At 41.2% G+C, this 286,361-nt stretch overlaps 1 protein-coding gene and 1 long non-coding RNA gene across 26 annotated transcripts; one reads left to right on the forward strand and one right to left on the reverse strand.

The window, feature by feature from the left end:
* Nucleotides 1-84,696: 84,696 nt before the first annotated feature.
* ENAH (ENAH actin regulator) lies at nt 84,697-242,417 on the forward strand. Of its 25 annotated transcripts, XM_086345120.1 has the most exons (17): nt 129,777-129,834; nt 130,468-130,533; nt 165,458-165,623; nt 174,734-174,911; nt 195,737-195,793; nt 200,632-200,716; nt 217,989-218,293; nt 219,468-220,268; nt 222,216-222,520; nt 223,508-223,653; nt 223,811-223,868; nt 224,655-224,703; nt 227,230-227,296; nt 229,865-229,927; nt 233,027-233,105; nt 238,803-238,860; nt 239,416-242,417. In XM_086345120.1, exons 3-17 carry the CDS (start codon nt 165,492-165,494, stop codon nt 239,451-239,453), a joined length of 2,421 nt encoding a protein of 806 aa, XP_086201246.1. In that variant the 5' UTR covers nt 129,777-129,834; nt 130,468-130,533; nt 165,458-165,491; the 3' UTR covers nt 239,454-242,417. The 25 variants fall into 25 exon arrangements, with proteins under 25 accessions (XP_086201243.1, XP_086201255.1, XP_086201259.1 ...); XM_086345117.1 differs by lacking the exons at nt 129,777-129,834; nt 130,468-130,533 and adding an exon at nt 84,697-85,134; XM_086345129.1 differs by lacking the exons at nt 129,777-129,834; nt 130,468-130,533 and adding an exon at nt 84,697-85,134 and having other exon boundaries at nt 220,158-220,268.
* A 24,604-nt stretch (nt 242,418-267,021) lies between these two features.
* Nucleotides 267,022-268,077, reverse strand: LOC147356837 (uncharacterized). Its single transcript, XR_015143553.1, has 2 exons — nt 267,763-268,077; nt 267,022-267,151 (listed from the first exon to the last, which is right to left on the reverse strand). It is a non-coding gene; the product is annotated as an uncharacterized LOC147356837 (long non-coding RNA).
* Nucleotides 268,078-286,361: the final 18,284 nt, after the last annotated feature.

Here is a 286,361-nt window from a genome sequence, read left to right on the forward strand (position 1 = left end):
AAATGAAGAAGGAAAAAAATGCACACTTGAAATGATAGCATTTATTGGCAATTTACAACTGATTACTGAGTTGTTAATTGCTGCTCATCAATCAGTACTCTTTGAAAGACTAGTAAATTGTTTAAAATGCAAAATAATATCAATTTTTATCTCAGCCTTGGTCAGAGCTGGATCTGCAGTTGAATGGAGCCAACTCTGGGGCATGACCTCTAAAATACATCTTCCTTTATTAGCTTCGGCTGCTTTCTGCTGAACTGAGTGTGCCTAGGGTGGGGCTCCAGCCCTAAGGGCTTTGATACCTGGTCTGAGAACCTCATAAAGCCTGAGTACCCCCAGGTCAGCATGACTACAGATACCAACTGAAAGACTGCTGGTAATACCACTGCTTGAGGAACGACTAACCCGTGGAGGGTCATGGGGGTGGTACTGCAATGAAAAGTGCAAGGGACACTTTGATCTCAGGCATGGTCCCAGCCTGAACATGCCTTGATGCTCCCCCTACCCTCACACCCAGTGCCCAGGGTTAAAGAGGGCACTATTTGTGAGGTTTGTGACTTTTAATCTCTAAAGGCCCATGTCTTTTTTTTTTACAAGAAATTTTTTATTATTGATTTATAACCAACCCACAATGTTATATCAGTTTCAGGCATACAACAGAGTGATGCAATATTTTTATACATTATGAAATGATCACCAAGTCTAGTTATTACAATCTTATTGAATACACATTTCTCATCCTAACTCCAGTTTTTCCTTATTTGCTGAATGACTTTCCATCTATTTATTTTATTTTGAAGTATAATTGATTTATAATGGTGTATTAGTTTCAGGTGTACAGCAAAGTGATTGTTTTTTATACATAATATAAATATATATAATATTCTTTTTCAGATGCTTTTCCATTATAGGCTACTACAAGATATTGAATATAGTTCCCTGTACTTTACAGTAGTTCCTTGTTGTTATCCTAACAGGAGTTTTGAAACTAGCTCACAATGGGAGAAGTAATTCATAAGCCATTTATTGCTGATACCTGTGGCTCAGCTGATAAAGAATCCACCTGCAATGCAGCAGACCTGGGTTGGATCCCTGGGTTGGGAAGATCCCCTGGAGAAGGGAAAGGCTCCCCACTCTAGTATTCTGGCCTGGAGAATTCCACGGACGGTATAGTCCATGGGGTCGCAAAGAGTCAGACTCGACTTTCAATTCAAATTCAATTCAGGAGGGTTTCAGCGTGAACGGGGAGGGACTTAATCTTATCTCCTTTTTTTTTTTCCCCAGGAGCAAGGGGAATGAACACATAAACTTTGGCTTATGAATATTCTGTCTTCTGGAGGAGTGAAGGGAATTGATTTTGTTTGCTCTTTTTGTTCTTCTTGGTTGAGTTCCTGGTGTGGATTTTGGAGGTGCTTTGTCCTTGGAGTCAGAACCATCCAGGTTTGCTCCTCAGAACGCCTGGAGGTTCCTACAGACTCCTCTGTCTCCCCGACTGAGGAAAGTCAGGGCTGCTCCCAGGCCCCGGCAGCAACAGGAGCTGGGTGGGGCCCAGAGAGGTTCCTGCCCTTTGTGCTGAGGGCCTGTGGCCATCTCCCCTCTGGGGTTCCTGTTCCTGCAGCTATTGAGAAAACACTGGAAGTAGGAGGTGGAAACCCAAAGCCTTGAAATCTGAGCTGTGGTTGTTTTTCTGCTAACAACAAAGGATCCCCACCCACCACCTGGCTGCTGGTGCTCTTTAAGGCAGGGCCGCAGTGACCCCTGAGGAGAGGCTACTGATGGTTGGGCAGGGTGAGCCTGTGGATCAGTGTGAACCCTCTACAGCCAGGGCCCAGCCCTGACTTGGTTTCCCATTTAACCTCCCGCTGGTTCCCCAGGGTCCACACAATGGGCCTCTATTGAAGGCTGCTGATGGGGCGGGGGATGCTGTTTTGAGGGGTGTGTCAGAATTCTCAACCCTGTCCTTAATTTCTCTGATGCCTGCTAAGAAGCCAGGGTGTGCACAGATCATCTCTGTTCCTAGCCCCCTGGCCAACTGTCACACCCACTGGAACAAAGAAAAGCAGCCGTCGGGGTTGTGTGTGGAGGGCTTGGCCTCTGAGGTTATGGCCTCACCTATGGAGCCCCAAGCTCTCTTTCTTGTGACTTCCCTCATCACTGGTTCTATCTGGTTGCCTCCACTTCTCCTGCCTGGAAGGGAAATGCTCTCTGGTAGGGGCAGTCTCTCCCTGGCTTTAAAGTTTGAGGCCAAGGGGCTGGGGAAGCAGGGGCCCAAATGGTCAGGGTTCAAACAGCACCATCGGTGAACTCAAGGGGGCCTGGCTTCCCGCCCAAGGGCCCCAGGGTGATGGGACCAGGCAGACAGGCTGGGACCTGAGACCTGGGACCCTTTTCTGCTATGCTTGTACCTGGACACATGTCTCCTTGAGCAACAAAATACAAAGAAATTATGAGGAACTAAAAATAACTGTGTGCATGAGCAGTGAGGGCAAATCTATCTTGGACCACAAGATATAAAAAGACCAAAAACCCAACTGCCATTTCTGAAGAGCTGGGAACAAAAAAGCAGAATGTTGGGAGTGAAGAAAGAGTACTGCACATGTCCCCTGCACTCATCACCACCGAAGGAGTGAGCAAACCACCTAAGCCACCCCTCTGGACTGACCCCTGGACACACCTCATACAAGGAACCAGCATGCCCCCGCTCAGGGAGCAAGCAAAAGAAACTGTTACTGTTTTTTGCTCCCTGCTGCTGCAACAGGGACCCCAGTAAAGCGTTTCCTGAATTTCTTGTCTGGCTTCTTATCAATTTCTGTGGATTAAGGAGGCAAGAAGCCCTGCTGCTAAGTCACTTCAGTCATGTCCAACTCTGTGCGACCCCATAGACGACAGCCCTCCAGGCTCCCCCGTCCCTGGGATTCTCCAGGCAAGATTACTGGAGTGGGTTGCCATTTTCTTCTCCAATGCAGAAAAGTGAAAAGTGAAAGTGAAGTCGCTCAGTCGTGTCCGACTCTTTGCGACCCCATGGACTGCAGCCCACGAGGCTCCTCCGTCCATGGGATTTTCCAGGCAAGAGTACTGGAATGGGTTGCCTTCTCCTGCCAGAAGCCGTGGTCAGTAACAATACGAACTGCAGTCAGTTTTTGTAGCTCACATGCATCCAGAGACTTCCCAGATTGAGCAAAAGTATTTGACCCCTGCCTCATCTTGGAATTAAAATGGTTTCAATCTTGATAGTGTGATAAACCAGATGTCTTTCTCACAATTCCTTTACTTAAAATATGTATAGAGGCCCAAGTTTACCATGATCTTCCTGTGTGGCCAGCACTACGCCAAGTGCTTACAATGTGTTATCTCATTTAGTCCTCACAACAACTCTACAAGGAAGGTTCAGTTATCACCCCAATTTACTGATGAGCTAACTGGGGATAGGGAGGCTAAGTAACTTGTTTAAGGTTATATACCCAGTGAAAGTCGCTCAGTTGTGTCTGACTCTCTGCGACCCCATGGACTGTAGCCCACCAGGCTCTTCTGTCCACGGAATTTCCCAGGCAAAAATACTGGAGTGGGCTGCCATTTCCTTCTCTAGGGGATCTTCCTGACCCAGGGATCGAACCCTGGTCTCCTGCCTCCGAGGCAGATTCTTTACCATCTGACCCACATTATACACCCAGGATGTGCCTATAAGTCTGACTAAGGCACCAATCTTAACAACCACACTTTAGTCTCATGTATATGTTGATTTTCCTTTGTCCTGCTTTAAAGCCTTTATATTTTACCAAATCTGGGTCTTAAGTGTATTGATTCTGCATGGAGGGTCAGCAAACTATGTCCTATGGGTCAAATTTAGTTACAGCCTGTTTTATACATAAAGCTTGCACACTGGGGACGGCTTTTTACATTCTTAAAGGGTTGTTACACATGTGCACATGCACACTAAATTGTACACTTAAATGTGTCCAACTAGTTAAAAAATTTTTTCTGGCAGGTCCTTTAAATTATTATTTTTTAATTGTGGTAAAAAGACATAACATACAATTTATTATCTTAACCATTTTAAGCTTCCATCTCTTGGCTATTGTGAATAGCGCTGCTATCAACATGGGTATGCAAATATCCCTTTGAGATCCTCCTTCAATTTTTTTGGACAAAGGAGCCTGGTGGGCTATAGTCCATGGGGTTGCAAAGAGTCGGACACAGCTGAGCGATTAACACTTTCATATCAAAAAATGAGATTTCTGGGTCTATTTTAAACTTTTTAAAAAACAGCAATAGGACAAATCAGCCTTATTAGCATCTGTTTACTCTTGCGCTTGACTCCGAAGAAGCATTGGGTGGTATGTTTCTGGACCAGAAGAACCTAGAAGCTGCCTCCTATGTTTGAAGGCAGTTCATGACTTAATTTCACACAGGCTCAATAGTTGTAGCGAATGGGCTTAGCGGCTTTGTGGCATGTGGGATCTTCCCAGATCGGGGATCCGACCCATATCTTCTCCTGCAGGTGGATTCTTTACCACTGACCCACCAGGGAAGCCCCTGCAGGGTTTTTTTGAATAGTAATTATTCTAATGAGTGGCTTCCCCGGTGGCTCAGCGGCAAAGAATCCACCTGCAGTGCAGGAGATGTGGGTTTGATCCCTGGGTCAGGAAAATCCCCTGAGGAAGGAAATGGCAGCCTATTCCAGTATTCTTGCCTGGGAAACCCCATGGACAGAAGAACCTGGCAGGCTACAGTCCCTGAGGTTGCAAAAGAATTGGACATGACTTAGCTACTAAACAGCAACAATATTCTAATGAGTGAGGTGGTATCTCATTGTGGTTTTTATTTCCATTTCTTTGATAATTGGGGAAGTCGAGTATTTTTTTCATATGTTTGTTGACCACTTATATGTCATCTTTGGAGAAATGTCTATTCAAGTCCTTTGCCTATTTTTAACTGGGTTATTTGATTTTTCGTTGTTGAATTCTAGCAGTTCTTTATATATCCTGGATACTAACTCTTTATCAGGAATGTGACTTGCAAATATTTTCTTCCACTTCGTAGGTTGCCTTTTTAATCTGTTGATGTGTCCTTTGATGTATAAAAGTTTTTAGGTTTGATGTCATCCCATTTGTGTACCGTTGCTTCTATTGCCTCTACTTTTGGTATTATAACCAAGAAATCATTGCAAGTCCAATGTCAAGAAGCCTTCCCTTATGTTTTTTCTAAGGATTTTATAGTTTTGGGTCTTATGTTTAGGTTTTTAATCCATTTTGAGTTCATTTTTGTATATGTGTATACAAGTTGTGTGGATACAAGTTGTAAGGATACAACTTCATTCTTTTGCATACTGCTAAGTCACTTCAGTTGTGTCCAACTCTGTGTGACCCCACAGACAGCAGCCCACCAGGCTCCCCCGTCCCTGGGATTCTCCAGGCAAGAACACTGGAGTGGGTTGCCATTTCCTTCTCCAATGCATGAAAGTGAAAAGTGAAAGTGAAGTCACTCAGTTGGGTCCAACCCTCAGTGACCCCATGGACTGCAGCCTACCTGGTTCCTCCGTCCATGGGGTTTTCCAGGCAAGTGTACTGGAGTAGGGTGCCATTGCCTTGGGATATCCAATTTTCCCAACATTATTTTTTGAAGAGAGTATCTTTTCCCCTTGGGAAAGACGGTGAATTTTATGTTATGTGTATTTTTTAACACATTTTTAGTGTATTGAAAAAGGAATATGCAATAGAGTTAGTATTTGGCCAACAAAGCCTAAAATATTTACTATTTGCTATTTGACTTTTTATAAAAATGTTAGTTGACACCAGAGCTATCTCCCATGGCATCATAATACAGTACACCAGTGTTATCCGTGTTGATGGTAAGCCCCAGTGTGACGTCTGTTGTTCTCTAATTCTCTGATTCTCCTTGGATTATGCCTCTTCTCAAAGTGCATTTAACAATTGAAAACTTAATGAATTTATTGTGTGCGTGATGATGGAGGTGCCAGTGTCTGCACCTTTGAGTCTGTGTGGACCTGGGGCTGGTTGCAAGCCAGGCCAACCAGTGGCCTGTGTCTTAACTTTCCTGGTTGTTAAATGAGGATGAGAAATTTTGCCCTTGTTAAGGAGGGAAATGAAAGAGGAAAATCTGACCAAGTCTCACTGAGACATTGGCAGGGAGCTCTGAAGTCTTCTTAGAAGGAAGAACCAATATAAATCATGGGCAACATTATTATCTTAGCAAGTCTTTGGGCTCCTGGTCTACATGTGTAAAGTAATCTGCTTAGGCTCAAGAAAATGCCTTTTCTCCTTTTACACTGATCTCTACCCAGGTGGTGAATTCCCCAAGGCTTGGTCAAGATACAGATTTCACTTGTATCTTCTCTGAGCACTTGGTACCATACTTAGCAACAAAGAGCAGCTCTTATTTGTTTACTGCCTGACTCACATGTTATGAAAAGCCCCTAAATGGAAACAGGCGTCCAGGAAGAGTCTCTTAAGGAAAGAAGGGCCTTCTGCCTGCCTCAGAGCAGTATTGAGGCCCTGAGAGCAGGTTCTAGCTAACTGGGAGGGCTCTGACTACCCAAGCATTCCCTCCCTCACCTTCAGAAGACAAATGCTTCATCACTGCCTGCATCTTCAACATTCAACCCACTTCGGTGCTCCAGGAAACATCCCGAGGGTTAATTATTTCTGAGGGCTGACTCAGACAGCATTTTTCTGCCAAAGGATTCTGTCAGCCAAGTGCGGTCCTGCTGTTACCCCTGGTGAGGGAGCCTTTGTGAGTCCTGTCAGGGAGGAAGCTCCACTGGCAGGGAGGCCCCAGACCTTGTGGAGTCCCGGCCGATCATCGCCCAGGGCGGGGCGGGGCTGGTTGCCGGGGAGGGGGCTGTCACTGGGGGGAGTGAGGGAGGCCCCGTGTGAGAAGCTGAATCCAGAACACTCTCACCAACTGGCTGCCTTTCAGTCGGTCCCCGTGGGGCCACCGCTTGCCTTTCATTTTGTTGATTGGAGATTGTGTCCCTGAATAGAGCTTAATGTCCTTTTGAAATTATCTGTTCTTTTTTTTTTTTCTCTGTTAAAAATTTCTGTGGTATTCTCCATTGGGTTCAGACTGTCACTGTGTCCCTAACGGCTGGAGGTGGATAATGAACATCCGGAGGAGAGGGACAATTCTCGAACACAAACTGGCTGCCCTGTGAGGCCAAACTGAGGGACGGAGGGAGGCAGGGTCGCGGGGAGTCTCTAGGGGAGCAGGGCCTGGGACACATGTCTCTCAGGTCAGTGTAGGATGAGGGGGTGGGGTGGGGGTGGTGAGCCCTGGGAGAGTTGGGAGCAGGGCATCAAAACCAAAGCAGAAGAGGCAGCAAGGCTGTGGAAGGAGGGGAGGCGGGAAGGCAGGTCTGAAGGGAACCTGAGGGGTGGAGGTGGCTGGATCGGGGTCGCAGAGGGAGATTCAGAGAGGCTGAACTATGTTTGAGAAGCCTGGGACCAGAAGCCAGGTGGGGAGAAGACAGAGTGAATGAGGCCAGGAACTTGCTCCATAGGAGCCATTAGCTCCTATCTGCCCTCTGCCCACATTGTGGGTAGGAAGGAATCTGCGGGGCAAGACAAATGCCATCATCCCCCTCAAATGGCCCATGCTGCGTTTAGGGCTCCTGCTGATGGACCAAAGCTTTGCCTTCATTCAGAAAGAACAGCATTCCCACAAAAGGAATCAGGTGAAGGCAGGGCTATTTTTGTGTGAGAAATGCTAATTATACCAGTCAATTCCATCTCCTCTAAGAACCCAAGACCTATAGTAAATTACATAGCTACAGTTCTACCCTATTCCCAATTTACCCACCATGAAACAACACAAAACCCAACACCATGTTTTGCAAGAGTCAATAAGTATTTATAGAACTGCTTGCCTGTAGTACACACAAGGCAGTATTTAATATGTTAAATAGTTTGATCTCAATAACCTGGTGGTCTGTTTACTAATAAACTATTTATTTTAAGCCTCAGAGAAGCTTAAAGGTAGCCAGGAATCACAGGACCAAAGAAATAGTAAACCTAGGCCTGTCAATGCTGAGAACACAGGTTTGGTGTCTAGCAAATGATGTTTACCTTCTCAGAGATCAGGACTTGTGTGCTGCTTCATAACCACATCCAGAGCCCAGAAACTGGGTAGGTCAGTGCCTCCAAATATGCATCAGGGCCACTTTCAGAGATTCTATTCTGATCCTCTCTGCTGTGCATGCCACTCTTTGGCTGTCATCCTGTCCCCCTTCCCCTTCCAGGAATGGAGATGTTAATTTCATTATTTGATGTCCCATGTGCTTGAGTGCCTCCCAAGGTGCCAAGCATTATTCTAATTTCTGGGATTAAGTGAACAGGACAGATTAAAACCTCTGTCCTTATAGAGCTTATATTCTAACCAGGGTACAGACATTTGTCTGAGAGATCAGGTCCTGACTGCATGGATCAGAGAGGACTTAGAGAAGAAAAGTAGGTTCTGGGACCCCTAGGCTGCCCTGCAGAGACTAGAGTTGATATCTGCTGGGCTGTGTGCTGACCTTCCTCACCAACACTGCCTGTGCTGCAGACAGGGGCTCTGCAGCTCTGTCTGTGGCCCCCTTCCCTGGTTCTCATCCTAGGATGGGCTTCTAAGCCATGCTGGGCTAATTAGTGTCGCTGCCACAGGGTTTAGAATTGAGACTACAAGAGTCAATCTAGGCTGATCTCTTGAACCTGTGAAATACCAGGAGCTAAGGCAAGGCCTTTTGGATATTTCTTATTACTTTAATTTTTTTTTTCTTTTCTTTAAACAATGTTCATTTCTTACAATTCTGGATGCTGAAAAGTCCAAGATCAGGTCTTCAGCAGATCCAGTGTGTGGTGAGGGCTGTCTTCCTGGTTTGTGAATGGCTGTCTTCTTATATCTTCACATGGCAGAGAGCAGAGAGAGATCCACTTGCCATCTCCTCTGTTGGCTTCTTGTTTGTAGGGAAAAAAAAAATGTAGTCTCCTAGGCCTTCCTCAAGTCCCAAAGAATATATTTAATCAGAGAAGTGAGAAAAAGCAGAACCAAAGAAAAAGTCAAGCAAGACAAATAAGTGTGTGTGTGTGTGTGTGTGTGTGTGTGTGTGTGTGTGTGTGTGCAGTCAGTTGCTGAGTCGTGTCCGACTCTTTGCGACCCCAGGCTCCTCTGTCCATGGAATTTTCCAGGCAAGAATACTGGAGTGTACTTTTTTTTTTTTTTTTTTACCATATGAACTGGAGAGCATAAAAAGTCTATTATAGAGTAAGAAGACAGAAATGGACATAGTCATAGAGAGGTGGGTGGCTCAGATGGTAAAGATTCTGCCTGCAATGCAGGAGACCTGGGTTCAATCCCTGGGTAGGGAAGATCCCCTGGAGAAGGGAATGGCAACCCACTCCAGTATTCTTGCCTGGGAAATCCCATAGACAGAGGAGCCAGGCGGGCTATCATCCATGGGGTCGCAAAGAGTAGGACACAACTGATCGACTAACACTTCCACTTCTTCCATAGAGATGTCCAACTCCTGAGACATGGACAGATAGATATCCCAATACCTTCTAGGCCCCAGTGTTAGGGGTTTTCCTAAGACCCAGCTGATCTGCACAGGCTGTAAAAAGAAAACCTCACTCATTCAATGACTTACCCTTCTGTACTTAAGCTGCCTTGAGTTATTTCTCCTGCTTAAGATCAATTCAGTCTCACCTTCACTATAAACAAAAACTTCGAACTTCTGTTAAAGGCAGAAGCAGCAGACTTAGAACTGGCCTGAGAAGACCAGGTCTGGGAGTGATGATCAAACTGATCCCTGGAGACCGGGATCACTCAGGAAGCTTTCCTGCCTGGCACCACCACTCTTCTAAGGTCAAGGGCTAAGAGCTCAGAGTGAAAGTGCAAGTTGATCTGGATACAACTGGAATCCAACCTTCACACAAATCTACTCTCAGTAAAGGATCAGATTTCTGATCCACATGCATTTTTCCCCCTAGGCCCTAGAAGGGAGAAAAGACTGTGGTTAAAGAAAAAGAAGGAAAATGATAAACTACCTTTTAAACTGTCGGTCCAGTAATGGAGTGCTGTCACTATTGATCATCGCAAGATCGTTGCAAGCTTAGCAAGAATCTGCTGCTGGGTCATGGCCTGTTTGGAAAGACAAATGTAGTCCATTAAAAGGGATTGCATATCCGCTACAGAAAGCTTCTTATTTGACTATCTTTACTCCTAACTGGTTTCCACTAGCCCTACAAGGCCCCAGTTCTCCCTGGGAAGCCTTCCCCAAGGTTAGATGAGGGATCTCCTCTCTGTTATAGGGCTCCCTCAAAGTACATTATTTAAATTGAAATTCCTGAGAGTAGAGGTTTCGCTGGTGGCTCAGCAGTAAAGAATCTGCCTCAATGCTGGCTATGTGGATTTGATCCCTGGCTCAGTAAGATCCCTGAAGTGGGTAAATGACAACCCACTCCAGTATTCTTGGCTGGAAAATTCCACGGACAGAGGAGCCTGGAGGGCTATAGTCCATGGAGTTGCAAAGAGTTGGACACAACTTAGTGACTAAACAACAGAGACCGTGTATTTTAGCTCAGTACCTGGTGCATGGTAGATATTTAATACAAATTTATACAGTAATGGATTGAATTCAAGCCCCAAAGTCCCCTTACCTAAGCTTTTATAGATAGCCACATAGTCTGTGATTTATCAGGCTTCTCAGGTGACTCAGTGGTAAAGAATCTGCCTGCGATGCAGGCCATATAGGTTCGATTCCTGAGTTGGGAAGATCCCCTGGAGAAGGAAGTGGCCACCTACTCCAGTATTCTTGCCTGAATAATCTCATGGACAGAGGAGCCTGGTGGACTACTTCCCTTCGGGTCGCAGAGTCAGCACGACTAAAGCTAAGCGACTGAAGCACACTAAGCCACTGTGATTCATCATGGTATGAGGTAGACTTAAGTATGTGTGTTTAGGAGGTAGATAGAGCAGACGGGGCTCAGGACCCTTAACTAGCTAGCAATTCTATTAAATAAGATCCATCAGTTAGAATTAAGTTAGACTTTATGCAACAGAAAACTAGTGTTCATTTTTTTCTGGGAAAGAAGTCCAGAGGAATTCAGTCCTGGGCAATTGCCAGTCCCGACGTTACCAAGAACCCCAAGATACTCTGACTTTTTCCAGCACCATCCTTAGCACTTTCCAAGGTCACTTCATGGTCCAAGGTCTACTCGTGGTCCGAGAGAACTGTGGCATGTCAGCCATCACATCTACATCCCGGCAGCAGAACAGAAGGAGAAAGCCAATGGGCAACAAAAGGACTTCTGGCCCATCTGAGTCTAGGCAGGCTTTCTGGAAATTGTACATATAACATCCTCTTTTATCTAATTGGTCAGGAAAGTTTGGAAATGTGGACTGTAGCTGGGCACATTGCTGCCACAAATAAGCTTGGAGTTTTATAATTAAGGGGGAAGAGGAGAACAGATAGTATGCAGGAACCTGAAGCCTCTGCCCCAGTCTCCAAGCAACACCCCCTCTCCACCTTTAATATAAGTTAAAATATCAATAGATCTATAGGCAGCTCCACTTTGCTCTATATTTCAGTTCCCTTTGTTAGAGAGGCTAGTAATCAACCTTTTCATCTCTTTGTAGAGAACTAAGAGAAGCATGGAAAGGGTCATCTCCTGTGCTCTAGTTTTCGTTAGCACCCATCGCTTGCCTTTGCTATGAGATGGGACTCCATGAAGGGGTCATCATAAACAAGCTGCAGAAAGGCTCTCTAGCAAGTGGGCAGATCTCACAAGCCTGGATGACTCAGCTGAAATGGGGATTGCCAAGAACATTGAAACACAGGCCACTGGGGGCCCTGCTATGGGGTTGACAGCCTGGATGCTTTGTATTTCAGATCTGAAGCTTGTAGAAAGTGCTCTGACTGCCTGCAGGCTATGCACTGGCCTCCAGGACAAGAAGGAGGAGGGAAAATTTCCCTCCACCCTCATCCCCCAAGGCAGATGGTTCCCAGAGCCCACACTTAGCATACCCTCACCAGGACCTGGGCAGAAGGCCCCCGCTACCTTGCGCTCTCTAATTAGCATGCTCTCCAACTACAGCTTGATTTTCTCTTACATTGGAACCAGCAGGACAACTGATAAAGGAAACATGGGGAGTTATAACGTGCGCTGGGGCGGAGGCCTGGCCCTACCCCTTGCTTTCTGTGCTACTTTGCTGACTTGTGTAACTACCCCCAACATGTCTACTTCCTTAGGTGAAATAGGAGTGGTAACACCACACCTACCTCACCAAGGGGCTCTGAGGAGTAAGCAAGATAATGTTGGTGAGTGCATTTAGAATAGTGCCTGAGTGCAATATGTTCTCAACAGAAGATAGTTAAGTTTACATCTGAGGATGCAGAATGGAAATAGATGACCAAAGCCATTGTAGAGACTCAACCCCTGAAGAAAGCTTCCTCTGAAGCTAGAGAAATATGCAATCCTGGTATCTGGGCTGGAATCCCAGGAAGGGAGGGGCAGTTAACCTTGGAAAGCCAGCCCCAGCCCCAGACACCAGGCTCCAAAGGGCAGGGGCCCCTCCCCAGCGCCCAGAGAATGGATTCACATCTTGTCCTGGCGACACTGCACTTGGAAAAACATGATTGATTCTGTGGTTCAGGTTGAAAAAGGAGGAGAAAAAGACTGAATGCCCTTGCATAAAGCATATATGCTCCCTATATTTTCTGGTTAGAGAGGCACTTGGTAATCATTTTCATTCAGTTCAGTTCAGTTCAGTCGCTCAGTCGTGTCTGACTCTTTGCGACCCCGTGAATCGCAGCACGCCAGGCCTCCCTGTCCATCACCAACTCCCAGAGTTCACTCAGACTCACATCCATCGAGTCAGTGATGCCATCCAGCCATCTCATCCTCTGTTGTCCCCTTCTCCTCCTGCCCCCAATCCCTCCCAGCATCAGAGTCTTTTCCAATGAGTCATTTTCATTAGTGTCTCTTAAAACAATCTCAGAGATAGCTTATCCCTATTGATGAAGGCAGAATATAGAAGTAACAAGCTGAAGAGCGTGAGATGGAGCAGCAAAAGTTGAGTTGATGACTCCCAGATTTCCAGCATGTTGCTTACTTTACTCAGCAAGCTCCAGCCATCCACTGGGTGAGTGCCTGGCGGGGCCTCTGCGGTCCGTGCACTCACTGCTCACAATGGCCACTCATAATCCTAGGAAAAGTGCACACGTGGAATTCTAGGATATGGGGCTGTTTCCACTCACAGCTCAGGACAAGAGGTGAAAAATGACTCATCCAACCAGATCACAAGTGGATCTGACTGCCAGCAAGTCCTGGAGCAGGGAGGTGGGATCTCTTCCAGGACAAATGTCACACTATAGAGCCCTGGAGATGCGATGGGGCTGGGATAGGGTTAAGAGAGCCAGATGCAGCCCCATGTTTTCAGCACCTGCAAGAAATCATGGATGGAGTGTGGCCCCAGTGGGCCGAGGAGGAGATTGAGGCAAATCTGGGTGTCGAGATAAAGGCAGTTCGCGCTTACGCTGCACCTACTGTGAGCTGAGCCCTGTCTCATTACATATATTAGCTCACTCTTGGCTATGATTCTAGAAGCAGGTATGATCATTATCGTCTTTACAGAGGCTGGGCCTTGAGCTCAGACAATCCGGCTCCTGATTCTGGAATCTCCACTGTTCTTCCTTAAGCTGCCTCTCAGGACAGAATTAGTGTGAGCTGAGTGTTGGGCTCTGGCTCAGGGAATGTGTACCTCTCAGGGACGAGGCCTAGCCTGCTCCCAGCGGGGGCCAGTCTGCCCCCCTCACCGAAGAGTCTCAGGTCTTCAATCAAGGCAGGCAGTGTCGCGATCTGTCGCTGGCACCACAAGCAGAATCACTCCTGGCACACGTCCTCCTGGTCTGGCCGGTTTTCAAGGGACAGGAGGCTTCGTGAGCTTGTCTGAAACTGTGTCGAGAACGTGGTGAACCCACTCGGCCTGATGGGTGAGGGAATCAGGAGCAGGGGGCCAGTGGCTTTTCCTTCTTTGCCGAAGCCTGTGGGCACTTGAAACCAGCCCCAAAGCTCAGGCCTGACTTCATGCCTTCCTGGTCCTGGGGAACAGAGCTTACGGATTCCGGAGAGCACATCTCATTTCGTTTGGATTCCAACACTGAAGTAGCTCCCTCTGCCCATTGAGACAAAGCCCCTTCCTTTTGCTTCTCCAGAAAACCCCGGAGTAACAGCTGTTGTAGATTACTAAGCTGAATCAGCCTGGAAGCTGCTGGTGTGGCCCCACTCACTAGGGGTGTTCAGACAAGGAGACTGCCTGAGCTGGAGCTTCTGGGAGGACTCTGAGCGGTGGCAGGTCTACCTCTGCTTCGTGTTCACTGACTCCTGGGGGAAAACTGACTAGTCACAACCATCCCATGCCAGTTGTCAAGACAGGCCTCAGCAAGCAGGCAGCATGGTGGGAGGCGTCCTGAGTCAGCTGGGAGGGGAAAGCTACCTGAGGGCTGACCTAAGTCAGCGTGTGTCATGCCCTTTCTGGCCTCTGGCATCCTCTGCTTCTTCCTAACGCCTTTTCTCCACCAGGTGCCCTGCGTGGTGTGGACAGCAAGCAGGACGGGAGGACGAGAGCCCCCGCAGAGCGGGCAGCGGTCCCTTCCTCCCACCACACCCACTGGCTTACATGTCCAGACGCAGGTGACTGCCCCTCCCGGGGGGACGCCACCAGCTCTTTTGTAACGTTTTAAAGCAGCCGTGGAAGTGCCAGATGACAACATTTCCCTTGGAGATTGAGAAATTGTGATTTGGGTGATGGCAGGATTCTGAGACTTGGGACAGGTTGGCTTCCCAGGGGCAGAGAGGGTGAGGTCAACCAGGCCCGCTTCCCAGGTTAGCCAGAGGACCTCGACCCTCTTGTTTTCTATACTGGGGTTGGGTAAAGATTTCATCTGAAAGAGTTCCTTTTCTTCAAAAATGTTGACAGCAGGGGACTTCCTGGGTTGGTCCAGTGGCTAGGACTCTGCACTCCCAATGGAGAGGGCCCAGGTTCGATCCCTGGTCAGGGACCTAGAGTCACACATGCCACAGCTAAGAGTTCACACGTTGCAACTAAAGTTCCTGTGTGCCACAGCGAAGATCGAAGATTTCAAGCATTGCAATTAAGACCAAGCACAGCCAAATAAATCAGTATTTTTAAATGTTGATAGTGGGACTTCTCTGGTGGTCCAGTGGCTAAGACTCTGGGCTTCCACTGTAGGAGACACAGGTTCAATCCGTGGTCAGGGAACTAAGATGCTGCACGCCATGCACGCCATGAGATATGGCCAAAGCAGAAAATAAATAAATAAGACTTTATGAATGTTGGCAGAGCCCTGATGTACATTATCCTCACCCTATTCCTTAGTAGCTGTGAAGAGTTTTGAAAAAGGAAAAAGCAAAGAGGGAGAGATACTCAGTCCCTGGGTGTGAGGAAAGTTGACAAAATCATCTGGGCCACAGCAGGGCACCTGTGAAGGAGTCTCTACACCTCCCTCTAAAAGACACGGATCCTGGCCTAACAGGCTCCTCAAACTCTCTTTTTTGAGGCATATTTATTATTTTAGTTGCTCTTTGTGACCCCATGGACTGTAGCCTCCGTCCATGGAATTCTCTAGACAAGAATATTGGAGTGGGTTGCCATTCCCTCCTCCAGGGGATCTTCCCAACCCAGGGATGAAGCCCAGGTCTCCAGCATTGTGGGCAGATTTTTAGCATCTGAGCCATCTCCAAGGCATAGTAAGATCACAATTTGAAATATTAATCCGAGGTAACAATCACATAGAGGAGTCCTACATAATCCAGAGCTTAGAGAAAAATGTGAAATTAAGTCATGAATGCCTTCCAACATAGGAAGCAGCTTCTAGACTCCTCCGGTCCTGACATACCCCAGTGCTGCTTCAGAGTGAAGCCCAAGAGTAAACAGATGCTAATTCGGCTGATTTGTCCTTTTCTCTCTTTTCCTGGGTATTTGAACCTCTGAATACGGAGAAGCAGAAAGGAGCATCTCAACCCATTTAGGTGATGGCCTCCTTTGGAGTGAAATGTGAGGCCAGGGCTCCAGCCTGCTGCAGTCCTGAGAATTCCCAGGAAGGCTTTGTGCTCTGACCTGGATGCCTGTCCAGAGCGCCTTGGCTGGGCTTCCCCTCCCTCGGGGTCATGCAGCTATCAATTCACTGGTAATGTTTCCTTTCACGGCCTTTTTCAAAGTGCCAGGTGAATGCCAAGCGCTAACTTTGCAAGGTTCATTCACCCCCGGGCTGAAGCTTTTCAAGCAGTGTAGGAAGGTTATGTGTTTGCAAACCAGCATAGTAGGGCAGAGTGATTTGGAAGCCATTTCATTTTTGCAGTTCATCAAACTCCTACTCACTGGGAAACTAAAGCAGCGACACGAAACCTCTCTGGAGTTGTGACACCCTACTGTCACTCATTTCATCTCGTCAAACACCCACCCCTCTTAAAAATGCCACGAGGCACGTATTTATTTTTAAGATGAAGGTGAATTAAAATTGGGAAATTACCCAAGAATTTTCTGGCACTCTAGCAAAAAAAAGGTTTACCAGAGATGTTTGGATATCAGAACTAGGGATCAGTACTATATACAGGGAAGCCCTTTGACCAAACTGAGAAGTTGGAGGAATTTTCCTTTGCCGCCTTCCCCCTCCTGCCACACAATTCCTTTCCCCTGTGGACATCTCCTCCACAACATGCATGTTCTCTTACCGCCCTGTGCCGCCCTTCAGAGTCCCTCACGCAGGACTGGCCTTTACCAACCCCTTCACCCCCTGCTTTCAATATGTCTTCTACTGTTTCTGTCAGCACTTATCTGGTGCCAAAACCTGCAGGTTTCTCTTGTAGGCTAGTTGTTGGGAAAGAAGAACTAATAACTTCTAAGTTCTCTTCCAGCGTGAAAATTTTAGTAGAGTTAATTTTGGTAAAAATGCATCTCTCTCGGGGATAATTGTAATTTAACTAGAGCTAGTATTATACACAAAAGAATTCATTTCCAGTGGAATTTTAACAGGTAATATTGATAGAAATGGCTGCTGGAGAGTTGAGAGATTAGCCCATTCTAGTCATGCAGACCTTTGCTTTGAAATAGTATAAAAGGCCCTGGATAAGAGTCAGGTGACCCGAGTCTATTTCTGACTGCATCCAACTCAACCAATATTTACTAAGCACCTATGATATTCCTGGCATTAGGCTAGGTCCTAGGAATCCAAAGATGAATGAGACATACTCCGTGTCCTCAGTGAACTTCTAGTCCATTAAGAGGCAGCTAATATCGTGATGAATGTTTCCCCAGCGGTACAGACAAAACACTACGGGAACACCAAGAGAGGATAATTAATTCTGCCTGGAGAAAGCTACAGAGAATTAATGTTTGCATCGGATCTTTAAGGATGAGAAGGACTTCAGCAGACTGAGCAAGAGAGTGAGGACAGTGAGGGAAAAACACTGAAACAAAAGCACGAGGAGGAGGCTACTGGGGTGGGGGTGGGGGTCCAGACATGTGTGACTCAGGAAGGGAAGGGGCGGGGCGACGTGAAAAGCAAGGAATGGGTCAGATTTTGGAAGGGCCGTCAGGAGTGGGAATGTTACTCTGCAGCCTGTGTGGAGCCATGACAAGCTTTTTGAACTTTCCTGGAGAGACCATTCAGGACACTGCCACCTTCTCATAGGCAAGAGGCATGGCAGTTTTACCCAGGGCTATGAGGATGGAGAGGAGGGAAAGAGATGCTCTGAGGATGGAATGACTGCAAACAATTGGCAGCTTAGATGCTTGAGGTCAAGGTGAGGGAGCAGTCATGAGTGACAGATGAGGCTTCCTGCACAGGCTTCTACGTGGTGGCAATGCTAGTAGGTGAAGACAAATGTGGGAAATAATAATGAGCTTGGTTTGGTGCCTGTTGGGTTAACCGACCAGGGTGTGGAGCGAGGGTGGTGACTGGTATTCTTGCAGAGGATTCTTCTGTTGCTCATGATTCAAGTCTTCCTAAGAGGACACCAAGTTCTCTTGGTGTCTGTGCCAGCCACATGTCCACACACATCCATCTTTGATGTGTGATATGTGGCATCTTCTTCCGATGTCATCACGTCTTCTGTCAGTCAGCAGGAATTTTGTGTGCTGGAAGGGAACTTAGAAGGTATTATCTCCTTCGCAAAGCAACAAGCCAATGAGAACCACCTGCACAAGGAGTTGGCATTGGATAAGTGTTAACAAGAGTGTTGGAAGGAGACAGGCGCAAATGTAGACAGGTGCAAACAAGAGCCCTGGGACTGCTGCTACTATTAACCAGAGTCAGGCCAGATGGAAGCTTCTGGAAGCTCAGTTCCCCCTTGAGGACAGACCTGCTTAGCCACTTTCTAGATGTTAATATATGCCCTCTTCCTTTATCTCTTGTTTTCACTTCATCTTTCTTAAGTAATATCCTTGCCTGGGGAACTATCTTTCCAAAGAAAACTTGTGACTTCCTTCTGATTATTTCAGCAGGAACATTGTATAGTGAAAACCAATGTTTATTTATGAGCTAGAACTCTTTTGTGAAGATAAAGTGGTTTGGGAAATGTTTGGACAATTAGAAATACATCTTGAAAATCCTAAAAATGTACATGCTCTTTGACCTGGTAACCGTTCTTTGACTTTACACTAAAGTAATAGTGGATGAGTGTACAAATATGTATGTGTAAAATTATGGATCTTGCTTGTTATAATATTAAAAAAACACTAAGAAATAACCTAAAAGCCCCAAAATAAGAGATTAAGTAAATTGATCACAATTATCCACATTACAGGATTTTATAACAATTAACTCATTAAAAATGGGAATATATCAAGATTTATTGACAACTAGAAAGCTAGAAAGATGTTCAAGTTTCATTCATTGAAAATAACAGCTTACACAAATATATTATGTAAAATTTTAGTAAAACTATATGGAAACAAAAATCAGGAAAATGTAAATAATAATTATCTGAGAGAATGGTGGGAGGAATTTCTATTGGTTTAATTATTTTTCTTTCTGTTTGTCTTTATTTCCTGATCTTTCTACAACTAGTATTGCTGGTGTGACTATCTGTACTTCTCTCAAACGTGCAACAGCCAGTTTATCAGCTGTCTTTCCAGATTGAAGAGCAAAGGAAGAACAGAAAAGCTTTTGGAAAAAAACTCTATTGAAAAAAAAAGTGGCTGACTTGGAAATTATGGGCTACAAAGTATATTTTACAAGGGGATCTCCATTCTTCTGCCCATGTACCCTCTGGGGGCTTCTTTGGCACCCACTGGGAGATTCTTTGGCACTGGCTACTCTCATGTAATAGTCACATATGACATAAAGGGTCATCTGTAGGGTCCTGTTAGGAGAAGGAAATGGTAACCCACTCCAGTGTTCTTGCCTAGAGAATCCTGTGGACAGTGGAGCCTGGTGGGCTGCCGTCTGTTGGGTTGCACAGTTGGACACGACTGAAGCGACTTAGCATGCACGCATTGGAGAAGGAAATGGCAACCCACTCTAGTATTCTTGCCTGCAGAATCCCAGGGACAGAGGAGCCTGGTAGGCTGCTGTCTATGGGGTCACATAGTCAGACACAACTGAAGTGACTTAGCAGCATAGTATCCTGTTAGCACAGTCCCACCTTGCCCTCCAACTTTTCCTAATATATTAGCTCTTCCAGAGTCTCTCAGATAAAAAAACAAAAAGAAAACCACCCAAGAGTTAATTTCTAAGCTATTATTAACTTTAGGTCTATTTTCTCTGTGCAGTTTACATTCTAAACTGGACATGTTGCCACAAAGGATGAGTATTCATGATGAGAGTGGTCAGATGAGGGTGACCATTTCTGAGAATAATAAACCTCAGCAGAAGCCAAGGAGATGCTGGGAAACAGACTTGTAGAACATGGTCAATTCTAACTGGCAATCATACATATGCAAAATAAGATATTATTATTCTTACCTCTACTACTGAGGGAGAGAGAAAAGATAGGATCCAGTGTTGGCAGTAATACAGGGAAACAGACTTCATAGGCTGCTGATGAAAATGTAACCATCCATAACATTTTTTTTCAGGGCTTTGTCAATGCAGATTCACAGCTATGCACAGGTACCTACCTTTTGACCCAAGATTTCTACCCCTAGAAATTTATTTAAAGGAAATAATCAGAGCTGTGATTATATGCTTATCTATAAGAATATTGATTAGCTCTATTAAGAATAAGTAAACTTCTATCACACAGGTCTGTGCTCAAATCACAACTTACTAGCTGAATGAATCTAAGTAATTTCCTCAACTTCTTTAAACCTCAGTTTCGTCATCTGTAAAATGGGCACAATAATAATAGTACCTTCTCCTAACTATTTCCTGTGCCACTCCTCACCATTTTTTTTACTTTTCTTGGTAACAAAACTCCTTAAAGGAGTAGTATATCTGCACTGTCTTTGAAATTCACTCCCACTCATTTCTTGCCCCTGCCACTTCAGTGAAACTGATGTTGTCAAAGTTACCAACATTGACTAAATTCAAAGAATAATTCATAGCTGTCATTATATTTACCCTTTGGGCATAATTTGACACAGTTGGCCCCTCCTTCTTGGACATACATTTTTCTCTTAGCTTCCAGGACCCTGTACGCTCTTGATTTTCCTACTGCTTCACATTGGTCACTCCTCCATCTCCTTGGCTGGATATTCCCTTTTCTCTGCCCTGTTAAGGATGGAGCACTTGCGACTCACTCCCCTTCACCTCGCCTGATGGTCTCATCCAATTTCAGTAATATCTGTATGCTGATGATTCTAAAGTAGTTCTCCCTTCCTGATCTCTCCCTTGACATACCGGCTGATTTTTCCATCTGATGACACAACATCTTTGGGTGTCTAATAGTCATCTCAAAATGAATATATAAAACAAAATTAACATCTTTATTTTCACTCCACAGTTTGTTCCTCTCCCTGGCATTCCTACCTCCATTCTGCTCTTCAGGTTGTTCAGAACAAAAACTTTAGAGTCATTCTTAACTTTTTTTTTCTTTCCTTGTCCCCTCCTACATCCTATCTTAGAAAATCTGTTGACTGTACCTACAGAACATACCTGAAACCAGATCAATTTTACCACTGTCTCTGCTACTAGCCTGGTCTGAGTTATTGAAGTAGACTCCTAACTAGTTGCCATGTGACCATCCTTACTCTCCACCACTTTTTAAAAATTTTTGTTATTTATTTATTTATTCATATGGCTGCACCGGATCTTCATTGTTGCTTGCAGGATCTTTCATCTTCATTTCGGCATGTGGGATCTTTAGTTGGCATGTGGGATCTGTTCCTTGACTGAGGATAGAACTGGGGACTCCTGCATTGGGAGCACGGAGTCCCAGCCACTGGACCACCAGTGAAGTCCCCCCACCACTCTTTTCTCAAGACAGCAGCTTGAATGATCCTTTCACGTTTTAAGTTAGAGTATGGCACTTTTCTTATCAAGTCCTTGCAGTGGTGCCCACTTGGAGTAAAAAGTCAAATCCCACTGAAGGCTCTCAAGGTCCTCCATGATCTGGTTTCTTATGATCACTCTGATCTCATCTTTCACTACCCTCCCATTCACGCCCTCCACCACAGCCACTTTGGTCTTTTTGTGTTTCATTACCACAGATAGTCCTGTCTTTGGGGCTTTTGAACTAGTCACACTATTGCCTGGAATGATCTTCATTTTTCTTCTTTTTAAGTCTGCTCAGATATCAGTGTCACAGGTTGGGTTCCCTGGAGGCAGCCTTGGAACTGGAGATTGGTCTTATTGTTGTTCAACTGCTAAGTCCTGTCCGACTCTTTGTGACCCTATGGGCTGCAGCACTCCAGGCTACCCTGTCCTTCACTGTCTCCTGGAGCTTGTTCAAATTCACGTCTATTGAGTCAGTGATCATCAAACCATCTCATTCTGTCATCTCCTTCTCCTCCTGCCTTCAATCTTTCCCAACATCAGGGTCTTATCCAATGAATCAGCTCTTTGCATCAGGTGGCCAAAGTATTGGAGCTTCAGCATCAGTCCTTCCAATGAATATTCAGGATGGATTTCCTTTAGGATTGGCTAATTTGGTCTCCTTGCAGTCCAAGGGACTCTAAAGAGTCTTTTCCAACACCACAGTTCAAAAGCATCAGTTCTTCAGTGCTCAGCCTTCTTTATCGTTCAATTCTCACATCCATACATGACTACTGGAAAAATCATAGCATTGACTAGATAGACCTTTGTTGGCAAAGTAATGTCTCTGCTTTTGGAATATGCTGTCAAAGTTTGTCATAGCTTTTCTTCCAAGGAGCAAACGTCCTTTAACTGCATGACTGCAATCACCATCTGCAGTGATTTTGGAGCTCAAGAAAATAAAATCTGTCACTGTTTCCCCATCTATTTGCCATGAAGTGAATGGGACCGGATGCCATGATCTTCCTTTATTGAATGTTGAGTTTTAAGCCAGCTTTTTCACTCTCCTCTTTCACTTTCATCAAGAGGTTCTTTAGTTCCTCTTTGCTTTCTGCCATAAGGGTGGTGTTATCTGTATATCTGATATTTCTCCTGGCAATCTTGATTCCAGCTTGTGATTTACCCAGCTCAGTATTTCGCATAATGTACTCTGCATACAAGTTAAGTAAGCAGGGTGACAATATACAGCCTTCATGCACGCCTTTCCCAATTTTGAACCAGTCTGCTGTTCTATGTGTGGTTCTAACTGTTGCTTCTTGACAAACTGGTCTGCAGCAGGTTTATTAAGGAGTGCCCTTTGGGTTAACTCCCACATCAGGGAGAGGAAGAAGCAGGGTTTATGTGTTTCAACAATGCTGTCAGCCAACCCCATGCGGAGTTCTGAAGCCCGCAGGCCTTTCAGAGCTGGGTTGGGTTAGGATAAGGGGCTAGGATAGTCTTTCCCTGATTCAACTAGTTGTTGGATTGAACTGCCCTTTGGTGGGCAGCTGTAGGGAAGGGACCATGTCTCTGTCCTCAGCAGAGGCAGTTCCAGGGCATAGCTAACAGCTGAGGCCTGTCTGCTGGCCGCACTCCCAATAGGGTGAATAAGGTCGTCAGCTCTGATGGGGATCATGGGCAGTGCATTATAGCATCCATTATAATAGATCTACTGCTTTGTAGAAGTTTGGGGAGCAGCTCCTCCAGAATTCCAGGGGGCTTCTTTCCGAGAGGAAACTTACAATAGGAAGGTGAAGGGGATAAACTATAGCCCCTGACATGGCAGACCGCCTTGGGGCAACAGTTGAAATGTATTTTCTCTCCTTCCCCCTGTTATCCATTCTAGACTCAAGTCATGCACAAATAGCACTTCTGCTGGTTTAGGTGGTTGACCTGGTGGGTGACTCAGACCCTCGTCTCTGAGGGATATGTTCCCTGTAACCATGCCCTTCTTGTGCAGAACTTCTGGATTTGTCCATATCAAAATTGGGTGGGGGAGTACCAAGGGTCACCCAGATGGATCTCCTGCATGCCACATATGTTCTTTCTTTTTTGCCCCAAATGTGTAATAGCCATCAAGCCTTCTCCACTGATCAGTGTCTGTCACCCCTGCCAAGACAGTGACTCCTCTTCTTGCATGCTTGTCATTTGGCACCAAAAAACCAAACTCCCTGAGTGGCGGCCATAGCTTATAGTTCAGGGAGAATTTTTTATGTCCCCTAGTAGAAGCATTTCTTCTTTTATACTCAAGATCTCTAACCCTGAAGAATCCAGCATTGCAGAGACAGGAAGCATAAATTCTCTTTGTGCTTCAAATTCTCTTGTGCTTTGTGGATCATTGAGGGTGATGGTAAAGGGAGTCATTCTTGCTTCTACCTTTTGGTTCGTAGACTAAGAAAGTTTGTTGCCATCCTCACCATGCCTCCAAGTTGATGCCCCAACAGCCTATTCCTTCCCTGTCTCTGATTAGATAGTATGATATATGTACATGGTCATGGGTCTACACTTGTATCTCTTTTGCTATAAAGTGAGCCCCTTGGTCTAATACAATGTTATGTGGGATCTGTTGCTGGTGGATCAGAATACTCTAGAAGACTTGGGTAGAGTACTGGCTCTGCATGGGGAAAAGGTAAAGATATTCCATCACTGGAATATCTAATTCTTGCAAAATTAATTGAAAAAAAAGAAGAAGAAAGAAAGAAAACTTTCAGTAAAATTAGAGTGTATTTCCTCACCAATGAAATACTTTGCAACTACTGAAAACTATGTTCTAGAGACTGGTTAGTAGCATAGTCTGTGCTGTCATGTGAAAAAAAGCTGTTTACAAAACATTTTATACACAAAACAGCCCGTACCATCTTATTTTATAAATCTATGTGAGCATAGAAAAAATTCAATAAATGGTAGTTATCATATTCTACATTTATCTATTAGAGTCCCAGTACTTTTCTTATATAATGAGTAAGTTATATATTAAAGTCATATTAATCATTTTTGTGTCATAATTTAATGCAAATTTTCCCAGTCTGTTGTCTCCTCATTTGCATAGAAGTTTTAAATTTTAAAAATTCAAATCTGTTCATCTTTTCTTCACTGATAACTTCTCTTGCTTTAAAGCCATGAGAATTGTCAATCCTGCCCAGACTTAATAAATATCATATTTTCTCCTAGTTTTTCTACTTAAAAAATTTAATTGCTACTTCTCACAAAGTAGCTAGTTGGTTTCCTCAAGGGATGAGAGGAGAAAAAAAAGACTCGAGTTGATCTCTGTGGCTGGCTCTGTTGTTGGACATGCAGCTCAGTAGCTAGATCAGCTTTGGTGAGGGGGAGCCCAAGCTTCTGGGCTCAGTAATAGCCTCTATCCCTCCATATGTTTCCTCTACTCATGCAGCCAGTGTCCCAGTACATATGACAGATGTGGGTTGACTCAGCTAGCTGAGTCATTTGCTTACCTGGTTGTTTAGTACTTCTTTGAAGAAGAAGGTATTATTGTGTTAGCCAATCCTTGAGTAGAAACGGCAACCCACTCCGGTATTCTTGCCTGGAAAATTCCATGGACAGAGGAGCCTGGTGGGCTACAGTTCATGGGGCCACATAGAGTTGGACATGACTGAGCGACTGAGCACACACACACAACGACGTTTACACTGCAAGCCAGCTCCCAAATGTTCATCCAAGCATCTCTACCACAGACTTCCTTGTCCTAATCTTCAACTCTTTCTCTTTCAAGGCCAGTGACCAAGCCATTCACCACAGCCCATGAGTTTTTATTTATTCCAAAACCCAAAGCTGCATTTCTTTTCCCACACAAATTGGATGACAGATTCAGTGTCTGAAGGTCTGGCCATGAAGAGGATTTTTGCTTCCATTGCCTTTGGAGATCACCCTGAATGATACTGTGGTACAGCTACCGTCCATTTTCAGCTTGTACCCACATATCAAGACGACCCATCCACGAACCTCACTAGGGATTTTCACTCTTTTGTTAGCCAGTCATCACTAGCTCTCCAGAGATCTGCATGGAGCCGTGGGAAGGAGCTGAGAGAGAGGGGCCGATGTAGCAGGGATGGGCAGCCTGCGTGTGTGTGTGTCACCAACTTGAGTAGATCACTGATACCCATCAATCCTGCCCATGGCTGATCCTGCATGGAGCATTTCTGTCTTATAATGAACTACTTCTGGGACTCCCTGACCCTATGATTCTAATGGCTCTGGCAAAACCCAGCTCATTCTGAGCAGTTCTGGCTGCCTGGCCACTTGTTGTCCCATGGTCAGGTGTTCTGTCTCTATTAGGGCCTAGTAGCCTGCCAGAAGCTTAGAAAGGTATTTCATTCTCTACTGCAGATGGCATGGCCTTGCTCCAGAACCCTGTGGACTGGCTTTGTGATTCTCCCATTGGGACTTGTCATGAATTCCACATGACATCTTTTTCTAGCACTGATGCTGCTAGGAACCCAGGGTCTACCAAATCATATGGCCCAAGCAGCAGGACTGCCTCCACGGTAGCCTTTACACTCTCTGCAGAGCCCTTTCCTGCCCTTGGCTGCACTTAAAGTTGACAGGCTTTTGTGTCGCTCAGTATATGGGGTTGAAGTGACATTTCCAGGTTTGGAACATGCTGCCTGTAAAACTCAAAGAGGCTTACCAGGTATTGGATTTCCTTCTTTGTGGTGGGAAATGCAAGAGCCAAAATTATGTCTTTTACTTTGGGGGAAAGGGAATGTTTCAGCATGCCCCAGGCCACTGGACCCCAAAAAAGATTCACACTTCTGAATCTTCACAAGGTTTTTCTCCCACTGTCTGGAATACATGTGTTACAGAGGTCTCTAAATTACTAGTCACTTCTGGCTCAGCGGCTCCAATTAGCATGTTGTCATCAACATCCAGCCAGTCCAGGTCCTTTGGGACCACATTATACCGAGAGTGGGAGCATTAACATAGCCCTGAAGCAAGATTGTAAATGTGTATATTGTCTGTTCCAAGTGAATCAACTGCTCTGATCCTCTTTCCAGTAGGGGTAGAAATGAGTGTGCTCATTGGTTCACTGGCCACAGATTATGGACCCGAGGATAAGACAGTTTGCTCCAGCAAAGATAGCACACCTGGCCCGGCAGCTGCAGACGGATCTACTCTACCACAGTAATCTCTTGTGATCCTCCAGAATCTGTCTGACTTTTTGCAGGGTGTAGACTAATGATTAAATGGAGACGTGATGGGGACCGCCAGCCATATAGCCTTTAAGATTCTGAATTATTGTACTTTCGTAACTACTTTGTATGAATTGCTCTCATCCTCCCTGGGATGTGCTGTTGCTTTTGATTTACTATGTTGGCTCCTAGGGGCAGGAGTGATGCAAGAAAGGGAGTTTCAAAGACTTTTTCACTAAATAACTTTTATTCCATAGGCCAAGAAACCAAGATATGAGCATCCTAATTCAGGGACTAGGGAAATGAACACCTGGTGGGCCCACACGCCCAGTGGGCACACCGAGTGCCAGACCTGGCCCAGTCTCCACTTACTAACTGGTGCCTGTATGTACCCACTGTAACAGGAGTCTCATGATGATACTTCAGGATCTCAACTCGGACCCCATATGCAACTGTCCTTGAAAGAGTATTCACTTTTCTCAGTATCTGATGACCCAAATAAGCAGCCACAGTTCCTGTTAGGGAAAGACTTGGGAAATGCCTACCATGTACATCATCATGGCATTACAGGGTACTTCCTACTGGGGACCTGACCTTTCTTTCAACCTCTGAGTTCTAGGTCTAAAAACTAGTTCCTTTCTGGAAACTGAGCAAAGGATGATGGCTTTTTACTGGGACTCTGTCCTTGGATTACTGATCATCAGAACAAGCAGAACGCTTGTGCCCAATCACTGTTGCTGTGTCCTATCAACCAGCTCCACAACTCTCTGAGGGCCAGGGTCCCCTGGCTGCGACTCCAGCCTTGCTGCTCATCACGATAATCGCATCCACCTGGTCACTGAGGGCGACATACCATCTCTGGCCCCTGCTGTTTCAGGGCTATCATCCCCGTTACCAAGAGTAAGCCTGGTTCTGTAATGGCATCTCCTACCGTTAGCCCTGGCCTGTAGACTCAGTGACACTGGTGCCCTCCTTTCACTCGCCATGCACTTCTTACTCTTTGAGGTGTGCCCTAGGCCTTCCGGAGAAGGCAATGGCACCCCACTCCAGTACTCTTGCCTGGAAAATCCCATGGACGGAGGAGCCTGGTAGGCTGCAGTCCATGGGGTCGCTAAGAGTCGGACACGACTGAGTGACTTCACTTTCACTTTTCACTTTCATGCATTGGAGAAGGAAATGGCAACCCACTTCAGTGTTCTTGCCTGGAGAATCCCAGGGACAGGGGAGCCTGGTGGGCTGCCGTCTATGGGGTCGCACAGAGTTGGACATGACTGAAGCGACTTAGCAGCAGCAGCAGCAGCAGCAGCAGCAGCAGCAGCCAGGCCTTCCGGTGGGACATAGCTACCTGGTAAGCTTTTCTGTTGCACATAGCATAGCAATTCTAGCATGCCACCTTCTCCAAGCCTTTTTATTTCCTGCTTCCATCATCTGCCATGGCCATCCTGGCATTTCTACCTCACTTAGTGTGGGCCATCATGCTTCTAAGAACTATCCCAGGGACATCCCTGGTGGTCCAGCAGTTAAGACTCTGCTTCCACTGCAAGGGGCACAGATTTGATCCCCGCTTGGGGAACTAAGATTCCCCCATGCCATGTGGCCAAAAAGAAAAAGAAAAAAAAAAAAAAAAAGAACCATCCTAGCTAATCAACAAGGACCTACTGTATAGCACAGGGAAATCAGCACGATAGTATGTGACAGCCGGGATGGGAGGAAAGTTTAGGGGAGAATGGTGAAACTATCACAACATTGTTAATCAGCTGCACTAGAATATAAAATAAAAAGTTAAAAGAAAAAAATGTTCTTTGTGTTTTTAGCAGTGTGTTCACACTGTCACTCTGGAATCTTGCCAGGGTATTAAATCCTATGTCCTGAAAGTCTGCTCCCAAATTAAAAATCAGTCTCTTTTGCAACTTCCTGTACTGTCCCTCTTGATCCCATGCCTTCAGGATACAGTTAGTCTCCTGTGTCCTCTCACAGCAGCTCCTGCTATGTGTTGGGAGCTTTGGCTGCTTCTCTGGAGTAGGAGCCCTTTCCTTCCTCATCAGGCCCAGCTTGTCTCTGTTCATGTTACACTGTGACCGCACCTTGGGTATTGGCTTAGTGATCAGGAGGGCAGGTAGTGGCAGATTCTACAGCAGGTTTGTGTCCTGCGGGGGAGAGTCCCCTGCATCTTCTGTAAGCAAGGGGGCAGGGCCAGCCCTTCACTGGGGAGGCAGGCCATTTCTGCAAGCTCAGAGGGTTCAGATAACCTGAAAATTTAAATTTATGGGGATATATCAACTCAGATACTCACATTACATGTATAGAGTTTCCATTCTTTCCCAGTCGGGGCTCTGTCCTACCGACGCTGGGAACTTGACCATCTTTAGTGCTCTGCCTCTCTTGTGATTAAGTCTTGGACCCGATCCTCTGCTTTCCCCATCCTCCAGGCAGAGGGGAGCGTCTCCTCATATGCTCCCAAGGAGGCCCTCTGGCCTTTGCACTAGGTTTTAAATTGCTGATTATTGCTGTTCAGTTGCTAAGTTGTGTCCGACTTTTTGTGATCCCATGGACTGCAGCACGCCAGGCTTCCCTATCCTTCACTGTTTCCGAGTTTGTGCAAACCCATGTTCATTGAGTTAGTGATGCCATTCAGCCATCTTATCCCCTGTAGTCCCCTTCTTCTCCTGCCCTCAGTCTTTCCCAGTATCAGGGTCTTTTTCCAATGAGTAGGCTCTTTGCATCAGGTCGTCAAAGTACTGGAGCTTCAGCTTCACATCAGTCTTTCCAATGAATATTCGGAGTTGATTTCCTTTAGGATTGACTGGTTTGATCTCCTTGCTCTCCAAGGGACTCTCAAGAGTCTTTGTAAGCACGATAATTCAAAAGCATCACCAAAGAAATTGCTGATTACTCCTCAAAACTGTGAAGTGTTAACTATTCTAATTCCACTGTCCTTGTGATTATTATGTCTCCCATATTTCTCAAATGCCTGATTTATCACACCCACTAGTGCATTCCCTTCCACCAGAATACTATCCCAGTTTAACAACAGTGAAGATTTTAAAAAGGTCACTGTCACCTCATACCAGGGCCTACCTGTGTTCTACCTACTGACATCAATAGGGTCCTTACTGTCAGCTGGATGATGGGTGATCAAATTCCAAAATCACATCTTAGCACCTTCTTTCTTCAACCACTGCTGGTACCAATAGTCCCAGGGAAGCAGATTCTGAGGCAAGCATCCGCAGAGAAGAAAAGACGTGCTCTTGATATCAACACCCGTGGATGGGAAGGGACGAGGCAGGACTGTGTACAGGGAGAAGTTGTTTGGAGTACAGTGCAGCCTGAATGAGGCCTCAGCCAGGCCCACGTGGAGAGTGAAAGCTGGGGTGACCCTTTGCAGTAGTGTCAAGCAGGGGCAAGGAGGCAGGTCTTTGAACACCCGCATTAACCAGCCATTGGATATGGGCTGCCCCAGAAGCCTTGGGTGAGATGATTTTCTTCACCCAAGGCAATTTCCAAAAAAGACTGACAGCTGAAGGCTGTCAACACTCCGAGCAGTTGGAGGAAAATCTTCAGTCCTGAAGGGATATCTGGACAGCAGCAGAACATCAGCTATAATCACAACAAATAGATAAATAGACCTGATTATCCTATTTACTTACTCAGTGAGGCAACCCATGCCACTTCTCCATAGGCTGTGCCTGCATCCCAAGCACCTAGAGTAGGACCAAAGACCACCTAATAGGGGCTGAAAAAATATTTATTGGACAAATGAACAATTAATACCTAACTCATTGGGTTATTGTGAGGATTAAATTGAGATGATAAATGTGAAATATTTAAACAGGTCAGACATGCAATAATCACTATGTTACCTCCTATTATACAGTTTATAATAGTAAACTTTCCCTTCTCCAGGGGATCTTCCCAACCCAGAGATCGAACCCACATTGCAGGCAGATTCTTTACCAGCTTAGCCACCAGCAAAACCCAAGAATACTGGAGTGGGTAGCCTATCCCTTCTCCAGCAGATCTTCTCTACCCAAGAATTGAACCAGGATCTCCTGGATTGCAGGCAGATTCTTTACCAACTGAGCTATTAGGGAAGCCCTACTATTATAGAGCTAAGGGTCTTAGACAAGCCTGGTAATCATGATTGTCTCTTACTAGCAGGATTATGGGTAATTTTTATTTGTTCTTGAGAATTTCTGAATTTCCCATATTTTTGTGATGAGCACATTTAATTTTTTTTAACAATTTCAGTTTTTAATACAAGATTATTTAACTTAATTTCAATATAGAGTCATTCAGTTCAGTCACTCAGTCGTGTCTGACTCTTTGCAACCCCATGGACTGCAGCACGCCAGGCCTCCCTGTCCATTACCAATTCCTGGAGCTTACTCAAACTTATGTTCATTGAGTCAGTGATGCCATCAAACCATCTCATCCTCTATCATCCCCTTCTCCTCCTGCCTTCAATCTTTCCCAGCATCAGGGTCTTTTTAAATGAGTCAGTTCTTCACATCAGGTGGCCAAAGTATTGGAGTTTCAGCTTCAACATCAGTCCTTCCAATGAACATTCAGGACTGATTTCTTTTAGGATGGACTGGTTGGATCTCCTTGCTATCCAAGGGACTCTCAAGTGTCTTCTCCAACACCACAGTTCATAAGCATCAATTCTTCGGTGCTCAGCTTTCTTTATAGTCCAACTCTCACATCCATACATGACTGCTGGAAAAACCATAGCTTTGACTAGACAGACCTTTGTTGGCAAAGTAACGTCTTTGCTTTTTAATATGATGTCTAGGTTGGTCATAACTTTTCTTCCAAGGAGCAAGCGTCTTTTAATTTCATGGTTGCAGTCACCATCTGCAGTCATTTTGGAGCCCCCCAAAACAGTCTATGACTGTTTCCGCTGTTTCCCCATCTATTTCCCATGAAGTGATGGGACCAGATGCCAAGATCATAGTTTTCTGAATGTTGTGCTTTAAGCCAACTTTTTCATGCTCCTCTTTCACTTTCAAGAGGCTCTTTAATTCTTCACTTTCTGCCATAAGGGTGGTGTCATCTGCATATCTGAGGTTATTGATATGTCTCCTGGCAATCTTGATTCCAGCTTGTGCTTCATCCAGCCCAGCATTTCTCATGATGTACTCTACATAGAAGTTAAATAAACAGGGTGACAATATACAGCCTTGACGAACTCCTTTTCCTATTTGGAACCCGTCTGTTGTTCCATGTCCAGTTCTAACTGTTGCTTCCTGACCTGCATACAGATTTCTCAAGAGGCAGGTCAGGTGGTCTGGTATTCCCATCTCTTGAAGAATTTTCCACAGTTTATTGTGATCCACACAGTCAAAGGCTTTGGCATAGTCAATAAAGCAGAAATAGATATTTTTCTCAAATTCTCTTGCTTTTTCAATGATCCAACGTATGTCAACAATTTGATCTCTGGTTCCTCTGCCTTTTCTAAATCCAGCTTGAACATCTGGAAGTTCCTGGTTCACATACTGTTGAAGCCTGGGTTTGGAGAATTTTGAGCATTACTTTACTGGTGTGTGAGATGAGTGAAATTGTGTGTTAGTGTGAGCATTCTTTAGCATTGCCTTTCTTTGGGATTGAAATGAAAACTGACCTTTTTCAGTCCTGTGGCCACTGCTGAGTTTTCCAAATTTGCTGACATATTGAGTGCAGCACTTTCATAACATCATCTTTTAGGATTTAAAATAGCTCAACTGGATTTCCATCACCTCCACTAGCTTTGTTTGTAGTGATGCTTCCCAAGGCCCACTTGACTTCGTATTCCAGGATATCTGGCTCTAGGTGAATGATCACACCATCGTGATTATCTGGGTCATGAAGATCTTTTTTGTATAGTTCTTTTGTGTATTCTTGCCACCTCTCCTTAATATCTTGTGCTTCTGTTAGGTCCATACTATTTCTGTCTTTTATTGTGCCCATCTGTGCATGAAATGTTCCCTTAGTATCTCTTTCTTGAAGAGATCTCTAGTCTTTGCCATCCTATTGTTTTCTTCTATTTCTTTACATTAGAAGCACCAAAAGAAATAGAAACAATAGAGACAAGTAATAGTATGCTGCTAAGTCGCTTCAGTCGTGTCCGACTCTGTGAGACCCCGTAGACGGCAGCCCACCAGGCTCCCCCGTCCCTGGGATTCTCCAGGCAAGAACACTGGAGTGGGGTGCTATTGCCTTCTCCAAGTAATAGTATATACATCACCAAATTGGGTCAACACTTACATCCAGACTTGAACAGCACTGGAAAGTCCCAAATAACAGCAACCTGGAGTTCCAACTGGGAAAGGGTCCCAGGCAACGAGTCTACTCCATGAGTAAGACTTTAAATTGTAATTCTGGGGGCTCCCACATATAATCCCAGGCCACAAACTGATATCATCATCGATTTGCTTGCAAAAAGCAGCTGGTTTTTCTTTAACTTTTACAAAATTTCACCTTGTGAATCATAAGATTACTTAGACCCCAGGGAACTAGCAAGGTCCCCAGGAGCTTAAGAAATTTCAAGACCGCTCCCTTTCTTATCCGAAGTGAGCACATTTAATTATGCAATCACGAAAACAATGGTAAATTTTTAGATTAAAAGAAAATTTAGTTGGGATTTTCTGTATGGTACAGAGCATAAAAATGGCTTGGACATCACGTCTCTGTATCAAAAATAACAATTGGTTTGACTGTGAACTTTAAATGGTTCTCTCTTAAGCTTGACTTCTAAATTTTTGAGTACCTAGAACTGTGCCTGGCACAGAGCAAGTGCTAAGTAAATATTTGAAGATTGACAGAGAACAACAGAGAAGGAGATAGGCATCATGGGAGTTAGGAGGTATCCATTCTAGTATTGAAAGTAGCATTGGCAGAGTGAGGAGTTTCTTAAATGCACTGTTTTGGTTCCAATTTTTCTATCTGTCAAGTAGATAATAAATACCCGTGCTCCTCCCTGACCTGTTAGTGATCTCATGAAACTACTTCAAGGATCAATGATTGCTGTGACATCCGTATTAAAATTACAACTGCCTTTTTTTTATAGAAATTAACAAGCTGGTCCTAAAGTTCATATGGAAATCCAAGGGACCCAGAATAGCCAAAACCATCTTGAAAAAGAACAAAGTTGGAGGACTCCTACTTCCTGATTTTCAAAGTTTACTACAAAGGTCAAGAAAATGGAGTGCTGGCATAAGAATAGAGATATAGACCAATGGAATAGAACTGAGGGTCCAGAAAAACACCTTCGCGTATGGTTAATTGATTTTCAAAATGGATGCCAAAAATTCAAGGGGGGAATAAATAATATTTCGAACAAATGGTATAGGACAACTGGATATCCTCATGAAAAGAATGAAGTTGACCCCCTATATCACACCATATAAAAATTAATCCAAAGTGGATCATAATCTAAATGGAAGAGCTAAACTATAAAACTCTTAGAAGATATAGAAATAAGTTTTCATTTCCTTGGATTAGGCAATGATTTCTTAAATACGCACAAGCACAAGTAACAAAAGAAAAAAAATAGATAAATTCATCAAAAGTAAAAACTTTTGTGTTTCAAAAGGATGCCATCAATAAAGTGAAAAGACAGCTGCAGAATGGGCCATATATCTGATAAGGGATTTATATCTAGAATATATAAGAAAGTCTTACAACTTGACAATAGAAGACAACTGAAAAATGGGCACAGGATTTGAATAGACATTTCTCCAAAGAAAATATACATATGGCTGGTAAGCACATGAAAAGATGCTCAGTATCATTAGTCATAATGGAGATGCAAATCAACACAGTGAGGTACCATTCCACCTTTGGATGAAGCTATAATGAAAACAAGGTAAAAAGCAAGTGTTGGGGAGGATGTGACGAAATCAGAACTGCTACACTGCTGATGGGAATATAAAATGGGGCAATTGCTTTGGAAAACAGTGTGGCAGTTCCTCAAAAAGTTAAACATATAGTTACCATACGACCCATAAATTCTACTCCGACATATATACCCAAGAGAATTAAAACCCGTGTTTACACAAACACTGATACACAATGTTCATGGCTGCATTATTCCTAACATTCAAAAGATAGAAACAACCCAAATGTCCGTCAACTGACTAACTGATAAACAAAACCTATCCAATGGAATATTCTTGAGCCATCAAAAGAAATGAAGTACCAATACATTCTTCAACATGGATGAACCTTGAAAACATGCTATGAAAAGGCCACATATAGTATGACTACACTTATATGAAACATACAGACACATTTATTGAGAGAAACCAGACTGGTGATGACTAGGGGATGGGGAGAGAGGCAAGAGTAGGGGGAAGCGGGGATGAGAAGTGACTTCTAATGGGTTCAAGTTTCTTTCAGGAGTGATGAAAATGTTCTAAAATTAGATAACGGTGATGGTTGCACAGCTCTGTGAATATGCTAAAAACTACTGAATTATATATTAAAAGAATGAATTTTATGGTACTGGATTGGCCAAAATGTTTGTTCATTTTTTTCTGTAAGAGGTTCTAGTAGCGCTTACTTGGTGGTGCTTAGTTGTGTCCGGCTCTTTGTAGCCCCATGGACTGTAGCCTGCCAGGCTCTTCTGCCCATGGAATTTTCCAGATAAGAATACTGGAGCAGGGTGCTATTTCCTACTCCAGGGGATCTTCCCAACCCAAGGATCGAACCCATGCTCTTGGGTCTCCTGCACTGGCAGGAAGATTCTTTACCACTCGTGCCACCTGGGCAGCCTCCTAGTAGCGCTTAGTAGTCTTTAACTTCATTAGAAACAATTTTGTTAGAATGTATTGTGACAGCTCTCATATCAGCCTGCATTAAAAAAAAAAAAAACATCAGAATTGGTGAATTTTTGTGTAGCTGTTTTAATATAGAAGATGGAAGAAAGAAAGCAACATTTTTGGCATATTATGCTTTATTATTTGAAGAAAGGTAAAAATGCAACTGAAATGCAAAAAAAGATTTGTGCAGTGTATGGAGAAGGTGCTGTGATTGATTGAACGTGTCAAAAGTGGTTTACATAGATTCATATGGAGATTACAAACTTATATATGGAGATTTTTCTCTGGATGATGCTCCATAGTCAGGTACAGCAATTGAAGTTGATGGAGATCAAATCAAGATATTAATTGAAAACAGTCAACTTTATACCACGTGAGAGAGAGCCAATGTATTAAAAATATTCCAATCAAGCTCTGAAAATCATTTGCACCATCTTGGTTATGTTAGTTGCTTCAATGTTTGGGTTCCACATTAAGCTAAACACAAAAAACCTTGACCCTTTTCCCACATGCAATTCTCTACTGAAATGAAATGACAATGTTCTGTTTTTAAAGCAAATTGTGATGGGCAGTGAAAAGTGGATACTGCACAACAATGTGGGATGGAAGAGATTGGGGGCAAGTGAAAGGAACCACTGCTGCTTTTGCTTTTCACACTGCTCCCCAATGAGACCAATTGAAAGCAGCACCCGACAAAAAGCATCTGTAATTTGTCAACAGAAAACACATAACTTTCCATCAGGATAACGCAAGATCACACGTTTCTTTGATGACCAGGCAAAATTGTTACATCTTGGCAGGGAAGTTCTGATTCATCCACCATGTTCACCAGACATTGCACCCTTGGATTTCCATTTACTTCGGTCTTTACAAAATTCTTTTAATAGAAAAAATTTCAATTCCCTGGAAGACTGTAAAAGGCAGCTGGAACAATTTTTTGCTCAAAGAGATAAAAAGTTTTGGGAAGACGAAATTATGAAGTTGCCTGAAAAATGGCAGAGAGTAGTGGAACAAAATGGTGAACAGGTTGTTCATAAAGGTTCTTGGTGAAAATGAAAAATGTGTCTTTTATTTTAACTTTAAAACCAAAGGAAATTTTTGGCCAAGCCAAAATATCAATTAAATCTAAGTAATGCTTTTGTTTTGTCTTAAGGGAAGTGACACAAGGAACTATCTCTTAAACTAGAAGAAATGGAGGCGAGACTAGGGCCAAACTTTGGGGGATGGCATGTCCCTGTGCGGTCAGCCTGAGCCTTCTCCTTCGTGCTCATACACAGGTACTCACACACCTGTTCCCTGCAAAACACACCTGGCTCTGTGCCCTCTGTTAGGTTGTTAAACGGCTTTCAGAGTCTGAGTTAGCTGGCAGCCTTACGAACTGCCAGTTACGCTGAGTGACTTCTAAAAGGGCCTGTGATCTGTTCAAGCAGTCCATCTAGGAGGCTTTTGTTTCCTTGCTTGGAACATCCCCTCTGCCTGCCTCCATCCTCAGCTCCTCCGTCTCCTGCAGTCTCCACCATAGGACTTACCTGTCCCTACAGGCCTCTTTATGCCTCCCTACCATCACAAAGGTCATTCACTTCACCAGATCCGGCTGATCAAAAACACGGCCAGGTTGTGGGTGTTGTTAAAAAGACAGATTCCTGAGGTTTACCCCACTGAAATTCTGAGTCACTAGGTCTGGGGTAGGCCTGGATGTCTCAAAGCTGCCCCAGGTGATGTGATGATAAGCCTGACTTGGGAACTTTTGATCCAGTTCACCCTCCCCCAACCCCCACCCAGAGAGCTTCCACATCCCTGCCAGGCGGTTGACTCAGCTTTTCCAAGGAGCTTTCCCTGATTCGCCTCCAGAGTTAGGTGCTCCACCCGAGTGCTTCGAAAATGCTGTGCTCATCACCGCCCCCATCTTAGTACGAATCTTGGATTGTCATTGCCTATTTAAATATCTCACTTCCCCATGAGCCTAAAAGCTCTTTGAAGAAGGGGACTGTGTCTTATTTAATGTTTTACCCCCCAATGCCTGACTCATAGTAAAGATTCAATACATTTATTGAATGAATGAATGAACAAACGAATGAATGACCACCACCAGAAAAATAATAATAAAACCATTAGCTAAGCTGTAATGATTCTGTTTGTAAAGCAACTAGTAAAGATCTTGGCGGTGACAATATTTATTTGGCTGTTATGTATAGGAAATTAGAACTTGATGGCTATATCAGCTCTAAAGATGTGATTGGAAGCTTGCTGCCCTTTGGTGAAAAGTCTCACAAGAGCATCATTTAGGAAGACGAGCCATTTACTAGCAGGGTTTGATGTCTTCCCTGGGACCAAAAATAAGGTATGAACTTAACTCTATTGTCCATAAGAACTAAAGACAAGTAAAGTAGGAGCTGATTATTTCTTAACCCAAGAGAACTTAGATTCACCCTTTCATCTAGTCAAGGGCAGATCCACATTTTGAGGGGCCTGAAACAATTTTAGAGGCCCTCTTTAAGGAAGACCTTCTTTCTCTACCACATACAACTTCCAGTGCCAGGAGCCTAGGGCATGGTCATTTTTGTGATACCACATCAGACTCTGCTCCTTTGTGACACGCTGGGCAAGTCTTCAAAGTGGTTGGTGGGAGTGTTCCTCGAAGCTGTTCCTATACTAGGACAGCTAGCAATAACTCCACACACCATATAAATGTGTCCCCCACACCCCATACTAAATGTATTCCCAGCACAGCTTCTTCTTAGCCCAGTCCCCAAATGCCTGTGGCTACTCCAATATCCCTTGACAGTAGGGAAAGGTGATGGAAAGCAAGTTGGAGTAGAAATAGGCCTTAAGTAGTTAAAATATCTTTCTTTGGTAACTTTAATAAAAACATATAACCACAAAAGCACATAGTAGGGTCCCTCCCAGAGCCTTGGAAGGGACCAGTGAAGGAAGGGGCTTAAGCTTCAACTTCTTTTACTTCACAGTTAAAAGTGCTTCTGAATCCAACACCTGTTTGTTGATTATCTATTGCATGCCAGGCGCTGTTGCCAACACTAGGAATACAGCGGTGAGTAAAATAATCAATCCCTGACCTTGTGGCACTTACATTCTACTTAAAATAGATTTGTTTCCCTGGCTTTGGAGGACAGGGGAAATGGATGTGTTGGCCACTACTGCTTCCCTGGTTGCTCAACTGGTAAAGAATCTGTCTGCAGTGCAGTAGACCCCATTTGATTCCTGGGTCAGGAAGATCCCCTGGAGAAGGGATAGGCTACCCACCCCAGTATTCTTGCCTGGAGAATCCCCATGGACAGAGGTGCCCGGCGGGCTACAGTCCATGGGATGGCAAAGAGCTGGACACGACTGAGCAACTAAGCACAGCCTGACTTTCAGTCAATATTTGTGGAATGAATAAATGAATGATGAAATGAATAAAACATCTGAGAACTAAGAACTCTTATGCCACTGAGACTTAGGACCTCAAAAATGAAGTTGAAATGAAAGTTGCTCCAAATTAAAGTTGGAGCAAGAAAATGAAAGTTGCTCCAAAAGCCAATGAAAAATTATAGGGATGGTAATGACATGGGCGTTGCACCACGATTTTCCAGGACCTGGCAGGACTATTGTTCTGACATGCCTTGGCAGGTAACCAGAGATTCCTGCTTTCTCTCTACATTGGCAGCCTGGCTAGTACACCTCCAAGGCAGGTCCTCCCTCGGGTCTGAAAGGTGAAAACAGGGAGAGACAAACGAGAACCACTCCTGTGTGGCCGCCGCCTCTGCTTCTGCTCCCTGGCTTCCAGGAGCTGCTGAAGACATGGCCCTGTCACAGCTGCTTATTTCACAGAGCTCACAGAGGCGGGCAACCTCTCCCTCCCCTCTGCCCTCCCACGGCCCTTCCCCCGTCTCCAGTTCATAAAGACAGAAGACAATGCACACGGATTCCTGTCACCAAATCTGCCTGCATCTGAGTCCATCTTCTCCTCTTCCGCTCCTGTTGAGACTGAAGTCCCAGCTCCATCGCTAACTAGCTCTGATGCAAATTGTGTGGGCTTCAGTGAAACACTGGTCTCCACTTTAAAAATCGGGATAATGATAGTACCTATTTTACTGGATGATTATGGGCATTAAATAAGATAACGGACATAAAAGGCTCGGCAGAGGGCCTGACACTGTGAGCATCAGTCCAGGGCCCTCCTCGTTGTTCTGAGTTCTATCCCATCCTGCCTCCTCAGGAACTGCTTTTCTATCAGTTCTTCACTCTCTACTTCTTCAGCGTTTCTTGTACAGGCTCCTATCCATCAGCATTTTTTAAAACTCAATTTATCCCAATTTTTTAAAATGACAATGAAATTAAAAATTTTCCTTGACCCCACATGCCCCTCCATCTGTCATTCTCTTTTCTCCTCCACTTAACCGTCTTTAAACAGTGGTCCCCTCTCACTGTCTTTCCTTCCTCCTCTTTTTTTCTGAATCCACCCATCACTCCTCCAAGCCAGTCTTACCAAGATCACTAAAATCTTCCTGTGGCTGTAAGACCCAACAGACAATCTTGAGTCTTTTCTTCCTTGACTTCTCCTCAGCTTCTAACACTGTTGATTGTCCCTTCATTGAAATGCCTTTTCTTCCCTTGAATTCCGTAATTTCACACTCTTTCAACTTTGCCTCCTACTTTTCCTCCAATTTTCCCTCGTCGGTCTCCTGTGTGAGTTCCTCTTCTGTGGGTCCTTCAGCCTCTGCCCTCCCCTAAGTGGTTAGATTCTCTCCTAGTCTAGTCTCAGTCTGCTTCTCTTCTTATTCTCCTCTCTCCCTTGGTTCAGCCCAGTGACTCTGTGACTTTCTTTATTATCCAGTGCTGAGGACCAATAATTTAGTGTCTCTAGCCCAGACCTCCAGATGCATATACTATGCATTGCCTTCTCCACTTGCATTTCCCACAGGCCTCTCAAAGTCCATATGTTCAAAAACAAGCTTATCATCATTCCCCATAAACTAGCTTTGCCTACGGTTTCCTCTTTGAGTGAGTGACATCACTCTACCCAATTGTCCAAGCTAGAAACTTGAGAATCTTTCTTCATTTCTCCCTTATCCAATCAATCAACAAGCCTTGTCAATTAGTCCTCCTATAAATCCCTCAAAGCTATTCATTTTTTTCATTTCCACCATCACTACTTTCTTAACTGGCCTCTGTTTCCAAACTCCCTCCCTCCTTGCAGGATAAAACCAGACTCTGGAGCGTGTTGGGTGGACCCTGGTGGGATAGTTTGGGCTCCTTGTGATCTGGTTCCTCCCACTTTCCTGACTTTTCCACTCTGTTCATCTTCTCTTCCCTCCAGGTACACTCGGTTCCACTTTCAGTTTCCAAAAATGTGGGGCTCTTTCTTGCGTTTGGGTCTTTGATCCTGCCACTCACCATGGCTGGAAAAATCTTTACAGCCTTTGCACATGTGGGCTTAGTCGTGTCCGACTCTTTGCAACCCCTTGGACTATAGCCCGCCAGGCTCTTCTGTCCATGGGATTTTCCTGGCAAGAATGCTGGAATGGGTTGCCATTTTCTTCTCCAGGGGATCTTCCCGACACAGGGATCAAATTTCTTGCATCTCCTGCATTTGCTGGTGGATTCTTTACCACTAGTGCCAGTTCTCTATTAAGACCTAAGTTATCTCCACACAGTCTCCATATTGACCCCCATTGTAACACTCCCCACGTTGTATCCACAAACTACCTATTTGCTTGTCTGTCTCCCCTCCAGTCTACAAACTCCTTAAGAAGAGAGTGGAATCTGCTTGCTCACAGCTGTATCCCTAAAGATTTAAGTAAGGCCAGCAGAAGATAGATACCAGACACATAACTGCCGGATGGATTAGGGACCCGCTGGGTCTGCCACACACCTCTGGCAGCCAGTTAAAGCAAGGTCCTCAGAGTCGCTGAGTAAACGTTTAAAACACCTCTTTGCTGACATTTCAGCACCAGCTCCAACATTCTTTCTACTATTATAAAGCCCCAAACTGTAGGATAGAGGTGAGAAGAGGTGAGATGCTCTCCCTTGAAGGGAACCTAGATCCTCAATTTTTTTCTAAATTTACTTATTTTAATTGGAGGATAATTACAATATTGTGGTGGATTTTACATTATGAAGAAACCATCAGTATCAGCATGAATTGGCCATAGGTATACATGTGTCCCCTCCATCCTGACCCCCCACCTCCCTCCCCACCCCTTCCCGCCCGGTTGTCACCGAGCACCAGTTTTGGGCGCCCTGAGTCATACTTCAAACTGGCACTAGTCATCTATTTTACACGTGGTAATATATATGTTTCAATGCTATTCTCTCAAATCGTCTCCCCCTCTCCTCCCACTGAGCCCCAAAGTCTGTTCTTTACGTCTGTGTCTCCTTTGCTGCCCTGCACGTAAAATCATCGGGACCATCTGTCTAGATTGCATATATATGCGTTCATATATGGTATTTTTGTTTCTCTTTCTGACTTACTTCACTCTGTATAATAGTCTCTAGGTTCATCCACCTCATTAGAACTGACTCAAATGCATTCCTTTTTACAGCTGAGTAATATTCCATCATGTATATATACTGCAACTTCCTTATCCATTCATCTGCTAATGGACATCTAGGTTGCTTCCATGTCCTAGCTATTGATCCTCTATAAGTCTGCCAGCTCCTTCCCTCATCCATTTGCTTTTCCACCTCTTGGTGTTTCTATGTCCTCACTTACCCACTTTTCCTTCCCTTCTGTCTCAGAAGAACAGGGATTGCTCCTTTTAATTAAAATGAACCCCTCTATTGAGACCCTTGATCCCGTATCTTTGGGGGACTGTAATTCGCCAACTCTCCCTTTCTCTTCACCTACAAATGCTCCTCCTCTGTAGTCTTGTTCCTTCCTGCTGTCTTTTCTCTTGAAAACATCCCTGTTTTTGGTCTCCTCCAATCACCTTTACTGATGAACTCTTTTTAAAAGGGGCTTTCTATTATCAAAAAGAAACAACAGGTGTTGGTGAGGAGAAACAGGAACACTTGTGCATGTCTATGGGAATGTCAATCGGGGCAGTCGCCGTGTAAAACATACGGAGCGCCGGTTTTGGGCGCCCTGCGTCACACTTCAAACTGGCTCTAGTTGGAAGTGCCAGTATGGAACTTGTATGGAAGTTTCTCAAAAAACTAAAAATTTTTATTTTTAACTGAAAATCAAATTTTGATCATATATTCCAGCAATTCCACTTCTGGGCATTTATCTGAAGAAAATGAAAACACAATTTGAAAAAATAGTGGCACCCTCATGTCCACTGTAGCATTATTTACAACAGCCAGGATATGGAAACAACTAAAGTGTCCATCAGAGGACTAATGGATAAAGAAGCAGTCGTGTGTATGTACAATGGAATATTATTCAGTCATAAAACAGAATGAAAACTTGACATTAGGTACAACCTGAATAGACCCCAAAGGCACTGTGCTAGGTGAAGTAAGCCAGAGAAAGACAAACAGTGTGTGCTGTCTCTTATATATGGAATTTCAAAAGACCCAAGCTCATAAAAGAGATCACATTGTGGTTACCAGAAGCAGGAGGTGAGGGAATTGGAAGAAGGTGATCAAAAGGGAACTTCCAGTTATAAGTACTATGTAATGTACAATATGATGACTATAGTTAACACTGCCATGTGGTATATTTGAAAGTTACTAAGAGAGTAAATCCCAGAAGTTCTAATTACCAGGGGAAATTTGTATCTATATGAGATGACAGATAACTGTGGCGATCATTTCACAATATTATAATTCAAGTCATTATACTGTATATATTAAACTTGTATAGTGCTATATGTCAATTGTATCACAATAAAACTGAAAGGAAAAAAATAGAGAGAAAGGAGGCAGCAAAAACGACACAGAAAAAAAATGACTTTGTGTTACACATCTTGCCTCCATTGTATTCACCATCCTTGTGCTCCTTTCTCCTGGCCCCAACTTCAGCTCCCACTGACAATGCTCTTTAAGGTCACAACTACCTCGTGCAGCTCCAGATCCAAGGCTTACCCTACACTGTCCTGACACAGACGTCCCGGGTTTCCTACCTCACCTTCCTTGTGATCCAACAAGAGTTTATGGAGGACCATCCAGGTGACGCTAGTGGAAAAGAATCTGCCTGCCAGTGCAGGAGATGTAAGAGACACAAATTCGATCCCTGGGTTAAGAAGATCTCCTGGAGGAGGAAATGACAATGCACTCCAGTATTTTTGCCTGGAGAATTCCATGTACAGAGGAGCCCGGTGGGCTACAGTCCATGGGGTAGCAAGGAGTGGGACATGACCAAAGTGACTTAGCAAGCACACATTCTGTGTGCAGGCCTGTTCGGAGGGAGGAGGGGCAACCCAAAGTGTAAGATGTGGTGCCTAAACTTGGAGATTCGATTAAGATAAATGCCTTAAAACAGCATGGAACAGTGCACGGCAGAATATAAACAAACAAGTGCTCCATTTTGTGGCACAGCCTGTATGTCCTATCAGGAAAGTGGGAGAAGAGCAAGGCTGGACAGCCAAGAAAGTGTTCAAATTTAAGCATTGAGCAAGGCTACACGGTGCATAATGGGCAGGATTTGCTGATGGGAGCAAGGGCCAGATTAGGGTAAGACATGAGCAAAGGGCTCCCATCCAAGCTCCACTCGATTTTTATTTCATACTAAAGTGTAAATGACTGATGAGAGCTTAAAAAGTAACCTATCAACTGTACTTGCATTTTACTCGAAAGCCTTCAACGAAGAGGCTGCAGCCTCATGATACGATTCATCCACCCTGAGTTGGAACAGAATATTAGAGTAAAAAACATAAACTCATCCCTCCTCCCTGACTGTTCCATTTGCACGTTTTCCTATATAGAACCACGCATGAATATGCCAGCTCCGCTGTGCAAATATTTTCCTTGATCCGAGGTCAGAGCCCGGTCTCAGCCTGCCTCAGGCACACACAGCCTCACATCCTCCCAGCGGGCTGTTTGTTCTCAGTGTTTGATATCAATCTCTGTTCAGTGTGCTTTTATATCCCAAGTGTTATTTTAATACAAACTGGGTTTTATTTTTTAAGAAATCGCCTCTTTTATTTTGTTTTTTTGCAAAATGGCTTTCTCATGTATTGCAAGTAATAATATCAGATACTCATGAAAGTGACTCCAAATTCTTGGCATATAATTGCACAGCTTAGTCTTTCACAGCAACCCCGTGAAGTAGATTTTGTCATTATCCCCATTTCCACATGAGGAAACTGAGGCACAAATGATGAAAGACTGTGTTCAAATTAAATAACTTGCTGTGATGTTAGGGAGACAGGGTTTCTCTTAGGAGGTGGAGGTGGGGCTGTATGGCCTTCCTCTTGCTGGCAATTCAGGCTGATCTGCCTGCTTGATGGCCGCTGGCATAGGCTGTGGAGCTCCTATGCCTTCATCTTATCTTATATATTTTTTTTTTAAGGTGAAGTATGGTTGATTTACAACGTTGTGTTAGTTTCAGGTATACTGCTGCTGGTGCTAAGTCGCTTCAGTTGTGTCCGACTCTGTGTGACCCCATAGACGGCAGCCCACTAGGCTCCGCCATTCCTGGGATTCTCCAGGCAAGAACACTGGAATGGGTTGCCATTTCCTTCTCCAAGGCATGAAAGTGAAAAGTGAAAGTGAAGTCGCTCAGCGTGTCCGACTCTTCTCGACCCCATGGACTGCAGCCCACCAGGCTCCTCCACCCATGGGATTTTCCAGGCAAGAGTACTGAAGTGGGTCGCCAGTGCCTTCTCCGAAAGTTTCAGGTATATGGCAAAGCAATTCAAGTCTGTATATATACCTTTTTATTTCAGATTCTTTTCCCTTATAGGTTATAACAAGGCATTGAATATAGTTTCCTGTGCTAGACAGTAGGTCCTTGCTGGTTATCTATTTTATGCAGTCTGCCTCCAGCTTTAGAAATGCTTGCCTTTTTACTAGTGTAATGACAGTTTGTAGTATAACCTATAACAGAGCTTCTCAAACCATCTGTGTTGAAGGACAAGCTTTATTTTTTTAAAATTTTCAAACCATTGAGTGACAACATTTTTTAAATTGCTATAAAAGTTTCTAAACACTGACTTTCAATTTCTATAGTTGTGGTAGATTAACAGGGAACAACTTGCAGATTAGCACCAGTATGAGGACTATATTTTGGGTAGCACAAGTACATATTATCAGCAAATTCAGTTTCATGCTTTTAGAATTTCATCTCATTCATTCAGTTATATTTGTTAAATGCTTACTACACAGCAGGCAATAAACCAAGTGAAGTAAATAAGAACATTAGGGCCTTCTCAAAGCTAACATTCTAGCAGGGGAAGCAAATTTGGAACAACTCACTCCAAATCAATTAGTTTTTAATTTTTATGTATTTATTTTTGGCGGCACTGGGTCTTCATCGCTGCGTGCAAGGTTTGTCTAGTTGCTGTGAGCCGGGGCTTCTCTCTAGTTGCGGTGTGGGGGCTTCTCATTGCAGTGGTTTTTCTTGTTGCGGGTTCTAGGGCATGTGGACTGCAATTGTTGTGGCTCATGGACTTAATTGCCCTGAAGCATGCAGGATCTCCATGGACCAGGGACCGAACCGGTGTCCGCTAGCATTAGCATGCAGATTCTTAGCCACTGGACAACCAGGAAAGTCCCAATTCATTGTTTTTTTTAGATAAATGCCAAGAAGAAAATTAAAATGCTTGGAGTTCATATCAGAGTGTCCCAAGCTAGCCTGACAGGTTAGGGAATGTTTCTCCAGAGACTCTTCAATCTTAGAGCAGAGCAATGAGCAGAGGGTGCTAAGCTCATAGTGGGGAAAAACGGCTTCTGGGCAGAAGAAAGGGCATGCAAGGGTCCTGAGGCAGAGAGACATAGGAGGCTGCAGAAATAGAGAGACTGTGTCCTGTAGGTTTCTAAAGGTCAAGCCATGGGTTTTACATTTTATCTTACGAGCTCTAAGAAGAAAGTTCTAGAAGACTTTTAAGCAGGGTGGTAAAATGGTCAGATTAACCTTTCAAAAAGAATAGTTTTCTTTCTTTTTTCTATTTATGGCTGTGCCATTTGGGATCTTAGTTCCCCGCCCAGGGATCAAACCCATGCCCCCCTGCATTGGGAGCATGCAGTCTCTACCACTGAACCACCAGGGAAGTCCCTAAAAAGAACACTCTTACTTTTCCATTAATTTAAATACAGTGAGTTTTCATAAGAATTGCAATGGGGAATTACCATTGAATTTGGTAATTGAAATTACCAAATTTCACATATGAACAAAAAGTTTGGGGCTGTTCTCATATAGCAAGTATTGTTGTGATGCCTTTGCCTAGAAGAACACGACACGGGGACAGTCACATCTCCAAAGAGGCCGGTATGTTCTATCTCTGGGCCCTTCCTTCAGCCATGCCACCCTCTAAGGAAGGTCTTAAGGAAAGCAGCTGTGTGAGGTATGTGACTAAACTGCAGCCATTCCTCCCTCTTCTGCACTAATACAATCACTGCTGCTGCTGCTGCTAAGTCGCTTCAGTCGTGTCCGACTCTGTGTGACCCCATAGACCGAAGCCCACCAGGCTCCCCTGTCCCTGGGATTCTCCAGGCAAGAACACTGGAGTGGGTTGCCATTTCCCTGTAGGTCAAATCAGCCATGCTCTCAGCTAAAACTCATTTTTCAAGCCTACTGAGATTGACCATGTGACTCTGTTCTGGCCAAGGAGAAGACAGCAGAGATCTGCTGATTTTCCAGGTAGAAGGAGACCATCCGGCTAGTATGGCCCTGTTCACTTCATCCTACATTAAAAATGAGTCCCAGAGGTCCTGCAGCTACTTTGCCACCACGAGGCAACAAGTACATGGAAGAAATCCAACATTTGGTAAGTTTGGTGGAGCAGAAATGAAAATCTGAGTCTGGGATGACTTGGCCTGCACAGCCCACTTTCGGTCACCTGGTTCTGTGAGAAAAATAAAGCTCTATATGTTGAAGCCGCTAGGAGTCTGGTTTTTTGATTCTTGCAATTGAAAATAATTGAGCTTTCCAATTGGACACGGATGGTCCACAGAATCAGATCAAACAGCATAGCACAGTATTCTCCCCGCTGTGGCTGTTCCCGTCTTTGGACATTTAGATATTTCAAACGAAAAAGGCTTTTCTTTTTCTTTCTGACATCTCATCACCCTTCTCACCGGGAGCTGTAACACGATAAGTCGCTCTGCTTTGGATCCTTTGTTTCTTAAAAGGGGAAGGGCAGGCAGCAAGGCTTTGGTGGAAAATGCTGATATACTACACCACATCAGAATGTGCTGTTCTCATTTATTTTTTAATACAAACCCGTCTTTGCATGTGGGCACTGGCAAAGAGTTGATGGTTACGAAATATTGGGCGACAGTGGTAATATAGGAGGTAAGTGACACACAGCAAAAGAATCTTGTCTTCAAATTACACAGAACGCAAACCCATTGTGGTTCATGACATAGTTCCCACATTTTTTCCATATTTATCCAACAAGGCCCCAGTCAAATAGATCGTGTGTTCCGTTTGTTAAGTGAATATGTAAAAATACTGGACGAGTTTTGTAAAGCAGTATGTAAAAGTCATGGGAAGGCACAGCTGCTACTGCTGTCTGCTGATCGCTTCCTGTGGCACCATCGAGCTCTGGTGAGAACCAATAAAAATGGTGTGTGCAGCACTCAGGGATGAAGTTCAGGAAGTAGTGGTCACAAATGATGGATGTGACAGTTACTGTATTTAGCACCAAAGCAATTCATTTATCTTTACAGACATACGGGAGCAGAAAGGGTGAATTCAAAGCTCGTCTTCTGGGCAGCGAGGATGTTGCCACTCTAGACACACACTGTCAAGAAACCCATATGCCTACAGTGTAAAGAGCTTTTTTAAGACTATAAGCTGTCTTCCAAGCAAAGCAGCCTCTACTAAAAATAGCTCTATTTGATCAGACAGCGTAGGAAGAGTGCTACTGGTTGGTCTCTTGGGGGCAAAGATAGAATTAAAACGCAGTATAACCTCTCACAGCCACAAAAGGACCCCCCAGGATGGGCTGTCTGGCAAAGGAGAGATGTTTTAAAGGAACACATACACTACTGGGCAGCCAACTGAAAATACAAAATACTCAAATATATCTAAAAGGAAGTCTCCTTGGCTTATAATGAGGGTGAAATCCCCCTGAAGGGGTCTGGCTGAAACTCCAAATTAAGAGACTGAAGCTGAAATCCCGATGACCTTGAAGAAGCAGCTGAAGACTTAAATGCATGTTCATTCTCAGTCACTAAATTTCTGTAACATCTGGAGCATGATTAAGGCCTAAAAAGGTTGAAGAACTTCTAATAACACTAGTAGCCATTGGTTACAGTGAAGAATGGTCCTGCTGCCAGAAAAACAAATGGCCAGGCACTTAAAGCCTCTATCAGGGTGGAAAAAGGCATTCTGCCAACTTTAGTCACCTCTCGGAAACTGTGTGGTCAGTTTTCTGAACTGCATTTGAACTTCTGAAGTCCACAGTTGCTTCCCTGGGTGCAACAGGCTTCCTGGTATTTCAAGGAAACTTAAAAATCTTTGGAAAGTCTAAAAAGTTTGAAGATCCCAGTTTTGAAAAGGGGAAATACTGTAAGTATATATACAGAAAAACATATTAGAAAAAAATTTTAAGTTAACAGTAGTTATATGGGGTAGTAGAATTATTGCTTTTTAATGCATCTCATGTTTTCTGAATTTCCTAATATAAACATATATTATTATATAACCAGAGAAGTTTATAAACCATTAAAGGAGAAAAAAGACTCCTTGTCAAACCTTTTACAGAGGTGAAAGATGAGTTTGTTCTACCGTAGCCACTAATTAGCTATGTTACCTTGATATTGGAGGTAAAACTTGTAAGATTGAGATATATATGCAGAACTACAGTACTTAGAGGCATATAGTAGATCCTTTATAAGCAGCAGTTTGCATCATTTTTCCTGCTCAAACCATATTCAGTGTTCAAAACCATATTCAGATAGCACCGGGTATAAAATTCTACTTTGATGAGAAATTTAGCTGAATTTTACAGTGAAATAAAACTGTCCTGAAAACAGGGTGAAAGGATACAGTATTCCTCATGTAGCTCCAAAGCCTGGAATTCCATGGCAAGGAGAGAGATCACTGGAGGCAGATGTGACTGGAGGGTGCCAGTTTTGGGGACCAGAATCTGGCTCCCTTTCACCTCTCACTGGCTTCCAGACAGATGAGAACTGCGAGGCTCTCGTGACCATTTGTCAGGGATCCCCGTGCCTGGGATCAGGTGCAGTGACTTGGGACACAGCAACTGCCATGGCTGCAGCTGTTGGCCATCAGCCCTGGCAGGGCTATTTCAGGTTTCGACAAGCGTTCCTTGCCCCACTAGCATAGCTTCCAGAAATGCTTTGAACTATTCAAGGACCAAAAGGCCATGACGGACTCCATTCCTAGGAGGCCAGCCTTCTGCTAACCTAGCCACAGTGAGGTAGGGTTTCTCTCCCGGGTGGGGAGAGGCTGTCTATGCCCCTTGGTCAGAGCTTTCAGGGAAGAGAAACTTAAAACATCCCCTCCTCCAACTCTAAGCCTTCAGTGAAGATTTTCTGCTGAATTTTTCCCATCGTTTCAGCTAAGTATGTCTAGTATGTACTCTTTCCTTGCAGTGCAGGTAATGAGACAATGTCTCCAAAGCTAAGTAATAGTAATACTGATGGATTGCCCCTTGTGTTATGCTAAGCAGCTTCCATATCACTGCATTTATTTCTCATGACAAACTTGTGAGGTCAGTACAGTTACTGTTACTCTGATCACTGGACCCAAATTACTGTCAGCCCACAGTCACCTTGTAATGCATATATGCCTGGAAGCATCCTCACTTTACTTTCTCTTCTAAAATTTCTCAAATGATTACCAGTTTAAAATGTGCACAGTGGGGACTTCCCCGGTGGTCCAGTGGTTAAGGATCCACCTTGCAATGCAGGGGACGCAGGTTTGATCCCTGGCTGGGAAACTAAGAACCCACATACTGGAGAGCAGCTGTGCCCATGCCGCAACCAGAGAGTCCGTGTGCCGCACTAGAGAGCCCACAGGATGCAACAAAGACTTAACACAGTCAAATAAATAAATATTTTCTAAAATAAAATGTGCACAAATGGGTCTTTATGGATTCGAAAGAGCAATCTTTGTTAGCTTCTTTTTCTCAACAACACTGCCCCACTGAGCCCGAGTACTTTTCTCAATGACCCTGCATCCAGGGTTCAGATATGAGTTCTTTATATCATGTCCCTCAAGACTGAATCTCTAAGTTGTTGGCCTCAATTCTCTTCTAAAAGCTGTAATACTCTTTTTTTTTTTTTTTTTTATGGCCCAGGGAACAAATGTACTTCCATAATGACCAAAAGATAGGATGGGGGAGAGAACCAGCCAGAACCATATGCACTGAATTTTTTAGTGTAAGAAGAAGCCCGTGGCGCCATTATTCATTTATCATGCAGGCGTCCACCGGGCAACAGCTGACAAGTGCAAAACGATGCTCTGCCTGTTCCCAGACTGTCAGGACACTCAATGCAGACTGTCCACGGCGGCCCTTCCTCTGTTCTTCCTTCTACCCCCACCCCCAAAGGCTGCTCTACGCAAACATATGGGAGCCACTGGGGCTTACTCCTTCCCTTCCGATGTCCAAGTCACGTTGACAACCAGGGATTTACAACTGCCCCAAATGGAGTGCTTTGCTTTCTTTTGGGTTATTCCAAGCTTGGGGCCTGTTAAAAGTTTTGTAACTACATAAATATTTATCCATAGATTTTGGTTACTATATAAACATAACAAACACGACACTGGACCCAAACGCTGTAAGTCACACCAAAGTCTTCCAATTAAGAAACGGGGGAATGAATAAAGGACTTCGGAACTGATTATTTTTATCATGAAATATTCTTACTGCTATTTTTACGCCGGGCTTTTAAGGTACCAAAACGTATTCATCTTCGACTCTATAAATGTTCAGACCTCACTTATTGTCCGTCAGCCAGCTTGCTGAAACATGCCCCTGGATCACAGAGACCTGTGGGAGAGAGCGCATGGTGCAATACAAGGTTTCACCTTTATTTTATTGTATTGTATTATCCAAAAGTTTCTAACAAACCTAACAAGAAAGTTTTGTTAGAAACTTTTGGCCGACCCAATATTTTATTTTGTGCTGTGAGGCTTGTGGGATGTTAGTTCGCTGACCAGAGATTGAACCCATGCCCTCAGCAGTGAAAACTCAGAATCCTAACCACTGGATCACCGGGGGATTCCCAGGCCCTCACCAATTTTTAAACAAACTTGCTAACGATAGAAAGCTGAGGGTGAAAAATGCTACTCTGAGCTTTGTCACCTGTGAAGGCAAGAGGCATGACTTGGTGTTCAAGTGTCATCGGTTTACATTTGTTAGTGGGTTCTGGCTGACACAACAGATACCAGGTAGAAAGAGCTGAAACGTTTAATTTCCCAGACAGTAATTATTCAGGGAAGGCACTAAAGCACTCAGACCTAGGAAGGGACACTGTTGCTCATGAAAAATGAGTGTGTGGGGGAGGATATTATTGTGAATTCTTTCCTTAACCCTTTGTTTGCCATGAAGTTAACCCTCTACATCCAAGGAGTGAAGCTTGTACTTTATGCTCTTCAGAGTTGTGGTCTTGGGAGGGGGTCTTTGGCAGGGCTCCCAACTCTTCTGTGGGAAGCAGTTGGTCTCTGGAGAGGGTAATCTGCAGGTTACAGCCTGCTTCCTTCATCCTGGCTTGAATCCATCTCCTCCATCTTTCTTGGGCTCCTTGTCACCACATCCTGTGGACAGAGCAAGGCAGGAAGCTTTTTACTGCTTTGCAGATGATCAGACTGGAACCAGTTTTTCTGTATTTCATGGTGCATTATCAAAGGGAGCAAACTCTGCAGCTTTAGCTCAAGGTGAAATGGAGCAGGTTTGCTGGCTTCATAAATTCTGGCACAATTTTATGTATTGTCCCAAGAAGGAGATAACAGAGCAAGCCCTGGAAATTTTGTAGAACACTGCTCTGGTAAAGCTTATAATGGCTCTGCTGGGTCTTCATTTCTTTAAGGGACTGAGCCAGTGGGCAATCGGTGTTCTTGGAATGTGATTATCCCCATTCTGTACATAAGTAAATGTTGACAGCAAATGGTTTAACGACTTGCTCCGAATTTCATAGCATGCCAAGAATATAGTTAGAGAAAAAAATAGTTGGAATTTCTGATTTTCAAACCCTTGCTTTAGCCAGGAGACTCAGCTCTAAATAGACATACTTTAAATGCACACTAGCAAAATCTGAGAGAAATAATGTTGCAGAATCTAGTATCCTTTAGAACCTTTGGCTGGAAGTTATCAAAGCTCACTAACATTCTAAGTCCCTTCCCTCTGCATGGACCTCCTAGGAGGTGATGAATCACCTTTTCCCATCTGTGGACCTGCCAGGAAGAGAGGTTAAGCAACCTAGCTAAGGACAGATATTTAGAGGTAGAACCATCCCAGGCTCATCTCTTGACTCTAGATTAGAACTTTCCCAGTGATGCCAGAAACCGACCAGATGAGTTCAAAGAGACTATTGCACATCTGTGATAACTGTGTACTGTGTTGTGTAACTTGGTTCAGAATCCCCTTCTCTGTATGATTCTGGGTTAGAGTTGACCCAAAGAGGAACGGGGGAAAGATTTGGAAGGTGAAAGTAGAGCGATAGCCGCTACTTTGTGAAGGTCATTGTGGTTTCATGTGGCAACAGATGCAAAAGTGCTGTTGAGTTCCAGTTTGCCTTTGGTCTTTTCCATTCCACATCCAGCAAATCTCTCTTTCTTCCTTCCTTTCTTTCCTTCTTTCTTTCACCATTTTATTGAGGTATGATTAACATACAAAAATCTGTACATATTTAATGTATACAACTTGATGACTGTAGGAGTAAGTATATAACTGTGAAACCATCCCAATAAGTGATGTCATAAACACATCCATCCCCTCCAAAAGTTTCCTCCCACCCTCTTTATTAGTAGTAGTAGCAGTGTTGTTGTTTTGTGTGATATTTGTACCTTTCGATTAATGTCTGCCACCAGCCCCTGGCAATCACCATTGGACTCGCTCTAGTAATTCTTCTGACGGTTGGTCCAGTGGTCCCAGGCCCACCACCAGATTCAAAGGCAATAGTTTTCCATGGACTTCTCTACCAACTTTGCTTTCACAGTCCCACTCCAGCAACTGGATGTGCCTGGCTATTCTTGGCAGACTTTGACTGTCCCATTCACACCAGGGCTTCAAGAGAACTGGTTAGTCACCAGTCCTTCAGCTCCCAGTTGGGCATCTCTACTTGACCATCTTCTCCCACAATTGCCTAATACATCCTGTGATATTCATAGTGGTTCTGCTCTCTTCAGTGAACTCTGGCTGATGGAAAGTCAACATGGAGCAACACAGGAGCTGCAGAGGAATATGAGGAAGTCCCTGACTTCAAGGGACTTCCAGCTCAATGGGAGGGTAGGACATTTTCACATAGCCAGCTAGCTGGGGACTCGTGGCAGCTCACGAATTAAGTGACAAGTTCATGATGTCGCTTGAAGTCCTTGCAGCCAGAGGTGTCCAGTGTCTTTTAGCACTAGGCTCGAGGAGCTGACTGGGAATGGGCACAGTCAGCATTCTTAATGACCGGTGGCCACATTTAGTCCAAGTGAATACAGACCTTTTTCTCTGTTCCATTCAGGCTCTAGGCTTCTGATCACCATAAGAATGGAAAGAAAGTTACTTACACACTGGGTTAAAGTGTTGAGTACAGTTGAACATGAATGCTGACATTGAAGATTTCCCATCCAACCAACAGAAATTCCCCTGGCCTGCCACAGTTGGGTAACTTGAGTTCTGGAATTCCAGCCTTGGTTAACCCCAATCCACAAATTTGCTGGAGTTATGAAACTTAGTGAGAGTACTGTTTTTCTATTATTCATTCCCAATACGTTCTGTCCTGAACCAACACCACTAAATTTATTTCCCCCACATGTTTAACCCTCTGCATGTTGATCCTCTTTTGGTATCAACCAAAAGCATGTGTTCCTGGTTTTTACACAAAATGAATTTTATTTCTAACTTGGCTGGAAACTTCCCCATCCACTCAGTCTATTGTCTTTGCTGTTGTTTTGGACCTCAGTTTCCTTCTGTTAAAAGCAGTTACTGGTGGCTCCATGGGGAGGTATGAGCATCAGTGCTGGGCTAGAAACCCCGGTAAGATCCCTGGATGAAAGGTGATAGGAAACACAGGAGCAATGTGGATGCACAACCCCTGGAAAAGTCCAGTCCTCAGCCCAAAGCAATACCACAAGCTTCCAGAAACTGCTTGTGAGCTGAGGTTTCGTTTTGCAAATGTGTATCTACATGCCCGTGTGTCAGCAGTGTCGACTCCAGAGACCTAGGAATACAGTAAATGACATTGTAGGTAGCTCTGGAAAATGAGGATTTATTTTTAGTTCTGACCCTTGTCTGTTAAATGATCTGATATAAAAACGAGGAGGAAAAAGAGAGAAGAGACTGAAATCTAGGAGGCAACGAAAGGATGTGGAATTTCTGCTGGATCTTAAAAAGTATCAATGTGAAACTCAAGTACAGTTTTCCCATTTCTTTTTAATCAGAAAGGTGTTGACAGGAAAGATGGATGAAGAGTGGAGGATGTGACTTCTTAGGAGTCTTCTGTCCTGTTTGTCTTGATGTTTTACAGGCTGTTGTCCAAAGGGTTCCTGCCTAGTTTCTGTTTCTATGCTCTGCTGAAATGGAGCAAAAAGAGAAAAGAGGCCAAAGAGTAGGATCAGACGGAAAGCTGAGTCTGCTCAGTAAAGAGAGGGAAATCGTAGAGATGCAGAAGGATGGATAAGGTGGACTGTTAGATAAGGACAGGGCTCGAGCTAAGAGACTTGAGAAGGAAAGCAGGAATATCTGATCAGCAACACAAGAACAGACAAGAAGCCAAGATCAAGAGACATAACTCTTCATTTCTATTGCAAAATGTGGTCAAACATTTTGTCATGGTACATGGACAGTCTTATACTTTAGGGATATCTGGATTTTAGTCCCAGCTTCGCCACTAAATCACTGTGTGACCTCGAAGAAGACACTTGAGCTCAGTTTTCTTCTCTATAAGCCATGGAGGTTGAATTAGAATGGGGTCTCCGGGGAATTCTCTGGCAGTCCAGTGTTTAGGACTCAGCGCTTCCACTGCCAGGGGCACGAGTTCTATCTCTGGTTGAGGAACTAAGATCCTGCATGCTGCAAGGTGCAGCGAAAGAAAAAGATGGGGTCCCCAAAGTAGAGACCTCCAAAAGAGTCAAGACAGAGCTAAGACTTGTGTGAGGACCTAAGATGGTTGCTTCCAGCAAGCCAAGCCCTCCCTCTGTCCTTCCAACACCCAGAGCTGTCGGCTGCAGATCCTGGAGGGGAGGGGTGCTCTCTCCGAGGCAGTCTGCCTTCTTAGTCTCTATGTAAAACGTGTTCCCACCCCACACCCCAACTCCCTGTGATCTCAGGACCTCAGAAATCCAAAAGTAACTTCTCTCTCTGAAGGGATGCAAATCCTAGAACTGGTTTCAATGATTCTTACTCTTCTGTCAAGTCCGAAGCTCTTAGATTTGGAGACTATTACAGAATAAGGTTGCAGACCACTTACACAGCAGTTAACTACAGACCCTTATCACAGTCTGGAGGCAAGCTGTCCCACCTGTTGGGACACTGAGCTTCACCCAGGCCTAGGTCCTGGGTCCTTTCTATCTGCTGGTCTATCTTCCCCCAGAGTTGTCCTTGTCTGCACGTGGGATTCAGGGTCACCATCACATTTGTGCTCAGCTGGTGGGAGAGGGGAAGAGTGAAAGAAAACTCCTGGATAAGCAGTTTCCTTTTAAACAAGTGATGGGGGAATTACACACATCACTGGTGCTCACAGTCCACTGTGAGAGCACGGCCACGGAGCCATATTGCACCATGGGGAGCTGGGAAATGAAACTCTTGGCTGGGTGGGGGTGTGTGGATTGAAATTCCATTACCAGAGGAGAAGAGAAGCATAGATTTGGGAAGACAAGGTCAGTCTGATGCAATAAGGAACCAGAAGACCACACTAGCCGGTGAGGGGGGTAGTTACGGATGCTTGACCAGCCATCAGAAATGTCATGGGAAGGGAAAAGAAAAAAAGATGTTATCCTTAGGAACTGTGTGTCCATTTTAAGGAAAAGACACTGTCAGCAAATACTAGCCTGCTCTTCCTCTTTGGCTACAACCCACTATTTAAGCTTTGCTTCAACATTAACTGCTACAGTGGTTTCCAAACTTCTAGAAAAGAAGTTGCATTTATAAATGCATTCTTATATGGGATTCTAATTATAAATAAGAAAACAAAAAGACTGCTCTGGCTGAAACAGAGGAGAGGGCCCAGAATTCTGGCCACCTGCTCTGGCTGTCTTCGCACATTAGAGGCCGACACCCACGGTGTTTGATGTCCACTTGAAGGTTTTCCCCTAGAACAGTGAGGCTCCAAGAAACCTAATCTGAGGATCCCTGATCTGTGAGAAGCAGGTCAAAGCTACTATCAAGGATAATGTCATCAAAGCCAAACCAGGACCACTCTGAACCTTGTAACAATGAAGTCATGCTCCAGATCCTAAAAGTGAGAAAACTGAACTTCACTCATTCCCTAAGTAAGGTCATTCCATAAACCCTATTCTGTGATAAAATGACTCCTTTTATTTATTATTACACAGCGTTGTGCATTTTAAAATTTTTATAATATTCAGATGGCTATATTCATGATTGATTTAGTCAACGACACAAACCCCAACTATAACCTGGTTACTGTGGGGAAATTTCACCCGCTAGATGAAGTGGCTTCATGGACTACACTGCTACAAAAACCCTCACAGGACAAGGTCCACCCTGACTGGGAGGCAGGAGCAGATTCAGGCAAAGGACATGAGCTCCCTGGTCAGAACATCATAATTACCAGTACCAGTGGCCAGCGATTCTCTTACCTCTTGTGATGAATATCAAGGAAGAGAGGGATGTGTGAAAGAGAAGATCCAGAATTTCAACTCAGGATTACATTATCAAAGTGTAAAAGTGTTAGTTGCTCAGTCATGTCTGACTCTTTGTGACCCCATGGACTGTAGCCCACCAGGCTCCTCTGTCCATGGAATTCTCCAGGCAATACTGGAGAGGGTTGCCATTTCCTTCTTCAGGGGATCTTCCCAACCCAGGGAACGAACCCTGGGTCTCCTGCATTGCCAGCAGATTCTTTACCATCTGAGCCACCAGGACTACATTTGTGGATGACCTCAAAAGAAGCTTCCAGAGTGTGCAGGAGCCCCGGATCCCAATGCCAGATCGGCAGAAATGCAAGCCATCCAGTTGGGGTAGAAGAGAAACACAGCAGGGAAGGGGGAGATGGACTGGCATCCCTCCAGCAGTGTCAGTGAGGAACGACACCCGCATCCCGAATGTCTGCAAGGCTATTACACATTGAAGACATCAGGGAAGAAGTCCTGAACCTAGCTAAGAGAGCAGAGTATTCCTTATGCAAGTTTACTCCTGACAAGGGTAAACAGGAGGTCTCAATAGTAAACCAAAAAGAAGGTACCAGTTTTCCTCTTACACCTCCTTCATACCAGACAAAGTTTCTTGAATCTCAATCCATTCTTAAAGAAATAATCTTCCCATTTAAGTCCTGCATGAAATGAACAAAACATCATAGAGTGTGTTGCAAATTGTTCAATAAGCGCCTTGTAAAAAACCCAACGGAAACATGGGCAAAAGACATGAACAGGCAGTTCACTGAGACTGTGAAGATGTAATCAAAAAGGAGTCCAAGCTAATTATTCCTCAGGGAATTGCAAGTGCAAACCACACTGAGATACCTTTTTATACACACCAGATTAGCAAGAATGAAGAATTGTAACAACACCCAGCGTGGGAGAGAAGAGGTAAGGCTACAGGAATTCTTTCACATTCCTAGTGGGAGTGTAAACTGCTATAATCACTTTGGAAAATCATTTGGCATTTCCTTGTAAAGTTAAACATTCATATAACTAGGACTTAGTAGTTTCACTCCTGAGTACGTATTCTAGATCAGGTTTTTTCCAAAGTTGCACCTTTCCTGGGTCGTGAACCTATTTAGTGGCATACAACTGACATTTTTAATAAACAAAATAGAATACAGCGACTTCCCTGGTGGTCCAGTGGCTAAGACTCTGCACTCCCAATGCAGGGGACCTGGGTTCGTCCCCTGGTCGGGGAACTAGATCCCATATGCTGCAACTAAGAGTTCACATGCTGCAACAAAAATCAAAGATCCCAAAAACAGCAGCTGAGACCCAGCACAGCCAAATAAATAAATATTTTTTAAAGAATACAATCGAGTAGAAAAACTTAGAGGACATTGTAGTAAGAAGTTTTGTTTCATAAATTGTTTCATGTGTATGCCCACGTGTGTGCGAGTTGTGGTATAATTTTCACGGTTGCTAAATGAGTCCCCCGTGGAGGAGCAGAATGTTTATTCCTGGGATCAGCCTTTGAATGTTATAGCAGAAAAGGTTTCCAGAATAAATTCACCCAAGTTAGTACCAGGCCACGTTCCTTGATTTTCTTGACTAAAATAAATTATTTTCTTCAAACTGTATTTTTGCACAAACCCCTTTTTACCAGAGGACAGCCTGTGCCATCTGGACCAGGCTCTTCAGTGGACACAATTCATTAGCTGCCCTCACTCTCAAAATGCAATTGAAATGGATGCATCCTTTAAACTGAATACAAACAATGGCTTCTCCACACTCATTTGACTCAATAATTCATGAAGTACTCATGATTACTTACTGAGAATAAAGTAAAATTAGCCTCATAGCAGCCCAGGAAATGTATCTGCCCTAAGGTATTAAGTGTCTCTGTGTGCGTACTCAGTTGTGGCCAACTCTCTGCAACCCAGTGGACAGTAGCCCCCCAGGCTCCTCCATCCATGGGATTCTCCAGGCAAGAATACTGGCGTGGGTTGCCATTTCCTCCTCCAGGGGATCTTCCCAACCCAGGGACTGAGCCTATGTCTCTTGCATCTCCTGCTTTGGCAGGTGGATTCTTTACCACTAGTGCCACCTAGAAAGCCCATTAAGTGTCTCTATACAATGGCAACTTTTACAGTCTTAAAACCATTCTTAGTCCCAAGGACTACTGGAACAAAAGCATCAATTATGAACTGTTGGGCTTGCAAAGGTGGAACAAATTTTCATATCTTTGTGCTATAGGTTGAATTGTTTCCCCTCAGAATGTATGTGCTAAGCCCTACTGCCTCACAAATGTGGCCTTATTTGGCAACAGAGTCACCGTAGACATAATTTGTTAAGACAAAGTCATACTGGAATTGGTAGGACCTTTGTTCAATATAAAGTTTCCTTTTATAAAGGGAAATTTTGGACACAGGCATGTACACAGGCAGAATACCATGTGAACATGAAGGCATGAATCAGAGTGATACAGAAATACTAAAAATTCCAGAAAACCACCAGAAGCTAAGCAAGAGTCATGGAATGGATCCCCTCTTACAGACCTCAAAAGGACTCAACCCTGCTGACATCTTGATTTTGGGATTTCAAGTCTCCAGAACGACAATGATTTCTGTCATTCTAAACCACCAAGTAGTGGTACTGTTACAGTAGTCCTAGCAAACTAATACACGTTAGATCACTAAGATTTAGGCAAATGCTTTATATCCTATTTAAATACTTAATATTATAATTATGATTCTAAGTTTACACTTCCTTGGTGGCTCAGTTGGTAAAGAGACTGCCTGCAATGCAGGAGACCCAGTTTGGATCCATGGGTTGGGAAGATCCCCTGGAGGAGGAAATGGCAACCTACTCCAGTATTCTTGCCTGAGAAATCCCATGGAAGAAGAACCTGGTGGGCTGTAGCCCACGAGATCACAAGTGGGACATGACTGAATGACTAAACACTGAGGGTTTATAGTCAACATGTGATATCAGGAAACTTGGAATTAAGACTCCAGTTTGCATAGTTTCCAGCCCAACCTGTTGATAAGACAAAGTTGAGCTGATTACTCACTGTTGAAAGTGAGGACACCACTGCACAGAGTTTCAGTAGGGATTAGAGGGGAAAAGGCAAGGTTGAAATTTATTAAGAACTTGAAATTTGGTCTAAGACCAGTCTTTCAGTATAGAGGCTTGAGGATGATTAGCAAAGACTGGCATATAATGATGGACACAGCAAAGCAAGGATTTTGACACTGGATGTCAAAGAGTCTTTGAGCCTGAACAGTTGATGCTTTCTACTGAAAGAGCTGGAAGTTCCTCTATTGAACAATAAGGCTATTTGCCTGTGAAAGTGTCTCCTGGAATAGTAAATTATGTAAATAGTAAATTATTCAATTATGATAAACACAATTGAATAACAAAGTCATACTAAGGCAGACGGGTAGGTGGTGTTGGTTCTTATGTCCAGAGTGGATGGGAATGGGGAGAGATGGTCTCAGTTCTCAAGCATAAAATGTGAGTCAAGTGCTGGACTTCGTGGCTGGTGTCCTCTCATTACCTCTCTTTCGGGCGGGCTCATGCTGCTCTTCTCCATCTGTGTTCTTTCTCCCAAAGTCAGTTCCTCATTCAAACTGGCTCTCTGCCAGCACTGTCCCTCACTGTCATCCAAAAACGAATTTCTTCCTACCCTAAAACTCATTGCTAATTTTCATTTTGGTTAATCTGTGTAATATTACGGATTTCTCATTGCTCTAAGTCCCTCTGCACAGAATTGCCTAATTTTAAGGAGAATTCAACCCACAGGAAAAAGGCAGTGGAGACAATTCCAGAGGAAAAATTGTCTTCTGAAGAGGTGATTAGATACTCTCCTTCCACCACCTCCATGCCTATTTCCACCATGGTCTCAAATAGAGGGCAGATGGTCACTTGGCCCACTAGCTTTTGCTGTTTCTGCTGAGATAATCAGATAAAGTCTCTATCAGCATCAGCTGCTTTCAGGGTGCTGGAAATTTCTTTGCATTCAAAATAGGCATAGAGCCAGCAGTTTAGAACTCAGATTGTTGTTGTTGCTGTTGTTATTTGGTCGCTAAGAGGTGTCCGACCCTTTTGTGGCCCTGTGGACTGAAGACCGCCAGGTTCCTCTGTCCATGGCATTCTCCAGGCAAGAATACTGGAGTGAAAAAAAAGAGAATACTGGAGTGGGTTGCCATTTCCTTCTCCAGGGCATCTTCCCGACCCAGGGATCAAACCCGCATCTCCTGCATGACCAGGCGGATTCTTTATTGCTGAGCCACAATTTGGAACTGGCTTCCTGGTCCTGGGTGGCCCAGGTTGAATTAATCTAGATCCATTTTCCTACCCCCTGCCTGTTCCCAGCCTTCCTCACCCCCAAAAGGCTAATTTCTTGCTTTCAAAAGCTACTTGGAAGAATTGGTAATTCTCTTCTGGTGCAATCACAGGGGAATGAATGGTTCATTGTTAAATAAGTCATTCCCCTGAATAAGGAGATCTTTCCTTCAAACAAGGTTAGGGGTGTTGGACCAAATGTTATAATTAAACCAAGTATTTATCTGCACTTCTTGTTATGCAGCCCAATGTATATAGACGTTTCAAATAACTGAATTTGGGGTTCCATCATGTTATTTGCTATTAAGACAAATCAGTTTGGAGACAGGCATGTAGTAAAGCACAATAGCTATCTTATTTTTAAAAGGTTCAAAGATATCTGAGATTTTTGAAAATGTAGACATTTTACAGGGCGTAGGAAAAGCAACTAGCAATTTCCTGAATTGCAAAGAGTATTTTATAGAGTTAAGTTATAAGACAATTATACTTTCACTAGATGCCCAAATTCTACTTATCCGCTTAGAATTTCTGTTGATTTGTGAGTGAGAAATAAAGATATAATTTACTGGCTAAGCCAGTCCTATAATGAATGGAACAAAACAGGATACGCTTGAGAAGTAATAAGCACTGTCTTTGATTTCTAACACTCAGGAAATCTGAACTGTTTGTGTGAGTTAGGTCTTTTGGGAAAAAAAAAAGTCACTAGGGTTTCCTAAACTTTCTAAAGAGAGATGTTGGTTGGTTGGTTTGTTTGTGGTAAAATATACATAAAATTTACCATTGAAATCATTTTAAGTGATAGTTCACTGGCATTAAATAGTGCATTCAATCACATTGTTGTACAACTATCACCCCCAGCCATCTACTGAACTTTTTTATCTTGCAAAATTGAAATTCCCTGCGCATTAACAATAACCCCTCATTCCCTCCTTCCTCTAGCTCCAATAATCTCTACTCTACTTTCTATGCCTGTGAATTTGACTATTCTAGATACCTCTTATAAGTGGAATCGTACAATATTTGTCCTTCTGTGATTAGCTTATTTTACTTGGCACAATGCTTTCCAGTTTCACTCATGTTATATGTGTCCGAATATATATGCATGTGTTAGAATTTCCTTCCTTTTAAAGGCTGAATAATATTCACTGCATCTAGATGCTGTATTTTGCTTATCCATCTATCTGTCAATAGACACTTGGGTTGCTTCCACCTGAGTTGTTATTTTTCATATCTTGTCATTTTCTGACAACTCCCATCTTTGGAGCACTGGAGAAAGTCAGACACAGTTGGAGAGGGGGCAGGTGATGGGCTTACCTGCCTCCTGAGAAACCTGTATGCAGTTAGAACTGAACACGGAATAACAGATTGGAGGTGAGGCAGGTGAGGGGAAAGATGAGGCAGAGTGGGCAGCCAAGGGCCTGTGCAGAGGGAGGCAGAGGGCCAGGTGGCTTCCCCAGAGGCCAGGCAGCCAGCAGCATCATCTGCCAGAAAAGTTCTACCAGCAGTGGTTCTTCTTGGTTTCAGGTGTCCTTTGACCACTGTATTTAGAACCCCTGGTCAGGTACAGCCTCTGGTGTAATCAGGTAGGTGATTCTAGAATGACACTAACATTTCTAAATCAACATTCACTAAGGCCTAACAAGAAGACCCGTACCAGAACTAAGCAAGCCAGGAAGATCATTTTTGATCAGATGAGCAGTTAGGAAGTCTTCGCGTGTGCTCGCACGCGCTCAGTTATGTCGAACTCTTTGTAACCCCATGGACTGTAGCCTGCCAGGCTACTTTGTCCATGGGATTTTCCAGGCAAGAATATTGGAGTGGTATGCCATTTCCTACTTCAGGGGATCTTCCTGACCCAGGGATCCAACCTACGTCTCCTGCATTGGCTGCTGCTGCTAAGTCGCATCAGTCACGTCCGACTCTGTGTGACCCCATAGACTGCAGCCCACCAGGCTCCCCCATCCATGGGATTCTCCAGCCAAGAGTATTGGAGTGGGTTGCCATTGCCTTCTCCCCTGCATTGGCAGGCGGATTCTTTACTGCTAGCACCACCTCACAGGAAAAGGGAGCTCCAAATTCCCTACTAACTCCAAACAGCACTGTTTTAAACCCGGGTTTTACAAACTTATGGTTGCCCAGGGGCGAGGGGGGGTAGGGATAGTTAGGAAGTTTGGAAAGGTCATGTATACACTGCTATATTCAAAATGGATAACCAACAAAGACCTACTTTATAGCACATGGAACTCTGCTCAATGTTATGTGCCAGCCTGGATGGGAGGGGGTGTTGGGGGGAGAACAGATACATGTATGTATGTCTGGCTGAGTCCCTTCACTGTTCACCTGAAACTATCACAACATTGTTATACCACAATACAAAATAAAAAGTTTAAAGTTAAAGAAAAAATAACCCGAGTTTTAAGTTTGATTGAAATGGGATCACATGACAAGTTCTTCCTGAATCAAAAATAAAAGGGAGTATCCGGTCTGGGGCAAATTAGGCTGTAAGACTAAGTAGAAATATTGATAATTTCAGTACTTTGACACATTCAACATTAATATTTAAAAATTTAAACACAAAAACTGAGTCATCATTTGGTTTTTCATACTAAAGCTGAAGAGAGGCTAAGGTATATATTAACAATTGTACATGTGAATAAACAAAGTTTCAGGAAAGCTACGTGACATAACTAACAAGTAGTGGCATTGGAACTGGAAACCAGGTTTTCTGAACTTAAAATTTAAGTTGTTTCTTTAAGTCAGAGGTGTTTAATCTCTGGAAACGAGATAGAGGTAGACCGAGTGGCACTGGGGACTGGATAAAATTTTAATAACTTACAGCATGCCAGTTCCGACTTTGCTACTAACAAGTCATCTCATGTGAGAGAAATAACCTTATCACAATTTCTCCTTCTAAGAAACTAGGATTCAAGTAGGTGACTTGTCCAGGGACTCATGAGTGTAGGATTTGATCCCAGTGATCTCATTTGATATGGTTTTTCCAGTAGTCACAATATGGATGTGACAGTTGGACCATAAAGAAAGATGAGCACTGAAGAATTGATACTTTTGAACTGTGGTGTTGGAGAAGACTCTTGAGAGTCCCTTGGACTGCAAGGAGATCCAACCAGTCAATCCTAAAGGAAATCAGTCCTGAATATTCATTGAAAGGACTGATGCTGAAGCTGAAGCTCCAATACTTTGACCACCTGATGCAAAGAACTGATTCATTGGAAAAGACCCTGATGCTGGGAAAGATTGAAGGCAGAAGGAGGAGGAGACGACAGAGGATGAGATGGTTGGATGGCATCACCAACTCAGTGGACATAAGTTTGAGCAAGCTCTGGGAGCTGGTGACGGACAGGGAAGCCTGGCGTGCTGCAGTCCATGGGGTCGCAAAGAGTCAGATACAACTGAGTGACTGAAGTGCTCTCGATTGAAGAGTCCTCAATCTTCACCTCTATTCTAGAAGCAGAAGCACATTTTTGTTTTTGTTTATGGATTTCTAAAGAAAAGTGTACTCAGAATTTAAAACTAATGAAGGCAAATCTGCTCTGACTGAAGTAGGTGAGGAGTCCAGAAGCTCCCCCAGAGGGTGCTGTCCACAGGGTGACCTGAGGAATCCAGAAACTGCCCATCATATTGGTCAGAACTTTCTAAATCTTTACAAGTCTTACTGAGCCAAACCTGGACCTTCTCCCTCCCTCATTCCTTCACCCCACTCCCCACTCCCCCCCTCACCGCCCCCGCCCCACGAAACTGTACTACTTACATTTTGAGAGGTAAAACCTGGTAATTTCTCCAATATTTCAAAACTGATTTCTCTCACAAAGTCACCCAACCTTAAATGGGGTTCTAGCTCTCTGTCTCTATTGACCAATTGCTGTGTTTGGACACAGCAAAAGTTATCTTTGGACAGTATTTAAAATACTATGTACTAAACATGGCTTCCCTGTAGCTCAGATGGTAAAGAATCTGCCCGCAATGCGGGAGACCTGGGTTCGATCCCTGTGTTGGGAAGATCCCCTGCAGAAGGGAATGGCAACCCACTCCAATATTCTTGCCTGGAAAATTCCCGGGACAGAGGAGCCTGGTGGGCTACAGTCCATGGGGTCACAAGGGGTCACAAAGAGTCGGACACGATTGAGTGACTATTACTACACTACACTAAACGTGGTTAATGATCCTTGGCCTAAATGGAGAGAAAGCAGGAAGGGCAGGATTCCCTTTCACTGAAAGGACTAAGTGATAGTAGCGTGTGCAGTCCGTGATCTCAACAGATCCGTGAACATCCCTGCCTGACCTGCGATGCTGGAGAGAAGCCCCATTCAGTCTGGCTCACTCCGCACCTTCCGATCCCCTGAGAGGGCTGGCTGCCGCGGGCGGAGTCTGAGTGCAACAATTCCGAGATCCGAGTGCAGAGGCACGTGCCCGGAGAGCAGGCCCTGAGAGCGAGCAGTAATGAATGAAGCTTTGCTCCAGAGACTGTAACCAAGGCGATCGTAAGGCTGGCCTGGGTGTGGGGTGAATCATTTGAATCACGATGGCAAACGATGGCAAGCAAATAAACACGTAACACCTCTTTGTCTAGCGCAGGGGAGGCCAGAATGGTGAATTTTCCAGGTAACCGGAACTTATTCCTTTAAGAACCCCAACTGCAAATCTGAAAACATTTGGTGGTGTTTTTGAAACTTTTTAGATGTATTCCCTTTGATGTACCGGGATATAGCTCTGGGTCTTCATTCGTGAGACTCCGTTAATGTTCCACGTTTAGGACCTTTAAGGTCCGTGGGGCTCCTCTTCTGTCCCCACAAGCATTTGTCCCCCACCCCATACAGGTGCTGGCTTGCCGTGCTGCCACACCCGCAGCTGCCTCTTGAGGCCCCTTTCTTTAATTTGTATGGGGCCAGGGAGCCAGAAGCTGGAACTTCTCAGAACAGGTTAATAAATCAGGCTGAAAACAGTTTTGATGGTAGCCTGAACCCTACAAATTAAGTACCTGTCTGAGCTTTGGTACATTGATTTTTAAATCAACGTAAGTGTTTTTCTTTTTTAAAATTTAGTTTTGAATATTTGTTTATTTATTTGGCTGTGTGGGGTCTTAGTTGTGACACTGGGCATCTTCAGTGCATGGCATGGATTCTAGTTTTGGCAGGCTTAGTTGTCCCCAAGGCATGCGGGATCTTAGTTCTCCAACCAGGAATCAATTGGCGTCCCTTGCATTGCAAGGTGGATTCTTAACCACTGGACCACCAGGGAAGTGGCTCATAGCTATTCTTCTCAGTTGTAGTAAAATGCACATAACATGAAATTTAGTATCTTAATCATTTAGTGGCATTAAGTACATTCACATTGTTGTGCAGCCATCACCACTATCCGTCTCCAGAGCTCTTTCATCTTGCAAAATTGAGACTCTACACCCATTAAACAATAACTACCCTATTCCCTCTCCTCTCCAGGCCCTGGAAACCCCTATTCTATTTTCTGTCTCTATGAATTTGACTGCTCTCAATACTTCATGTAAGTGGAATTATAGAGTGTGTGGTTTTTTGTGACTGGCTTATTTTACCTACCATAAAATCCTCAAGGTTTGTGTACAATGAAGCACGAGTCAGAATTCCCTTCCTTTTTAAGGCTGAATAATGTTCCATTGTGTATGTGATGGAGAAGGCAATGGCACCCCACTCCAGTACTCTTGCTTGGAAAATCCCATGGACGGAGGAGCCTGGAAGGCTGCAGTCCATGGGGTAGCTGAGGGTCAGACACGACTGAGCGACTTCACTTTCACTTTTCACTTTCATGCATTGGAGAAGGAAATGGCAATCCACCCCAGTGTTCTTGCCTGGAGAATCCCCGGGACGGGGGAGCCTGGTGGGCTGCCGTCTATGGGGTCGCACAGAGTCAGATGCGACTGAAGCGACTTAGCAGCAGCAGCAGTGTATGTGTACTATATTTTGTTCATCCACTCATCTGTTGATAGGTACTTGGATTGCTTCCTCATTTTGGCTATTGTGAATAATGTGTTGCTATGAGCATGAGTGTACAAATATCTCTTTGACTTCTTGCTTTCAGTTCTTTGGGGTATATTCCGAGAAGTGGAATTGCTGGATCATGTAGGAATTCTATTCTTAATTTTTGGAGAAACTGCCATACTGTTTTCCATAATAGCTGCACCGATTTATATTCTCACCAACAGTGCACAAAAGTTCCAACTTCTCCACATCCTTGCCAACACTTGTTATCTTCTGTCAAATTCCTTTTTTTGCTTACTTACTGGTTCTTAGTTGTCCTTATGTAGTGAAAAACTACCAGCTTTCAAGACCTCTGGATCAGTGGGGTGTCTACCGTGTGAAGCAATAACAAGTTAGGCAGGTATGTCTCACAGCAGTTGTGATCATAAAAATCATACTTTAAATGTAGTATAGAGGAGCTAGCTATTTAAAAAAAGCTTACAATCAATTATTTTAAAATATTTTTTTACAAAATAACTTTTTATTATATTATATTCATTGTAGAAATTATAGAAAAGGGAATAAAAGAAAATAATGCCACTGTGTAGAGATGACTTCTGTTAATATTTGTGTTCATATTCCCTTCTCTATACACTTGCCCTCTACACATATATGTGTGTGTGTCTATATGTATACATTATGTATATGTATTTTGTATATATAAATATTTTATATATATTCCCTGTCATTTTTCTTCACTATCTTTTCTGCCCTGGCCCCCAAAACACTCATATACTTGCACCTTAGACTGTTGATTATTCTCTAATCCTCCCATACATGCTCGTGGATTTGTAGCTTATCCACTCTTATTCTTTTAAACTGGCCTTATTCTATTCTTGCAGTTTGGTAGTCTGTAGCATTTTTCCATATCATCATATTTTTAAATCAGCTTCAGATACATGCTTTTTAATAGCTGTATAGTAAGAATCCTTAAAAAATAATCACCTCTTATTATCTTTTGGGGAATATTCATGTTCTGGACTTTCTCAGGTATACTTTAGGGTTTTAAAAAAAATAATCAAACCTGTTTTTACAGGAGCCCCACTGGGTAGACTCTTTCCTAAGACTGTTACTCCCATTTTATAGATGGTGAAAGATAGACACCCAGAGAGGTATTTCTGGTCTGGTATTTTTTTCAAATGGTAAGAATATTGATCTGTTACATATGGGAAAGAGACTTGCAGAATGGGCCAATTGAGTGTGGCACTCAAAGATTCCTAAAAAATATGAAGGCGCCCTGAAGATCACTGTGTAATTTCATGAGCAGCTTCTCCTTCAGAGTTAATTGACAGTTAACAATAATTCTAATGATGCTTTGGTGTTGTCAGACCTTCGGGGTTCATGCTTTCATGAGTGTGTGCCTTTTTAGAGAGCAATTAATAAGTGTTGGCAGTGTGCTTGTTATCCTCCTGAAATGCTTGGGAAGGATATTGTCGTTGCTGTAGCTTTGTGTATTTTGGGTCCTACAAGTGATTTACCACTTACTAAATTCGAAATCCAAATTGTAGATTTGGCTCTGGCTGCTGCCAGCTAACAAATGCTATAATACTGGGAAAAAGTTAAGAAGCTATCAGACTGCTTAAATTTCTAACTTTTTCCAGGATGATCATGTGGAAGAGAAATGTCTAGATTCATAGGTCAAACAATGATAATCTGTATCATTTAAAACAGTAATTGTCATATTCCCATATGGAAAAAAATTCTTCATCATGTATTTTTAACTTGAAACACTTCAGTAAACAACTTTTAAAAAATATTATCAATCTATAAGTTATAATTTAAGTAATAATTACTAGATTGCTTTAATTGTGATTATAGAGCTAAATAGTAGACTATATTTTTGTAAGTATTATTATTCCTTTTTCTATTCTGTCCCTTGAGCTGTAAAGAAAGAAAAAAATACAGCATACAGAAACATCAGTTCAGTTCAGTTCAGTCGCTCAGTTGTATCCAACTCTTTGTGACCCCATGAACTGCAGCATGCCAGGCCTCCCTGTCCATTACCAACTGCTTGAGTCTACCCAAACTCATGTCCATTGAGTTGGTGATGCCATCCAACCATCTCATCCTCTGTTGTCCCCTTCTCCTCCTGCCTTCAATCTTTCCCAGCATCAGGGTCTTTTCAAATAAGTCAGCCCCTCGAGTCAGGTGGCCAAAGTATTGGGAGTTTCAGCTTCAACATCAGTCCTTCCAATGAACACCCAGGACTGATCTCCTTTAGGATGGACTGGTTGGATCTTCTTGCAGTCCAAGGGACTCTCAAGAGTCTTCTCCAACACCACAGTTCAAAAGCATCAATTCTTCAGCACTCAGCTTTCTTTATAGTCCAACTCTCACATCCATACATGACTACTGGAAAAACCATAGCCTTGACTGGATGGACCTTTGTTGACAAAATAATGTCTCTGCTTTTTAATATGATGTCCAGGTTGGTCATAACTTTTCTTCCAAGGAGTAAGCATCTTTTAATTTCATGGATGCAGTCACCATCTGCAGTGATTTTTGAGCCCTCAAAATAAAGTCAGCCACTGTTTCCCCATCTATTTCCCATGAAGTGATGGGACCAGATGCCATGATCTTAGTTTTCTGAATGTTGAGCGTTAAGCCAACTTTTTCACTCTCCTTTTTCACTTTCATCAAGAGGCTTTTTAGGTCTTCACTTTATGCCATAAGGGTGGTATCATCTGCATGTCTTAGGTTATTGATATTTCTCCTGGGTATCTGGATTCCAGCTTGTGCTTCTTCCAGCCCAGCGTTTCTGCATATAAGTTAAATAAGCAGGGTGACAATATACAGCCTTGACATACTCCTTTTCCTATTTGGAACCCGTCTGTTGTTCTATGTCCAGTTCTAACTGTTGCTTCGTGACCTGCATACAGGTTTCTCAAGAGGCAGGTCAGGTGATCTGGTATTCCCACCTCTTTCAGAATTTTCCACAGTTGATTGTAATCCACACAGTCAAAGGCTTTGGCATAGTCAAAAAAGCAGAAATAGATGTTTTCCTGGAACTCTCTTGCTTTTTCCATGATCCAGAGGATGTTGGCAATTTGATCTCTGGTTCCTCTGCCTTTTCTAAAACCAGCGTGAACATCTGGAAGTTCACGGTTCACGTATTGCTGAAGCCTGGCTTGGAGAATTTTGAGCATTACTTTGCTAGCGTGTGAAATGAATGCAATTGTGTGGTAGTTTGAGCATTCTTTGGCATTGTCTTTCTTTGGGACTGAAATGAAAACTGACCTTTTCCAGTCCTGTGGCCACTGCTGAGTTTTCCAAATTTGCTGACATATTGAGTGCAGCACTTTCATAGCATTATTTTCTAGGATTTGAAATAGCTCAACTGGAATTCCATCACCTCCACTAGCTTTGTTTGTAGTGATGCTTCCTAAGGCCCACTTGACTTCGTATTACAGGATGTCTGGCTCTAGGTGATTGTCACCATCACGATAACACCATCGTGATTATCTGGGTCATGAAGTTCTTTTTTGTACAGTTCTTCTGTGTATTCTTGCCACCTCTTAATATCTTTTGCTTCTGTTAGGTCCTTACCAGTTCTGTCCTTTATCGAGCCCATCTTTGCATGAAATTTTCCATTGGTATCTCTAATTTTCTTGAAGAGATCTCTAGTCTTTCCCATTCTGTTGTTTTCCTCTATTTCTTTGCATTGATTGCTGAGGAAAGCTTTCTTATCTCTCCTTGCTATTCTTTGGAACAGAAAAATCAAGGCACACATTTATGAGAAAATGTGAGAATGTACTGTTGCTGCTGCATTGTAGATTTAGACTAAAATGGTGCAATTTTTCATGATCACATCTGCTGCTGCTAAGTCACTTCAGTCGTGTCCGACTCTGTGTGACCCCAGAGATGGCAGCCTACCAGGCTCCTCTGTTCCTGGGATTTTCCAGGCAAGAGTAATGGAGTGGGTTGCCATTTCCTTCTCCATCACATCTGCTAGCAAAGTTAATTGTGAAGAATCTCACTGTTTTCCTCCTATCACTTTATAGTGAATAAATTCTGCTCCTCAAGCATCAAAGTCAATGATAATCCACTCTTCTGTAATTAGCACCACTTCATCCATCATGCAGTTTGAAATATGTTGAAATACAATGTTTTGCTGGATTTCAAATAATAAATATAGAATTTTAAAAACATTAGAACTAGAAAGATATTATTCTTTCTCAATTTAAAGAGAAAGAAACAAAGAAGATAAACAAATTGCCTAAAGGCAGATTTTTTTTTTTTCATTTATTCACCCAGTCCTTCATCCACATATTCAAGCAACCACGGTTAACAGGCAGGAGTCAATGTGAGGCCCTCCGAATGCAAAAAGAGTGTAATAAGATACCAAGACTGTTTTTAAGGATTTAAACTCCAGCAAGAAGAGGCAGGCAACCCCACAATTAATCACTACAGTGGACTGTGCTCAGGACCTTGTTGGCAGCATGGGCTAAGTGCTACCAAAGCACAAAGATAAAGGTTAATTTTACCTGAGACAGTCAGGAAGGTTTCCCAGAAGAGGAGACTTTTGAACTGGGCCTTAAGGAATGAAGATTTCTTGTGTTCATGTAGAGAAGAGCAAAAGGCAACCCAAGCAGAATATACAACATGAGCAAAGCGTCAAATTCATGAGCATCTGTGGCAGGACTAGGGAATGGCCATCAGCCTAAGGTGCAAGGGTGTGGGGAGAAAAGGCAGGGGGAAAAATGGCAGAAAATTGATCTTAAAGAATCTCATGTGGTTAAATTGGTAAAAACTTTGAATGTCCTGCTGAGTGTGAATTTTATTCCAAGAAAATATGGGTTCGTGAAAGGCTTATAAGTAGGGTTGGGATATGATCAGAACTTGGTTTGCACCGGGGATGAGTTAGAAATTTACATCCTAGACAGGAGATGATGAGAGCCTAAATGTGGAAGAGTGGCAGTGGTGGAACAAAGAAGATATATGAATATCCAGTAAGCAAATAAAAAACACTCAACTCACTAGTCATTAGGGAAATAGGAGTTAGAACCACAATGAGATGACACTACATATACTAGAATGGTTTAACTTAAAAAGGCAGACCGTACTAAGTGTTGGCAAGGATTCTCATATATGGAATTCTCATATACTGCTGGTAGGAATGTAAAATGGTACAATTTTGGAAAACAGCTTGGCAGATTTCTATAAGGTTAAATATACACTAATTACATGATCCAGCCCTTCCAAATCTAATTCTTTACCAAAGAAAAATAAAAACATATTCATTTCAGTATTCAAAATCCACAGAGTCCACAGAGACTTGTAGATGAATGATCACATCAGCTGTAAATGTATATCAGCACAATAACCTAAACACTGGAAACCCTAATGTGTATCAGTGAATAAACAGCATAAAATGAATACTGAGAAATAAAAAGTAATGATCTATTAATACCTGTAACAGCATGGAGGAATCACAAATGCATTACATTAGGTAAAAGAAGTCAGCACAAGAATACATACTGCATAATTACATTTATGAAAAACTCCAGAAGAGACAAATCTAATCTACAATAATACAAAGCAGACCAATGGTTGCCTGGGGCAGAGGGAAGGATTGACTAGAAAGAGTCACAGGGGAATATTTTTGGAGTGATGGAGTTGTCCTATACCTTAATTGTGATGGTGGTCATAGGGTATATAAATTTGACAAAACTCAAGTAAATGTGGATGCATTTTATTATATATAAATTATGTTACAATAAATTTCATTTAAAAATAGTAAATTGAACTTGGTGAATAAAATTAACTAAAAACATGGCAGTTGATCTGATTTTACAAATTTTTCCATTGTGTATATGCATGTGGTCAATCATGTCCTACTCCTTGCAACCCCATGGACTATAGACCGCCAGGCTACTCTGTCCATAGAATTTTCCAGGCAAGAATACTGGAGTGGATTGCCATTTCCTACTCCAGGGGATCTTCCTGATCCAGGGGTTCAACCTGTGTCTCTTGTGTTTCCTGAATTGGCAGGTGGATTCTTTACCACCAGCACCACCTAGGTTTTTCCATTGGTTCTATTTAATTATAAATTGATGTCTTAAAATAATCAAAAAGACGCAGACAGAAACAAATACAAAAAGGATCTCCCATTCCATTTCATTCCGTCAATCAGAAGGAGAGAGTTATATGGTAAAATTCAGCAGCCAATACAGAGTCCCAGTTCCATGTATTAGCAAAAAGCAACTTAAGTAGATGTTAATGTGGTATTAGTAAACTCCACTAGATTGGAAATAATTTATTTTATGGATTCATGAATCACCTTTCACCCATTTGAAAAGTCATTTTTATATTTTTCTATATTTTGAATGTATCTCTTCTGTATGCACTTAAACTCCATAAAATAGTTGAGCTATCTTTAATAGTGCTGATCCTAGACATTTCTTTATTCCTTCGTATTTTCATTTTTATTCTTATTTTCACAATTTTTATTATACATCCAGGGGAAAAGAAATTGTGGAAAAGTAAAATATGAAGGAAGATAAAGTAAAGGAGAGAGACATTGCACAGAACTTGTTCCATAACAACTCTGCCATCATTCAGACTTTTCTCTATTGTTTTCCATGTTACTCCTTAAAGGAATGATTGCCTGGGAAGGAGAAGAACTTGGAAAGGAAGCCAGAAGGATTAAGGCCTGCTTTATCTCGATCTTCAGGGGAAATTCCCTCCCTTCTTTTCAGGAATCTCTCTTTTCCTCCCTCCAGAGGTGTGATTCTACAAGGGTTCTCAAGCGAGGGAGGCATGGACCTAAGCTGGACCAATCAAAGTCCTTCATCCCTGGCCAGTGTTTCGGTCAGGTATGCGCACATGACCCAAGCAAGTCAATCAGAGCTTATCTCTGTTCCTCCCACGTACAATTTGTTGAGGTAGAACATGTCCCTCCTTGATAGCCAAGTAAGAGGTGAGCCAGAAGCTCTGGCAGCTGTATTACAGCTTTGTGAAGAAGCCAGTCTGAGAGGAAGAAGCGATTACTCAGAATTAGACAGAAGGCAGAGAAAGAGTCTTGCCTGTTTGGCACATTGGTCATCCCTGCCTTTCCTGAGATTTTATGACATGAGAAATAATTCCCTCAGTTCAAGTTGGTTTTTGTCTATTATAATCTTTTAAAAGGAGTGATTAATGTAGGAAAGTAGGAACTCTTGTCCTCCGACTTGGACTACAATGCAATCAGTCTTTCTAGGGCAGCAGAGAGCGGCTGGGGGCTCTAATGAAAGAAATATTCAGGGGTCCTCCAACAAGGGCATGTGTGTATTGATATATTCAGGACTGCTTCCAGAACTCTGCACTCCACATATTTCTAAAGGGCCTCCCCTCTCTCTGACTCCCTTCCTGACCCAGATTAACACTTCTAATCAGACCTAAGCGTCTTGAGCTCTAAGTTCCCTTCTTAAAGCCTTCTCAGATCTCTTACGTACTCTAGCTTCACTAAAGTCATTTAACTGGACTGCTGCCTAGTAAGTCTGGAGGCCAAGATCCAAAATATTGCTATGAGACCTCCAGGAATCTCTGCTTCATTCCTTCTTTCCTCTTTGGAGAGAAATGGACTTCTTAAACTCTTCTGAAGAATGACTTCAGTGTGTTTTTCAAGTTGGAGAGAAACATGGGTTTCATCCCAACTTCTGCCTGGCTCCTTAGTCATGATATACCGACAATGGTCCCTCACTGAGAACTCTGCCAAGGGTAACTGAGCAGGAGCTGATTCCTCAGAGTTTGGTGGATGAGGGGTGGAGCTTCTTCCTCATACTTAGCTTTGCCACCAACCTGATGGCCTGAGAGGGGTGCTTTCCCCCATAGAAACTTGAACTTGAACATGGACAGATACTTTTCTTTTAAGACCTTGTGGACCCACTGAAAGCAATTTGGAGCATTCAAATAAGATTTTGCTAAAGATCTGTGGATAACAAAAGAAAAACAAGCAGAGGGAAACAAGAATCTAGATTACCTGGTTTGTAAGTTACGGTTCTTGCTCATGAACTCAAGTGCTCCTGTCTTATCTGCTTGTAATTTTGTATCCTGCCTTTTTATTATCCTGTGCATTCTTTCCCATTTTGCAGGTTCTGTCTTATTTTGGAGGAAGAACTTCCAAGTATCAATATAATAATCAAACAACTAGTGAGGACTTTTGATGCCTAAAGGTGCATAGACTCTGAGACGTCTTCAGAGCATCTCTTGACAAGACAACCTGGGCAAAAGTGAACATCCTTCAACTAGAGCAACCATTTCCCTCACAGTGCAGCAGCCACCACTCTCCTCAAAGAATGTGGGAACTTCTTGAAGAAGAGAATTGATGTATCAGCTAACTTTGTTGTATAACAAACTATCACTTAATGTTGCTGCTGCTGCTAAGTCACTTCAGTCGTGTCCGACTCTGTGCGACACCATAGACGGCAGCGCACCAGGCTCCCCTGTCCCTGGGATTCTCCAGGCAAGAATACTGGAGTGGGTTGCCATTTCCTTCTCCAGTGCAGGAAAGTGAAAAGTGAAACTGAAGTCGCTCAGTCATGCACGACCCTCAGCGACCCCATGGACTGCAGCCTTCCAGGCTTTTCCATCCATGGGATTTTCCAGGCAAAAGTACTGGAGTGGGGTGCCATTGCCTTCTCCGATCTCTTAACATTAGCCACCTTGAAACAATAACCATTATTTTTTCATGATTTTGTGGATTGACTGGCCAGTTATTTAGGTCTGGTAGCTACTTTGAATTGGATTTCTATCAGCTGCCCCCAGAAACCTAACAAAAATATAGGTTTGACCTTCTATTGACCTCAAATAGAAGATCAAAGGAGAAAAGCTCCTTTCCCTTGACAGACTTTTATAAAAATTTTTATTTTATATTATTTAACATTTTATAGTAATTTAACAATGTTATATTAGTTTTAGGTATACAGCAAAGTGATTCAGTTTTACATATACATATACTTATTCTTTTCCAAATTCTTTTCCCATTTAGGTTATTACAGAGTACTGAGGAGAGTTTCATGTGTTATACAGTAGGTCCTTGTTGGTCATCTATCTTTTAAGTATAGTTCTTTGATACGTTGATCGTAACAGTGGACATAATTCCCTATGGTAGATGTAGCATCAGGGCCCCTTGTTACTATATTCCACTGAGTGTCTTCTCACTAGAAACCCCATCATTAGGAGAGGATTATATGCCTTATAGTTTATGAACTGATGTCAAATGAGTAGGAGTTAACTAAGATATCAAATTGCTGCATGTCAATAACTTTTATGCACTTTTGCTCATCACTTAGACTGCTTTAATTCTTCCTTCCCTACTTGTCTCATCCCAACCGGTTTTAGAACAGAGTTATTCTGGAAAGCATTCATTGAGTCAAACCTGACATAAACTATGAACTTAGCTCGTTACATCAACTTTCAAAATTAAACAGACTGTCCAGTGTTTAGGATACCAGAAGAACATGAAGAATCACAGACCAGCTTTCTTAGGAATTGTTTCTTAACTTAATTTGGGCATCATTCAGTAGGAAAGGCATGCCTAACCCGACTTAATATTAAACAGAGGTCTGAAGATATAAATAACTCAAATAAAGCAAATCAAGATCACCATCTCATTAGTAACAGGAGAGAAAATAAAATGAAAAAATAAGTTGGAAAAGACCAGACTCTGAACTTTTGAAGGGAAATATTTGCAAGTGAGAGACACTGAATAAAATCAAGTACAATGAGATGCTCAATGAAGGCAACATTACAAAAAAACACATAAAACAGGAGCTATTTAAAGAAAAATTATTTATCAGATGCTTGATGATATAAAATGCCACCTGAGTTAGACAAGAAAGCCTGAACAGGAAGCTCAGATGGCAGAGTTCTATTCAAGGCCTTTCCCTAAAATATTGTAACCATACATATTGGTGATAAATTTGCAGTGAGTACATAAGTCCTAAAAAAGTTTCACAAGAAGAAAAATGAAAAAATACATGATTCCTTTTCAAAGATTCTTGTTAAGTCTCATCTAGACTAAGACGTTTATGGTCAATTGCTTTGCAAACAACCATAGCTAAAGATAGCACGGGTCACCAAAGGGGTATGGTATTTCCTATCTAGTCTCTCTGATACTAGTTAGAACATTAATGAAGAATATATAGACACTTCTCTCAACACCTTTGAAAACACACTTAGGCTTGGCTTCACTTCATTTATTGCCCTGTTTTCAACCAAAAATGTTAGCCAATATACTCCAAGGATTCCTATATGAGTTTTTGCTTCACTGAATTGATTTAAGGAAACTAAAGCTCAACATTCAGAAAACGAAGATCATGGCATCTGGTCCCACCACTTCATGGGAAATAGATGGGGAAACAGTGGAAACAGTGGCTGACTTTATTTTTTGGGGCTCCAAAAATCACTGTAGATGGTGACTGCAGCCGTGAAATTAAAAGACGCTTACTCCTTGGAAGGAAAGTTACGACCACCCTAGATAGCATATTGAAAAGCAGAGACAATACTTTGCCAACAAAGGTCCGTCTAGTCAAGGCTATGGTTTTTCCAGTGGTCATGTATGGATGTGAGAGTTGGACTGTGAAGAAAGCTGAGTGCCGAAGAATTGATGCTTTTGAACTGTGGTGTTGGAGAAGACTCTTGAGAGTCCCTTGGACTGCAAGGAGATCCAACCAGTCCATTCTGAAGGAGCTCAGCCCTGGGAGTTCTTTGGAAGGAATGATGCTAAAGCTGAAACTCCAGTACTTTGGCCACCTCATGTGAAGAGTTGACTCATTGGAAAAGACTCGGATGCTGGGAGGGATTGGGGGCATGAGGAAAAGGGGACGACAGAGGATGAGATGGCTGGATGGCATCACCGACTCTATGGACGTGAGTTTGAGAGAACTCCAAGAGTTGGTGATGGACAGGGAGGCCTGGTGTATTGCAATTCATGGGGTTGCAAAGAGTCGGACACGACTGAGCGACTGAACTGAACTGAACTGAACTGAACCTCTATAAGCTCAGTTAACCTCTGCTAGTTGTATGGCTGGGCTATCTAAGGGAAGGAGGGTGAATGAATGAATGATCATTGGTCCCTTCTCAGTAGCATTATTATGCTGAAAAAAAAAATTAATTGAAGTTCCCTAAATTGGAGATGCAGTTAACTCATATACTGAGTCCCTGCATGATACAGGGTACAAGCATAGGCCCTTGATATACAGATCTCTGGCTAAGGGAGGGGTTTATTCATAGTTTGGGTAGTCCATGTCACGATTTACAAGATGGGCTATTGCTGTAGCACAATTGGGACTTAAAGTGACTTGTGTTTTGTTTGCTTTGTTTTTAACTATGTTCGTTCCGTTTCCTAAATGGAACTTGAGTCTTTTGTTCCTTTTCTTTAATCAGAGAAGTGAAGTGAAATAGAAGCCACCTAATGCAGAGCTGGAGTGTGGGCTCGTGGAAATGGCCTTTCTGACTTTTTCTTTCCTAGCTGGGTGGCTTTGGGTTAATCTCTACACTTTTCTGTACCTGACCTTCATGAACTACAAGTATGGCAAGGATGACAGTAATGGTGTGCAGGTTCAAGGAATATTGTAAGGATGGACTGAATGAGTGTATGTGAGTGCCTAGTAGATTAGCACACATCATTATTGGCTAGCCAATCACTTACATTCACTTCTTACATTCCTGTGACTCAAAGGACACTTCTTCCCTCAAATGTAAAGCCAATCTTTGCCGGCTTCCATCTAAAGCCAGCAAATTAGTACAGAGAGGAGAGGGGAATCAAAGTAAATTTGGGCCTTAACTGCCTTAATTTTTGATTTGCAATTCAATTCATTTGCCACTAGAATGGGCTTCCTCAGTGGCTCAGCAGTAAAGAATCTGCTTGTCAATGCGAAGATGTAGGCTTGATCCCTGGGTCGGAAGATCCCCTGGAGAAGGAAATGGCAACCCACTGTAATATTCTTGCCCGGGGAAATCTCATAGAGGAGCCTGGTGACTTACAGACCATAGGGTCACAAAGAGTTGGGCATAACTGGGTGACTAAACAATAATCTTAGAATAGTTAGCCACTGGCTACTTTGGTCAAAGCACTCAACTTCTTCATACACAAAATACCGTGTCACCATTCTATTTTACCGTAAGTTGGTAGCAATGATAAATGACTTGAGTACTAGAATGTTTCGAGGCCAAATGAAAGTATTACAATTAGTGACATTAATAATTATTTTCTGATTATTGCTGCTTATCTTTTGGCTTTAGCAAAACTTGATTAGAGATTGAATTTTTATGTTAAACCCAAGAAAATGATCTCTCAACCTGGAATTTGGCCAGGTTACCATGCTGAGCAACAGTTTCAAAGAAAAAGATAATTGGGATTTTTAATAAGCTTTGAAATTTTCCTGAAAGGTGGGCTGAAAGTTACAAAAGACATGGTATTAGGCAGTGTGACTTTAAACAGTTCATTCAGGATATATCCTAGTGATAATATCTTTCTTCTCTACCATGATTAGCCAGAAAAATAATCTTTTATTAACTCTTCCCCTGATCTCCTTTGAGGAAATACTCCAAGGTCAGTTGTTGCCCAATCATAATGTCCCTAGGATAATTGACTGGTATTTTCAAATTTGATTAAGTCAATGGGACAAGTAAATCAACTCAATGCAAGAGACAGGGCAACCACTCATTTTTCTTGCCAAGCTATCAGCCAGATTTTATAAGAGATAATTCAGAATAGGGTTATGGCGATGCTTCTTTCCAATCCAATTACTAAAGTATCATGACTTGATCGTTATCTAGAAATGAAGCCCACCTGCTGTACTTTTTAAATGGGATCCATGCCTGAATTTTGTGGAAATAATGCCTTGCATTGTATAGAATGTGGCCTCTACCAATTGTTACTCTAATATTATTCAGGCTTTAGAAATCTTCTGCCAAGTTTAAACACTGGCAGTAAGAAAAGAAAGAGACTCTGGGAAAGAGGAAATGAAATTAACCGAATAAATCCTAATTTGGAAGGGAGAAAAATGACAAATGGCAGAAAAATGCAAATGGCAGAGAGGCAAATAGTTTGCTCTAACGTCTTTGTTTTCTGATAATATTTTTGAACCAAGATTATATATGGACAGTTAAAGTTGAAAGATAAGTAATAAAAATATCTTGAATCCTACTGGAATATCATGTTATATATTATTTTTTTCCCATTCTTGGGGAAACAAACAAAAATTACATTAATTGCCACAAAAGAAAACCCAATCCCATTACATCTAGGTGAAAGTATACAATCACATTCGCTCCAAACTACTTCTTGTCCTCACCCATCGCTATGTGACTCTTGGTTTTTCAGGGGAGATCCCTTTTTTGGGTGATGGAGGAGACTGTGCCTACAATCCTTAGCAATAATTTCCTGACTGCTAAGCAGCATTAGTCATGCATCCTCCTCATGCCCATAAATGGAGGATAAGCCTACACTGATGCTATCAGACGAATTTAAACAAGGCCTGTTCTGAGAGAACCCTCAGAGCCAGACTGACAACACTCCTGCAGCAAACCCATCTTCAATAGAAGTGTGTTTTGTTTCATCTTACACTTGGGCACACACTACTAACAGAGGCACAGAACAACTTGGATTGCGGGGATCGCTGTGCATACCTAGGGCTTGGAGCAGGCTTTCCATTGTGGTGTTAAGCTGGGGTGTTGCTCTGTAAGCCAAAGTTTAAGTCCATATACTCAGTGCTAAGAAGAGATTGTATTTCTTTTGATGAAGAGTTTCCTCTTCATCTTTGATTAGAGCAGTCACTCATTTATTTATTCATTTATTTGTTTATTTCCAAACATCCAGGTGCCTACCTGAGGGCCAGGTATTGGGCTTCAGGCTGAGCAACACTTGTGAGAGAAAAATGCGAGCGATTTTCACCATTCAGCCAAGCCAATAAAATCATCTAATTTTAAAGCAGCTTTACATTTTACTAACTCACTTACTTATGCCCTAGGAAGGCAGTATGATGTGGTAGAAGGAGCAATGGACCAATAATTAGAAATCCTGGGTTTAAGTTCCAGTTCTACCAGAAAGAGACTGCGTGACTGTGGGGCAGTTTACTTAACCTCTCTGGGCCTCACTTTCCTTTTTTGAAAAAATGAGTGGGTTGGACTTAAGATTCCTTCCATCTCTAAAATTCTTTTATTCTATACAGTAACACATTCCACAAAGTTTCCTTTGTGACCAGAATTAGTTGGTGAATTCCCAGCTCAAGTTTCCCTTTTGCTCTTTTATTGTTAAACCAAATATGAACAAGAAGTAATAATATTTTGTCACAGCCAACAAATTGCCCTTCCACTGAATGACCTTTGGAGGTCAGGCCACCCATCACAACATGTAAATCCAAAGGCAATGGTATGATCAACTTGTGAGCTGGCGGGCTGCCATCCAAAAGTATGGAAATGGTTGTAGCCAGCCAAAATTCTTGGCTGGTACATTTTTAATAAACATAGAAAATAAGAACAGCATTTTCCACTTGGATTGCTTAATTTGGTGCCCATACCATTGGAACACTTGCTGGAAGGATAAAGATGATGTGATATATCACTTATTTAGCGCAGGATGGATTAACTTGCACAAATGAGAAGTAGGTTATGGAGTCATCTGTAAGGCATTTTTATCCTTGCCTCTTGTCTCTGGCAGGAGATAGCTTGAGTCATTACAGCAACATCTCCACCCCTTTTGGCCCTTTGTAAGAGTTTTCCCTGAAACATAAGCTCTGCTGGATTTACTGTATTGCTATGAATGGACTAAGGCAAATTGGTGTGAATTCTTTGTGGTCGAATACCTCTTCTTAATAATTTTGCAAGATGGTTCAACATGTCTTATTATTACTTTTCCAAGGAAAAAACCTCCACAGCAAATGTTCTCTGGTTAATTTGGAGACTATCTGAGGTGCATGTGTTTTAATTACATAAATAACAGTGAGTACTTAGGATAGGACAATGAGCCTCATAGTTAGTAGCTATGGTTTTTAATTGTGGTGATTGCACAAACTCATCCAGTTCTGGGGTTCTGTATTTCTCTGTCTCTACCTGTAATATGGCAGCAAGGACATTTGATGCGCAAGACTGTTTCCTTTCTAGTGCTTGGAGATCCCTGAATAAAATACACTGTGATAGTTAAGATGTAATTAGACATGTGGGTGGAAATTAGTGTTCAAGCACACCATGTCTAAGCAGAGTCATTGTGCCTGCTTTTTTACTACCTGAGGCCACCCTGGTCCTGTGCCATAGCTCCAGGTCACTGAGTATACAGGGCTGTTGGTTAGAGGCTGCAGGTTCCAAAAAGAAAATAACTTGGTATTGAATCTGAAACCGGGAAGCTTTTTATAGCTAAAACTGGGCCACACAGTTCTACTATAGACAAGTCAGGCATTCACCAAGTATGACTATAACCTGTTCACTTTTCTTTTGGAAGTGTACACGATCTCAATGATCAAAACTATAATTTGAATTGTACCTCCATCTTATAAAACACCAAAACTTTCGACTAGATTTCCGGAGTCATGGCAGGTCCTCCATTTTGGATTAGATTCTCCAGTCATCCGGACCCAGTAGCAATAGACCTTTTCCTTCTCAGTCATCTTAAAAAACACACACTTCTCCTTGGGACTACAAAAGGCCTGCAATTTGTCCAGTTTAATTTTTCATTTGATTTTTGGATTTGCTTCTGGATACCTAGAAACTCCCACTACTGTAAATCCTGGCTTTCTGGATGGACTCCCCCATCCCCCAACGCCACTGACTTTAAATGAGTTTGCTTCGCCAGCATTTTACATTTTACCTTTTAAAGGTGATTTCAAGACCAACCCAATGATGGAAAATTTAAAACCATCATTATATCATTCATATCCCTCCCCGGCCCCCCTGCACCCCTGCCCTGAGTCTCCCACCCTTTATCCTCCTGTTGCGGCCGGAATTCCCTTTTTGCTAATGACGACAGAAAGCGGTTTCCCGAGCTGCGTTTCTTCTTCCACTCTTGCTGCTGCACACGATGCCTCGCGCGTCTCCCGGCGACTGCGTTTCCCCGCGAGTTGGCCGCGTTCTTTCGGGGATGAAGTCATCCCTATACATGGTGTGTGCCTATCAGTTCGTTACATCGGTACAGCACACTGGGATTCCTCGGAAAGAAAAGGAGCGAAGCGAACAATGATGACCATATTTTACATGTACACGCCACCCCTCCCCCCAGCCCGGAGGAATCGCCTGGAGCCGCGCGAGGCGGGGGCGGGCCGTGGGGCTGGCCGGGATGCCCAACGACTGGCATGTCCGGGTCGTGAGATACAGCAACAGGGCGAGCTGAGGACAAGCCCCGCGCGAGGGCACCCGGACGGGCAGATCCGGAGTCCCCCCGGCCCGGCCCAGTCTCACGCATCCTGATCGCCGCCTCCCGGCTCCCCACGCCTGTGCCCGCAGGTCCCGCACCGGGAGGTCCTGGCGCCCCAGTCTGGGCACTCAGCGCTCTGGCGCGGGGGAGGCCCGGGAGCTCCCCCAGGCTCAGGGGAGCGGGAGTAGACTGGGGGCGGGGGAGGGGGGGCGACGGCCAAGGACAATTCGGGGCGGGGGTGTGGGCAGCCCTGATCCCAGGGGGCCGGGGGGCGGGGGCGGGGGCGGGGTGGGAAAGCAACAAAGAGCCTTTGCTAACCCGCCGTCGCCAAGCCCGCTCCCGCCCCTCGCGGCTCCCCGCAGGCCGGCGGGGTCCCGGGCCGGCGGCGCGGGGCGGGGAGCCCGGCCCCCCTGCCTCCCCTCCCCCCCCGCACCGCCCCCTCGCCCACGGGGGAAGGAGGGGAGGAAGGCGGCGCCTGCGTGCTCCTCCGCCGCGCGCCCCGCCTCCTCCCGGGCTCCTCGCGGCTATCCCGACTCTCCTCCCGCGGCTGCCGCAGCTGCCGGTTGCACACGGCCTCGGCGGCGGGCGCGGCGGGGCGCGATCCTGTGGAGCGGCGGCCGGGCGCGCGGCCCCGGCGGGCACCCCTCCGAGGGCGGCTAAAGAAGCTCCCGGGAGAGGAGGAGGTGAAGGAGGAGGAGGTGGGGGGCTGCGACGGCCGCGGGACCCACAGTCGGCGCCTCGGCCTCTCCGCCCCCTCCCCAGCTTTTCTTTCGCCCGCTCCTCTCCCGCTCCGGACCGGCGCCTCGGCTTTGTGCGAGGAGATGGTGTAGCCCTGCGGCCGCCCGAAGGAGGAGCTGGACACTTGTCTGCCAGCCCATAGCTGCGTCCCCGCCCCTGGAGGAGAGACCCCCCCCCCCCGCCCCTGCTCGGCTCGGCGCCTCCCGCGTCTCCCGGCTGCTGGGGAAGCCTCGGCGCGGCCGGCACCATGAGGTGAGGGGCGCGCGGGGCGGGGGCCGGCGGGCCATTGTGCCGCGGGAGCCGCGACCCCTCTCTCTCTCTCTCTCTCCCCCCGGACCCCGCCTTCCCTCTCCCGGCCCGGCGCGTCTCCCAGGTCTTCGGTCTCTATCTCCCCCCCTCCCCCTTTGTCCCTTCTCATTTCTCTTTCTTTCTTGTAATCCTCCCCAGCCCCTCTTATTGGGGAGGGGGGGGGCGTTCCTCTTTTCGACGTTCTCCCGTTTTTCCTCAAATGCTCCTCTTGCGCCCAGGATTTCCCTTCCTAAATTTAATGTGCTCCTGGCTCCCTCCCCCCCAGCCCTTGCGAGACAAACCTGGGAGATGGGGAGGGGTTCGAGAATCGAAGCGTGCTTGTTGCTGGGAAACAGGTATTTTTCCGTCTCTATGTAAAAATTTCGTTCACTTTTATAACAAAACTCTGGTGTTTAACTAAAAAAAAAAAGGATAAAAGTTTGAAAGACCTGAAATTTCTGTGGGGAATAAAGTGTTCTGGTAGTGGTAGGTGAAAGAGCTCAGAAAGGTGAAATTTCACGGTGGTGGGGGAAGGGAAAGAATTTATTACGTTAATATGAGGCGGGGGGAACACAGTGAAAGACTGCGATAAGTAAGTTGTTCGGGGTGTGTAAACGGGGGCGGGGGAGGGATTTGTTTGGAAAACCCTTTTCTCTTCTTCCTCTAGCAGCCTGTGTTGCATTGCAGCAGCTGCCTTTTTCCTTTTTCTCTCTAATCAATAAAACAGAAGCTAAATTATTTTTTCAGCCCCAAAGAATTGAATGTACCGTCGTAAAATGTTACTTTAATTGATACGATGAAACATATGGTGTGATATTTTTCGTGTTTGTTTCTCCAATTGTGTTAGAGAATAAACCATGATGTGGTGTGTCATTCATTGGAGATTTTTTTTCAGCCTTTCCTATGTTTTGTGTCCATAACCTTCTCTTTTCGGATTGGTGCAAGACTTCGTGAGAAATGGGACTTGGGAGACTGAAGGCTGATCCATTCTGCGTTATCATCCTTTAGGCCTTCCTTTTAGGGTAAACAATTGTGGATAAAAGTGAATTACTCCATTTCTGCCTTCTGGAAGAGATAGTCTTACAGTTCGTTTGGATTTGAATCTCCTTTGTGTTAAAAGATTAATGGCTAACCATTGCCAAGACCCTTATAGTGTAATACAGTGAGATTTGAATGATATAATCTACACATTCCTGCGTTTTGGCAAGAAAATGTCTTGTCATTGGAATTCGTTCTCAATTTAAGTAGTTCCACTTTAAACTTTTTTTTTTTTTCCTATCAAGATTGAACACTACTTTCCCATTTTGGTCTTTATATATATATATATATATATATATATATATATTTGAGATATAGCTTTCAGCTTATTGTGAATTTGAATTGTTTATCTCTGATTCAAGTTATGGAGCTTTATTTGAAGGCTTGAAAAACTGTAAGTGACCCCTTTTCCTTAGTGATTTCACAAGCAAGTTATTTTCAAGTATAGATCAGTGCAAAATGTAATTATGGCATACTTTGTAAAATATGGCTTGAAAAACTTGAGCCATGCCTTTGAACATAGTTTTTTTTTTTTTTTGAATCAAGTTATTGATGTCCTTAAAAACTATGGAACTATAGTAAAGCATTGCTAATGTTAAGTCTTGTAATAAAATATATTGCTGATTTCTGCTGTAACTTTTAATGCTTATTATAGGGGTCTTGGAGACGAGAATTTATCAAGTTTTTCCAAACTTTGGGTAAACTTCCCAACATTGAAAAATGTAAAACAATGAAAGTGAATTATTTTAAAATAAAATGATTGTATAGTTGTCAGATTCAAAGACTGAACCAAAAAAAAAAAAAAAAAAAAAACTTAAAAATTAAAGAATACTCTGAAGTTTGATCACTATTATGTATAGTTATCAACCTGTCAAAGGTAAATTATATCTTCACTTAAAAATTCCTTTTCTAATAAAAAGTAATTTGTAACTTTTAAGCTGTTTTCCTGCTCAGCTCTGTTCCTTATTAAATGTAGAAAGGGAGGAATCACACTGAAGCTTTCCAGTAGCTTAAATAAAGAACATGGTACACAGGTCTGAAAAGTTTGTTAAAGTAGTCTACAGTAATTCTTTGTAGGCTAATCGTGAATAATTTACAAGCAGAAAAAGAGGATCAGCTTTTCACTTTGGAAGGCATTGGATTATTTGGTAGGTGGTTTGTGCGACTCATATGTATTCACATTTCCTTAGATAGCTGTAAAAGCAGGATAGTCTGGTAAGGAAGTAAAAAGTGCTGGTTGCAAAAAGCTTTGGCATATTTTGGTGCGTATTTAACGGCTTTTTAGGTTATATTCATATTGATTTGGTCTCGATGCTTTCCAGTATGCTAGGACGTAAATGTTATACTATTAAATTGAGTCTCTCTAATTATAAGTAGTTCTGATGCTTTAAAGGCCATCCAGAAATAGGAGTGCATGGGTAGGAAATTTCCCCTTAAGTTGGTCATAATTCTGAAGAGGGGATGTGATAAATATGTTGCGGTTTAGGCATTTGTGATAAGATCTCGTCGAGGACTTTAGTTTCAGGAATGGCACTCTCACTGTGGTATAATGTAATAACTCCTTTGCAGAAGGGAATGGAATAATACCTTGTGCTTGGTTGGTCGGTCATGTCCAGCTTTCTGAGATCCTGTTCCTGAAGCAATCTTAATGGCATTCTACACATTTAAAAAGCTGTGTATAGAGTTACTTGTTAGTACTTTTTTAAAAAACAGATGAGAATTAAAATGAGAACATGTATTTCTTATACAAAACAGTGAGAGGGTTGAGACCTAAAAAACTGGTACTTAGTGGAACATCCAACTTTTTGTTCTATTCTTATTTTTCATTTATGTAATGATTGAAAAGTGTAAGGTGATTTGTGATAGAGGTAGGCGATTATGTGTAATATTAATATAGTATATACCTTTTAAATGATAACATTTTTGCTTAGTTGGTTAGTTACTAAAAAAAAATTTTGTTTGATAGAGGAGCTTGTCTGATATAAGATAGTTGCATGTAGCTTAGTGGCTAAGAAGAGCTCAGAAGATTTTGGATTGACATTCTTAGATCTGTATTAAATAGTCCAGGATTCCACTCACTCTTCTGTGACCTTCTCATGGAAAAAAGGTGTAGCTGAGTTGTGAGTATTCAGCCAAGTCATTTATTAGCTGGATGACCTTGAGCTGGTCACTTTATTTCACTGATCTATATTTAAAAATATGGATGCTGCCCTGGTAACTCAGACAGCAAAGCGTCTGCCTACAATGCGGGAGCCCCGGGTTCAATCCCTGGGTCGGGAAGATCCCCTGGAGAAGGAAATGGCAACCCACTCCAGTATTCATGCCTGGAAAATCCCTTGGACCAAGGAGCCTGGTGGGCTACGGTCCATGGGGTCCCAAAGAGTCGGACACAATTGAGCCACTTCACTTCCAAAATAGGGATAATTCTTTACTGGGTATTAAGGATCAAATGATAATATTGACTAGAAGACAGTGTGTATTGTGTACTTGTAGGCAATGGCACCCCACTCCAGTACTCTTGCATGGAGGAGCCTGGAAGGCTGCAGTCCATGGGGTTGCTGAGGGTCGGACAGGACTGAGCGGCTTCACTTTCACTTTTCACTTTCTTGCATTGGAGAAGGAAATGGCAACCCACTCCAGTGTTCTTGCCTGGAGAATCCCGGGGGTGACAGAGCCTGGTGGGCTGCCATCTATGGGGTCGCACAGAGTCGGACAGAACTGAAGTGACTTAGCAGCAGCAGCAGCAGCAGCAGCAGCAAACCTTAGACAGTTACATTGCTCATCTTGTTTTCGGGCTTAGTTCTGTGTCAGACTGGTTAGGTAAATCTTTTCGGTAGTTTGCTTCACCTCATCTAGTTCAAGGATGGCAAGCAGGTTATATTTTGCTTATCTACCCCCAGTTGATAGTGGCTGCCATGTTGATAAGGGCATAGCTGCTTTTCTGGGTTTTGTGAAAAAGGGCCATGATGTTTGATTGGGATGAGGGTTGTACAGAGTGGCAATGAAGTGTTTCCTGGTATGCTCCTAATTTAACCATCTGTGATCTAGTCCAGTCTTCTTTTTTTATAGGTGAGGAAACCTATCTTTGTTTCCTTTCCTTGTGTATCTTTAGTCTTTGAAATAGTTCTTGTGATTTTGTTACCTTCATTTATAGTAATGATAAATTTAATACACATTTTAAGAGTGTGGCATAGCTAAAGTTCAGAAGATCCTGGTTTTATATGTTGACTTGTTAATGGAGAAAACTAATAAATATGGAGATTATTCTATTATTTCAAGGATTGTTGTGTCAACGGTCAAGTGAGAGCCCATGAAAAGATAGTAATAGTAGTCTGTCTGTTCCCGTGGATCTTGCTTTATGCTTGTAGATTTTGAATGTGTGGCTTTCTTACAGAGATTAATTTTAGGGGCAGGAGCTAAATTTGCGTTTTTTAGAATGTCAGTGCTATGTATTTAGGCATTGTTTTGCCTTGTAGGTATTAAGGAATACATCATGAATAAGAATGTGGATTGATGAAGAAAATGTACTGGTTTTTACAGCAGTCAAGGTTTTCAGTTAGTCCAGTTGGAATAACTGAAATAACTGGCAGGCCCATTTGGCTGGTATAGAAGAAATTACTTACTCAACTGACAGCTTTGGTTACTTATCCTACACACAGCTTAAATCTGGGGTGACTGTATAACTTGTGAGATTCCCAGTCTTTTTTTTTTTTAAATGTCCCCTCCCTCTTGAACCTCCTTTGCCATCCCACCCCTCTAGGTTGTTACACAGCTCTGATTGAGTTTCCTGAGTTATATAGCGAATTTCCATTGGCTATCTACTTTACATATGGTAATAGATGTTTCCATGTTACTCTCTCCATACATCCCACCCTTTCCTCCCCCAGCCCCCACCCTTGTGCATAAATCTGTTCTCTTTGTCTAACACCCAGTCTTTATCATAAGTGTAAGAAGGGTTTGGAAAAATGTGATTTCAATTTTTCTGCAGTTGTTGGGGAGGAAAAAGATACTTCAGTTCTTCCTGTGCGCTTCTCCCCTTTCTCTGAATTGATGGATGGAAGTGAGTGGAAGTAAAAGTCAAAGAGAGAATCTGAGCTGAGGCTGTACTTCAGTGAATGCTTTCTCAAATAAAGGCTTATGAAGTTTTCTGGAATAGAAATCAGGAAGAGAATTCCTTGTCAGACCTGAGAAGTAGTCCTTGATTTATCTACGTCCCAGCTCTCTTCTGTGTTACTATGTCCTTTGCGTATTTTTTTTTGCCATTGCATTTATTACAGTGTTTTATAATGATGTGGATTTTTCTGTCCCTCTTCTCTGTAAGCTCCTTGAGAGTAGGACAGCGCTTTTATATTCAGCAAAATGTTTGGCATAAGGTGGGTGCTTATATAAATGCTTGACTTGGTGTCCTTTTCCAGAGTCTGTTCACTAACAATAAGCACCACCATGTCTGGAGCACCTAATGTTTTGTAGCTGTACTGGGTATTCTAGCATGTAAAATAGTATTCAGCATATAATAAGTGTTAATAAAGTTATTTAATTCAAATAAAACAAGCATCCTGAACACAAGAATAGGTAGAGAGCTTGTTTCTTACTCAAACACAAAGTTCTGCAGCTGCTTCTAAGCCACTTCAGTCGTGCGAACCCATAAACATGTGACCCCGTAGATGGCAACTCACCAGGCTCCCCTGTCCCTGGGATTCTCCAGGCAAGAACACTGGAGTGGGTTGCCATCGCCTTCTCCAATGCATGAAGGTGAAACTGAATTCCCTCAGTCGTGTCCGACTCTTTGTGACCCCATGGACTGCAGCCTACCAGGCTCCTCCATTCATGGGATTTTCCAGGCAAGAGTACTGGAGTGGGATGCCATTGCCTTCTCCGAACAAAGCTCAGAAGTGGCCAAAAAGAGTCAGACTCAGGTTTGTCTAACTCCAAAGCCCTTTTGGAAGATTCTGGGTTTCCTTGACTTTCTCATTAAATTCTGAATTAACAGAATGGCCATCATTCTGTTTTTTAGTTTCTTTGATCATGGGACTTGCAAATATTTTTGAGCAACAGGCTCAAAATGCATACATGTCTACTGGCTTAGCTGATTCCTACTCTGCTTAATGACTGCTTTGCAAGGCTATTGGAGTGGGTAGCCATTTCCTTCTCCAGGCGACCTTCCCGACCCAGGGATTGAACCCGGGTCTCCTGCATTGTAGGCAGACGCTTTACCGTCTGAGCCACTAGGGAAGTCATAAAGAAGTGGAACTGAAGTGGCTCAGTTGTGTCCAACTCTTTGTGACCCCATGGACTGTAGCCTACTACGCTTCTCTGTCCATGGGATTTTCCAGGCAAGACTATTGGAGTGGGTTGCCATTTCCTTCTCTGTTTGATCCTTATTAGTGCTTAAAATAACAATAATTGGATAGTTCGTGATATTCATGAAGAAAGGTGTATTAGTCAGCTCAAGGTGCCATGACAAAGTCCCATAGAGATTTATTTTCTTAAAGTTCTGGAGGCTGGCAATCTTGAGGTCAGGGTGCCAGTATGGCCAGTTCTGGTAGGACTGCCATCTTCTTGGACACTTTCTTGTCAATGTCCTCATATGGCAGAGAGACAGAGGTCTCTCCCTTTTCTTATAAGGTTGCTGATCCTTTTGGATTTGGACCCCACCCTTATGACCTCATTTAACCTTAGTGAAGTGAAGTCGCTCAGTCGTGTCCGACTCTTTGCGGCCCCATGGACACCAGTCTCCTCTGTCCATGGGATTTTCTAGGCAAGAGTACTGGAGTGGGTTGCCATTGCCTTCTCCAGGGAACTTCCCCACCCAGGGATCGAACCCAGGTCTCCCACATTGTAGACAGACGCTTTACTGTCTGAGCCAACAGGGAATTACCTACTAATGTCCTGTCTCTGAATATAGTCAAAGAGGGGATAGGGCTTCAATATATGGATTTTTCTGGGAAATAATTCAGCCCATAGCAGAACATAGCCCAGTTTTTTTGGTCAGTGGATATAGCTTTGATGGAAGAAGTAAATCTGTATAATGCTTAGGTGATTTTTAGATTGATTGGTTTTAAGTAACTCTACGTGAAGAAAGTATTTACTGATGAAATGATGAAATTGATGAAAGGAACCTCTTATATTTTCTAGAAATTTCTGTACATTTGGAAGTTTTTGTTTTATAATGACTGATAAACTTACTTTTGTTTTTTCAAATGATTCTTTTGGTATGAAACTATGCATATGGCTCAGTGCAGAGGTTGCATCAGTTCAGTTCAGTCGCTCAGTTGTGTCTGACTCTTTGTGACCCCATGGACATCAGCACACCAGGCTTCTCTGTCTGTCACCAACTCCCGGAGCCTACTCAAACTCACGTCCATCGCATTGGTGGTGCCATCCAACCATCTCATCCTCTCTCGTCCCCTTCTCCTGCCTTCAATCTTTCCCAGCATCAGGGTCTTTTCCAGTGAGTCAGTTCTTCGTGTCAGGTGGCCAAAGTGTTGCATATAAGAGGGTAAAAAGGACAGGCTTTAAAGTCAACCTGAGTTCAGAGTAGGTTATAAACCTACTTTGAGTAGATCACAATTTTTGAGATACGAATTTTTCCTATAAAATGGAGATACTTTTTTGCATTATAGAGTTGTTAAGGAAAATTAAATCAGAAATTACTTAAAACCCTGGCATAACATTTGGCATGTAAAATGGGCTTGGTGAGAGTAAATCCCCAATTCTGTGGAAGTCTGACATCTCCTAAGTTTATGTTAAGAATGTGAAAAATGATGTAAGATGGTGGAGCCGCTTTAGAAAACAAGTGCTAAACATAGAGTTACTAGATTACCCGGTAATTCCACTCCAGGGAATATGCGCAAGATAAATAAATAAGAATAGATGTCCATACAAACTCTACACAAACATTCACGGCAGCATTGCTCATAATAGCCAAAAGGAACATGGTTGGAAACATGCTAAGTGAATGGAAGTCAGACACAGAGAGCCACTTTGGTGACAGGAAGAAGATTAATAGTTGCTATGGTTTTGGGAGAGTAAAGGAGGATTGGGAAGTGAGTATGTGCAGAAGGGTTCCCCGACCCCATTCCACTGTGTGTATGTGTGTGTGTGGGTGCCGTCAGGGTGTCTGAGAATTCAGCTGAATTCTGACCCTGCCTACCTGGAGATGGAATCAGATTCCATGTGTAAAGGGCTCAGCCCCACAAGACCCACCTTCTGTTTCAGAATGTGTGTCAATCATGTCCGACACTGCGTCCCCATGCGCTGTAGCCCACCGGGCTCCTCTGTCCACAGGATTCTCCAGGCAAGAATACTGGAGTGTGTAACCATTCCCTTCTCCAGGAGATCTTCCCAACCCAGGGACCGAACCCTGGTTTTCTGCATTGCAGGTGGATTCTTTACTGACTAAGCCACCAGGGAAGCCCCTTTCCATTTCAGAGCTGAGTCGCAAGTCCAGGTTGTTACTTCTCATTGACTGGCTGTGACTCAGAGGGCCCTATAGCCCCCTCCTCAGGTGTGATTAATTTTTTAGAATGGCTTGCAGAACTCTGGGAGAAGGCAATGGCACCCCACTTCAGTACTCTTGCCTGGAAAATCCCATGGATGGAGGAGCCTGGTGGGCTGCAGTCCATGGGGTCGCTAGGAGTCAGACACAACTGGGCGACTTCACTTTCACTTTCATGCATTGGAGAAGGAAATGGCAACCCACTCCAGTGATCTTGCCTGGAGATTCCCAGGGACGGGGGAGCCTGGTGGGCTGCCGTCTCTGGGGTCGCACAGAGTCGGGCATGACTGAAGCGACTTAGCAGCAGCAGTAGAACTCTGGAAAGCTCGTTTACTCACTAGATTCCTCCTTTATTATTAAAAAAGATATTAAAGAGGATGTGCCAGATGAAGAGCTACACAGTTCCTGAACAAAGGAGCTTGTGTCCTTGTGGAACTTGGGGCATGGTACGGTGACATATGAAAGTGTTTTGGTTCCCTGATGTGAAAGCTCTCAAAAAAGAGCCTGAAAGCTATTCTTTTGGGTTTTTGTAGAGGCCTCTTCACATTGTCGTGACTGACTGAACCATTGGCCAGAGGTGGTTGATTGGACTCCCAGCCCCTCTCCTCATCTTTGGAGATAGGATGGAGCGGGTAGGGGGTGGCACTGAAAGTTCCAAAATGGTCCTTCTGGCATCAGCCCCGATCCTTGGGTGCTTCTGAGAGTTACTTCATTTACATAACCAAAAGACATCTTTATCACTCTTCTTCAGAAATTCAAGGGTTCTGGGAGCTGTGAGCCTGAAACTGTGGAGGAAGACCAAATATATATCTTAAAAATCACAATGTATATTGGGTTTCCTTCTGGGATGATGGGAGATGTTCTAGATTTAAACGATGATGATCATTGTTCAACCTTGTGAATATACTTTGTTGTTCAATCTCTCAGTCGTGTCTGACTCTTTGCAACCCCATGGACTGCAGCACACCAGGCTTCACCATCTCCTGGAGTTTGCTCAGACTCATGTCCATTGAGTTGGTGATGCCATCCAATCATGTCATCCTCTGTTGTCCCCTTCTCCTCCTGCCCTCAGTCTTTCCCAGCATCAGGATCTTTTCTGAGTCAGCTCTTTGCATCTGGTGGCCAAAGTATTGGAGGTTCAGCATTAGTCCTTCCAGTGAATATTCAGGATTAATATCCTTTAGGATGGACTGATTTGATCTCCTTGCAGTCCAAGGGACTCTCAAGAGCCTTCTCCATCACCACAGTTCAAAAGCAGCAATTCTTCTTAGACTAATGTTTTAAATTGACATCTTCATGTTTTCTAAAGAAGAGGGAATGAAGATAGAGAACCATTGGGCTTTTCTCTTTAGGAAACCAGGTAGGTGGGAGTGCTGAAGTGGAAATGTTAATTAATGGTGCCTCTGAGAGGCCTGATCAGATTTTGGAGTTCTTTATGCACAGGTAGCAGCCATCTCTCTGGTAGCTCTGTTACAACAAGGATGACTGAAGTCACTGATAGTATCAGTGAAACAAGTCCATCAGAATCTTCAGAAAGCTTTTTAATCTGGATAGTGATTTTTCTTGGGTCTGTTTACAGTAATCACAAATACCAGAGAAAGTTTTGTCTTTGGTGTCATCAACCTTGATGATATTTTTACCCTTCTAGGACATCTGGTCTTGACAAACCTATATGTCTAATGATAATGAAGTCAAAATGACTAACTGTGCTGCCCAGGTCCTCATTCCTGTCCTTTTTTGGTATCTGTTGTTACATGTGTGAGCGTGGTAGGGAAGAAGATTCATAAAGAACCTCAGACCATAAAGTGAAATAAAATGAATAGCTCGTTAGGTCAAATCTCAAGGGAATCCAAATTGCTTGTCTTACAGTGCAGTGAACTGATCTTTCTGTGCAGGTGTTGTGATATAAAATATTGGTTATATTTGAGTATCTGCTTTTGCTTTGAGAAGTCCCCTCATTTCCTCCAAATTCTTATCTCACATTAGACTAGTATTGCAAGCAAATTGTGTCGATTCTTTTTTTTTTTTTTTTTTAGCAATTAAAGGTTTATGGATCAAAAAAGTTTTCATTTCATTTGCTTTCATCTCTTTTTAGTCTCTTATTTGCTGTGGTTTAAGAAAATGAACCCAATTTATTATTACTGAAACAAAGGCTTGGTCAGTGTTTAATTACTTTTTTTATTTTCATTATAAAGCAGTACAGATTCTACATAGAGTTTAGAAGGTATGGAAAGTATAAAGATTTCAATAACTGAAATCTAAACCATCTAGAATTTTAATATTTTGATATATAGCTTTCTAGACTTCTCATAATGCATATGGCATATGTTGTGCATCCTCAGTCATGTCCAACTCTTTGCAACCCCATGGACTGTAGCCTGCCAGGCACCTCTGTCCATGGAGTTTTCTAGGCAAGAGTACTGGAGTGGGTTGCCGTTTCCGTCTTCAGGGGATCATCCCAACCTAGGGATTGGAGCCACCTCTGTTACGCCTCCTGCATTTGCAGGTGGGTTCTTTACCACTGGTGCCACCTGGAAGCCCCCATAATGCACATAAATGTGTTTGTGGGTGTATGAGTGTGTTTTAAGTAAAAGTGAGATCATACTATTTAGAAGCAAAATTATGTATTTTGTAACTGGCTGTTTTCCACATCTTGTCACTAAATAGAGATCTAAAATAATTTTAAGTTGCATGGTATTTTCACTATGCTTTGGCTGACCTTAATCTACTTAATCTCTTAAAAGTGAAAATCACTCAGTCCTGTCTGACTCTTTGTGACCCCATGGACTACACAGTCCATGGAATTCTCCAGGCCAGAATACTGGAGTGGGTAGCCTTTCCCTTCTCCAGGGGATCTTCCCAACCCAGGGATTGAACCCAGGTCTCCTGCATTGCAGGCAGATTCTTTACCAACTGAGCCACAAGGGGTAGACTTTTAGATTTTTTTGTTTTATAAAAAATACTGCTATGAACATCTTTGGGTATATATCTTTGTGCATATCATATTTTATATCTGCACATATACTTACATTTTAGGATAAATTCATAGGATTAAATTGAAGAGTATTTATTTTTCCCTTTTCTTTTACTCTTTTCTATCAGCAGGTCCTGTCAGGTCTCCCTTTGCTTCTCTCCATCTCACCAACACTGCTGAAACCCAGGCCACTGTTACTCTAACTGGAGCAGTTGGTATCTTCTCATTTCCATTCTTGTGCCCCATTCTCCATACATCAGTTAGAATGGTCTTAAAGTGGAAATCCAATACTGTTCTTTGCCTGCTAAAGCCTTCAATGTCATCTTAGTGTTCTTGGGATAAAACTCAAATTAATAATAAAACCAAAATTATTAGTAGGTGCTGCATGATCTGACTATATTCTGGTTCCTAGAATATGAGAATTTATAGGCTTCTGTGAGTATGCAATGTTTGAGTGAATAATAAATGAAATTGCCAGACCAAAGGGAATTTTCTTAGTTTTTGATACACATTACCATCACCTCACTCTAACCAACTCAAGCCATTGTCAGCATTTTTAATCTTTGCCTATCTGATAGGCAAAAAATGTTATCTCATTGTTTTAATTTGTATTTCTTTGATAATAGAGTTGAATATTTCTTCTTGTGTTTATTCGACATTTCTTTTGACAGAGTTGTCTCTGTGTCCTTTGCCTGTTTCCCCAATAGGATTTTAATTGTTCTTGTAATGATTTATAACGTCTTTAAAAGGTAACTGTTTATGGTGTAGATATTTTATGTCAGTTATCTAATGTGGTATTAGAAACTGCCTCAAAATCTAGCAAAACATGTATGAGTTGGCTGGTCAGTTCCGCTGGACTCACTTGTATCTTTTCATTTCTTAACTAGGTTTATGTGCTATGTCTTTTTGTCTCTCACTTAGTAATAGCAGCCTTCCTTGGGATTATGCCCCAGTTGCATGGTCTTAACCAAACTTCTGCCTGCATCCTCTTCCCTAATGCCTTCTTTGACAAAGTCAGGCATATGATCAAGCCCAGAGTCAGGGTGGGAGGAGACTACACACAGATGAATCAAAATCAACCATATGTATCTTTTTTTTTTTTAAAGTTCGTCTGTTTATTTATTTATGGCTGCTCTGGGTCTTCATTGCTATGTGCAGGCTTTTTCTAGTTGTGACAAGCAAGGGCTACACTGTAGTATAATGTGTGGGCTTCTCATTGCCGAGGCTTCTCTTGTTGCAGAGGACAGGCTCTCGAACTTGGCCTCAGTAGTTATGGTACACTGGCTTTCTTGCCCCAGGGCATGTGGAATCTTCCTATACCAGGGATCAAATCGTGTCTCCTGCATTGGCAGGCAGATTCTTAACCTCTGGACCACCAGGGAAGTCCAACTGTATGTATCTTATAAAGAAATTTAGCACTTACCTTTTAATTTTGCTTTGGTATAGAAGCCTTAAAGTTTCATGTCAGTTCTGTTAGTCTTTACCTTTATGGTTTCTGCCTTTGGTGTCAAGCCATTTGTTCTCAAACTAAAATGATACAGGTATTCACCTTCATTTTCTTCTGTTACTTTTGGGTTTCATTTATCTTTAAATTTAAGCCACTTGGTATTTATTTTGGTGCAAGATGGGAGCTTAGTACTTGACTAGATATCAAACATTTAGTTGTCAGCATCATTTGTTGAATAATCCATCTTTTCCCATTTATTTGAAATGTCATACTCATTGTATACTGAATTCTCATAAATACTTAGCTCTGTTTTGTTATTTGTTAACATTATTATTAATTTCATAATAATACTTATTTGACTCAGTAGTTATTTGTCTAATTTTAGGCTATTACCTCACTGTCTTAATTACTCTGATTCTATAGTATATTTTAGTATCTAGAAAGGAAAGTTACTGTTCATTTATTGTTTTTCAAAATTTTATTTGCTATTCTATTTGATACATTCCTTTAGATTAGTTTTAGAATCATCTCATCAATAAAAGCAAAAATGAAATAAAAAATTGTACTCCCAAACTTGTTGGAGTTTTAATTAGAATTGTGTTAAATTAATGGATTAACATGGCTGGGGGAATTGACCCCTTTATAATATGGAATTTTCTGTTCTTTTTTGTCTCTATGTATTCAGATTTTAAAATTTTATCTTTAGTAAAGTGTAGCAGTACTTTAGTTTATAGTTTAGGTTTGATATTGTACCTTTAAAAACTTCTATATTTAGAAATTAAAATTTCAGCTCATTTTTGTTGTAAGTATATATCTGTTCTCATTTTTCTTTGTCTTAATTTTATTTAACATATATACTTACCTTTAAACATAAAGCTTTTGATTTTGAGTTTTTCCTTCTCTAATAACTAATTTCCAATGTTGGCATTTATATTCCTCAGTTTTCTTAGATTTTGAAATGTAATAGCTAATAGTTACTGAGTACTTACTGCCTGAAATACTTCCCATATAATCATTTAATACTCTCCTTTACAACTTACAAGGTAGAAACAGTTGTTAGCCTCCTTCTGTAGGTGAGAAAGATGAGTCTCAGAGGGTTGAGGACCTCACCCGGGGTTCCCCGCTGGTGAACAGTGAACTGGGATTTCACCCCAGGCAGTCTGATCCCAGAGCCCGTGCTTTTAACCAGTATTCCAGGGTCTCTCTGTAATGATTCACTATTATGAACCGAGGTCTGTGTTTGAATTTTCCTAAATGTTGATGTGTGAGTGAATATTTTTCTTTGTGATTTCATCATGTAAGTGTTCTTTATTTTCTGAAGAACAAGGCCATGTAGAATGAATTGACCTAGAATAGGAGGAACAGTTCAGAGATAGCAGGGGTGGGGAGAAAAGGCTTTATTTGGGTTTAATCTTGAAAAAGGAAACAAAATTATGGAAACATTCATGTTATGGTTGCTACTGTGTGTTAAATTCTTAAGATGGAAGAAGAATAAATCAAGTGTTGGTTGCTTGTTTCACATAATTTTTCTTTAAAAATTGCAAGTGGTATGAAACTACACTATATAATTCATGTCATGATGGACTTTTCTAGTATGATCCTAAAGAAAGTCATTTTTGAAAAAATATTCAAGAGCTTTGTTAGCAGAGCTTTACTTATATTTTCAGATTTTTTTTGACCCTATTATCTCATCTTGGTTAGCTTTCTCCAGTTATTTGCTGATGGTATCTGTTCAAATGCTTTTAGCTCCAAGTAGCAGACTCAAAGTACTTCAACATTAAGAACATTTACCGTCGCATATAATTGAAAGTCTAGAGAAAGAGTGGGGTCCAGGCCCACTCCACTCGGTGGCTCACAAATGTCTTTGAGAACCCAGGTACATTTTGCCATCTTGAGTATCCATTTAATCTTCACGCTGGTAGCAAGCAGGGCATGGGATTTCTAGGCTTCACGTTCAGAACCACTGATTTCTTCATGGGAAGAAGGGTCATCTTTTGTTCCTTTTCCGCCTTTCTTAAGGTATAATTTACATACAGCTAAATTGTTAATCATAAGTATATCTACAGGTTGATGAATTTTTACTACATACACTCATCTGTGTAACTACCACCCAGGTCAGGATACAGAACATACTCATCACGCCATTAAGTGCCTTTAACATTCCTTCCAAGTCAGTGTCCCTCTCCAGTGTTCACTTCTGCCAGTGGCTTTGCGAGTAGTTGGAAACAGTTCTCATCATTTTTAGTAACTTTGAAGAGCCCTACATCTCTTGGAAGGCTTGCACTTCAACTTTGTCCGTGGTACTCATTGTGTTGTTTGTCGTTGAAATACCTGCCGTCATTGAGAGACTGACAGGTAAAGAAAGTGAACTGACAGAGGTTACTGTTACCTTAGGAGGAATGCTTGACAGGGTTGAATTTTATAAGTGGTTAGTTCATTCATTTTTCTGGTGTGTATATATTAGGATGATTTTGCTTTCCTGGGCAACCTGGCAAGTTATGAATCAGCAATGAATCATATTAAGACCCCAAGCCTTATTTTGTCCTGTATTACATTTTTACATATGTGTTGCTGGATATTCTAATTTATTGCAGTGGTGTATTACCCCATCCAATCTGTGATCTATGCAACAGTTAGATCTTTCTGAAATTTAGATTCATCACCTCAGTGTCATGTCTAAAACACTTCAAGGGCTTCATGTCGCTCTTAGAATTAAGACCAAACTCTTCCTTTTCATTGCTTACTTCCTGCATGAATCTTCTTGCTCTGTGATTCCAAACTTAGTAAAATGGCACAATAAGATGAATCCTCAAAAGCCAGTTATAAAAAAGTAAAAGATGTACATGGACATACCCATTCCCTTATGCTTACAGTTTAGTTGGGGTGGGGGCATTAATCAGTAGTGATAAAGAACCCGTCTGCCAATACAGAAGAACTAAGAGGTGTGGGTTCAGTCCCTGGGTTGGGAAAATTCCCTGGAAGAGAAAATGATAACCCACTCCAGTATTCTTGCCTGGAAAGTCCCATGGACAGAGGAGCCTGGTAGCTATAGTCCGTGGAATAACAAAGAGTTGGACATGACTAAAGCGACTTCACACATCGCGAAGGTAGACTTTCATCTATTTCTGTTTGATTCCTTTCTGAATAATGTCATGTGCAAATAATGTTTAAGATTTTTCTCTAGTATGTATGCCTTTTATTTATAGCAGCTTGCCAATGTTATTTTGTATTGCTTTAGTGAAGTATTTTGTTAAATCCATCTATTATTTTGTTCAAAGTATCTACTTTAAGGGAAATTCCTCTGTCATCTTTTTATATTCCTCGGGATATGGAAGCTTTTCAAGGTGTTTTCATTTTAGAAGGAGATAGGCAGGTCTAATAGAATCATCATTGGCTTCAAAGACGTTTTACTTTTTACCGACTTCGAGACTTTGGCTGTCCCCAATCTCAATTTCTGTCTCTGCCATATGGAGTTAATAATCCATTGCCTTGTTTAGTGGTTTGGCTTAGTGCATTTAGAAAATTTATGGATTTAGTGTATTCTTGTACACTTGATTTAGTGTATTGTTTTCTTTGTGTTGTACCATAACCTTTTTTAAAAAATAAAATTTGAGCTGCTGAATGTTCTTTTGCCATTTTCTTTAACTTTTTTTTTTTTTTAATTAATTTTTGGCTGCACTGGGTCTTTTTAAAAAAATTTATTTTAATTGGAGGCTAATTACTTTACAATATCATGGTGGTTTTTGCCATACATTGACTTGAATCAGCCACAGTTGTATATGTGTCCCCCTGTCCCAACCCCCCTCCCCCGCCTCCCCACCCCATCCCTCTGGATTGTCCCAGTGCACCAACTTCTAGTGCCCTGTTTCATGCACTGAACTTGGGCTGGTCATCTGTTTCACATAATATAAATGTTTCAATGCTATTGTCTCAAATCATCCCACCCTCGCCTTCTCCCACAGAGTCCAAAAGTCTGTTGTTTACATCTGTGTCTCTTATGCTGTCTCGCATATAGGGTCGTCATTAACCATCTTTCTAAATTCCATATGTATGCGTTAATATACTGTACTGGTGTTTTTCTTTCCAACTTACTTCACTCTGTATAATAGGCTGCAGTTTCATCCACCTCTTTAGAACTGACTCACATGCGTTCTTTTTAATAGCTGGGTAATATTCCATTGTGTATATGTACCACAATTTTCTTATCCATTTGTCTGCTGATGGACATCTTGGTTGCTTCCATGTCCTAGCTATTGTAAACATGCACTGGTCCCTGAGGCTTTCTCTAGTTGTGGTAAGCAGGGGCTACTCTGGTTGCTGCGCTCAGGTTTCTCATTGTGGTTTCTTTTCTTGTTGCAGAACATGGGCTCTGGGGCTCATGGGCTCAATAGTTGTGGCACACGAGCTTAGTTGCTCTGTGGCATGTGGGATCTTCCTGAATCAGGGATCAAACCTGTGTCCCCCTGCATTGGCAGGCAGATTCTTAACTACTGGACCACCAGAGAAGTCTGTTTTTAAGAATTATTTGTTTGGCTCCATTGGGTTTAGAGTGTGGGCTCTAGAGTGCACTGGCTCAGTAGTTGTGGCATGGCATGTAGGATCCTAGTTCCTCGACCAGGGGTTGAACCCACATCCACTACATTGGCACATCCACTGTGCCACCAAGAAGGTCCCTTTAACTTTTAGTATGAAAGACTTCTGATTTTAGGCACTCTAAAAGCAAGGAGCTAGTTAAAGTCTTAGAGAATGTGTATTTTAAAGTGTTTTAAGCTTTCTTAAGGTGAATTTTTGAAAAACAGACCCCCTGAACTGTGGAACTGTTACTTGCATCATTGGAAGCAAGCCTCATTTCTCCCCCAGTGGCCACTCTAACCTTCCCTCCATATGCTTGGTCCATACTGGGCCAGCTATTCTTCCCAAACTTTCTCTGAAGAAACTTTCACTTGCACTCTGCAGCACACAGCTGTCTCAACCTGGCATTCAGGGTCCTCTGCAAAACATTCCAGCTGTGCCTGTCCATACTCATTATGTGAATTCATTTCACAGTGGTCTGCTTTTTGTTTCCCAAAGGTTCTGGTGGAATTTTGGTCTCATTACCTTTGTTCTATCTTCTGGAGAGCTGCCTTCTCTGTGCTTACTCAGTCTCACTCTTGCTTCAGTTTCCTCTGCTAGTTTATATCTTTTAGTGATCACTCCTGGCTGAGTCTTTCTTATTGAACTCAGATCATCTGTTGACCATTCAGCTTGTTTGGTACTTCAGACCTAAAATTTTCCTTCAAAAATCAAGTGTGGGCTCCTTTTACTCCTGGTACATTTCCATAAGCACTTTATAGCATGCTGGGCACAATCAGGGACTTCTGTAACTTAAAAAAATACATATATATAAAAACCAAACTCATGATTATTGATTGTTTTAGTCCTTCTCATTTTAATTCGCTAGATAAATCATCTATTTTCAAAGGTATTAGGGTACTTTGAGCAACTTAATATTGAACAGTGTATTTTTATAAAGTTAAGTAGGTTTGGGTGAGTAATGCTAATGGTTTTTGGATAAAACAATATAATATGTACTTGAAACTATTAAGGACCAACACAAGTTGTATGTATGTGTATCTATTTGTTTTCCTAGCTGGAAACCTTATGTAAATAAGTATTCTATCACCCAATCAGCAGTCCTGTTTCTCTTTAACAGATTAACTGTTGCATTTCTTTCTGAGTCTGTAAAAAGTATTAAATTAGAAACTAATTCAATAAGGTTTTAATACAGATCATGGGTACAGTGATGAAGTAGACAGTTTATTTTTTGTGACTGCCAGATCTCCTCTTTCCCTCATTTTCCTAAATGCTTCCGTAATTTCTGTATCAGTCAAGATTCTCTAGAGAAATCGAACCAATATTTATTTATTCATTCATTTAAAGGAATTGACTTACATGACTGTGGGCTGATTAGAAGGAAATTTGTAAGGCAAACTGGCACACTGGAAATTCAGACAAGAGTTGATTTTGCGTCTTGAGTCTGGAATTTGTAGGGCAAGCCGGTAGTATCGAAACTCAGTTTTTATGTCACAGTCTTGATGCAGAATTCTTTCCTTTCCTCTTCTAGCTTCTGGTGTTTGTTGGCAGTTCTTGGAATTTCTCGGTTTAGAGTGCCTTACTCTAATCTCTGCTTCTGTTGTCATAAGTCTGTATTTTCTGCGTGTGTCTGTCTTCTCATGGCATTTTTCTCTTTTAAGGAGACCAGTCATACTGGATTAAGGGCCCAGATTACTCCAATGTGATCTCATCTTAACTAATTATATCTGCCATGATTCTGTGGTTCCAAGTATCACCTTCTGTGTTACTGGGAGTTAGTTCAACATCAGCTTTTGCCTTAGTCTCCCATTTGGGTATGGACCAAGACTTTGGTCTCACCATCTCTCACTTTAGTCAGCTGAACAGAGGAGGATACGTGTACACATATAATAAATATAAATACATGCAAAATATCCACAATGAAATTGTTAGAAGTAATGAATGAATTCAGTAAAATTGCAGGGTACAAGATTAATGCCCCCAAGTCAGTTGTTTCTGTACACCAGCAGTGAGCAATATGAGCAGGAAATTAAGAAAGGAGTTCCATTTACAGTAGTATCTAAAAGACTAAAATACCTCAGAATAAATTTAACCAGTGAAATGGAATTTAACAAAATATTGCTGAAAAAATTAAGACCTAAGTAAATGAAAACAACTTCTGTGTTCATGGATTGAAAGACTTAATATTTTTAAGATGATAGTACTATCCAGAATGATCTACAGATTCAGGCAATCCCTGTCAAAACCCCAGTGATCTATTAAAAATTTTTTTTTATGTATCTGTTTGACTGTGTCTGGTCTTTGTGGCATGGGAGAATCTTTCATTGTGGCACATGGACTCTCTAGTTGTGTCACGAACGGGGGCTTCAGTAGTTTTGGCACTTAAGCTTAGTTATCTGGTGGCATGTAGAATCTTAGTTCCCTGACCAGGGATTGAACCTGCATCCCCTGCATTGCAAGGCAGGTACTTACCCACTGGACCATCAGGGAAGCCCCCTAATGGTGTATTTTTGCAGAAATAGAAAAACTCATCCTAAGGTTTGTATGGCATTTCAAGGGACCTGGAATAGCCAGAGCACTCTTGAAAAGGAACAAACTTGGAGGACTCATATTTCCTGATATCAAAACTTACTCCAAAGCTACAGTAATCTAAACAGCGTGGTGCTGCCATAAATATAGCCCTATAGAACAGAATAGAGTGCCCAGAGGCAAACTCATGTTTACAGTCAATTGATTTTTGATTTTATTTTAAAAATTAAAAAAAAAATTTTTTTTTTGGCTGTGTAGCGAGGCTTGTGGGATCTTAGTTCCCTGACTAGGGATCAAACCCAGGCCCCCTGCATTGGGAGTGTGGAGTATTAGCCCCTGGATTAACGGGGAAATCCATCGATTTTTGACAGGGGTGCCAAGATTGTTTAATGGGAAGAGGATAATCTTTTCAACACGTTACTGAGAAAACTGGATATTCTTAGTTCTTTTGAAAGAGTTTGGGATTTTTCTCTACAGTATGAATGCCTTGGTGTTATTGATATTTGGGCTCAGAATTCTGTGTTGTGGGCGCTGTCCTGTGCATTGAAGGGTGTTTAGTAGTACTCCTGCCTCTACCCACTAGATACCTGTAGCTCACCCCTAGTGGAAATTTCCTCCTAGTGGAATTTTGGATGGGGGAAAAATCGCCCCAGTTGAGAACTACTGCTATGAATTCTGAAATGTCAGGAATTATCGTATAACTTTTAAATATTAAAAAAATATGTTCTGTGTATTTTAAAACATTTAATTTTTTTTTTTTTTCCTTGCTGTGCCATGTGGCTTGTGGGATCTTCTTAGTTCCCTGACTAGGGATTAAACCCATGTCCTCTGCAGTGAAAGCACAGAGTCCGAACCACTGGACCACCAAGGAATTAATTCCCTTAAATGTTTTATGTTTAAGTGAAAAAAGGTGACTCCTGTTTTGTTTCCTACTTTGATTCCCAAAGATTTATATCTGGTTACTTAAACTTTAGTCTGGTAACCCAGCCACAGAGTATAAAGTGTTTCAAAACAGAAAAATGTGTTCTGCAAATCAGTCAATTTAAGTCTGTCTGTAAGTTAGAAACTACCTGAAGATGAAAAAAATCAGCCTTTGAATTTTAACATAGGTGAAAAGGAGAAAAAAAAAAAACCACTTTGGAAGAAATTGTTATACCTCTTCATAATTAGTTCAATATTAGTGTTTAAAACAAACTTAACTCATTGTTTTTAAAGAAAATTTCATGATTAACTTTTGTGTCCCTAAAACCTGATAAATTTTCCTCACTGATCCAGAGGCCCAGTAACTGGAAACCCATCACGTACCTGGCACAGGACACGAGCCCTTGGCTGAAGATTGTGGTATCTTGGAGGCTAACCTTTGTTCATGCTTCCTACAGGCCATATGGGCTATCCAATTACACATGACAACTTTTAGTATCCTCCACTTATCCAAAGTAAGTAGATGTTTATAAATATCAGCTATCATCTGTTACGAGCCCGGCAATTGCTAAGCACTTCATGTGAATCTTTTCATTTAATAAATTAGAATAAATGAGATTGGTGTCATCATTGCTAATTTCACATTAGAGGAAACCAAGGCTTAGAATGCTTAAGTGACTTGTCTGAAGTCACATGGTCTAAATGACAGCCGAGGTTCAAATCAAAGTCCTGCATCATTCCAAAGACCTTGCTCTTAATGTATTACTTTGGCTTTTAATTGTTCTTTTAATGCTGCTTCTCAGATTTCATTTTCCATCCTTAAGATTGAATCCAATACTGTTGGAGTTTGTATAGGAAGTATGGGAAATGCAGCAGGTTGAACTGGATTTTATAAAGGCTTTGAATAACAGGAAAGGAATGAAACTCATGTGCTTCATACTTCTATACACTATTTCTTCCAATCTTTACAGCTGCTTTCTAGAATAGGTATCACCCTCATTAGTATCCTTGCTTGCTGCTGCTGCTGCTAAGTCACTTCAGTCGTGTCCGACTCTGTGTGACCCCATAGACGGCAGCCCACCAGGCTCTTCCGTCCCTGGGCCTTGCTTGAGTTTATGGCTAATAAGGGGTGGAAGGAACCTAACTTTGTTTCAGAACCCTAAACCCAACTTTGTTTCACTTCCAAACCTGTATGTGTTTAGCCCTATGTCTTCAAAGTGGTTTGAACTTTTCTGGTAGATTAATGACTTCTAATTTGTGGTCGCTGGGGGCAGCTGTGGGATTATTTTGAGGAGTTAGTTTGAACCAGTTGGTGCACACCAAGCTTTGTCTGTAACCCAGAGATACCTGCCTTTGTAAATGTTATATTTCAAGTATGTAGGTACTTTTATGATAAGATATAGATTAACCTAAAAGGTAGTAAATTCTAAGTACTTTTACATCACTTTTTCTGAGTCAGAATATGTTAAAAGTAGAATTTATGAATTTACAGGGCCTTCTTATCTTCAAAAAGGCTGAAAACCACTGTTGTAAATTGACTTTATCTGTATTTGATCTGTTTTTTAGGTGGGGCTTGGCAACCATTTAACTTTCTCAAAAGACAGGGATGTCCCCAAATAATGCAAATATTTATAGACACGGCAAGAAAAACTGCAGACTCTAAATTTTTGTTTTTTGGATGAAGACTTCGGGGGAAAAAGTTACTAGTTACCTATATAGGCAAATCCATTAAAATAGTTCAAGTAAATATCAAGTAGGAAATTTAAATTGTTAGGAAATTATAGCCCTTGTTTTATAAATTAGGATTTTTTGAAAATAAACTGAGAGGACTTTTAAATTATGGAACAAAAGGCATGTGGTATGCTGTTACATAGGATTTTAAAAATGACTCTTCTAAATGATGCTTTTAAAAGAATTTAAGTAGCAGTTTTATGCTAGTACATAGAGAATCATGGAGAGTGAAGGCATACCAGTACATTCAAGCTGTGAACAGACTGGAATTTAGGCTTATGATTCTATAGTTTCAGCATTTAGAATATCATTGGAATTCTGAAGGTAGTATTGTGCATGCGTGATCAATTGTGTCTGACTCTTTGTGACTTCGTGGACTGTAGCCTGCCAGACTCCTCTGTCCATGGAATTTCCCAGGCAAGAATACTGTTATGGGTTGCCATATCCTCCTCCAGGGATCGAACCCATGTCTCCTGAGTCTCCTGCATTGGTAGGCAGATTCTTTACTGCTGTGCCACATGGGAAGCCGATGTTGGTAGTAATCTCTGTAAATTTGGTTTCTCAGCCTTGATGGGGTTAATCGAGGCTTGGCAAGTCAAGAAAAGGAGTTCTGTGCTGTTTTCAGACTGCAGAATCTTGTTGCTATGCAACAGACGTTGTCAGTCAGCACAGGGTATAGTAAATTGGTATTCTCTGTCCCTTTCACCACATGCTCATTTTGTAATCTGAGAGAAGTGGTTTCAGGCTATTTTGCAAGGTTTTATTTTAAAACAGGCATTTGAAGATTTTTGTTGCTTTTTTTAATTGGTTGCATTTAAGGTCTGTGAAGTCTTTGTTCTTGTGTAGAAGATACACTGAAATGCTTGTGTTCAAAGAAAGGGTTTATAGATCTGTTTCCAAGTAGTTTCAGTTTAGAGCAGTATTTTTGTTCTGTAACTGTAAGAAGGATGGTGCTGCCACTTTCACGGAGTCAAGTTAATTCCAATTAACTTGGAAATTCAAGTTAAGTAATTTGAACATCAGAGCTTTTCAATAGCACAACATATTATTTTAAATTTTAGTTTTGAGAAGTATGGACCCAGATGTTGATATCAGCATCCCTTTGTTGATAAAGATGTTTTTTATAGGAATCCTAAACTTATACAGACTCTCCTGTAGAATCTGTTACTTTATTTTCTCCCAGGAAAATTAAAATGTTTTAATAGCAAGTGGGTGGTTGATAAGAGCCTTTTCCTAAAAAAGGGGCAAAATATTACAATAAGATTTCATGATTTTAACCATTTTTAAGTGTATGGTTTCATGGCATTAAATACACTCACATAGTTGTACAGACTATCACGTTTCTTCATCTCTGGAACTGATAGCCTTTTGCATCCATTTAGTAACTTAATCCAGGCCCTCTTGTAAATGCTTTAGATAAATTAACTCATTCGGTCATCATAGCAACCCTGTAAGGTAAGTATTTCTGTTATGTTCCAAGTGACAATACCGAGGCACAGAGAAGAGCATGCCCTAGTCATGAGTGGAGCTGGAATTCACACACCCCAGCAGTTTGCTCTGCTGTGCTCTCAGCCGCTACGCTGTGTTGCCCTCTTTAGGAATTACTTTCTTTTTAGTGGTAGGAGCAATGTGTGTGTGTGTGTTTTTTTTTTTTTTTTAATTTTTATAGTTTATTCAAGTAAAATTAATATGCTTTAACAGTATTACGGACTCTTAGTAAATTTAATTTGGCCATATTTTATACTTTTTTCCCTGAATATTTAAAAAGGATATAATTTGTATTATGGTTAATTGTGTATAAAAATTATATACCTTTTGGTTAACCATATAGAAAGGATTTAATTCCCCCTTTCAGCTTGTTTCTGGGTCATTTGCCTTGCAATTCTTTCCAATAGAATGTATGGAATATGCAGATTATTTTCTGATCGTTTGATACAAACATACAGGAAGGTGTAGTATTTTTAAAGAATTCTAAAGTGATGCCATTTAAAGTCTAAAGCCAGTTGGCATTGGATCATCTACTTCTTCGTATTTTCTAAATTCATGCTCTTCTTTTTCATGGATAATATGGAGTTAATTGTAGTATTGGCAATCTACAATAAAGAACAGTGCTCAAGAGTGAAAAGGGAGAAGAGCAGTGCAGGCGGTCATTTGAACTATCAGTTGATGCAAAGGGATGGGTATTTTTTTTAAAATTTTGCTGTCTTTCTGTTAGGTACTCTTATGTCTCTTTTTATTCTTTAACTGAAGTACTTACCTTCCCCCCCATCCCGTGCTGCCCCTCCCCCCATTCCAGTAGATTTTTGCCTTGAGAACCCTTGACCTTGATTTTCCCTGTTTTATATGGTCTCATCCTGCTCAAACAGATTTGTTCTATAGTGAGTTTGCTTTTCATTTCTCTTCATAGTTGCACCATCTTAAAAAATTTTTTTCCTCCTTTTATTTTTGTGCTTTACTATATATGTTGATGCCTCTTTTCATTTGTTCACTTGATAATGTTTTGCATTCTCTATGCTTTTAAAAAGCTGTTCAGGATTTTTAGTAGCATATTTCACTGTAATTTACCTGTTTCCTTTTAAATGGCTATTGGTATGGTTTAAAGTGATTTTGTATAATGAATAATGCTTTCATGAACTCTAAGGGTTTTTTTCTCCTAATTGCAGACTAATTCCTTAAGATAGATTTCCAGAAATAGTATTAGATCTCTGAATAAATAGAAACAGTTTTAAAAGCTCTTGAATCATGTTGCCAAATGCTTTCCTGAAGTGTTGTACCCGTTTTCATGCCAGCCTGCAATTTATGGAGTGTCCATTTTACCACAACCAGCAGCAACAGAGAATGTTTTGATGCTGACCTTTGAATCTAAGAAGAGTTGACTTACAGCTCTGCTGGACCTTTATCCTAAATTACACCTAGAATTATAATTGTGGTTGAGATTAGATTCGAGACACGGAAGGCCTGGCTACTAGTTTCTATCCTTCAACTGCTTTTTGATTTCTGTTTTGATGCAGTCAGTGCCCAGATGAGGTTTCATTTACCCCTGTACCCTTTTGCATGCGCGAATGACTGACTTTTTCTGCTTTTCAGTCCCTTAATTATTTTGATAAGTTGGATGGTATGGAACAATGTGGTGTGTGTTTCAGATGACATTTCCCTTGAGAGCCTGGGCAGGAATGGGTTTGGCGCTCTCTTTCACCCTTCAGGGGGCTCCATGGGCAGCAGAGGCAACCGAGATCAGGTTCAGTGGCCACCTTGTCCAGGGGGTGCTTCTCAGATGTAGTCTGAGTTACTGTTACTTCTTTACTTAGAAAATAACGAACAGCTCTGGAGGTAAAGTGGCTTTTCCCTAAAAATTCATAAAGAATTCAGAAGAACTAAGAGCTGATAGAATGTTTTCCCTGAGTAGAAGAAAAGTCAAGGGAAAAGCATTCCTGAAAGCTGATAATGTAGAAGCTGCCTCTGGGTTCATAACCGCATTCGGTGCAGTTGACTGTCCTGCCTTGGACCGCTTGGGCTGAGGTGGCTTTAAGTTCTCTTGGTTCTCTCCTCATGTCACTGGCTGCATCTCTCAGTCCTCTCCTCCCTTTTCTTTCTCCCCCTCGACTTGCATTCCTGCCCAGTCTTACTCAGCCCCTGGACTTGACCACCTGTGTACTTCTGATTCCCAGATTCAAGTTTCTGGCTAGTTCTGTGAGCTCCACATAAGCTCACAACTTTATTTGCTTAACTAATGAGCACCTTAAACATCACATGTCCAAATCAGAGTGTGTGATACGAACATACAGATTTGTACTTACTGATAAATACATATTTCAATGACATTTTTCCCTCAGACTTTCAACCATAAAAAATAACATAAGGGGCTAAATTATAAATAATACCAGTATGGGACTTGTAATACTGAAAGGAATGCCTTTCACTCTCATTTTGTAAGCTTTAGATCCGTGATTTCTTCTGGTAGGCAAGAAGAAAGTTTACCTATTTTCTTCTGAATGTCTGAACGAAGAAGGGGTCTTATTAAAGGATTTTTTTAATGTGAGCTATGTACCTGTACCATTAAATATCATTCTTTTTTTCCTCAGGTTAGTATTTCATATGTGAGGTGACAAACAGTAATTTGAACTATTGTATGGTGGTACAACTTACTCAACAGTTCAGTTTTGTCAGTATCAATGCCTTTGTGGATTATCGTATGCATTTATTTATTGTATTTTTATTCACATTTATTTTTGTACTGTTGTTGGTGCTCATAAAAACGAGGAGGAAACAAGAAACGAAATGTTAATAATACAGTTGAAAGAAATCTGAAAGTCACTAGGTATTCTGAAAGTGGTAATGGGATGGACCCCTGTTTGTACTTAAACTGGTTTCTATGTTTGTATATCATACGTGATAATTTTGACACTGATGAAAACTCAGTTTAGCTGAAGAAGGACCCTAGTATAGCTTACAGCATCACAGTGAGAGCGGCTGAAGCCCGGAGTGCTTTCAGAGCTGGCAGTATCAGTTAACTGTTAGTAGTTACCCATTCTTTGCTAGACTTTATTCTTTGCTCCATACTCTTGCTTCACATGGCTTCTCCAGAGTCCCTTTTTCCAGATTTTGTAAATTTAAGTCAATGAATGTTTCTTGTGATCTTCAGGTAGAAAAAAATCCTGGCTGAAGATTGGTAATAAGCCCTACCTAGGTCACTGTGCATTCTTCTCCAGTGGGGGGTGGAATGCTGTGATGAGCGTCAGTGGTGTGGGGAGTGAGCTTTTCTAACGTGGGAGAAGGAATGCTGGCAAACAGAAATGCATTATGATAACTCAGAAAAGGACGGTAGCGAAAGCCAGTTACATGTACAAAAGAGAGAGACAGGTCTAAAAGATAAAGTTTTATGATGTGAGAAGTTAGAGATTAATGTGTTAGTTACCTGCTTGAGATACAGAGTTACAGAGCTTGTCAAAGAATGTAGCTTGCAACACTCCTTTTCCTTTACAGTAATAAAAAAGTTGGGGTTTCCTAAGACAAAGTTTAAAGAAAATTGGTAAGACAACATCTCATTTCTTATAAGGTCTCTGAGCAACAACAACAAAAAAAATCACTTCTGTCTACTAAATATTGCTTTAAGTAAGCCAAGAAATTAGAAATTTGAGGTGAGACTTATTTAGAAAATTAATTTTATCTGTATTTTTTATTTAAGTGAGTTTTCATACCTTAGTTTTTAAAACTAAACATGCATCCCCTACCCAGGAATTTTCTGGATTTTGACTCTTAGAATGAAAACTCATTTTAAAGACTATTGCTCAGCTCATAGACATCCTGCTTCCAGAAATGGGTGATGTCTGAGAGAGTAGGGGTCCTGGAGTTCCACATCCTGAGTGTTCCATGTCCAGTATGTTGACCTCCTACTCCACCATCAGAAAACGGACTCAAGGAGGAGCTACTTGGCATCCCACTGGGTCAGGGTGTCCTTACTCCTTAGCTCTCCTATCTATTTGTATCTACCATGTAAGATTGTGGCCTGGAGAGAACTTACCCTGTCCGGATCCTGAGCTGTTTCCCCCTCAGGGGGTCTTGATCTTGGTTTCTTCATCCCCTGTAGCTAGAGTCCAGGTGTTGAGGAAAACAGAGCATCCTTTCACTGTCTAGCACAGATGGTCTCCCTTCCACTAAATCAGGAAACTTTTAACATTCGAAGCTTGTCTTATTTTCCAAGAGATTTGTTAATGGAAGTGATGGAAGTATCATGGTACTTTGGATTTACAAGTGACATTATGGATTTTTGATCTCTGATAAAGAGACTCTTTAGGTATCCCCCCCTCCCCCCCGCCCCCATCACCAGGATAACACAAGTTGATTTTTTAAAAAAGCACCGACACAAAAGAATTAACCTCTAAGAGCCCTTGATGAAGTATTTGACTAATACAATAATATTAATATTAATAAGCAAAACAAAAACTGGAGGAAAATAGAAAACAAAGGGACTAATTTGCTAATTAGCAGATATAATGCAAAGAACAGAATGACAGAATATAATAGCTAAGCACAAGAAGCATGTGTCGTTAAAAGCAAATAGGGAAAAAACCCCTTTGTTTCATCTTGTTCCTTTCTCTGAGCCTGTTTTTTCAGAGATACCTCAGGTCCCCAGTGAGAACTCCAGTGTTTTGAAAGTTCTTGGCTGCCTTTATTTTGGATCTTAGTGTCGTCCAGAATCTTTTCTGCAATGCAAAAGTTTTCCTACTCCTGAAACCTTAAACTTGCAAGTTTTTTTTGCTTTTTGCTTCAGGTAGAGAAGTCTTCTGTAATCTGAGTGCATGTGTGAGGGGGTTCTCTTTAGAAACATACCCCCCGACTCCCTTTTGCATTTTACCCTTTGAGTGACTTTATGGAGCATAGAGAGTTTCACGCCTTCAGTCTTTTCTTATAAGCTAGTTTTACATGTTTGAGGCTTGCCGTTCTCTCATTTTTGCCATAATTTCATAAACTAATACAACTTAGACATTTTAATAGTTTTACTAAAGTATAATTGACATAAAATAAATGTCACATTTTAAATGTATAGCTGGATAAGTTTTCACATGTATGTGTCCATGAAACCGTCACTACAGTCAAGTTAGTAAACCTGTTTGGTAGTGGTGGGTTAGTCTCCAAGTTGTGTCTGACTCTTGCAATCCCATGGACTGTAGCCTGCCAGGCTCCTCTGTCCATGGGATTCTCCAAGCAGGAACACTGGAGTGGGTTGCCATTTCCTTCTCCAGGGGGTCTTCCCGAACTAGGGATTGAACCTGAGTCTCCTGCACTGCAGGCAGGAGATTCTTTTCCAGCTGAGCTACCAGGGAAGCTATCAGTGAACCTGTTTATCACCCCTAATTTAAAAGGAAAACAGAAGCATGTCAACAAAAATTTGGAGAATAGGGAGAAAAAGGGAAGTCACTCCTAAATCCTAACACTTGATTTGCATGACCTGTGGTATCTTTTTTTTAAACTTACCACAGTATCAATAACACTTTTCCCCCTTTGTTACCTGGTCTTAATAGTAGCAGGACTTTATTTAAAGAGTTGACCAATGATATGTTAAAACACCCTCTTTGCACATCTGACTTGATAGTACCCTGAATGTTTCATGTTGGGGATAGAGACATTTTCAGCTGTTTTGGGGGTAAGAGATATAGAAGAAAGAGGCAAGGAGAGAGTAAAAGAGAGTGAGACTGGATGTAAATGGTCCCCTCTCTTCCAAAGTGAGTACTCATCTCCTCGGGCGTGAGAGGGACAGGTATGCTGCAGAGAGCTTGTACATTCTAACTAAATGAAACAAACTGTGGGATGAGGCAGATGGTGAATGAGAGTCCCTAGTTGGGATGTATTCAATTATTAAAGGCCTATGTAGCACATGGCAAGAGTGCAAATTTGAAATATTTAATTTAGGGAAAAATATTTAGGGAAAATTTAGTTGGTGGAATGACGGGATTCTTATGGTGTGAATCTAAAATAATCTTAATGGTTGATGAAGAGGTAGGTTTGTTTATTTACACGTGCTCATTTCTTTTTTCCCCAGCCTTATTGAGATGACATATAACATTGTTGACATATAAGCTATGTAAATTCAAGGTGATAACTGTATGTATGATGAAATGAATACCAATAAGGTTAATTAACACCTCCATCCCCTCACATAATTAATTTTTGTGTGTGTGGTGAGAACATTTAAGGTCTATTCTCTTTAACATCTTCCGAGTACCGTTGACCCTTGAAAAATGTGGATTAAAAAAAAAAAGGTGGGTTTGAACTTTGAGGTTCCATTTATATACAGATACTTTCCAAAAGTAAATACTTCAGTATCACATAGTCCCTAGTTGGGTGAGTCTGTGGATGTGGAGGAACCTTGAGTATAAAGGGCCACCTCTAGGTTATACTTGGATTAACCCCTACATTGTTCAAGGGTCAACTGTATATGTACAATACTGTTAATACAGTTGCTATACATTAGGTCCCTGGAATTTATTCATTTTGTAACTGGAAGTTTGTACTCTTTGACCAACATCTTCCTATTTCTCCCATCTCCAACCCCTGGCACCCATCAGTCTGTTCTTTGTTTTATATGTTTGACTTTTTTAGATTCCACATAGAAGCAAGAATATACAATATTTGTCTTTTTCTGGCTTACTTACTTAGCATAATGCCAAGAGGCAGGTTTAAAGAGACAATTCTCATGGCCTCACTCACCAAGAGGCAGGTTTAAAGAGACAGTTCTCATAGCCTCACTCACCAAGAGGCAGGTTTAAAGAGACAGTTCTCATGGCCTCACTCACCAAGAGGCAGGTTTAAAGAGACAGTTCTCATGGCCTCACTCACAGTTGGGTCTGCTCACCTGGCGGTGGCGTTTACTTTATGTCAGTTATGTGTCAATAAAGCTGTTAAAATGTTTAAGTTGTATTAAATATAAAACTGTGGCAGAATGACAGAACTACAAGGCTCAAACACTTGAAGATAGCTTATAAGAAAAGGTTGAGGGTGGAGGACCCTCTGTGCTCCACAAAGTCACTCAAAGGGTGAATTGCCAGAGGAGGGAACTATGGGGGAGGTACTCTTCTAAAGAGGACCCCCCACCCACACACATGCCCAGTTTGCAGAAGTCCTTCTCACCTCAGGTTATGGTGAAGAAGCGTGCAGCGTTCACTGTGAGGCGCCACACAAATCGTCCAGGAGTGCTCATGATAGCCTGAGCTTCCCGATGGGTTTCAGGGAGGCATTTTTAAAGGCCAGGTGGTGAAATCTCTGACTGTCCAGCGATGTGATCTCACTGTGAGATCTGTGACCTCACTGCTGTAGGCCCGAATTTAATCCCTTGTTGGGGACTAAGATCCCGTAAAGGGTGCGGCCAACAAAGACCAGGTGAGGGATGGAGGAATCACAGAGTATGTGATCAGCTCACACACAGTTCTCTGATTGGTTGATGGGGAGGTTAACAGGGCAGTGAGGGGTTGACATTATCAAGCCTCAGGCTGGGGCCTGTGTGCTCATGGTCATCAAGTAACTTAACATCTTTCATTTGGTGGGGGTTTTAGCAGCTGTAAAAACAACTCAGGAAATGTGCCTCATCTACTATTATCTACGTACTTCACAGAGGAGCAAAAGCAGATGAGGTGGTCGAGGGGTCTGTCCTGGGAAGGTCCCATAGGCTCCTCCTCATTTAAAATAAATATAATGAGAATGGTTGCTGGTACAGCTTTAGATTATTGGTAGGAAATAAAGGAGTGTTTGGAAAGTTTTTTGGTAGACAAAGTAGTTTTGATATAGTAATGACTCCAGTGAGTTAAAGATCATGTGGTACGAAAGCATAGCCAGTGTTATGGAATTTGCTAGTATGTAGGCTCATTGTCACTTCTCAAAAGATTTTAGGCAAGTTGAAATCAGGCAAAGATTTTCTTGAGAAGATCTGTTTTAATTCAGGACACATTTGATTGTGTACAAGACTGCAAAGAAGTGGGTTTTTAAAGATGAAAAGGAACTGTCTCTACCATTAAGGAGCTTATGATCAGTTGGTTTGAACTGAACATACTTTAAGAAAATCAGAGAGGGCTGATAGAAGCATCGAGCAGAAGTTGAGACCCCAGATTTGATAATTGTGTGAAAACAAGAATGAACCATGGAAAAGTTCTGGGCTTTTAGAGGCCTGGGGCTTCTCTGGTGGTTAAGAGTAGAAACCATTTATTTTTCTGGAGTTGAGCTGGAGGAGTTGCTTGTATATTTTTGAGATTAGTTGTTTGTCAGTTGCTTCATTTGCTATTATTTTCTCCCATTCTGAAGGCTGTCTTTTCACCTTGCTGATAGTTTCCTTTGATGTGCAGAAGCTTTTAAGGTTAATTAGGTCCCATTTGTTTATTTTTGCTTTTATTTCCGATATTCTGGGAGGTGGGTCATAGAGGATCCTGCTGTGATGTATGTCAGAGAGTGTTTTGCCTATGTTCTCCTCTAGGAGTTTTATAGTTTCTGGTCTTATGTTTAGATCTTTAATCCATTGAACCCTCTTACACTGTTGGTGGGAATGCAAACTAGTACAGCCACTATGGAGAACAGTGTGGAGATTCCTTAAAAAACTGGAAATAGAACTGCCTTATGATCCAGCAATCCCACTGTTGGGCATACACACTGAGGAAACCAGAAGGGAAAGAGACACGTGTACCCCAATGTTCATCGCAGCACTGTTTATAATAGCCAGGACATGGAAGCAACCTAGATGTCCATCAGCAGATGAATGGATAAGAAAGCAGTGGTACATATACACAATGGAGTATTACTCAGCCATTAAAAAGAATACATTTGAATCAGTTCTAATGAGGTGGATGAAACTGGAGCCTATTATACAGAGTGAAGTAAGCCAGAAGGAAAAACACCAATACAGTATACTAACGCATATATATGGAATTTAGAAAAATGATAACAATAACCCTGTGTACGAGACAGCAAAAGTGACGCTGATGTATGGAACAGTCTTATGGACTCTGTGGGAGAGGGAGAGGGTGGGGGAGATTTGGGAGAATGGCATTGAAACATGTAAAATATCATGTATGAAACGAGATGCCAGTCCAGCTTCAATGCACGATACTGGATGCTTGGGGCTAGTGCACTGGGACGACCCAGAGGGATGGTATGGGGAGGGAGGAGGGAGGAGGGTTCAGGATGGGAACACATGTATACCTGTGATGGATTCATTTTGATATTTGGCAAAACTAATACAATTATGTAAAGTTTAAAAATAAAATTAAAAAAAAAAAAAAAAAGTAGAAACCAGTAGCGATGGTATTGAAAAAACTTTCAGAGCTATCAGATCATATCACAGCTTAACTTCAGATAGTCTCAGCTTTTGAAATCAGTTGTCTGGTAAGAATTTAGCACATGTCTTTCTGTGGAAACTATGTTGTAATGAGGGGTGATTAGGTCCTCAGTCCACGGGCCATTTAATGCATCATGTCTTTGAAGTATGTATTACACTCTTAGGTCAAAAAGCATCAGTTATTAGCAATTGAATATGCTTCAGCCCAGTACATTTCATTCTCACCAGATATTTTTGATGTCTGTAATTTATTTGACAAACATTGGTCCTACACAATTGACCTGATAGACATATCTTAAAACATCTCTTTGGGACCATCCGTGCAGAGTTTGAAATCGAGATGCCCAAGATCGAAGATTCTTCATTCCCCAAAATGTTGCTTTTGCTCCTTCTCAGATTGGGAGAAGGGATCCTCCTTGGAATAAGAGGAGAGAATGAGAGGGGAAAAAGGGTAAGAAGGGAGTGTTTTATGATGGTGGTCTTCAAACTGGATTTTTAAACAGTGTTTATCAAAATGAAAGAGTAGAATAGAAAATATCAGAGTACATTGTACGTTGTTATGGCAAGTATTGTTCCATGAAACTGTTTCAGTTCTCTTTGTATGTATGTACTACGTCGTGGTATGTACCGTGTATTTATCACTGGCTTCAGTAATTTGATGCTGTTTCGGTAGATGAATTGCTGTAGGTTGGGTTTCAGGTATACTGTTGTAGGGTCCTGGGACTTTGTTAACTCTGTTTCTACTGTGGGCCAAGTGATAGGCCTTCTTCCCTTTCACTGGGTTATCTTTACCTGCCATATAATGAAATACAGTTTTATAGAGGGTGGAATCCTTTGGGAGTCTTTTTTTTTTAAGGGGCTTCCTAGTAGTTGCTGGTCTAAAGGCAGTTAAAAACAGAAAACCTAAGACACAGAGGTCGATGCCTTTCTCCTTTTTTCGTTTCAATGTTGTTAGTAGAATGTAAAACTTCCTGGTTAAAGGACTTTGCTGGTGGTCCAGTGGTGAAGACCCAGTGCTCTCACTGCAGAGGCTGAGGGTTGGATCCCTGGTCAGGGAACTAAGATCCCCTGTGGCGTGGCCAAAAAACAAACAAAAAAACTTCTTAGTTGAGTTTTGTAGAGAAGTCACCAAGGATTCATCTGTGATTCAGAAGAAAACAAGATAGAATAGTGACATTTAGCAGGCACTCAGTAAGTCTTTGTGGACTGGCTAAGTGAATGGAGAGAGTCTGAACATTTGTCTAGGATCATTGAACTACTTATTAGTGAATATGAAGCACAAGTGAACAGAGGTGATTATCTTCCCTTTATTTTAATACTGTGCTCTTGGAAGGGAGAGATAAGAGGGAAGGAATCCCAAATCGGCAACTGGTTGATTAAAAACAGTCCCTGTGGCCAGTTTTGTATCTGGATGGCCTTTCTGTTTGAAGAGAAATGGATAAACCTTTCATGCAGAGAGCTACTGGGTGGTGGTTTTAGTTTTGAGGGATATTGGCCCATGGTTCACTTTTTCTTTCTCCCCAGTTATTGGAAAAGTTGATTGTGAGGAAGGCTGATTGCTTTCAGGGAGTTGTCATTTTCCTCCTGGGGGATGTTTGGATGAGAATGGAGGGACTGCTTTGGCAAGGGCAACAGCTGCTAAACAATCTGCTTGGGGATTAGGTACAAGTTGGTATGTAGTTGAAATCTGCCTCCTGGTTCCTGAAATTATGTTTCTTTGCCTCAAGGGTAAATGTTTTTCTGCTTATTTCGGTTACATTCATTTAGTTCTGGCTGGTAATTTTTCTAACTGATAACCTTCCTCTTTAGTGAGGTGAAAGTTGCTCAGTCGTGTCCGACTCTTTGCAACCCCATGGACTATACAGTCCATGAAATTCTCCAGGCCAGAATACTGGAGTGGAGCCTTTCTCTTCTCCAGGGAATCTTCCCAACCCAGGGATCGAACCCAGGTCTCCTGCTTTGCAGGCAGATTCATTACCAGCTGAGCCACTCTTGAAGGGCGCTTCTTTGATAGTTTTTGACAGCTACTTACTATGAAGCAATTAAAAATGTTGCTTCTGTCTTCCCTTAGTTTTTGCTCAAAATTTAATCACAAGTTGGTGGTAGCAGGATGTTTGAATTAAAAAATTTGCTATTTACTACTTAACCATTTTGGTAATGGTAGAGATGGAAGATGCCTTTTGATCCTTTGGATGTCAGTATCAAGCAAGATTTACCCATAGTTTGGGTTGGAATTTAAATTCTAATAACCTTTAGAAGCATTGTGTGTGTGATCAATTGCTCAGCTGTGTGCAACTGTTTATGATCCTATGGACTAGCTTGCCAATCTCTTCTGTCCATGGAATTTTCCAGGCAAGAATACTAGAGTGGGTTGCTATTTCCTACTCCAGGGGATCTTCCCGACCAGGGATCAAACCCAGTCTCTTGTGTCTCCTGCGTTGGCAGGCAGATTCTTTACCACTGTGCCACCTGGGAAGCCCCTTAGAAGCATTTGTAGTAGAATTTACTTAGCTGGTTGAATCCTAAGCTTGATAGTGGGTTGGAGTTGTATACATGTGTCATATTTCTGACCAATCATGGTACTAATTTAGTCAAACATTTACAGAAGAGACTAAATTATTGCCAGCCTATTGCCCATTGCCCATTTAGCACTGTTCTGTTAAGTTCTTTTTGATTATCTGAGTAAATACTTTTTTTAATATTGTAGAGATGAGAACCTGCTGCTTTTCGGGCTTCATTTGCGGTGTGTGCTGACTTCTGTATATCAGATAATAATCTGATATCTAAGTATCCTGAGCCAGGGTCTTAATGACCCAGTATTTATTTAGGTCTGGCCCTGATGGCTAAGTTGACCTGCAATGCAGGAGACGGTGGTTCGATTCCTGGGTTGGGAAGATCCCCTGGAGAAGGGCTAGGTTACCCATTCCAGTATTCTGGCCTGGATAATTCCATGGACTTTTTAGTCCATGGGTTCACAAAAAGTCGGGCAAGACTGAGCAACTTTCACTTTCACTTACAAGTTGTCGGTAAGCTGGAAAGTCTTGTGCTATCTGGGATCCTGGAAGGGTAAGGCACAGGATTTCGAGGTGTATTTGCATATTCAGTTTGTTGTATATTTGTGATACAACAAAGAAGTTAGTTCACTTTTTTTTTTTTTAAGAATTGATGCAGTTGTCAGTGGACAGGTAAATTTTATCAAACTTTAAAACAAGACATGGAAGTGTCCTTTTCGTTCTGATGTCCACAGTTGCATTTGTTGGCATGAGCTCAGCAGATTTTCAGCACTTAAACCTACTGTCTTCAAACTTTAATTTAGTGAGTGGGCTCAGTTTTCCAATCACCAGTAGAAACTTAGTGACAGTGAATTTTGAATGCTTACATTTTATCAGAGTCTGGAATTATTCCTTGTGAACGGTAGTTTCACTTTAGATTCTTCAACATCCCACTAGCTCTTCTCTTCAAAACAAGGATATTTTTCTCTTCAATTTTTATATATGGATACAATATAAATATAGTTGCAAATACTATATATAGTTAGGTTCTTGTGGAACTGCATTTTAATTACAGATCAACACAAGAGTAAATGTAGTTAGGACACTAGTATATTTTAATTTGAAATTCACTCACATGAGTAAAGTTAAATTTATTTTTTCTCAACATTGTTTAATATTAGCATATTGATTCCAGTGAATTCTGAAATAATTCTCATGTGTTAGATGTGAGTCTATTAAAATACTACTCAACGGGTTTGTATGTGTATGGGGGAGGGCATTGGGATGGTGGGCGTAGAATTGGGGTTGGGAGAAGGGTTATTGTAAGTACCTTATGGAATCAGAAATTTGAGAGAGGTCTCTAAATTTGTGAAAGTTGATAAGATGTGCTATAAAATGTACTAGAACTTTACCCTTTATTAGGAAGAGTATGTAATTAGTGATTTTGTTGTTACGACTGAAAACTGGACCCTTGCCTTGTATTAGGGAATATCACCAAAGTTATATGTTTTCGTTGACTTGATAAGTGATATTTGCCCACCAAAGTATTTTATATTTAAAAATAAGATTAGAGGGAATCCCTTGGTGGTCCAGTGGTAAGGACTCTGTGCTTTCACTGTGGAGGGCCTGGGTTCAGTCCCTGGTTGGGGAAGTGAAATCCTGTAAGCCGTGCTCTGTGGCCAAAAGAAAATAAAAAACAAAAACAAAAACTTAAAACATATAAAAGTAGTGTGTGCTGTTATAGAAAATTGATGAAGTATAGAAAGAACAGGTTAAAGTCAACCAGTATTACTGATTAGCTTCACAAGTATTCATTAATACTGCGAGGTACAGCTCTCTGGGTCTGGAGATGTGTAGATAAATAAGGTAAGAGTCCTGAGGAGTCTTTCAAGATGGTGGAGTAGAAGGACCTGGTGCTTACCTCCTCTCGTGAACACATCAAAATCACAACTAACTGATGAAGAACCAATGATTAAAAAAAGTCTGGAACCTACAGAAAAAGATCTTCAGCATCTAAAGGCATAAAGAAGAAACCACAGCAAGATGGTAGGAGGTGTGTGCTTGTAATATGATCAAGTTCCCCAGCCCCATCCCGTGGGTGACCTTGCAGAGGCTGTCCCACGGAGCCAGTTCTGAGGCCTGCATCTGGCTTCCCAGTTGAGGGGACTAGCATCGGAAAGAAGACCACCCCACCCCCACCTCCCCCAGAGCACTTGGATTTGAAGGCCAGCAGGGCTTATTGCAAGAGCTCCACAGAATTGAGGGAAACGAAGACTTAACTCTTAAAGGGATTGCACAAAATCTCACGTGCACGGGGACCAAGGGCAAAAGCAGTGACTTCATAGGAGTCTGGGCCAGTCCTACCTGCTGGTGTTGGAGAGGGTCTCCTGGGGAGGCAGGGGGCAGCTGTGCCTCATGTGGTCATGAAAGCTGGTGGCAGATATATTGGGGATTATTTATCTGCATGAACTCTCCTCAAGGCAGACATCTGGCTTGGACTATTAGCACCAAGACTTGACCACCCCCTCGAGAGCCTGTAGGCTTCTAGGCCAGATGCCTCAGGGCAAACATCTAACTGGGCAGGAAACACAGCCCCATCCATTAGCAGACAGGTTTCCTAAAGACTTCCTAATCCCACAGCCACCTCTAGACACAGGCCCTTAGGCATGGTCCTGCCCACCAGAGGGCCAGGACCAAGCGCCACCCACCAGTGGGCAGGCATCAGCCTTTTCTGCCAGAAAGCCTACACAAGCTTCTAGATTAGCCTCACCCATCTGGGGCAGAATCCAGAAGGAAGAAAACTATGATCCAGCAGCCTGTAGTCTGCAGACGCAGGCCAGACACTACCCTGGCACTACTGGTCCCTGGCCCTGGGTGACAAAAGAGGAGCACACTCTTGGGACCCATAGGAGGTCTCCTAAGAAGGCTCCTTCTCCAAACTTGAGACAAGTAGTTAATGAGGTGGCAGAGGAATGTGTTTCAGATGAAGGAGCAAGATAAAACCCCAGAAGAACTAAGTGATGTGGAGATAGAGTTCAGAGTAACGATTGTAAAGATGATCCAAAAATTTGAGGAGAAAAATGGATGCACAGATTGATAAGGTAGGAGTTTTTAACAGAGAAAATGTAAAGAACAACCAAACAAGAGTTGAACAATAAAATAACTGAAGTGAAAAACACACTGAACGGAATCTAGTAGAGGAGATGCGGGAGAACAGATCAGTGAGCTGGGAGACAGAGTAGAGGACATCACTAACGTGGAGCAGGAAAAAAAAAAAAGGATGCTAAGAAATGAGGACCGTGTAAGAGGCCTTTGGAGCAGCATTAAGCGCACTAACATTCTCATTATAGGGGTCCCAGAAGGAGAAGGGAGAGAGAGAAAGGGCCTTAGAAAATATTAGAAGAGATTATAGCTGCAAAATTCCCTAACCTGAGAAAGGAAACAGTCAACCAAGTCCAGGAATCATGGAGTTCCATACAGGATAAACCCACAGAGGAATATTCCATGATACGTTGTAATCAAAATGACAAAGAGAAAATATTGAAAACGTACAGGGGAATGCCTATAAGGTTATCAGCTGATTTTTCAGCAGAACGTCTGCTGACCAGACTGGGGTGGCATGATACATTTAAAATTATAAGGTGAGAGTCCTTGTATTCAGGGGGCCTACATTCTAGTAGGGGATGGAGAAGAAAGATAAATGTACGTAAATCAGAAGTTCAGTTATTCTCATGTTGTGGTAAATACAAAGAGAAAGATAATTTTGAGTCTTTTTTTTTTGATGTATAGTTCGGCTTGTGTTTATAGAATTGGTATTCTGCTTGTATCACATTTGCTTCATCATATAAACGTTCCCCCATTTCACAATGAATGCTTTTAGTAAACATTTTTCGTTCTGGCATAATTAATTTTGTAAGTGCTTCATGATTTTCTTACCCGTTCCCTGATAATTTGACATTTAGATTTCTTTTCTTCCTCTCATCCTTTCCTTCCCCTTCCTCCTCCTTTTCTTTCTTTCTGTTTTTCACTATTATAAATGTTACATGAGTGCTTTTTTGTTGCTTAGGATTGTTCTCAGAAGGAGAAATGTGAATTGGTACAAAGATAAGAATTACTGCAAAATACTTTGCAGTAACCAGTGTATGGAGAGTTCTTACTATATCCTGGCCTATATTATTGTCTTTTTTTTTAAATTTTTAAAATTGTGGTTAAGTATATATGACGTAAAATTACCATGGTAACCGTTTTAAAGTTACAGTTCATTGGCATTAAATGCATTCATCATGTTGTACTATTGTTGCCATTTCAGAACTTTTTCATCACCTCAGATGGTGGCCCAGTACCCACTGAGACTGAACAGTCACTTTCCATGCCCCCCATCCCCAACCCCCGCTACCCAGTTCCTGACAGCCACTAATAGACTTTCTGTTTCTATGGATTTCCTTATTCTGGTCATTTCATGTAAAAGAAGTCATAGAATATGTGGTCTTTTGTGTCTGGCTGCTTTATTCAGCTGAGGATTTGAGGTTCATTAAGCCACGGCAAGTGTAAGCGCCGTATTCCATTTTATTCCATTGTTCCGTACGTGTTTGGTTGTACCACATTTTGGCTCTCCATTCATCTGCTAATAGACATTTGGGTTATTTCTCCCTTGAAGTTATTGTGAGTGTGTAGAGTTGCTATGTACATTTACATACAGATATTTGAGTACCCATTTTCAGTTTGTTTGAGCATTTACCTAGGAGTGAAATTACTGGGTCAAAAGGTAATTCTGTTTTTAATCTATTTAGACCAGTTAAACTGGTTTCCACAGCTGTGCCATTTTACATTCCCACTAGCAGTGTATGAAGGTTCATCTTTCTCTACATTGTCTTCCAACGCTTGATATTTTTGCTTTTTATTATAGCCATCCTAGTCTACTGAGTGTGAGTGAATCTCATTGTGATTTTTGATTTGTTTCACTTACGGCTAATGATGTTGTATAATCTTTTCATGTGTTTGTTGGCCTTTGAAAATTTTCAGTTTTCAGTTTTAATTGACATACAACATGTATAACATGTACAGAAGTATACCTGTTCTGAGTGTTAACTCAGTTTTCACTAACTCAGTAGACCCATGTGACCAGCATCCAGATCAAGCAACAGAAGCCAGCTCCCCTCATGCCCTCCTACAGTTAAAACCTCTTCCCAAAGGGTAACCACTCTTACTTGTAACATATTTTGCCTGTTTTAGTTCTTCTGTAAATAGAATTCTTCAGTATGTATTCTGTGTCTGGCTTCTTTGGCTTAACTTTCAGTTGGTCCCATTCATTCATCCATATTGTTCGTTTTATGCCGTTGTGTGAAATGCTAGCTGTTTATCCATTCTGTTGATGAACATCTGCATGTGTAGTTTCTTGTTTGGGGATATGATAGTGTTTTGAGAACTCTGGTATTTGTTTTTTTCTTGAGCACGTGTGTGCTGCCCATATTCAGTCTCCAGAGTGGCTGTACTGGCTTCAGGTTTAGTAGTAGTTTTGTAGTGTTGCCCTTGGTGTAAGTATTTACTTTGTTGGTTGACTTTTTTTGCTTGCTGATTTGTTTAATTTTAGTTCTTTTTTGGACATAAGGAAGTTTTTAGTGGTTTCCTTTTTTTTTTTCTCCCTTTGGTTAACTGTAAGTTTAGAAAGTGACCACTCCATCTGGAGCTTTTGATATGGAGAGTCAGCTCTCTGAGTCAGGTAATCTTGGTATAAAGTGGAAGGGTGATCAAATGTAAGCATACTTGAAAAAAAAAGAGTATTTCTTGACCTGGGGATCTGGCATTGTTTTATTTGCTTATTAAATTTTAAGAGTGTTTGCCAGTGTTTTTACAGTAATTATAAAAAACTCCCATTTATCTTTAACCCCCACATTGAGACCGTAAGTGACTTACTGAGGCAGGAATTAAATATTACTGTGATTCTTTGATCTTTGAGTTCTATTAATCTTCTATTCCTTCTTGAAGTACTTTCTTTTAAAATTATGAAATAGCATACACGTGATATAGAAAATTTGAAAAATACAGGAAAGTTTTCTTAAAGTGAAAGTAATACCAGTACCTCTAGAAAAAAACCACTTTTCTGTGTTATACTTCCTGTATTTTTAATGCAATATTGTTTTTATGTTGAACATAATGTTCTATAATGTGATTTCTCCCATAATAGTGTACTATGAATATTTTGCTCTATATTATTCTGAATTTTTTTTTTTTTTAATAAAAGCATGATGTAAAATCTAGTTTCTATAAAAGTAGCACATGAGTTCAACTAGTTCTGGCAAGGCTTGGGATTGGGGGAGGGGGATGTAGCTTTTTTTTTCCCTCTACAATCTGACTCTGTGGAGGGATGGCTCCCGTCTTTTACTTGTTCTACAGTTTTTTGGTATTTCCAGATAACACGCTTAAACCAACATTTCTTAACTTGTTCCAATTTTAGAATTTATTTCTTAACTTGCCACTGTGGAAGATATTTTAGTTTTTAAACATTGCGTCCCTCCCCACAACATGTACTTTCTGTATTCTAGGTATGGCTGTATGACAAATTTTGGTTAACCAAGTTTGCATTATGATGATTACATAATATTTACATCTGTGCCATGTGTGTGCTATGATTACATTTTCTTTTGAAACAGCCTTTTGTTTTATCCAGACTTAATGAATCTTTGTGTTCATTTATTTAATAGTTTTCCATACACTCATCATTTATTCAGCTCCAAACTCTGCTTCTGATGTTTAACTCTCCTTTCAATATAGTCAGACATATCAAGTAATCTTTCAGTGTTTTTCAGTTTTTTCTTGGATACCTTTAACCTTCTATTCCATTTTGGACCGGCTTCTTGTAGTGGAGCTTTTTTTCACCATCATCATGGGAATTCTCTTTGGCTTTTTCTGTGTGCTTATTACCACTTGTAGCTGCCTCATTATTGAAGCATGAGAAGCAAATGGCTTTAGACCTAGACTACAGGGGCTCTTTATTAGAGCCTCTGACCAACAATATGGCTGTTAGTTTAGAAGTCAAGGTTGGAAATTATTTTTCCTCGGAATTTTGAAGGCATTGCTCTTAAGTGTCTTCTAGTTTGTGGTGTTGTGGAAAATCTGGTGTCATTCTGATTCCTGGTCCTTTGTAAGAAACCTTTTTCTTCCTGGGAGCCTTTAAAAGAATTCGTCTGCCAGTGCAGGAGATGTAGGATATGTGGGTTCAATCCCTGAGTTGGGAAGATCCCCTGGAGGAGGAAATGGAAACCCACTCCAGTTTTCTTGCCTGGAGAATCCCATGGACAGAGGAGGCTGGCAGGCTGCAGTCCATGGGGTTGCAAAGAGTCAGCCATTGACTGAGTACGCACACAGCGCAACTTTATTCCTGATGCTGTGAAACTTGTTAGTGATGAGTCTTAATGTTATTCTGTGGGGGAGGGAACCCCAAAACTCATTATACTAGACCCTTTTAATCTAGAAACATATGTTCTTCAATGCTAGGAAATTTATTATTTCTCTGATAATGGGCTCTGAAAAGGAAGAATGCCTGTTAACGTTTTTATTTTTAGTCTTCTGAACCAGTTGTCTTTTTTTTTTTAACTTTCTCTTTTTTTTTTTCTTCCTGTTTCCTATCTTTGTTGTTGCTGTTCTTTGTGTTCTAATTCTTTTATTGAATTTGAAATTTTTAGCATCTGTTTTAAATTTTGAAATTTTTTGACTTGTTTTATGAATGTCCCTTTTATTAACATTTTTATTTCACTAGTGAATATCTTTTTTTCTGAGGATATTTATTTCACATAACTTGAAATTTTTCCTGTTCCCTGCTTTACTGTATTTGTTTCTATATTAAAATTTCTTCCCTCCTTCCCTCTGTTTTGCTCCTTGGTTTTCAAATTAAAGTCTTAAATGTTCGATGATCCTTGGCTGTCCAGATTGACGTGTGAAGCTTTTTTTTCCCTTTTAAAGTGAACGGGAGGGTGTATTTTCATGGAAAGCTTATAGTATGATATTCCTCTTTGAAGGGTAACTAGTTGATCTGATTTTCTTTGAGAGACCTTCAGTTGGCAGTGTTGGTAGGTCTTTTTTCTTGTAGGCATTTGTTTTCCATAGATTTTCCTGCCTCAGAGGTAAGCTTTACTGCCAAGATTTTGTGCTGTGTTGGGAGAGAGGAGGATGGTAGGTGGTGGGTAGTTACCATTCAGTATTTACACTTACACTTCATCCTCGTCATTCCTTCCCTCAGAATTGGCCTTTGCAGTCTCCCTAAGTGTAAATTTCCCAAAATGAAGGGCTGGGTATCTGGTTGGATTTCTGGGTTATGTGGTCTGGGAGTTGCTCCTTTTATAGTGTTTTTAACCAGTTCTTTTTAGCCTACCCTGACTCCTGATTCCTGAACCTTTGTAGGCTTTTCTGGGCACTAACCCTCAACAGCCTCACTAGACAATGTCTGTTGTCTTCATCCATTTACTTTCTAGCTTCCAAAAGTATAGTTTGCTACAATTGTGTGTGTGTGTGTGCGTGTATGTATGTGTAAGTCTTATTTTTTTTTTTGCTTGTGTATGGTCTCTGCCTTAAAATAATTATTATTTAATGTTGGACTTACAGGAAACGCCATTGCTCCATTCTGCTAAGGAGAGGATGGGTGTTCTGGTGAGGCCTCCTTCGGTCTTTGTGTTGGGACTGTCAGCTGCATTACTCAGGACCTTCATGTGTACTTATTTCATTGGATAAATGTCAGAAGTTTTGTGATTGGTTAAGGTTATTAAAGTTTACTTATTTTGAATAGACTATCAGTGCTTTTCAACTTATTTATTAAGATATAGTAATTCTAGTAAGTTAAATTTCAGTAAAATGTATTTTTAAAATGATTAACATTGCATTAAAACTGTTTGTTAAAAGATCTCTTTTGGTGCTTTATGGATAATCTTTCGAAGGATTGCTCTAAAGGAGCATATTCTTTAATACAAGGGGGATGTGGGGTTTAGGTTTTTAAGATGTTCAGTATTTTTAGATTACGAGTATTAGTTTGGAAGGGCTGCCATGACAACATGCCACTGACTGGGTGGCTTAAACAACAGAAATTAATTTTCTCACAATTCTGGAGGCTGTGTTGGCAGGTTTGGTTTCTTCTGTGGGCCCCTCCTTAGCCTGTAGGGGGCACCTCACGCTGTCCGCACATAGTCCTCCCTTAGTCTGTGTCCCATTCTCCTCTAACACAGATACAGGTCGTGTTGATTAGGGCCCCGGTGTATCACGTAATTTTACCTAATTGTCTCTTTAAAGATCCTGACTCCACGTGCAGTCACATTCTGAAGTACTTGGTGTTAGGACTTCAACATATGAATTTGGGTGAGTGGGGGTAATAAAATTCAGCCATTAAAAAATATTTTTATTATCTCTTATGCTTTGAAAGCAGTATTGTTTCAAATACAGTTGAGAAAGGAATGTACTTGTGTAGCCCAGTAGAAATATTACTAGTATGGTCTTCGTGGAGCTCCTCTTGTGGCTCAGATGGTAAAGAATCTGCTTGCAATGCAAGAGACCCAGGTTCAGTCCCTGGGTCGGGAAGATCCTCTGAAGAAGGGAATCGCTACCCACTCCAGTATTCCTGCCTGGAGAATTCCATGGACAGAGGAGCCTGGTGGGCAACGGTCTGGGGTTGCAAAGGGTTGGACATGACTTAGTGACTAACACATGGTCTTTGTAGGCAGACGTATAGGCTTGGCTTGAATCTTAGTCTTGCCTCTTTATAGTTCCCTAAATTATTTAACCTCTGTGAGACTTGCTTCCAAATCTGTACTCTGGAAGTAACAGTATATCACAGGGTGGTTGTATGAAATTAAAGACTATGTTAAAGTGCCTGGACGTAGAGTTGCCTCTCAAATACTCACTATTGGATTTTTCTCCCCCTAAAATACTGTATTTTGTCTATCCCCCCTGCTATTTAATATCAAAAAATGTCAATTTCAAATATAGATTATATATTATTTTAAAAATTACCATATGCTTTTGTATTCACAAGTGATTTTGAATACTGGCAATTTCATAAGGTTGAACTGAAAAATGTATTTAAGTCAGTCCCTCAGTGAAATTTCCTGTCATCGGTTGTTGGTTTAACATTCTTAAACATACATAATATACTTACTTGGGGTTTCTTGGGTGGCTAGTGGTAAAGAAACTACCTGCCAATGCAGGAGACATGGGTTTTATCCCTGGGTCAGGAAGATCCTTTGGAGGAGGTAATGGCAACCCACTTTAGTATGCTTCCCTGGGAAATCCCATGGACAGAGAGCCTGGCAGGCTGTAGTCCATGGGATCACAAAAGAGTTGGACAGGACTGAGAATGCAAATGTTTCATGAGAAATGCTGAACTGGAAGAAACACAAGCTGGAATCAAGATTGCCGGGAGAAATATCAATCACCTCAGATATGCAGATAACACCACCCTTATGGCAGAAAGTGAAGAGGAACTAAACAGCCTCTTGATGAAAGTGAAAGTGGAGAGTGAAAGAGTTGGCTTAAAGCTCAACATTCAGAAAACGAAGATCATGGCATCTGGTCCCATCACTTCATGGGAAATAGATGGGGAAACAGTGGAAACAGTGTCAGACTTTATTTTTTTGGGCTCCAAAATGACTGCAGATGGTGACTGCAGCCATGAAATTAAAAGACGCTTACTCCTTGGAAGGAAAGTTATGACCAACCTAGACATCATATTCAAAAGCAGAGACATTACTTTGCCAACAAAGGTCCGTCTAGTCAAGGCTATGGTTTTTCCTGTGGTCATGTATGGATGTGAGAGTTGAACTGTGAAGAAGGCTGAGCACTGAAGAATTGATGCTTTTGAACTGTGGTGTTGGAGAAGACTCTTGAGAGTCCTTTGGACTGCAAGAAGATCCAACCAGTCCATTCTGAAGGAGATCAGCCCTGGGAGTTCTTTGGAAGGAATGATGCTAAAGCTGAAACTCCAGTACTTTGGCCACCTCATGCGAAGAGTTGACTCATTGGAAAAGACCTTGATGCTGGGAGGGATTGGGGGCAGGAGGAGAAGGGGACGACAGAGGATGAGATGGCTGGATGGCATCACTGACTCGATGGACGTGAGTCTGAGTGAACTCTGGGAGTTGGTGATGGACAGGGAGGCCTGGCATGCTGCTATTAATAGGGTCGCAAAGAGTCAGACACGACTGAGCGACTGAACTGAACTGAGCATGCAAATATTTAAGTGAAACCTACAGAAATGTAATCTGCTTGATCAGTGCACATTTCAAAGACTTTTGATGTTTAAGGACAAACAGCTTTTCAAAATGCTTATTTCACCTTTATCAACAAGATAAGATAGTGCCCTTTTCCCATTCTGACATTATCAAAGTTAGAAAAGATATCTTGTTTTAACTTGCATTTCTTTGTCTAGTGAGCCTCAGTATTTTCCATATCTTTATAAGGTTTCTCTAAATGTTTTGTGAATTGTCCATTTTTATATTGGGGTATTTGTGTTCTTATTTAAGTGTCTTTTCCATTGCTTCTAGATTTACTTGTGTAAAAGTTGAAAATTCTGTTTTCTTACTTGTTAATTAAACTAAAGAGAATAGAACCTTTCATTTCCTGGTTGAAGAAGCTGAAACTAAAAAGACCAAAATGCATATACACTTCGTAGCTAAAGGTAGGATTCTAGGTTCAGATAGCTCAAGTTTGAATCCTGATTTTATGGTTTAGTACCTTAATAATCTTACGGAAGCTCTTTAACTTCCAAACCTCAATTTCTTCACCTGAAAAATGGGAATAACAACAGATGGTACCTGTTTCATATTACTAATGCAAGAATTAGCTGAGATAGTGGTTGAAAAGCTCTTATCCAGTGCAGGTTGCATAGTAAGTACTGTGTGGAAGGTAAGCTATGAGTGAAAAGATTAGTTAATGGTTGTGGGAGTAGAATCCTTGATTCCAGGGCCGTTTTGGCATTCCTCGCCTTTTCACTAGAAACCTCATCTGCGTTAAATAGAGAGGAGTACTTATTTCAAATAGTATTTATAATTTTTAAATTCAAGACAGTATGTGTTTCCAGCTAACTGTAATTAGCCTTAAAACAATCTTGAGATTTCTTGAATACGTCTGTTTAGTCGCTTTTCTAATTGTGATAATAGTTTAAAAATAGAATAAAACAACATTGCAGCTCTGCTATAGTTCAATAAAAATAAAAACAATAAAACATATAGTACACCATATTTAGGAGGGATTCCTATTGTAACTCGCTGTTTTTTTTCAGTAGCAATCAACTGACCCATGATTATGACAGTGCTGGTTTTGCTTTGGACCTGGTTTTGTTACAACACAAAGCACACGGTGCATAGATGCACACCCTGGATGTTTCTTGATTATTGGGGAAGTTAAGGCTTGCACATTATAAGAACTCTTTTGACCAAAAGGCTAGTAGATCTTGCTTGGTTAAATACTAAGATAAAATTGTGACTCCCCCCTCACCCCCCTCGCCACCCCAGTAGAGTTTAAAAGCTAGATCTTTGTGTCCAGTCTTTTTTAAAAGTAGATTATAATATATTCACTGTTTTGCCATCATTAGTAGTATTTTTTATCTATAGCAGGACTGTTTAAAGGGCAGATGTCATTCTTTGTTTTGCATTTCAGTCTTTATTTTATAATGTTCTTATTGTCTTTTCAAAGTAATGTTATGCTGTTTACAAGTTGAGTGTGTTTCAGATTTTTAATTTAGTATTTATTTCCTATTTGCATTTCAGAGATTAACAGTTTGATTGCTCCAGGTTCATGTTTTTGGAATTGTTCTTCTGTTGTACAGATTTTTTTCATACGCGCTGTGAGCAATCAATATGGTATACTGACATACATCCTTACTGTGTATAAACTGTTTAACCCTTCATAATCCCTACTGTAATATCTAGTTAAGTGTTGATTGAAGTATTCTTGCAGTGGCTTGTAATCTTTTCTCTTAGGGTTTATTTGAATAATGTGAATTATATTTATTTTCAGATCTTGTTTTGTTTTTCCAAGTACTTGTTGCCTTTTTTTTTTTTGGTGCTGTTTAGCAGAATAAAACAGGGTTTATGCTATTTGGTATTTTATATTCTGTTTGTACTATATTCCAGTGTTTTAGGTTTTGGATGGTGGTTGTCTGTTTTTCTTTTTTATTGAAGTTTGTTTGATTTACAGAGTTGTGATAGTTTCAAGTGTACAGCAAAGTGATTCAGTTTTACACACATATATATCTGTATCTATTCTTTGCCATTATAGGTTACGTTATTACAAGATACTGAATATAGTTCCCTGAATATAGTTTACTGTGCACAGTAAATCTTGTTACTTACCTAGTTTATATGTAGTAGTGTGTATCTCTTAATCCCAAACTCCTAATTTATTCCTTCACTTCCACCTTTGGTATCTATGTTTGTTTTCTAACACATGCAATTTTTAAATGTTGGTGCGTATTGCTTGTGGACAAATCACTTGGTAAGCAGTCTTCCTTTGTAACAGCCGCTCAGTCCATGTTTTCCCACCTACTTATTTGCCCACTTTTGTTTAGTAAGCCTCATTTCCCTATTCTCTTATTTGCCCATCCATTCATAAGTCATTGACAGTATCCAAAGGAAAACAAAGCAGTAGTAATTTCACTGGCCAAAATGGTGAAAAAGCGTGGACTTTAATTATGCCTGGATTACCCCCTAAGAGTTGGGTGTTTTCAAAATGGACCAAGACAAGGAATTCCAGTTTTTATGTCTACCACTGAAAGTAGCTTGAGTTTCTATGTTTATTTCGTGGAATGATAGTGTTATTATTTTTACTTATAATGTGTACTGTTACTGAAGATTTTTTGACCTACAGACAAGTTTTATTAGAAGTTTCTAGCAGAGATTAACCATACCCACAAAAAGTTTTACATTGTAATTGAATAAATAAGATTTAGAGTAAGATTGACCCCTTAAAACCTGATTTTTTTAAAGGCTATTGGGTAGTACTTCCATGTTTTTTATAATACATTTCTGATTTTACAGTCTTTTCTTTACAATCCTAAGTAATGAGCATTTTTAATTTAAACCCATAGCCATATGCTACTTAAATTTGCAAAATTTAATGTTAAATGATTTGTTTTACCAATTTGTGTGTTGGCTGATAATCTAAATTTTAAAGCTTTACATTTGGTAAATTGGCTCAGACAGTAAGCGTCTTCCTACAATGCAGGAGACCCGGGTTCAATCCCTGGATTGGGAAGATCTCCTGGAGAAGGCAATGGCAACTCACTCCAGTATTCTTGCCTGGAAAATCCCATGGACAGTGGAACCTGGTAGGCTATAGTCCATGGGGTTGCAGAGTTGGACACGACTGAGCAACTTCACTTTCACTTTCAACGTTTTTCTTAATATGCTTTTTCACAGTTTTTTTGATTGACATTCCCTTAGTGTTGTCTTTGAAAATAAGCATGACTCATAGCACTTAGGTAGCCAGGCATGCCTGTAATGAATGCGTCTATGTACATTTTGAGGCTGTGGAGGCAATTGATTTTTTTTTGGAACTGAACTTGATACAAGGGTTAAATTTAAAGATGAATAGAATTGCAGTTTTGGAGAAAGAAAGCAAAGGTTTATATTTGAAGGCATGCTTTTTTCCAGTTTAATTTAATTTAGAATCAGTTCAGTTCAGTCGCTCAGTTGTGTCCTACTCTTTGCGACCCCATGAACCTCAGCATGCCAGGCCTCCCTGTCTATCACCAGCTCCTGGAGTCCACCCAGACCCATGACCATTGAGTCGGTGATGGCATCCAACCATCTCATCCTCTGTCGTCCCCTTCTCCTTCCACCCTCAATCTTTGCCAGCAACAGAGTGTTTTCAAATGAGTCAGCTCTTCGCATCAGCTGGCCAAAGTATTGAAGTTTCAGCTTCAACATCAGTCCTTCCAATGAACACCCAGGACTGATTTCCTTTGGGATGGACTGGTTGGATCTCCTTGCAGTCCAAGGGAATGTCAAGAGTCTTCTCCAACACCACAGTTCAAAAGCACCAATTCTTTGGCATTCAGCTTTCTTTACAGTCCAACTTTCACATCCGTACATGACCACTGGAAAAACCACAGCCTTGACTAGACGGACCTTTGTTGACAAAGTAATGTCTCTGCTTTTTAATATGCTTGCTGTCTAGGTTGGTCATAACTTTCCTTCCAAGGAGTAAGTGTCTTTTAATTTTATGACTGCAATCACCATCTGCAGTAATTTTGGAGCCCCCCCAAAATAAAGTCAGCTTCTGTTTCAACTGTTTCCCCATCTATTTCCCATGTAGTGATGGGACTGGATGCCGTGATCTTCGTTTTCTGAATGTTGAGCTTTAAACCAACCTTTTCACTCTCCTCTTTCACTTTCATCAAGAGGCTCTGTAGTTTTTCACTTTCTGCCGTAAGGGTGGTGTCATCTGCATATCTGAGGTTATTGATATTCCTCCTGGGAATCTTGATTCCAGCTTGTGCTTCTTCCAGCCCAGCGTTTCTCACGATGTACTCTGCATATAAGTTAAATAAGCTGGTTGACAATATACAGCCTTGACATACTCCTTTTCCTATTTGGAACCAGTCTGTTGTTCCATGTCCAGTTCTTACTGTTGCTTCCTGACCTGCATACAGGTTTCTCAAGAGGCAGGTCAGGTGCTCTGGTATTCCCATCTCTTTCAGAATTTTCCACAGTTGATTGTGATCCACACAGTCAAAGGCTTTGGCATAGTCAATAAAGCAGAAATAGATGTTTTTCTGGAACTCTCTTGCTTTTTTGATGGTCACTAATATATATTTAAAAATAATTTTGCAGGAGCTAAAGATTACCATATCATAAACAACTCATTTAAGCAATTATTTTTCACTAGCTTTTAAACATGTACTTTGAACTCTTAAGAAGGAGGTATATATGTAGTTAAAATTCTTTAGAAGTTTCATGTCTAATTTTAAATGTTCATTTTGTTAAATTTTCTATTTTTTTACTTAGAGAAAATGACACTCTTAAGGTCCTCATTTTGGATGGCTAAGAGCCTTGCCCTTTTACTCATTATTAAATTATCATTTAAATTTTTTGTGTCATGTAGTAATTTCTTATTTAGTTCTGTTTGGCCATTATTCTTGTGCACATACCTAAAGTTCAGTTCAGTTCAGTTGCTCAGTCGTGTCCGACTCTGCGACCCCATGGACTGCAGAACGCTACGGTTCCCTGTCCATCACCAACTTCGGGAGCTTGCTCACGTGAAATTTCTTTATTTTTAACTTGATATAGTATTCAGTATATGTAACCTTTTCCAGTTAAGGAAACTTCCTTCTATTCCTAGTTTGCTAAGATAAAAATTAATGAATAGATGCTGATTTCTTTCAGCTTTTCTGCTTCTATTGAGATAATCATATAATGTGTATATTTTAGCCTTTAATATGTTCTTAATATGATCTTATTTTTTAAAAAGTACACTATTGGATTTGGTCAATCAGTATTTTATTTAGGATTTTTTTACACCTACTTTTATAAGTGGTGTTCAGTCGCTCAGTTGCATCTGACTCTTTATGACCTTTTGGGCTGCAGCATACCAGGCTTCCTGTCCTTTCACTCTCCTCCAGAGTTTGCTCAAACTCATGTCCATTGTGTCGATGATGCTATTCAACCATCTCATCCTCTCTTGCCCCTTTTTTCTGCCATCGGTCTTTCCCAGCATCAGGGTCTTTTCCAATGAGTCGGCTCTTTGCATCAGGTGGCCAAAGTATTGGAGCTTCAGCTTCAGCAGAAGTTCTTGCAATGAATATTCAGGACTGATTTCCTTTAAGATTTTCTAGTTTGATTTCCTTATTGTCCAACAGACTCTGAAGAATCTTCTCTAGCAGCACAGTTCGAAAGTATCAATTCTTCAGCTCTCAGCCTTCTTTATGGTCCAGCTCTCACATCCACACATGACTACTGGAGAAACCATAGCTTTGGTTATACGGTCCTTTGTTGGCATAGTGACATCTCTGCTTTTTGATATGCTGTCTAGGTTTGTCATAGCTTTTCTTCTAAGGAGCAAGTGTCTTGTCTACAGTGATTTTGTAGCCCAAGAAAATGAAATCTGCCACTGTTTCCAACTAATAATAATATTAATTAATAATTGTAAAAAATAAAACAGTAAGCAGAGGGAAAGTCTTAAAGTGATTAAGAAGCAGAGACCTAAATAAAAAGTTAAACAGGTTGATTTCAGATTTGGATCTCATTAGAATGTGATATTAGTATATACCATTAGAATGTGATATTAGTATATACCTGGTAGACATTATACTTTATTTTTTAATATTTTGTTCAGTTTTAGTATAACCAAAAACAAAACTCCATTTTTTCTGGTTCAGGGTTGAGCTCAGATGGCATGCTGGGTTTTGTTGTCATGTCTCTTATTGTGGAATGTTCTTCAGTCTTTCTTAATTGACCTTTTTGATGAGTTAAAGATTATTTATTTTGTATAATGTCCTCCACTTTTAGTAATTTTTTGTTTTAGTATTTACCTTGTTCCAAAGCACTACCATTACAAAACATGGGGTCTCTCTGGGTAGTGATTTAACATGGTTTTAATGTTTAAATTGTTATGCTTCATCACTGGTAGAATATTGGTTTCTTGGCAGAACAGAAACATAACTGGTCACTTTGGTATACATCCCACATATAAGAATGGTGTCCACTGGTTGACTGGAGAACTTTTACTGTATTTTTCAAGAGAGTGTTAGAAGGGAGGGAAGAGGGGGTAGGGAATTTAAGTCTTCTGACCTAGATTTCTCATGGGAATGAGAGAAACACTGAAGCTAGCAGCTGTGGCCACTTATTCAACTTATGTACCATTTATGTTACTGGTGAAATGTTTTAATTTTTATTTGAATATCTTAGAGAAAAACTGAAGTCTTAAGGTAGCAGCTGTGAAGAATAGCCTAACCAATTGCAAGAGCAAAGTAAGTTTTAACCCTTTGCTGCCCAATTTTTATCTGTATCACTTGATGATGGTGTGATTTTATCACCTCATTTTATCATGTGTGATTTGTATCACCTGATTTTACTGACTTTTGAAATGGTTATCTGTATGATCAAGTTTTCAACTGTTTTCCTAGACCAAATAAGTCAGATTTCCTGGAAACTGTAAAAACTTAATTGGAATAATATACCTAAGCTAAATCATTCCTTTTAGGCTTAATAATTGGGGAATAATTATAGTCTTTTTTTTTTTTTTTTTGGTTGTTGTATAAGTGCTATTTGTATAAGTGTTGTATAAGTGAATAAACTTTTTGAAAAAGTCCTTTTTGAAGCCAGCCTTCCTGTCCACCCCAACCCAAGCTTTACCAAGGCTATATGTGGCCTTGCTAGTTTTGTAATATGGCTTGGGTAATTCCAGGGACTGTTTTACTTTACAGGTCAGGAGGTTGAAAACTCCAAGAGGGCTGAACTCAACTGGAGTTCACAAACTCTGCTGATCAGGTCTCAGGGCTGATTTGCAGAGGGATCAGTCAGGTGGGTTTGCCTGGCACGCTTAAGCCAAAGTAAAACATAAGTCCCTATGGCAGTTGTTGCTTAGGTGAGAAAAGCATCTGAAAATCAAGTTTTTCGATGAGGAGTACTTTGTGTTAGACAGAGCTGTATATCTCATTAGCAGTGGGACTTCTGGGAAAGCGTATTAAAAGATAGCATGAGCCTTTTGCAGCTAAGTGGCTTATGAGGTCAGTCAAGGGAAGACAAAATAAGCCAGCTTCAGAAAAGTCTTTTTCAATTAAAGTTGTGGGAGGGCATAGACCTATGTCAAGAGACTGAGGAAACTATAGCTTTCTAAATTTTTAGCCAAAGAGAATATCCTCTTTAGTAGTACTTGAAGTATAGTTGCAGGCATTACATATCATGAAGGAAAGAAAGAGGATACTTCTAAAATTAAAATGTAGCCCATATACATTTTTAATTTTTGTGAATTGAATTACTCATCGTTTTGAATGTTCCCTTCTGCTAAATTACTCCTTTAACATGAATTGAGTTTGACTATTTTGTTCAGTCATTCCTAAATGTTAGATGAAATTTATTTAATGTTTTGAACTATATATTTTTAGATGTACTATAAAAATTACACAGCTGTTGCTTGGCGATGTATGTGAATTACTGTGAGAAATAGGATCGTGGTTTAGGTCCTATGCCTGCTGATAGTCAGCTGCCACAAAAATAAAAGATGAAGCTAACACATGAGAATATGGGTATCAAATCATGCTTTTGAATGTTTTGAATAGTGCCTACCTTGTTTTAGGTACCCAGTAGTCATGACAAGGAGCATTTCATGGTTGAGAGCCTGGCTTTAGGATTTCTATTGGAAAGCTGGGAATATTTCCCCTTCATTTTGTTAAGAATTAGAGTAAGTATGACCAACTAACTACTCATGTCAAGATATATTTAAGTCAACTTCAGTTTCAGATTTCATTTGATAAAAATTAATTGATTAGTAGAAATATTTAGTTTGAATCTTTGTGCCATAATTAATTTGATGGTTTTAAGATAGAATTACTGTCAAACTTCAATTAAATAGATCTGCCAGTGTAAGTGTTGTTTTTTATATGCCCATTTCCCCTCTGTTGTATCAGTTATGTGTATTTATTTAGTGCATAACTATATAAATGTTCAGAATCTAGAAGGTTAGGTTCTAACCTTCACTGACATGCTTTTAGCAAAGATGTCTATAAAGAGAAAATTTCCCATTGACTTCGGATACAAAATTGCATATTATTTCTGTGGGAGATTATTATTGCTAATTTAAAAACTTTAAGAAGATTAGAATAGTGATTGTCCATGTTTCATGCTGGGCATTGCGATCCGTTTGCTCACTTGACATTCAGCAAATACTTGAATACCCTTCAGGTATTAACAGTGTAGAGGTGGTGCTGTTCTCTGTACCAGGATGTGCACTGCCTAATGAATTGTTACACTACAGAAAGAATCGCGCTGTGATAGGAGTGCTCCTAGAGTTCTCTGGTGCGTGCACACCTCCTTGAGGGGTGGTATGGGAAGGGGCCATTCCCAGGGTACTTGGATGTGAACTGCAGGGTGCCGATTGAGCAGTCACAATTAACAAGGTGATGAAGGCAGAGAAGGCTTTTGAACACTCAGGAGTAGCCTGATCAAAGGAATGGAGAAAAGAGAGACTGTTGCCCCAAGTGGAAAACAAAATCTAGTAGATGGTGATGACGTCATTTCACTGAAGCAGTTCCAGAAACTGCACTGCTTGAAGATGTCCTCACTCACTGAAAAAATAAAAGATACTGCATGTGCTTATGACTTTCCACAGCTATTTCAGAAGAAATACCCTTGACTCTGAATCTAGCAACATGAGAATGAAGCAGTGTAGTTGGTTCCCAAGATAAATAATCTCTGCATTTCTAGCCTCCCCTCAACATTTATTGCATGCACACTCATTTCAACTTCTTCTTATGGTAGACTGAAAAGAGAATTTTACAGCTGATACCACGTGAGAATAATTGGTATATTCTCAAGGCACATTAGCTTGGCTGCTACTTCAGCAGATTCCAGCAGGCAGTCTTCATTGCACTCGGCTTTTGATTGTTATTAACTCCACTTTGTTGATATGATTAGAAAAGCACAGCATTAAGGCATTCTAGTCAAGCAACTTAAAAAATAATAATTATCATTACATCTTGTTTGAACATTTTGTAGAAGTACAGAACAAGAAATTGAAAATTTTCTTAAATGTCAAGCTGTTTATATTTGGCTGAAGATGAGTGATGAAAGTGGGGCTGCTGTTTTTCAGATATGGTCAGCCATTCTCTTTGATCATGCTTTGCTATAATTACTTTCAGACACACACCCCTAAGGTGCGTGACAGAACATCCTATGCTAGTGATTCCTGAATCACTCTCAGCTTTTATCGTGTTTATTGTGTTGTCCATGTCAGTCACGTGACTGCTGGCTTTCCATCTATTAATACAGATTTTCTTCCGCTTGCCAACGCCTGCGTGAAGTTTTGGTATTCCCTGTGCAGTTCAGGCTCCCTTTTGCAGGGCTTACCACACTCTTGGTACTTCGGTCTGCTCACACTGCCGGAGTCCTTGTCCGTACCTCAGGGACGTGCTGCAGTGCGCTCGTGTATGAAGCAGATCGTCAGGCAAACGTGGCTTCTCTACCTGGAATGTCAGTTTCACTGAAAGATTTTTGGGAAGAACATCATATTAAAGTAGGCTGGGTAATGGAGTGAATTGAAGAATACTCAACTACATTTTATCCCTGGATCTGGAAGCGGAGTGGCTACCCACTCCAATGTTCTTGCCTGAGAAATCCCATGGACAGAGGAACCTGGTGGGCTGCAGTCCATGGGGTTGCAAGGAGTCGGACACGACTGAGTGACTTAACATTTTCACTTTCACTACATTTTAATGTGAAGCTTCCAAGAAATTTGTTTGCTGTAGGCTCTGTAGGGCTCCTAGACTCCTTTAGGGTATGTGTGTTGAAAGCCTGCTGTGTGGCATCTTGTAATCTTCAGATGCTTTTTCTGGAATATTTGTTTTTGGGTAGTCATCATAGTCTAGTCCTCAGAACTGAAGTATGCTGACGTTTGGTTTAGCTGATTTGTGCCAAGGATGATATGGTCTGTCATATTTAGGGGCTGAATTCCTGGTCTGTGTGGAAGAACTATATATGGAGAAAGACTAGAGAAGTATGTTTTCCCAGCTGTAGTGGACAGACTGTTTTTCAGGGCAGGATTTCACCACTCAAAAAAGTAGTTTTGAACAAGACTTGGCAGCTGGCGGATGTTGAATGTATTTGCCAAACTATATAAATATCTGGTCTGGAACCATGAATGTTCAAGAAACACTCTTGGGAAATTAAGAGTTTTCCTTAGAGTAATAGGAAAACCAGACTTTCCTTGGGTGGTTGTTTTTAAGCATGAGAAATGTTTATAATTGATTTAGTGTATTTATAATTAGTTTAATTGACTAAATATCCTATTTACCTGAACATCATATTTATATATATATCTTATTTTAAGTTAACTTTTAAATCAACTATTAAAAATTAACAAAAAAGCAACTTTTTAGGACTTGAATAGTCCATGTGCTATGTGTGCTAAGTCGCTTCAGTCGTGTCCGACTCTCTGTGACTGTAGCCCACCAGGCTGCTCTGTCCATGGGATTTTCCAGTCAAGAATGCTGGAGTGGGTTGCCATGCCCTCCTCCAGGGAGTCTTCCCGACCCAGGGATCGAACCTGTGTCTCTTATGTCTCCTGCATTAGCAGGTTGGTTCTTTACCTCTAGTGCCACCTGAGAATCCCCTGAGTAGTCCATAATCCTTGTTAAGTCACATGCAGAAGCAGCTAAATTGAAGCATGAAGCTAGAATTATATTCTAGCCCCATAGAGATGTGCTAAGCAACAGCCACTTGCAGCAGTATACTTGTGATATTCCAAGGCTATTATGAATTACCAGATCCATAAATAACTACTGTAGCCTGTGCTGTGGTTTTTCCAGTAGTCATATATGGATGTGAGAGTTGGACTGTAAAGAAAGCTGAGCACTGAAGAATTGATGCTTCTGAACTGTGGTGTTGGAGAAGATTCTTGAGAGTCTCTTGGATTGCAAGGAGATACAACCAGTCAATCCTAAAGGAAACTGGTCCTGAGTATTCATTGGAAGGACTGATGCTGAAGCTGAAACTTCAATACTTTGGCCATCTGATGCGAAGAACTAACTCATTCAAATAGACCCTGATGCTAGGAAAGATTGAAGGCAGGAGGAGAAGGGAATGACAGAGGATGAGATGGTTGGATGGCATCACCAACTTGATGGACGTGAGTTTAAGTAAGCTCTGGGAGTTGGTGATGGACAGAGAGGCTTGGTGTGCTGCAGTCCATGGGGTTGCAAAGAGTTGGACATGACTGAGTGACTGAACTGAACTGAACTGAGCCTGTAGTAGTCACCAAAGTAAATAGGTACCCAGGGATGTGTAGAAATGAAGACAGCCCCATTGGCATGCAGGTGATAGAAATCTGATCAAGCTCACTCTTACTGCGCCAGACTGGAAGAGTGGGATGTTCTGAGTCTTGTATTGGTTGAAGGATGACTCCATGAATGCCATGGATCTTTAGGTTTGTTTGTCAGCACATCAAATGTTAAGGGTGTGCTTCAGTTCTTCAGTAGTGTTGCCATCACTTGTGATTCTGGAATCCCACTTATTTGCTGTCCTAATTTACCAAAATGCTGTTGCTAATGCTGCTGTACCAATAATGGTAAAACATTACTGAATGCCAGTGATGTGCCGAGTAGTGGAAGTACATGGTTTTATTCTCACAGCAGTTCTGTGACACAGGAACTATTATCATTCCAGTTTAGAAATCAGGAAAGTGAAGTGAAAGTGTTAGTTGCTCATTTGTGTCTGACTGACTGAGACTGCGTGGACTGTAGCCCACCAGGATCCTTTGTCCACGGGATTCTCCAGGCAAGAATATTGGAGTGGGTTGCCATTTCCTTCTGTAGGGGATCTTCCCAACCCAGGGATTGAAACTGGGTCTCCTGTATTGCAGGTGGACTCTCTACTGTCGGAGCCATCAGGAGGCTTAGTCTAAACAGAAGCTTGTTCAGGGTCACATGTATGTGTGCATTGGGAATGACAGAGCTGGAACTGAAATTGATTCAGCTTCAATTCCACTCTTAACTCCCATGCTCTAGCACTTTTAAAGATACCCTCTGTGCCCTGTAGAATCTAGTACTGACTGACATTAAGGTCTCAGAAAGAAATTTGAAACCTTATTGAAGTACAAGTTGTTTTGGGAGCAGGGAGGGAAGTATAGTCTGTGTATCAATGATTTTAGTAACTTGTATAGGCTTAGTAACAGTTCTGTAGTGAAATCTAAGATCATCACTGTCATCTGGTCTTAATGATTAAACTGGTGTGGTAGTATGAATAAACTTTTTATTAGTTTTACTGGAAAATGAAAATTAGTGAAACCAGCAGAAATGTAAATCTGTTTTGTAAAGGGTCCAAATTAAAATATTCTTAACTGGAGCCTCTTATGGAGAAATAGTGGGACATTATATTTTCTAGGTAGTGTTAAGATGCTTATTCTTGTGCAGAAAGTGCTGATTATCGGGCTTCTACCCAGAGAGGGTATAAGTAGGAATGCTATTTTGGAGGGCCCTGTAGTAATTCAGGAAATAATGCATTAAAGCAGGGGTAGTGGGACAGATTTGGGGGGAGTGGTATTGGTAGAGACTTAGATGGTGGAGTTGACTAGGCTTGGTGACTGACGTGGGGATGAGAGCAGAGGAGCAGCCTGGAGTGGCACTTGGGTTTCTAGCTGGTGCCAGACAGTAGGACTTTTGTATCCCTTCCTTGGAATTGGAAATAGGGAGGGGCAGATGTGTGAGGGAGGAAAATAGGTTGTATGCTGACATGAGTTTGTGATAATGTAAGTAGAAATACATACCAGGCAGCTGTCTGTATGGGTTTAGAGCTTAGAAGTATGGGCTGGAAATCACTTTGTCCTGGCAGTTTCTATCAGGTATCATTTGAAACTGTGAGTGTGGACTCTGATTTAAGCTTTGGTGATGGTGGTGGTTGTATGTGTGTATTTTGAGTGAGGGGGGAAGGGATTAGTCACTACACTACTTGCCAAGCTGATTCTTTTCATCTGCACATTGTTTCTCAACCCATTCAATTAAAACTTTTAGAGTTCTTTCTTGAATGAACGTGGAGAAGTAAATCATGCCAGTCTTTTGTCTTTCTCTTTTATTACTGAAAATAAAAAAAATGTACTATATTACATAATCATAATTTTTATTACAGGTGTTGAGTCTGCATAATTAGCTTCTTTATAGAGGAGACTACACAGGAATGAATGTTTAGTTAATTTACCTTCCAGCCCCTAACAGTTTATTATGAAAAATTGTAAACACACAGGATAATTGAAAGAATTGTTCAGTGAAAATTTATTTGCCCACCATCTACCAGATTCTACCATTAACACTTCAGTATACTTGTTTTATCACTTATCTATCTAGTCGTATGTATGTGGAGTCATCAGTGCACTATTTCCTGTATGTATATCATTACCTAGGGCTCTATAATACAGTTTTTTCCCTTTTGTTGTAAAATATATACAGGGAATTGTACAGATCATCTGGTAAGTTTTGAGAGATGCACACACCTGTGTAACCCAAATCTTTTTCAAGATACAAAACATTCTGGGACTGATGGCAGAGTTCCCTGAAGCCTCTTCTCACATCATCCTCATTTTCACTGTCTGCTCCTCCCCACCCCCCACCCGCCCACGCCCACAACCACTGTTTAATTTCCACTGTAAGTATTTCCTAATCAAGAACTTCATCTATTAGGAATCATAAAATACACATTCTTGCTTAAGGTTTCCCTCCCAGGATGTTTTTGCTATTCATCTATATTGTTGGTGCTTCCCTGGTGGCTCAGAGGGTAAAGAATCTGCCTGCAGTGCGGGAGACTGGAGTTCGATCCCTGGGTTGGGAAGGGAATGGCTACCCATTCCAGTATTCTTGTCTGGAGAATTCCATGGACAGAAGAACCTGGTGGGTTATAGTCCATGGGGTCGCAAAGAGTCAGGACATGACTGAGTGACTAATGCTTTCCACACTCTGTTGTTGCTTGTTTCTGTTGTTTGTGTTTCTTGCTCAATCATACACTGTTATATGAATATACAGTTTATCCTTTGTATTGGTGGATACCTGGGCTTTTTCTAGTTTTTTGCAATATCTAGCATTGGAATTGAAGGGTCAAAGGGTAAGTGTATGTTTTGTTCTATATCTTGAAGTACCAAGTATCTTTGAAAGTTGTGTGACAGTTTTGTATTTCCATTAGTACTGTATGGGAGTTAACAGCTGCACCACATTCTACCTCTTCTGGTGGATGGGTAGTGACATTACATTGTGAATTTAATTTGTATTTCCCTGATGGTTAATGGTGTTCAACACTTTTACATGGATTTACTGACCATTTGTGTATCACATTTTGTGACGTTTGTTTAAATTATTTGCCCAATATTTTATTAGTTGTCTTTCAATTATTGAGCTTTAAAAATGCAGCCTAGATGCTTTTCAGATTTATGTTTTGTAAATATTTTTTTTACGCATCTGTACCTTGCCTGTCCTGTAAAGAAATTCCCTTGTGGCCTAAATTCCCTAGTTTCTTTCCTTTCTGTAGCAGCTTTATTGAGATGTAATTTATGTCATGCATTTTCTTAAGGTGGTTTCTAATGAGAGAAAATTTTAACCCACCTACTTTTTTTTTTTCCTGTGATTACTGCTGAAACCTTTGCTTACCCTCAACTCATGAAACTAGTCTCCTTATGTTTTCTTCTAAAAGTTTTGAGTCTAGGTTTTATGTTAAAGTCTATGATAATCTTGAATTAATTCTTTTGTATGGTGTGAGGTCTAGGTTGAGATTTATGTTTTTCTGTGTGCATATTTGGTTGTTCCAGTACTTATTAATTGAAAAGACTCTTTTCCCCACTAATACGTCTTTGCGTCTTTGTAAAACACAAAATCAATCCATATTTTTAACTCTTTTGTTTCATTGATACATTTGTCTATCTTGGAGTCATTATCATACTCTTGTTTGCTAAAGCTTTATGTCTTGAAATCGGATAGTGTTAGCTTTCTAACATTCTTCTTCAGAGTGGTTTTGGATATTCTGTGTTCTTTGAATTTCCATGTGGATTTTAGACTCTGTTAATTTCTGCAAAAATGTTTCCTGGGATTTTCATTGGAATTGCATTTAATCCATCGATTAATTTGAGGGAGCCTTTATATTATATCATTATTGAGTCTTCCAATATATGAATGTAGTATACTTTTAAAAATCTAGGTTGTGCTTAATTTCTCTTACCAGTGTTTTATAATGTTCAGCATAGAGATCTTGCATATCTGATATTAAATTTATTACTAAGTCAAATACTTGAATCCTGCAACCTTGCTAAATTCACTTACTAGTTATAGTAGCTGCCTTTGAGGATTTGGTAGGATTTATTTATATAAATATTTGTCATTTGCAGTTAGAAGGCATTACTTTTTCTGGTCTTTCTGTTACTTGTCTTGGTACAAAGGCTGGGATTGCCACTACAGTGTTAAATAGAAGTGGTGAGAAGGGCCATCCTTGCCTTGTACTTCATCTTAGGAGGAAGGAGTTCAGTATGCCACAGTGAAATATAACGTTAGTTACAGCTATTTCTGTAGATGCTCTTCATATCAAGGAAATTCCCTTCTGTTCCTAGTTTGCTGAGGGTTCTTGTTATGACAGATACTGCATTTTATCCAGTGCTTTTTCTGCATCTTTTGCAGTCCACAGTTTTTCTCCTGTATTCTGTTAATGTGTGAATTACTTTGGATTTCAAATGCTAAGTCAACTGTACATTCCTAGGATAAAGAATATTTAATTATTCTTTAGATATATTGCTAATTTTGACTTTGTAATATTTTATTCACTGTCAAATCTGTATTATGGAAAGGCAACGTCATTTTATTTCTAACGTCTTTGTCAGGTTTTGGAATTAGAGTCATGCTGGCCTCATCAAACCAACTAGAAATGATTTCTCCTCTGTTTCCTGAGAGTTTGTGTAAAATGGATGTTGTGTTTTCCTTAAATATTTGATACAGTTCACTAGAGCACCCCTGTGTCTGGAGTTTTATTTGTGGGAAGCTCAGTAATTTCTTTAATAGATAAAGCTATTTAGATTTTGTCTCATCTTATGTCAATTTATTTTTTAGAAATTTTTCCAATTCCATCTAATTTGTCAAATTAGGTGGCATAACATGTTCATCAAATTCCCTTAGTATTATTGAAGTATTTATAGAATCTGTAGTGATAAGTCCTCTTTCATTCCTGTTATTAGGTATTTTACTTTCTCTCGTTTTCTTGATAAGTTTAACTAGAAATTTTACTTTTCTTACTGTTTTCTATTTCACTGATTTCTTTGTTATTTTCTTTGTCCTACTTCCTTTGGATTTTCTTTACTCTTTTCTAACTTCAGTTCAGTTCAGTTGCTCAGTCGTGTCCGACTCTTTGCGACCCCATGAACGCAGCACGCCAGGCCTCCCTGTCCATCATCAACTCCTGGAGTTCACTCAGACTCATGTCCATCGAGTTGGTGATGCCATCTAGCCATCTCATCCTCTGTTGTCCCCTTCTCCTCCTGCCTCCAATCCCTCCCAGCATCAGAGTCTTTTCCAATGAGTCAACTCTTCGCATGAGGTGGCCAGAGTACTGGAGTTTCAGCTTTAGCATCATTCCTTCCAAAGAAATCCCAGGGCTGATCTCCTTCAGAATGGACTGGTTGGATCTCCTTGCAGTCCAAGGGACTCTCAAGAGTCTTCTCCAACACCACAGTTCAAAAGCATCAATTCTTCGGCACTCAACCTTCTTCACAGTCCAACTCTCACATCCATACATGACCACAGGAAAAACCATAGCCTTGACTAGACTAACCTTTGTTGGCAAAGTAATGTCTCTGCTTAGGAAGCCTAGTATAATTAACTTCAAATTTAATTCCATTGTGGTCAGAGGTTATACTCTGTATGCTTTCAGTTATTTTACATTTATTGAGAATTTTTTAATGGGCTAGTATAGCATCTGTTTTGGTGATCATACTGTGTACTTGAAAAGAATGTATATTCTCCAGTTGTTGCAGTAATGCTTTTGAAATATCAGTTAAGTCATAGTGGTTAATAGGTTTCAGATTTTCTCTGTATTCAGTATTTTTTTAATTACTTTATAAATTATTATCTAGTTTTAATAGTTAACTGAGAGGGGGGTTTAAAATTTGGAACTAATTGTTGTGAAAATTGTTGTCCTCTCTTTTTGTCAGTGTTTTTCTTGGCTGTATTGAGATAAACTTAACATACAAGATTGTGGAAGTGTAAAGTGTTGATTTGATGCACTGATACATTGCACGATTCTTCCAGTTTTTGCTTCATGGGTTTTGAACATTTATGATTGTATTTTTTTTGATGAATGAAACCTTTTATAGTTTTTACAGCCTGATGAAAATATTGTGAGGCAGAAAAGTTCAGGAAACAGGGACACTTCTAATCAATTGCTTCAATTCTTACTAATGGGAAGATTTGCTAGGATAGGCAAGGTTTGTGTTGTCAAGTGAAGTGTTTTCCTGTATTTCCTTCCTGTCGCTGACCATTTATAAATGTACTTACTTTTGTGAGCTATCAAGCTATGAATGAAAGTTTAATAGCTTTGCTCATTCACTGAGAATTGATGCTTGAAAACTTAAGGTCAGTTAAAAAACAGATGAGTGGGTAGATACAGTATATGAGCCGTATGTGTATGAATATTATGTGCTGAGTTCTTTGGGGGATGTGAAATCTGAGATTGTTTTGACTTTTAAGTTTACATAAAATACTATATTGTATATTTGCATGTTGGTGAGAGAGACCTTTAAAAGTTCTCATCACAAGCAAAATAACTGTAACTGTGGTGATGGACTTAACTGTGGTGATCATTTTGCAATATATACAAATACTGAATTATTATGTTGTATACCTGGAACTTAAATAATGGGGGAAAAAGAAGTTTAAGATCTTGGGGGACAGGCAAGAAGGGGTGGGGCGGTGGCATATTAGTTATTTATGGCAACACAGTAAAATTACAGCAATACTTAGTAGTTCAAAACAGTACTCATTCATTATCACGTGGTTTCTGTGGATTAGACAGAGTACAGATCCCCTGCTTCCCTGGTGGCTCAGATGGTAAAGAATCTGCCTGCAATACAGGAGACCTGGGTTCAATCCCTGGGTTGGGAAGATCCCCTGGAAGAGGGCATGGCACGCCACTCCAGTATTCTTGCCTGGAGAATCCCCATGGACAGAGGAGCCTGGGGGGCCCCAGTCCATGGGGTCGCAAAGAGTTGGACATGACTGAGCAACTAAGCACAGCACATAGGTCCCCTGGCTCAGGGTTTCTCAACAATTGCTGTCAACATGTTGGCCAGGGCTGTAGTCTTAACAGAAGTCATCATGAGGGGAGGGGGCTTCTATACTCGCTCACATAATTATGGTTGAATTCAGTGCTTGCAGGCATGAGTACCAGGTGGTGGTGGTCATTGGGAGCCATCTTTTTTTGTGTGGTTGGGAGGAGAAAAAAAAATGCAAATTATTTCTTGTAATTGTTCTTGTAATGGGAGCCAGAAACATACAGCTGGGGGAAATTGTAAACCAAAGTTTATAACTAGGAAGCTAATGGTTGTTAGTACAGCCCAAAGAAATGTCTTACAGAAAGAAGAATGAGTAGCAAAGCATCTTAAATAACAGGACATAAGAAAATGTTAAATATACATTATAACATGTTGGATTAATTCTAGACAATGTCATTATTTGTGTTTTCTGTATTAATATAAAAATTTTAAGATTTTTGTTAAGGTACAACCTTTAACTAAATATGACTGGGATTAATAAATAAAGTTTTATTCCTTGAAAGACAAAAATACTTTTTTAAAAAATGTTTTCACATTTCTTAATATTTAAAGCTATTATGTATTTTTAGTTATGGTAAAGTATACATAATACCAAGTTTTATGTATTCTAACCATGTTTAGTGTGCACAGTTCAGTGGTCTTAAGTACAGTCACATTCTTGTGTAACTGTCACCACCAGGCATCTCGAGAACTGTTTGATCTTCCCAGCATTTTAAAACTATCCATTAAATAGTTACTCCCCCTCCTTCCCTCTCCACAGCTCCTGGACACCACCATTCTACCTTCTGTCTCTAGTAGTTTGACCACTGTAGGTACTCTGTATAAGTGGAATCGTACAGTATTTATCCTTTTGTGTCTGGCTTATTTAGCTTAGCCTCATGTCATCAGGGTTCATCCATACTATATATGGATGATATATACCATTGTATACATGTATATCATGTTACATATATAGGATGTATGTGCAGTGTGGTGCTAAGTTGCTTCAGTCATGTCCAACTCTGTGCAACTCCGTGCAGCCCTATGGGCTGTCGCCCATTGGGCTCCTCTGTCCGTGGGATTTTCCAGACAAGAATACTGGAGCGGGTTGCATGTATATATGTAAAATCCACGTGTCAGGATTTTTTTCTGCATCTGAGGAATATGTTTGTATATACCACACTTTATTTATCCATTCATCCATTGATGAACATTGGGGTGGTTCCACCTTTTGGCTGAAGAGTGCTGCTGTGAGTATTGATGTACAGACGTCTGTTTAAGTCTCTGCTTTGGGGGTGGGCTATCTCAGAAGCTGTCCAGTACAGGTGGGCACAGAGAGCAATTAGCTTTAAGTTTTTTGATTGAAAAGACATCTGTAGCAGAAGACAAGAGAGATTTCTACTAGTTAAAAAATACAAATACTAGGTACCCAAGTAATTGTTTCATTAACTTTGCCTAGTTACAAGTGGTGTTAACACATCTTTTTGTGAAAGACTGAACTTTTCATACAGAGTTTTCATTAAAAGTCTCACCAGAAGAAAACCTTTTCATAAAAGTTTCATCTTGTTTTAATGACTGGTTTAAAGAATAATTAACAATATGCGTACACTTAGTGTAATTTAAGATGCTGATGTTTATGGTATTTTAGAAAATAAACCACACACCATATGTCACTGGGTCTGCTGACCATTCACATTTCTACAGTAATTTTGGATTTAGATTATAATTCAGATCTGTCCAATTTTAGGGGAGTCAGACAGTAAATCAGCCACTCATTGAAAGGTGAGATTTCTGGCACTTGTAACTGTCTAGAACTCAGCCATAAAATGGAGCTTTTTTATCCTGTACTTTTTTTAAAATTATCACTTCATTCTGTACGAAGTCTTTGACTCAGCAGAAGTTTAGTGAGCTCCTAAAAGTAGGGGCTAAATACCAGCTAATGTAAATATATTAGTAAAGCAAGGCCTTACCATCCCAATTTAGTTGAGGAGACTTTAGTAAATAATTATAGTGTTACACCTAGTCCTAGTTCCATCTGTATTCATATGCAACCCTCTCTTTGTTTTCATTTACTTGAATCTTTTTTTTTTTTTCCTGTAGTTTTAGACTGAAATTTTATCTTAACTTTCTAGTCAGTACTTTACTAACTTGGATGAAAATCATTAACATTTCTTGTATTATTTCATTTTGCCTATTCATTTTTTGAAAAATGAGAGCTATATTCCTCATCGGCTAGTATATTTTAAAGTTCACGTACTCCTATAATGTTAAATTCTTACATCGTGTAGTAACAAAATCAGAGTAACATCATGGGATGGTGGGTGCTATTCTACCATATGACTTGTTTTAGAAAATCATGTTATATTCTCCATTTGTGTGCATGTGTGTTGTGTGTGTCTAATTTGATGCCTACAATGCTCCCCACGGATTTTTGTCTTCATGAATTCTTAGAAGAACATTGAGGTTCAATTTGAAGGGAAGTTTCCCTGAAAGATTTATTTTACGCATGTGTTTTGTACTGCTATCTTTTAAAAACTCTGTGACCCCATGGACTGCAGCTCGCCAGGCTCCTCTGTCCATGGGATTCTCCAGGCAAGAATACTGGAGTGGGTTGCCATTTCCTTCTCCAGGGGATCTACCCAACTCAGGAATCAAATTCGGGTCTCCTGCATTGCAGGCAGATGCTTTACCGACTGAGTGACAAGGGAAGCTCTGTGATAGCCTTAGATATGTTTTGCTTTTTTAAAGAAAACCCAGAGATGGTTGTTTAGGGCTTTTCCAAACCAAGCATTGTCATGTGTGTGTGCTCAGTTTCCTGAGTCGTGTCTGACTCTTCGTAACCCCATGGACTGTAGCCCACTAGGTTCCTCTATCCATGGGATTCTCCTGGCAGGATACTGGAGTGGGTTACCATTCCATTCTCCAGAGGATCTTCCCGACCCAGGGATCAAACCCTGGCAGGCAGATTCTTTACCACCGAGCCACATGGGAAGCCCCCCAGATATGTTTTTGTAATAGTATAAGGTATAGTTTTCTCTCGTGAAATCTTCAAAAGAATCCTTGTTTATTTCTACAGGAACATCAATTTCAGCAAATATATAAATTCCCTCCCCTTAGCTTCAAATTAAATATAACATGAAGATAATGCAGAAATAATAACTTCTGAGGAATTAATTTTGTTGAGCTAATATAATCGGTAGTTAGGTAGACTTTAGCTCTCTTATTTGAGTGGTCATAAGTCCAAACTCTGAAGCAGACTGGCTGCTTTGAGTTCCATTTCTGTTGCTTCCTACAATAAGTTCTTTAAATTAATTTGGGCTTCCCTGGTGGCTCAGATGGTAAAGAACCCATAAAGAATCCTCCTGCAGTGCGAGAGACCTGGGTTCAATTCCTGGGTTGGGAAGATCCCTTGGATGAAAGCATGGCAACCCACTCCAGTATTCTTGCCTGGAGAAGCCCCATGGACAGAGGAGCCTGGCGGGCTACAGTCCATGGGGTTGCAAAAAGCTGGACACGACTGAGAGACTAAGCACACCACACTTCTCTGTCTCTGTTCCCCATCTGTAGACTGGGAATATTAACAAGTATCTCCCAAATAAAGTTGTTGAATAAATAAGTGAAATAATATAGACAAAGCATGCTGAACAGTGTGTGGCCCTTCTTAAGTATTATGTTCATATTAGTATTTGTTATTATTAGTAGTAACAGTATTATCATCACATTGACTCAGTAATTAGTTACAGTCACTTGTCTCTGGGTTTTAGGTCTTTATTAATATAAGGAGATTTGGATTCTTTTTGACTATAACTGGGGGTATGTCCATCCATACTGAAGACTGTAGATAGTAAAAAAATTAACACATTTTCCCTCATTGATTTTTGTTATGGTTTTTGTGTTGCAGTTAAGCATTACTTTGAAACAAATTCCAAAAATATTTACCTGTGGATTCTTGTAGACTGCAGTCTCCTGAAACAGCTGTACATGATTTTTTAAAAATAATGTTTGCCTTTTTTTTGTTGCCTAGTCTTCTGTATCACAGGATAGGCAGGAGGGGCCTGATTTACCTGGGCTTCTCAGCAGTAGACCAAGGTTCCTCTAGTACCCTGCCACCAGTTGCATGCAGAGGCAGTTTTCCAGCCAAGATTTTATTAGTTTCTTAATTCTCTTTTTACTTCCTACCCAGTGTCAGACACGACTGAGCGACTTCACTTTCACTTTACACTTTCATGCACTGGAGAAGGAAATGGCAACCCACTCCAGTGTTCTTGCCTGGAGAATCCCAGGGACGGGGGAGCCTGGTGGGCTGCCGTCTCTGGGGTCGCACAGAGTCAGACACGACTGAAGCGACTTGGCAGCAGCAGCAGTGTGATTTCATTTTCTTTCCTCTTTGCAAACTGATAAATTCCATCCTAGATTTCTCCTCTCTCTTGTGGTTCTAAGAATACCAAAATTGTCACGTTTTCGTTCTATTATTCCCCTCTCTCCAGGTATATTGTGGGCAGAGGCAGGTCCTTTTTGTTGGCCAAGTCACATTTACAGAGTTCTGCACATTCTATGCTTGAGTCAGCGGTATTCATAATTAAAGTCAAATAGTACCATAAAGATTTTTTTTAAAAGATCACTCTTACTTCTGAACATGCAGGTGCCTCCTTTTAGATGCTTCTTCTGTATATTGTTTAACGATTAATTTCTCCTTTAAGAGGTTTTTGTCATCCTGTGGGATAACCCAACAGATTGGCTGAAATGTTTTCTAAAGCAGTATATTTTGCTTTAGATACATAGGTTATTTTCTGTGGTGACTGTGGATCTCTTATTCGTTAGATTGCATTTGTACTTGGTACATGAATATAGCTGTTATGGAAAGAAAGAATTAAGTAGTGACATTGATATTTTCACTTTTTACAAAAACCTTTTAGTATCTCTTAGAAAGATGAATGGTTTACAGCTGTGTGGCCTTTACTGGAAATGTTGCCTTTCTGTGTCTTTGGAACTGCCGCCTCACAGATGGTTTTCTTGCCTTGTAGAAAGTGTTTGCTGCCATTGTTTGTATCCGCTATTTGTCAGTGGTATTCACAGTGTTCTTCCCTTACCCCTCAGTCGGTGAGCCATGACAGCAGCACCTAATTGTTATTAGCAAGTAGCATCCCTCCATTCTTAGCAGGTGTTTTATTTATGAATGGAATATGAAAGGAGAAAAGCTAGTTAGTATTTCATAAATGTACCCTATCGTAAGAAGCCCTTGTATTGTGATCTGTACTGATTGGTTAATTGACCTCAAGTTTGGTATCCTTAAAAATGACATGTGCCCTTGAACGTTTAATCTCCTTTATAATGTATGTGTTAATTCTGTGACCTTTGTTTTGTTTTCCAAGCAAGGCTTTACTGGGGCCCTATTATAGTAGGGGAGTGAGGACAAATAAGCTCCCTTGCCTGCTCACTCGCTTGTTGAGTTGGGGGTGAGCTTGTTCCTTAGATGGCTTGAGGGTAGGGGTGTGTGGGGTTCGGGCTGGAGGGGCGGCCCAGTGTTCTGCCCACTCTGGTAGTGTTGTGTGCGGGGGCATTCTCAGTACCCTGCTTTTGCTCCAGGCTCTTCAAAAGAGGCAGTTGGGTTTTTTGGTCTCTTTGTATCTTTTGTCCAGAATTTGTGCCGACTGCATATGCATGCAGTTATTTTTAGTCCCATATAGTTCCCTTGTATTTTGTTGCTAGAGGAGAGGTTTGTCCAGGTGCAAGCATTGCAGCACTGCAGAGAAGGATCCCAGGTCCCAGCCTGTCTCATTCCCCCCTGAGACTCTACACCCTTATTCTTATGGGGAAAGGGGCTGGGGCCACAGACCTTAGCCTATCTGAGAGGTGTAGCAGTGCCTGGCTGACTGTTCCTGAGGACCTGTAGGGATCAGGGCCACCGGTGACCTTTGTTTTTGTAAAACTTTTAGTGTTAGGTGATGAGAAGTCTACATTATTTTTCTTCGCTAAAGCATGCCTCTGTTTTATCTTCAAAATTTCAGCTTCAGTTTCTTTGAAGTGGAGAGAGAACTTAAGATATATGCAGAGTGTTCTGAATATAGCATTCTGCCTTGTCTTTTATGTATATCTCACAATTTTTTAGTGACTCATCTTGATAGAAACTTAATTTTCATAGAATTTCTATATATTCACATGGTATCCATTTATAGAGTATTTAAATTGCATAATTACAGTATAATTGGTATGAGTACATTTGGTCACAAACACAGCTGACTCTTGCTAAGTACACAGCCTAACTGCTGGGAGCAGAAGAGTGCAGGGGGATTAGAGTAGTCTACTGGCTCAGAGCTCAGGGTCTTGAGTGCTTATGGTATGTATTACAGATGGAAAGGAGAGGGTCTGAGATTGTCCATTTAGGTACTCGAAGTCAGAAAAGAGCTTTCACTGGCATGTTTTGGGGCTTTTACTCAAAGCTTATAGATGTTTACCTTATACAATTAATATTGCTCACTACTTTCTAACTCATTACTTCAACAAATCTTACTTTGGAGAGATAAAAAGATATAATGCCAACCCTTCAGGGGTTTAATATAATGTTGTAGAGATGATAAGCATGTGTATTGTGAGAGCACAGAAAGGGAGGCCCTGTATTGAGCAGGAGAGGAAAAACTTTCAGGAGTATATGATACTTGTGTATAACTTGTGTCTAAATCTTGGAGAACAGTCAGTATTAGGGAGGAGGTGTTTGGGAGGAGAAAATGTTATGTAGCAGGTAGTTTAGGTGCAGGGCGTGTGCAAAGGCGTGGACATGTGGATAGGTATGGTGTAATTGTTACTGCTGTAGTGAACACTGTGTGCAGCAGGATGCTAGAACATTTACATTATACACTGACACATGTATCATGCTGTCAGTGTTTGAAAGAAAGTATAAATGTTGAGAAAGAAGCCAGATCACACCAGACCCCTGAAGCCACAGTTTATCCTGAAATGAGTCTTTGGAGTGTCTTAAGCAAAAGAGTCGGAGAAGGCAATGGCAACCCACTCCAGTACTCTTGCCTGGAAAATCCCATGGGTGGAGGAGCCTGGTGGGCTGCAGTCCATGGGGTCGCTAAGAGTCAGACTCGACTGAATGACTTCACTTTCTTTCACTTTTCACTTTCATGCATTGGAGAAATGCATGAAAGAATCCCAGGGACAGGGAGCCTGGTGGGCTGCCGTCTCTGGGGTCACACAGAGTTGGACATGACTGAAGCGACTTAGCAGCAGCAGCAGCAAGCAGAAGAGTGATGTCTTGAGATCTGATTTAGAAAAATTTTCCCGCTGGAAGCATTGGGAGGAAGGAGTAAAATTGCAGTCAAGGATACCAGTTAGGAGATATCTGAAATAATCCAGATGAGAAGCTAGGGAGGGCCCAGATTAAAACTTGTGAGCACTGTGAGCAAAGGGAACTACTGAATTCAGGAAGTAGAACTGACAGGCCTCAGTGACAGAGCACCTGGCAAGGTCAAGAGCAGGGACAGTTCTGGCGTGACCTCTAGGTTTGTAAGACAGCTAGAGTCCAGAGTGGTGAACTGAGGAAAAGTCTTCTGTGTGTGACTCCTCTCGTGCTTAACACAATACAGGGCATGCTCTTTATTGTTTACTTTCCTATTTGAAGAAAATACATGTTTTTTATTCCTGATTTCAGTACATAGTCTTCTGAAACTCTAGGAGGCCATGGAATGTAGATATGAAAAATAATCGTGGACTTGAATTGAGATCTTAACATTGTGTTTAACCCTCTTTAATGCTTGAAATGTTATAAAATTGCAAGCTTGAGTAAAAAAATTGACATCAGAGAATAAGATGGAAATACTGTCTTTAAAAATTTCCAACTTTTTTGTGTAGTTTCTTTCTTAATGTTTTATCTTCTGAATAACTGACATCTTGATTCACAGAATGACTCAGTATCATAACAGACAAGATGCCAATTCTCTTAGGATAGATTCTCTAAGTGGTTGGTAGCATAATAGAGGTTATGATACAGACCTTGATAATTTACTGCAAATTAGGCTCTGTCATTTGAATGACATTCTCCTTTTTCAAAGATGATGACATTTTTATATGTATGTAAAAATAAATTGGGGTCATGACTTCTATGCTACATCCTTTGTAGCATGTCATTACTTTGGAAATATCAGTAAAATGCTAGGTGACATAATTGTTCTCTTGTCTTTGTCTTCTTCCTTTCCCTTCTCTTTCATCTTCAGTTCAGTTCAGTTCAGTCACTCAGTCATGTCCAACTGTTCTTGACCCCATGGACCGCAGCACCCCAGGCTTCCCTGTCCATCACCAACTCCTGGAGCCTGCTCAAACTCATGTCCGTTGAGTTGGTGATGCCATCCAACCATCTCATCCTCTGTTGTCCCCTTCTCCTCCTGCCTTCGATCTTTCCCAGCATGAGGGTCTTTTCCAATGAGTCAGCTCTCTCATCTTTCCTGTTGGCAAATTTTATCTCCTGTGCTTCTGACATATATATCCCACACCCTTCCCTCTCCTTTAATCTAGACCAAATCTCATCATAAATACACTTCTCACACTAGTCTTCATGCTTGTGTTCTTGACTTCCATGCCACCTTCCCGAATCTCTTCTCTTTATAGAAACTGGAATCATCTTTTAAAACTATAAGTCATGTTCTGCTTAAAGCCCTCTACTGGCTTTCCAGTGCACTTGGGTAAAATCCCATCTCAAATATTACCTCTTCAGAGAGTCCTCCTTATGGAAAAATGAATGAATACTATGGGAACTCAGAGGAGGTAACAGTTGAATCTGACTTTGAAGGCTCCAGAAAGACTTAACAGAAGGAATGGTATTTGGTCCAGGTCTTGAGTAGACTTTTGTTAAATGAAATTATGTACTGAATAAGAATTTAAATAAATAGTGGCTCTATGTGCCTAGGCACTGCAGATTCATGCTTTGACAGGTAATGATTACTTTGAAAGTAAGTCACTATTTTCAAAGAGTTGGCTGTATTTATTGTAATTTCAATAAATAGCATATACAGGAGCCAAGGGATCCTTAGTCTGCTTAAATACCAGGAACCATTTCATTCATGGGTACCTATAAAAATAGAATCAGGCCAACCTTTTTCTATCATCATATATATCTGTTCAGGAAATTTGAGTACATTCAGAAACAAATTTTGACAAAGCCACAAAATTTGATTGTAGTGTCATGGTTTTTATACTTTAGAAAAAAGCAAGCTGTTTCTAGCCTCCTATGGCCATATATCAATTTTTTTAAAAAAGCCAAAATTAACATCAGGAAGATGAAGTATAACCAATTACATATGCCAATTGCATTTGGTCGTAAAATGAAATTTTTATTGATAACTAATTTTAGTGCCTGATCGTCACAGAAGTACAGCTGTAATTAATTTAATCTTTTGTATCCTTCCTTTACTGATTCAGAGTGTTGAAGACTTTGACTAGGTGTTCATTTTGAGGCTTGTAGAATAATAAGTGTAAAGATTATAAAATTTTTGTCTTTTTTGCTGTGCTTGTTTAGGCCTTCATTTTCTTTAATTTTTTTTCCTGCCTTTTTGACTCTTCAGTAGCTGTGATTCTTAAATCTTTTCCTTCCAAATTACTTTTCCCTGAAAAACTGCACATACTGAATTTGCAAAGTTTTATAATTTCAGAAATTCTCTCATTGATTTTCTCATCTAAAAATTCTTCTAGCTAAAGTGGGAAATTCCTACCAGAAGAACCTCTAAGTGGGCCAGTCATATAGTCATACTTGTAAAGCAGGCTTATAATATCAGTATTTCACTGGGCTGGGGAGAAATGAAAAAAAAAAAAAAAAGTGGACAGTGTAGAAAATTGTATAGAAAGCTAGTTATTATACTTACAGTATATTACATTGTATTTATTTTGAGATTTTTAAGTTCCAAACTATCTTCATTTTAGTAAGTTATGGTGGTTCCCTCCCCTCTTCTGAAATGTCCTGCCTGTCAAGTAGGTCAAAATATTGTTGACCTATTCTGTATTGATTCATATAGTTGGTTTTTGAAGTTTATGAGTCTGTGAAATCCAAAATTGGGTACCACTAGCTTATTTGTGCACACCTGTAATTGGAGTTGATATATTGGGTGGTTTTCTTCTCAGGTCAACAATGAGTTTTCTTATTTTTTGATACAAGCTGGGTGTCCAGCAATTCAGCTGAATACAAACACTGACTCTCTGAAATTTGTAGGTTAAGGGCTCATTCCCACAAGACTGCCCCACTTTAGACCTAACTGCTGTTGACTGGGGGAAAAAAAATGCAGTGTGACAGTAGTGAGTTAAGTTTTACTGGGCCAAATGAGAACTGTAGCCCAGAAAACAGCCTCTCAGAAAGCTCTGAGGAACTGTTCTGAAGAGATAAGGGGGAGGTCAGTATATATGAGATTTTGGTGAAGGAGGATCGATCAAGCACAGGTTTTCTCAGAGGCTTGCTGCTAGTCACGAGAAGGTTGCTGCTAGTCACGAGGAGCAGATGTCTCCGTTAATGATTTTAGTGCTTTTCTAGATATGAGAAGGTGCAAGAAATCGGGCACATCTGAAGGCCTGTTCTGCCAGTTTTTCCCAGAGCACAGAGTGCCTCATTCCTGATCTCCGCCCCAAACTCCTTTCAGGGTGTATTGAAGGTCAGCGACTGCAGTGGCTAGTGGCTTCATTCTTGTAGAACCAGATGGCAGGTAACAGTTTTTAGTGGGCACTGCTAGTCAGATACTTGGGTTACCCCCCTACTTATGCCCACGGCCTACAAATTCAGGGGTTCCCACGACTCCCCTTCAGGCCCAGTTATTTGTTAGAATGACTCCCAGAGCTCAGAAAGTGTTTTACTTACCATTCCTGATTTGTCATAAAGGATACAACTCGGCCTGATGAAAGAGGCGCATAGGGCAAGGTATAAGAGGGCTTCTTCCATGCTCTCTCCAGGCATGCCATCCAACCAGCACCTCCATGTGAGCTGCTTTGGGTGTTTTATGGAGATTTCATCATGGAGACGTGATGGTGAGTGAGACCAATCTTTGGTACTTTTCCCCTCCTCAGAGGTGGGGAAGGACCAGGACTGAAAATTTCTACCCTCTGATCATGGCTTGCTACTTCTGGTGCACAGCCCCCATCAGAAGCCTAGAGTTAGTCATCTTATTAGCTTACAAAGATACTGCTTGGGAGATGCCAAGGGGTTTAGGAGTTCTGTTCCAGGAACCAGACAAAGACCAAGTATTTTTTTATTATACCGTAGGATGTGTGTCTCTAGTGAGGTGTGTGGAAGGAATGGAAAGATTTGACTTGGTCAGTAAGGCCCCACTGGACAGTGCCATTCTCTTTTCTGGCTGGGCCTTGCATAATGTGGCTTCTCTGAGGACTGGATGCCTGCTAGAACTCCAGGGCTGTCTGGGGCTAACTTGTGTCTTTACAGCTTGATACATAACCTGAATGGCTCTAATATCTCCAATAACATCTCAGCTCTTACCATGTCTTATCTTGTTCCATTTAATCTTGATTTCTTTATGTGCTTCTTGTTTTGTTGAGTGTCAGATTTGTATCCTTAATCTCATTTTGAAGATGTCTTTTCATCTTCATTATAAAACATCAACTAGTGTTTGCATTTTTGGTCTTTTCTTGGCTACTTTGATATGTTCATTTAGAGGTGAATAGCTATTCAATTAACTATGAGGGTATGATTACACCACCACCCTTATGGCAGAAAGTGAAGAAGAACTAAAGAGCCTTTTGATGAAAGTGAAAGAGGAGAATGAAGAAGTTGGCTTAAAACTCAGCATTTAGAAAAGTAAGATCATGGCATCCAGTCCCATCACTTCATGGCAAATAGATGGGGAAACAATGGAAACAGTGAGAGACTTGATTTTCTTGGGCACCAAAATGACTGCAGATGGTGCCTGCAGCCATGAAATCAAAAGACATTTTTTCCTTGGAAGAAAAGCAATGAGCAATCTAGACAGCATATTAAAAAGCAGAGACATTACTTTGCCAACAAAGGTCCATCTAGGTAAAGCTATGGTTTTTCCAGTAGTCATGTGTGGATGTGAGAGTTGGATTATAAAGAAAGCTGAGTGCTGAAGAATTGATGCTTTTGAACTGTGATGTTGGAGAAGACGCTTGAGAATCCCTTGGACTGCAAGGAGATCCAACCAGTCCACCCTAAAGGAAATCAGTCCTGAATATTCATTGAAAGCACTGATGCTGAAGCTGAAACTCCAATACTTTGGCCACCTGATGGGAAGAACTGACTGATTTGAAAAGAATCTGATGCTGGGAAAGATTGAATGTGGGAGGAGAAGGGGACGACAGGATGAGATGGTTGGATGGCATCACCGACTTGATGGATGTGAGTTTGAGCAAGCTCCAGGAGTTGGTGATGGACAGGGAGGCCTGGCGTGCTGCAGTCCATGGGGTCACAAAGACTCAGACACGACTGAGTGCTGAACTGACTGACTGACTGACTGATGAGCTTCAATATTTGGAATGTCTCCAGCATCCCATTGTAGAGCAACGGGGAAGAAAAAAGTGGAGGAGAAAGTTAGGACATTATATTTAACTTTCCTGGTTTTACATTTCTGATATATCTTTCTTACTTTTTTTTTTTTTTTTTTTTGAGGCATGGCAATTGTGTGTCCAAAAATAGTTTTGTGAAAACTGGAAAATACTGTTCTATATTAATTTACAGATGGGTTTATTGAATTGTTGTTCACTGTTAGTAAATTTATTTCTTGGATTGTATGCCATAAAAGGCAGTTTGCCTTAGCTTGTTTCTTTCTAAAGGGTTATGTAAATTTTGTCACTTAACAAGTATTTTTATTGTGAGTGATGAAGAGATTTCAACTGCTGTGCTGACAAAGACTCTTTAATCAAGCTTTTAAAAATAATTCAAGCTTTAGTCATTGTCTCATTTTTACTCCCAGAACTATTTTACCAAAACAAAAAAAAAATTCAGTACAGCATAAAAATTTAGATGGTACCACTGGGTTTATTTCAGTGTTTGTACTGCACAGATATTATTACCAGTTATTTGGTGAGATTTCATTAATGGAAAATTATGAACGGTTTTAACACTACCGTTGTGAGCGGTTTTATTGCTCAGTGCTGTGACCTCTTTAGGTTTCCTGTGATCCTTCTGTCATCAAATCACAGAAGTCTAGCAGAGCACAAGCAGATACTGTTGAGAGATGGGCCAGAAGGGAGGGATGAAAGTGACTTTTTGTTTCCCAGGATATTGGGGAAGAACCCACATGATTTACTTTGCGGCTGAAATTTGTGGAATGAGCAATGCTTTCTTTGAAGATAGGGTTGGGTAAGCTACTTGGCATCTCCATTAACAATTACTTAAGCGTCAGATAAATCTATGAAAATTGTGAAGATTGAGTCATTTTAATTAGGTTAATAGTCATCATGGAGTTAACATACCTGTTTTCTTCTGTTCAATTTTTGTATTTGATTTTTAAGAAGTAAAATATGGTATAAAGTAAAATTCCAACTAGTCTTTTTTGCCCAGTAGTATTTTGGAATAGTTGAAATATGAAATTATTGCTTAATATGTAACGAAGATCATCTCTACAACAACAGCAACAAAATCTCACTCTCACTTGGTAACAAAATAATTGAGAGGAAGCTGAGGTTTAAACATTCTATCATGAAGTTGGTCTTATTTTCCTTAATATTTATTTGTGAAGGTTAGAATTGAAAATCCAAAAGAATGCTTAGAAATCAAGTAAAGAAATTTGAGACATAGGATGTTACCTTATCTGAGTGGAGTCAGGGGCTCAGTCACAGTGCCACCCAAGGATCATTAGTGCTCCCCCATATCTCACGGGACAGAGGGAGCCTAGCAGAATTCGTTATACAGACCTTGAAGCAAGCCCGATGATAAAAGTAATTTTTCCAAAGATGGGTAATCACAAACAGTTCACCAATAGTATAAATGTATATATACACACACAGTGAAATGATTAATTTATACTTATAGTTCTATTCAGTTTAATGGATATGTTAGATTTATTGATAGAAGAAAATGTTTTTTGTATTGTTTATATAATATACAGTCTCCTTTGTGGATCCTGATCTCCTCCTTCTGCTTCCTCATTACACTTCATTTTTTGGTCTGTCTTCCCCATTAGAGTCTACTCATAAGAGCAGGCAGGCCTCTGCCTTATTCACTGTCATCATTTCTAGCAGCAAGTAAAGCACTGATTGCTGACCGACCGCCTTGTTAGATAACTATTTTATATGGACTTATGGGAAACAGCATATTTAAGTATCTTAAAAGTTTGCTTTTTTTTTTTCCATTTCCCAGTGAACAGAGTATCTGTCAGGCAAGAGCTGCCGTGATGGTTTACGATGATGCCAATAAAAAGTGGGTGCCAGCCGGTGGTTCAACTGGGTTCAGCAGAGTTCACATATATCACCATACAGGCAACAACACATTCAGAGTGGTGGGCAGGAAGATTCAGGACCATCAGGTAAGGATTTGTTAATTCTTAAAGTTACCTAGTATTACAAAAGGACTCGCTATATTCAGTAAAATAAAGTCATATTTTGTAGCCAAAAGAGCCTCTGTGGGAAAAACTGGGTATAGCTTTGCCATTCCACCCTCTCCATCTTTATAAAGCTTGAATTTAGATAACAATTTAGAACTAATTGTTCAGGAATATAAATCTGAGTTTTTAAATTATGATATTCACTAAATCCTCTGGCCTTCAAACTAGCTAGGTTTGGTAATCTAAAGTAAATTTAAGACAAACTAAAATGTGAAATTTCACTTAAGTAGCAGATTGTGCTTAAGGAATTCATTTCCCACCAAAGGCATGGGGTATTGGACTATAGGAAGGAGTTCAAAATTTAAGTAGTTTCATAAAGTATTGTTAAATTCATATATGATAGAAAAATTGTATTAAGGTTGCTGGAATAGTTAGGCTTTTGTAGTTCATGTCTGGCATGACAACTAAGCTTTTGCTAATTCCCTGCTCTGGATTTCTTAGAAAGGTGACTGGATTATCTGATTACTTGATTTCTGGGGTCTTTCCAGATCAGGAGCCAGTAGACAGTGCAAAATGGAGATGGGATTTTACTAGCATTAAGTATATACTAATAATAGTGAGGACTTTTATAAAGAACAGATTTACGAAATACTTTTGACACTGGTAAGATGGTAAAATCAGCCAGTGTTAAACATAGGCGGGGGGGGGGGGGTGGGGGTGGGGGTGGGAAATGTAACAGATTTCCAGCTGAGTTCTTATTAGAGAAAGATAGTTCTCTGAATTTCCACTGGGAGACAGGCTGGTGTAGTGTGTGATGAGATGCTGTGACAGCCTTGTATTTGGGGATGGAAATTATGAACTGGTAATATCCGGGGACTTAGATTTGGTATTTGTATGGTACAGGTTATGCCCTTTGAGATGCTGGGCCTCGAAACTGGTATCAAAGTTTCAAAACTGCCTAAAGCTGAACCTTTTCAAGGGGCTGCATACCATAAAAAGAAGACTAAGAACAATCTTCCTAACCAGCACAGATAGGCAGAGGAGTTTGAGGTAGTTTAGGAGCTCCTCTGAAAAATGGAAGCCTCCAGCTTCATTTACACATCTGCAGCCGAGAAATTAACCAATCCTGGTTGCGGGCCAGTGAAACTCCTACGGCACCTGGCAAAAACAAATATATTGCTCCCCAGGAGAGGAACTTTCCAAGACCTGAATCAGTTGGCAGAAAGAGCAGTTCACTGAATGCAGCAAGTTTACCTATTAGTACTGACTGTCCTAGCCTGCTGCTCTCTGCCCTCTCAGGCTCCCTTCTCTCCCCTGTGCCTCCACCTCCACCCTATTCTTCCTTCTTCTTCCTCCCCTCTCTCCTTTTGCTCTGTGCACCTGTTGCTCAGCCTTTCTCTGGTTCCCCCAGTCTCTGTACCAAGAACCCTCTCTGCCTCTCTGTGCTCTTTGTCTTCTCCTCCAGCAGACTGTCTCAGGAGTGAGTTGGGCCAGAGACTGACTGAATACTCCCTAAGATGCTGCTGCAAAGTAAAAATGGGAACTGGACAACTAGGACTTTATAGAAGTTACTGAACATTTTAAACACATTACAAACCAGTAGCTGTAAAATAAATTTTTGGTAAATTCAGTGAATTGGTCATTTGATATCCTGATGAACAAACCTAAATATATCTAAATGTTGTTGAAAAAGAAGATGGGTATTTAAAAATAATGGGATCAAATCATTATTTTGTACACTTGAAATGAATATGTTATATATCAGTTACACCTCAATTAAAAACAAATGATTAGAAAGAAATCTGTGTAAAGATGAAATACTGACATTTTTATTCAAAAGAGAAGGTAGCTATCCTATGGCTTCCAGTTTTTGACAAATGGAGTGTTTCTTAAAATGTTAGAAATGTAAAAACACTTCTAAATAATTTGTGACACTAAGATGAAATCATTATGAAGATTAGAAAATGTTCAAAAGTCAAAAAAAAAAAAAAACCCAACAAAACCCTGGATCTAAGTGACAAGGTATGACACCTAGAAACCTGTGGGATGTCTAAGCTGTCCTTAGATAGACAGTCCCTCCCCCTGCCTGCCTGTTCTCTGTATGTGTGAATCTGTTTTGTTATGTTTGTTCATTTGTTTTCTTTCACATACCACATACAGGTGAAACCACAGCGTATTTGTCTGTCTTCATCTGACTTACTTCATTTAGCATAATACCCTCTAGGTAGATGGACAAATCTTAATGGCATATAATAAGCAAACCCAAAGAAAGCAGAAGGAAATACTAAAAATAAAAGAAAATAAATAATAAATAGAAATTAATAACACAAGAAACTGCTTCCCTGAATAAATTGACAGAATCAAACCCCCCAAAAGTTACAAATAAAACAGCATTAGGGTTGGAAAGAGATATCACTGTAGTTACAGTAAGGAAATAAATAATAAGATAATATTATGAACAACTTTACACCAATAAGTGGGCCATTCTGTAGAAAAATACAATTTGTCATAACTGGCAAAAAGTGTAGAAACATAATAGACTATATTTTGTTTTATCAGTCATAAAATATAGCAGTAGTTAATAATCTACCCCAAAATTTTTTAAAAAGGACAGTGTCCAGAGCATTTATAAATGAAATTAAAAATCTTTAAACTATTACCTGTTTTATGTAAACTGTTCTAGAAAAGAGTGTTTTGGGATTTCCTTGGCAGTCAGTGGTTAAGACTCCGCCTTCCTGCAGGGGCTGCAGGTTCAATCCTTGGTCCAGGAGTCAAGATACCATATGCCTTGTGGTCGAAAAACCAAAACATAAAACAGAAGCAATATTGTAACAAATTTAATAAAGACTGTAAAATGATCCGTGTCAAAAAAGAAATCTTAAAAGAGTATTTTATGAGGCTAGTATAATTTTGATATCTAAGACACAGAACCATTTCAGAGAGGAAAATTATAAACACATTTCAATTATTAACATTGTTAAAGAGATCAAAGTCCTCAATAAGATATTAGCAGGCCAAATGTAACAATGTATAGTGGAGGAGTGGGGGGGAAGATCACCTGTTAACCAAAGAGGATTTCTTCCTCTTTATCTCAGTAATGTAAAGGTAGTTTAACATAAGTAGCCTATTAATTTGGTAGGAGAAAACCTAGAAGAACAACACTGATAAAATCCGTACAGAACAATGCTCTGCACGTTTGGCATAAAAATGAGTTTTCTTAAGCTGATAAGGATGAATAATGTAAACATACAGCTGACATCTACAAAACAGTTCAGTGTTGAAAGGATTTCCATTAAACTCAGGAATAAGTTTGAGGTTTCAGCTTTAGTCATTTTCATTTTCTATTGCAGAGATGGTAGTCTAGTAATATAAAGATAAAGAAACAGAAACTATAAGGATTGAAAAGGAAGAAACAGAGCTTGACCTTATTCACTGATAATACAATTGTCTATGTAACAAAAATCCCAATATCTGCAGATAAAATATTAGAACTAATAAAATTGTTCAGCAAGGTCTTTGGATATAAGATGACTATATAAAAATCAGTAGCATTTTTGTATAACTAGCAACAAACAATTTGAAAATATAACTTTATACAGATACTACTTAAAGTAACAGCAGTGATAAAATACCTAAGAATAAATCTCATAAATATTGGTTTCATTCCAGAGTACCTTTTTTCATTGCTTAATGGTTATCAGTCTGTTTTAAGTGGGAACATATTATCATAATTTATTAAATAATGTCTAAGAGCCATTAAAACATTAACCACAGTTTATAAAATTGAATATGTACAAATCATATACATATATATAAAAAGTTGCCATTTTTTCCTTAATACGTCAGTACTTACTGTGTTCTAGGGGCTGTGCTTAGGTTTTATATAGGTAATAAATTCCTGACGTTGAAGAACAATGCAGTAAAGAATGGGGATGTTACACATGTAAGGAAAGCACAGTTAGTTGTTTCAGTTATGATAAATAAATCATTGTGTAGCTAGGGCATAAAAGAACGATCAGTTTGTTGAGAAGATGGGGGAAAAGGTTGTGATGACTACATAGACAAGATAAGCTGATGAGCCATTTCAGAAAGAAGCATAGATGTTTATTGCACGGTTTAATCTGTTATGATCAGGCTAAAAATGGATGGGTGTATGCAGGGTGTAAATCACTAATCTAGATTCAAGCTCCGTGGGTCTGCTGTATTAGAATTTTAAAGAAGTTCATACCCAATAGCATCCTTAGTGAACAGTTATTGTTAAATGAAGGTGTATGTGTCCCTCTTTACTTTTAAAGCTTTTTAAGATTATATAGCATTGTCTATCCTTGAAAGATAGAATTGAATGAAATAATTTGTTTAAAATTATTAAAATTTCTGTAAAGTATTCTATAAATTATTAAAATTTCACAGTTTAAAATTTCTATATTGAAAAAACCGAGCTAATGATTTAGGTAGTATAATTTTTTTTTTTTTGGTAGTATAATTTTAATTCTAGTAATATTTTCCTCAACTTTTTCTAATTGTCAATGAAGAGTTGAAAAAGTAAACGTAACTATCTTTTTTGTCTTCCCTGATAACCTATTTGTCAAGCAGGATATAGATTGCCTTAAAATTTGGTTCATAGTTTTCTTGTGGTATTAAATTCTAGTAGCTTTGGGTTTCTAGGAGCTAAGGATTTGTAACCCTCTCCCACTCTCAATATGTGTAGAAATTAAATGGTAAGACGTGACCATATTTTTTAAGTTGTAGTAAAAATAACATAAAATTTACCATTTTAATAAATTTTAAGTGTATGGTTCAGTTCAGTTCAGTTGCTCAGTCGTGTCTGACTCTTGGCGACCCCATGAACTGCAGCATGGCAGGCCTCCCTGTCCATCACCAGCTCCTGGAGTCCACCCAAACCCATGTCCATTGTGTCGGTGATGCCATCCACCCATCTCATCCTCTGTCGTCCCCTTCTTCTCCTGCCCCCAATCCCTCCCAGCATCAGGGTCTTTTCAGATGAGTCAGCTCTTTGCATCACGTGGCCAAAGTATTGGAGTTTCAGCTTCAACATCAGTCCTTCCAGTGAACACCCAGGATCGATCTCCTTTAGGATGGACTGGTTGGATCTCCTTGCAGTCCAAGGGACTCTCAAGAGTCTTCTCTAACACCGCAGTTCAAAAGCATCAATTCTTCGGCACTTAGCTTTCTTTATAGTCGAACTCTCACATCCATACACGACCACTGGAAAAACCATAGCCTTGACTAGATGGACCTTTGTTGACAAAGTAATGTCTCTGCTTTTTAATATGCTGTCTAGGTTGGTCATAACTTTCCTTCCAAGGGGTGAGTATTTTTTAATTTCATTCAGGGACATTCAATACATTCACACTGCCGTGCTGCAACCACCACTACTATTAATCTCTGGACTTTTTCATCCAGACTGAAACTATGAACCCTTTAAACAGTAATTTTCCATTTCCCTCCACCATAATCCCTGTCAACCTCCATTCTATATTGTTTTTGCAAATTTTTTTATTCTAGGTACTTCAAATAATTGGAATCATACAATATTTTTTTCCTGTAAATCTAGCTTATTTCACTTATCTTTAAGTGGTCGTCATATTTTAAAAATAATGTCATGTTTGGATATTGGTGGATGAGGTAATTTAGATAAAGCCTCTCTCTGTGAACCAAAATAATTGGATGAATGTTCAAAAGAAAAAAGTCTATTTGGAGAGCTTACATGACAGTGAAGAATTATGGGTCCATGACTTAAAAGAAGAAGGAATCAGAGAAGTGACCTAGCTTGGAACTTGTTTTTACCCAGAAGCACATATTAGTTTTGAAAGAGGAGCCTGAGTAGCTGAACAGAACTTTTGGCAGACTCTTGGGACTAGTAGAACAAAAATTATAAGTCAGATCTGCTAATGAGGGGACGTTGTCTTGGTAATCACCCAGGTTGTGATTTGGGACCCAGAAGCCCCATACCCTGGGGAAGAAGTTTGTCTCTAAGTAGACTAGCCTTTAGAAGAACTGATACCCAGCCTCTAATCATTTTAATCACTTTTGGATTGAGGTAATTTGAAATTGTTAGTTTCCCTAGCTGCTTGCCAGAAACAAATGTAAATCTTCCCTGGGAAAATATAGCATCATTTTAGGCCTCAAAATTTCCATAGAGTTATCCATAGCCAGTGTCTGGCATTCAGTGAAAATAAACAGCATACGAGGAGACAAGAGGAATGGTAAGAGGAACAGTAACAGTAACCTACTGGGAATCCAGTTAATGGGATTATCAGAAACTGACTTTAAAATAACTATGCTTAATGTATTCAAGGAGATAAAAGACTAAATTGAGAATTTCAGTAGAAAAAGAGCTAAATGGAAATGTTGGAATTGAAAAATAAAATAGCTGGTATTAGTAACTCAGTGGTGAGTTTATAACAAATTAGAAGCTACTGAAAAAAATTAGTAAACTGGAATATAGATCAGAAGGAAATATTCATTCTGAAGCTGTGATGTTTGGAGAGAGAAAATTATGGACATATGAAAAAGTGCTTAAGGGACATAGGAAATACAGTAAAAATGGTGTAAGGTATACCCTTACCTTATTGGCATCTCAGAAGAGAGGAGGGAATGTGGAGGAGCAGTAATCAAAGACAAAATAGTGAACACAAATGTTCAGAAATGGTGAAAGGATATCACCTTAGAAATGCTGTAAACCATAAATGGATAAATACAAAGAAAACCACATATAAACATACCATATTAAAATCACTGTATACTAAATTCAAGTTGAAGTTCTTTAGTTTGATCCATGAGAAAAATACACCTTTAAAAAGCAATAATAAACTGTCAGCTGACTTCTCAGTAGAAACAATAAAAGTTAGAAGGCAAAGGATAAAAGAAAATAAATGACCACTTAAATCCCATACTTAATAGTCTTCAATAATGAAGGTGAAATAAAGATATTAAGAATTGAGAATTCTTTCTCAAGAATTCTTGAGAAACCAAAATAGAGAATTCATTATCAGGAGATCTACTTTGAATGAAATTCTAAAGGGTGCTCATCAAGATCAGAAATGGTCCCAACAGAAGCTTGGAGAGGACAGAGGAATAAAAAACAACAAAAAGAAGGGTAAATATTGGGTAAATCTTAAATGACCATCAACTGTATAAGACTACTAATAATGTTTTATGGGATTTAATGGAATTAAAAATACATGATAAAAATAGTGTAGAATTCTTAGGATGGGCATTGGGAAAGGGGAGATAAAGTATTGTAAGTCTGTGGATTGTTGAGGTGAAGACAAAGGTATTGGTTCCTGTGTGTCTTTGATAAGTTTAAGACGTCTGTTTCAGTCTCTGGGGCAACCACTGAAACAACAGTGAAAACACTGTGTAACTGGCAAGCTAATAGGACAGTAGTAAAGCACTCTAAAGGAAGGTATGATAGATTTAGGCCCAGATTTATGTAAAACTTGCAGTAAGTGTAAATGGGTTAAACACTACCGTTAAAAACAGAGACTGGTAAATTGGATAAATAATATGAAATTGACAATAAGTATAAAGTTGTAGCTGCACACAAAGGACTGAGAACAGCCAAAGCAATATTGAGCAGCTGCGAAGTAGGAGGACACACTAGTGGCTATCCAGACCTCCTGTAAAGTTATGATGATTAAGTCACTGTGATGTCGGCTCAAAGATCGGCATACTGAGCAGTAGAACAAAATAGAGCCATTTAGACACTTGGTTTATGAAAAAGGTAAACCTGCAGCAGGCCAGTAGGTCCTGCCAGATCAGTTGGACAGCCATATTGGAACAAAAAAGAAAGCTGAACCTTGTTTTATATCGTAGGCATACATCAATTCCAGTTGAATTGGAGATGTAAATATGAAAGTTAATACAGTAAAGCTTCTATAAATTAACATGGACTAATATTTTTATCACTTTTATCACACATGAGAAGCATTTGTTAAATGGATTTCAAAAAGCATTGACTGTATAAAGGAAAAGATTGTGTATTTGGACTGAATAAAAGTTAAGAACTTCAGTTCATCGAAAAACACCATTAAGAGAGTGAAAAGGCAAGTCACAGAATAGGAGTAGATATTTGTAACATACAACCAACAGTGGGATCATCCAGAATATATAAAGGACTCTTAATAGATCAATTAAAAAAAAGATGAGCAACTCAGTTAAAAAATGAGCAAGGGATTTAATTTAAGCACGTATTCATAGAAGATCTCCAGATAGCCTTTAAAATACAAAAAAGTGCTGCATCTCAATAGTAATCAGGGAAATGCTACCTAGAACCTCAATGATGTAGTATTTATACCCTGCAGAATCGCAGAACTTGAGCCTGACGATACCAATTATAGTGATGCACTGTATGTGTGGTTGTGCAAGCAATTGTATACTGCTGTGGAAGTGAACATTGATGGGACCAATTTAGAAAGCTACGTGGAGTTTTCTGCTGAAATTGAGCATATGTATGGCTTGTGACAATTCCACTTCTAGGTATATGCCCCACAGAAATGTGTGCAGTAAACCACAATTACATACAATGAATAGATGCATCTCATAAATAATTTTGAGACAAGGAGAGCAAATTACAGTATATATTGTGTAACTCCTTATACATAAAACCTCAAAACCTACAAAACTATTTGTTGATGTTAGAAGTGTGGCTGATGCCTTTGGGAGGGGGTTTCTGATGTTAATGTCCTATTTTTTGATCAGGGTTTGGCTACCTAGGAGCAATCACTAAGATACATGATTATGGTTTATATGCTTTCTGAATTTATAAAATTTCAGTAAACATTTTCAAATATTTAATGAGGGATATAGATTTTCTTTTGTTTTGCTGATTTAGTCTTTTAAGGCCAGAGACTTGTAACTATCAGACAGCCTAACATCTATCAGGCTGTTAACTTCTGCAGACTGATTTTACTCCAAATACTGGTTTTAACCTTTTTTTTCTTTTCTTTTTTTTTTTTTGCCGAGGTTGGTCAGGAGCAGGTTTCAATGAGCAATGTCCAGTCAGGATGTTGACTTTGCTGATTTTGCCAATTATTAGCTTAACTTTATAAAGAATTACTGTCTTTTAGGTTGTGATAAATTGTGCCATTCCTAAAGGATTGAAGTACAATCAAGCTACACAGACCTTCCACCAATGGCGGGATGCTAGACAGGTGTATGGTCTCAACTTTGGCAGCAAAGAAGATGCCAATGTCTTCGCAAGTGCCATGATGCATGCCTTAGAAGTGTTGAATTCACAGGAAACAGGTAGGGTGTCCACGGGTTACCTGTTTCCTTGAACTGAAGTGCTGTGTATATATTAAACCAAGTCTTTTCTGACCAACTTTTAAATCATATATATATGTATTAATATTTGAAGTGATTCTTGAATTTGTTTTGTTTTCTACAAAAATGTGAACTTCTGTTTGTTGATGATGAACATTTACTCAAGAAGGATAATCTTATGAGACTGGTTAGTAGTTAGTAATTTTTTAGTGTTCTTATTTGAAATTATTTGTTTATTCTGATCTAGAACCTAAACTTTCATTGCAAGAACATGAGACTTAGAGATAAGCTGTGGACTGAATATGCATATTTGTCATCATCTTATTTTTTATGATGAAACACATGTTTTCTGAAACATGTTTTTTAAGCCACTACTGAGTCCATGAATTTCAAGGTCTAGGACTAGGTCTCCTTCCCAGTAGGTAAAAATTCCATTCTAAAACTTGTTTAAAGATTTTCAGAGTGCCCTCCGGTGGTATAAGCTTTGAATTGCATGTCGTCTGACACTGCATGGTGGTCAGAGAGGTGTGTAGAAATAATTCACTTAAAAACACACAGGATTTGAAAGTGTATACGTGTCACAGATGAGCTGTTTTTATTTTGACTTAAAAAATAGGAAAAATATGCCAATTTGTGATTATTTCTTTGGGGAGATAGGTTTAATATTCAGAAAATTAAGGTTATAATAAAGCAAACACGTATGATTACTCTTGCTTGCCTTTCTGTGTTTAGTAGCAACCTTATTGATATAAGCATGCCATAAATAAAGTTTATTTATATATTTTATCAGGAAGGACTTACATTAAATTTCAATATTTTGTTGAAAGTACAGAATTTCAAAACCTGTTATAGATAGTTTAAATTTTATTTATACCTTGCCCTATTCTAAAAATGTTTGAAGCATCTAGCCTATGTGTTAGTCTATTTCAGATGTGAATTTCAGGGCAAGAAGACACTTTGGAATCTTACTAAAACTACTTTATTATACCTATAGGTGGTTTTTCTTTTGAGGAAATTAATGTCTCTATAAATAATTTGTACATAACTCTCATCTATTTTGAGAAAATAAACCACTAGAACTTCTTCTAGTGTGTCACTCAATCTAGAAAATAGCACAGAAGTCTGCCTGTGTGTACAGACTTGTATGTACGTTGTTAAGTCACTGTACTTTGCTTTCAGGCATCAGTATTTTATCAGCATTCTCTTGTAGGTATAGAATTGCTTTTCTGTTACTTAGTTTTACCATAAGGAAGCAACTCTAATTGTTGTTCTTAATATTTTATTGAATAGATCAACTACATAATAAATAATTGAAGAGCCAAACTTTGGAGAGCATAGGTGACAATAACGTTTAGCTTCTCCATGTTTGGAACAGTCTAGCATTATTTTTATTTCTGAACTTTCAAAAGCTTGTCCACTGATCCTTAGAATTGAATGTTACTAATTTAAAGTGGTTAACATTATTGTTCATCTTATCAGTTTTTTTAACCAATTAGAAAAGGTTTTTATCAGTGTATAGTCATATAGTTTGTTTTCAAAATGCAGATGCTAATTAATGATTTTTTCTTTTGATCTTGATCTTTTGAAATTAAAGAGTCTTAATGTGGAGAGACTCAATTACATTGTCTATTGTAATTTCCACATTATAGAAAGTTTAATAAATGGGAAGATCGCCCATCATCTCATTAGCTATGCAAGCATTTTGTTAAGGCAGAAAAATTGAATAGATTCCTCTTAGATAAGTTTGAAGCTTATTCTCTTTCTTCTCTGTCACAGTCTCAACTTATCATGGGCTGAGGCAGGAGAGAGAGTGGTGGGAGAAGTTGGTCCATCCTAGCCATCTCCTTGCATCATGGCCCCAGTCACTGGCATAGAAGCTTTTGGTTCTGTGGCTTTTTCATCAGAGAAGGCAAAGCACATGAAATGTTCTTCATAGTCTGACTTACTTAGAAAATGACTGTTTTCATACATTAGTATAGTTAAACACTGTCTCCAGTTTTTGATAGCAATAATTGGCTTGGCATTGGAGGCATAAGGTGCTTCCCTGGTGGCTCAGCTGGTAAAGAATCTGCCTGCAATGTGGGAGACCTGGGTTTGATCCCTGGGTTGGGAAGATCCCCTGGAGAAGGGAAAGGCTACCCACTCCAGTATTCTGGCCTGGAAAATTCCATGGACTGTATGTATAGTCCGTGGGGTTGCAGAGAGTCAGACACGACTGAGCGAGTTTCACTGGAGTCATAAGAGGATTTAGATGCTGTGAATCTGAAGTGTCCTCAGGAAAGGATAAAAACTTTTCTGTAGATCTCAGTAGAATCGGTAAGAACTCCACCCCCAGTGTTAATTTTGTGAGTCCCTGCTATCCACATAAACAAACATACCCAATAATGTCACCTCTCATCTTGAACACGTCGTCCCTCTTCACAGCTGTTTGCTTTGGATTCATAGCCAGTTGCTTGCTAAAACCATCTATTCTCTGCCTGCCAAAACCAAGTTGGGAACAGGTAACTTGCATGTCCCCTCCCTAAGTAAATAATATACCCTGTAAATCTCTGATCAGAAGCAAAAGAAACAAACTTATTCATAAAGGTAAAGTACCTGTAGCTAGTAGTCTGTTTTTACTTGGTGTCTTTCCACTTTTTAAAACCAGTTTTCCATATTGAATGCTTCTGGATTTTCTGTTTATTAGGTTTAATGTATTATTCATTGAATATTCGCTAGTCCTTTTTCGTGGTATTTAGGCTTTTTGAAGTTATGGTCACCTTTGTACAAAAAAAATCTTTTTCAGGTGCTTAGTGCATAAACAGACCAAGCCCCCCATCCCCACCCCCCACCCCCAAACAAAAAAAAGAAACCTGCAGAGATTCTCTGATTCATGTGGGAGTTGGGAGCCTCTGACCATGGGGACACCCATGTGGTTCCCCCGAGCAGGATTTGGAAATTACTAAAATCATCTTTTCTGCCAAAAAAAAAAAAAAATCGCAAAATTCTTCCTTTCTCTTTTCTTTGCCCCTCCACGTCTCTAAATCCTCAAACAAAATGCTCAAATTAAGGGAAAAAAAAACCGGCCTTTTGTATAGTTAGTCGTGATGACCTTTACAAGGTGTTCTGTGTGGATGTTTAATATTTCCATTTCTTTTATGAAAGGGGTGGGTGGCAGGAATGTTTTCCTTTATTTTGTTTTTAACTTAGTGTGCAATTATCTAATATACTGGAAAGTACAGAAGGTGCTAAATACAGTGAGTTATATTTGGAATTTAAGAAACAAGTCACATGTTCTAACAGTTTTGAAAAAGAGTTGAATTTAATGCTTTCTTGTATACCAAAAGCTAGTTTATCTGTTTCCTTTGCCTAATAGAAATGGACTCAGTTAAGTACATTCAAAATGTGTTATCCAGCCTGGTATTTTTTATTTCTTTATTATTTATCAAGTATATGTGTAGCAGTTTTGCAGATAATAGGCATGGATTATATAAAATATAAAGTCAGTCTTTTTCGTGATCAGTAGATGTAAACTTCCACAGTCTATTTCCTTTTGAAAAAGGTTTAAGTCATTTGAAAAGAGATAATTCTTAAAATCCATTTGTAAAAAGGGAAATCATATTGGTTTTAAGTAAGATTATTCTACTCCTTTTGTTCTGCTGAACCAAAATTAAGCATACCTTTCTAAGAGGAAAACCTTAAAATATTTTACCATTGTCTAAGACTGCTTTTGCTGGGTTTTATTTTGTATCTATTGAAAGCAAGAATATAGTCAAAGACAACCTCCTGTTGGGAATTTTCCTTAGAGCTTATAGTTAAATATTTATGAAGACTGAGATTCCATTCATTTTTTTAATTGGTAATTTGGTCTGATAAACCTTTCATATGTGCATTTGTATGAGTTTTATCTCAGCATTTTAAAAATCTTTTTGACATATGTTTCAGAATTAACTGAATTTAAAATATCTCAAAAAGTTTCTAGAAATACTTCTTATGTTTATAGTGGCACTTTTATTTTTCAGACATCCAGAATGCCAGTATTAATGGGACCAATATTAAGGTTATGTCACCAAAACCGCCAAACATGTTTTGAGCATGGGTCCTGTGCTGGATACTGGAAATGATGCTAACATGATAAGGCCTATCCTCTGCCTTCTAGGATTTCTTAGCAAAATTAGAGTATGGTTTGTGACATGTGAATGAAGTATGCAGAAGAAAATTCTAGAGTAAAGGGAAGTTTTGTAGAGAAGATGATGTTTGAGCTGTCTTTTGAAGAATAAGTAGATGATAGAAGAACATTCTGGACAGGCTTGGAGGCATGAGAGCCTGGCACAGTTGGGAAACAAACAAGCGATGTGGTGGGCTTGGGCCAGACGGTTTCTATCTGAAAGGGAAGTTGCAAGAGATGAGACTGGGAAGGGCCTTGTGTTCTTGCTGGGCGGTGTGCAGTTCAGGATACTGGTCGGTAATGCGGTCTCTGAAACGTGCTGAATACTTTAGGACAAAAGTGATGGATTGGTAAGCATGTGTTTGTAGGCATGGAGATGAGTTTCAGATGCCATTGTGATAATACCAGTGAGAGTGATGAGTCCTGAAATGACACAATATGAGAAGGGAAAGGAGCAGAGTGGAGAGGAGGTGACAGACTTTTAGTGCCAACCTTGCCTGTGAAGGCATTGTTTTAGGCCTTCTACTTACATCCTCATTTAGTCCTTAAAGCAGTTCTGAGGCAGGAATAATAATCTGTTTTTAGGCACCAGCTTTGTGGCTGGTCCTAATTGGGCACATTTATTACCGATAATCTGTATAACACTACAGAGTTGCTGGTATTAAGCTTGTTTTTGACATAAGGTTCGGAGAAGGCAATAGCACCCTACTCCAGCACTCTTGCCTGGAAAATCCCATGGATATAGGAGCCTGGAAGGCTGCAGTCCATGGGGTCGCTAAGAGTCGGACACGACTGAGCGACTTCCCTTTGACTTTTCACTTTCATGCATCGGAGAAGGAAATGGCAACCCACTCCAGTGTTCTTGCCTGGAGAATCCCAGGGACGGGGGAGCCTGATGGGCTGCCGTCTATGGGGTTGCACAGAGTGGGACACGACTGAAGTGACTTAGCAGCAGCAGCAGCAGAAGACATAAGGTTGGGGCTTAACAAAAGGTCTCTGGACTGGCTCAAGAGCCCACAGCAAGACAGTGGCATAAATGGCCATTTGTACCCTGATTTAGTTTTAGCATTCACCTTTTTTCCACTGTGTCCATGAGATGTAATGGATAGGTCAGGAAGAAGAGGATGCTGTTCTAAGACAGTTACCAGATTGTGTCATTTTGGGCAGTCAGGGAAAATGGATTCTAAAGGTGATCTTGGATATAGTACTTTGCACTTCTAACTTTCCTTAATCAACGGTCTTATCAGAGAAGTAACATTGTGAAACATAGAACTGTAGCTGCTCGTCAGGATTAAATGAGTAAGAGGTTTGGAGGCTGCGTGGGTGGGACAGCCTTTTTCTGGTTGCTTCCTTCTCTAACTTACCTCTTCACACCCTTCCACATTTATAAACTCACAATCTCTATAAAAACATGAGGTTAGTCTACCAGTATTGTCACCCCCAGTTTCTAATTAAGAAGACTGACACAGAGAGGTGGGACTTCGCTGAGGTCATATATACCTAGAAAGGGAGGCTCAACTGGGATTGGATTTTACTGACCTTCAGGAGATTTCTTTGTATTTGTTTCTCTGCATTTAAGCTCAAGATCTTCAAAGCATATTTTAAAAGGCTTTTGAGGGATGTCCGTTTAAGGTGAGAAAATCGGAAAGAGAGAAACTTTCATTTACTTTTTGTTTTATTTTTGGGGGGGTAAAATTTTATGGTCTTTCATTTTTGATTTAGTGGAAAGAACTTAGGTTTGGAGGTGAAAGACTCCAATTTTGACTTCTCCCCTGGCAGGTTGCTTTCTCTAAAGCTGTTCCCTTCAATGAGGAAACATATAAAGGGATCCTTATAAAAGGATCATGAGAATACCTGTGTTACTGTATCCTAGGGATTAATTGAGGTAAAGGGATTAGTATTTTTAAACTATAGGATATTATTTTTTAATGCTAATACTAAAAAATACACAGAAAATTCTGTGTGGATTAATTTTCTTAGAGGAATAAAAGTAGTAGACAGACTTTGAAGTTTTCTGCAACCTCTTTGTCTTTACTGCCTGGTAAAGATATACCATGTTATGTTTCCTCATAGAAAATCAATTAATTTATCCATCATCTGATACATACATGACAGGGGAAAATTAGACTCAAATCTTGCCCTCAAGGATTCTTCTACTCTTGCAGGAGAGATAAGACACAATCTTAATCCAAAAGAGAGAGTTGTCTGTGAGATACAGATAAAATCCTTTGAGTATGAGGAGGAGAATTGTTCCATTGGAACAATTGAGGAAAGTGTTAACAATGAGATGGATTTTGAACTGATTTTGAAAGATAGATAAAAGAGGGACATAAGGGGGAAAGGCACATCTATCCGGCCCAGGAAGTAGTGTAGGAGTACAAAAGTGGAAAAATGAGCTTGTTTGTAGAACAGGAGTTATTTGATTGGCCTGATAGGGAATAAAGTCAGAAAGATAGGTCTGACCAAAAAGGGCCTTTGAGAGCTGTGGGTGATAGAGATTGAGTGTACGTTTTTGAGCAAATGGAATGATGTGAACAAAGCTGTACTTCAGAAGGCCAGCAATGGTTTGAAAAGGGAGCTGCTGGAAACTGAGACAAGCCTTAAGTTGCTGAGTAAAGGCAAAAATAGTAGGAATAGAGGAGAAAATTCTAGTAGGAGAGGGATAGGAAATCAATATTGTATGAGTACTTCCTCCCCTTACACAACTTTTCCTTTTACGAAAGAATTCTGGCTGCAGATTTTCACATGAAAGCAGTAGAAATCTCTGGGAGAGTATCGTATCTGTTTGCCGATAGTGTGGTACCTACAATAATTTCTACTTATGAAAAAAGTCAGTAGTTGGGGAGAAAGAGGTGAAAAATGAAAATGCTGTTCAGCATGAGTTTGAATTTTTACTGTGAACCAGAGTCCAAGTTTTAGAAAGAATGGTACATGGACACAGATTTGTCTTCAAATAGCTTTTAGAGAGCAAATATGTTAAGCCCACAGTTCAGTAATTTATTAACAGAGTTCGCATCCATGTTATATATGAATGTCCTTTTCTTTGGGAGATAATTCTGTTTGAGTTAGAACAATGGTTTTCAACTTGTTACAAAACTAATACAAAACAACTGATACACTTTTGAGATAATTTTCAGTGTTTTGGAAAGCTAAATAAACAATGTACATCATACATTCCAGCGATAGGATTATACCTCCTAAGTCAGATGTTAAACTTCTTTGTTGGGGACTAAAATTTGCCAGCTCTTTGTAGGGATGCTTATCTGAAACCAATCAGAAATCCTAATTAGCTGTTGTTGACACTTTGAAGAATTTCTGGATCTTGTGATTGTGCCACGATGCTGATAAGCAACATTAAATAGTCCTAGTACCTGAACTGAGGTCAACCAATTATGTATCTTTGCTTACTTAAGAAAGAACAAAGATTAATGATAAATACAGTTCCTTTGAACAAGCTCACTGTAAGTATCGAGTCCAAGGGGGTTAGCTAAAATAATAAAAGGGTTTCTAGCTGTTGAAAATGTTGAGAACTACTGAGTTAGGCATCTGGTTCGTATGCCCAACCTTTCTCATCCAGGGTTACGAGAGGGTTAAGCACTTATGCAAAATGACTTGGTGACTATTACGTTATAACATACAAATGATTATCTTTTATTTATAATAAAAGAATTAGAAAATATTTATTTCTGTGACTTTTAAGTTCCTGATCATTAGCTTTTTGGGAAAGCTGCTTTGTCTTGACTGTAACTCGAGTCTAATACTGTGTTTTTCTTAAGCACAGCTTCAGTCTTGTGTTGTAGAATTGATTAAATAACTAAAACAGACAAGATTTTTCTGATGAATCTGTGTTTCATAATTATAGAAAGTTATTTTAGCCTGAAGTTTGTTGTCAGACACTGTATTCTCTCTCATTCTTATTTCTCTGTTTCTTTGTCAGTTGGACCTCTTATTAATGTGTCTGATACAGGTCTAACTGGTGACTTCAGTTCTTTAGGCTTACTTTACAATAAACTTGAAGTTTAATTAATGGGGCTGCAGCAAACTGAGGATGTCATTCATGATTGTTTACACAGTTATTTTTGTGATTATTTTCCTGCATGAGAATAGTTATTTGTATACAATTACTTTACTTGTCTTCTTGGATTGTAATCATTATTTGTTGCCCGTAGGTTGGAGAAGCATTTGCTGGATGTTAGACAGTTGAAAGTTCTGATACCTTTTTGTCGGACTTTTTCATATTTAACTATGGATGTAAGAGATAGGGAGAAGCTTTGATAGAACAGAATCTGTCTCATTGTCCACTGATGCGAAGACTCAAATTGCAGGAACCACTTCTGCTCTTGTGAGACCAGTTACAACAGTTGTAGCCAAACCTGTTCACAACTTTTACAGTTTAGTGTTTTTCCAATTGAAGTATAATTGATTCACAATATTGTACTAGTTTCAGAGTCACAGCTTAATTTTGGACATACTTTGATCAGTGTGTAGATGATAGTGTATACTGTTGGTTTGCTCGTGTTTGTATTCAGCAGAGAGCATGTACACGCTGGTGCAGTGCCTCTGAATTAACACTGGGCATTCCTGTTGGTATGGATAGCAAAATTCTAATTAATTCTAGTTAATCTTCTGAAGATGGTATTAAATGGTGATCTCTTTAACATCTGCTATTGACTTCCCTGCTGGCTCAGATGGTAAAGCATCTGCCTACAATGCGGGAGACCTGGGTTCAATCCCTGGGTCGGGAAGATCTCCTGGAGAAGGAAATGGCAACCCACTCCAGTATTCTTGCTTGGAAAATCCCATGGACGGAGGAGCCTGGTAGGCTACAGTCCATGGGGTCGCAAAGAGTCGGACATGACTGAGCGACTTCACTTTCACTTTCATACATACATAAGTAGCTCAGACAGTAAAGCGTTTGTCTACAATGCGGGAGACCTGGGTTCGATCCTTGGGTAGGGAAGATTCCCTGGAGAAGGAAATGGCAACCCACTCCAGTACTCTTGCCTGGAAAATTCCATGGACGGAGGAGCGTGGTGCAGGCTACTGTCCACGGGGTTGCAAAGAGTCGGGCACGACTGAGCGACTTCACTTCACATACATATATAAACAGTGTCACAATATTACATATATATAGACAACATATTATTATATATATATAATATGTGATATTATTTCATTAACCCGTTAAAAATTCCTAAGAGGTAGATGGTCTCATAAAAGAGGGAAAACCACAATGAACTGAATTGCTTGTACTCCAGATAAGGTACTTAGGTTACATGATGCTAGAGAAACAGAAATGAATGGTTCAAAATTGTTGACCTTAAGAGGCTATTGTGTAGAGAAGATAAGCCATGGTCAGAAATACCTGCAAGACGGCGTGAGAACCATGAATGGTACAGAGTGGTAATTAGGAAATGAGATAGGCAAATACAGCACGCTACTCATGTAAGGATACCAGAAATAACTCCTGTGAAGTAGACCTGCTATTTCTGTAAGCTTTTGCAGTTTCTGAGATGATTCACCTGAGGAAACTAGTGGCTTCTGTTTTCTGGAAATTTTCAGTGATAATTTGGCTGTGAAAGTGCCATTCATATAAGAAGAAATGCATCTTTATTAAGGAATTTCCTATGCAAATACTGTCCTGATCTTTACCGTGATAATACTGTATTAGACACAAAGAATTACTTTACCTTGTTCAGACTTAAACTCACACTGGTCTCCGTGGATTTAACATTTTTCTTAAGTCACAGAACCATACACCCCGAGTTTGAAGGTACTGACTGGATGACTGATGTCAGTTCCTGGAAACAGGTCTCTAGTGTCTTCTGCAGATAATACTAGGGAATGACCATAGGAGGTAGATTGGATTTTTGTGTATACCAAATGGCCTTGCAGTGGCTTTTTGTTGCTCTTAGAACAGAATACAGGCTTCTTACCAGAAATCCGGATTCCTTCATGAACTGGCCCCTCTTGACTCTGCATTAACTAAACATGCTCCCTGATTCAGATCCTTGCACCTTCTATTCCTTCTTTCACCATGGTGAGTGTTTTCAATAACTTTTTTGTTTTTGGTGATTTATATGTTTATTACCTAAACCAGTCTTTCCCAGTGGGCTGAAAATTGCGCAGGGGAAAGGATTTTGTTGTCAAAAACACTTTAAAATGATTTGTATAAATAAATTTGGAGACAGTCCTAATACAGTGACAGTTACTGGCAGATTTTATTTGCATATAAAGATCAAATTATTCAAAGTGTCTTCTGCTGAAGGCCAAAAGATACATGCATTCATACATTTTTAAATGTAGCCTACAATCTTATTAATCTGGACTAATATATGATATATAAACATCTCTCAAGTATATTTAATACAGTAGTAGTAATTTACAGTATTTTTACATGAGGAGATGTTTGAGTCTCTAGAGTTTTGTTCTGAGGAAGCTAGTACTATTTTTCTGCTCCAAAGGGTTGCTGTTCTTTTGGGGAAACCAGCTTGAATTTATATCTTTTCCTTCTTAAGTAGGTACTTTTGCCTCAGTTTGGGTAGTTCAGTTTTATTTTCAAGTTATCATAACCCAGGCAAGAGCTAGGTTTTTAGGACTCTGGTATTTCCACATTGTCAGTTAGTCCAGCAATTATTTCTCTGGCAGTATTTACTCTTTTATTCATTAAAGCATAAATTAGAACATGTATCATTTTAAAAACTTCCCATGAGTATTTCTTGTGTATTTCCTCTTCCTGTGAATAGTGATGGTGTGGTCCCTGTAGTCAGCTTGTAGAGTCTTGACTTGCTAAAAAACAAATTCAGCATGAAGTTGTTGCCAGAGGAGATTCAGCCAGATTGCCTATCTAAAGCCACCTCCCTGTTTCCTAGAGTCGCCCCTCCCTTTAATAGTTCTGTGCCCTGCCTTCTTATGGTTCTTGGTCATGAAGGTTGTAGAAATAACTTGCCTTCACCTGAATGTCTTCACACTGGGTTTTTCCTTGCTTTTTTAAAAGTTGATTTTCTTTTTCCTGGAAACTTGAGGGGTCCCAACCTTATAATCTGTTAAAAACTTTAGATGTATATTTCCAGGGTATTCAGGGATTTCTTTAAATTATACTGAACAAGGCTTTATAGGAATCCCTATTTACCCATCCACATAAAGGTTGTTTTTCAGTTGAAGACAGTTTTCTTTCCCTGACTTTTGTTTAAATATTTCTGGTGTTGTGTAAATCTCCTGCTTCTTAATTATAAAATTATATACAGATTCGTTCATTCTCATACTTATTCTCTCCCATTTACATTGTTTAGATGGATTCTTGTATGTAAAGGTACTTCTAACATAGTAGGCCTTCAGCGGGTTTTGGTTACATTGCATTGGTTTGGTAAAACTCCTGTTTAGTTAAACAGGTTTATCAGTCACCTGTGTGTATGTGCTCAGTCACTCAGTCGTGTCCAACTCTTTGTGACCCCATGATCTGTAGCCCGCCAGGCCCCTCTGTCCATGGAATTTTTCAGGCAAGAATAGTGTGGTGGTCTGCCATTTCCTCCTTGAGGGGATCTTCCCTACCCAAGGACTGAACCTCTGTCTCCTGCGTCTCCTGCATTGTCAGGTGGATTCTTTACCATTGCACCACCTGGAAGTCCCCTGCTGATCACCTACAATGTGCTGAACACCATGCTGGTTGCTGGTAATTGGGAAGATGAATATTACCTTTGAGCATCTTGAGGTCTAGTGAGGCACACAGCTGACTCTAGTACGTGATATAAAGGGAAATTCATCAGTCACACAGTGAATTGTAAAGACCTTAAGCTGGGCCAGTTTTGATGTTTCATAGTGTGTTTCCTTCTGGGCTGTGGCTGGTATGGAAGTTTTCTTTTTCCCTTCCCCCTGTTTTATTTTTAAATAACAGTGTATTGCTGCTGCTTTTGTATAATAGTTCATTTTTAGAGAATGAATAGTAGTAAAAGACTGAGATTTAGTGAAAAATGTCTGATGAAGAAAATAAAAACTATAGGCCTACAGGTTGAACTAAGATAACTAAGACTATCATTTAAAGTATGATAATAAGTATTTTGTATAGTTTTCCAGAAAAAGAAGTTCTTTATTGAGTAACATCTATGGATCCTTAAGACTGGGAATATGGCACTCCTAATTTAAAGTTTGCTAAATTTTTTCGTAAGTTCAACAGTGTAGGTGTTGGCTTTTTTCATTTTCTTTGTTTGTCTCAGTACACTGATGTTTTGTCTAAATAACATACCCTCATGCTTGAATTGTTGTATCTAATTTAGGCCTACTGATTATTAGATATTATCTTTTTTAAAGAGTAGTGAAATCAAAGATACATATTGTTACAAATATAATTACATTTCAGAGACTGAAGTTAATGAGTTTAGTTTGTAGAATAAGTTTTTATGTCCTTACTGACAGCCCACACCAATAACTTTTATATTTAATTCTATTTCATAAACTCCATGTCAGGTTAACAAACCCAATTTATTTTATTATATATTGAACAAAATTACTCTTTCAGTAAAATTTTACTTAATTTTGAGTTTCAAAAAGTAAATGTGGACATCTTTGTCATTTAAGCATCAGCTTTCCTGAGTTGTTTTAGATAGAAGTTGCTTCTTGGTTTCACCGATGAAGTGTCATGAATTATTGTGCAGAGAAAATGAGAAGGGAAGGGCAGTAGGGTTCCCAGAGAGGAGATAACTGTTCGGGCTTAACTAGGACAGGCCTGGTTTTGTATGAACCTTCCTGAATGGGTATGTATTCAGAGTCATGGCCTAACAAATGCCTTTGACTGTTTATTCCCCCTGAAGGACAAGCTGGTGGCAGAGAAATCTTCCCAGGCCAGCTCAAGTGTTTGGGAAGGATACCCAAGTGCTGGCTCTGCAGTCCTTCCAGACACCTGGGGTCACGCTGGTATTGTTAATCAAGTCACTTCCCTCATTGTGTACATCCAGTTCTCACGTCAGAACCTAGAGCCAGTTAGAGCTCCACCGATGGCAACTGCTCTTGGCAAAGAGCTCAAATTTCCAGCACAGCATTTTGCTCTGATTTTTTTTCTAATCAAGAAGTTACGTGCTTATTATAAAGTTTAAGCAGGATGGAAGAGCATAAAGAAGAAAGTAAAAATATCTAAAATCTTACCACCCAGAGGTAATTACATTTAATATTATCCATAATAGAAAAGTAATAGGCATTGAGATACTTTTCAACTTGGTCTTTCAGTTCCAAGAACACGAGCATGACAGGGCACTTCCCTTCCTCCCCCATTAACAGCTTTATTGAGCTTTACTTCATACACCATACAGTTTACCCATTTAAAGTGTACAATTCAGTGATTTTTAGTATACTGATAGAAGTGTATAACTATCGCCATAATCAGTTTTAGAGCAGTTTGATCACACCATTAAGCATTATCACCATTCTTACCCCCCACACCCCAGGTGGCTCAGTGGTAAAGAATCCACCTGCCAACTCACTGCCGTATTCATGCCTGGAAAATCCTGTGGACAGAACAGCCTGGCAGGTATAGCCCATGGGGTCACAAAGAGTCAGACATGACTGAGCAACTGAGCATGCACACACCCTTACGTCACCCCATTCCTTCATCCCTCCCAGCTCTTGGCAACCACTAACCTGTTTTCTGTCTCTATATATTTGCCTGTTCTGTACATTTCATATAAATGGAATCATACAACATGTGATCTTTTGTGACTGGCTTCTTAGCACAACTTTTTCACAGTTCATCTATTTTGTAGCATGTGTCATGCATGGCAGTTTGAAAAGTAAATCATTAGCACATATTTATAAATCTAGGCATACTTTCTAAATTTTAACAGCTGAGTTTCTCATTTTAACAATTTATTTTCATGTGTTAAAGTTGTATACAGTGAAAGTAATGATTAATTCTGAACATTTTAAAAATAAATAGGTTATAACCAAAGCAGAAAGGCTTCCTCATATTTTTTATAAAACCCAACATGTTAAAATGTGGTAAATGGTGTAAGGTAGAATCGTGTAGTGGTTTTCTGTGTCAAATTGATTGTATATAGAGAAGAATGCTGGACCATTTGTGAAATCTCTTAGGTTTATTGTCTTGGCTCTCAGGCACATTTTCTTGCCCAGCATTGTCCTGCCTTCACTTTTACCCCCATATCCAAGAACATTAGCTTAGAAACTTCATACTTTTTTTTTTAAACTTCATACTTTTTTGATTCTCCTCTCTTACAAAAGTAGGGAAGAACAGACATGGTCTTTGAAAACTTCTGTGTTGCACTTTTAGAGTGAAAACAGTTTTCTTAGTTAAAAGAATTTCACCTCTTCACTTAAGGATGAGGGAACGAAATTGTGTGAATTTCCTTACGAACGTTTTGAGGTTCTCATATTATTAGATGCTACCTCCCATCCCCAGGTGAGCCTGGCCCGTGGAATTGGGCCCCATCCCCTCCCTCTTCTCCCTCCCACTTTGCCTAATATTAATGTTGCCTAAAACTTTTAAGTCTAGGCAGATTCTTCACATTTCTTAGAAAATTTAGTATTACCCAATTTTGTATTTGTACTTAATTATCTCCTTTCAAATTTTTGAAGTGGAAAATCTTTAAAAACATAGGTAATTAATAAAACTTGAAACAGGAAATAAGAATGCCTAGGAAAGGAGGGAGAAATAATTATCTTAGTTGTCTGGAGACTAATAGTAACTCCTGCTGACTACCAGAAAGTTCTAATCTTCAAAAAGGGAGCATACTGGTTGACCAAGAAGATCACAGACAGAAGACATGTGCACATAGGAGGAGCATACAGCTCATCTGAGAATTTAAAAGGCCAGCGTACCCAGAGAGAAACAGAGTATGAGTTGGATGAGTTAGGGTACAGTTACATCATGGGGAGAAAGCACTGGATTTTGGTATTTATCTTTAGATCAGTGGAAAGCTATTGAAGAGATTTTACTAAGGGAGATGATTTGATCTGGTTTAGTTATTAAGCATTACTGGTTTCTGTGGGGGAGGGGAGAGGTAGGACAATCAGGATGAACAGATTAATTAGGTGATGCCATATATAGGCTAGTGATAGTGATGGTGTTAGTAGCTTCTGTGTCTGACTCTTTGCAACCCCGTGAACTGTAGCCCACCAGGCTCCTCTGTCCATGGAATTCTCAAGGCAAGCATACTGAATTGGGTTGCCGTTCCCTTCTCCAGGGGGTCTTCCCAACCCAAGGATCGGACCTGAGTCTCCTGCATTGCAGGCAGAGTCTTTACCTCTTAAGCCACAAGGGAAGCCCCATGTAAAATAGTCTAGGCTGGTGTATTTTATGTCCCTAAATGCATGTGTATTTATAGTTTATGTTCAGTATTGACATGTTGAATACATTATAAAATGTGAAATTATAGAAATATAAAAAGAATGAGAAAAAATGAACAGAAGTAGAAGTACTACTATTTTCTTTCCCATCGCAGGGTATGATTAGTATTCTGGGATATGAACCCCATTTTGCAAATCAAAAGATCCTGAATCAAAACAAGAGATCATGGAACATGAACAGTGACAGTGGAGATGGTTTGGAGAGAGAAATGCAGAGATTGTATTCATAGGACTTGGAAATAGGTTGAATAGTAGTAATAGAGGGAACGGAATCCCCAGGTGGCTCAGTAGTAAAGAATCCACCTGCCAGTGCAAGAGCCACGGGAGACTTGGGTTTACTCCGTGGGTTGGGAAGATTCCCGTGGAGGAGGAAATGGCAACCCACTCCAGTATTCTTGGTGGAATAATCCCATGGAGTGAGGAGCCTGGAGGGCTCCTTCCATGGGGTCACAAAGAGTAGGACACCACTGAGTGCACAATAGAAAAAAGAGGTGAAGAGAGCCCTAGATATCTGGTTTGCGTACCTGAATAGATTAGAGAGTTAACCAGATGCTGTAGTAATGAGCTCAACATCTTTGTTAAAGCATTCTGCCTGAACGTGCTGCTTTCTCTGAGCATATTCTTACTAATTTCTTAGTAAGGAAGGACAGGGAGGGGTGGGGTGGGGGGATGGAGGTGGTAAGGTGATTGATGGACAGGCCTTGATCTATGCTCAGGAGGAAGAAGCAGAGACACGAATGTTGGACATGAGTTACTCTTGCCTTTGGAAGTGTCATATAGACCCTGCAGCTTGACTCTTCAGTTTCTTTAGCTGGAGGTAGTCACTCATTCCACATCCAAAGGGCTTACAAAACAGGTGTTGGAATGATGCTGTTGCCAAAGCCTAATCAATTATCAGCAATTTATCAACTGTGAGCAGTCATCTTCATACTTGCTTAGAAAGAAATAAAATGCGTTTGAGGCCCTAATTTAGGGGAGAACTAAAGAAATGAAGAGGGGTGGGGAAACCCAACCATACAAACAGTTTTGCCTGAGACTCAGTAATTTAGAAAGAGAGTGGTGGCATTTTTTTCACTCATGACTATGGACATGTAATGTTTCATTTCCTGAGGTATGTAAGATTTTCCTTTGTTAAAAACTATATGTATTTTAAAACAGTTTGAAATTCTTTTGAAAATGTTTTAAAATACCACTTTAAAAATACCACACTTTGAGTAAAATTTACTATTTGTAATTCTCATGTCGTTTAGCACAGTGCCCTGCAGATAGAGTACATTTTTCCTCCCATTTTTATTGAGGTATAATTGACAAAATTGTAAGATGTTTACAGTGTACATCATGATGATTTGATACATGTATTAAGTTGTGAAAGGATTTCTTCCATCTGGTTAATGCAGCTATTGCATATTTATCTTTTCTGTTTGGTTGATTGGTGGTTTTGTTTGGTAAGAACATTTATGTTCTTTTCTCAGAAAATTTCAGTTATACAGTACATTGTTATCAACTATGTTTTACATTAGATCTTCAGTCTTTATTCATTTTATAGCTAAGAATGTGTATCCTTTTACCGGCCTATTATCGATCCACCCCACTCCCCAGCCCCTGGCAATCACTCTTCTACTTTCTGTTTCTGTGAATTTAGCTTTTTAGGTTCCACTTCCAGGTGATTCCATGCAGTCTTTTCTTTGTCCAGCTTATCACAGTTAGCATAATAACTTCAAGATCCATCCACATTGCTGCTAATAATAGTATTTCCTTTTTCCTATGGCTGAATAATATTGCAGTGTGTGTATATTAATATATATATATTAATATAGTGCATCTTCTTTGTCCATTCATGTGTTAATGAACACTTAGGTTGTTTTGTATCTCAAGTTTTGTGACTGTTGCTGAACTGAACATGGGAATGCAGATTATTTCTTCAGTTACCTGTGTTCAGTTCTTTTGGGAATATACCAAGAAGTGGGATTTCTGGGTTATATGGTAGTTCTGTTGTTAATTTTGGGGGAAATTTCAATATTGTTTTCCATAGTAGCTGCCCCAGCTTCTATTTCATGGTACCTACTTTTTGAAGAGAGGCAACCATACCACACTGCAGCGTCTTCCTTCATTCTATTCTAGATGTATTAGAACAAACACAAGCACATTTGCTTTCAGTCAGTTCAGTTCAGTCGCTCAGTCGTGTCTGACTCTTTGTGACTCCATGGACTGCAGCATGCCAGGCTTCCCTGTCATTCACCAACTCCCAGAACTTACTCGAACTCATGTCCATTGAGTCAGTGACACCATCCAACCATCTCATCCTCTGTCATCCCCTTCTCCTCCCACCTTCAATCTTTCCCAGCATCAGGGTCTTTTTCCATTGAGTCAGTTCTTCCCATCAGGTGGCCAAAGTATTGGAGTTTCAGGTTCAGCATCAGTCCTTCCAGTCCAAGGGACTCTCAAGAGTCTTCTCCAACACCACAGTTCAAAAGCATCAATTCTTCAGCACTCAGCTTTCTTTATAGTCCAACTCTGAACATCCATACATGACTACTGGAAAAACCATAGCTTTGACTAGACGGACCTTTGTTGGCAGAGGTCTCTGCTTTTTAACATGTTTTCCTGCCCTCTCACAACTGCTGACAGTAGCTCTTTGCAGTCATGATGATGATAACCTGGGGCCCTCGTGGTAGCCACTGCTAATTTGGATGCTGGTGCTGTGCTCACTCAACAGACCAGCTTTCCAGAGAGCACAAACCAAATGAAAACCAGCTCTAAGCAAACATTTTCTCATTTAATCCTCAGAAAAAATGCTGAGATGGTTAGTATCCTCATTACAAGTTGCTTTGAGATTAATTGCTGTGACACCTAAGGTTAAAAATGTGAATACTAAGAATCTACTGTACTAATTCTTTATAGCAGTAACAGTAATACTGATCAAGTGACATCTTGTCATTTTCTCCTAGTATCTCACCCAAGGTTTCTGTACTCCCCTGCTTGTACAAAACACCTAACGATAAAGTATGTTAAAGGGTGGAGAAAGCCTGAGGGATAGCTGTTTTACAAACTATTAGAAATATATGAACAACCATGACAAGACTATTTCACGGTCGGTGTAGCTAATAGAGATAGGTCATTTTTCTTTTCTTGAAGTCTAAAATAGAGGTTAAGTTTTGATTTTTTGATACATCTTAACCTCCTCAGTTCGTGTTTTCCTTTAGGGTCCATCCTTATTTCTCTAAGCCCTAAGCCTATTTTAATACGCTGATTTAAAGAGAAATGTCCCTTTTTTTCTTTTTCTAACTGAATTTCTTCAATCCGAACACTGAACCTTCTTTTCGCATATTCTATGCTCCTCCCTCAGTTGAGCAAAGAGTCAGCAGCATCAGTATTAAGCAGGAAGTGCTGTTAGCCTTATGCATATGATGGAATGAATAATTTAGTATCTTCGGGAAATGCAAACTGCAGTAGAACTCAATCTAGCTTATCAGAATTTAGATAGTTCTTTACAGGATGGTATGAAGTAAAAGTCAGTAGGAAAAAGATGTTTAAAGATACCAGGTTGCATAGAATATTGCATAATTGTTTAAATTGTCACGAGATTGGGAGTTTTGTGTCTTACGTGGTAATAATGTTTTACCTGCATTCTGACAAATGTCAGATGACTTTGCCAAAATGATTGGTAATGGAATGTGGCAGTTTCTTTGCTGTCAGAGACGAGATAATTTCTCAGGTTTTTCCTGTAAGTTTTTAATATTTTTCTTATTTTTTAATCCTTTAAATATAAATGAAAGGAACTGAAAGGTAAAACCTGAAGACTAGGCATGTTTATTTAATAAAGGCTTTATAGAAGTAGTCATTTACAGACATCGGTAAGACAGATCTTTTTTTTTTTTAAGTTTAAACTTAAAATATAATTACTGATTGGCATGATCTGATTAGGCTAGTAGACATTTTATATGTGTGCCTGTGGTCTTTTTTTATGTCATTACTGTAAATAATTGTGCATGCTACTTTAATAATAATTGATTGGGTGGGTGGAAGTACTTAGCAAAGGTGACATTCATTAGTCTTGTTTGTGTTTAAAAAATCTGCTGTATTTAATATCTTTAAAGCAAGATTTAAACTTAATTGGATTGTATTAAATCTAATTTCTATAAATGATAAAGATTTTCTTGATTATTTAAGATTTATTACCATTTGCAGGTGTATATTCTTAAAATATAAATTGGTTTGGTTCTGATTCTATGCAGACTTTTTTTAGTTAGCATATATTGTATTATTAAAGAATACAGTTTTAAGGGAAATACTGTCTTGTTTGCCTTTCTTCAGTCTTTCTTAAGTCAGTATATTTTTAACTTGTTCACTGTTTCTTGATTAATACTGATTGGAAGAGAAAATCTTTCCCAAGCTGAAAAGAATTTCTTTAGTATTTTATAGAAAAGTATTGATGTAAAGTTTTGAATGTTATTAATGTAAAACTAAAAGAAATTTAGTTTTGTTTTTCCCACCCTAATTTCGAGTGTCATCTTGCTTTTATAAAAACCTTTTCATAAATTATCACCTCCTCCTCATTGAATTTTTTCACTTAAAGAGAATTTATCTCGTTAATACTCAAAGTAAATTTTAGTGTAGATAGCCTAAATACTAAATGGCCTTTTGATGTGGCCACACATTTTTAGTAAGATTTTTTTTCAAATGTGTATGCATACACACGTGTTGAAGAAAAAGGAAAAGTAAAATGTGGCTTGATAAAACAATAATTTTGATGTTTTTCAAAGTGAAAAATGAAGATATTCTTACTTTACATCAATGAATATGTAACACTTTAATTGTTGGAGGCTGTTTAAAATGGCTTTGGTCTTTTTCAACTAGGAGAAATGAGTTCAGCTCATGTTAAGCTAATCATAAGCATTTCCCTTAAATTTTGTTCAGCTGCAGCTTCTTTTAAATGAGCAATACTGAAAGAGGGTAACTATCTTGAAATTAACTAATGGCCAGAGGTTTGACTCCGTGTATCTCAGATCCATTTACGTTTTAAGATAAATTGTAAAATGCAAATTGATGCGTTCTCTGATTGTGTAACTCAGGAAATAATTAAGCTGTAAGTGCATCATTTGATCTGTGGCTTATTATAGGGTTTTTCCACAAAAAAAAAAAAACACATAAAATTTTTTGAAAAAATTATGTCACAGAGTATGAGGGTCTAGCTAGGACGTATGTATAATACGTTTTGAACCTTTCAAAGCACCTTTTAGTTTATGTGAAGTTCTTCAGATGGCCCCGTTGTCTTTTGAAGCTTCTAACACCAAGGTGTCTGTTGCAGCCCAGAGCAAGGTTACTGCTACCCAGGACAGCACTAATTTGCGATGTATTTTCTGTGGTAAGCAACATTATGTTTACATTACTTTTTCAAGCTGTGGTACATACTACTTGCGCATTTCCATAACTTTTGTTTCCTTAGGCCATGGTCTGGTTTGTGGAATTTGGGATATACAGCAAGCTACTGTTTTATGTTGTGATATTTGTTGTGGTTCATGTAGGTGATTTGGTCAGCTTTTGAGTTGGCTTCCTAGCGAGGGTTTAGTTAAAATTAGGATCTCAGAACTAATTCTTGTTCACTTCTTCCAACATGAATGAGAGGGGTTTTTGTTTGTTCGTTTTTGTTTTTAACTACTTTGTTTGAGAGCAGTCTTTTAAATTAGAGTTTTAGAGGGAAAGTTTTATCCATCTTACTATGATATCAGGAATGTAATTGGGATTTACTGGAAGGGAGCGTTTGCTTAGCTTGAATTAGTTTCCAAATGTACATGTTGTGAGGCAGCTGTGAGCTCTTTCATGCTTTGATAGGTTGATTTTCTGATCGATAGCCTCCTTGATTCAGTAGGTTAGATATCTGTGGCTTAGGAGTGAATTTAGGCTTATAGTGTGTCTTCTTTCACTCTCACGCTCATATACACATGTGTGCACATATATGTGTTGTTTGCATGGACAAATCAGTTATGTCACTTAGCCTTTTTTCCACATTACAGTTAATCAAGTATATGCATATCCTTCTCCTTACTCTAGGATATATCTGCATATGTAAACATTTACACACACACACAGACATACATCTGAATTCCTTTTAGTTTCATTTGATTCTAAAACTTTGGTTTTGAAAACCCCAGTTCAAAAAGTGACTTTTAAATCTTACAGGCGCAGCAGCCCCCGCCTTTGACTCAGATATGCCTTTTTTACCACTATATACCTTAACTGGCCAGATTATTTTATGAGAGAGAGAATGATAAACACTACTAAAATGTTATATGAACAGTTCAGCTGTGTATCTTTATTTTATCCACGTGACTCAGAGTTTTTGATATGCTCCTTCAGTACTACTAATATTGTTTCTTTACCTATAAAGAGAATTGTTTTAAGGTTGATATACTTGCTGGTTTAGGCAAGGAAATATGTGTTATAAATTGCCCCCCAAAATGAAAATTCTGCTGCATTCCTTAATCACCTGAGGTTTTATTTTATGATTGTTCCAGGTGACAGTTATAGGAGTGGGCCTGTCATGCGGCCCTGTATAAACACTTCACTCCATCTCAGATTCCTCAGTTAATCCTTGCAGATTAAATGTTTAATTAGTAACTTTTAATTTTGATTTTTCTGCCTCCTCCTGGGGGTTCTTCCAGGCCATCTTTTGGACTAGCTGCAAGTGTGATTGTTCCTGTTTGTGTTATTAGGACTCTGTAGCTCTTTTTGAAAACTTACTTGATGTTCTATACTTTGCTACTTAACATGTGGGGTTTCACATGCAGAATAATAGATAGAGTTTACCTAGTTGCAGAATAATAGAGTTTACCCAGTTGCAGAGAAGAAAGAGATTTGGCCTTCATAAAGGTGAATTTTTTAAGCTGTAAAATAAAAGCAAATTTCCCCCATTATTACCTTTGATTGATTGAACTGTGTGCAAACAATATAATTACCACATTGCTAAGTTTAAACTTGATTGTATTGTGTATAATAACACTTATTTGTCTTTTAGTCCTGTGTTTTTAAGTAGTCTGTGGCTAAGTGTGAAACAAGATATGGGAAAATTAAAATGTGACAATAAGTGAAATGTGCTTTAGCCAAAACTCAGTACTAAAGTCAAGACTGAAATGCCATTCATTCCTGGTTTAGAGAGATGTTCTGTTCTGATTTCCATCATTTGTAAATTACTGTATCAGCGACATGGACACATTTTCTTTATTAGAATCAGTGATTTACATACTTTGCTACATGAATCCTAGCCAGGACACATTAAGACCAACTATTGTCTCTGGCTCTGGTAATAAAACAGAAAAAAACTTAACTCTCATATAGCTACTGTTCTTTATGATACTAGAGTAGGGACAGAGCAGGTTCACTTGTCTCTTCTCCCTTTTCCCTCCAAAAGAACTGTTGACTATCCTGTGATGCTCCTAAAATGTTGTTATTTAACCCACTTGTTAGAAAACTACCTTTTTTTTTTTTTTGGCATTCTCTGAGAACACAGATACTCATGTAGACATATGACCTGTGTGCAGTGACCAGTAGTTGTGTTACAGAAAGTACAGTGGCAGCTGACAGCCTGTACTCTCACCTGCTGCTTCATGTTGTGTGGTGCCTTTGGTATAATTTACCAACTGTGTAGCCCCGTAGAGTGTTGGACGAGAAGAAAGAATGTAATCGTGTACCTAAAGTTCATAATTTCCCTAGAACTCTTACTTAATCTCACAGTACATTTATATTATTTTTAAATGCACATACATTTCAATGTGCTTGTTAATTGTGAGTTGACTGTATTGATAAAGAGGAAACAAAATAACCAGATTAAATATGGATGTGAGAAAATGCTGGGGGAGGAGGCTTCTCCTTTTCTGTTCCCACCCCCACCCCTTTTAAAAAAAGTTTTTGGGAAGATAACCCATTATCACCAAGAACCATGTAGAAAAGAATTTTAAAGAGTGTCTTTTAGTTCTTGGATTCCTCCCATTTAAAAAGGATCTTCCTTGTTGTAAACTATTTTTATAATTAGCAATATAAGCCAGAACATATTACCCACATTTTTTAAAGCTCCTTTTAAAACAAGTTTGCTGAGTAAACTTAAAACTCAAAACTTAAAAAAAAAATCCAAATTAGTTTTTATGAATTGCTAAAAGAGAGCTTTCTCACATTCAGATTTTTTTGTGAGTTATATCAAACTTTGGTTAATTTAAAAAACCTTTAAATGAAATCAGTAGGATTGAGTTATTGACATCTTTCTCTTTGTGTTGAAACTTAACATCAAGAGCTTTTAATTGGTAAATTTAATCTATTAATATTATTGTTACAATAATAATTACAGTGCCTGGTATAGATGTGTTAGGATCAAATTTGAGATTGATGCCAAACAAATCCGACATTCACCTGATTAATTATTTGAGCCGCATGAGGTTTTAACTTAAATATCCAAACATTATTTTTGAAAATTGTTAAACCATGATGGTCTTGTGAGTTGCCCATGCTAAATACTCACATTTAATATTTTTTTGATAAATATAACTTTGGAAATACTGCCTCCGACTAGTTTATGTTTTCAAAAGTACCCTCCCACCTTGTTTGTCCCCGTCCTTCGGCCAGAAGAGACAAGTAATGTACACTGAACATTAGTATATGGCTTAATACGGCAGTCTGTTTTTATATCATTATCTTGATATCAGAAAGGAGAGAATTCCAGTCTGTTTACTAGACACTATATATTTTCATTTATGCAAACATTTAAATGCATTCTTAATTTTAGAAGCTTTTTGATTTTTTGTTGTTGCTGTTACTGATGACATGGAATTAATATATTTTTATATTTCCTTTATGTGGCTCTTAAAATAGCAGAGGCTTTTAGGAAATCTAGTGAAGTATCATTGCAGTTGTCATCTAATTTGTCTTCAGAGGACAAATTAAATGATTAAAAACATGTAAAGAGATGAGGGAAAAATTAGTAGGTAAGTGCAGATCAAATTTTTTTTTTTACACTTGCGATATAACAAGTACTGTATTATATTCTAATGAACCTTATCGTTCTCTTTGTGAAATCTCCACTAGTATAAAATAGATACTTTGGGCTGTTAACTCAGATTTACAAGAATTTGCTTTAGCACTTAGAAGCATTTATTTATTAACTGTCTTTTATACTAGTGGTCTATAAAAACACTTTCAAAATTTCTGCCAGGGGCCTTTGCTAGCACACTAGAATTCACAAATATGTATAGCATTATCATTATGCATATATTTCTCTCCAAGAGTGAAAGATAACTACTATTTCTTTATTCTCTTCTTTACTGGATTAAATTCAAGATTGTTCTATTATAACTATAAGCATTGTGTATTAGGTCCAGTATTTTATTTATCTCATTTTGTGACACAATTTTTATATCCAGTGACATTAAAATGTCCCATTGTTTAGTGGCCTTCTTTATGAGATGCTAAAAATGGGTCTGCATTTTATATGACATGGGAATGAATGGTCATTAGTTTCTCATGACAGAATCGTGTTGGTTTGAATGCAGGTTTTTTGTTTTGTTTTACCCCAAGTGAAAAATTATTGCAGTTATCTCTGTTACATTAAAAAGTTCAGATAAGTAGATTAATTATATGTGAAAGTTTAGCAAATGTTTGTTTTCACCAGTGCTGGAAATGCCAGGCCATTAAATAAGAATGGCAACTTAAAGTGGGCAAGTTTGATAAATGCATTAGCGTGCATCAGTCTAGTAATAAGGTTCTCATGCTTTCTCTCTCCTGTTTTTCATTTCCAGTGTTCTATTTAGGTGAGTTTTTGAATTCTGATTTTTCATTTAAGTTCTCCCTCTCCACTTCATGAATAAGTACCCCAAAGAGAATGTCTCATTGTCTTAGAAAATGTCAAGCTTAGGTGCCTATTCAGATGCTCATTGAACACTTGTTTTACTCAAGCTCTTCATATATAAATGTTTATTTTTCCTTTATTGTTGATGTTTTCCATTTGTTTCAAGTAAGCCTTCTGGAAATAATGACAGTATTTTGTTGCAGTCTTTCATTTGCTGTGTGTTATATGAAGCTTATATTTTATTTTGCTAAACAAAAAGAAGATACATTTGTAATTTTGTGATGGTTTTATGTTATTCTCATGATTTTACCTCCTCTATCCAGCACAATATAAAGATAATGTTCATTTATAATGTTTCCCTCCCTTTTTAGGGCCAACATTGCCTAGGCAAAATTCACAACTACCTGCCCAAGTTCAGAATGGCCCATCACAAGAAGAATTGGAAATTCAAAGAAGGTAAATTCCCAAGTTATTATTTGCCCCTGTCTACTGCAGAAGACCAGTCTGTGAACATCTGATATTGAAAGTAGATTGTGTCTCATCATGAACTGTGTACTGTTAAGAAGTCTTCAAGACATCTTATTTTTATAGCTGTTATAAATGAATCTATGATTGTTATGGCTGTCAAGTGACTAATTTGGAAGGTTGAAGTAGTGTTGACTGTATAAGGCATTGGACATTAGATATGACTTAGTAATGAAGTGTATAGTCATTCTGATTTTGATTAAACTGCTGGTTTAATGAAATCAATAATATTATCTTCATTATTTTCAGTGTAGTGTAGAAATACATTTGAAATTATACAGCTTCATCTAGGGATTTTTTTTTTCTGAATTAGCAAAATAGTCTCTAAATTATAAGCTACTTTATAACAAAACAGTTTTATAAAATTCAGGTACAATCAGTAACTAAAATTAAGCTAGTCAAACCAGGTGTCCTACTTAAAGAAAGGAAAACTTTTTGGAGATGTTGATGTTGCTTTTTATTACTAGTAGATTACCCCTGTTTTGTTCTGGAAATTGATAGCCATCATGTAGATGGAATTTTCCAGTTGAAAGGGATTTGCTCCATGCAGGCCAGTATTTTTTATTGTTGTCTTTGATTTGGACCTCACATCTGAAACATTCTTTATATTCTTTATGTTATTAATACATGTGCCACGTTTCCCTGACGGATGGTCAAGGGATCTCTTGCTGTGGTTCTGTGTTGGTTACTTTGCTGTGTAATTACTTAGTTCTTGAAGAATGCCCTCCAGGATCTCCCAAAATGAATTTTGTTTTTGACAGTCTGTATCTTCAGGTAGTTCCAGAAATAGCCTCCATATTTGGTGAAACTATGTCTGCCCTTTAGAGTGATGCTGTGACAGATATGAATAAAATGAGTTTCTGTAGAAATAAAGAAAATTGAAAGGACATAATCATTTCAGTTCTGTGTTGAAAGTTTTAAACATACTAGGATAATTCTAACAGAAATTGTAATGATCTGTCTCTCACACACACAAAAAGAAAAGTAGTTAGTAAAAATTATCATAGAGGACTTCCCTAGTGGGCCAGTGGTTAAGACTCTGTCTTTGCACTGCAAGGGGCACATGTTTGATCCCTGGCCAGGAAACTAACATCCCAATGTTAAGAGTAGTAGATTTGTAGAAGGCTAGGAAGAATCAGGAGAAAACCCTGAACATAGTAAGTACATAATCTTTGGGTGCTACAAAGTGGGCAAGCAAGCAATCCCAGACACAGTTGCTGGAGGCCAGGACAGTAGAGAATAGAGACAGAAACCATCTGCTAGTACTGCTGACTCATTCAGGGACATCCAGCGGATTCAGGGACATCCGCTTTGCACAGGGCTGTCAAGAACTTGCAGCATACAGTTTTAGTTGGAAGTGAGTATTTTAAGTGAATTTTTAGTAATTGTTACTAGAACACCATGCCTCATGTATGTTTTTTCTCTTTTCAAAGTGTTCATCTGAGCGAAGTTTTTCTCTTTGTATATAAGTAGATGCTTTTGAGTTTGAAAAGTGAAGATGTTTACATTACTTGTTTAGTTGAAGACTTGAACTCAGTCATTTTGAAGCATAAAATCCAAACTTCTGAAAAGTTCATATAAATTTTATATTTTTTGTCCACAGTCACGCATAGACTGCTTTCTCCTTCCACATGACACCAACCAATTTCCTTCTCTCTCCAATATTTATTTCATCTTCATTCCTTTTCTTTATTCTCCACCCACTTCTTTTTTATTCTTATGAAATCTGCCTGTGTCTCCACAGATCTACTGGACATGCTGCTTCCATCATTTACTTAGACTAGTCTTGTCTTAGAACACATGTACCACTTCTCTTTCTTCCTTTTGATACCTGAGAATCTCTTCTTTTTCCTAACCCTTCTCCTTTTCTCTCCTTTTTGTACCTCTTTGTTTTCTTATGTAAGTTTTTACACTAAACTATCTTTATTTTTTCTTTCTGCACATAGTATAACCTTTGAAAAATTGATGGTTTGGTTGGGTCTTGTAGTTTTATGCTGATGGCTTCAAAATCTACAGCTCCTAATTATCCAGTAGAGATCTAAACCCATATTTCCAGTGAAATGGAGTAGAGTCATGGGTCCTTTTTGAGAACTGGGAGGAAGTGGTAAACTACTGCCTCCTTCTATCTTGTCCCCCGCCACAGACACACCCTTCAGATAGGTGTGTGTGATTGTGCACACGTCTGTCCTTACATGGTCCAGAGGATCACAGACCCCTTTAATTCCAACAATGGATGCTCAATGAAAATCCCTGTGTAGAGCTCATCCGCCTGGGTATCCCACTGATGCCTGAGTTTAAACCCTTATGATGTCATTCGTAATGTACATTCCTTCTTCTCTCTAATATTTCTCCCAGAATTGCTACTTGGAAAGTCTATAATTATCTTCATTCATGATATCTATTCAAGTCCAGTTCATTCTTTCTTTCTCTAAAAGCCTGTTGGGTTTACTGTTCTAATAGTCTCACTGGTAGTAGCTTTCTCCAGTATTTATTCTCTTATATACTACTATAGATTAGACTTTCTAGTTTTTCTATCTTTAACCTAGATCCCTTTCGGTTATTCCTACTTTATTACTGCCAGATTAATTTTTTTTATTAAACTTGTTTTGCTCAAACAGTACAGGAGGGTCTCAAGTTAGGGAGGGTAATCTGCTGCACAATTATGCCTTCTCCTCATATTAATCACCAGATTTAAACATTTTTAACCATTTCTACCTTAAGTACTTTTGATGAGTTCTCCCATAATAATTTGTTTATATTTCTATTTTTTGATTAGTCACATTACAGAGAGTAGCTATTGAATCTTTGCTATGAAAAATGAAGATTTATTTACCTCCCCTGCCAATTATGAGTAGTTACTATTTTCAGTTCTTCTAAGGCTTTGCTGGTAGCTCAGCAGTAAAGAATCTGCCTGCCAGTGCAGAAGACACAGGTTCGATCCCCGGAGAAGGAAATGTCAACTGACTCCAGTATTCTTGCCTGGAGAATTTAATGGACGGAGGAGCCTGGCGGGTTATAGTCCATGGGGTCGCATACAACTGAGTGACTAAACAACAGTCTTAGACAGTATGTCTTAACTCCTAACTCTGTAAGAAGAGTGCAGTAGTTCTGTACATCCCGCTGCCCCCTTTCTTCCATTCTGCAACCTAGCTTTGGCAGACACGTCATCTTTTTTATTATTTTCAAGGTTTATACATTTGCAGTCTTTCTGTTACTATTATTAAATTTTTGTCTTTATGTTATGTGATCTTTTTTCCCCCTTCCTAGAATCCATTTAACCTTCTTAGTAACCACAGTAGTCTGAGTTTTCACCAAGATGTGATAAGATTAGGTTTTGGGGTCCTCCCCTGTTTATTAAGCTCAATACTTGGTGGACTGTTAATGTTTAAGACTTAGCCACAACTCCTAAATTTTTAAGAAGTTTTAATTTCTTTAACCATTTCCTTCTGTTCCTTCTGTTCTCTTTTTGGGGAGCTCCTACTGATCAAATGCTGGGCCTCCTGAGTTATTTCCTTATGATACTGGTGTTTTCTCATTTCCTGCCTCTGTTTCTTTGTTCTGTATTCTTAGTGATATTTTTTAAGATATTTATTTATTTATGGCTACATCAGGTCTTAGCTGTGGTGCACAGCTTAGGAGTGCATGGGCTCTGTAATTTGTGTTGCACAGGCTTAGTTGCTGTTAGGCATATGAGATCTTAGTTCCCTGACCAGGGATTGAACCTTTGTCCCTTGCATTGGCAGGCAGATTCTTAATTACTGGACCACGAGGGAAGTCCCTTCTTGGTGATATTTTTAACTGTACGTTCTAGACCAGAACTGTCCAGTAGAAATAGAAGCTACATATTCAATTAAAATTTTTCTAATAGCCATACCAGCAGAAGTAAAACATAAAAATTATTTTTAATGATTAGGGAGCAGAGGGATGACTGGTGAATTTTCTTCAGATAATGTGTGTGTTTCTTCATCAGCTTGATTAAGGTTATGTTTCACATTTCCATCCTCTTGTATCTGCTCATCTCAAGTTAGGTCTTCCCCAGCTTCTTCTCATGTCTGCTTCAGCCATCCTCCTTGTGTGTTCTGGACTCTGGATGCCTCCACTCTTCAGTCCAGTTGTGTTCAAGGCTAAGTGTTTTGTTCTAAGTGCTTATAGTACATGATGGTGAGGAGTGGTGGACAAAAAGCCTCACCCTAATCAGAGAGGGAATGTGGCATGGTGTAGTAGAAGTTGGTCAGTGCTGTGGGGAGAAGTAGAGCTGAATAAAGGGAATATATGTTGCAGGAAGGCAGGGGAAGTGGTTATAACTTTAAAGAGGTTGGTTGGAGTGCATCTTCTAGAAATGAACGGAAGGAGTTAGCAGAGTAGATGTCTGGGTAAGTGCATTGCAACAGAGAGAATGGTTCTGCAAAGCCTTAAGGCAGGACTGTGCTCATGTGTGTAGGGAGGAACAAGGAGATTTTGAGGCTTTAGCCGAGAGAACAGATGCAAAAAAGGAGAGTCGTATCATGCAGGACCTTGCAGGCAATTATAAAGAATTTATCTTTTATTCTGAGAGAAATGAAGTACCCATTGGATGATTTTGATGGGAATGATCTGGCTTAAAATTTTAACAGAATTAGTCTGGCTGCTCTAATTCTGTTAATTATGGGATTCCCTGGTGGCTCAGATGGTAAAGAGTCTGCCTGTGATGCGGGGGACCAGTGTTCTATCCCTGAGTCAGGAAGATCCCTTGGAGAAGGAAATGGCAACCCACTCCAGTATTCTTGCCTGGAAAATCCCGTGGACCGAGGAGTCTGGTGGGCTACAGTCCATGGGTCGCAGAGAGTTGGACATGACTGAGCGATTTCACCTCTTAGTCTGGCTGCTCTGTTGAGACCTTAACTAGGTGGGAGATAATGGTGGCTTCCCCAGGTAGTGGGAGCAGTGAGAAAGGTCCTCACACTTTCTGGTGGACTGACTGTACATGAGTGTGAGAGAAGAGGAGTTACGGCTTTTAACGTGAACTAGTGGGAAGGATGAGATTACTATGAACTGAAACGGGCGAGACTGAGTAGATTTTTTTGGGAGAGATCAGATGAATTTTGAAAATAGGTAGTTGGATGAACTAGTCTGTAGAAACTGGGAAAGAATTCTAGACATGTAACTCCTCCCTACCCTTTCTGTCTTCCGAAAATTTGATGATAAATTTGGTCTACGAAAGACCACTCTGTAATTTCCTACTTTGTAATGGGTTTGTTTATGCACACTTTAAATTCCATTAGCATTCTGGAGTGGGGAAAGATAGTCTGACTGGTCAAATCTACCAACTTGAGTAAGAGTCCAGACACTCCTGTCACTCGCCGCCTGCATTCCTGGGGGCCAGCTCTCCTTACACCCAGTTCAGTTCTCTGGCCTGGAGAGCCCCTCCATGTGTCTCTTTCCTCTGTATGACTGTTTCTACACCATACTCTGTTCTTCCCTCTGCGCTTCCCTGAGTAGCATTTTACCTCTTCTGTCCTGCCCTTCTTGTTTTTTTTGTCTTATCATTTTTCTGTAGACTCTTCTCCGGGTATTTTAATGATGTTCTTTTCTGGACTCCTACAATTTAACCACACGCTTTTTATATTTTATTGTTTGTTGTTTATTTTACATATGAGTCTTAACCTCTACAGTAAACATCGTTGGCTATTTGAGAGTAGGATCCTGAATAAAGTTTTTAATAAAAAGCCAAAAAGCTAGTGGTACTGAATTCATTTATATGTAGGTGTTGGGACATAACAGGCAGAAAATAGGAGTTCATAAGGTTGTTGGGACCATTAAATAAGATAATACGCACTCTTTTCATGCTGCCTGGGCTCTTCTGTCTGTGCTCTGAGAGCTGGCGGGAGGCATTCCTGACGAGATGTTCTCTGAGCTGTGCCTTGAAGAGGAAGTGAAGTAGGTATCTGAATCTGATTTCTGAAGAATCTGCTTTTGTTTGGGACAGTCCATTGGACATTGAGGAACTTCATTTGCAACTTTAGGGACATCAGTTGTACAATGTGAAGACTAGGAATGGCCATCTGCTTTCTGGTTTCTGCAGTTTTGTTGATGAGTGGTGTTACAAATTGAATAGTGTCTCCCAGGAAATCCACCACCTCAAAATGTAACTTTTTGGAAATAGAGTTGTTAGTTATGATGAGGTCATACTTGAGTGAGATGGACCCCCTTTGTCAAATGTGACTGGTGTCCTTATAAGAAGATGAGAAAGTTACAGAAGCAAGATAATCATGTGAAGACACAGAGAGCACCATGTAAAGACGGAGGCAGAGACTATAGTGATCCTTCTGCAAGGCAAGGAATGCCAAGAATTAACGGCCTTCTGAGAAGGAAGAGGAAGCATGGACAAGACTCTTCCCCTGAGGCCCTTAGAAGGAACCAGCCCTGCTGACACCTTGATCTCAGACTTTAACCTCATACTGAGGCAGTGAATTTCTGTTGTTTTAAGCCACCTAGTGTGTGGTTCTTTATTATGTAACCAAAGAAACCAGTATAGGTGGTCACTAACTTAGTAGGCCAGCAAAAGCTAAACTGACGCAGGACAGAGAAGAGAAGATGTGGGCGAGAGGCCGTACCGGAGAGGGGATGAGTGAAAGCCGCCAACTTAGTCTCTTTCCCTTGCTCAGTTGCCGTCATTGGCAGCCAGACCGTAGAACTCAGGTGAGGAAGAAGAGTCCTCCTCCAGAAACTTGCTCAGCCAAGAGAAAAATCAAAGATGTTGACATCCAGGGTCCTTCCCAGTGAAGCTCATTTTTTTAAGGCCTTCTGAATCAGCTTTAGTACTGCTTATAAATGTGAGTGGACAGCCAGGGATCATCATGTCTTTAAGGATAACTTCTACAACATGAAGACAGATCAAAACAAACAAAAAAATTGATATTGGAGGAAATAGATGTAATAACAGGGAACAGAAGAAAACCTAAAAATATACTGTAATAGCTTCAGAGAACTAAGAATATATTTTATTCATAAAGCAAACATTTGTAGCTATTTTAGACTTCCCTGATATTCCAGAGATATTGCTTTCCTAATATGGCAGGAATGGGAAGTGGGTTCGATCCCTGGTCAGGGAACTGGATCCTGCATGGCAGAGCTTAAAGATCCCATATGCTGAAACCAAGACCTGATACAGGAAAAAAATATGTGCGTGTATCTATATACAAATATATAGAGAGATATTTGTATCTATATGTAATATAGATCAGATCAGATCAGATCAGATCAGATCAGTCGCTCAGTCGTGTCCGACTCCTTGCGACCCCATGAATCGCAGCACGCCAGGCCTCCCTGTCCATCACCAACTCCCGGAGTTCACCCAGACTCACGTCCATCGAGTCAGTGATGCCATCCAGCCATCTCATCCTCTGTCATCCCCTTCTCCTCCTGCCCCCAATCCCTCCCAGCATCAGAGTCTTTTCCAATGAGTCAACTCTTCGCATGAGGTGGCCAAAGTACTGGAGTTTCAGCTTTAGCATCATTCCTTCCAAAGAAATCCCAGGGCTGATCTCCTTCAGAATGGACTGGTTGGATCTCCTTGCAGTCCAAGGGACTCTCAAGAGTCTTCTCCAACACCACAGTTCAAAAGCATCAATTCTTCTTTGCTCAGCCTTCTTCACAGTCCAACTCTCACATCCGTACATGACCACAGGGAAAACCATAGCCTTGACTAGACGAACCTTTGTTGGCAAAGTAATGTCTCTGCTTTTGAATATGCTATCTAGGTTGGTCATAACTTTCCTTCCAAGGAGTAAGCGTCTTTTAATTTCATGGCTGCAGTCACCATCTGCAGTGATTTTGGAGCCCAGAAAAATAAAGTCTGACACTGTTTCCACTGTTTCCCCATCTATTTCCCATGAAGTGGTGGGACTGGATGCCATGATCTTCGTTTTCTGAATGTTGAGCTTTAAGCCAACTTTTTCACTCTCCTCTTTCACTTTCATCAAGAGGCTTTTGAGTTCCTCTTCACTTTGTGCCATAAGGGTGGTGTCATCTGCATATCTGAGGTTATTGATATTCCTCCCGGCAGTCTTGATTCCAGCTTGTGTTTCTTCCAGTCCAGCGTTTCTCATGATGTACTCTGCATATAAGTTAAATAAACAGGGTGACAATATACAGCCTTGACGAACTCCTTTTCCTTTTTGGAACCAGTCTGTTATTCCATGTCCAGTTCTAACTGTTGCTTCCTGACCTGCATACAAATTTCTCAAGAGGCAGATCAGGTGGTCTGGTATTCCCATCTCTTGAAGAATTTTCCACAGTTGATTGTGATCCACACAGTCAAAGGCTTTGGCATAGTCAATAAAGCAGAAATAGATGTTTTTCTGGAACTCTCTTGCTTTTTCTATGATCCGGCGGATGTTGGCAATTTGATCTCTGGTTCCTCTGCCTTTTCTAAAACAGCTTGAACACCACACACATATATATTTTAAAAAGAATGAGTATAAAGAAATGTACTTAGAAAATTTTTTTGAAACAGCATTAATTTTAATAATAGGAGGCTTGAAAAATAAGAATGAGGCAATTGTCCTGAAAATAGCAGTAAAAGAGATAGTATATGAGGGGAAAAAAATTAAGATCAGATTAGGTGGCACTCCATCTAAATAATAGGAATTTTAGGAGAACAAGATCAAAAATGTGAGGAAATGGAACCTGCAAACAAATAATATAAGGAACTTTCCTGGAATTCAGTGACCTGATCATGGTCAGGGGTGCTGACTTCTTCTGAAAAGGGCCTGACAATAAAGGTCCTAGACTTTGTGGGCCACAAGGTCTCTGTGGCATTAGTTCATCTCTACCCCTGTAGCTTTGTAGGATGGGCCAAAATTTTCTGGGGGAAAGAAAAAGAGTAAGCAAACAAACAAAAATAGATCACCCGATAATATTTGACCCCATTGAGAGGGTCTAGAGTTCTGATGGAGAGTTTGGGTTAGGTATGGAAAAAAGAATCAAATTCTGAAAATAGCCATTTTTAACACCACTGTTAAGAAAGGAATTGTTCTGGAAGGTAAATATGGTCAGCAAGAGTAAGTTAAGTGGCTGCTGATGTATCCAAAGTCATGACTTTATGGAGAATAAGTAAGGTAAGATTTTTAGGAGGGTTAGAGGGTCTGGGAATTAAATCATTTATGTAGTCTAAGTCAGTAGATAACTTCTAAATCTGAAAGACTAAGAAGTATTAGTTCTAAACAAATAAATTAGAAACATAAATATCAAGTGTTGAATGTAGTTGTTTCTGGGGAGAGGAATCAGAAGTAATGAAGAGTTGAGAAGAGGATTAGTGTGTTGGATTCAGTTCAGCCACTCAGTCGTGTCTGACTCTTTGCAACCCCATGGACTGCAGCACGCCAGGCTTCCCTGTCCATCACCAACTCCCAGAGCTTGCTCAGACTTGGGTCTATCAAGTCAGTGATGCCATCCAACCATCTCATCCTCTGTCATCCCCTTCTCCTCTTGCCTTCAGTATTTCCCAGCATCAGGGTCTTATCCAGTGAATCAGCTCTTTGCATCAGGTGGCCAAAGTATTAGAGCGTCAGCTTCAGCATCAGTCTTTCCAGTGAATATTCAGGACTGATTTCCTTTAGGATGGACTGGTTGGATCTCTGCTATCCAAGGGACTGTCAAGAGTCTTCTCCAACACCACAGTTCAAAAGCATCAATTCTTTGGTGCTCAGATTTCTTTATGGTCCAACTCTCACATCCATACATGACTACTGGAAAAACTATAGCTTTGAGTAGATGGACCTTTGTTGACAAAGTAATGTTTCTCCTTTTTAATATGCTGTCTAGTTTGGCCATAGCTTTTCTTCCAAGGAGCAAGCATCTTTTAATTCCATGGCTGCAGTCACCATCTGCAGTGCTTTTGGAGCCCCAAAAAATAAAGTGTCATATTTCCACTGTTTCCCCATCTATTTGCCATGAAGTGATGGGACTGGATGCCACTATCTTCCTTTTTTGAATGTTGAGCTTTAAGGCAGCTTTTTCACTCTCCTCTTTCACTTTCATCAAGAAGTTCTTTAATTCCTCTTTGCTTTCTGCCATAGGGTGGTGTCATCTGCATATCTGAGTTTATTGATATTTCTCTTGAGAATCTTGATTCCAGCTTGTGCTTCATCCAGTCTGACATTTTGCATGATGTAGTCTGCATAGAAGTTGAATAAGCAGGGTGACAAAATACAGCCTTAACGTACTCCTTTCCCAATTTGGAACCAGTCCGTTGTTCCATGTCTGGTTCTAACCATTGCTTCTTGACCTGCATACAGATTTCTCAGGAGGCAGGTCAGATGGTCTGGTATTCCCATCTCTTAAAGAATTTTCCACAGTTGGTTGTGATCCTTACAGTCAAAGGGTTTGGCGTAGTCAAGAAAGCAGAAGTAGATGTTTTTCTAGAACTTGCTTCCTTTTTCTATGATCCAACGGATGTTGGCAATTTGATTCCTGGTTCCTCTGCCTTTTCTAAATCCATCTTGAACATCTGGAAGTTCATTTTCACGTACTGTTGAAGCCTGGCTTGGAGAATTTTGAGCATTACTTTGCTAGTGTGTGAGATGAGTGCAGTTGTGCAGTAGTTTGAGCATTCTTTGGCATTGCCTCTCTTTGGGATTGGAATGAAAACTGACCTTTTCCAGTCCTGTGTCCACTGCTGAGTTTTCCAGATTTACTGGCATATTGAGTGCAGCACTTTCACAGCATCATCTTTTAGGATTTGAAATAGCTCAACAGGAATTCCATCACTTCCGCTAGCTTTGTTTGTAGTGATGCTTCCTAAGGCTCACTTGACTTCTCATTCCAGGATGTCTAGCTCTAGGTGAGTGATCATACCATCATGGTTATCTGGATCATGAAGATATTTTTTGTATAGTTCTTCTGTGTATTCTTGCCACCTCTTCTTATCTTCTGCTTCTGTTAGGTCCATACCATTTCTGTCCTTTATTGTGACCATCTTTGCATGAAATGTTCCCTTGGTATCTCTAATTTTCTCGAAGAGATCTCTAGTTTTTCCCATTCTCTTGTTTTCTTCTATTTCTTTGCATTGATCACTGAGGAAGGCTTTCTTATTTCTCCTCGCTATTCTTTGGAACTCTGCAGTCAGATGCTTATATCTTTCCTTTTCTCCTTTGCTTTTTGCTTCTCTTTTCCCAGCCATTTGTAAGGCCGCCTCAGACACCCATATTGCCTTTTTTGCATTTCTTTTTCTTGGGGATGTTGGGGATGGTCTTGATCCCTGCCTTCTATACAGTGTCTTATACCTCTGTCCTTAGTTCTTCAGGCACTCTGTTAAATCTAGTCCGTTGAATATGTGTCTCTTCCACTGTATAATCATAAGGGATTTGATTTAGACCATACCTGAATGGTCTAGTGGTTTTCCCTACTTTCTTCAATTTAAATCTGATTTTGGCAATAAAGAGCTTATTATCTGAGCCACAGTCAGCTTCTGGTTTCAGTATTGACCATGTGGTGATGTCCATGTGTAGAGTCTTCTCTTGTGTTGTTGGAAGAAGGTGTTTGCTATGACCAGTGCATTCTCTTGGCAAAATGCTGTCAGCCTTTGCCATGTTTCATTTTGTACTCCAAGGCCGAACTTGCCTGTTACTCCAGGTATCTCATGACTTCCTACTTTTGTATTCTAGTCGATTATGATGAAAAGGACATCTGTTTTGGGGTGTTAGTTCTAGAAGGTCTTGTAGGTCATCATAGAACCATTCATTTGGCATCAGTGGTTGGGGCATAGACTTGGATTACTCTGATACACAGTATTGTTCTTTACAGTGTCAGACTTTACTTCCATCACCAGTCACATCCACAACCAGGAGTTGTTTTCGCTTTGGCTCCATCTCTTCATTCTTTCTGGAGTTATTTCTCCACTCTTCTCTAGTAGCATATTGGACATCTACTACCCTGAGGAGTTCATCTTTCAGTGTCCTATCTTTTTGCCTTTTCATCCTGTTCATGCAGTTCTCAAGGCAGGAATACTGAAGTGGTTTGCCATTCCCTTCTCCAGTGGACCACGTTTTGTCAGAACTCTCCACCATGATCTGTCTGTCTTAGGTGGCCCTAAGGAGCATGGCTCATAGTTTCATTGAGTTAGACAAGGCTGTGATCCATGTCATCAATTTGGTTAGTTTTCCATGAGTGTTGGATTAGTGTTTTATTATAAACTTTGTAACACTTTGACCTTTTAAACTATTTTACAAGTAATTTTAAAATTTTTCATGAGGGTAAAATTGAGTTGATAAAATCAATAATTACCTTAGATGTTAAATCTTATCAGTCCAATACTTTTGCTGTAGTGAGATGATGATAGTATAGTTTTCTATTCATATGTTGTGTGTCATTTGTTAATACCAATTTCTGATTCCTACTCATACTATTAATTTGGCTTCCTTGGTTGACTGATGAAAAAATATATTCTAAGAAACATGAGTCAGTCCTGTGTCAGTCTCAGCATAGAACTTAATTTAGTTAGTATCTATAAATAGTTTGCAAATCACCACTACTACCTGAAAGTTATAAGAGGGGAGTAACAACCCCCGCACAGAAGTAGGAGTTGCAGCCATGAGAGTGTACTGTCCTCAGGTTAGCCTTCAGAGGCAGGATGGACCAAGAGTTGACCGCCTTCTCTTGTGAGTATTGTCTCCTGTCTCAGGAGTTTTGTAATTTTAAAAACTTTATTATCTTGTTTAGTTTTATCCATTGTTTGTTTGTTTACTAATAGAGATTTGAAATGCCCACATTTTATTTATGTGGTTTTATTTTCTGTCAAATGTTGGTAGCATTAGTGTTACTGAATGTTAGCAACCTGGAGCATTTTTCCTGATCCACTCTCCTCCTTTATTATGTTGAAATTTAAATTACTTTTCATTTACCTAGTGCTATTTTTTTGTTATACATAAGGCTGAATGAAATGTATTTTCAAATTTTTATATAGATTGTGCTTGCTATAAGAAAATTAAATCTTTGAGTTAACATAAACTAAATATGTATTCAAGTATATAAAAAAGCTATTGATCTTATTGTTGCCTGGTGCTTTACAGGCAACAATTCTCTTTACATTTGGGGGTAACTCTTCTCGGGAAGAAATAGATATTTTGGTGGTGGGAAGAATTTTTCCCGATATTTTTAAATGCTCTTTATGACTATACTGTTAGTCATTTGCACTGTTTTTTTTTGTTTGTTTGTTTTGTTTTTTTATGAAAAAATATATTTTCTCAGAAACTTTTAAATTGCTGTAAAATGCATATCCAAAAGAAAAATTAGTCTCCAGAATGTTTCCATCGTTCAGAATTAGGGCCTGTGTACTTTGAAAAAATTTTCAGTTGGAAACAGTCATTTGTAGTCAGAGCTCTGGGAAGAATCATGTGCATTTCCAGTGTGTGAGTTGGCAGTGATATTTCTAAGAAAAGCGGAGTTTATAAATTTGGAAACTGTCCCCCTAAAAAGATATACAAATGTCTTGCTTTAGAAGTCAAAACATGAAAGTCAGTAGATTTATTTATACCATCCAATTTAGGTGGGAATTATTCATTCCACTATGGATTTGTAAGCCTGAGATTTTGACACACAACTTGGGAAAATATGTTTAGATGTGTTTCCTTTCAGTGAGCGGGCTAAAAATTAGAGACTTCAAACACTTTTTCTTTCTTGCATCTTTCTTCCTTTCAAATCAAAAATATAAATAACAGAATCTCCTGCTGCTGTAGGAACCGCCTACTTAGTCTTCTGTCAGTGAACTTGGATGATCTTTCTGGCCTTGTGCTCTTTTCTTACATCAGTATATTCCTTTTCTTTCATAGCCTGAAAACCCAGGTATTATGACATGTGCAACTGTTATTTTAAGTCAGGATACATTGGTTGGTAATGCCATTATTTAATAATTCTTTCAGATTCACTTTAGTCATACCTGGCCTTCTGCCTGTGCTTTAAGCTTCTTTTTTGTGTTAAAAGTGGTCTAGAGAAGCAGCCATTAACTGGGGGGTTAAAAAAAAACCAAGAACTTGGATGAGAAATGAAATGTAGTCTTAGAGTACTATGTGGTTAAGCTGTTAACAGCGTTTACATTATCATATTAATAATGTAAACTCTGAATGAATATTGATATAACCAAAAATCAGTATTTTCCCATGACTATATTGAGAAAAGCCTGTGTGTGGTGAGGAAGTTAAGAGATATCTTATGTCAGTTGACATATTTTATAAAATTAAAATGATGAAAAGAACTGACATATCTAAAGAAACAGCCAAAAGAGTTGACAGTAATTATCTCTGATATGTTGGAAACTGAGATGGGAGGGTTGGAGCAGTGAACTGCTGTTTTTTTCTTACAGACTTTAAAAACTACGTGCTTGTATTATTTTGATAGAATAAAATGTAAGAGGTAGCACAGGATCGTAACAGAGCCTAATAAATTGAATATTTTAATCATAGATCTTAGTACAGCTACATTAAAAGTTAAATACTTTCCCCTAGCTTCTGTTTTCAAATATATTCTAATTAGAATAATATGGGTATATCTTTTGTCTTCTCGACCCAGTAGGTTGTTTAGAGTATTGTATTTAATATGCTCTTATTTTTTGATGAGTGTTATGAATTTCAAATGCAATATAAGCCCTACCTGTGTTTATTCGTTAGATGCCGGTTATTCAAAAATAATAATTTTGTCTTATTATTAAAAACATTCTTCTGAATACACCTTATTTCTTGCCCTCATCCCTACAGTGATATCATTATCCCTCAGAAACTTTGGCAGCTAGTATTTTATCAAATAGTATAATGAAGTCAGTAATGTACCCTAAAAATCAGATTTTATTGTCAGTATTTTTAAGCAGCTATTTCTCACAAGCAGGACTACCATAGATGTCTTCGGTTTTTCTCTTGCATTTACTGAGTATGATGATCTGTCCAGAAAGAAGCTCTGTGTTTTTGTGCTAATAGGAGAGGGCTTGGACTTTTCTTTTTGTTTAATAATCAATTAAAGAAGCATGAAAGAGATTTATGGAAAGATTTTGTTGGTTTATTGATACTACTGGGAGGAACAAAAGACAGCATACACATTTCTGTCATGTAGCACTCCCTCTAGTCAGAACCCAGTCAGCTTATCAGTCAGTCCAGGGAAAGTCTCAATTTGAAATTTCCAAATAATTATTACTATAGCTCACATTTACTGAGTGTTCTTATGCTCCAGGTACTTATTAAAGAGCTTTCACGATACTATCTCATTTCATCATCCTGCCAGTGTTTTAAAATATTTTATGTGTAAGATGAATATAACCTTTTATTTTAAATCTTAGGGCACGTTAATTTTTATAACAGTTTAATTGTTTAAGTTGAGCTGGATACTTGGAGACATCTTCTTGCTCTGTTATATTATGTATGGAAGGTAAAAAGCAAAGTATTTTAGAGCCACACGCAGGAGGCTTCTGCAGGTTTTAGTATAATTGCAGATATTTTTATAGTCATCATTTGAGGTCCTAGAGTTGAGATTTTTGGTCGAATTGAATACAAATACTGAGACAGTCTATACTTCCTTAGATAAGGAGATAAAAATATGACTTTTTCTAATTTAATGAAACATTGATAGGATTGAAAGCATAGGCGTTGGCAGAAAGGGTAAATTAAACAAAGTGATTCTAAAATTTACCTAGAAAGAGTTAAATATCTGAGAATCATCTAGAAAAACTCAAAAAGAAGAGTAATAAGAATGGCTGCATCCTAGTAAATACTAAAGTATACTTTGGGTATCAAAGCATCAAGATATTCGTGCCTTGCCAGACAAGCAGATCCATGCTCCAGAACATTCTGGAAGTTCAGTAATAGTCAGCACATGTAAAGGTGACATCTTAAATCAGGGCTGTAAACTATCCAATAATAGGTGCTGTGATATAGGTCACTTCTTCACATGTTAAGCCCAAGACGAATTTCATATGAACTAAAGGCTTTTATTGTAAAAAAATAAAAGTATGAAAAGAAAGTGTTAGCAACTATATAATCTTTTTGTGGGATGAGGCTGCCTCAGAAGGGTATCGAAAGCAGGTTACATAAAGGAATAATATTACTCGATTTTCTATATAAAATTAAAAGCCATATTACAAAATAACACTTTTAAAATCAAAGACATAAAGCCATAATAAAAGTTAATACCTATGACCAATGTGTGACAAAGCATTGTGACCTTTAATATAGAAAAGAATCTTTCAGAGAAATATGGAGTATTAACTCTCCCAAGAGAAAGCTGATCAAAGAACATATGCAGTCAATACTAATATAAAAATCAGTAAACAAATTGTAAAATATTTAACATCAGAAGTAATTAAGTGAAAATTGTTACATGATTAGCAGAGATTAAAAACAATGATAGTGAAAGGAAAGAAAAGTGGATATTCTCATATACTGTTGGACTGCTGGCGAGTGTTAATTGGCACCGCTATTGCTGAAGACAGTTTGGAGCTGTATATCAAAATTCTCGATATTTATATATTTTCATCTAGCAAATCTGTGTGGATGGTGATGCTTAAGAAGCAGTTAGAAAACAGTTCAAAGATACGTGAGGATAAATGTTTATTGCCATATTAGTAATAGTATTAGGCTAACATATTGTACCATAGGAGACTGCTCAAACTGAACAACTGAACAGTGGAACACTACACAGGCATGAAAAGTATAAGGTGCAAAACTTTACTTAGTGCGTCAAATACCTTTTACAATATATCAAGTGGGAGAGAGGAAAACAGATTTCAGAGTGGTAGAGAAATACTCTGTTTCATTTGGTTTTTGGTTTATATTCCTCATATTCCTTATGTATTTTTACATGAGGAAAAGTCTGGGAGCGTGAATGTCAAAATGTTAATTATACTGACCTCTGGATGTCTTGGTCATTAAAGTGGTATGTTCAGTTATTTGTTTCTTTGGACCACTTTATTCAGGAAAAGTGCAAGATAAAATGTGATATTAGTTTAATGTGCTGAAGCAGCGAAAATGATCCTAATAAGAGAAATTTTTTTCATTTGTATGTAACATAAGCTGTCTCTACTGAACATAGTCCTTCTTCACGTGGAAAGAGAGATGTTGATTGCATGGTCTACACTGCTTTGTATTTAAATCAGAAATAAGGTTCTTGTAGGTTCATTGTGAAAAGAATGGGTTTTTCATTGTGAGTAGCCATAATTGCCTACTGTTTACTTGCTTAATTTCAGGCAACTGCAAGAGCAGCAACGACAAAAGGAGCTGGAGCGGGAAAGGCTGGAGAGAGAAAGAATGGAAAGGGAGAGAATGGAGAGGGAGAGGTTAGAAAGGGAAAGGCTGGAGAGGGAGCGGCTGGAACAGGAGCAGCTGGAGAGAGAGAGACAAGAACGGGAACGTCAGGATCGCCTGGAGCGGGAGAGACAAGAGCGGGAGAGGCTGGAGAGACTGGACCGGGAAAGGCAGGAACGAGAGCGGCAGGAGCAACTAGAGAGGGAGCAGCTGGAGTGGGAGCGAGAGCGGAGAATATCAAATGCCGGTAAGAAGTTTACAGACTGTTCTGTGTTCCTGATGTCTGAGCTTGGTGGTGTTTGGTGGAGTCATAATAAATTAGGAAGAATATTTAGCATTTGAGATTCTTGGGATTAAGCAGTACGATTTGAAATTAGAAAAAATATGTGGTGATTGCTACTTTATCTTTTTTTTTTAATTTCTTTCTGTGTTGCTTTTATTGCTTGGAGACTTAAAGCTCTTGGAAAATTTTATCCTGGCATTCTAATTCTTCTAACTGCCTATAAATTGGCTATAAAGTGTAAATTATTTTCATGGGAAATTTTTTGTGTTAGATGAATTTGGAATATATTTCCCTTTTGAGGTTGGTTCAATTTTCTTGAGTACTGTAGCTTTCCAGAAATTTGCTGGATTGTGTTCTCAAGTTTTTGAAGGAGGAATTAAAAACAGCAAGTTAAAAAATACCATCTCTAAAGCTGACTAGTAATGTAAACGTATTTTAATATTGTGAAAAATTAGTGAAAATTACTAAATATGGAATTTTATTGAAGGACATAAGGGTAAAGATATGACTAAAAATTTGAGGTATTTTGACATTCATTAAAATTAACATTTATTATAGGATTTAACAATTTTTCTATTCCATATGATCTATATCTAAAGTCTCAATGTGGGTTGATTAAATATTGATTGGTTTGTTGAGTTAATTCATTTGTTTTGATTGCCTAGTTATTTTCTGGGATTATAGTCAACATAACTTTTCCACAAATGATCATTGAATTTGGGGGCTTCTAGCCCTTAATGATGAACTTTTTTGCTAGTTTCTCTATTATTTTTAAAAAGCAACTTATTCTTCTTTGTGATCTTATTCATGTAATGTTAATGTCCTTTTAGTGGATAAAATAATGAAGGTTAAGACGACTGTATTTTTTTGCTGCAAGAATAAGCTAATCAGTTTAATTTACTGATCTGTTACTTGATTTAAAGAAAACATACCGTCTTTTGGATCTCAAAATTTATTTATAAGTTAAAACGTTCTTGAGTGAAGTCAGGTATTTGCACATGTGCTTTAATTCTCTGGAACTAACTGTAGTCTACATTTGTACATTTTGTCTGAATGCTGGTTTTGTGGCTTTACTAGCTCCCTTTTTCTCTCTCCTTTTTTATCCTGTCTTTCGCTGCTGCTTTCTACCTCTGTCCAGCTCCATCCTCCGACAGCTCCCTGTATAGTGCTCCACTTCCTGAGTATGCCAGTTGCCAGCCTCCTTCAGCACCTCCTCCATCATACGCTAAAGTCATCTCAGCTCCAGTGTCAGAGGCCACTCCTGAATACGCTGTAGTGACCGCTTTGCCACCTACTTCCACACCCCCTACACCACCACTTCGACACCCCGCGACACGTTTTGCGACATCTCTAGGTTCTGCCTTCCACCCTGTTCTTCCCCACTATGCTACAGTTCCTCGTCCTCTGAACAAAAACTCTCGACCTTCTTCTCCTGTGAACACACCCTCTCCTCAGCCTCCAGCTACGAAGCCCTGTGCCTGGCCTACTCCCAATTTTTCACCCCTCCCTCCGTCTCCCCCAGTAATGATTAGCAGCCCCCCAGGCAAAGCCACGGGTCCAAGGCCTGTCCTCCCCGTCTGTGTTTCTTCTCCTGTGCCCCCGATGCCCCCCTCACCAACAGCGCCCAGCGGGCTGCTTGACTCTGTCCCGCACCCCGTGTCTCCGCCGCCTACCTCAGGGCCAGCAGCACCGCCGCCGCCGCCGCCACTGCCTTCCCTCGCACCACTCTCACACTGTGGATCGCAAGCTTCTCCTCCTCCACCTCCGAGCACCCCTCTTGCCTCAACTCCCTCATCCAAGCCTAGTGTTCTCCCTTCTCCCTCTGCAGCTGCCCCTGCCTCTGTGGAGACTCCTCTAAACTCTGTGCTGGGAGACTCCTCTGCTCCTGAGCCAGGCTTGCAGGCAGCCTCTCAGCCGGCCGAGACTCCAGCCCAGCAGGGTAAGGCTTCCCTTATCGCGACTAACCGCTAAGCCCTTGAAAATGTTCCACCCCAGACAGCTTCACTTCCCTAGAAGAATGGGGAGGATGGTTTTGAAAAAGTTGAAGGTGGGTTTCTTTCTGTTGGATTGATTGCATTTGGAGGATCAGTAGGAGGAATTTCCCTATTGAGCTAGATTTGGGTTCTTCTGCAGTGTTGGAGGTGTTTTTCCGTGTTTCAGGGTCTCTGTACATTTCTCTGAATAATCACTGGGAAAACATTACTAGACATATTAATCCACACAATAAATATATAATCAAACGTGTCTTCCTTTAATTTCTGGGAAATAGAGAAATTATGTTTAGTGCCCAACTGTAGTCATTAGATGTATGTCATCCAGGAGTCTCCTCTGGGACAGTTCTTGTCTTGGACCCTGTTTCTTTTTGGCCCCTCCTGTATGCATTGGGCTTCTCGTATCAAACTTCCAGGGGTGGCTGCCACCCTAAACCATGGGGAGCATCCCAACTTTGCACAGAGTGGGGAGAGGGCAGTCGTGATGTATGCCCCAAAGGATTCCATGGTCCAGATTGTAAGACGTAGCAGCCTATAGGGATAGCTGGGAGATGGTAGCATCCTCTGCAGTCATCCCCCTATTCCCCATGCTCGAACTTTGCTGTCTCGGTGACAGGGAAGGGGGTTATGATCTTCTAGGTGTGGATTATTCCTAAGTAGAGAAGGACCTGGTTCTGTAAGTAAATAAAAAGATTCCTAGCAACCACTCCCTTTTTAAAATAGGATTTAGTGAGAAATTCAGGAAGGAATATGACAAATTTGTACTTACAAAGAAGCAGTTTTGTAGTCTGGATTTAAGCACATCTTAAAAAAAGATCTTTGTTCTAGGGGTCTTGTTATCTCCGTATATATATTTTTCATGTTGACTTGGTGAATTTTGCTTAAACATTGCATCACAATTCTAGTAGATGCAGTTCAGTATCACTGTGAAAGTAGTGCTGGACAGAAGAGGCAGAGTTTGACAAGGTCAGACAGCCCACCTCCTGTATCCTCAGAGTTCTGTTGGAAGATTGACAGCCCATCACTGTTTTTCTGCCAGGAGTTTGTCGTTTCAGCTTGTGTCACTGTTCAAAGTTAGCACTTTTGAAAAACTCAACCACTCAATACGCAAATAGCATTTTATTTGTCCTAAAACAGCCCTTTAAGCCTTCAAGGAAGGGGAAGGACCTACAGGGTCAGTCTCCTGATTTTGTTCTTGTCCACTGCTTTGTGATTTTACAAGACCTGGACATTCTCCCACCCCTGTCTTCTAGGCTAAAACTCTGTACAAGTTCTGTGTCTCCTGGTTATTTTAATAAAGTAAAGATTCCTTTACTTCGGTTATTCTCAACTCTCTTGATACACTGTATTTAAGTATGGAGTATTTTTGAGATGCTGGAGCGTGGGACCTGCCCTTCTTTCATGGTCTCAATTCAGCCATTTTGGAAAGCAAGTAAACTACATGTTTCATTAGTGTAGGATTTATTATCTCAACTCCGAAGGTTTATCCAGATTATTTTGGGTCTATTATTTCAAATAACACTAACAGCCGACCTATACGTGTATTTCTGTTTCCAGTGATGCTACCTCCATCCCGACCTTTATAAGCATTTATTTTATTTACCAAATCCCCATGAACCAAAAAAAACCTAATTAGACGATCTGTTTAGAAGTTCTGTTACTTAAACTCTACGTTTAATTAGTTAGCTTAAGATTTGGCTTTAAATTTTAGCATTTTTTAAGAAATTTTTTTTGTAGTATCTTTTTAATACTGACTTGGATTTTAACTGTTATGTAAATTGAGCTCATAAATTTGTGATAAATGTTTAATTTAGCATGTCACTCTACATGCCTTTCCTCCTAAGATAGTGTAACATGGCTCTATCATTGACGGTCTTAACATTTCTTCCTCTCAGGCATTGTCTTGGGACCACCTGCACCTCCACCCCCTCCTCCACTCCCGCCAGGTCCTGCCCAGGCACCAGCCATACTCCCTCCCCCACCAGGACCCCCTCCACCTCCTCCACTCCCATCCTCAGGGCCTCCGCCCCCGCCTCCTCCACCACCTCTTCCCAATCAAGTACCCCCTCCTCCTCCTCCACCTCCTGCTCCTCCCCTCCCTGCGTCTGGATTTTTTTCTGGATCCATGTCTGAAGACAATCGCCCTTTAACTGGACTTGCAGCTGCAATTGCTGGAGCAAAACTTAGGAAAGTGTCACGGGTAAATGGATTTCCTAATTCATTGTATTTCTTATGTGTGTCTCATTCTGTCTCAGCATCTAAAAATTGAATTTATTGTATTCTCATTGTATGAACCCTGTGTTATTAACTTCATTGACTAAAAAAATTTGAAATAACTTAAGAAAAGTTGCAAGAATAGTGTAGAATTTCTGTAAATTCGTTAACTTGGATTGGCCACTAAGCGTTTTACCATATTTATTCTTTGTATATGTTTTCTTCTGCATAAACTCACACACTCTGTCTGAATTGAGGATAAATCAGAGACACCATGCTCCTATTTCCCTAAATACTGAAGTGTGTATTTTGTAAGAAGAACATTGACCCACATGACCACAATACAATTATCAAAATCAGGAAATTTAATTGATACAATACTACATAATCTACAAACCTCTTAAAATTTCACCTGTTGTCCAATGATGTCTTTTATGGCAATTTTTTTCTGTTTCAGGGTCACTCCTGTTACATTTTGTTGTGATATCTCTTTAATTTACTTTAAAATGTAATAATTCCTCATTTTCCTCTTTCATGATACTGACATTTTTGAAGACAATAATATAAGTATTTTGTAGATCTGGTATTTCCCTAAGATTTGATGGAGGTTATGCATTTTGGGGGACAGGTTTTGCAATTTTTTCCACCAACATAATACATCCTTTTCAATGCCTTATACAAGGAGACATGTGATAGCATGTTATGCCATTATTGGTGATGTTAGCTTTGATAAAACTTCCCTGATACATAAAATTACTCCATTGGTTCTTAAGGTTTAAAAATAATACCTAGATGTTTTTATTGACAATATTTTTATTGTTTTAAAAATAATACCTAGATGTTTTTATTAATGTCAATAAAAAAAGGATATATCCTTCTGTTTTGAATGTAATATATTAATAAAAGATTGATATATTAGGATTGCCCCACATATGTGTTTATATTCTCATTATGTGTTTATATTCTCATTAAGATGGAAGATGCCTCTTTCCCAAGCGGAGGGAACACCACTGGTGTGAATTCGGCCTCATCTAAAACAGATACAGGTCGTGGAAATGGACCCCTTCCTTTAGGGGGTAGTGGTTTAATGGAAGAAATGAGTGCCCTGCTGGCCAGGAGGTGAGTGAGAAATTACGTGGGTGTGTCCAGGATTGAAAGAATTGTGTTATTTTTATTCTAAGTATAATTTAACTAGATGCAGGCCTTCCTTTTTGGTATAGTTTTTAACTGTTACATAATTTGTTTTAATTTTTTACCTGACGTACCTTTTTCCTAGGAGAAGAATTGCTGAAAAGGGATCAACGATAGAAACAGAACAAAAAGAGGACAAAAATGTAAGTTAATAAAAAAGAGTCTAGTTCACGAGGACTTCCCTGGCAGTCCAGTGGCTAAGACGCCATGCTTCCACTGCAGGGGATACAAGTTGATCCCTGGTCTGAGAACAAAGATCCCACATGCTGAGTGGTGTGAGCAAAAAATAAATAAAAATCAAAATAGTCTGCTGCACCTGAAAATGTGAGATTCAAGTATAGCTCATGTCAAAGATTAGTTTGAATTTAATTAATTTCAACTAACAATATTTATTTTTAACTCTTCAGATATTAAAAATGGCATCACTTTTTATATATTTTAAATGACATTCTTAGTAAAATGGGTTGAATGTGTGTAGTTAGGGGAAAAGTACTGGAATTCTTACTTATATTTAATTGTGTACCTAAGCCTGCCATTAAAGGAGTGAAGGACTTTTTCCTAGGTTTTTAAAATATCTGAGAGTTTCAGTTTCCTTGCATTTAAAAATGAAGGAATTTGACCAGATACTGGTGGTTATTAGCTGTGCCCTCTCTTCCATTCAGCAGCACATTGACAGGTGTGGTTCTCATTGAGTGTGCAGTTCTCAGTGAGAACACACGAGGAAGGGAGCCCCGAGGAACTGCAGTAGGGGAGGGAGGAGTTTGGAGGTGGGGCTGGTAGGAAAGGAAAAAAAGCCTAAACTTAGTGTAGAAGAGAGAAGAGACTGATGAAGGCAAAAGTGGGAAATGGCCGAAGGTACAAAGCACCAAATATATGCAGCAGATTTCTAGAAGATATGATGTTATTAATATATATTTCTGTATGTTTAGGAAGACTCAGAGCCTGTAACTTCTAAGGCCTCTTCAACAACTACACCTGGTAAGTTCAGGGGATACATTTTCATCTTTATGAACTTTATCTAAATATTAGTACTTCTCAATTAAAAAAACTCTCCCTTTCCCCATGTTTAGATCAAGTGACTGCTTAGCTACTAAAACGTTAAAATTCTTGGTTCACACTTGAAAGCACTGACTTTCTCCTTTACCTTTTGTAACCCTGAAGCAGCTGTTCATTTCTTGATGACCTTGGGAGATAATATTAAAATCCAAAGTGTTTTTTCTGTGACTTTCTCTGAAAATCATAATTTTTACACATTCTATGTATATTATTGTTAATCACTTGAAGTTACTCATTTAAACAAGGAAAAATATGTTATCTAGATGAAAGAAATACTTTTAATAATTGATTCTTAAAGGCGAGGATTTTGCATGTCATTTCTTCATATTTGACTAAATGACTAAACACTGAACTGCCTGTTTCTCTCCCTACCTAATTTGGAATGAAGTTTGATAATTTTGATGAATTAATATTTAGAGTTAGCCATAGGAATTGACTATAGAGAAATATCTATAACAACCACTCATTCTCACTGAATAGTGATCTGCAGTGGCCTGATTGCTGTATTATAATTAATATTGTAAATGTGAATAATTTTTCCTCTGAATAGGACTCAAATCAGTTTATGTTACCTTCATTAAAAATTCTCTTGTTTGTGATTTACTTATTTTTACCTTTGTCTTCCCAAAATCAGTATACATGCTATTACTAAACCAATGATATTTTAGGACTCAGCTATAATTTAGAGTCAGAGAACTTTTTGGAATTTGAAAAGAGCTATGAGCCCTCTCCCAGGGAAGAAAAAATCATATTTTTATACAAAACTGATCATCATTTTGAAATATTCACTAATTCCCTGAAGGTTATGTACAGACTCCTTATCTAATGTATATCCCCTTATTTAAAACATGGAAAACTGAAGCATGGATTTTGCATGTGTTTTTTTGTGTGTCTTTGCACATGTGTACCATTTTTATAAAATTAAGGATTCATTCAAAAGGTCTAGAGGCTTTTTTACTTCGCTTGTTGCAGTCAGTTTTTTTCCTCTAATTGCCACATGTCAGACACCTGCCAGGCCAAAAAGAAGCAAAAGATGAAGTCAGCCTAAGCACAAGAAATTCATGACTCAGCTTGGATGCTGAGACACACACACAAGTGAAAAGTTAATGTTTCATAACCACATGTTGAATATTAAAAAATGTATCACGGAGAAGGAGATTGTATAGTTTGGAGTCACCTGATCATCTTTGTAGGAGAAAATGACATTTTGCCTTGCCTTGAAGAGTATTTCACTTAGCTGGAAGTAGAGGAAGTGGGTATGGCATGGGCAGAGATGGGGAGTTGGAGCTGGAAGAGACTAGGAGACATTACTTCGCCTGTCTCTTCTTTAGTGACAGTGTTCTTATGACCATCCACTGCCTGTCCAGTTGTCCTTCAGGATTCCCCTCTTTTCCCTTACTCTGGAGGTATCTCTTGGATGTGTTTCTGATTCTCTCTGTCATGGACATCCTCATCTGATTATCTGACGTCCACTGGCTCAGTCTGTGGTGGTCAGTGAGAGTGTGTTAGCTGTGAGAATACAGAAGGAGCAATGATTGACTGGTTGATGGACAAGGAGTAAAGCAAGATGAATGATGACTTTGTTTCACTAGATGACTGAAGACAGCAGAAATCTGGAAAATAAGCAGTGCTTCAGGCTTGAGTTGAGAGTGGAGTTTTGCATACGTGCATGCCCATAGGCCAGTGGAGGGGCCACAGCAGAACTCAGCAGTTTTTCAAGCTAAAATTCTGCACGACTTAGACTTGATTCTCCCATGGCTCAAATTTGTTCTTCCATGAGAGGCTTCCACTCCGGATTTCACCTAGTCATCTAGTGAGGCCAGTGACAGCATCAGCGAGGCAGCCCCGGTTAGCAAAAACAGTTTAGAACTTCGTTTTTCAAAACACAATCAACTGAAAGTTCAGAGAAATCTAATTTTATTTAACTGGAATTGTCTGCTAAGTCCTAACAATTGGTTGTTTGAAAATCAAGGAAGTACAGTAGAATGAGATAATCCTGAAATACATTTTGAGTTGCTTGAATTTTTTGCCAAGAGGGCTGTTTGAATTTAGATTAAATGTTGAAGTACATGAACACATTAAAGATTCTTTTTATTTGTTTTACCATTGGCACCAAAAATAGTTTAAAAGAGTGTATAGTCCGTACTCTCCTATTCTAATTTAAGCTATCCTTATTAATTTAAAATAATCCCTACGATTTCATTGTAATTAATCAAAATTATCCTACCCTTATTCTTATTATCCTATCTTTATTAGAGAAACTTTTTACCATCTGGTGTATAGAATTACAGTATTGTAAATTTAACAATCTAAGTTCTTCGTAGAGAAAGTTGTCACACTTAGTTGCTTAGTAATTTCTTTTCATTTTGGGATCTGCAATTATACAAATTAGAATCTTAACTCTGGGAGCATATAGGATATCTAACTTAAGTTCTTTAATTTTTAAAGAACCGATAAGAAAACCTTGGGAAAGAACAAATACAATGAATGGCAGCAAGTCACCTGTTATTTCCAGGTAATCAATTTTTTTTCTAAGTTTTATATTACAGTTGTATCTAAGAAATTAACATCTGCATTTTTATCGATCTGAATTCTACCATATGCTTATTATTATCACCCAGGTTGTCTGAAATTTCTAGATAGCTTTTATTCCTCCCAGTACTTACATTTTGAAAAAATTCAAAACAACTACGGAAAAATTGAATATAGCAAACATCCATGTATCCATCACCTAGATTCACCAGTTATTAACATTTTGCCAACATTGGCTTGAACTCTTGTGTACACATGCACACTTTTTTCTCTCTGAATACTTGGAAGGCAGTTTGCAAATATATGCTGCTTCAGCCCTAATACTTGAGCATTTGTCTTAAGAAACAGGATATTCTCTTGTATAACCTCAATATCATTATTACTGTCAATAAATAACATTGAACTTTTGAAAGAAACATAATGCTTTAAACTGAAAAGCAGCTGGAGAGAAAAGGCTATAGTGTTTAAGAGAGAACAGAATAAAACCTAAAATTTTGAATTTATAAAGTAGAAAGATTTATTTTTCAGTTGAAACTTCTAATTATAGTCGAGTTAAGACAGATAATGCCCAGGAACAACACTAGTTAATTCATGTTTCTACAAGTGGCTATGTGTTGCATAGTCAAGCAAATTCAGTATGCCTTAGTCAGGTATACTTTACTGTCATAACTAACTTTATATTGTAGGTCTTAAACATAGATGAAACATTTTCTTGGTTTATGAGACAGTTTAAAGGACTCATAATTTTCCTAGAAAAAAGTATGTGTCTTGAGACTGAAAATTTTTTTTTTACCTTTTGTTTCTGAGCTATTCACCTTATTTTTGCCTCATAAAAAAGCAGACTTAACATCTAATTATAGAAGCCTAATTTAAAAAAATACAAGAATAGACCTTATATTGTCACAGGTCTGTTGTACATGAGCTTCAGTCTAAATTTGGCTTGGTTTTTTGTGTGGTTCTTTCTGTTGGTGAGAAAAATTTGGGGTGATGACATAGTTAATTAAATTTCACAAAGAAACTTGGCCTTTTTGAATATATAAAAGCTTTCAGTTTCTCTGTCACTGAAAGATGAATATATTTGACTGGAATTGCTTTTGGTGAACATGTTTCTTCAACAGTGGAAAAACTGCATTTGTGTTCCCAGATACCTAATTGATGTGGCCTTCTGATGTATCTCTAGTAGTAGTTACAGATTTTCTTCAGGAGCACTGTTCAACACCCAGTTTATCAAGCACTGTGCCTTTCAGAACAGACCTGTGATGTGCCGTGTCCTTTGAAGTTGCAAATTGTAACGGGGAGGAATGCCTTCTCTTTGTCACTACTTTCATCCCTGCCTCATTGATAGGGATTCCATAGTGAGCTTGCCTAAAGCTAAACTTCAGTTCATGGCAAAAGTTCTATCATAGACGGGACATGGAAAAACTTCTCCAGGTGGAATGTATGTGTTCCTTGTTCTGGTTGGGTTCATTTAATAAAGGACAGAATATTCTTTCAGAGAGTTTTCAGACTTCTAAAGAAAGTTTGATAAATGTTTTAAGCATTACTATTTTAAAAATATTTTGTATAGATTAATCAAATATGGGTTCTTATTATCCAGTAGTGTATTGTAATCATGTTCTAACTCTGGTAGATGATTTTCCTCTCTTTTCCTAGAGTGAACATTCTAAAATGCCCAATTAAAGAACTGTATTGCTTTTCTTCCTAAATTACTCCCCTTATTCCTTCTGAAAACAAGTATATTAGCCTTTTTTTTTTTTTTTTTTGCCTTTCTTTAAGCAAAAAAACACTTTATCCTTTACTGCGCAAGGATAACACTTTATCCTTGCACAGTACTGAAAGTATAAATATGCAGTGTCAAAATTATGTTAGTGATAAGATGGATTAATATCCTGTAATATATATTCTGTATTAAGTGAAGATGTCCGACAGTGGAATAAAAGCAAGAATGTTGACCTATGGCTGATTAATGTGAGGTTTGACAGAAAACAACAAAATTCTATAAAACAATTATCCTTCAATATAAAAAATAAATTAGAAAAAAAAGCTCTAAATCATGACTGGAATGTAACGTTGGAAAATTTATGAATCCTTCCCATGGCATTTATTGGGAGCTTACAGATCTTGTATTCAAGATGGAAAAAAGTTCTTTACATGCCTCCTTAGAAGAGCTAATTTTGTATACTTCAAGCTACAGTGATTCTTACTGTGCTTTTTATTTGAGTCTGTAGTTTTATTTATATTCACTCTAATAGAAATGTCCTGTGTTTTGATACTTGTTGAATTTTTATGTAAGTTTTACAGTATGTAAAAGCAGCCATTACGTAATGATTTTTTAAAAGAATTCTCTGTAATTATCAAGTAAATAGTGTCCTCACATAACTAGACTTAGTCTCCAAATAATCTTTTTTTTATATATAATTATTTTAAAGTTAATGGACTCCTTTAGTTCTTCTGTTTGCTATAACTAAAAACCTGTAAAACAGTAACAAAATGAGAATTATTTTTAAGAGTTCTATTGTGTATCCCTTTAAATGGTTTTTCCCCTTCATAGACGGGATTCTCCAAGGAAAAATCAGATTGTTTTTGACAACAGGTCCTATGATTCATTACACAGGTATCATCCTGATGTGACTTTGTGATTTGAGACTTTTAAATAACATTTTCAGGATAGGGCTGAGCTTTTTCTACATGGATTGGTAATCACCACAAAGGCGAAATGGCAATAACGTAAATCTTTCATATTTAGCTGTATCTAAAACACCCTTTTAGAAAAAATTCGGAGTGATTTTAGTGAGAAAAATTAATAGTATTCATTTCCCTGCCATCAGTTTATCATGATAAACATTAATGGTCAACATACCTGAAATACGAGAATGAGAATCAAAGTCCACATGTATCGAGAGTGTCTAGCTTTTGCATTTTATTTTAAAAGCCATTCCTTTTAGAAGACAAGGCTTTAAAAAGTTGAACAGAAAATCCTGTCCTCTGTCACTGGAAGACAGGACAGTATTACAGCCACAGTGAATAGCCATTGTGAATAATTTATTATTTGAGGAAAATCTCTTGTTTCCTACGTACTTTGCAGTAAATTGAGTATCTTTAACAACCTAACATCTAATATCCTTGAGCAGATTATTTGTTTTCTAGGATGAGTCCTGTTATACCATTTTTTAATTAAGAAAACTTAGGATATGAACCATGTATTTCTTTCTTAATTAAAAAAAATTGACAATTTCTTAAGATCCTCAAGTGCTTAAGCTATATTTAGAATTAATTTTGCAAAACAGGGACTTAAGTAGTTGCAGTATAGTTATTTTATAGGCAGTATCTAGAGGCAGCACTCTCGTTACAAAGTAATAAAAATCCCCCTTTTTTGTTACCAATTATGGCGAAAACCTTAATGATAGAAATAACTGAGATATTATACTCATGTTACTGTATGCATCTGTTTTTTAAAGTACACATCAAGTCTACTGGGAGCATAAATAGTATACGGGAGGTTGTCTTTGGTAGTGAGTAAGGAGTTCTGTAATCAGACTCTATTCGACCACATTGTTATTAGCTACAGTTATTTTCATGCCATTGATGATTAAAATATTTGGCAAGTTCGTTTTTGTTAGCCAGTTAAATTTGCATAAAGTATTTATAATACAGTAGTGAAATAGTTTTTCCTGTTTTTTTTGAGGTGGTTTAATTGTTTTGACCAAAGACTTATTTAGAAAATTTGCTAACACATAGAAAAATAGCATTTAACAATGAGATTTTCTGTTGTAAATCTTTCCAGTTTGCTGCTTTCATACATCGTATCCCCCTGAGATAATGTTGTTGATAAACCTTTTTTAAAAAGTGGTGATTACATCTTTCCTTAAGTATGAAAAGTTCCCCCCTTTAGTTAATTATCATGGTGATGGTGGTGGTGGTGGCGGCGGCGGTGGTGGATTGCATGTTAGCATGAATTAAATTTTTTACAAATTGCATGTTTCCACGATTTCTTAAAATTATATAACAATAATTTTCTGGATTGTTTAGTAAATATGGATATATTTATAACATACTCCCCAGTTAAGTAACAGACTATTGTTATTCACATGATTTTCAAGGATATTCATTATGTAAGTTTAATAAAAGAAACCAAAACAGTGTTTGTACCAATTAAATGTGAAATGTAAAAGAAAAGCAGAATAAATAATAATTTACTTCTGGAGAGCAGGAACAGGCAGTATGGGTAAAGGAAATGCATAAAAGTCGACGTTTATGATACCTACTGTATAGATTGGATTCTGCAGTGCAGTGTGATTTGCATACTGTGGATCTCAGTGCGTCTTAAATGACTGTGGAATTAAGTCACCTCCTCAACAAGGTGAAAAGGCATATTGTCTCAAGAGGAAGTATGTCATATAAATCTTATCCAGCACAGGGCCTTATTCATTCAGTGCCTCTTGAATGAAATTTTATGAGTTATTATTTTTCTTGTTAATATAAACATAGCAGCATATATGTAGTAAAATTGGTTGAGTTGCTTCACATCAGTCTTTTAAGCTGTCATATGTTTGATATAAACCTCAATGACTCAAGATTTCATCTTCACACACAGTGCCTATGGGTTTGGAGTATAATATGCCTTATAAGAATTGTAAGTTTGAAAAAGTTATGCCTGTTAAGTCTTGGTTCAGATTTCTCACATTGGTATTCTGCAAAGTTGGAAATATATGGCCTAATAGTTTTCATTTGCGTTGATTTGTGACCCTTAAAAAGTGGCCACTTAATATGTACTAAAAGCTGAAAATGAAGTATCATTCAGTTAAAATTCTAAATTTTTCCACTTAGTATTTTCTCTTATTGCCAGAATTGGAGAGGGAGTCATGACTGACTGACTTGATTTTGAAACTTTTTGCTTAAAATATGGCTAATTCTTAAGACTTATTTCTTCATGTAAAATTTTTTAACAGAAGCTCAACTTTTGAAAATGTAATAGTAACTGACAGTCTGCTTCTGTCTCCTTACCCTCCCCCTGTTTTTTAAACAAAGTAAGTTTGTGGAAGTAGTTAGATGACCATTCAGATACCATCTTTATAAAAACTTCATTGGGAAATAGCCATAAAGCCAATTGGATACGAACATACTTTTTAAAACTTAATAACTTATTTTTAACTTAATCATATTTCCAAGATGCTTATTTATTTTGATGCTTGATATGGAATGGAACACATACAAAGAAATCATACTCATTAAGCAATTCCTTCCCCTGCCACTGGAAACCAAGGCATAGAATTTGAAAATTGATTTATACAGAATGAAACAGTTTGGTTGGTTTGCCAGATATTTAGTAGATAGCGTACAGTTTCAAAAGGAAAGAACAAGATGGTGTTACTTGGGCTGGGTCGCTGCAGCTGGCCTCCCGTCTGTCCTGGTCATGATGCCACCTGGTACCCTGCCACCCTCCTCGTGCCCAAAGAGCATTGTCTTCTACTCTTTATTGGAAGAGTTTTGTCATGTTATCAACCTTTTCTAATTTTTTTATACTGATAATGCTGTAAAAGTGAAAAATATTTTTGTACATCCTAATTCTGCAACTATTAAGATAATTAACTTTTTAACACGTTTTAAGAATTGTACTGTAATCTGGTGTTGGGTTGGTAAGTTTGTAATTACTAATGAACTCATTAAATATGCTAAGTGTTACTTACCTGTCCTGAAAATTTCATTTGTCCAGACCAAAATCTGCGCCTTCGTCACAGCCCAGTGCCAACGGAGTCCAGACGGAGGGACTGGACTATGACAGGCTGAAGCAGGTGGGTGCCCAGCAGCAGCTTCCCTTTATTTGTACTTGTTCTTTTTAAAAATAACCCCATGTACGTATATTTGACAGGTTGTGAATGTATTTGAAAAGAATATAGACTTGATATTTTTATAGAAATGAAACAGTAGCATTCATGCTGTATTACTTCTTTCAGAGCCTCAGTTTTTGGTTCATCAGTTTGCATAAAGTGCCAGCAGTGGTGGAGGGTAGCGACAGTGGTTTAATGTAATAGGATAAACGTTGAATGTAAGTAAATGGCGTACAGTTGTTCAAGAGAAAAAATGGGCTCGCACTCAGCATTGGCCAAAGCAGACCCACCAGGTCTGGTTTTAGCAAGAATGTAAGGAAGATGAGTACTTGCACATATTTCTGTGAAAGGAAGCGGTTTGGGGAAAAAAGTCAATAAGAAAAAGACATTGTTTGTATTTTAGACACAGTATGCATTGTGTTTAATACCTATATACACAGAAAAAAATGGAAGGAGTAATAGTTGGAACCTAGAACTGTTTTAGTTCTAAAAGAGGTAAAATAATTTAAAATGATAGTGTTTTAAAAGATTGGAAAAAAAAATAAAAAATAAAAGATTGGAAAACGAAGGCTAAAGACGTCTTAGTGAAACAGCTATCAGTTTTGTAGACCTGATAGTTATGCCTGTAATGAACAATTTAATCTTTGTCTTCTTATCCTGCACTTCAGAATAGCCTGTAAAGATAACAGTGGTAGTGATCACTATAATAGGCATTTACCGACTATCTGGCAGACCTCAGTGTTATGCATTTGCTAGGTTATTAGCGTGACATTGTCTCCTAATCCTGGTAGTAGTCAGATAACATAGTGTCTGTACTCAAATTGTGCACATCAGAGGTTCAGAGAATTTGAATTTACTCAGTCCCATAATCAGTTTCAGAATCCTGTCTTTATCTTCAGAGCCCGCTTTCCCCATTCCGTCACTCATTTTTTAAAATATCAGCAGTTTGGGGCTTAAAAGAGTACCAATAATGTTGCAGTATAATGAGTTCAAAGTAAAAGTTAAATAGGAATTAAAGCAACAAATAGTAACAGTTTCAGATCAGCCTGACTTTTATACTACAAAACTGTTTGAACAGTTCAGTTGAGTTATGTAATTTGAAAACCATGTGGTCATTGATAATCAAGTGCTTGTTTCCTGTGTGTTAAACATGGCTTTCTTTTCTGGAAAAATATCTTGAAGTGGAGCGCTTGCACGCAATTAAAATATGGTCAGTTCTTGACTGTCTGAAGTAGGGGACTTGATGAGAGGAATAGATTTGATTTTAAGACTGATTTAAGTTAATTTGAAAAAGAATATCTATTAGTTCTGTGCCTCAGTTTCCTCACTGGAAAATGGAGGAAATAAACTAATTGATAATTTTCAACCTAATTTAAACGTGAAAAGGTTTTTTTTTTAAAGATGAGCCTTAAACATAGAGCTATTTAATTTTACCTAAGGTGTGCACAGTGCTAAAGAAAGTCATAGAATTTGATAATCCTTCCAAAGGATAGTTGTTTTTCACCCATTAAAATTATCACCTTATTAGCCCTTTTAGCATTCATGTTATACAGTCTTTATTTTTTAACTAGAGGATGTATCCATTATTTCAAGTTGAACTTTATAAATAGAAATTTTGCAAAATAAGTAAAGACAGAGTGGTTATCATAGAGGAAAGAGGGTCTAGAGCATCACTATTAAATAGAAATATTGGGCTGGCCAAAAAGTTTGTTCAGTTCAGTCACTCGGTCATGTCCAGCTCTTTACGACCCTATGGACTGCAGAACGCCAGGCTTCCCTGTCCATCACCAACTCCCGGAGCTTTCTCAGACTCATGTCCATCGAGTTGGTGATGCCATCCAACCATCTCATCCTCTGTCATCCCCTTCTCCTGCCTTCAGTCTTTCCCAGCATCAGTCTTTTCCAGTGAGTCAGTTCTTCACATCAGGTGGCCGAAGTATTGGAATATCAGCTTCACCATCAGTCCTTCCAATGAATATTCAGGACTGATTTCCTTTAGGATGGACTGGTTGGATCTCCTTGCAGTCCAAGGGACTCTCCAGAGTCTTCTCCAACACCACAGTTCAAAAGCATCAATTCTTCAGTGCTTAGCTTTCTTTATAGTCCAACTCTCACATCCACACATGACCACTGGAAAAACCATAGCCTTGACTAGATGGACCTTTGTTGGCAAAGTAATGTCTCTGCTTTTTAATATGCTGTCTATGTTGGTCATAACTTTTTTTTCCAAGGAGCAAGCGTCTTTTAATTTCATGGCTGCAGTCACCATCTGCAGTGATTTTGGAGCTCAAAGAAATAAAGTCTGACACTGTTTCCACTGTTTCCTCATCTATTTGCCATGAAATGATGGGACTGGATGCCATGATTTTATTAGTTTTCTGAATGCTGAGTTTTAAGCCAGCTTTTTCACTCTCCTCTTTCACCTTCATCTAGAGGCTCTTTAGTTCCTCTTTGCTTTGTGCCATAAGGGTGGTGTCATCTGCATATCTGAGGTTATTTATATTTCTGCCAGCAGTCTTGATTCCACCTTATGCTTCATCCAGCCTAGCATTTCTCATGATGTACTCTGCATATAAGTTAAATAAGCAGGATGACAATATACAGCCTTGACGTACTCCCTTCCCTAATTTGGAACCAGTCTGTTGTTCCATGTCCAGTTCTAACTGTTGCTTCCTGACCTGCATACAGATTTCTCAAGAGGCAGGTCAGGTGGTCTGGTATTCCCATCTCTTTCAGAATTTTCCACAGTTTGTGGTGATCCACAAGTCAAAGGCTTTGGCATAGTCAATAAAGCAGAGGTAGATGTTTTTCTGGAACTCTCTTGCTTTTTTGATGATCCAACGGATGCTAGCAATTTGATCTCTAGTTCCTCTGCCTTTTCTAAATCCAGCTTGAACTACTGGAAGTTCACGGTTCACGTACTGTTGAAGCCTGACTTGGAGAATTTTGAGGATTACTTTGCTAGTGTTTGAGATGAGTGCAATTGTGCGGTAGTGTGAGCATTCTTTGGCAATGCCTGTCTTTGGGATTGGAATGCAAACTGACCTTTTCCAGTCCTGTGGCCACTGCTGAGTTTTCCAAATTTGCTGGCATGTTGAATGCAGCACTTTCACAGCATCATCTTCTGGATTTGAAATAGCTCAACTGGAATTTTATCACTTCCTCTAGTTTTGTTCATAGTGATGCTTCCTAAGGCTCACTTGACTTCTCATTCCAGGATATCTGGCTCTAGGTGAGTGATCACACCATTGTGGTTATCTGGGTCATGAATATCTTTTTTGTATAGTTCTTCTGTGTATTCTTGCCACCTCTTCTTAATCTTCTGCTTCTGTTCGGTCCATACCATTTCTGTCCTTTATCGAGCCCATCTTTGCATGAAATGTTCCGTTATCTCTGATTTTCTAGTCTTTCCCATTCTGTTGTTTTCCTCTATTTCTTTGCATTGATCACTGAGGAAGGCTTTCTTATCTCTCCTTGTAATTCTTTGGAGCTCTGCATTCAAATGGATATATCTTTCCTTTTCTCCTTTCCCTTTCTTTTCTCAGCCATTTGTAAGGACTCCTCAGACAGCCATTTTGCTTTTTTGCATTTCTTTTTCTTGGAGATGGTCTTGATCACTGTCTCCTGTACAATTTCCATAGTTCTTCAGACACTCTATCAGGTCTAATCCCTTGAATCTATTTGTCATTTCCACTCTATAATCATAAGGGATTTGATTTAGGTCATATCTGAATGGTCTAGTGGTTTTCCCTACTTTGTTCAGTTTAAGTCTGAATTTGGCAATGAGTTCATGATCTGAGCCACAGTCAGCTCCCGGTCTTGTTTTTGCTGACTGTATAGAGCTTCTCCACCTTTGGTTGCAAAGAATATAATCAGTCTGATTTCAGTATTGACCATCTGGTGATGTCCACGTGTAGAGTCTTCTCTTGTGTTGTTGGAAGAGGGTGTTTGCTATGACCAGTGCGTTCTCTTGGCAAAATGTTGTTAGCCTTTGCCCTGCTTCATTTTGTACTCCAAGGCCAAATTTGCCTGTTACTCCAGGTATTCCTTGACTTCCTACTTTCAGTCCCCTATAATGAAAGGGACATCTCTTTTGGGTGTTAGTTCTAGAAGGTCTTGTAGGTCTTTATAGAACTGTTCAACTTCAGCTTCTTCAGCATTACTGGTCGGTGCATAGACTTGGATTACTGTGGTATTGAATGGTTTGCCTTGGAAACCAACAGAGATCATTCTGTCTTTGAGATTGCACCCAAGTATTACATTTTGGACTTCTTATTGACTGATGGCTGCTCTATTTCTTCTAAGAGATTCTTGCCCACAGTAGCAGATATAATGGTTATCTGAGTTAAATTCAGCCGTCCCAGTCCATTTTAGTTCGCTGCTTCCTAAAATGTCGATATTCACTCTTGCCATCTCCTGTTTGACCACTTCCAATTTGCCGTGATTCGTGGACCTAACACTCCAGGTTCCTATGCAGTATTGCTCTTTACAGCATTGGACCTTGCTTCTATCACCAGTCACATCCACAACTGGGTGTTGTTTTTGCTCAGCTGATCTCCAGTAGCATATTGGGCACCTACCAGCCTGGGGAGTTCATCTTTCAGTGTCCTATCTTTTTGCCTTTTCATACTGTTCATGGGGTTCTCAAGGCAAGAATACTGAAGTGGCTTGCCATACCCTTCTCCAGTGGACCACGTTTTGTCAGAACTCTTGACCATGACCCGTCTGTCTTGGGTGGCCCTACATGGCATGGCTCATAGTTTCATTGAGTGAGACAAGGCTGTGGTCCATATGATCAGATTGGTTAGTTTGTTAGCGTTTTTCCAAGTGAACTTTTTGACCAACTCTTTGTAAGATGGATCACATACTTTAAATTTTTAGCAGGTGCATTAAATATAGAGAAATAGGGGACATTCACTTTAATATATTTTTATTTAACCTGATGTAGCCAAAGCAATATTTCAGTATATAATCAGTATGTTTAAATTACTGATTAGTTATTTTACTTTACTTTCTTCATAGTAAACCTTTGAAATCTGGTGTCTAACGTTTACAGTGCATCTCACCTCAGTCTTGCCATGTTTCAAGTGCTCAGTAGCTATGTGTGGCTGGTCTTCTGTCTTAAGACTGTGTATGTCCAGCAGGGTCCCATCCTCCTACTTCCCCACCTATTAGGGCAGCCCCCGAGGGCCCTCCAGGGGAATCCTAGATTCCATGAAGTTTAGTTTGATAGCTCTGGTGATTCGTAAGCAGTCCCCATACTTCAGACCAGATGACAAGTTTCCCAGGAGCTGATTGTCCAGTTTGTGTCTTCTTCCTTGAAACTTGTTTATGGATTCCCTCTTAGCTCCCAAAAGATTAGATTAAAAGCAGAGCTCTTATATGTTTTATAGGCATTATCTGAATCATAGCTTTCACGGCATGACCGGGTAATTATTTTAGGTTTAGAAAACATTCTGCTTCATATTTTGCTAAGCTAGAATAAGCAAAGATTGGGAAGGGAAGACTATTAAAACACAATTTACCAAAATTGATCTTCTAAGTCATAAATTATGAATCTGGAAACAAAAGACAGAGCTAACATTTTATACATTCATAAAATTTTATATAAGCAAGAATCTTTATTTTCTGTATTTCTGATGTTTTTCTCTAATATTTTAGGACATTTTAGATGAAATGAGAAAAGAATTAACTAAGCTAAAAGAAGAGCTCATTGATGGTGAGTGTCTAAACAAATTTGCTACTCTTATAATGCTTAATAATACCCATGTTAAAGAAAATGAAGATTAAAAAATACCTAGTTTATTACTTGAGGGCATAAAACAATTACTTTCCCATATTATCCTGCCCTTTACCTGGCTTCAGATGCCAAAGAGAGGGTCTCTCTCCTTCATATAATGGAAATTATTTGTGAAAACAGGGTAAACAAAATTCCTCTTAAGTTTCTGGTATTGAGTAGTTTTAGATGGAAAACTAAGTAAACCACTCTTTCTCTAGGTTACTCCTTTTCATCCATCCCATCCCACTGAACTCTTGTTTTGAGCCCAAAGAATCAGTGTTTTCATTTTGTGTACAAAATGGAGAGAATATATAAATATATATGATGTTAATATTGTAAAAATAATAACATAGATTTCTTCAATGAAAGATGCACAGTTTATCTTTGTATTACTGTGAGTTTGAATGCAGTCATTAAGATTTCTTAAGAATGAATCACCCACTTATATTACCTTACCATTATATTTACTTCTAATATTTTTCCTTTTCCTACCAGCAATCAGGCAGGAACTGAGCAAGTCAAATACTGCGTAGAGAAACAAACTAAGGAGAGACAGGACTTTTCATCTGGAAAAAGAAGAAAATAAAAACCTGCGAAGAACAACTGTTAGCAACAACAAAACCCTTACATTTTGTGAGCTGTAAGAAGAAAACGGAGATACACAGTCGGAAGGAGGGGAAAACCAACATACTTTGAAAGCCTTCAAACATTACTACTCCGGCGGATAAGCTATTTCCCTCCCAGTTTGCTGCTTTTTTCTGACCTTTACAACAGGATGGAAGAGAGTCGTATAGGAGTTCCTATATCAGTTATGCAGAAAATAACTAAACCCGTCAGGCAAGATCACCGTACATTGAAAATATTTTCATGTCAAGAGACAATTGCACATTTTCCACAGTCCATTGCTAAAATAAAGAGGAGAAAGGCTTGAGAAGTTTTTTTTCCAGAGAATGCTGATGAAGAATTTAGCAAGTGATGCTATTGTATTGTAAATGTTTCTCTCAGGTTTGTCTTCCTATCATATTTGATATTCCATGGATAATTGAGATCAGCCCTGTGTAGGTTAAGATCATAAAATGTGGAACAAATGTAATTGTATGTGCTTTCAAAAGGTGACATTTATAAGAAAGTGTCCTAAAAATGATTTGTCCAGAGAGGAATTTTAGAATGATAGGAGGTCTCTCGAGTTTAGCCTTCATGCAATTTTGTAGATTCAAACATAAAATTCATCCAGAATTTAAAGATTTAGATGCCTTCCTAAATTGTTACAATGCTTTACCAAATCTATGACTCCTACATAACACAAACCAGTGGTCAAATGTAAAACAATATATTGTAGATTTACTGTAGGTTTTCAACCTTTTTTAGATTTATGCATGTGGACATTTTTATAACGTAATTACAACCACCACAAAAATTAGCTTTTTTAATTGCAGACAGTAATGCATGTTAAACTAATATGTAGTGGCCTTTTCAAGGCCTAGTCCCAGGGAAAACATTTTGTAGAGTATAGGGAGTGGGAGGCGGGGAAGGAATAACTTTTTATTTAAAGTTAATTTCTGCACTATCTTTTTTCTCAGTTATCTGCATGAATAATGATGAGGAATATTTTGTGACTTTAATTGGTAAATATGTTAACAGAACCGAGTACTTAATCTTTTACATCATGTCTTCAGCTATTTGTATTTTAATTCAGTAACTTCAGTGGTCTGAAACATGATTCTGAGCTTCACGTGAATTCTGTCTTACTGTGGAATTCAAACGTTCGTCCCTGAATCTGACAGTTGTTATTACCTAGGTGCCCTGTAGTTATCCAGGTGTCAGGTACACATTCCTGACTTCAGAGCTGCTTTCGGACTTTTACGTTGAAATACTAGAAAAGTAACAACGATGGCAGCAATTAAGGTCACAGAAATCATCAGATAAAGGGAAAAACGACGAGGGGTCCTGCGTAATTTTCTTTTAATAAATAGAGAGTTAGGTGGTAGGAAGAAGGAACTAGATGCCCTACTTACCACCATGTACGTGTGCGTGTTTGTGTGGGCACTCACGTGTGTGTGTGTGTGTGTGTGTGTGTGCAGTGCACTCCCTTTTCTTTGAAACTTCTGAGATTAAAATAGGGGAGCAATCCTGTATGTTACAATGATAGCATTTTTTGGAAATCTAGGAAATCAAAAATTCTCCAGGCTCTCCATCTTGGTTTATGCTTGAGTTGTTATGTGCCATATTTGCTTTGAAATCTTTGATTATCTGTAGTTTTACTAAAATTTTGAAGAAATAATCCACTGTTGTCTGCTTTCTGGATTTCTTAATCTTCCTTCATAAGACAGAGCTTGTTGATAGCATAGTTTTCTAAATGCAGGTTTGCGGCCATCACCACTTCAAAGAGGTTTGAATGAGGAAATTTTTTTTTCCCCGTATTAAAACAGTTCTTGTTTCTGTAGAAACTTCATTTTTAGATTAATCTGTGATGGATGAGCTATCATAATTCTAATATGCGGTTCTTTTTCTATCAGATATTGTCATCCACCAGTAAAGACATTAAAGATGCAGCAAGCTTATAAAGTACTACTTTCTTAAAGAAATAGGAGGCATTCCCATCTTTATTACCGTACTTTTGGTTATGCAAACACTTTGGAGATATAAATGTTTATGTCCCCCATAAATCTGGTCAGAAATCATTTTTGATTTTGTTGATTAAGTTAAACAGTAGGATAGAGTACTGGGTATAAGTGGTCCAAAGTAAGATAAAAGACTACGCTAAAAATGCTAGATCTTGAAGAAGAAACTGGTTTATGCACTAAACGTTTTGTGCCTTGGTCTAAATATTAACATGTCTATGTAAAATGACAAAAAGAACCAGTGTTGAATCACATTTTATTTCCTGTCGTTCTGCTTTATCCCAGACTGCTAAATGTGTTCTTTCCAAGAAGTTTGATTGAATTACTGTACACATTTACTGTCCTGTGTGACAGTTTTGTCATTGTTAGAGATTTCAGTAATTAAAACGGGAAACAGAAGCTTAGGTTATTTTCCTTATCAAAACTATGTTCCTTGGAGCCACGTTATTATGATGGTTTTCGTGCTCTTGTACATTGGATGTCTTAAGCTGAGTGCAGTTTAGGGGATCCTTTCTAATACAGGAAGGTACTTCTTTCCTTTAACACTGTGATCTGACCTGTGACAAATCTGTACTACACACTATGTAAATGGCTAACAAGTCAACTGCAAACCAACTGAATGTACAACCTTAGTGCTGGTGCTGAAATCTCTTCAGAATAGTCATCATTGATCTCAAAGTTTGTTTCAGAATTTGCAAGCATCAAGTGTCAATCAGAACTGAAGATGAAACACTAATGAATGTTGAATCCTCATGCTCTAGGTGTACTTCCTTTGTAGAATTTTTGTTTCTCTGCTATTTTTACCATACTGTTCCATTTAAATTTCCTACACGCTAACTTCGTTTGTGCGATTGAAATAAAATTGCAGTATATACATGTTGCTTGTTTGTGACACTTAGATAATCTGACATAATCTGTTGGTTCTAAATAAGTTGTTTTGAATGTAAAAAACGCTCTTTAAAATCCATGATTTCACTACTTAAAGTTTACATATCACGACACTATTCTTTAAAGATTTCATAAGTCATAAATACTAAGTAATGTATACAGAGGGAATATGTGGTCATGTATCTGCTTTTTGCTTGAAATAACTGTTGGGTGTCCCCTGTTTGTTCTTATTTTCTCTTGGCCCAGCTTGGTATGGTGTCTTACGGTCAAGAGAATGATACATGTTTAAGTCTACTCCATTTTGTTCTACAGCAGAGATACATTAAGTTCATTGATGGCAGTTAAAATTTTTCTTAATATAGTTTGCAGCATAAAGGACATTGTGTAGTCAAGGGCCTTATTGAGTACTGAATTTTAAATGTAGTGAAATCTGTATCTGTAGTGTTTGTTTATACAGAATACTGAGTTCTCGATACCTACATATACACAGCATTGTGTTTTAGCTGACTCTTACGCAGTATTAATTTTGAGTTTCGCTTTAAAATTCTGTCTTCATTAGAAACACAGCAGCCTTTGTCTTTTTTCTGCCACCAGACCATAACTTTACCTTCCTTCATCCTCTCCAGTTCTCATGGCCTCCATGTCCCTGCCACTCACTGACATTTGCAGTTATTACCCAGACTACAGGCGTACACGTATTAACTGTCTTTTTTCTCTATATCCCGTCTCAGGTTCTTGCTTCCCTTTGTGTAAAAATTAGAATGAATGTCTACAAACTTAAGAATCCCTTCCCATTTAAAAATGAATGGCGTACCAGGTGGTAACCTTTAAAATTTGCCTAGATACAACTTTGTCTCCTAAATTTGTATATACTTCTAGTGCTGTTGTAAAGAATTGCTCTTTAAGTTCTACAGAGTAGCGTTATCCTATGAAGCACAGTTTACAGAGGTATGCTGCAGCTTCTCTGTGATTCCTTTTTGTAGTCATCATAATTTTATATCAACACCATTACCCTTTAAATTCTATTGATTGTAAGCATAAAAGTGACATCACATAAAACATACTGTGTGCAGGAACTCTGTAGGAACTCTTAAGTCCTTTATGAAGCTATTACATAATCCACTTTCCTAAGGACAGCTACTCCAGCATTCACAGTAAAGCTCCAAACTTGTTCCTGGTAGTACTGTTTTTGTTTTTAATGGAAAGATGAATTCATATCTGTTCATTTCCTCAAAGCTCAATGGGATGAGAAAGGGATCCCAAGAGGATATTGAAATTACTGATGCTTAATACCTCTGACTTTTTGCTAAGAAGCCAATTCATATCTAGACTTAGACACTTCTGAAGTAGGTATAAGGAATCTTTGTCAACCTGGGCAATTAAAATTGTCCCAGGTACCTTTGGCTACAGAAAGGCACAGTGGAGAACATTTATTCTTAAGGGTAGCTTTCTCTTAAACATATTTGCTTAAGAAGCTGAAGTTGGTAACCTCTCAAGAAAGGACATTTATATGAGCCAAGGACTGTTGAGGGCCTAGAATGCAGAGTCTATTCCAAACATCCAGGTAGGCTGTGGGTTAGGTTTGTTCCCTTTATGTTGTCTCTAGTTCCTTTTTGAGGCTCAGGAGGTTTTCATATCTGTTCATAATACTGGAAAAGTGAAACCTTCAAATTTTCAAAAAGTCTAAAATTGATTAGAAAAGAAAATATTACTACAGTAAATTTAAGGTGGTTAGGGATATGCAGCATCAGCGTAAATGGAGGTCTACAATATCTCTTGTTGATACCAATGCTGAACTCACAAAAGAGGCAAATTGAATCAGTATGGAGATATAACTGAAGGTCCCTAATGTGTAAACTATGTAAATTTATGTCTTTCTAAATAGTTGTTTTTTTTTTTAAGAGTCCCTGTGAGAGGGTAACTAAATGACAGTCACAATGACTGAGGATGTTAGAAGAATCACTGCCACATTTATTGGTTTTCTGTTAAATCTGATGAAATCAATATATGTGAAGGTCAAGAAATTTAAAAAGGACTTTTCTTTCGGTTATTATAGATTTGTCTGTTGCACAGGTCAATTAAGGCATGGAGTAAGCTTCAAATACTTGCTGATGAATGTAACATAAAGAATAAATAAAGCTGAAACCTCAATTAAGTGTTGGAGCCCAAAAGTCACAGTGAGCTGTACCTCAAAGATGCTGAGCAGAGAGCAGGGCCCCTGGAAGCTTCTGGTATTGGGTCAGCAGATTCCTAGTAAGAGGGAGGAGATGCAGCGTCTTAAAAGAGTTCTTCTACATCTCTTTTTTAAGGCATATATCTAGCAGAAAACTCAGATACCATCTTTTCTCAGCTGTATTCCAAGAGAAGACAGCTTTCATTTTGATAAACATATTCATAAGAGGACAGTTTGCATTTATTCCATAAACTTAAAAATCTGTATACAAATCACAGCCTCATAGTTTATCATGTTTAGATTTAACTTTTTTCCCCTTTGGCTCCAAGAATGATTTCTTTAGCAATAAATAAAATGATTTTTAAAATATATAAAGAAATCACTAATAGGCAATGAATAATGTTATATGGGTATATTTGGTTTTTGGTTAAAATGGTGGTTCTTCCAAGAAGACATAGTACATATTAAAAAGCATGTAGTTAGTTGGTCCTTTGGATTTTACAGGAAATGGCACTTAAAAAATTGATAATTGAGGAGATATACATTGATAGATGTTTACATGACAGGGTCTTTAATTATCAGGTCCCAGAGTTTCAAATCTGTAGAAATTGAGAAGATTGATTCTTGGCTTACACTTAAAATGCAAGCTCTTTTAACCATACAAAAGAAATGTGCCACAGAGGCTTTTAAAGATGTGATTCTTAACAGTTTCTACTAATATTTCATGCTGTTAGTCACATCCATGGACCCTTAGTCTGAGTCCCTTTCTTTAAAAATGCAAGGCATTTTTAAAGACATTTTTCAGTTTGTTTCATTTTAGGTAAGAAGTCCCCATTTGGAATTTTTATTGTCATTAACCAAGTTAAGCTTGGGTGTAAACTTGATCTGTCCTGCCTGCCGTGGCACCGGGTGTGTAAAATGTTTCAGAGTTCTCGCAGATGCTCCTCATACCCTCAAGTCTGAGGTTAGCTCTCAGTGGTAGACCAGCTTAGTACTGTCATCCAAGCCCCGTGTGACCACGGGTACCGCCAGGCTGTGTCCATTGCCAGTGGTCAGACAAGTGGGAGCTGGATGTGATGAACTCAGTAGACCTGAGTGAGTTCTGTGCCTTGAAGCATCGGTGGTAGGCACTGACTTTGTTACTGAAATATCCAGGGAGAATCATAACCCATGAGACAAGTATTGGGAAGGTTTAGATATTCAGAAAATAGAGTGTTGTTAGTATTAAAATCTGGCTTCATTTTCTGTTCATTTCCAAGGAGATGGGAATTTCAGGCCTGAGCCAAGGGGTAATTCACAATTTGGTTTCCTTACCATAGACAACTTGTCTTTGTAGGTTTCAGTTGCGGAAATTTAGCTGTAGAGGGTAGTGTTTGGTCCTCACATAAAACAGCCTTGTTTCCGAAAGGAAACATTGTTGAGAGATTCTTTTTTTAATCCACTCCTTCGCCCCTTTCTTAGACTTGACAGTGTGTTTTCCTCCTGCTCTGCTGTCTCACTCCTCCCTTGGTGTGGGAAGTGGACCGGCCATCGGCCTGGGCTCCAGTTGGCTTGACCAGCTGTCAGGCTGCAGGGTGGTCCAGGTCCTCCCTGAGGCCATGTCTCTGCCTGCCTCTAACACTCAGCTCTGCGTGTGATCATCCGGTGTGTGCTACAGCCACTGGCTTGCTTGCTTGCTTCCTTTTTGATCTAAGAGAAGAAGAGGGGCCTGAGTTTTACTGTCTGGTCTTAAGATCCACTTTTCATTGTTTCAAAATTTTGATCCTATTTGCTGGAATTCATGCATCCTAGGTGTGAATAATAAGGGAAAATCAATGAAATGACCACTTTGAGGTCAGTAGCACTGTGTTAGTGCTGGGGGTGGGGGAGCTTGGTGGGCTGCCGTCTATGGGGTTGCACAGAGTCGACATGACTGAAGCAACTTAGCAGCAGCAGCAGTAGCAGCAGCTGCTACTCCAGGGTCCACTGCTCACTCGTGGGCTTTCACAGACGGGATTACGGGTGTCTTTATTCTCCTGGCCTTGGCCTCAGCCAGGAAGCACACACATCCAGCCATTCCCTCAGACCAGGAGTGACTGGGATCACGTGAGATGTGAGACCACGCTCCAGTTACATACATTAGTGACAAGTTCCTTTTCGCTCTTTCTGGCCTAGTAGCTATTGTTAAGGAAACACTGCAGAGCTGCATGGCGTGATGGTGCGAAGCAGCGCTGCTTTGTTTCCAGGGGAGGAATGTGCTCCAGCAGCTCTTGTTTGCTCGGAGCCTGCTGTGTGTGCTACTTTCTGTCACTATCATCTTGGGAGGAATGGGTCCCTCCCCTCTCTGCCCTTTTCATTATATACAAGTAGAGAAGCTTGTTTTTAATCCAAAAGACTGATAGCAATTCCTTGGCCAACCAGGCGACTCCTGTGCCATTTGGGTGGTGGTGGTTCTTAGTCCTTGCTTGATCTTGAGAAGACAGTTGGCTTAAAGTCAGAGGTTGAATGAATGGGAAGGTTTGGGATTAGAAAAGATGAGTCCTGTTCTACAGACTTTCTTTTACTTCTATTCTTGTTGGGCATCTGTGTGTTCTGAAATTCACCTTTTGTTCCCAGTAAGATACGCTTTTACATAATGTATGCGTTTTGGGGGTGGGGTGGGGTGGAGAATGAAGTGTTTCTAAGAAAAGTGATTGAGCTAGAAAGAAGATTCTGTCTTGAGACATCTGCAGTTGATGCAAAATATTCGAAACTCAATTACAGTATTTACACATTTTCATCTTTTTTTGGTTTGCTTGATAAGACTGAATGAGGAAGCAGTCTGTAATTATAGCAACATTGCAAGTTTCCGCTCTGTAGCTGGGGTAGAGAGAGTGGGTGAGTTGGGGCTAGCTGCATCTGTGCATCGGTGGAGTGGGACTGCAGGCAGAGGTCAACCCAGGTAAGTTCCAGCACAGAGTTCCGTCGCCCCGCCTATGGGAGGCGTTTTCAAAACCTTTTACTTGACCTGAACAAAAATCAGTTCCGTTGTGCCCTCTGCTGACCTCTGGGGAGTTGAACTGAGCATAGGCGTGAATGACAGGAAGTCTCTTTGGTGCTTTTTATCTTTTGAGAAGTGGGGTAGTCAGGAAGAAACCTTTCCAGTTGGACAGCAACCTACACTGTTTCCATTACAAGATTTAGTATGTTAAATACGTTTTCATTTTCATACCTTCTGAGTTCTTGGTCCATCAGCATCTTGTAGAAGAGCTCCAGTTGGTAGGATTTGAAGGTGAATTAATTGTGGTCCAAATGGGTTAGTCTGCCATGTTATCTTGCTTCGCTACACAATTTTAAAACTAGAAATGTACATTTATGTCCTTAAAGAGTATACAGAGCTATTTTATTTGCTAAGGATGTGAGTGTTTGCAGCCCATGGATCTGGGGCTTTATAATCTGGGATTGAACCTCTTAGGGCAGTATGGACTGAAACGACTCTTTAAAAGTTGACTTAAACATACTCAAGGCCATGTTGTAGCTGGTATTAGAAATTAATGTCATACAGAACCTCATGTATCTTATCTCATGGAATTTCTGAGTTACTGGCCTCACTGAACGTCAGGAATAAAAGAAACTGGTAGCAGCTTTGTTTTCAAGCAACGGATTGTCAATTGCTGCTTGACTCCAATTATTTGTAAATCCAAATAAAAGGAGATCTTGTCATCAGGAAAACATTACCTTCCAAGCTTGGCGTCTGTCTTTGAGAAGGGAACGTGGAAGAGAGGGTGAGACATGAAACCAAAAGAGTGAGCAGGGTTGGTGGGATTAGATGGCACCTAGGTTTTGCACCAAAGTTTTAAATACGAATAAATAAAGAGGAGGACCACTTGCAAGACAACTTAGGAAGGACTTGCCAGAAAGCCGCAGCTCCCGCTGCACACTAGTGCCTTCAAAATGATTCTCTGTGTGAATTGCATGCAATTTCATGTAACCATAAAGTGTAACCTGTATGTGCATGACATGTGTCTAGAATGTGTAAAGTTCAGCAGAAAAGGGGTATAGCTAGCCCTGTCAGTGGTGGATCAACAAGCCTGCTGAAGTCCTTGGACTTAATGTGACTTAGGTCTGCCGCATCGGAGCCCTGTGTTTGCTTTTAGCAACCATGTCATTGAAATCAGATCCACTCCTCCCTTTCTACTTCCCTTTCCTACTTTGCAGCTTTGCTGGTTTTAACTGCTTCACTCTTCTGCTTCTTGGTATCCTCTCTCGTTTTGAAATAAAAAGATGAAATACTTAAGACAAAGAGTTGTTTTTATTTTACCAGTTGCTCTTATCAAAGATATGTGATGTGAAAAAGAGCTTGTTCGGCTCTCTTGACTGTGATCCTGACCTTAAAATACGCTCAGTTGTAAAAGCTTTCTCTGGGCCTCCTTCTGCATGTCTCCCCATCACTAAGGAAGGTGTCGGGCACTGCTTTCATCTTCTTGAATGCTGCTCTGCACTTCTGTCTAACCGTGTCCGCGGAAGAGAGCGCTGTTATTGATGGAGCCACCTGAGCACCACCTGGGATTCCCAGGTGACGCTAGTGGTTAAGTACCCACCTGCTTATGCAGGAGGCTGAAGAGACATGGGTTCTATCCATGGGTCGGGAAGATCCCCTGGAGGAGGGCATGGCAACCCACTCCAGTATTCTTGCCTGGAGAATCCCATGGACAGAGGAGCCTGGCAGGCTATAGTCCATAGGGTCACAAAGAGACGCGACTGATAAGGCACGCAAGCCGTGCCTAGACTCATCGAGCAGCCTGTCAGATAAATGCAGGGCTGCAGATACACGCCCCCTGATTTTCTCTGGGCTACTGAATACCCTCTACTTTTCAGTGAGTGCGTGTTAAGTCACTTTAGTTGTGCCTGACCCTTTGCGACCCCATGCACTGTAGCCCACCAGGCTCCTCTGTCCATGGGATTCTCCAGGCAAGAATAGTGGAGTGGGTTGCCATGCCCTCCTCCAGGGGATCTTCCCAACCCAGGGGTTTAACCTGCCTCTCTTAACGTCTCCTGCATTAGCAGGCGGGTTCTTTCCCACTAGCGCCACCTGGGAAGCCCAACTGTATTTCATCTGTAACCTACTGCAGAGTCACTGCATGCAGATACCAGGAGCACTTTTGGAGTTTAGAAAGCAGAGGGCACCTGAGGCCGTGAGTTCCTCCCACTCTTCCTGGATTTCCTAGAGGCCAGTTGCTTTCAGCCAAGAATATCCGCAGCCTGTGGTTTGTAAGGAGCTTGATGGTACATTCGTGCAAATTATGTGACCTTTTAAATAAAAGGCCTCGTTTTAACCTCTGCATTTTTTCTTCCAAACTATGGAGTCAGGGAAGTGAAAGAAGGCTTTTCATAGCCTGAGGTAGAACAGCTTGAATGGTTTCCTTTTTCACCAGCCTCATTTCTGGCTGAATGTCTTCACCTCTCCTCCCCTGTTCACCGAGGCTCACAGGGGAGCAGGGAGCGGGGGTGGGGTGGGATAGAGGTTGGGTGCACCATGATCTCTGGTTTCCCTTGCTCCTGGAGACCATGATGTTCATTCTAGGTTCAATCCCGTGGTACATAGCAAAGAGGTTGTCCTAAGAGACCATATGATAAGATTTGCCAGGCTCCTTAGTTGCAAGTAAGATGTTCTCTTGGAGTTTATTATCATGAGATATGATACCCTGAGCTGTTGCATCAGCAGTTATGTGACAGCGAGATGTGCCAAGGGGAAGGCAGTCATCCCCACAGTGGCCTCAACCTTGGCTTGGTGATTCTGCCCTCTTAGCTGGAAAGTTCAGTGTCTGGGTCTTTGCCACGCCATTCCAGCTCAAGCTTCGTGGCCTGGCTGCAGACGGCCGAGGGTCCCTACCACAGATGGGCCAGGCTGATAGTGACATTCAGTAGCAAGAACTGAACACAACCCCTCTGACCTTGCCAGAGCAGTGGAGGTCACATAGGTCAAGTTCACAGCCCCTCTGTGGACCGGGTGTAAAGAGCCACTGTCCTGCCATTTTTCTTGGGCCACAGGGCCTGTCCTAGCAAAGGCTGAGGGGGTTATTCTAACACTGAACTGATGTTGCCAATGTCTGTGACACCATCTGTGGGGAGGAGACATTGCAGACCTAGTCTTCAAAGCTCTTTGATGGGAGTCACCTGGGATGTGGCAGTGATGTCTATTCTTTTATGATTATATTTATCATCAGTCCCAGGCGCCCAGAACAAAAATTCATATGGACAGCCTAGACGCTGGAAACGATGCATAGTACGGAGTTGTGTCTTTTCCTGTTTCTGCTAATGAAACTGAGCAGAGCTCTGGGACCCTGCAGACTGGTCCTGTCAACCCGGGAAGAGCACCGCCTCCCTGCAGTGGGGATGCCTGAAGTGAGGGCAGATGACGCCTCCCAGGCCAGACGGGCTCCTGCCCTGGGGGCCGCCCAAGCCCACACCAAGGCTGCTGTCAGGAGTTCTCACAGCCAGCGTTCCCCACCACATTTTAGCTCTTTTTTTTTTTTTTTTAACTTAAAGTAAAACACACAGGGGCTTCCTAGGTGGCACTAGCAGTAAAGAACCTGCCTGCCAATGCCAGAGACATAAGAGATGCAGGTTCGATCCCTGGGTCGGGAAGATCCCCTGGAAGAGAAAACGGCAACCCACTCCATTATTCTTGCCTGGAGAAGCCCATGGACAGAGGAGCCTGGTGAACCACAGTCCATGGGGGTACACAGAGTTGAACACAACCGAAGTGACTCAGCACTGGCAAAGCGCACGGGAAGGGCACTTACATGTACAACCCACTAACAACACAGTAAATACACCCACTGGGCCAGCACCCGGATCAAGAAAAGACACGGCCATGACCCCAGAGCCCCCTTGTATTCCCTTCCATCCATACCCAGGAGAAATATTTCTGACGTCTAACCCCATGGATGAATTTTGGCTGTTTTTGTGCTTTATTTAAAGGGATTTGTGCTTTTTCGTGTTTTAATATTGTATGTGAGTTTATAACGTGTGTGGTGGTGATGGTTCTCACCGTGCTTGAGCAGCCCCCAGCTCGGGACCCCCAGGGCTGGCGGTGCTGTGAGTGTCCAGCCAGCGTGTGCCTTTGGTGACCACAGGGATGTGCTTCTCGTGGGCATGTGCCTGGGAATAGAACTGCTGGCCATAGCCCACGTCTGTGGCCAACTTCAGACACTGACTCGCTTTTCAAGATGCTCCTGACAGCGATGTGTCACCGTTAACTTGTGCCCGTGTCCATCACGTAGCCCGCCGTCCACAGGGAACGTCAAGTGGAAGCAGCAAGCTCACCTCCCCGAGATTCCTCAGGAGTCTGATTTGCTGTCCTAGAAACACGGGGTTAAGGACTTTTCTCACACACCTTCCTTGCCCTCTTACCAAGAACACTATTCATGTCTACACTTACTGTGAGAAATTTGCTCTGAAGACTTTTCCCCCCCTCTGATAAGTTTGTTTGTACCTGAGGGAATTGTTTTTAAGTTTTATTTCATTTAAAATTCCCACCTAACCAAGGATGGAGTAATTGTTTCTTCTTGACTGACAGAATACGAAAAGGTCTCTCAAGGCAAAGAAGTGAGAGGTCCATGCCCAGCAGCCTATGAAGTCGCTGCCTTTTGTTGTGTTTTTATATTTATGTAATTTTATTATTTATTTCTGGCTTTGCGGGGTCTTGTTTGCTGCAAGGGCTTTTCTCTAGCTGCAGTACGGGGGCTTCTCATTGCACTGGCTTCTCTTGTGGAACACGGGCTCTAGAGCATGAGGACTTCCGTAGCTGCAGTGCGTGGGCTCAGAAGTCGCGGCTCGCAGGCTCTAGAACACGGGCTCAGTGGTTGTGGTGCCCAGGCTTAGTTTTTCCACGGCATGTGGGATCCTCCCAGACCAGAGATCAGACCTGTGTCTCCTGCATTGGCAGGCGGATGCCTCACCGCTGAGCCACCGGGGAAGCCCCTTGTTCTGTTTCTGTTTTTGTATTCCTCACATGGCAGGGGAATCTGCTTGATTTGAGAAAGTAATCCCACCCTCTGTGCCCGAAGATTTAGGGCATGAAGCGGATGTTAAGATACAAGTCTCTAGGGGTAAATGCCAATATTTTTGCCTGTATGAGGGGTTAATATTTTTTTTAACTGGGAGCTATTCAAAATTCCAAACTCCTTTCCTTTCCTACATTTTCAGAAATAAGGGACAGACTTTCAACTTATTATCATCTTAGAAACTATCAGATTCTCTCATTAGTATTGAGACACGTTAGTCAACAAGGTCCAGAAGGTTTGGGCAGCAGATGGACCGGAAGTGGGATGTTTTTCCTTGCAGGTCCCTTGTTTCACCAACCACTTCATGGCAGGAGATCTCAGATGCAGCTTGTAACCTGATGATGCGCCAGGATTCAGAGAGCTGTTCAGACTGCCTCCAAGTTAGCAAAAGACAGAGAAGGATGGACCTTCTGGATTTGGGGTATTTCTTTTCTGAAATCCTCATGGATTAAGTGACAAGAATGGATGTTAAACAACAGGGGTGGGATTAGGTCTATAAACTCAAAAAGCATGACTATCAAGAGGAGGATACCAAAGAGCTTAAGATTAAAGACAATTGTCTAGTAGAGTTTAGAGCTGGGGGTAACCAGGGGTGCCATCTACCGAAGCCCTGCCTCCACGAGGCAGTTGTTATCGGTGGAGCCAAGGTCTTCCTCACTCCCACCCTCTGCAAGCTGCATCTCAGGGCTAGACAAGGGCAGCTGTAAGTGTGGAGAGATGGGATATATTAATAATTGGAATTTAGCCAAGCTCAGATACAATTAGCTTATAAATAATGTGAATAAGCTTGAAAAGATCATTTTTCCCAAGATCGTGGCTCAGTTTAAAGTCCTCTTTTCACAATAAACTCCATCACGAATACACAGGTGCCTCAACACCCAGAAAGAAGGGAGTGATTCAAGTCACAGGGACAATTTCAGGAGGTGGCTGACTGGATGCTTTTGACCCTTTCTTCTCTAGAACTGTAAGGTGGAGAAGAGGGAGAGGAAGGATATTTTGCCTCTGAAGTATGGCCCCGGGCTGCCCAGGTGGCGCTAGTGATAAGAACCTGCCTGCAATGTCGGAGATGTAAGAGATACAGGTTCAATCCATGAGTTGGGACTATCCCCTAGAATAGAAAATGGAAACCCACTCCAGTATTCTTGCCTGGAAGATTCTATGGATAGAGGAGCCTGGCGGGCTACAGTCCATGGGGCCCCAAAGAGTTGGACACGACTGAGTGACTGAGCACACAGCATGTAGCAAAATAAGGCTCCTGCCCTGTGTAGGGGGAAAGTGGGGAGGAGATATGTGAACTATTTGGGTTTAGGTTAGTTTACAAAACCAAAAGCACAATGTGTGTGTAACAAGTTATGTGTAATGACAGAAACAGATGAAGAAATAATACATGTTGCCTGAGGTTGGTGGGGAAGTCCATTCGCCTGGCATCCAGAGGACCTGGGCTTCAAGAAGGAGCAGTTGTTATGTGACAGTGGAGAAGGGGTTTCTAGCAGAGCAGCCAGCAGGGCTTGGGGGTGTGCAGCGCTGCTCTCCAATACCCCGAGGCTGCGGATGCGAGAAGCACACGGTGAGAGGCGGAGTCTACGGGGGCGGGGGAGAATTGGAGATACCGTGCACTTTTCGTCTGAGATCCCAGCCCGTGCCACCCCAGATTCCAAGGGTTCCAGAGAGGTTCAGAGGTCCTCATGAGAGGAAGAGGGATTGATGCTGATTATATAAAAGAAGAAAAAGGCATTAAGGTTCTAGGACTGTGTTTGCAGAAGATGTAAAACTAGGGGACACAGTCCTTATCCATGGAACCCACAGTGGTGCCTGGGTTAACATTCTTCTACATGTTTAGACCTTCTGTGGAAAACACAACCATTTAAAATGCCTTCTATCTGAACAGACTGGTGGTTGCCAACAGGGAAGGGGCTAGGGGAGGGATGGAGTAGGTGGTTGGGGTTAGCAGATCTAAGTTTTTGTATACAGAATGGATAAACAACTACTTAGTTACTCTGTGTATCGCACACAGAACTATATTCAATATGCTGTAATAAACCATAATGGAAAAGACTGAAAAAAAGAACATATGCTAATGTATAACTGAATTGTTTTACAGCGGAAATTAACACAACATTGTTATCAATGTTATCAACTATACTTTAATTTTTAAAAATATCAAAAACTAAGATGAAATGAGATGCTTTCTACCTAAATTGCTTTAAGTGTTCAGAGAAAAAGTAAAGAGTACTGGCCCCTTTAGGAGACAAGATTGTGGGATGCTTCTCATTTCCATCTAAGGTGGAGCTGATGTAATAATAATAGGAAACAAGTGCACAATAAATGGCATGCACTTGAATCATCCCGAAACCATCCACCAACCCCTGGTCTGTGGAAAAACCGCCTTTCACTAAACTGGCCCCTGGTTCCAAAAAGGTTGGGGACCGCTGCTGAAGACCACGCATGTGGGTGTTGCCTGGATTCCTGCGTATGCTGCCGGGACATCGGGTGAGGCGACCTGGGGTGCAGGAAAGAGTGAGTCCACTGGCCCAGCGCTTTCCTGAGTCTGTTAGAGGAAGGGGGAGACATTCGAGCCGGGGCTCACTGGGTGTCTTGGGGATACCGAGGCTAATCTGACCAAATGCTTCCAACCTTAAGTAACAGAACACCTAACTTAAAAGCAGCTTAACAGGAGTTTTGTACTTGCCTCCTATTCTGGCTCAGTTGGTAAAGACTCTGCCTGCAATGCAGGAGAGCAGGGGAGGAGTCCCTGGAGGAGAACACTGCACTCCAGTATTCTTGCCTGGAAAATCCCATGGAAAGAGGAACTTGGTGGGCTACAGTCCATGGGTTCACAACAGTCAGACGTGACTTAGTGGCTAAACGACCCACCACCTATTCGCCCTGCTGGCACGGCGGGGTGCACACCCAGGGCTGTGGAAACAGACAAAACACACACCATGCGACACTGGGCAGAGGAGGCTGGGAGCAGGTGCCGGTCACCCATACTCACTGCCCAGGACTGCACACCACGGCGCTGCAGCGGGGGCAGCGTGAACAGCAGAGGTGGGGAGCAGCAGCCGTGATACCAGGAACGTGAGGAGCCCCACTTCCCATAGCAGGACGTGACTGGCTGGGAAGTGACACTTGCCACTCAGGGCCCAGCAGGATGCCGGGCAGGGGACCGAGATGTCCTCCTGAACACCCTATGTGCACAAGACACCCTCACCACACAGTTGGTTCGGTTCCCAAGGACGGACTCCGAAGAGGAAACGTTGACTCAACAGATTTGCTCATGTACAATATTCCTCCATATGCTCAAAGGACTTGTCTTTGCCAATGTGGGAGGGAGGAGAATATTGTGTTGCTCTTCTGATTAGGATACTGCATTAGAGTTCCTCAGAGAGACAGTGCCAGTGGGGTCTGTGTATATGCACATATATATCACAAGGAAAATCAGATTTCATATCTATATATGCATGTGGAATTGCTTGTGTGATTACAGAAGCTGGCAAGTCTCCAAGTCTGCGGTTAACAGGCTGGAGACCCAGGCCTGTGGCACAGTAGTCCCCCTTATCGGCAGTCTCAGTTTCCACGATTTCACTTACCTATGGTCAAGTGGGGTCAAGTGGGGTCCAAAAATATTAAATGAAAGTTCCGGAAACAATTCACAAGCTGTGCAGCACTCTGAGTGGTATGATGAAATCTCTGGACTCTTGCTCCGTCCCTCCTGGGATCCCCAACCGTCAGCTTCATCTGCGCATTACTCAGCCACTGACATCATCATGGCTCAGTGATCCAAGATCACCTAAAGCAGATGGTTCTCTTCTGATGTATCAGAAGGTCAGTGGTAGCCTAATGCCACGCCATTCACCTCACTCTAGCTCATCACGTAAGCTTTTTATCATCTCACATCATAACAAGAAGGGTGAGTACGCCACAATATTTTGAGATAGAGATTTACTTAACTTTTATTATAATGCATATTTTTTGACGTGTACATACTGCTTGAGGTCTTCCCTGTAGCTTAAACGGTAAAGAATCTGCCTGCAACACAGGAGACCTGGGTTTGATCCTGGGTTAGGAAAATCCTCTGGAGAAGGGAATGGCAATCCACTCCAGTATTGTTGCCTAGAGAATCCCATGGACAGAGGAGCCGGGTGGATTACAGTCCATGGGATCACAAAAAGTCGGACACAACTGAGCAACTAACACTACTACTACATACTGCTTTATTGTATTTATTTGTTTTTGGCTGCACTGGATCTCCACTGCCGCACACAGACTGTCTAGTTGTGGAGAACAGCGGCTGCTCTTCAGTCGCGGTGCATGGGCTTCTCATGTGGTGGCTTCTCACGGGCTCAGTAGTTGCAACTTGCTGGCTCTAGAGTGTGCAGTCTTCAGTAATTGTGACGCACAGGCTTAGCTGCTCCTCAGCATGTGGGATCTTCCCAGACCAGGGATTGAACTCCTGTCCCCTGCATTGGCAGGTGGATTCTTATCCACTGTCCTGCCAGGGAAGTCCAGAATATATTTTTATAATTGTAAATTGTGGGGGGCAATGCTGTGTGGCTTGCAGGGATCTTAGTTCGCTGGCCAGAGGTTGAACCCATACCCACAGAGGTGAAAGCACAGAGTCCTAACCACTGGACCGCCAGAGAAGTTCCTATGATCGTTCTGTTTTATTATTATAGTTGTTAATCTCTTACTGTGCCTAACTTATTAACTAAGCTTTACTATAGGTATGTGCATGTATAGGAAAAAACAGAGTCATGCACAGGGCCCCTTCCGGACTAGCTGCAGTTTCAGGCATCCAGTGGGTATTTTAGAACATAGCTCCAGTGGACAAGGCTGGATGCAACCGTTCAGGTCTGAAGGCAGGCAGGCTCCAGACCCAGAAGAGCTGATGCTTCAGGTCAAGTCTGAAGACAGGAAAATGCTGACGTCCCAGGGACTTCCCTGGTGATCCACTGGTTGTCTCTGGGCTTCCAATACAGGCGATGCGGGTTCAATCCCTGATCAGGGAACCACGATCCAACATATTGCTTGGTGTGCCCAAAAGATTAAAAAAACAAAATTAGGACCACCCAGATTGGGAGAGCAATCTGCTTTACTCAGTCTTCTGATTCAAATGCTAATCTCATTCAAAAACATCACACAGACTCACCCAGAATATCTGACCACGTCTGGGCACCCCACAGCCCAGTCTACTTCACATGTAAAATTAACCATCATAGCTATGTACTCCTGATCTTCCCTTGGCTGCCAAAGGCCTAGCAGACATTTGGGAAACAGGACTTTCTCTCTACTTTAGGCCTGATCAAAATGCTTCCTCCCCCACTAAGAGGAAAGGGAGCTGTGATACGCTTCCCCACTGTGACCAGAAAGGGGCTTTTGTCCCCATTTCATTGCCAAGGGGAAAAGTCAAATTCAAATATTTGTTTCTGTATCCTATTCCCCAAATCCTTCTAATTTACCTACCTGGGACAGCCTGTCCTGGTGACCCCTGGGGGTTCTCCACCAGGGAGACCCTGTTCTGGGAGTTTGTAGGCCCCTGAGTGTGTGGGAGGGACAGGCGCTGTTGGGAAAAGTGAGACAACACCTGAACACTGTGAGTGCACCCCATGCAGTGCGGAGGGGCACAAGGCGGGGGTCGGGACAGGGGGTGACCACCCGGAGCCACTCAGACCTCAGACGTAGGTTGAAAAGCTGGGCTCACATCAGATCAGATCAGTGGCTCAGTCGTGTCCGACTCTTTGCGACCCCATGAATTGCAGCACACCAGGCCTCCCTGTCCATCACCAACTCCCGGAGTTCACCCAGACTCACGTCCATCGAGTCAGTGACGCCATCCAGCCATCTCATCCTCTGTCGTCCTCTTCTCCTCCTGCCCCCAATCCCTCCCAGCATCAGAGTCTTTTCCAATGAGTCAACTCTTCGCATGAGGTGGCCAAAGTACTGGAGTTTCAGCTTTAGCATCATTCCTTTCAAAGAAATCCCAGGGCTGATCTCCTTCAGAATGGACTGGTTGGATCTCCTTGCAGTCCAAGGGACTCTCAAGAGTCTTCTCCAACACCACAGTTCAAAAGCATCAATTCTTCTTTGCTCGGCCTTCTTCACAGTCCAACTCTCACATCCATACATGACCACAGGAAAAACCATAGCCTTGACTAGACAAACCTTTGTTGGCAAAGTAATGTCTCTGCTTTTGAATATGCTATCTAGGTTGGTCATAACTTTCCTTCCAAGGAGTAAGCGTCTTTTAATTTCATGGCTGCAGTCACCATCTGCAGTGATTTTGGAGCCCAGAAAAATAAAGTCTGACACTGTTTCCACTGTTTCCCCATCTATTTCCCATGAAGTGATGGGACCGGATGCTGTGATCTTCGTTTTCTGAATGTTGAGCTTTAAGCCAACTTTTTCACTCTCCACTTTCACTTTCATCAAGAGGCTTTTGAGTTCCTCTTTACTTTCTGCCATAAGGGTGGTGTCATCTGCATATCTGAGGTGATTGATATTTTTCCCGGCAATCTTGATTCCAGCTTGTGTTTCTTCCAGTCCAGCGTTTCTCATGATGTACTCTGCATATAAGCTAAATAAACAGGGTGACAATATACAGCCTTGACAAACTCCTTTTCCTATTTGGAACCAGTCTGTTGTTCCATGTCCAGTTCTACCTGTTGCTTCCTGACCTGCATACAAATTTCTCAAGAGGCAGGTCAGGTGGTCTGGTATTCCCATCTTTTTCAGAATTTTCCACAGTTTATTGTGATCCACACAGTCAAAGGCTTTGGCATAGTCAATAAAACAGAAATAGATGTTTTTCTGGAACTCTCTTGCTTTTTCCATGATCCAACGGATGTTGGCAATTTGATCTCTGGTTCCTCTGCCTTTTCTAAAACCAGCTTGAACATCTGGAATTTCACGGTTCACATATTGTTGAAGCCTGGCTTGGAGAATTTTGAGTATTACTTTACTAGCATGTGAGATGAGTGCAATTGTGCGGTAGTTTGAGCATTTTTTGGCATTGCCTTTCTTTGGGATTGGAATGAAAACTGACCTTTTCCAGTCCTGTGGCCACTGCTGAGTTTTCCAAATTTGCTGACATATTGAGTGCAGCACTTTCACAGCATCATCTTTCAGGATTTGGAATAGCTCAACTGGGATTCCATCACCTGCACTAGCTTTGTTTGTAGTGATGCTTTCTAAGGCCCACTTGACTTCACATTCCAGGATGTCTGGCTCTAGGTCAGTGATCACACCATCGTGATTATCTGGGTCGTGAAGATCTTTTTTGTACAGTTCTTCTGTGTATTCTTGTCATCTCTTCTTAATATCTTCTGCTTCTGTTAGGTCCATACCATTTCTGTCCTTTATCGAGCCCATCTTTGCATGAAATGTTCCTTTGGTATCTCTGATTTTCTTGACGAGATCGCTAGTCTTTCCCATTCTGTTGTTTTCCTCTATTTCTTTGCATTGATCGCTGAAGAAGGAGATCAATGCAAAGAAATAGAGGAAAAGCTGGGCTAGACGCAGCCTTATCCTATTCCTGGATGAGGCCAGGTTCACCAGTGTGTGTGCGCGCGCGCGCGTGTGTGTCTGTATCTGTGTGTGTCTGTGTGCTGCAGCTCTGCAATGGCATTCCATTCTTTAAAAGACTTCGCATCACTCCAGGATACACCATCCCCACAGTTCCCATCAGCCCAGCGCTCCCCTTCACACGGGCTCACTGGCCACAGCACCTGGGGTTCGGGTCCGCATCAGGGTGAGAGGGGGTTGCAGCAAACTATTGAAAATCTTGCAGGAAGGCGAGGTGAGGCACAGGGACGAAGCAGCCAGTCTCTTGGGTAGGTTTAGCCAGCTTCCCTTCGCCCCCAGCGCGGCCAGTTCGCTGCTGCAGGTGAGGGCCAGAGGGTCTCCTCGTCCCACGGAACTGGGCAGCGGCGCTCGGGCTACCCCTGGCGGTCGCGTTCAACAGTGCAGCCAGTCGAGAGCGGGTGTGCAGCGCCCTCTGCCGGTCAATAGCTGTCATTTCTTTCCCTTGAATTTCGCCTTGGGACTGGGAAGTTCTGTTACTGTCCTTCGTTCATAGTTAAGAAAACGGAGATACAGAGAAATTAGTAATTTATCCAAAGTGAAACTGACTGAGAGGGGATGTGAATCCACACATTCTGACTGCAGGCTCTGCGTTAAGACCAAGGTAGCTAATATGACCTCAAGGTGTGTCCACAAAAATGTGTGCACAGAGTCTTCCTTGGGGACCCAGCAGATCTGACCACTCCTGGGGGGCTGTGATGAGCCCTGTGTACCCCACTTTTGGAAAGCCATCAGCAGCAAATCACAACACATTCAGGATGAATGGCCAAAATGATGAGAGGATTCAAAGTCCAGTCATGTGAGGAAAAATGGAAAGCATGGGGGTTTTTTTCCTGGAGAAGGGACTTAGGAAACAGGAGAGGATTCCACACACCCGAAAGGAAGAGGGACTGGAGTGCCCTGGGATCCCATGGTGGGGACAGTGGGCGGGCTGTTCTTTGTGGTCCAGAGCCTTTCAAGGAAGCGCCCCACAAGGCGCTCCCTGGCCCTTGCCAGCTGGGATGGAGGGATGTGGACAAATGTGAAAGACCCTCAAGGCACTCGCAGCCTCTCGGATGCAGGGCAGTGGGTGTTAGCAACAGGGCAGGAAGCCAGACCAGCCCTGGGGAGGGCCCAAGGCTGTCTGCTCTCCTCTATGGGGCGAGGTGGGAGGTGATTTTGGCTGCACTGTGGCCTGCCAGCTTCTGTAATCGTGGGCACGCGGGCTTCTCTAGTTGTGGCATGCAAGCTCTCAGGGGTTTCAAGGGGGTGGTTGTGGATGCTGCTCAGGACCTGGCTCCTTTGGGGCACAGGACACATCTGCCAGCCTCTGAGGGGCTGAGCTCTCTAAACCTGGGGGCTAGAGGTGTGCTCCCCAAACTGCAGGCAGTGACTGAGGAAGGGCGTTCTAAACATCAGAAGGGGGTGCCCTGAACCCCATGCAGCCTCTTTTGCCCCACAGCAGGGGAGACGGGACGGTGGGTGCCTAGGAGAACAGACAGACTTCGTTGCTTGTTGTTTATGGGCTGCCCAGTCTCTCTGGGTCTCTTTAGAGTTTGTATTTTGTTTCTTAGTGGCAGCCTTTTGGTTGGGCAGATGCTGAGGCCTCCGGAGTGGGAAGCCCCTCACTATGTCTGGCACCTGCCTGCTGGGTGCTGGGGGCCGCAACGGGGAGCAAGGGTCGGGTCCTCCGTCCCCTCACCAATGGTGAACCTGAGGCTCAGATACTACCCCGTGAGGTGGAAGCAGACAGAGTGTGTGGATGAGGGGCATCAGTAGAGGGTCTCCAGGAGGCCAGCGCTGAGCCAGAGTTGGGGGTGCAAAAGATTTATGGGGGAGCAATGCCAGCAGTGGAAAATTCTGAAAGAGATGGGAATACCAGACCACCTGACCTGCCTCTTGAGAAATTTGTATGCAGGTCAAGAAGCAACAGTTAGAACTGGACATGGAACAACAGACTGGTTCCAAATAGGAAAAGGAGTACGTCAAGGCTATATATTATCACCCTGCTTATTTAACTTATATGCAGAGTACATCATGAGAAACGCTGGACTGGAAGAAGCACAAGCTGGAATCAAGATTGCCGGGAGAAATATCAATAACCTCAGATATGCAGATGGCACCAGCCTTATGGCAGAAAGTGAAGAGGAACTCAAAAGCCTCTTGATGAAAGTGAAAGTGGAGAGTGAAAAAGTTGGCTTAAAGCTCAACATTCAGAAAACGAAGATCATGGCATCCAGTCCCATCACTTCATGGGAAATAGATGGGGAAACAGTGGAAACAGTGTCAGACTTTATTTTTCTGGGCTCCAAAATCACTGCAGATGGTGACTGCAGCCATGAAATTAAAAGACACTTACTCCTTGGAAGGAAAGTTATGACCAACCTAGATAGCATATTCAAAAGCAGAGACATTACTTTGCCAACAAAGGTTTGTCTAGTCAAGGCTATGGTTTTTCCTGTGGTCATGTATGGATGTGAGAGTTGGACTGTGAAGAAGGCTGAGCAAAGAAGAATTGATGCTTTTGAACTGTGGTGTTGGAGAAGACTCTTGAGAGTCCTTTGGACTGCAAGGAGATCCAACCAGTCCATTCTGAAGGAGATCAGTCCTGGGATTTCTTTGAAAGGAATGATGCTAAAGCTGAAACTCCAGTACTTTGGCCACCTCATGCGAAGAGCTGACTCATTGGAAAGAACTCTGATACTGGGAGGGATTGGGGGCAGGAGGAGAAGGGGACGACAGAGGATGAGATGGCTGGATGGCATCACTGACTCGATGGACGTGAGTCTGGGTGAACTCCGGGAGTTGGTGATGGACAGGGAGGCCTGGTGTGCTGTGATTCATGGGGTCGCAAAGAGTCGGACATGACTGAGCCACTGAACTGAATGCCAGAAGAGAAAAGGGGAGCGAGCGGGGCTGGAAGGAGGAGTTGGCAAGCTGCCTCTGGTCTCAGCAGCCCAGTGGATGCTCATATTCTCAGTGCCCATTAGAGGAGGCTGCGGGGTGGAACTGGCCACGGTGCCCTCACCTGGCTTAGTCACTGGCTGAAGGGGCCGAGAGGAAGATGGCCTTGACTGTGTGACTCAAAAGCTGACTCTGATCCCATCACTCAGGTTAGCCCCCAGCTGACCACCCTCCTTGCAGCTCCTTCTGAGGGGTCCATCTGGGAGTCACCTAAGTCCAGTCCGTGATGGAGGGTGAGTGGAGGGGTGGGGGCTGAAGCCAGGCCTGTGCCCCACAACCCACAGCTCCCCCAGAAGGCCACAGCAGCACTGGGCGGTCCACCACGGGTCAGCCTCATCCAGAGAAGGGGCGGCTTGCTGCATGGCCCTCCCAGTCATCCATGAAGAGGGGTGGTCCCCCAACTGCCTGGACCCCCAGACTCCCAAGAAGACTGGAGTTGGATTCTTAAGGCAGTCCTGTTCCTCATGACTCACCTGTGACAAAGGTGGCTCGAATAGGGGCCAAAGCACAGCGTGTGTTCTGTGCGACCAGCAGGCCAAGCTGGGAGTGAAAGTGGCCGGACACGGAGACATTGTCTGACCGGAGCTTCTCACTCACCTCCAGCCCCAGGGTCCCCTGAGCCTAGGCCCAGTGTGCTGGTCACCTGCTGCCTCCAGGGTCTCTCCGCCCCTCCAGCAGTGTCTGTCTGCTCTTTCCTATTATATGCCAGCATTGATGGCAAATCTTGGGCTCGGGGCCCTGGGACCTCTCCACTGATGCCCAGCCCCTCCCACAAGCACAGAGCTCCAGACCATGGGCCCCTCATCAGGTACTAAGACTCCCCGTTTTATAAAAACACGGAATCCCAGAGAGTGGAGGTGGGAGTTGTCTGAGGTCACCCAGCAGCAGATACCGGCTCCAGGGTGGGGAGTTCCTGACACCCAGAACGGGTGCTTAAAACCCCAGATCAAACTGCCCACCTCCAAGTGGACGCTTCCCAGCTTGTTAATTATCCTTCTCTGCTGCCTGAAGTAGGATGTTTGTGTTTTACTGTAGGAAGGGCTGACACTTATTGAGCACCTACTGTGTACCAGGTGCTTGGAACACGAAGAGAAATAAAACACAGTCTCGGCCACTGTGTGGAGTGAGTGTGTTGCCTCACTGAGGTTTGTCACGCGAGCACAGACCAGCTCTGGACCCCGGAAAGTGCACCTCCATGCTGCTTTATTTATGTGCCCACAAGGCTTTTCCAGCTCTAGCTGGTCTGAATTTCCTGTTGCTCCGACAAGAGTTAAGGGAGCCGAGAAGCCCAGGGTGACCTGAGGCTTCACCACAAACTTGTCCTTGTGGAGACCGCCCCCGCCCCCAGACTGGGTGGACTGCGAGGTGGGAGGCACCAGCCAGAGAGGGCAGAGCCAGCCGCTGGGCTCTGAGACCAGCACCCTGCACTGGTTGTCAGGCTGCTGTAACGAAGGGCTGCAGACTGGGGGGCGCTTCACCAGCTGAAAGTGTCGTTTCCAGTTTGGGAGGCTTCGAAGTCCAAGATCCAGTTGTCAGCAGGCTGGGGAGGAGAATCTATCTCCTTGGCTTCTAGATGGCTGGCTGCTCCCTGTGGGTTCTTGTAGTCTTCCTTCTGCACACATCTGGGTCCAAAGTTCCTCTCCTCTCTAGTTGTGGCCACTGGCTCAGCAGTTGCTCCAAGGCATGTGGGTTCCCTGACCAGGGATCGAATCTGAGTCACATGAATTGCAAGACAGATTCTTTACCACTGGGCTACCAGTGAAGTCTCCTCAATTCAGGGGAGTCGGGTTCGATCCCTGTTCAGGGAACCCACATGCCTTGGAGCAACTGCTGAGCCCGTGGCCACAACTAGAGAATCTGGGCACAGCATCAGAAGATCCCGCGGGACTCAGCGCAGGTCCCACGTGCCAGAACTAAGACCTGACACAGTCAAGTAAGTACATAGATAAATAATTAAAAAACCCACTCTGACTCCCCTATCTCCCCTAAAAGTGGGAAATAAATCTCCCATGTGAAGGTATCTTCCCTGTACAGGAAGGATAAAAAGCATTCTTATCACCAGAGTTAGGGAATCCAAGGCTAAGAAAGATGCATAAACAAACTGTGTTACTTCATTAGTCTGCAACCCCAAGTACAAGCTCTTTTGTTAATACCAAGTAAGTAATTGTTTAAAAATGATATGTAAACATCCTGTTTTGGTTATTTCGGGAGTCCCATTTCTATCAGCGTGCATGCTCAGGTGCTCAGCCTTGTCAGACTCTGCTCACTAGGCCCTTTGGCAAGAATACTGGAGTGGGTTGCCATTTCCTCCAAGGGATCTTCCTAACCCAGGAACTGAACCAGGGTCTCCTGCTCTCCCGATTGGCAGGCAGATTCTTTACCACTGAGCCTTCCATGCATATGAATTAATTTTTTAAAATTTGTCTTGTGTCAATTGAATTATTAGAGCAACCAAAAGAACCCATGAGTGTGGCAGGGGTGGGGGGGATTTCCCCCTTCCTGACTATTGCACAGAACAGTTGCCTGAGGACAGTGTACCCACACTTGTCAACTGCAGTGTGGAATCACCTGGGGTCTCGGGCAGAACACCTGAGCATCTGAGGCAGCAAGCGGGGCAAAGGAAGACAATGTGTGCTCAGTCGCTCAGTCGTGTCCGACTCTTTGTGACCCCATGGACTGAAGCCCGCCAGGCTTCTCTGTCCAAGGGATTCTCCAGGCAAGAGTACTGAAGTGGGTTGCCATTTCCTCCTCCAGGGGATCTTTCCTACCCAGGGATTGAACGTGCGTCTCCTGTATTGGGAGGCAGATTCTTTACCACTGCACCACCTGGAAGCCCAAAGGAAGAGAATTCAAGTGAAGACAGCCCTTAGGTTTTGTTCCTAGCACGGAAATTCCCAAGCAGGATGCCCCGGAAGAGGACACGCCTTCTTTTCAGGGCAGGAGTGGCAGCTGCTCCTGGCAACTCCAACTATCGAACGGCCCCACTGTCAGGGGGTTGGGGATACAGGGTCCCTGTGCCTTAGGGCTGCCGGATTGAGCAATAAAAATACAGGATGCCCAATTCAATTTCAGTCTTAGGTTCACAGCAATTTTTTTTAAGTACAAGTATTTCCTACACATTGCATGGAACATACCTACACTACAAAATGACTTACCTGTTAGATCAAGAGGTCAGGAAAGACCTCTCTGAGGGACGTCTGGGCAGAGACCTGAATGAAATCAAGAGAGAGCAGGACAGACCTGGGGGACCAGGGGAAGCAGAGGGTGGGAAGGTGTGGTTTATTGGAATCTCATAAGGGTCAGTGTGGTATGTTTCAGGTTTTAGTGTGAGCGGATGAAAATGCGGATCCGGTACCCTGACTAAATAGAAGTAGTTGGCAGACACAGGGCTCACTCCTAAATAAGCCCTCCTGGAATCTGGCTTGCTCCCTCCTTCTCCTTGCATTTTCTGCACACAGTCCAGGGGGTTCAACTCATGGTCTTGGGGGTCAGAGGTGGGAGCCCTTCAGGGATCATCTCACGCAAACCCCTCCTGTTTCTGGCGGGGGATGGGTGCCAGGGGTCTCTGAAGACCTTGCGCGCGGGGATGAAGGGGAGGAAGTGGCTCTGCAGTGCCTGGTCTTCAGCTCCTGTGTGTTTCTGGAAAGAGCATGGGGATCAGGTGTGTAATTTTGGAGACACACCTCCTCCATCACACACACACACACACACACACACACACACACACACTCTTTCTCTCTCTCTCTCTCTCTCTCTCACCTCTCTTACCACTTTTCAGCTGGGGCCCCTCGATGGGACATCCGGCTTTGATGCCGCCAAAATCTTGGCATTCTCTCCCCACCGAAGCCAGATAAAAAACACGGAGACAGAGTTTGGAGGAAATAGAAAGGTGGTTTTAATCTTCTGCCGGCGGAGGGAAGACGCAGCAGGCTCATGCCTCAAGAATTGTGCCCCTCTTCCGGGGGGAGTCTAGGAGATTATATAGATGAGGGTTCCAAGTTCTGGGTTGGTGATGAGGAACAAAGGTATAAGAATATTGTATAATTCTTGTATTGTTTCAAAAACAGTCAGAGGCTGGCATCAGGTAGCCCAGTAGTTGGGTCCATTGTCTTTTGTGAATTGTACTGGGCTTTCTTTGTATAATGCAAAAGAGAGGGGGAAAAAAAAAAAACAGCGAGGAAGAGAGTGCTGTAAAGGTGAGAACAGATTCAGGATGTAATTAGCATAGAGTCAAAGGATAATAGATGCAGAATGAAGCTTACCCAGAGCTAGGAGGCAGAAAAGCAAACTCGGTTGTAGACAACAGATTAGAAACAGTGAAAGTAAAACCTAGGAGTGATCAGGCCTGCTCACTGTTCTTTTTATCTTCTTCGTTCTCAGGAAAGAAAAACCCGTTCCTCTTTTTTCCTTCGCATTACACCAGCTTGACCATGTCAGGCGGGAGGTGGTCTCTACCTGGCAGCTCGCAGTTCCCTGACCCCTTGGGACATGCGTGCAGGTCTAACTGGAGTCCCTAGCTAGGGCTCAACTTCCTTTTTTCTGGTTTGAAAGAACATGCCAGAGAAAGAACAATGTCCCTTCCCCAGAGCAAGGGCCCCAGAAAGCTCCTTACACTTCTCCAAGCTGGGCGGTCAATCGCAGGCCTTTGACTCTTCCCTGGACCTCAGCCCCTAGCGCCTCTGAGAGCCCCACGAGCCCGTCTGTCCAGACCTTCATCCACCCACCGCCTCCGCGAAGGGAAGCGAAAGGGTCAGAATTGCCCCAGCAATGCCCCCTCCCCTCCAGCACCTCCTGCCCCCGCAGTCCAGCCCCGCCCCGGGCACACCCATCCTCTGCGGAAGGACGCGCCACGGCCGCCCCCCGCCCCGCCGGTCCCCTCCCCCGCCTCCCCGGCTCCCCAGCCCAGAGCAGAACTGAGACCGGAAGTGAGCTCAGCTGCTCCAGCCGCAGAGAGGGCGGCTCCCGCAGGCCGGCCCTGCAGGTGCCTGCAAGTTTCTGAAGCAGACCTCACTCCAGCCCCAAACCCACAGCGTCAGGACCTGAAGACCTGGAGAACCTGAACACAGCACTCGGATCGATCCATCCCAAAGGCCGTGCACATCGTTGGTGCTTATCTGGCGCCCGATGGCCCTCGGGAAGATACAAACAGGGACAGTCTTTGCTGCACCCACGCGGGCCAGGAGCACCCCCTGCGGTGGCCAAGGATGGGGAGAGCGAGAAACACACCCCGCCTCTAGGCCCCAGACGGCCCCAGCCCTCCTCAGCTGCAGTGGCTCCAGGCGGGTCACTTCGTTGCTGGGTTCTGTTTTCTCCGGGAATTGTGAGGTTGAGATGAGGACACATGCAAAGTGTGTAAACTGTGATAAACAAAGGTGCATAGCAGCAACCCATCTGCCGTCTTCCTGCCTGCCTTCCCTGGTGACTTGTCAAGTTATTTTGAGAGGGGTAGCTAAGGGTGGAAGACACATCTAGGAGGTTCATGCAGTTCATGGTGACCCTTGTTTCTTTGGAGGTGGCACAGTAGAGCGGTGGAGAGGGTATGGCTTTCCATGTCCTGGCTGTGTGACCTTCAGCAAGTGGCTTAGCTTCTCTGTGCTTCGATGTGAAACTGGCTAAATGAGATTGATACTATCAATACCTACTTTAGGGGGTTGTGTTGAGGATTTAACAACACATATTAAGTTCTCCATTCTGTAAGTGCCTGGCACATAGTAACTGCTCAACAGGAGTTAGTTCTGGTCATGCTGCACACCTGGGGGCAAAGAAGCAGAGGCCAGCCTAGGGGCACTGCTGATTTTTGTTGGCACCCCAGGGCCCAGACACTGTGCTGTTCCTCCACCTTTGGTTTCCTTCTGTTTCCTGATCCTCTTTCCAATAAATTGCCTTTTGGGGCAAAAGTTAGGATCTGTTACTCTTGTAGCCTTAACCCTGGAATGGAAAAGAAACAACCAGTATCATTCCCCTAAACTAATCTCACCTGGAGCTTGTATCTCCCTGAGGGGAATTGTTCATTTTTGATTTCTGAGGACCCCTCCTCCCCCACCAACTCCATGGGCTCATCAGGAATCAAAAGGCTTTCAGGGGAACAGGAACAGGAGAAGGGGCCTACGCCACAGTTCCCTGAGCACTGCCCCCGCCTCCAGGGGCTCCCAGATGTCCCCACAGGCTCTTCCTGGGCGGTCACAGGCATATACTGGGATCCCCCCACCCTGGTCTTGAGCCTGGGGAGGGGGGCTCTGTGGACTCGTCCAGGGCTCATGCCATGTCCCCTGGGCAGTCTGGCCTTCCCACTGGAGGAGACCGAGGCCTGGGCTCTGGCCCTGCCAGGCCTTAGGCAACCCAAGTGGATTTTTCTTGGGGCTGGGCAGCCCCTGAAGCACCAGGAATCAGTCTGCTTCCCCCGCCTTTCCTCTCTCTCTGAGAGCCTGGTGGGGGAACATGAAGGCCCGTCTGTCTTTCTGGGTGGAGGAAGGGAACGGCCTTTCATTTTATTCCTCATGTGCCGACAGTTTATTTCACAGCCATCCTGCATACTTGCAGCTGAAGACGTGTGAACCAAGAACAAAGTGTGGCTCACCACTGAGTCTACAAGGGCCAACGTCCTAACCCACTGTATTCCTACCAACAGTGTGCCCCGAGAAGAAATCAGGATGAAGAACAGGATTAGGCACCCTGTGCTTTGATGAAACGGGCCCCTGGATAGTTAGATGCATAGCTTAGGGGAGTATTTTTGCATCTTCCCATTCATAGGAAAGCACTAAAATCATGAACTTGAGATATCTGTTCTTCGTGATTAGCAGTTATCTTTTACCAAGATGTATGCTGGCCCAGATGTATTTCCTAGCCAAAAATCATACAGAAACTGGTTTCTCCCCAATTTCTTCAGAGTAGTTTCCTCTGAGCTGCTGAGTGGCTGTCTCCCAGGTTATTGTCTTCAGCAAGACCCTGAATAAAACTTAAATTTACAGCTCTTACTGTGTCTTTAAGCCAACAGATGTCTCAGAGGAGGCCCCAGGTTTCAGGGGAGATGATGCCCGGGTCTTGGTCAGTTCAGCCCACAGACCGCTGAGGCCCTGCCTGCACCTCTGCCTTGACACTGGGACAGCAGGACCCCACCATGCCCACTTCGCTCACCCAGAAGAAGATGAGGCTTAGTATTTCCTTTCCCCAGCTTGGGCTGATCAGGCATTGTCACATTACTTTCTCAGGTCCCACTTCCTGTCCCACTGAGGCCCACAGGCTAACCACCCCCAGTGACCCACATCATTTCTTCACAGCTTCTTCTGTCTGTTCTCAGGTTATCAGACGTCCAGATTGCCCCCTGGGACAGAACTCCTGCTTATGCAGGTGACAGGGATGACTCCCAAGCTTTTTCCCCTGTTGTTCGTAGCCCAGGCTTCCTGCCAGCTCACCCAGGCCGTGCCTCTCCTCTGGCCCATGAGTTTCCTCCTCTGGACCCTGCCGATCAAAGCCCAGAGCTGACTCCTGGGATCTGCAACACAGGCATCTCAGGCCTCACTCTTCCCCCTTCCCCACCCCTAACCCCACCTCTGGTCATTTCCTCTTTCAAGATGCAGACTGGGCTTGCAAGTCTGGTTAAACACCCCGTCAAATCTCCTATTTCCTGTCATTAAGAAGGAGAAAAAAGGCAGTTGTTCAGAATCTTCAGATGTGAGCAAATCCCAAGAGTATTTCTTTATTATAAAGCATCTTTCAGCAAAGAAGAAATTCCAGTGGCCAAAGTTTCATATTTTTTCAATGAAACAGAAACAGATATTTTAATTTAGAAGCAAAATATCGTGGTCCTTGTGCCTCTCTCTTCTTTCTTGCCCTTCTCCACATGATATTTGTGACTTGGTGACATCTTTCTTGCTGATGTTTGCATCTTTCTCATGCATCTTTCTCGTGCAGCCATGAAATCAAAAGATACTTGTTCCTCGGAAGGAAAACTATGACAAACCTAGACAGGGTATTAAAAAACATAGACATCACTTTGTCAATTAAGGTCCTTATAGTCAAAGCTGTGGTTTTTCCAGTCGTCATATATGGATGTGAGGGTTGGACCATAAAGAAGGCTGAGCACCAAAGAATTGATGCTTTCGAATTATGGTGCTGGAGAAGACTCTTGAGAGTCTCTTGGACAGCAAGGAGATCAAGCCAGTCAAGTCTAAAGGAAATCAACCCTGAATATTCGTTGGAAGGACTGATGCTGAAGCTGAAGCTCCAATAGTTTGGCCACTTGATGCAAAGAGTTGACTCACTGGAAAAAACCCTGATGCCAGGAAAGATTGAGAGCAGGAGGAGAAGGGGGTGGCAGAGGATGAGATGGTTGGATGGCATCACTGACTCAATGGACATGAGTTTGAGCAAACTCTGGGAGATGGTGAAGGACAGGGAAGCCTGGTGTGCTGCAGTCCATGGGGTCACAAAGGGTTGGACATGGCTTAGCATCTGAACAACAACATCTTTTTCAACCCAGTGCTTCAGACTACCTCAAAGCATTTTATTTGCCTTTCCTGTAAAGCTAAGCCCCCTCACCTTGACCGCTTTAGCCCAGATCAGCACTAGCTCTCACCAGGATGGCAGCCACAGCTCCTCACCCTCTGCCTGTCTCTAGTCTCACTCACCCCACCTCTGCCTACCCTGCGCCGGCCAGGTCTCTGATCCTCTTGTTCTTCTTGCTCAGTGGTGAAACATTGTCTACAGAGGGCGGCAAACTTTCTCTGTAGAGGGCCAAATGCACACAGTTTAAGGCCATATGGTAGACCCTGCCATTCTAGCCTAGGTGGGACTGTGTTCCAATAAAACGTTTGCAAAAATAGGCAGCAGGCTAGATTCAGCCGTGGACTGCAATTTGCCAACCCTGATCACAGAAGATGTGGACAGCTCAACCTGCCCTAAGACACCTCTCCAGGTGTGGTTGCTTTCTCCCTCTTCACTTCCACTTCCCACACCCCTCTGCCACCCCCAGTCCACTCACTGCCAATTCCATATTGCTTCAGGTGGCCCCAATGCACTGTGTTCCTGCTGTGTCTTTGCATGCGACGATTCTTCATCCTAGGCTTCACCCTTTCTCCACCTGGGAATTGCCCACCTCTCCCTCCAGATTCAGCATCACCCCTCCCTGGGCATCTCTGTTCACACCCACTCCCAGCTGTTCACCCTTCCCGCTTCATTTGCCTGACCTCTGACAATACCAGCCCTTTTCTCCTCTTCCTTTGGATTCCATCTTGCCTTGTATTTTTCACTTTTCCTGCCTCTCCTGCCTCCCCTCTTCCATCTCCTGCCAGTCTCATCCCTGGCGCTCCTCGCTGCCCATTTCCAGCTCCTGCTCCCCTCTCCCTCGCTGTGGGCCATCTCCTCCCCGTGGCTCACTTACCTCCTGGAAGCTGATGCTCCCAGAAACACACCTCCAGCTGGACCTCTCCAGAGCATGAGACTCCGGACTCCCGAAGACGCCATACTCAAAGTCGCATCAGCTGCTCCCGCTCGGTGTGTCCACGCCTCAGCTCATCGGCTGTGTTCCGGCATCCCTCGATGTAAGATGGCATCTCAGGCTGGACGTGTTTTTGGAGCATCCTCCAAAGCCCCTTAGCCACAGCCATCTGTCTGCCTCCAGCCGTTCTACCCGCTCCACCACATTGGTCCTGGGTCACTACCTGTGGTTCAACAAGACACCTCTGCCTAGATGCGCATGAGCCCGGCTGGCCATTCAGTCTCTTCCCAGGGCATTTGGAACTGGGTAGTGCTGGTGTTTCTTCAGGTGAATTGGCCTATTCTGTGTGGGTGGGGGCTGGGGGGAAAGGCATTTTCCACCACCCCAGGGCCTGGGGGGACAGCAGGAGCTGGTCTGAGAGAGAAGGAGGGCTGGGCAGGCAGGATCAGAGGTGAGAAAGCTGAGGTCAAGTCTGGAGCGTGAGGTGGCAGGGCAGGGGTCATGCGCCCGCTGTACGGACGCTGAAGGAGACACCAAGGGAAGAGTGATGTGGTCCCCAGGCCAGTAATCCAGGCTCTGCTGCCCGGACCCTCCTTCCTCAACTGGGTCCCGTGCCCTCTTAGCCTCTGCTCTCTGCCAGCAGGGGGCTCCCCTGAATCTGAAGCCCCTTCCTGCTCTGGGTGGCTGGACCCCCCTGCATCTCTGCAGCTGTGCCCCTCTGCTGTGCCTTCCCTTCCCCCCAGTGCATTCCTGACAAAGGGTTGAGAGCCAGAGGGCTGGACTGACCTGCTGGGTCTGGGCTGGTTTGGGGCCAGGCCTTTCCTGACTCTGGTCTTCGCATAACAAGGTGATTCTCTTCCTCTGGCAGCAGGGGCCCTGATGGGGGTGTGGGTGGGGAGGGGGCCCAGACTCCTCCTGCTGGCTCTGGCTTTTGTGGTCTCTTCTAGCCTGGACTGGGAGCCCGGTAGGTCCAAGACTCCGCAACCCAGACTGGCACAGCGGGCAGAGACTAGGGAGGGCCTCATGGTCTCAACAGAGTAGCAGGAAGTTTGCCTGAAGTCTCCAGCAGGCCATCTGCTCCCACTGAGCAGAGTGTGCAGTCTTGAGAGAAGCAGCCAGGGCTACAGACCCACTGGGGACTCTGTTAAGGGAGTTCATTTTTTTAAAGGTTTGTTTTATCTCTCTTTGGTTCATTCAGGTTGAATGTGTTTGCATACAGCCTTCTAGGCCTCTGTCCGCTGCTCCCCTGCCCTCCAGACCCCAGTGAACACCCTCAGACGTAAAAGGACAAGGAATAAACAGTGGGTGCAAGATGAAGGAGAAGGGGGTCGGCCCTCCAGGTCCTTCAAAAGCAGTCCATCCCTTTAGGTGAGTTCAGGGCAGCTGTCCCCACAGAAACACTCAAGGACAGCCGGACTCAAGAGAAGTGGCTCAAAAGGAGAAGTGGAATCACCTCCCCAGCTGGGCCATTGCAGAGGCCATGGTTCAAAGCAGGGCTATGAAAGACCCCAGCTGGCGGGAGGACACCCATACTTTCTGTCACTTTTACCCTATAGATGCTGATTAGCAATTCAACTCTGAGAGGTTCTGCATCTTTAACTAAAAAAAGAAAAACTTGGGTGGCGTCCTCATTGGGGTCATAAAGAGAAGTGAGAAAAGTGAAAGTGAAAGTCACTCATTCGTGTCAGACTCTTTGTGACCCCATGGACTAGGCAGCCATGGAATTCTCCAGCCCAGAATACTGGAGTGGGTAGCCGTTCCCTTCTCCAGGGGGATCTTCCCAACCCAGGGATCAAACCCAGGTCTCCCGCATTGCAGGCAGATGCTTTACCAGCTGAGCCAGCAGGGAAGAGGTGACCTTTATTTCTATGTGGAAGCACCAGTGGGGCATCTGCTCCCAGGTGGGTGGGTCATTCAGGCATTCAGCAAGCAGTGAACTGGAGGTGGTGACACGAAAGGGTCCTCAGGGACGCGTTCTATGTGGGGTGTCTGGAGGTAGCAGCGTAGGAAAGGAGCTTGAAGAGGTTAAGAGCAGGTGGGGACGATTTGTGGCAGCTGGCCAGCTGTGTGGCTGTGGTTGCTGCTTTTACGTTAGATCAGATTTCCTCAAGCGTGACAAACAAGAAAGCGTAGTGGAACAGGCTGGCTTTCTGTTGCTGTTGTTCGGTCGCTCAGTCATGTTGGACTCTTTGTGACCCCATGGACTGCAGCAGGCCAGGCTTTCCTGTCCTTCACCAGCTCCCGGAGTTTGCTCAGACTCATGTCCATTGAGTTGATGATGCCACCCAACCGTCTCATTCTCTATCGCTCCCTTCTTCTCCTGCCCTCAATCTTTTTCCCAGCATCAGGGAAAAGGCAAAAAGATATGACACTGGCTTTCTGAGCAGAATCCAAACTTTGGTCAAACCCTGTTACAACTAATTTTGCATCAGAAAAAAATATAATCTATAGTTTCAAAAAATCCTCAAACTTCAGCTTACTGTTCTTTACCGCTGAAATCCTTAATATGCTCCCAAAGCAGTGAGACAGAAACCCTTGCCACCGCTGTTCCTGCTCTTGGCTTCCGCGGGCATCTGCATTCTTCCCAGTGTGGCGGGTTGGCCCCCGGAAGTCTCCATGTCACGGACACAGAGAGGCTGGGCTGGTGCCTGGAGGCATCTGGGACTGGAGGGTGCTGTGTAAGACACTCGCCTTCTCTCACCACCGGGTGCAGAAGGACTGTATTCAGTGGTTATCACAGAGATCTGTGCTCCCCGCCTCCCTCCCTCCGCCCCACCTCCCCACTGTGATCAGACCTGTCCCTCCTCCCACCCCCAGTGGCTGCACCTGAGGGCTCACACCTTCGCCCTCCCCTTCTCCTGCTCCCAGGACGCGGTCCCCAGGACCTCGGATCTCTACTCTCGTCTCTCTTCTCTCAGGAATAGACTCTTCCGTGTGCTCTCATCCACTCCTGAGGAGAACAGATACCGTCGAAGGTGCGGAAATCTGTCATTTCTTGGCCTCCTCTGTCTCATGCTCCTGTTTCATTAACCCGTTGTTCCACGGAATATCGATGGTATCCCAGAAGCATCTCAAATTCATCACATCCCAGACTGAACCTGTCCAGTTCCTGCCAAATCCTTGCCCCTCTGTCGGTATTCTTTATCTCAGACGCCCCCTCCTTCAGCTCACTCACCCAGAAACCCCGCGGTGCGGGGGGTGGTGTAGTTAGAGGCATGAGGCTTCCAGTTGAGCCCCTTGGTGCAAATTCCAGTTCCACCACATCCCGTGTTATCCTGGCACAGAAGTTCTTTAGTCCTTCTGTGCTTCAGTTTCACAGAATGGAAACAGTCTCCTTCTTACAGACAGTAAGGAATAAAGGAAATGTTCCAGGGGACCCAGCCACATAGATGGTACTCAATAAACACCAGCTGTTATTACCTCAACAACAACAACAACAACAACACACACACACACACACACACAAGAGCAGTGATGCAGTCCTGTGGGCTTGACCTTGTCTCCACATTCAGGCCCCCCCCACCCAGTGTTCCACCGTCAGGGCCACACCCTTGACTCAGACCTTCATTATTTCCACTCAACTTCTGCAACAGACTCTCTCACCCTTCATAGTCTCCCTACTCCTGTCCACCTGGGAAATACAGAGCAGCCTTATTGAGATATTACTCACATACCACATAGTTTATTCATTTAAAATGTATACTGAATGGTTTTTAGTATATTTACAGAGTCGTGTAACCATCTCCACAACCAATTTTAGACCATTTTCATGAACCCCAAAAGAAACAACCCTGGGCTCATTAACAGTACTCCCCATTCCTGCTTCCATTCCCAGCCCTAGGCAATCTATTTTCTGTTCCTATAGATTTCCCTATTCCGGACCTTACATATGAATGGAATCATACAATATGTGATCTTTTGTGAGTGGCTTTTTTCACTTAATGTGATGTTTTCCAGGTTCATCCATGTTGTAACAGGTTTTTATTCCCTTTTATGGCCAAATCCCCTGGTGGCTCAGATGCTAAAGAATCCACCTGCGATGCAGGAGACCTGGGCTGGATCCCTGAGTTGGGAAGATCCCCTGGAGAAGGGGATGGCAATCCACTTCAATATTCTTGCCTGGAGAATACCATGGACAGAGGAGCCTGGCAGGCTACAGTTCATGGGGTTGCAAAGAGTCAAGACACGCCTGAGTGACCACGCATGCAATACAACACAATGGCCAAGTAACATTCCTAGGTGCGGGTGTGACACTGTGCTTGTCCCCTCACTGGATGATGAACTGGACAACAAAGAATTATTTCCACTTTTTGGCTGTGACAAATAATGCGTCTATGAAATTCGTGTACAAGTTTTTGTGTGGACATATGTGTTCATTTCTCTGTATACCTAGGGGTCATATTCTATGTTTAAATTTTTGAAACTGCCTATTTTCTGGGGAGAAGGCAATGGCACCCCACTCCAGTACTCTTGCCTGGAAAATCACATGGACGGAGGAGCCTGGTGGGCTGCAGTCCATGGGGTCGCTAGGAGTCAGACACGACTGAGCGACTTCACTTTCACTTTTCACTTTCATGCGTTGGAGAAGGAAATGGCAACCCACTCCAGTGTTCTTGCCTGGAGAATCCCAGGGATGGGGGAACCTGGTGGGCTGCCATCTATAGGGTCGCACAGAGTCGGACATGACTGAAGCGACTTAGCAGCAGCAGCAGCAGCAACGATTTTCCGAAGTGGCTACACCATTCTGCAGTCCTCTCAGTAGTACATGAGGGTTCCACTTTCTCCACACGATTGCCAACATTTGTTATTCCCTCTCTCTCTTTTATCTTAGATTTTATCTTAGATTTATCTTTTATCTTAGATTTTATCTTAGATTTATCTTTTATTTTATCTTTTTTAGATATATTAGATATATATTTTTTAGATTTTAAATCTTTTATCTTAGATTTATCTTTTATTTTATCTTTTTTAGATATATTAGATATATATTTTTTTAGATTTTAAATCTTTTATCTTAGATTAATCTTTTATTTTATCTTTTATCTTATTTTATCTTTTATTTTATTTTATCTTATTTTATCTCTCCATCTTAGTGCTTGTGAAGTGGTATTTCATTGTGGCTTTGATTTGCATTTCTCTGGTGTCTACTGATGTTGAGAATCTTTCTCATGTGTTTGTAGACCATTTGTATATCTTCTTGTGGGAAGTATCTATTCAGATCTCTCACCCATTTTTAATTTGGATTATTTAACTCTTTATTATTGAATTATAAAAGGTCTTTATGTATTCTAAAAATGAGTCCATTATCAGATATTTGATTTGCAAAAGTCTCTTCTGTTCCATGGGTTGTTTTTGCACTTTTTTTTTTGATGTGGACCATTTTTTAAAAAGTCTTTATTGAATTTGTTACAATATTGCTTTTGTTCTATGTTTTGGCTTTTTGGTCAGGAGGCATGTGGGGTCTTAGCTACCCAAACAGGCATTGAACCCACATCCTCTAAATTGGAATGAGAAGTCTTAACCACTGGATAGCCAGGGAAGTCCCCTCACTTTCTTGATAGTGTCCTTTAATGTCCTTTAAAAGACACAAAAGTTTTTAATTTTGATGGATTATGCCAATTTAGCTATGTTTTCCCTTTGGTTGCATGTGGTTTTGGTGTCGTATCTAAGAAACTATCAGCTAATCCAATGTCACAAAATTTATGCTGCTATTTTCTGCTAAAAGATTTATAGTTTTAGTTCTTGCATTTGGGTTTTCAAGTCCATGTTGAGCTGATTTTTGAATATGAAGTAGAGGTTCAACTTCATTATCCTGCATGTGGAGATACAATTGTCCCAGCATCATTTATTGCAGAGTGTTCTTTCTCTGCTGAATTCTCTTGGCATTCTTGTCAAAAGTCAACTGAGTGTAAATGTGGTTGTTTATTTCTGGACTTAATTTTCTTCCCCTGATCTAAATTCTTATCCTTGTGCTATCTTATTTTTAAAAAATTTTTTAATTTATTCTAACTGGAGGATAATTACTTTATAATATTGTGATGGTTTTTGCCATACATCGACATGAATCAGCCATGGTTATCTTCTTTATCACAGTTTTGATGACTTACAAAGACTAAGTTGTTTTTTTTTTTACTTTTCATTTTGTATTGGGGTATAGATGATTAACAATGTTGTGATGGTTTCCAGTGAACAGGGAAGGGATTCAGGCAAACAAATGTATCCATTCTCCCCCAAACTCTGCTCCCATCCAGGCTGCCACATAACATTGAGCAGAGTTCCATGTGCTATACAGTAGGTCTTTATGAATTATCCATTTTAAATATAGTGGTGTGTACATGACCTTCCCCAACTCCTTAACTATCCCTTTCCCCCATCTTTCCTCCCAACAACCATAAGTTCATTCTCTAGGTCTATGAGTCTCTACAAAGAGTAAGTTAAAATCAAAAAGTATGAGTCCCCCACATTTGTGCTTTTTCAAGATAATTTGGGCTACTCTGAGTCCTTTGAGTAAAGACAGTGATAAACTGGGTTACTCTTTTGCTTAAAGATCTTTTCTAGTTCCCTCTAAGACTGTGTGGCATTTGTCACAGTGTTGCTGGTTTCCCGAGCCTCCCTCGGAGGAGTGGGCTGTGTGGGGGAACCAACAGGAGGAGCCAGTCTGTGCTCCTCTCCTTGTGTCTCCATCACTCCTGCCGAAAGGGTGGCTGAGTGACGAGTACTTGTTTTTGTATTTTTTCTAAGTTTTTCTCCTTTTCATTATTTGAGTAATTTTATTTTTGACTGCACTGAGTCCTCGTTGCGGTGTGTGGGCTTCTCGTTGCAGTGGTTTCTCTTGCTGTGGACAACAAGCATCAGGAGTTGTGGTTTGTGGGCTTAGCTTCTCCACGGCACGTGGGATCTTCCCAGACGAGGGATGGAAGCTGTGTCCCCTGCATTGGCAGGCAGATTCTTAACCACTGGAGCACCAGGGAAGTCCCCAGTCTCAAGGATTTGAATCGCATTTGGGAAGAGTCATGAGGTTGATAGTCTGTGTGGTCTTGGGGGGCCCCAGGTCCTTAACGCAAGCGCACTTCCGGAGCACGGTGAGAACTTGCGCATGGGCCTCATCTTACAGGCAGGCACCATGAGCACCTGTCAGGTGCTGGCCAGACAAACAGTCCTTGCTCTCGTGGAGTTCTCACTCCAGGGAAGGGAAAGGCCAGGAAGGAGCAGGATAACGTGAGATCCTGTTAAAATAACAGGAATGTCCTGGAGAGCACTGGAAGGGCAACTGAAAGGTCAGGTGCTGAGATAAGGAGATGACACTTCAGTTAAGATCTGAATGACCAGACGGGGTCTCCTTTAGGAAGCTCTGCTAGCGTGACCCCTCCCCAGCCAGCCCTGGGCGTAGTCAGCACATAAGGGTGTCCTAAGCTGACTTGTCACTTCCTCTGCCAAGAAGGACTACTTTTCTTTTAGTTGTGTTCCTTTTATGGTCTCCTGCTTGTAGATGTCTTCATGATGCAACTTTGTTTTATTAGGAGTCACCAAGAGGAAGGGCCGTCATTCACTCTTTCACTAGAACACACATTCCCTGAGGGTAGAGGTGCTCTGTTTGTTCCCATCTGTGTTTCCAATCTCCCAAACAAGTTCTCAGTATATATATATATATATATATTTTTTTTTTTTTTTCTAATTTATGACCACACTGCATGGCATGTGGGATCTTAGTTCCCTGACTAGGGATCGAACCCATGCACCCTGCATTGAAGCATGGAGTCTTAAGCACTGGGCTGCCAGGGAAGTATCTTAAGTAAATACATGTTGATTCAACTGACAGCTCCATCAACTGCTGCCAAATCTAATTATTGACTCTGACTCCCAACATCTGTTAAAGTAAAGAAACACCCCTGTGTGTGACGAAGCGCTGCTGATTTCTGGTGGGTGTTTTGTTTGGTCCAAACTTTAGACTGTGTGGGACATTTCTAAATGTGGGGCAGGTTGGGGTAACTTCTTTTCCTATGAAGTCCTGTGTTCTTTTGTGCACAGTATATAGTGGTTAATGAGAGTGAACATTTGTTTGGGGGATTTGCTATACGTCAGGAGCTGTGCCAAGAGCTTAGTGCATCACCCATTTTAATCTTTATAACAAGCCATATGAGGTAAGCGCTATCCTTATCCCCATCTCACAGATGAGGAAATGAGGCATGGACTTTTCCAAGGTCACATACCTGCCAGGTGAGGATCCAGGAGTCTCAATACAGGAAACACGTCTCTGAAACCAATGTTCTTGCCCACTGTGCTATAGTCCTCCCTGAAATAAATAACGATGTTTGGGCCAATAGATTCTGCAGGGGAAATGAAGCCAGACATATATCCTGTGAAATTGTTTTCCATTTTTTAATTGTGGTAAAACAAATAAAATTTACCATTTTAAGTGTACAGTTCAATGGCATTAAGCATATTGACATTGTTGTGTAACCATCATCACCATCATCACACATTTCATCTCAAACTGAAAGTGCATCCTCTCTAAACAACTCCCCTTCCCCTCCCCAGGCCTCTGGCAACCAGCATTCTGCCTTCTGACTCTATGAACTTGACTGGGTACCTCGTGTAAGTGGAATCACACAGGCGTTGTCCCTACGTGTCTGGCTTATTTTGCCTGGCCTGATGTCCTCAAGGTCCATGCATGCTGAAGCATGTGTCAGAAGCTCCTTCCTTTTTAAGGCTGAATCCTATTCCATTGTACGTATAGACAGTTTTTGTACTTCCATCCATCCTTCCAGGGACACTGGTTGTCTCCACCTTTGAGCTGTTGGGAATAATGCTTCTGTGTACATGAGCATAAGAAGCATGTTTCTACTGAATTGACTAAGAAAGGAGAGGCCTCATGGGTTCCGGTCAGTGGGGATCCCAGGGGCTGAGCCGATGGGGAGGCAGCCTTGTCACCCCACCTCAGCTTGCAGCCTGGCTCCTCTGGCGTCCGCCACCGCCGGTGATCATCCTGTCAGGCATCTGCCTCTCCACCAGCTTCTGGTTTTTTCCATCCTTCCCTTCATCCTTCCCCTGGAAGGAGGACCCCAGTTACCCTCTGGAGGAGCACACCTCCCCCACTCCTAGATCATGAACTTCAGGTGAGGGAGTTGAATCCAGTTTGTCCCTGAGGACAAATACTGGATTTTATTGTCTCATTCCACTGCTCTACTTTCCACCTTCTGGCACCTGAAAGCCCCTGTTCTCCTGGAATCCAGGCAGAGGGGAGCCCCGGCAGTGCATGGATGCTAAAAGAGTGTCAGCACAGGATCTGGACTCTTGATGCCGAGAGGTATCAGCTCCAGGGCTTCCTAGTGGTGGCTGCAATTCTAGCGCCAGGCCCAGCACTGCCCCCATCCCCAAGAGGTGCCATTCAAAGTAGACTAAGAGATCTGTTTACACTCCATCTGAGCTGCTCTTGTTTCCTTTGCTGATCTCTCTCTCTCTTTTTTTTTTTCGTCTTCTCTTCTCTCCAGAACATCTCCTATAGGTGGGGACCAAGTAAAGGGAGTTTGAACATTTCTGACAGGCACAGTTCTTAGAAACTTAAAAAAAAAAAATTTAAACAAAAGTTCCAAAAACATACTGTTCTGCCTTAACAAAGGAGTCTGTCAGATGCAGATCTCCAGAAATTCACCAGGTTAACTTCCTCAACGCTGGCGTAGCTAAGAGGCAGGGGACTGGCTGCAAAGGGGCACTACTCCAGGAAGGGAGACTTTGCTCTCTCCGCACCTGCTGTTCAAAGGCCATCTTGTTACACCACCACTGTGTCTGTCCTTGTGAAGAAAGGGCAGCAAGTTGCACCCCCTTGCCACCCCAGGGCAGTCTGTTCAGCATTTGGGGGGCACCTGTTATGCGCCATACCCTTGCTCTAGGGCTAGGAAAGCAGACAAACTCCCCGCCTTGCAGGAGCAGTTCTAGCCCAGAAAAGCTGATGAATGTAAAAGGAGTGACACCAGGAGAAAGGGCTCTGGAGAAAAGGAAAGGAAATGTGTGGTGCTGGGGGACTGTCATTTTCAACAGAGTGGTCCAAAGAGACCTCACTGGGAAGAGGACACTGGGGCAAGACCTGAAGGAGAGAAGGACGCTGTGCTGGCGAATGTTCTAGCAGAAAAGGCAGCATGTACAAAGGCCCTGAGATGGAAGCCAACAGCGAGGAGGCCAGGGTGGCTGGAGCCAAGTGAGCCTGGGGCGTGTGGCAGGGGATGAGGCCAGTGGAGGGTGTGGGGATGGCTTTGTGTATCACTGTGAAAGAAGGGAAGCCACCGGAAGGTTTAAAACAGATCACTGACAAGACCTCAAGTTTCAAGAAGAGAAAATCAGTTGGTGGCTGTGTAGAAAGCAGCCCATGGGCAAAGGCAGATGCAGGGTACCAGTTAGGAGGCTGTTACAATAATTCAGGCAAGAGATGGCAGCAGGGAGGGTATCAGTGGTCAGATTCTGGTGTGCAGCATTTCGGAGGTAAAGCTACCAGGATTTCCTGACAGGTTAGATGTTTGAACACGGAGTATAAAAGTATGAAAGAGCCTGGGATTAGATTTCAACAAGCCTGGCTCTAGTTCTGGCTCTGCCTCTTGCTAGCTGTGAGACAGGATAAGCAAACCAGCCCCTTAGATCTCAGCTTCCTTATTTGTAAAAAGGAAGTGAGAAATATCTGCCCCTTTACCGGTGGGGCAGGTCTTTTTTTTTTTGAGAAGATCAAAGGAGAAACGTGGGTGACCTCTCACTGTAAGCTACAGAGTGCAATGAAAATAGAGAGGTCATTTATTCACCTGCTGTTGAGTTTCTGCAACAAACAAACAAACAAACAAAACCAACCCTGATGATTAGTTTTCTCAACACGGAGATAGCATTTCTCTCCATCAGCAGAGTTTCTTATCTGGGGGAGGGGCTGCCAGAGGGATCAGCCTCCTCTCTCTGCCTTCCCTCTGGGTGCTGGTATGCTTGGGTTGGGGACTGTCCCCTCCCTATAATCTGCCAGAGGTGCCACAGACAACTGTGTAGGTTGTGCCCTGTCTGAGGGCTCCTGGGTGAGATGTGGTGGTATAGACATCCAGCCTGTGTGGGTCCTGCTTCAGACCTTGTACCCTGATGGGGGGCTGCATCTTCCGGGAATGTTCTTCATTTTGTTTAATTTTTTTCTCGAATTTGCACAGGACAGCTGCTGCTGCTTTTAAGTTGCTTCAGTTGTGTTTGACTCTTTGTGACCCTCCACGTTCCAGGCTCCTCTGTCCATGGGATTCCTTAGGCAAGAATACTGGAGTGGGTTGCCCTCTTCCAGGGGATCTTCCCAATCAGGGATCGAACCTTCATCTTTCAGTTCTCCTGCATTGGCAGGTGGCTCCTTTACCACTAGCACCACCTGGGAAGTCCAGCATAAGACAGAGGACCAGGCTACCTGAAACAAAGTGAAGTCACTCAATTATGTCCAACTCTTGGAGACCCCATAGACTGTAGCCTAGCAGGCTCCTCCATCCATGGGATTTTTCCAGGCAAGTGTACTGGAGTGGGTAGCCATTTCCTTCTCCAGGAGATTTTCCTGACCCAGGGATTGAACCCTGGTCTCCTGCATTGCAGGCAGATTCTTTAACAGTCTGAGCTACCAGGAAAGCTCCACCCTTCCCTGGTAGGGACCAATAAAGTAATTTCCTTTTGTGTGTGTGTGTGTGTGTGTAGGTAAGCCACATTTTTTCTTTTTGCAATTTGCTGCAAAAGTCCTTATTGTACAGACAGTTCAGAGAGGGCCTCTGCCCATTAGCGATGTTGCAGAGTGAGGTTACATGGGCCACTGTGACCTTCACCTGATATAAAGCACAAGGCTTTGGCTGCTACCACTGGTAAAGCTGGAGTTGCAGTGGATAATGGTGAGGAATGAGAATAAGGATCAGCAGCTTGTCCTGCCTCGGGAGGGGGTGGGCTGGCGGGTCACATGCAGGGACTGCCTCCTAAGATGCCTGGGGCTCCTCCTGGGCCATCAGCCTTCCCTGTCTCCTGGCTTGCACTCCCTGCCTCCCTGACTCCCTCTCTCTGTGCCCTCTGCTCTCTTTCCGCCTTTTCTACCCCTCCTGAAATCCTGCCAATCCCTCAAGGCCCACCTCGAATACCACCTGCCCTTGTCACCCCACTGGCGTGTCCCCAGCCCATGAGTCCTCTCCCTGTGGCGGGGACAGCACTGCATAACCGGGAGGCCAGGCTCGCTGGAGGCAGGAGGGCTGCGTCCTGGCTCTGCAGCCTTCCAACTGCGTGAACTTGGGCACGCCACTCCACCTCTGTAAATCTGACTGTCCTCATCTGTATATTGTGAAGGATACTCTACCTTGAGACTATAGACAACGAAGGACCCGGATGTAAGGCCCCAGAAGGGTAACAAGATTCCTGGAAAGGCAGGGGGCAGGTAGAGAGTCCCAAGTCACCTGCTCACAGAGCTCGGTGCTCTAGCTTGGGAAGCAGCTGTGCAGGGATTCCCGCAGGCTCCTCCTCCCCTAGAGTCCTCTGTGGGCCAAGGCAGGATGGAGACAGGTCCAGGTGAGATGGGTATGCTGTGCCCTGAGCTGTACATGCTTGGCGGTAGGGCACTTGCACCCCACCTTCCCTCTCGCCTCCTGACCTCACTCGAGAGGGCAGATTCCGCAGGGGACAAGGGTGGATTCTTCCTCATCCTGTGAGCTGGTGAGCCCAGCCCTGGAGGTGGCCTACAGGTGGCTCTTTAATTGGATTGAAAAAGTGGAGTGTTTTCCCTCCCTATCAAAAAATAAAAAAGCAATAAAGTCGAAGATGGAGGAGTAGAAGGAGGTGCATTGGGAATAAGGAATCTTAGCCACTAGACCACCAAGGAAGTCCTGGTGATGTTTCGAATACTGGGTCGAAGCCCCATTATTGTGGGTACTGTTTCGAACCCTTGGATAAGAAAGGAAAGGACAGACTGGCCAGTTGTGACTGCCTGTCGCTTCACCCTGGTGTGTGCTCAGGTCCAGACCAGCCGCTAATCTGAGGAGGGAGGTCAGGGCCAGACCAGAGGGCAGCAGACAAGGGAGGGGCAGTGGAGTTGCCCCACAGCCCTAGGAAGACCCTGGGTCCTGGGAGGGCAGGGATTAGGGTCCCCCTGGAGGAAATGGCATCCCACTCCAGGATTCTTGCCTGGAGAATCCCACGGACAGAGGAGTCCATGGGGTCACAAGGAGTTGGACACTATTGAAGCAACTTAGCACACAAACACGGAGGAGACTCAGTGGAGGTGGTGTGGAAATGGGGTGATGAGGAATGAAGGAAAAGCAGAGAGGGCGGAGAGAGGAAAGGGGCCTCTCCCTGTTCTAAACACCAAGCCCAGTAGGAATCCTTCCAAGTTCTGTTCCGGCCCCTCCGTTCAGGGGGCTGCTTGCAGGATGCCCTCCCACTGCTCGCTGAGTCAGACTCGGACGTCCCCCTCTGGGCCCCACTTCCTCTCCCATCGCCCTGCTGCTGGGCCTCGCATAGGGTGTTGTCCTTAATGAGTCTCTGCAAGATCCCCGAGCCCCTTCTCCACGTCCTGGGGTGGGTACCCTTTGTTGTGGGCTGACCACCATGTCAGGCACTGTGCAGATGGGCCCCCATGCAGTGCCACAGGGGTGCCAACTATATCATTTTCTTTCTGGCAACATTTTGGATCATTACAAGTGTCTTTGAAAAGCAACCTTTTAATTATAGGATGAGTGCTGCCCATGGGAAGGGGCGTTTCCCAACTGCTCCAGGAACAACTTGGCAGGAGGCATTTCCAAGGGAAG

The sequence above is a fragment of the Bos grunniens genome, chromosome 16, assembly GCF_055505025.1.
Source record: "Bos grunniens cultivar Pamir isolate PY7600 chromosome 16, Bosgru_T2T1.0, whole genome shotgun sequence".
NCBI classification, from domain to species: Eukaryota; Metazoa; Chordata; class Mammalia; order Artiodactyla; family Bovidae; genus Bos; species Bos grunniens.

Coding starts and splice junctions, on each gene's coding strand:
- ENAH (XM_086345126.1), top strand. CDS start 85,480: ATGGGGAGGGGTTCGAGAATCGAAGCGTGCTTGTTGCTGGGAAACAG. Junction 174,912..195,736: donor GTTGAATTCACAGGAAACAG/GTAGGGTGTCCA, acceptor TGTCTGTTGCAG/CCCAGAGCAAGGTTACTGCT. Junction 224,704..227,229: donor CTCTTCAACAACTACACCTG/GTAAGTTCAGGG, acceptor TAATTTTTAAAG/AACCGATAAGAAAACCTTGG.